The sequence below is a fragment of the Passer montanus genome, unplaced genomic scaffold (assembly GCF_014805655.1).
Source record: "Passer montanus isolate IOZ18808 unplaced genomic scaffold, ASM1480565v1 scaffold193, whole genome shotgun sequence".
Classification (NCBI taxonomy): domain Eukaryota; kingdom Metazoa; phylum Chordata; class Aves; order Passeriformes; family Passeridae; genus Passer; species Passer montanus.
The window spans coordinates 1-276,450 of NW_024366514.1; the positions used below are offsets into that span (position 1 = coordinate 1).

Sequence of the window (276,450 nt, forward strand, 5' to 3'; positions counted from 1 at the left end):
CTCCCATCCAAGTACTAACCGGGCCCGATGGTCTTCATGTTCTGAGAATTAAACGGGATTCCTTAAAGGCATCTCTGGTCTGTCGCTTAGTATTTTGGAGGGAAAGTTTATCTTTTCTCCCGGGTTGAAAGGTATCTTTCAGCTTTATGCTGTCTTTTTCTTCTCCGAAATTATCTTCCTGGAGCCTCATGCGCGGTGCAGGGTCGGGGCCGGAGCGTGGGCTGGGCGGTGCCGGGCAGTCCGGTTTGGCGGGAACACGTCCCTGTGGAATGGTCCGTTGCCATTGGATAACGCGGGGTCGGTGAATCTTCATTGGCAGAGCCATTGCCTCCTCGTGTGCCATTGGTGGCGCCTGACGTCCCGAGCTGAGATGTGCCTCCCCTGCCCCAGAGTCTCTGCCCCAGCACTACAGTACCGTGTCCTATAATGCCTACCTGCCCCCACAGACACTCCCCCCATTCTACGGTCTCTACCCCCGCTCACAGTCCCTATTCCACCCACAAGTCTCTCTTCCCCCAGCCCACAGACACAGTCCCTGTCTCACTGTCCATATTCTGGCCCCGCAGCCCCAATTCCAACCCTACAATCAGTAATCCAGCCCTACAGTTACTATCCCAACCCTACTGTGATTGCCTACAGCTGCAGTCCTATAGTCACTATCCCAACATCATAGTGATTCCGGCTCCAGTCCCACAAGGTTTATTCAACCAGCTCCATCTTTGCATGTTCCCATTGCTCCCAGGTGAAGCTTCTCCTTCTTGTTCTAGAAGGATCTTCAGTTTTGCGCCAGATCTGTGAGGTTTCAGTTTCAACTCTAAAATTCATATTCCAAAACCAGCCCGAAAAACTTTTTTTCCAGTTCTAGCCCCCTAGTCTCTCTCCCAGTCCTATAGTGATTTCAGCTCACTCCTTGAAGTTGCATTCCAGCCCAACAATCCCTCTACCACCCCTACAGTCCTTATCCCACCCTGCCGTCATTTTACCTTTATTCCTCTGCCAGCTCCAGTGCTTCAGATTCAGTTCTGCATCTTCCACTTCCAGGTGAAGCGGCTCCTGGATCAGGATTCACATTCCAGCTCCAACCTGTCACGGGTGGGAGTGGGAACTTCAGACAAAGTTTATTTAAGAAACCCTCTCATTGTGTCGTAATGTGCAGAAAAGGATTCCCTTGCTTTCTAAGCAAGGGAAGAGAGAAGAGCCTGGGGCAGCTGGATCCAGTCCCAGCCCTGGACTTTGCCAACAATTTAAGTTTTACAACTTCATCTCACAGGTTTTAATGACAGCAAATCAGATATAGTTTCATAAGAATGAATTATTTATTATGATACATGATTAGACAAAAAAAACTCAATCAGAATTATTTACTGCACACTATAAAAGCTGAAACTATTATATTACAAGATAGGATTGTGCATTATATCAAAGCAATATCAAAGCAATTATATTAAAACTAGTAAAAAGAAATAATCACTAGAGACTGATGTAACTCACATATACCAAGAACTGTGGACAAATCTCTTTCTTCTAACCTTTAGGAGTATCCTTGGTGAGCATTCCTAAAACCCAGTGAAAGAATCTCCACACACTCCAAGGAGAAATATATTAGAAGAACCTACCATATGGAAAGTGGACTGGACTTTTATAGTGTGAAGGGGATGACAACCAGTGATATGCCTAGAGGTCAATTTAGGAGTTTATCTGGCAAATATGTGTCTTGTTATGAGCAGATGGATTTGTGGCTGGTCTGCCAGATTGAGACATTGTTCCATATTTTTAGCATGATTCAACACCAAATACCAGCACATGATGCCCCTCTCAGCCCACCATCGGTAGCTTGCAAAATAGGGCGTTGTTTGAGCTGTTTGACCACATTTCAGGACTGAGCATCCTGGTACACAGCCCCACAGTCCCTATCCTCGCCCCAGCCCCACAGGGATTCTACCCCCAGATGCATGGGATTTATCCAGCCCCAGAGTTTTCATTGCTCCACATCAGTTTGGGTCTGGATTCAGCCTCAGGGGCTTCAATATACCCTCTGGCCTCACAGCCACAGCCCTATAATTTTTACTTTAAAAACATAATATATCTAGTAATAGAATTAAAAAAATAGAATAAAACAAAAATATGACAATGCAACAGTATAAATAAATCTTAATACAACTAGGATAATGTAAAACTAAGAGAATAAATAATAAAATTGAATCAGTAGAAAATGAACCTGGATCTAGACCCAAACTGATGTGGAGCAATGGAAATTGTGAGGCTGGAGGTGGATAAATCCCATGGGGAAGGGGATGGAGGTGAAGCTTGGGGGCTGCTGAAGGGTTCCAGCCCTCCCAGCAATTGTACCACCCACAAGCTGGGAGTGGGGGTCCCAGGGCTGGTCCTGGGGCTCAGAGACAGCCCAGGGGCACCTTGTGGGGTGCAGAACCAGGGACTGACCACTGTTTCCAGCACCTAATGCTGGCTGAGCATCCTGTGGGCAGGTGGGGTGCAGGGCAAGGTCTGTGCTGCAGGCCAGGGCTCATTTGCCCCCAAAGCCAGGGCCCCATTGGGATGAGTGTGGCAGCTCATAGAGATATTTAAGTGATGACAGCTACTGATTCATCACCTTGCCAACAGCACAGGAGCAAAGTGACAACCAGGAGCAGCTTTTAGCCAGAGGCAGTGGGAAGCTCAGGAGCTGGAGCTGAGGCAGCAGAATGTGGGGTGAAACCACTGTGGGGTTAGATAGGGGCTGTGGAGCCAGGATGGGCACTGAAGGGCTGGAGCTGGAATATGGGTTCTAGAGCTGATGCTAGAGCATCAGAGAGCTGAAGCTGGAATGAAGATCCTCCCTTGATCCAGGAGCAGCTTCACATGGCAGTATTGGGAGGACATAGAACTGGAGCAGAAACATCAGAGCTGGTGGAGCTTGTGGGGCTGGAGCTGGAATCACTGTAGGGCTGGGATAGGACTGTGTGTCTATGATCGGAATTATGGGGCCAGGATAACAACTTTTGGGATGGAGCTGGAATCACTATAGGGAAGGGAAGGGAAGGGAAGGGAAGGGAAGGGAAGGAGATCCCCTGCCTTACCTTTCCCCTTCCCTTGCCTCTCCTACCCCTCCCTTGCGGCCGTCTCCCAGCCATAGCTGTAGCCCAGAGCTCTATTTCCACCAGATGGCAGCCTGGCTTAGCAGTTGCTCATTTCACCCTCAGCTACTCTTTTCCCTGGGCACCCTGCAGGCACAGAAGCGCCTTGTGCTGTTGGGCACGTTGTTCTTCAGGGTGGCCAATGACCCAGGCAGAATTCCCCGCTCTCCTCCCCATTCCTCTCTGCTGTCTCTCCATCACAGACGCGTGAGGGCAATGCGGTGTGGGCATAGCACATGCCACCCTTTCCACACGGCAGTTTTCAGGCAGTCTTGGTGTAATATACCTGCAGCGGCCTTCCTGTGTCACATGCTGTGGTGAACGTGCAGCCGTCCTGACCCTCCCGACCCTCGCTGGGGCAGCCTTGAGCTGCCCAGGCAGTATGTAGGGGCAGGGTGGCTGCAAATGGCCTCATCAGTCATTTTCTGAGTAGGTTTGGTGGGAATTAGCTTATCCAAGAGGGTCAACTGCAGGTCACCACATCAGAGAAGTGCTCACTACCTGCCCGGAGGTGTCAAACAGCCACATAACAGACACTGGAACCGGTTCCCTCTGACGCACAGGCTCGGGCACGCGGGAGCCATAAGCAGGCGGCGTGTCCGAGCCGGTTCTTTTCTCTCCCCCTCCTCCCCGGTGGGTAAATCCCATCAGGCGCCACCCTAAACCGCCCCACGCCAGCCCTAATACCATCTCGGGTACGCCATCAGGCTCACATCAGCCAGGCGAGGGACTGACAGTCCTGGGAGGGACACCCCTGCAAGAGCCGGGGGGGACAGCAGGGGTGGCAGTGGGCACTGTCCTGGGAAGGGGGGCTGCGTGGTGGGAAGAAGCCGCCTGCTGCCCGTGCTCTCTGGGGAAGGAGAGGGAATCCAGGCCTGAGCCGAGCTTTGTCCTGGGCTAATTTTAGACTAAGGAGGTAAGAGAGAGGAGGCGCACAGAGGGGCTTAAGGGGTCCCTCTGCCCTGGTGCGGGGCAAGCCTGATCTCGGTCGTCCCTGCAGCGCCTGGTGAGCCGACGGGGTCCCGCTGCTCTCCCCGAGCACCGAGGCTCCCGGCCGGGTTCGGGGCACGTCTCGCCCCACGGAACGGAGCGGAGCAGGCAGCATCGTGGGGTGTACGTGGTCTGTGCACCCCAGCGCCAGTGCAGCGCCCTGCTGCGGGAGCAAGGGGGACCTAGGGAGGATCCTATCGGTTAAGGGATGTGTCGGAGAGTGACCATGGAGTGAGGGGTTCCCTGCATGAGGATGTGGGGAGACAGCCTGTGTGGGTTATCTGTATGGGGGGGGGGTGGCTGCTGTGTGGGAGAGCATACATGTCAGAGGTCAGCCTGGGGGATACTGGCGCACCACATGCGCGGGGTACCTCCACATGCAGTGGCAACAATCCCCACGGCGCCCCTCTTTGCCCGCAGCCCGCTTCCTCCCCCTCTTCCCCCCGCGCCTCCTTAAGTGCCCGCCCCGTCCCGGCCTCCCTCCGCCCCGTCCCGCCCCGTCCCGCCCCGCTCCCTCCAAGTGAGGGAATAAAGTTGCGCACCGGGGGGGGCGGTCTCGGCTGGACCAGAGCGGGGCTGAGGTGGGCAGCAGTGCGGCTCGCCGGCGGGAGCGCCGGGCCATGGCCTCGCAGGAGCTGGCGCAGAAGCTGCAGCGGCGGCTGCAGCTGGAGGAGAGCGGGGCAGCGGCGGAGGGCGAGGCAGAGGCGGTCAAGGGCGCGGTGGCGGCCGAGGAGGTGGAAGAGCGGAGCTGCTTGACGGCCAGTGCGGGCGCAGAGCTGAGCGCTAAGCTGTGCCGGCGGCAGGACATAAACGAGGGCGCGGCGCAGCCCCGGCGGGCCGCCGTCTTCAACCCCTACACCGAGTTCAAGGAGTTCAGCCGCCGGCAGATCAAGGACATGGAGCGCATGTTCCGCCTGTGAGTGGGGCGGGAGAGGGGCGGGGGGCTCGCTGCCCGGCCCGTGGGCTGCGGGGCTGGGGCTCTGCCTTCCCCCGCAGCCCCTCCCGGCGCCGGCCCCCGGGGGCACATCTGGAGAAGGGCTGCCCGCTCTCGGCGGCACGCTCGCATTTCTCCGCGGTTTTGCGGTCGGGCTGGAGGAAGCCGCGGCGCGTTCGCAGCGCCATCTGATCCCCAGATTGTCCCTGTGCTTTGCCGGGGGCGCTCGTAGAGTTTGCCTGGGACTCAGCCCTGCGTTTAACTCATTGCCTCTGCTCTGCCTGCGATTGGGGCAGCGGCTGTTTCTGGTGGTACCGTGGAGCTGTGGCTTTGCGGGACGCTCTGGGTAGGATGGGGGGAGAGCACAGGCAGTCTTCTGCCCCACACCCTGGGATACCAGGTGGATCTGTGTCCCGGGGCCCGGCAGAGCCGCTGGATATCTGCCCGAAACATCTGCGACCCTTAGCACCCCTCGCAGTGCTGCTGGCTCTGCCGGGCAGTGTCCTAGCTCCACGCAAAGTCCTGTCTACCGGGCTTGGTGCTCCTTCCCCTGCACCCAAGCAAAGGTTGAGCACAGCTTCCTCTTGCTACCCCCTCCGTGGGGGTTGGGATGGGATTCCCCTTCCAGCAGGAAGGTTTGTGTTAAAGTCAAGCTGCTGCTAGCAACAGAGAGAGCTCCTTCTGTAAGCAGAAAGGCTTGGTCCTCCCTGGGACCATGATCCTGCCCTTTTCTGTCCTCCAGACCCTGTCCTGGCTCCTGCAGTTAGGCTGTGTGTGGATGCCTTTGTCTGCACTCAGCTTTCCCTCCAGCACCCGTGGGCTCCTGGGGACCAGTGTCCACCTAGCCCCACAGCAGGCTGCCAGACCGAGAGGGAGCTGCTCCAGGCAGGACATGGGAGGACTACGGAGCAAGGTGTGAAGATGCACTTCACCTCATGGAGGTCACTGAAGTGAGATTTGTAACTTGTTAGATCGTTGTTCTCCTAGCTGAAAGTCGCCTGGGGCACCCTGGATTGTTGTGAGGCGATCACGAGCTGGTTGAATGCTGTCAGCTCCCAGCACTGCGGGCTGTTGCCTGTCCCAGCCAGGCTGTTGCCACAGGAGACCAGCGATGGGCTTTTGTGAGCTTACTGGAGTTTGGAGTTCTTTGTTGCACAGGCAGTGTTGTGTTGGCAGCCGGCGCAGGAAGTGAGGTGGTCCAGGCGGGACTGCTGCTCCACTCTCTCCCGTGTCCCCTTTCACTGTGCTTAAAGAGGATCCCACTCTATGGAATGCTGAGACGCGGTGCTGTGAGGACTGGAGGACAAACAAAGCAGGCAGGGCCTGAAAGCTGTGTGTGAGAGCCTGGACTGGGCAATGGCACTGCCTCAATAGGGAAGAGGAAAGAAATGGCGGTGGTTTTGGGAAATAAAAAGTGGAAGAGCTGAATTGCAGCCTAATTTTTCAACAATGAGCTCATTAAACACTAGCCTTGTAAGCAGGAAAAGCTAGGCTTTGCGGTTGAATGCTAATCAGCTGGTCAATGTAGCTGGAAAGCATTGCATACCCTGTGAGAACTGCTGATGCCAAAGGGGTAGAAGGTGGGCTGCATGCTTCCCTGTTGTTTCCTGGACAGGCAGACAGAATGCTGTGTCCTGGTGTTCACTGTTCCAGGCACCTGAGGCTTGCAGTGGCAGAGGATCTGGCCTCTGGTCCATCTGCTGCCAGTGACCTGTCTCAACTATTGGCTGACATCACGTGCTCCATAAGGAGAGGAAATATTCCCCTTAATTCCTGTCAGTCAGAGCTTGAGTTAATGTGATTAACACTTTAATTCTCTGTATGGCTTATTTGCCCTGGCCACCACAATTCGGGGTCTTTCTTACATCCCTCTCTCAAAGGCTTATTTTTTCCTTTAGTATCTTGTCATGGCCACAGGATGCCAGGTTTCCACTATGAAACTTCCCATCCAAAAATGTTTATTATCAGTTTAGTGGGACTTCTAAATCTGTAGTTCAGACTAAATTTGAACCTGTGGTCCTGTGCATGATGTGGGCTGGCTCATAGTGCTCCAGCTGAAAAGATGTCCTGGTGATAGCAGCTACCCTGGATGCCTGTCAGGGCATCCCATGGTATGGATGGTGGCCGTGACTGACAGGATGGAAGCAAAGAACTCATCTGAAAGTGGGACTTTGCAAAATATAGTGCTTCATCCAGTGCTGTGTGCTGCTGGCTATGCCAGGAGCGTCCTTCCAGAGCAGAAATAATGCTCTTTGCTCTGGCTGCCACACTTAGGCTCACTTTTCCTCCTCTTGTCAGCATCTCTCCTTTTTGGCCCCATTCCACTGGAGATGGGGTGCAGGTATCTGCTGGAGTGCTGGGTGCAGGCAGCTCTCAGGGTGAGTATTTTTTTGGCCGAAACCAGGAAGTCTGCAGCTCAGGCTAATTATAATGTGACCTAATTAGCTGCCTATTCTGACAATATGTGAGGACTGTGATAACCATGATAACCTCTCTTTCCTGAGCTAAGTGAACTCTCAGGGTCTCTGGAGTCTCACAGCTCCCCTTGGTGCCATCTTTGTCCAGGAAAATGGCAGAGGGGAATGTGAAAGCCAGGCAGTGAGGCTCTCATGACCTTTATGAGAAATGTAAGGGGGAGGAAAACAGACAGCTGCTTCATCTGTGGGGCGCGAGGGAGTGGAGAAATTCCAGTCTTGTATTGCTTTTTATATCTAGGGAAATTCATGTGTTGCCCACACATTGCATAAGTGCCTTGCATCTGGCTGGTGGGAGAGGCTGTGATGTCCCCTTGCCCTCCTGGAGCTACTTAGGAGCCACTTTGCCAGGTGCCCCAGCCTTGTGTGACATGCTGCAGCAGACCTGCCCTCTCCAGAGCTGCTGTGTGCTGTATGTGACTGGCTGTCTGTGGACTTCCAGTGGAGGTTATTCCCATGGGGGCTCAGTTTGGGCCTGTAGGTCTTGCCCAACATCTTGGAGAATGTCTTAGTGGAGCAGACTGTCATCTTGTCCTCATGTCCCTCCAAGAGCAGGAGAGCTCCCTCTGCCTGGGCTGGGGAGGATGATGCTGCATGTGGCTGAGGAGCCTGCTCCTGTCCCCACCCTGGTATGGAGGAGTTGTTTCCAAAGCTCTTGGCAATGGAGTAGACTGTTCCATTTGGAATGGAGCACCAATGATCACATTTGTTCAATTGCCTGATTGCTTCAGGCTTGACCAAAAGTTAAGCCCTATTATTAAGGGCATTGTCTAAATGTCTCTTAAACACTGACAAGCTTAGGGCACTGACCACCTTTCTAGGAAGGCTGTTCCAGGTCTGACAACCCTCTCAGGCTGAAAGAAAGGCTTCCTCAGGTCTAATCTGATCCTCCTCTGGGGCAGTTATGAACCATTCTCATTTATCCTATCACTGGATGTCAGGGAGCAGAGATTAGCACCACCTTCTCCATGTAAGGTGAAACACAATGCTCAGAGGGAATAAAGTGCTACTTAGGATTTTAAATATTTAAGAGGAGATTATTACTTTAGCACCATTATTCCAACTGCTTTGCTTCAAAGCCTCAATTAGGCTATTGCAGCATACAGGAACTGCAGATCAAAGTACAGGTGCCCATAATACGTGAAGCAAGGTAAGGTGCAGCAAGCATGTACAGGGAGGGCAGGTTCTCATTCCAGCTTTTCTCAAGAAATGTGAATGTTTAGAAACGGCTCTTTGATCCTTCAGCATCTGTAATGTGTCATTTAATTGTTCTTTTTTTGGTGACTGCAGAGTCACTACAGGTGATGCAGTCCTTGGCATCTCCTTTTTCCTCCCTTCCTGATCCTTTTTTCTTCTGCGATGTAAACCCCCAGCATCTGTGGAACACCAGTGCAATGTTTGTACTTGGGCAGTAATTGTGTGTAACAGACTTTGTGCTCTTAAGCAAGTCTGTTCAGCAAGTATTCCCTCCTTCCTCCGATTTTGCCTCCTGCTTTCCTCTCCCAGTGCTTCAGCAGCCAGGCACGCTCTGCAGTCTGGGTGGAAGCCAGCCAGCATGGGAATCTGGGTGCATCCTTGTTGCAGCAGATTTTGGCAGCCACTGCTGTGTCTCGTTTGCTGCCAGGAACACTGCTGTGGCAGCAGTGTGGCAAAGTTTCATCACAGCAGCCACGGTGCCCGCATCTGCCTGCGGCATCCCAGCTGTTACAGGTGGGATCTGCTGTGGCCATGGCACCGACCTGCTGCTGAAGTGGCCTTCCTGTGACATGAGATGTCTGTGCTTGTTGACACAATTCCCCTCTGTCTGTAATGCCTGCACGTCACTTAGGTGAGGCTTGGCTCATGGCCCAGGGAGCTTTGAGTCTGAAGGAAGCAAAGCTCTGGTGTCACAGCAGGACAGTGAGTGATGGCAGGGCTCACCAGGCACCTGAGTGCTGCGTGCTCTTGCCGTGCCACTCCTGGAGTTCAGGCTGGGATGGCTCCCCTGGATGCTGGGCTGTGTTTAACTTGCCCTGGTGCCCTCTTCCAGCTCTGCCTGTGAAGGTAATGGCTGTGCATCACCAGGATGCAGGCAGCTGTGTGTGAGAGGCATCCGGGGCTGTCTGAGCCCAGCGCCCTGAAAAGGGGCTCCCAAAAGGCAGGCAGGGGAGTTGTATGATCTCTCAAAAGGCAGACTGAGGGGTCTGGTAGGACTGAGGTGTGCTGGGAGCATCAGCTGACCAGCAAGGTGCAGTCTGCATTGTGCCCCACAGTGCTGAATGCCTGTGGTCTGTTGGGGGTGGGTGGTGGGAAATGAATAGTGCTGTTTCTCGTGCCGTGTAAATATGCCTCTCCCTAAATAGTCTGGCTGTGCAGCAGCTGAGTGGCTGTACCCAGGTCCTAAAATAGTTTGGCTGTTTTACAAGGCGAGGGGGGCAGGGAGGGAATGTAGCAGTTTGCAGGGTGCTGCCGTTGGGTTTCAGTGCCCCTCTGTCTGGCTGTGCCTGAGTGCAGGGGACTGGTAACCTGATTTCTGGGTGCTTCTCAGCACCAGCTGTACTCATGCTCAACACCCATTGTGTGGCTGGTACAGAGTGCTGCTCAGCCAGGCCCGCTGTTGGCAAGACCCCATTTCTCACAATCCTGGCTTTGTCCTGCCTCTCTGCAGGGATGAGCCCTGAAGCTGTGCCCCACGCTTAACCCTTTCAGGACAGCGTACGGGGCCCCTGGGCCAGTGCTTGCCTGCAGGTAGTGTCCATAACTGGAGGGTGAGATGACCACAGCAGGCACGGGCTGGGCTTGTGCCCTACTTCTGCCTTCATTTCTTACACAGAGCTTCCGTGTGGGGCTGGGCAGTGTTCCAATCCCAGATGAACAGCCCTTGGAGGGGACCTTGGTATTACTTTGCTTCTGCATCCAGCCAAAGAGCAGCATGAGCTTGCTGGGTCCCCCAAAAAACCGCAGCCCCAGGTGCCTTTCTGCCATTGCACATTTTGCTGCTGTGTCTAATCAAAGGCACTGCATTTCCAACAGTGACAGCTCTGCACCCTTTCTCCCAAACTTGAAAGCAAAGCCAATTGACAATTAAATATTGCACTTGCAGTGCTTCTGTGATGTTTTGGAAGTGCATCTCAGTGCTGGGTTGGGTAATGCTGTGAATGTGCTTTAATTAACTGACACCTTCCTTGCTGTGTAGAACCTGCTGTACTTCTTCCCTGTGACATCCCAGGTCTGTGACCTGGTTTTTGCTCTGATGGAGATTTCTTTCCTAGTTTTTCAGAAGGCCTGCTGGGCTCATGGGTTTGCTGGGTATAGATTAGAGGCAGATTGGTAACAGGGGGTCTATGCCAGCCTAGTCTGTCAATTATGTCCCTGTCATTGGGAGTCTCTTAGTCCTGGGACCCTTGAACCACTAAGAGCCACAAGGAGTATCAGAAATAGTTGTGGTGCTGGTGGGACTCTGGAAAGTCATGGAGGCCACCCTAGTTTGGGGGAAAAGCATGCTGTGCCTGTGCTCCTGAAAGCAGGGGCAGAGATCTTGGCTGCAGCTCTGCCTTGTGCTGCTCGTGCCTGTACGCAGTTTGGGGCTGGTGGCTTTGTTCGTGCCTTCCTTTGCCACAGCTTCCTCTGTGGCTGTGAGGTTTTTCAGCTGGAAAGGGCTTTCTTCCAGGGTAACCACCAATGTGCAGATCTTTGTCTGGGATGGCTGCAGGCCTCATTTCTTTGGAAGAGCACTAACATTCAATAAAAGATGATGGGTGGGAGGATTTGACTGGCTCCTGCCCACTGGAAAGCATCAGCACTGTGCCTAAGGTTTCTTTCTGAATGGTTGAAAGGATTTAACTCTGTCAGGGTTGAGATGGTGGCTGGGGGGGCAGTGGCAGGCTGTATGCCGAGGCTGAGCCCAGCTTGGGAGACACTGCCCTGTCTTCTCCTGTGAAGCCCTAGCTCTGTGCTGAACCTTGATGGCAAGACCAGGATGAAAGAGGGCTGTTGAGTGGCTGATAACAGAGCGCCCATCCCTGCAGCTTTTGGACTTTGAAAGCTGGTGATAGCCCTGGTGGGTGTGAAGCGCTGGTTGCTCGATGGGCCGGATGCTTTACCCACACCCACAGCAGATGTTGGGAGGAGTTGGTGCACAGTCCCAGGCTGTGCACAGCAGATCACTCACTGCCTCCCCATCCCTAAAGCACTCCTCCCCTTACACGGGTGTTCTCCTCTGGAGAGTCCTTGCAGCCCTTTGTGCTGCATAGGGAGCATGGTCCCACTGCAGTCTTGCTCCTAGAGGTGGGCACTGGTTTCCTCTGCCAGCCTGGCCCTGTGGTGCAACCCTGGCACACAGCCCTGGCTAGGATTGCTGTGCTCCCTGGGACTGTCTTTCTGCTCTGCCCAGGGACACAGAATAAACAGCTGCCCTGAAGTGCAGCTGTTGTAGTGGTGCTTGTTGTAGTACAAAAGCATTTTGTAGAGAAAAGATCTTAACAGCTAGAGGGGGAGAGTTTTGCTTACAGAGAAAGATTGTTTTCTGCCAAGAGGTTCTCCTTGGTCTCTGCTCCCTGTTTCTTCTTGAAGCTAGCAGGAAACCTTGCAGCAGCTGACTCTGCATGCCTTTGTCTCACCACATTGATGCATGGTGTAAGCTGCGTGCAAGTTGCTTTGTGCTGGACAGGCAAGTGGGTGAAATGGAAACCCCACTGAGATAAGCTGAGTTCCTCTGTGCTCCTTCTGTGCGGGTTGTTTGGTCTGAGCTCCCCTGAGTACTTCTCTCTTTGGTGAGACAGCTCTGAAAGCTGACAGCTACTTCTCTGAGCTTAATATATCTCAGCACTGGCCATGTCACGCAGCTTCCGCTCTCCCCTAAGCTTTGAACCACACAGTGACTTTATCCATGTGCATGGTTCCTCTTCTAGGGAGATGAGTATGGGGATGATGATGGTTAACCCTTTCCCCTTTGCACCCTGCAGGTATGACTCGGGACGGGATGGATATATCGACCTGATGGAGCTGAAGCTCATGATGGAAAAGCTGGGAGCCCCACAGACCCACCTGGGGCTGAAGAACATGATCAAGGAGGTGGATGAAGACTTTGATGGGAAGCTCAGCTTCCGTGAGGTGAGGCTGGCTGAAGTAACAGACAGGGATGTGGCTGCAGGGTTGAAGGAAGAGGCAGCTGGGCCCCATATTCTGTGGGCTGTAGGTAGCCCTCTCCCCTCTGTGTCTTTACAGTGGTGGGGTTCAGTGGAGAAGGCAGTGAGCTTCAAAGGTGTGGAGCGCTGCTAATCTCCATCTCCATGTGGCAGTCACGGTACCTGACAAAGCTCTCCGACCTCCCTGCTTGCTTTGGAAGCACATTTGGGCCCTGTTGCAGCTGCTGGGAGTGCTCACTGAGCTCCCTGTTGTAGCTGGAGGAAGTTCTGTCCCTTGAGTTTCCAGGTCTCATTGCTTGGCTCCTGTGGTACAGCAGTTGAGGCCTCATTTCAGGTGCAGTGCAGGAGCTCTGCTTGGAGCAGCTCATGGGGCACAAAAGGCTTTCTCTTCCAGTTGGTGTTGGGACCCTCTCTGCATCCTGCAGTGACCAGCCATGGCAAGCTTTATGAGGGGTGGTCACTCCTCTGCAGCAAGGAATAAATGTGTGGATGCAGCGGTTTGGTACTGCATGCTGGTTCAGCAGGGACACAGCTCAAGCAGGTTTGTCTGTTACCACTGTATTGTGACAGCTGGGAGGACAGGCCAGGATCCTCTGCCAGGCACAGGAAGAGAGGAAATTTGAGCAGTGACCTGCATGTACTCAGGGGTACCCAAATTATCTCAGGAGGAAGGGGGAACCCAGGTACCAAAAGCTCCTCCTCTCAGACTTTGGTAGCTGGCTTAGTCACAAGCAAATGTCACACTGTGGCTTTCTGAATTAACCCACAGCCTCTTAGGTGGCAATAGGAGGAGCAGCACTGCGTATGTCCTGTAGTGGTTTTGAGAGCTGTGCTGCTTCCTTCTGTCCTGTGGGATGCCTGCAATGGGCCCCAAGCAGCTGGGCTCACCAGTTTCTGCAGCATGATGCTCTCACCATGCCTCTTCCAGGGCAGGGCTCAGAAGGTCAAGCTCTCCATTGTGGAAGTTTGAGAGCACTGTCAGTGCTGGGAGGGAGAATGAGTAGCCAAGGCCTGTGACTGGCTGGGCTGGTTGGGGCATGAGGGGTGATGGTCACTTATAGAGCTGCTGCACCATCTCTCTGTGCTGTCATATCACACCATCTTCCTCTGCTTTTGTGCCCCAAGGGCTTTGCTGCATTTATTTCACTGCAAGAGGGCAGCAGAAAAAGACAGGCCAAAGACTTGGGTTGTGAGAGAGGGGGAAGGATATGCAAATCTGGGAACTGAGAACCTGTCCCTGGGTTCCCTGCTGCCCGGTCAGAGGTGAACTGGAAGTAGCAAAGAATCCAGTGGAGCAGGAAGAGCACCATGCCCATGGCCCCAGGTCTCTGATTGCCAAATCACTGCATAGGCTGAGGAGCCCTCTGTGTGCTTTCTGGGCCACCATTCATTCCAGGTGAAGAGCTGGGGGCAGCCTCTGGCCTTACTGCAGGGGCTCTCTCCCATGGAAGAGAAATGCCTTTATCCTCAAGGCCCTGAAAGATGCTATGATGTCCTAGCATCAGTGGCATGGCACGAGTAGCAGAGCAGCTCCTCCTCTGCTGCCACCTGTTTGGAGCACAGCCTCCTGCAGGGGTCCTGTGCTGCCAGCCCCTGGCATGTGGCACACAGCAGCTGCTGCTGTTGAAGTGTCTTGCCAGAAGGGAAAACAATGGTCATGCTCAAGCTTGAGGGGACCGTGGGTTGAAATGAGGGAGCATTGCTGGCAGAGCTCTGGGGACAAATTACACAGCAGCTCTGGCAGACACACAAAGCTTTCTGTGGTAGAGAGGAGCAGGATGCTTCTTGCCTTGCTGCAGGTGTGCCCTGCCCTGCTGCTGTGTTCAGGCTGACAGGGAAGCAGGTTTCCTGCTGGGTCAGGAGACCTCAACCATAGACCTGTCCCATTCTGCTTCTCATTGGTGGTGGCAAGCAAGCATGTGAAGGGTGACGAAGCTGACTCGGGTCATTCACATTATACCAGGAGAAACCTGTTTAAATGAGTGTCTGAACTCAGTAGGGTGAATTTGTAGTACTGGAGGGCTCCTGTCTGCCTATCCAGAGCACACCAAGTCCTGGCATACCTGTGTGAACATATACTCTTATTGGGCCAGGGCAGAGAGCTGGTAGGGACCTCTTTCACTTGTAATAGATCACCTTTTTCTACTGCTTTGAGTAGTGTCCTCCCATCCCAGATAAGCTGTTGCCTGGCCAACAGACAGCTGATGAACCACAGACCCTGTTAGGAAAGCTGCCTTCTACCATTGACCTTTGAACATCCACCAATACATTAACAATTAACTGTACAAGACTCCTGCTGTGACTCAAGCAATGAAATTTAGGCTTAAAAATATTAGGTATAGTGGGGGAAAAAAAACCCCACACCTCTAATTCCATCATTACCACAGGAAACTGGAGTTAATTGCTGTGGTAGTAATGTGTAATTGGAGGTGCTACCTAGAACCCACAGAAATCCTCCCACTGCCCCCTACACCCTCATCAGCTGAAATGTTGACTCACATGATGTGTTTGCTACCAGGGTTGGTGCAAACCACATCCTTACATAGTGCTGCTTTTCTGGCCAGCTGTTGTTGCAAGACTACTGCTTCCTGTCCATCCCACACCTTTCCTTGCATGGTGCCCAGCCTGGCTCTGTGGCATACAAGGATGTGAGAGCAGATAAAATTTACCAGGTTAGTGGGTTGGATAGTGTGGGTCATGTTGTCCTCTTTGAGAGCAGAACTTTGAAAGGTACCTACCTACATTATTCACTTTTGCTTCTCTATTGACAATTCCTTGAGACTTAGCTGCACATGGTGTGTTCTGGGCCCAGCAAGGGTGTTACACAGGCTGGCAGTGGAAGCTGAATGCTGGTGTTCTCTAGTTAGTAAGAACCAATACCTCAAGGTAAGGTGGGCTGTAGGCTCTGTGCTGGAGTGATTGCTGCTGAGCTCCTGTGGGAACCAGCATGATGTCCCATAGTGCACCTCACTGGATCCTTGGGACTGACATTGTGCTCTGTCCACCCTAAGCAGTGTTTTAGTCCCAAGTTTCCTTTAACTCAGCCTGCCCTTTGTGGCCACAGCAGCCTATATTCTCCTAGACAATTGCTGCGCCATCCCTTAGTTTCAGGGTGATTCATGCTCACTTGTACTCATGACCCAGTCCCTCCCCAGGTGACAGCTGTATCAGACCTCAGGACTGTGCTGCTCTTTTCCAATGCCAGGAAGTGGGACTTTCAGGGTGGAGCAGGAGGAAGCATGACTAATTCCAGCCTAGCTGCCGGCCCTCTGTGTCACAGTGCCTGGTGGTGGCAAAGGGGAACTAGCCAGAGCCCAGGGGATCTGAGCAGAGGGAGAGGATGTCTTGGGGAGGATTTGGTTTCTTTCCAAAATGGTTGGAAATGGTTTCTTTCTGAAATGGTTTTACATGGAAACCAGTGAACCATGTATTTGGTTTGTTTCTTATGTGTGTGTATTGGGTGTGCATGGCCAGGTTTTCATAGCAGGGGGTCTACAAGGAGTGGTTTCTGTGAGAAGCTGTTAGCATGTTCCCCTGTGTCTGGTAAGCCAAAGCCAGCCAGCTCCAGGACAGACCTGCCACTGAGTAAGGTGGAATTATAGTCAGGAATTATATTAATGCCTCTGTGATAACATATATAAGAAGGTTAAAAAGTTCTTGTGCAGAGGTAATTATGGCCAGAGAAGAGAAAAGTGAGAATATGTGAGAGGAACAGCTTTACAGACACCTGGGTCAGTGGAGAGGGAGGGACAGGAGGTGATCCAGGTGCTGGAGCTGAGGTTTCCCTGCAGACCATGGTGAAGCAGGCTGTCCTCCTGCAGCCCATGGAGGTCCATAGGGATGAAGAAATCCACCTACAGCCCATGGAGGATACCCATAGCAGAGCAGGTAGTTGCCTGAAAGGAAGATGTGAACCCATGGAAAGCCCATGCTGGAGCAGGCTCCTGCCTGAGGCCTGCAGACCTGTGGATAGAGGAGCCCATGCTGGAGCAGGGGAAGGACTCTTCTCCCTGCACAGTAACAGGAACAACCTGTGAAGAACTGAACATGATCCCCATTCCCTCTCTCCCTGTGCCGCTGGAGACAGGAGGTAGAGCTGGTAAGAAGGGAGAGGTGAGGGGAAGATGTCTTTAAGATTTATTGTACTTCTCATTATCCTGCTCTAATTTTGGTAGTAATAAACTCAATTAATATCCCCAAGTTGAGCCTTTTTTGCCTATGACAGTATTTTGGTGAATAATCTCTCCAGGGCCTTATAACAAAAGTGCACGAGTTCTATTTTTTCACCACTATCCAGATGAGAAGGGGAGTGACAGAGTGGCTTGGGTAGCCTGGCATCCAGCCAGGTCAACCAACCACAATGTGTTTGGAGAAGGAAAAGTTCCCTTGCCAAGGCCAGCCTGCTTTCTGCTTGCCCTGTGCTGGGCACTCACAGGTTAAGAGGCTGTTGCATGGAGCAGAGCCTGGTGAGCCGCCTGTTCCAGAGGCTGCTGTCATCTCCACACCCTTCCTCATGGGACGCCTACCCAAACTCTTGCATTCCCACCAGCTTCTGCGAGCAACTTGAGGCAGGGTTGTCTCAGTGTGAATGCTGGGACTCTGCTGCCCTCCTCTGGGACAGCTTGGGCTCTCTGTAGGAAACATCAGACTCCCCAGCCTGGCGGTCTGAGGAGCACAGCACTAGAGATATTTGATGTTCCTGTGCAAAGAGATTTCAGGGCAACCCTACCTGGTATGTGCAGCTCTGGCCTGGCGTGAAGTGCTGCATTGGCACAGCTTTGGTGCTTTGTGCTCCTTTGGTACCTGAGTGGTTTGTCCTTGTGTCTGCTCTCTCTGCACTGTTCCAAGCACTGAGACACCTCCTGGGGTCGCCAAGAATAGCAGGACCTCTGCAAGTACACCTAGAGCTTCCACGTCTTCGGCAGGTGGATGGTGGTGCAGAGGTCTTTATTTTTAAGCAGGCAGGTTTTGTTCCTTCTGTTAAAACAAAAAAGTATGTTTTTGTGGAATGAGAACTCTTTTTTTGTTTCCCTTTGCAATTCACTTCCCAATACACACTCTGTACTAGTGACTTTGGATTTGTTAGATGGATGTGGTCCAGTGCAGGACAGAAGTTTCACATAACTTGCTCTGTGGACACTTGTTCAAGCCACCATGTCACAGGGGCATGCACCTGGGCTGCTGTTCTCTCTAAAAGGACTGCACTAATGCCTTGGTTCAGGGAGGCATTCAGCCTGAGGTAAACCAGAGCTGTGTTTCCCCTGCTTTCAGTGTCATGAGACATGACCTGCGTCCCTAGAGCACTGGGGAAGCTGGTGGAGGGCTTGTGAGGGCTTTTGGGGACATAAAGAGCTATATCTGAGCTTGCCCAGTGGTTGTACTAGGCAGGTGCAGAGGTGGTCTCCTTTCTCTGGCCTCATAGCAGCCCAGGCTTGGTAGGAAGTGTGCATTACCAGGGCTCTGATTCCTGGGAAACCTTTTCCTCTGAGATTCCTACTGCATTTAGTCTGTAACAGGACTCTGTACTGCAGCACAAGCTCCTTGTCACTTGGTTTATATAGACCTGGTTTCCTTTGATCTGAATGTGAATTCCATCCCTCTCCAAGTGATTGTGCTGTTCGTATTTTAAGTTGTTTGAGCCTCAGTGAAGAAGCTGAATGTTTCCTCTCTGTCTTGCCAGTTCCTGCTGATTTTCCATAAAGCTGCAGCTGGGGAACTCGAGGAGGACAGCGGCCTGTTGACTCTTGCGAAGCTCTCGGAGATAGATGTATCCATTGAGGGAGTCAAAGGAGCCAAGAACTTCTTTGAAGCTAAGGTATGATATGGCACAGATGAATATGAAAAAACTCAGCTGTAGCTAAAGCTCAGCTACTCAGTTGTAGCTGAGTTTCCTTTCAAATTTTGTTGGACTCTAGCTAGAGCCTTTCTGTGGTGCAGTCAACACACCAGAGCAATGTAATTCACAGCCTGTGTTCTGGGTCTTACCCTGCTAGAACTGACTGGCTGACCTGTGTCCCTGTGGCTGAAACTAGGTGGCTGACCTCTTTTAAAGACAAGTGTCCTGAAAAACTAATGCAACAGGGACAGAGTTTTCCCATTTTGCAAAACCTCCCTCGACCAGAACACTCTGAGTTCAGTGGTGAACGGAGTGTTTTGGGGTGTAGGATTTCAGATATCTCTTTCTCTGTAACCTTTGGAATCAAAATAATTCTGCAGGGTCCTGGGGTTGGCAGAAAGAGCTGTACACTATCCGAAGCTGACAAAGCACCCTTTCTGAAAGCTCTTTTGGAGAGAAAATAATCCTGCTTGTTTATATAAGAAGTTTTTTCCCAAGAGCCTAACACAGCTATTGCACAGCAGATGTACTGAGATGAAAGCTGGAAAAATAGCCAGCAAGTAAACAATGTCTCTTTGATCTGCAGATTATCCATGGTGTAGTATGATGTTCTCAGATTTGGCTGTGATTCAGAGTGCTCTCTGCAGTAGTTTCTCCCACTGCATACTTACAACCCTGCTGCCTGGTAATAGAAATAATGTATGTGACCCAGTACTGATGGCCTTGTTTTGGTCACTTGTTAGTGACTTATTGGTAAATGACCTTTCTTTTGTTGATGTTAAAGTAAAGGAAAGTAACAGGTATTGTGTGTAAATAGCCAAGCACTGCAGTGTAATTATACTTGAGCTGTCCTGGCAGAGGATCCCAGCAAGCACTGGGAGGTGGAGCAAGCAGTTCTGTGTTGCTCATCAGGGAGTAGCTCAGGCTTTGGCTCTCCCTCTGATGCAAGGCTTGACACTTGTTTTTCTCTCTGTCTCCTAAAGGCTCAAGCCCTCTCCTCAGCCAGTAAGTTTGAAGCAGAGATAAAAGCTGAGCAGGATGAGCGAAAGCGGGAAGAGGAGGAGAGGAAGCACCGGCGAGCGGCTTTCAGGGAGTTAAAGTCTGCATTTACCCAGTAACCAACCAGCCAATATGCACTCTGAAATTGCACACGACTTGGTACGTTTCCCAGATCAGGGCCCTGCCTGGACAGAACTGCTCGGATCCTGCCTAAAACTCATCATAGCTTTGCTAGCCTTCCTTCCAGGAAGATCCTCCTGAGCTCCTAAGGGCACAACTCTTGCAGGTACTATGCATTTATAATGATGTGAATAGTAGGGGCTGTGTCCAGGCTGTTTGCTCTGAACTGTTACGAGCACGTGACCCTAAAGCAGAAACAGCAGGTAGAAAATCCTGGGTGAGCACTGACAAGCGTCATGTTTGCCTACTTCATTCTTTCCTATAGATCCTTTTTCTCTTAATCCTGTATTAATTCATTCCTTGCTTACAGGCAAGTAGTGAGGTCTTGTGTAAATCAGGGTGTACAAAGTACAGTTTGACTTCTGTATGTTTGTACTGCTGTTGGGTGTCGTCACCCTTTTCTTATTCCTCGAAGCCCCGTGCCACAGGCACCATGCAAACACTGTGAAGAGAGAAAGATGATTACTAGGGACATGGATCAAATTCACTATCATTTCCTGTAGCATTTTCTGCCACCCAGCATGTTGAAGAGTCTTCCAGTTTCTCTTCTCTGAAGTGCCATAGTAACAAACCCTTCAATCAGAGGTGAGATTCCCTAAGACTTCAAAGGGAAGAAGCTGGCTCTCTTTTAAGAGAAATAGAAAACTGAGTTGCCTGACCATTTATCTTCTTTCACATTCCATCACATTTAGTGTAGTGTACAGCTTCACTGTTATTTTCCAGGCTTAGGCAGCTGTATCTGTTTTTAGGGGGTATTGTCAGCTGGACAGTGCAATTGGATGGCACACTGGGGTTTTTCTATTTGGAAGTTTACTCATAGCCTGAATCATGAAGGTGACATTGTTTGATTTCATTAGAGGCACACAGAGGACACCAGCACAGCATACTGAGCACCCCCTGCTTGCAGAGCAGGGAGGTGAGCACATTTAACTGAACTGAATTTTGAGGTCTTGCATTATACCATTAGCCATTTTTTCTTGGAAACATGGGGAACTTGGCCACAAATGTCGAGATGCCCTTCAGAGACCTCTCTCAAGACATGCATTTGCTGAAATTCTGCCTCTGCTCTTGCCCAAATTCATGGCAAAATGTTATTTTTTTTTTCCCCAGAACAAAACTCACCAGTCATCTTTTCACTTGTCTGTCTTGCTTCTTAAACTGTGAGCACTAAACTGTGAGCATGGAATAATAAATAGAAAAACCTCTACTCTTTAATGTCAGGTGAAAGAATTGCTAAACGATTAAACTGTGTATATATCTTCACAGATTATATTTTATAAATCACGCTTTTGTAGCTAAATATTTATAATTAAATGTTTTTATACTTTACAACAAAGCAGATAATTTCATCTTCAATTATTTCTCCTGTTGCTGAAATGTAAAAATAAAGCATTGTTATCTCCAGTCTTGTCTGTGGCTTATTTCAGGTCTTTGAATATAGCATTTTTCACAAATTATAATAGTAATCCCCAGAGCTCAGAATCCTGACTTGGATGAGTGGGGGAAGTGTTCAACCCCTTCTTGATAACACTTCCTCTTCTGCAGAGCAGTTCTGGTGTAAAAAGCCCTAATGTTTGCATTCCCTCAGAAAGGGACAGGGCTATGTAAATACTTGAAATACTGCCTACTGCTAAATGTTGACATCTGAAGGTTGTCAGCCTTTCCTTATCTTAAAATAGCCTCTGTCTCAGCCCCTGTAGTGCCCCAGCTGGGAGCTGGGCAGGTTGCTTTAGCTGGAATTCCCTTTGCATTCCCTGCTTCTGCCTTTATTAAGGGAGAAAAAAGAAAAATACATGGATAGCTCAAAATGTCTCCAAGCAGTTTGTTTCTACTGTTGCTGATCTGCTAAGCTTTGCTGAGCACACTGAGGAGGGGGTTCAGGAAGAGGTTTAACCATGCCTTGTTTCAGGTCCAGTGATGAAATGGAAGCCATAAATATTTTATCCCATGCAGCTCTGCTCTGTGCCAATCCATTCACTGTGTTTGAGAGTCCTCAGGTCTCAGAGGTCAGGTAAAATCAGGAAGAAGGTTCCTTAGTCTCTGCTTCCCCAGGAAAATTGTGACACTGCAGCTCTTGATTTTTGGTTGTTGTTGGTTTTTGGTTTATTTTTAAATTTCTTTACAGCATAGCAAGCAATGCTGAGTTGTGCTACTTTGCACATGCAGCTGGGTAAGGAGCCCAGGGCTGCAGGAGAAGAGGGTGGAGAAAGGCTTTCCAGTGGTTTTGTTTTAACAGAATTGAGTCAGCTCCAGCTGACAAGTTTCAGTAAGGAAATGAGTATTGCCTATGGTTTTGTTCAATTCAAACAGGTGCTGTTAGCTGGGACCTGTATTCAGTGCAGTGAACAATAACTGCTTTTGGATATGCATTTATTTAGAAATTGCTGCAATGTGTGTTTTGAAATTAGCTTTACAAAAATGGACATTGGGCAATTAATTGCTTTCTAAATTGTTCTGTCTTACTGAGAATTACTGGATTAGATAACCATGTCATTAGGTTATGCAGAAGAACTAAAGAGAAGTTGTCTAGCTGTATCTCCCACCTAAAACCATGTGAAAACACTTAATCATATTTACCTGTAATGTATCTATTATAATCCTTGATGCTCTGTCCTTTTATGCCTGATGTCACCACAGGTGCCTCTCAAAGGTCCTGGCAATCCCAGCTCTCTTTAGTGATGCCTGCTGGTACATTAAACCTCTCTGGTATTTCTGACGTGCCACAAGTGACTCTTAAGTTGGTGATGGCAAGCAGAGGAGCTTGATGAAAAACCTGTTGGGCTTAGTGGCCTTGCTCAGAAGGGACAAATACTTGCCTCAAGTCATTCATCTGGAATGGAAACTTCAGTAGTCCTTGATCCCTGAAGGGGTTTTGTTTAACTAAAATGTTACTTCCCCCAGAGTAGGCAAAGTGCAATAGAGGAGTCACTAGCACTTCAGCCAGCACCGAGGGTGGGTTCAGCCTGTCTGGAGGCTCAGATTGCAGTGGATTTCTCAAGGATGCTCCTGTCACAGTCAGTGCTGTTGGCTGCAGGGGACAGCCCATGGCAGCAGGAAGTCTCACCTAAAGAGCTCAGTGTGGTCACAGTGGAGAGAGAGAAATGGTGTGATCAAGCTCTTCCTGGCTCAAGGGTCGGGGTTTATCTGTAAGGATTAAAGTGACAAAATAGCATATTAACCTTATGGGAGTGTCCAAATAAACCCAAGACATCTAAAAGTAATTGAGTGTTGCAGAAGTAGCAGCTTGTTTGTGATATTCTGTCTTTCAGCACAAGCCACCTGAGGTGATAGATGCATTGAAGTGACTGACTTTAAAAACTGCAGTTGGATGTGTGCCTGCTTTGCTGCTGTTTTCATTATTTTTTAGGGATGTGACAAATGAGGACATGGAAAACAGAGGCTGCTGAGAACATATTGACTCTTCCCAGACAAAATCCCTGGTTATTTCAACAAACAGGGGAGCCACTTTTCCAAGTAACAAAATGCAGCAGTGGCAAGGGGAAACATGACTGTGACACATCCTTCTGGGCTGCTCTGTGATCATTATTTATCATTTCAAAGCTGGGCTATGTTTTCATAGCTCTACCAGTGTACTGGGGGAGGCAGGCTCTTGCCTCCAAGCCAGAATGGGAGAAAACAAGGGGTTAGTAAGGAAAGTTTATAGTATGTTGGGAATGCCACTTCCCTGCACTCGGGTTTTTAATAGTGTGAATGAATTGGCACAGTAATCCAGGGCTCTGAAGTACATCATGCCCTTGGTACCCAGACTGGCTGCTGGGGTGATTTCACACCTACACAATATCAGCTGACATTGTCATTGAGCCATGCAGGAATTTTACCGCACGGGTACAGTCTTGAATTTTCATGAGATTCTCTCTGTTCTGCTTGAATGAGTTGTGGAAGATTTAAGATGCATCTGCTATTACCAAAAGATTGTCATCTGAGTTTCCTTGAGGTATTTTACAGAAATGCCAAGTTCTGCAGATGAGGAATGTTTCAGATGCTTCTTGAATCTGAATTTTTTTTTTTTTTTTGGTCTCAGTAATATAATGTTTGTGCTAACTGGGATAAAAAAAATTGCCACAAGTGCTAAACATCTTCCATCTCAGATAAAGGTTGTTTTAGAGCATGTGAAAATATTTTTGAGTGCTCAAACTCACATTTGATAAATAGAATAACAAGGCACAGCTGCTTCTGCAATTAAATTGGAAGTTCTCACTGACAGCTTGAAATGCAGCACTCTCTCCCTCCCTTTATCATTATTAGTATTGGCTCAAGCTGTGTGACAACAACCAGGGGGATTGAATGCAGCTTATCAGAGGCCAGCCCTTTTCTAGGGAGCTTTGCTTTTCCATACCAGCCTTCTAATGGAGAAATTCCATTCTAGTTTTTTTGGGTGAGGTAGTCCTATGTAGCTCTCAGCTAAAAATAAGCCCCAAGAATTACAGGCTTTCAACCCATTAGCTCATAAGAATCACTAGTATTCACTGTTGCATCATTTTTGGCTGTCATTCAGTACACAATGACAAGTATTTATCCACCTAGAAGAGGATGGAGAAAGCTACATGGGTTGTGGCTGAGATCATGATTAGAGTGAAACTGTTTCAGCTGAAAACGGTTATACCTTCAGCAGTGCGTAACTGCCAAGAATAGTTTTTTACGCTGAAGGAACCACATGGGGCTATTCTGCCTCATGTACTAATATGGGTTTGGGGACTAAAAATAAACTGGTATTTTTAGCTGAAAGAAGTTTGCCTTGAGCTCCTGATTTTTCCATCAGAAGAGTCAAAATATGTATCATCTAATGCCCTATCTCTGCCAGCAGCAACAGCAGCTGCCGCTGCCTCCCAGCGTGACTCCCACGGCAAAGAGTCCTCAGGGCTGCTCCAGTGCCCGGGCAAAAGCAGGTCCAGCTCATGGGGCCCTGGCTCTGTGAGTGGCCACACACAGTGGCTTCTCACAGAGATTCTTGTGGCTACTGATAAAGCTGAATTTCCTCATGGAACCACACAGAAGAAACAGATAAGGCTGGGAGCCACACTGCACTGCTGAGGCTGCCTGTGTGTGAGACAGTGGCGACAGGGTGGCAGAATCCCAGAATCATTCAGGCTGAAAAAGACCTCTGAGATCAAGTCCAGCCTGTGACTCATCCCAACCTTCTCAACCAGACCCGGGCACTGAGTACCACATCCAGGCGTTCCTTGAATACCTCCCAAAACAGCGACTCCACGACCCCCCTTGACAGCCCCTTCCAATGTCTAATCACCCCTTCTGTGACAAATTTCTTCCTAGCATCCAACCTAAACTTCACCTGCTGCAGCTCAAGGCCATGTTCCTGTTCCTTGGGAGCAGAGCCCAACCCCCGGCTGTATCCTGCTGTCATAGGGAGTTGTGGAGAGCAGGAAGGAGCCCCCTGAGCCTCCTTTTCTTCGGGCTGAGCCCCGCCCCGAGCTCCTTCAGCTGCTCCTCGTCAGACTGGCGACCCTTACCCAGCTCCGTTCCCTTCTCTGGGCATGCTCCGGCCCCTTAACGTCCTTCTCGAATTGAGAGTCCCAAAACTGGACACAGGACTCAAGGTGGAACTGGCGCAGTGATTTGATTACCGGGGGTTCGGGCAGGGCGGGAGGCGCGGGGATCCCCTGTCCTGCCATCTCCCTCCCTCTCCCCTCAGGGCTGTGAGGGGAAGGGGGGGGCGGCGCTGCGGCGGGCTCGCGCGTCCGGCAGGGGGCGCTGGAGGCCCGCCCCTCTCCGAGATGACGTCACGCGGGGGGTGGGCGGGCAGCGCCGCTGCTTCATCCGGGTCCCGCGGCGGGGCCTGGGGGCGTGGCCTGGCCCTCACGTGACGCTGCGTGGCGGCGCACCCGCCATCTTGTGTTGTTGGGTTGAGGAGCCGCCGCGGCTGTGAGGGACTCTCCGCCCGGGAGCGCAGGTAACGCCGTGCCGCCGCCGCCCGGCCCCGCCGCTGCCCCCGTCCGACCACCGGCCCTGCCGGCGGCTCCCGTCCGCCTCGGCTGCCGCAGCACCGAGGCGCCCCGCGGCCTAACCGGGAGGCGAGGCCGCCCAGGGGGGTGGGGGGGTGCGCCTGGAGGGCCCCCCTGCGCTCGCCATGGGCCTCTGCAGGGCTCGTTGGAGCTGGGGCGAGCGGGCCTTGAGCTGTCCATGCGGGTCCTTGGTGCTTGTCAGGCGGCGGCGGGGCGCCCGCCGCTCCTCACCGCCCTCCGGGGCCGTCTCCCCTGCACTGACCCTTGTGAACTCGCTCGTCCCCTCCCAGCCCAGCGGGAGCGCCGCGGTGAGCCCCGCTTCGAGCACGCCCGGCCCTGTCGGGTTACGCTGGCCGAGGAAGGAGGCAGCTCCGAGCCTTCCCCCGCGCAGGCAGCTGGGTGCTGGGAGCAGCGGTGACCGGCAGTGTGGGACTGGAGAAGCCTTGGCAGGCTGAAGAAGGCATCGATCAGAATTGTGTACGTTTGGTATTGATCCGAGACAAGTAGTTTCAGTGTCAACAGACCGCTTATGGCTCTTTCGGTTCTCTGTGATTGCACTTTGAATTGGGACAAGGTGTAGGCCAAAAGGAGGTGTTCCCAAGTAGTGCTTCTGGAATAAAAATCCACGTTTTCCTCAGTAACATTCAGTTCAACGTTCGTGGTGTGCTGCTTTTACTGTAATTCTTGAATATCTGTTTGCTTGGGTGGGCGGGGAAAGGACTTCTGAATTCTGATTATATTCCTCTAACTTCTTGCTGCACATTTTATTTTCTTGCTTCAGGAGCTGACTTGGGCAAGTTCCTGGAAAGTACGTGTGAATTTTTTTTCTTATGACTCTGCTGGTTGCTTTTGTTCTTATGAAACTCTTTAATAAACAAAAATTAATTTGCTGTTCTGTGAATGGAGCACTTGGTTGATACACTGTGATAATTGGAAACCTTTGTAAACAAATTGGTTACAGTTGTCACCAGCAAAAACTTTGGTTTTGGTATTTTTAAGTTTTGTTACTGGGTGGTGACTGCAGTAGATAATGTGAGCTTTATTGCTGTGAGGTGTTGGTTTTCCTGCCGTGCATTTGGATGGGTGTCCTTTGAGCAGTTGGGTGATGCTGCTGTGAAAATGTGTGGCCTCATTAGTCCTGGGGGTGCCAGCAGAGATGCTGAGTGTCCAGGGCCCCCTGTGCACCTGCTTTGCTCCCCAGGTCCATGTAGTTCCACAGGTCAGTTGATGTCAGTGGTTGTGTGTTGGATGGGGTTAATTTCTGAATGTGTGATTATAAAAAATAAAGTTTCTGTTCAATAGTGTGCTGGTTTGAAGAGAAGGCAGAATTTTAGCTCTGGAAGTTGGATGTCACCTTTTATGTGAGACTTTGATAAACTGCTTCAGTAGCTGACAGTATTGTGGGTGAATACTGGAGTTGAAGGGTTTTAAAAGCTTCTCAGGCTCTCCCAGCCCCTGGGTACAGCACTGTGCCTGGGGACACCTGGTCACTGTGTTTCTTTGGGGGCCTTCTTCTCAAGGGTTTCTTGAGCCTGTGCTTTAAAGCAGGAGCAAAGAACTAAAATGTAATGTGGTTTTGGAGCAGCAATGATTTGTTTCACAGGGTGCTTAAAAAAAATTGATACCACAGTGAAAACTTGGACTCTAACTTCTGTTACAGGTGTTGACCTTGAGGATTGTAAAATATCCTCAGGTGCTCCTGTTTGCATTTTTGCTTGTGTTTCTAAAACATACAGTAAACTAAAACTATGATCCCTGTGATTATGTAAGTTAAAGAAATGCTTTAAATAGACAGTTGAGGGCTTTGTAATTAATTTTTTCCTTACTGTTTCACTCCTCAGTTGAGGAAAAAATCCTGTGTAAAATAGAAATGTGAAGTAGGTTTTGGGTTTTTTTAAGGAATTGAGCCTAAGCACCAATGTATCTCTGCCAAGACCAGTTGTCTGAATGAAGTTCTGTCACAAACTGGAGTTCCTCATACCTGAATGTAAGAAAAAAAAAAATAGCAGTTTTTAAAGATCTGTAGATACTTCATTAAAATAAAAACAACCTTAGATGTCAGAGTCCCGTGGAATAAATTGTTGGGACAGCTGAGTGGCTGAAGGCTTTGCTGGTACATCTCTGTGCTGAAAGATCTTCCTACTTAAACCTGGAAGGGAAAACACTGGTTTATAGTAACTGATGAAGATGAGCTGGGTACTATGACCTGTGCTTTCCCCTTTGGCCTCTCTGTACATTTATTTACTTTAATTACTAAGAACATGACATTTCATTTTGTCTATTTTGTCTGGTCTTTCAAGTTCAAGTAACTGTCCTACATATGTTTCTTATTCTTTCATTGAGGTCTTTAAAATTCTTCCTTAAGACTCTTTAAAGTATGGTATTAAGTTCTTTCATAGTCTGATTTAGAAAAAAACTAGCATTTCCTAGCATGTTTTCTTAATTTTTCTTTTTTTCTTACATTTTTTCTAACTTTTTTTTTACTTCAGTGCTTCTGCTCAAAGATTAGTGGAGATAAACTATATATAATTCATGATTATAGATAGAGCCATGGGGCAGAGGAAGGGAGCCTTCTCCCTACAGAGCTTCCTAGAGAGCCATGGGATGCTTTGGTGAGGAGAAACCTTTTTCTTTGTTTACTGAGGAAGCATTTGCCTTGAAAGGGACTCTTGCTTTGTGTGGTTTTCTCATCAATTTATTTTAATTCATAGAGTGACATTTGAAATGCAAGGTGTGTGAAACGCTGCAGGGGGATGGTGTTTGCTCTTCTGGAAACAAAGTCAGTTTCCCACCCAGCTTAGCCTCTCCTTGTATCTCTTGCTCTCAAATCCAGAAGTTTTTTTGTTTGCATAAAAGATCTGTTTTGAAAATCACCAGAAGTGAGAAAACGTAGCAAGTTTGCTCAAGGTGTGCCTAAGTTATGGATGGAGCTAAGAATTAAGTGCTTTAAGTGACAAGATCTGTATGGCATTGGCCCTCTTGTGGTTGGTGGTAATATGTGTGTGGATATATATAACCAGTTCATCATGGAGATGTTTAATACCATTATTTTTTTATGTTTAGCTCAGATGGCAGCTGGAGATCGTGGCAGGCTGAGGTCTTTGCATTGCTTTGTTAGGAGCTGAGATTGCCACTGTGTGTTGATTACAAAACGTGTCCACTTCCCTTTTTTTGCAGAGGGAGGGCTTTCATTCCATTTCCTCTAAAGGTGATTAAGCATTCCTTGAATTTAGACACTGTAGAGATGGCTTGGTGCCTGCATGAGAAACTAGGCTGCCATTGAAACTTTTTCTTTGCCTCTCTTCTTTTTTTTTATTTGGAAGGATGCATAGAATTGTTTTGATGCATCTGAGGTTTTTCCCAAGCATGAAATCAAAGTGTGTCTTTTCAGGAGTGAGCCTGTCCTGTAATCCTTAAAGCTTGTACTACATAGAAGCTGGATATGTAGACCTCAGGATTATAGAGAAAAGCAGAAGGAATCCCATGAGCTGTGGAGAGGTTGTAGAGTGTGTAGGTCAGTGAAAAATTTTGATGGATATTTAGAGAATTGTTTTAAAGTACTGTGTTGTTGACTGCTTTTTGGATCACTTTCTAATTTTTTGATTATCTCAGTTATTAAAACAGTGCATTATCATAATTCTCTCTTTGGCCATATGCTTAAAAAAATCAAGCGAAGTAAAGAATAATAACTTGATGGCTTTAGTAGGTCTGCTTGTATATGTAGTTTCCCATTATAAAAAAATAAACAAGCTTACATATACAGTTACAAAAACTGGTTAGAAAGATATTTTTGTGCTGTTAAATAGTTATTATTCCAGTGAAAGTAAGCATGATGCACTGCAGTTCGTGAACTGTTTTGTTACTTAAAATTTTGTCCTTTTTATTCAGTTGAGAAATACCTGTTTCCAGTTCTGGTTACAATGAAACAGTTTCTTTTATGTTCCTTCTCTTCTTGACAATAAATGTAAATTGCGTTCGTTATTTTATTTTAGGATAAAGGTACTGGCTTGTGTGACTGGGAGACTCAGAGGCTGTAGATGTCCATGGGTAGATCAGTTTGGGTGGAAGCAGGTGGAATCCTGGTGTGCTGGTGTGTCCATTCAGACTGGAAGAAACAAGGAAGAGATACTCTCTGGACACTGCAGGGATGACTTTGGGTGAAGTTTTGTGGTGATAGATATCTGAATTTATGTGCCTTCAGCCTTAGAGTCACAATGTCATGTGGCAAGGAGTTGGTTTGGCTGGCAAATAATGGATTTATAAACTGATTTTTTTGAGCCACGTGTGTTAGAATCTGAGGATGATTTAGTTGGATGGTGAGCCTTTGGTGGTTGTGTGCTCCAGCCTCCTGCACAAAGCAGGGCTGACGTCAGTGTTAGACTGTGTGTGACAAAGTGAGTGAGGCTGATCATGGAATAGCATATGGCAAGGTTTTTATGTAAAAACATTTCATAACTTGACTTAATAAATCAGATGCCCCATTCAACCACCATTAAAACCAGTGGAAGCTTTTGTGGTAGGCTTCGTTAATGCTGAATCATCTGCATATGTGTTTTTCTCTGTAACACTAAGTTTTAAGAGTACTAAGGCCAGAATCAGGCTAACATCACAAGTCAATTTACAAAGATACAGTTCTTAGATCAAAATAAGTGATTTTTTTTTAGCAAATTCTGCAAAAATGGATATGCTATTTAACAGTATCGTAGTTCATATGCAGTCTGACAGACATACTGATTCTCTGTTAGAATATTTTGTTAAACACTCACTGTTGAATGTTTGTTTCCTGAAGTATAGGATGTCTCAGAACTGCATGAGCAGGAAACTTTAAGGAACAGGGTGGGAGGGGAGGGAGAGAATATCCAAAACCCAAAGAAGCTGGTTAAATTATTTAAATGACATGTTAAAAACAGACCCCTGAACCCTCTCAGCAACCCAGATCTGTTAATTCAGTGATTGTTGTCAGTGAATACAGTCTGAAAGTAATTTCAACTTAGAAAATATGTATGGGCTATAATGTGTTTGGTGAGTGGGAGAGAGGTGGTGGAGTGGGGTTTTGGTTGTGTTCACAGTCTGGCTTCTGGCCCTGCTGGGGAGCAGCTAGACAGACTTGGCATCTTGATGTGTAATGCCTTGTGGAAGGGCACAGATGAAATAATTATCTACCAGCAAGTTTTCCATGTGCAAGGTAGACAGATGTGAAAGTGACTTCTTTTTTTTTCCTTTTTTTTAGCTGGAAAGTGAGCTCTGGCAGGATTTTGAGATAGGATTTGGAATGAGAAGCATTTGTGTTTGAGCCAGTGGCAAGGCCAAGGGTGTGGTTCCCTGACTCTGCTTGGAGCTTAATTGCTGGTGTCTGCCTTTGGCTCGGAGTCTGGTAATAAAGGTGGAGGTCACGCTGTGGTTGCTGGGGGAAGTGGGGAAAGCCTGGACATTTGGCTGTGTGCAGGTGAAGCAAGAAGTGCAAAGCTCTTCAGCCTGCATCCAACCACCAAGTTCACAGTAGTAGGTAGGAAAGGAGGAGAGCATCTTGAGTTGTGTTACTTCATGTTCTAAATTTTTCTTGGATTTGGTTTTTAGGTGTGTAGGTCTTGTTAGTCTCTTGTGTCAGTTCTGTCCTTGAAGGGCTACTTTGTCCTTCTTGACTAGGGTGCAGCATGTTGTGAGCTGAGGTGCTCCATGAAGCCTTAGGTGCACCTGTGCAGTGAGCAGGGCAGTGCCATTTTGAAAGTGCCATTTGAGGTGGTCATGGACAATTTCTGATCAGAAAGTGCCAAGAGATTGAAATGCTTTGGCAAGGGTTTGAGACAGGGAGGTTATAAGACTTGAAGAGATCTAGAAATGTAAGTGTAATAATAAAGGCATAGTTTCTGGAGAAGTGCATGGTTTGGACATTGCTCCCTTAGGAAAAACTTTCTGGTGTGTGGGTAGATAGGCCTTGGAAAATTCACGCCTTTATCAGGAATTGGGTTTGGTAAGCCAGAAGGGACTCCTGTGACTTCTCTGGCATCTTGTATAATGTGACTAATAGATTTTTTTTCCCCTCTGATTAATTTTCTGTTTAAACTGGAACATACTTATTAGAAAATATTTTCACATTGATCTAAAACCAGGTAACTTTGTTGATTATCTCCAAATGCCTTCCTTAGCCCCTTCACTGAATAAACTTGGGTCTTCTGATGTTTTTACCTGAGTGACTGTTTATGGACTAAGGGACTTAATTTTTTCTCATAGCTCAGTAAATAGAGCTTTAGCATGTTGGTGTTTTTTCTTCTCACTGTAGGGCATATCTGTCAGATCCTATCAATTTTTGAACACCTGGTTTATCAGCTCTTTTGCCTCTTAGAACAGAAAGGACACTGTATCCCTTCAGTGATAAAATTTTGGTGTATGTTTACTCTGCATTTTTGGTTTCCTGGGTTAAGTTTTTTTTTGTTAGCTCTTCTAGTCAATGTTGTATCATATATTCCTTTTCAGTTGATTAATGTAATAAATCTCAGCATGGTTTCAGGACTGTGTTTTTCCAGAACAGTCTTGCATTTCTTATATATCACCTGTGTTTTCTGCTTGTGAGTCTCCTGACTTTGCCTTATTCAGTGCAACCTGCTGTACTGGATTGAGTCATTGAATAATTCATGGTGGTACTATTGATGATGTGTCGTTTCCATTATTTACCATATCCATGTTTGTCATCCTTAGGTTTTGGAAATTTTATGGCTAGTGTTACAGACTCTGTAGAAGATGATAGTTTCTTACCTTCACTTGGTTTTGAGAATTTGTTTTTTGTCTGAGCTGGACTGTTGTAGATTCTTTAGAAGAGAACTTAAGTTGTGATGATTTGAGACTTTTTGTGTGGTTCTAAATGATTTTATCCTTTTTAACATTCTACTGAATTGAAATGTCCTGCAGAAGTTAAAATTTATCTGCTTGCTCAAGCAATGACATTTCTACTCTTACAAAAGTATATTTTGATTGCATGTCTTCCATAAATCTATGTTGCCTGGCCTTAATTATGTCAGTGTCCTTTAATCAGTGTTGTCTGCTTTAGCCAGTGATTCATATCAAACAGGTTGTGTGGCCACCTGAGTCATCCTGTTTACCATTGTACTTCAAAGGTGCCTTGCATACAGTTGTGGATCATCCTCAATATTTCAAGAATTAGAGAAAATCAGCATTAATTATTCAGTCAACCTGTTAATTTTTTAAAAAACAGTTACTGACACTGACATTAGCTAGCTCTAGTAGTTGCCTGTGGAATGTTTTCTTACTTGTGGAAGGTAAAGTTTTCTCGTCTTGATGTAATGTTGCTGTTGAATGGTGAAACACTGCTGTTAAATTCCTTCTCCACATTTATTTAAGGACAACCCATTTCCTTGCACTTAAGTCTGCTCATGTTGGATTTCTCTTATGGTCTTTAGTTCTCACATTTTCATCCAGTTTCTAGGTTTAAAAGGCTCTTTCAGACCTACAGAAATAACAGAACTACCTTGAAAGAAAAGGATATTTTCTTCCAAAACATCTCTGATCAAAGAGCAGACCATTTAAAAATAAAATATCTGTGTATCGGAAGGATCAGTGGTATATTTTTTTTCAAGGTTTAGGTTTCCAAAGTTAATTAAAAACCTAAGCCAGCAGTGGTCCCAGAGCTATAAATTGCAATGACAGTACAAATCTTTAATTTTTTTTTTTTTTTTGTCTGCAGAAAAGATTAGATGGTCAGACCTGAATGCAGCCATTGCCTAGGCTTAACTTGGAATGCCAAGAACCTCTCTCTTGATAGTCTCTACCCAGAACAGCAGAATGTCGTGGTGAGATAGATAGTCATGTGCTACTAACTGAGAGAATTCTGTAATGGAAATGTAGGAATTTAACGTGGCCTGAAAATCTTAATGCAAGTGCCCATCAGTAACGAATGAACCTTAATGGCAATTATATGAGGCTCAGCAAAGTATGGAAAAATGGTAGTTTTGATAATTCAAATCTCTGGAAACAGATTTTTGGCTAGATATTTATTAGCTAGCTGTGTGTTTTAAATAAGATACCAGTGCTTATGGGTGAAATGGGCCACAGTAACTGTAGACCTTCAATTGAAACATCTTTGCATTTTAACACATAAATCTAGCTAGTAAAATCAAGTTCTGGCTTGTGTCTGTAGCAGATGTTTGAGAGCTTTAATACATTTCTAAGATACTAAATAGTGAGCTTGAGAAATAATTTAAGAAACTGTAAGCTTGGTAAAATAACTATTGTTTCTAAAGTGAGCCAGTGAAATGAGTGTTGCTGATGGCAGCTTCTGCACATATATTACCTGTTAATTGTGAGTGAAAGCCACTTAAAAGCTTCTTGTTATTAGATTACAATTTGTGTCTGTTCAGAGGGTGGGCCTCTGACTTTCAGAGTACTTAACAGCTGACAAATTAGGGATTTTTTTTCCCTCTTGCCAGCCTGCAGGTTGTTGGTGGGGTTGCTGTGATTTCTTCTCTTTTCACTCCTGCATGCTGATGGCAGGTTGGTGGCTGGTTATGGCTGTCACCTCAGGAAAATGGGGTCCCAATTCCAGTTTACAAGCCAATTCCATTTTTTCCTAAAAATATGCAGGAAAACCCCAGCTGTTTGTAGGGTTGCGCTGGCACCTTGATCAAATATTGACCTTATTTGAAGAAAACTTTGGAAAAATGTTCCAGTTTGGTGGAGTGGTGGGAAGCACCAGGTAGCTGCCTTGGCCAAGCAGTGGTGTTAACTTGCTGTTATCAAAATATTGCCTCAGTTTCTCACTTCAGCTTGAGGCTGCCCATGTGCTCTCTGCCCATATAAAATCTGTATTGTGGAGATTGCTTGATTAATAACATTTGATTTGTAGAAAACCTCAACTCACAAAACTAGCTGTTCAGAAAGGGGCTTTTTCTCTCATCAAATTATATCAAGAAGGAAATATTAGGTATATGTTATTTTTGTAATTTGCCATCCTTGATTAATAAGGAAGCAGCATTTTATTAAAGACCAAAATCAACATTTCTGTTATTAATATTGAATTTTAAGATCCAAGAAAGTGATCTGGATAATAAAGATGTGATAAGTTAACCATTTTGGCTAAGCAAAAGGTGTGAAGTTTGTAACCTGATCATTCATTCCTGTCTCTGAATTCCTCATCCTTTTTCTTGCTCCACCCTGACTTTTGCCTGCTGTGGTGCGAGTGCTGCCTTGTCCACTCCAACTTGCCTTTCCAGTTAGTGCAGCTTCTCCTGCACACGAGCCAGGTGTGGTGTGCAGTCGCTCTCAGAGGCTCCTCTCACATTGGCTTCCATGCTCTCCTTTGGCTGCCACTTTGAGAACCAGCAGAAGCAGCACGGGGTGTCCACTCCCTTTGTTTCATCGGCTCCGACGTGGCTTTTGTGTTTTCCTCTGGTGCACTTGCTCTCTCAACTTTCCTGAGCCTTTTCCCTGTTCTTTGCCCTCCTCCTCCCAAATCATTGCCCATTTCCATGGTGTCTCTTGTCCAACGTTTTTCTCCCAGCCTTGCCTGTAATTTCTTTTTCATGTGTGTTTTATTTCTGGGTAGTGTTGTCTATTCAGTTCACCTGTCACACCTATTCAGATCACCTGCACGTCTGTTGTATTCTGTTTTGAAGGGGATGTATTCAGTACAATTTCATTCACTTACAGTTGTCTTGTTTTCAGTTCAAAATTCTTACAGTCAGAACTTTTAGGGATGGAGTAACTTACTTGAATGCAATGCAGAAGAGAAAGAGTTCACAAAAAAAAGTGAGGTGGTCAAAATGAGGGATATAGAAAGCCTTTCAGCAGCTCACTGGGATGAGACCAGCATTCTTGTAGGTGCTAAACTGCTAAGAAGTCTAGCAGAGAAACATGGCACAGCATCCTCAGCTTTTTGGGAAGATAAGGTAGAAGCTGAAGAGTGGGGCTGAGTGGGTCCAGAACCAGTGAATAGCTTGATCCTGACTGGAGTTTAGTGCTTTGTCCTTGCATCTGATGCTTTTCAGCTGTGTTTTTGTTGTTTAACCCTGAGTGCCAGCCTTTTTGGTGTTACTGATACTAGGGTAGCTTTGATGTGAGGAGTTAAAGATCCCAGGTTCCCTGGTGATGCACATGGATGGATGTGAAAACTCTCCACCCCACACCTGCCCAGCAGAAGGATTCCAGGCATTGCAGGAAGTAGAGGGACAGCCCCCCAGTTAAGGCTACTAGGAATTGTGTTAGAGGCTTGTTTCTGGCCAAGTGGGTGTGATGGTTTACTTGAATTGCCCCACAATATTTTCTCTTGTGGCTGCTGCATGTTGTCTTTGGGTACCTCACCTTATATTTTGGTTTGCAGGATGGTGAATGGATACAGCTTGAATGTTCTAATGAGCTGTCAGCTGCTTCAAAAAGGCAACTCAGATCAGACCAAAGTCATCTCAGACTAGGCCTGTGAGAATACCTGTGTATTTTGTGTTAGTTTTTGGTGCAGGTAGTAGGGGTAATTCCTTTTAATTGTCTAGAATTATTGTGAAAATAAAACCATTAAGATTTGTATATAAATTACTTTGTGTATAGGATAAAGAAGATAGAGCATGTTGTTAAAATACATAAACCAAACATTAGTTGGTGGGTTTAGATTGCAGGGAGTTTTATAAGCATTTGTAATCTTATGTCCCAAGTATTTGGGTAAAAGCTGCTTAGGCAATTTTAGCATATTTAGTTTTAGCATGTTTGTCATTTTCTTGCTTTGAGAGTCTTGATTTATTTTCTTTAATATTATTACTTCTGTGGAGTAGATATAAGAAAAAAAGCTTCCTTTGTTTAGTTTTGTCTTGTTTTTTTTTTTTTTTTCCAGTAACGCCCTTTCCACCTCTATCTCCCTGGATTTAGTTTTTCTTTTTCATCACTTTTTCATGCAAAGTGTAGACAAACTCATGAAGTTCCTTATTTAGTTCCTGGATCTGCTGAGAGATGTGGTTCTGATACAGCAAAGTTCCCTCCCTGATGTTATGGGTTCTTGAAGTCTAATCAACCAGTGTGTGAAGATGATGCTTCAAATTCTACTTTTTCTTGGGCTTTACCTATAGTGTGTTTAGTTTTTAAAAAAACAAAACTATCTTCCTCTGCAGATTTGGATTTGGTTGGTGCTGGAAGGAAAGAGGAGCTGTGTTTATTGCGTGAAAGGGCACTTCTCCAGAACTGCCTGGACTGGACTTGGTTCTGTTAGGGAAAAGTTACCTTACCTTAGTCTTGTTCTTTCCCTCCTGTATGGCTTCATCTGCTCTTATCCATACACTCTGAATATGCAGGAACTTGACTTGAGCTTTGCTGGTGTCTGCAGGACCTGCCTTGGCTAATAGCAATGAAATCAGCTGAAGTCTGAAGTTACGCATTTCTTTTGATTGATAAATCCAAGAATGAAAGAAATACTGTCATTTGCCTGCAGAATTTTAGAGTATGTGGTAGCATTGGATGTACTGAATCTTTAGAAGGCTTATTTTTCAAGAATGAGCAGTGGAAAATTCTTGAATACTCTGCCACTCAGCTGGCAAATCTGTCTTGCTGTAATTCTAGTGGGGTTTTTATCCTCTTGTAATTGTCAGGAAGCAGCAATTCTGTTAATTAAGCATTACTGTTCTTGCAGAAGAGGATTATGCATCAAGTTCTCCGTGTTTGTACAAATTGTTTCCTCAGACACCCTAATCCAGTGTCCTGTTTGAGCTGTTAAAAGAGGGATTTAGGGAAGAAATCTTGATGCAGTCGCTCCTATATTACTACATCAGTCTGTGTTGGAAAGTTGAAATGGATTCCTTAAAAAAAAATCAATTCAATGTAGTCAATTTTTTCACTTCTTTGCATGCCCAGGTGTTGTTTTGTATTTTGAATTAATCTATGAAGGGCTGTATCAATCCCACTGTCTTCATAATAAATATTTTTATTTTTCAGGTTCACACTTTTTAAAAAAAGAGGAATAGAACAGGAAAAAATGGCAGCAGAAACTCAGACACTTAACTTTGGGCCTGAATGGTAAGTTGTGTCTGTTTTGTCACACTCCAGAACTTGTCTAAAAGGATTTTTTTTCCTTGGGAGCAGAATTGATTATGGGACTGAATGGGATATAATATCTTAGTTGTTTCATCCTGTTTCACCTCAGTCCCTGGCCTGTGATCCAAAGCAATATTATAAAATTAGTCTTCATTTTGTGAATTGGCATTGTGTATGAATTGAATTGGGGTTTTTGTTATGTTAATGCATAATATTTACCTTGCTGCCAAGCATTTGAAGGAGGAATAATGTTTATGATCTCTGAGGTATGCACAGAATAATTGAAGATGTGTTTGTTCAGTCTTTCTCTGTGATGCATGTTAATAAGGAAGTTCTTAAATTCTCCTCACTATACTTAAATCTATAGCTAAGCAAGCTTTTTCTTTTCCCAGTTTTAAAAAACCTAATCCCTGTATGGAATATGGCAGAAGTGTGAGTTTTGTGTCAGTGTCCTGCACATTTGTATTGAAAAGTGTCAGGAAAAGAGAGCTGTTGTGTTCAAGGGAATCCATGCTGTCATACAGTTTTGTCAGCTGTTAGATGTACAGCTTGTCTGACATGCATTGTCCTGACTTTTGAACGAGCAGTTGCACAGGTGTGATTATTCAGTATTTGTTCCAATTTCTTGTTAGAGTATTGGTGACTTCAGTCACAAACAAGAATTGGGAATGATGTGGTTTCTGAAGGGTGATGTCCAAGTGTGTGAATGGGAATGCAGGGTGGTTATAGGAAATACAGTTACTGCACAGCATGTGATAGAACTGTTACTTGAATACATTCACTTTTGCTGACACATTTCTATACACAATACACAGAAATTGGAGAGGATTCAGTGAAGAAGTAAGACATGATTTGCAGCCTGTGAAACAATGAGAGCTCAGTCTATTTTGTTAGAATGAAAGAACGTTAAAGAATGATTTTACCAATATCTATAAATATACCCACCAGGCAGATATCTTGTGCTGGAATGCTCTTCAGTGTAAGAGACAGACATGAATAGATTCTTGATGGATGGAAGCCAAAGTTATATTAAAAAGAGAAGAGGAAAGACAATTCTTGAAAAAACATATATTTCAACAGTAACTTAATTGCTGTGTCACAGTGAGGGAACTGTCATAGTGATCTCCAGTTAGTTTAAAAACCAGATTAGATTATATATGGAAACATATATTATACTTCAGTGAATTAGTGTATTTTTACAGGAATAAAGGAACTAAGATTCATAATTTTTCTTTTGGGTGAAAAGAGAAGAGGGAAGACAATTCTTGAAAAAAACATATTTCAACAGTAACTTAATTGCTGTGTCACAGTGAGGGAACTGTCATAGTGATCTCCAGTTAGTTTAAAAACCAGATTAGATTATATATGGAAACATATATTATACTTCAGTGAATTAGTGTATTTTTACAGGAATAAAGGAACTAAGATTCATAATTTTTCTTTTGGGTTGTGGTATAGCCACGTCTGTCATGTAAGCTGCTGTATCACTTAACAGTGAAACTCTGGGTCGCGTTTGATCTGATTAGTGTTGAACATTGCACCAAGCCTTCAAATCCTTTAAATAATTCTTCTGCAGGCAGTTTGTTTGGAAGTGGTATGTAGAGGAACTGCCACGGGGTGGCACCAAACTAAAAAAATAAGATCAGCTTTTGACTTGCAAATGATTTTCTTTTCTGTTTGGAGAACAATAAAACAAATCGAAGCATGCTTCAATAATTAGGTGAAAGGTAGTCTCTGAATCACTGTTGTAGTTCAGAGCTACTTCTCTTCCAAGGATTTTTTGATTGCTGAGAAGAGCTTTTACTGTTCTACTTGTTTTAAGTTGCCCATCAAAGAGAATGTAAGAACATCGGCAGGGTTTTGTTTCTTGACACACATACTCTTTTGTAAAACATTCCTCAAACTTAAAAATACCAAGTATTTGGGTAGCTGAGGAAGCAGCTGTGTAGAATGAGACTAATTCAGCTGCAGAATGGCCATAATGTACAACAGTAAGATGCTACCTACAAGAAGTCAAGTAACTTACCTGTGTGGGATGAGACCAAATGTAATAACATATTTATCTGTTACCATAGATTAGATTTATTAGATTGCTGCTTCCAGTTTCTCTGAAGTAGTGTCACTAGATTTTGTGCCTATCTTTTGTTTACGTTTATTTTTTTCTTTTATTGATAGCCTAAGTTAAATGTTATATGCACTCTAAAAAAATAAAAGCCATTAATTTTAACTTGTGTAAAAGGAATTTGTGGTAAGGAAGGATTCCAGAGACATGAGAAGAAACTTTGTTATAAAATTTACTGTGCTATTCTGTTAAAATTCATGAAGCATCTGAATAAACTCTTTAGCTTAATATTTCCTGCACTCTCTAGCATGGTAAGAATTTTTCTTTGCAAAACGAAGCTGTTGTCATTAAGATGTCCCACTGATTTGTGTGCAGCCTGTGTGAATAGCTTATGCAAGGGGTATAGCTGGCTTGCTGTATAGTCAGCATAAGAGTTTTCCTGGGGAAAGTTGAATTCCTTGATGTGCTCATGGGAATTCTTTTATTTCTTGCTCTTCTGGCTGTGGTTCTTCCACTCTTCCTGTTGAAGCACTGAGAGTTTCGATGTTAAACTGTAATGTCTTTACTTTCAGTATTGTATTTACTTTGTGTGTGTCAGATCTGTAAATGTGCAGAGGGATGGTAGCACAGGTGAAGATGTTCTCAGTTCAGTTCTCATTGCTTTTCTTTCTTTCAGGCTGCGAGCTTTGTCTAGTGGCGGGAGTGTGACATCCCCTCCTCTGTCTCCGGCTTTGCCCAAGTACAAACTAGCAGACTATCGCTATGGGAGAGAAGAAATGTTGGCACTTTTTCTAAAGGATAATAAGGTGAGCAGGAAGAGGAATGTGGCCTTGTGTATGTATTCCTAATGACAGTCTTGTGGTTAGGAGCAGTTGTTTGTATTTTGTGATTATGGACAAAGAAATCATGTACCCCTTGCAATCCCCATACTGAAGAGGGCTGATTGTGGTTTTTGTGCGTGCACTTTTCCAGATTCAAAATGTCTTTGGGGTTTTTGTTTGTTTGCATTTTTGTTTGTGTGTGGGGTTTCTTTTTTCTTTTTTTTTTTTTTTATTTCTTCCATTTTAGGGGTAACTTCCTGTACCCCAGGGAACAAAAGACCTGATTGCCATATTCAGTCTCACTGCCACAGATGACTGAGGGTTAAAGTTGCCTTGCAGCTGTGCAGATTTGCTTGCCTCAGTAGGATTTTATTTAATGTAGTGCATAATAGTTATTTGATTCAGCTACAAAGGCAATAAATCATATGAGCAGATAATCTGAAAAAAGCAAGTGGTCTCTATCCCATATTTAGTCCATTCACTTTAGCAGGTAAGTAGCCCAATGAGAGCAGTCCTCAGGTAGCTCCCTTCTCTGGGAATCAGGACACAGAAGCAATGACATGTAATGCCTAAGAACAGCATAGAAAATCAAGAACTTCCTTCAAACTTCACTTCAGACAAAGATTGTCAGAGATGTAGAAGATTATACAAAATTTCAGAGATCTTTCAGGCCAATTATTAAGACATTTTGCAGTTGTAAACATTGGGTTTTTCTTTAGATGGTGGCAGTGGTTGGTTTATTGTTGCAGCAGGCTTGGAGGTATGAATGCCCCTGAGAACTTACCCTTGGGGGAGGGAGGGACTGCAAGAAATGATGTCAGGATTATGCTTTGAGCTTGAAATGGAGATGTGCACACACAGCTTCAAGTTCCTATCCTGTCTTGGCTGTGCTGACATTCTTGTACGGTACTGGGAGCCCTGCGTTGCTTAAATAATGGATTTAAGGGCATTGAATGTCAAAGATTTTTCTAAGTCTGTTAAGTGTGGTATAGCTTAAAGCCATGCTTTAACATGCAGAATTGGCCTGTTCTACTTCAGGAAACTGATTTAGATCTTGCTGTTATGCTTGAATAGGTCAGCCAGTCAGAAGTCACTGTTTTTTTTGCAGTTTGTGTTTGTTATGTCAGATGATGCTGAGACCTCTGCTCTTGGGGTTGATTCAGAACAACCCTCAAATATCCTGTGCTACAGGAAGTTCTCTGGTTGTTATGAATGATCTAAAACAATATTTTCTTCTTGCGTGTTTGCCAGAAGGGCATTATGATTAGAATGTCTTTCTTTTGCTGTCCACATGTTTCGAGGGTGTAGAGTGATTGTAGTTATGATGACTGAAAGGACTCCTGACAGTGGTTCAAGTCACCTAGTGGGTGTCAGCATTGTTTTTAAGATGTTGCATCTCTTATTAAAAGAGGGACTAGACTAAAGGCAGGAAGACTTCTGCTAGCATATATCTGAATGAAAAATGTATTTAGTGTTATGAACTAAATATTTTTGAAGCAGTTGTTCATTGGCATAATTAGAGCTCACTTGGCTGTATGTGATTGGAGGTTCTTGTCCACATTCTCAAGGTCACAACTATTAATGAAGCATCTGATTCAGAATTTATGTTAAAATTTATTTTGCTTTATATCATTAGTGTTTTCTAGTTAATCTCTGCATATAGTTTCATTGTACTTGGCTTTTTTGTGTGGTTTTTTTTTTGTTGGTTTGGGTTTGAATTTCTTTTTTTTTTTATTCTTCTGTTTGGTTATAAATTGGAGTTGCTTACTGCAGATCAAATACAACCTCTGTGCTGTAGGTGGCAGTTTTGTTAATTAAAAATCTGACTATAAAATGTGTTGAAGTTAAAGCAATAGTTTTTAATTTAACAGATGAAATGTCACTTGATTCAGATTTCAGCTGCAGTGGTGTGTAAGTTTGAGTTCTGATGTCTGTGGCCTTGTGAGTGGGTGATGCTTTGGATGCCTTGTTTATAAGAACTTTTTTTCTGAGGGTTGTAAATTTGCAGCAGAGTTATACCCACCCTCAGTAAGAACTGGAATTACTGGGTAGATGGAGTAGAGTTGGAAGAATAACATTTTTTTGTGAAGCAATGTATATGGTATAATTCCTGAATTGGAAATACTTGCATGTAGTAGAATGATCTTTTTCTTTCATACAGATACCTTCAGACCTTCTGGATAAGGAATTTTTGCCTATTTTACAAGAGGAGCCCCTGCCACCACTGGCACTTGTACCTTTTACAGAAGAAGAACAGGTTTGTATCTTTTTTGTTTTAAGTCTTTAGATTGTTATTAGTGTAAAGACATAATAAAGAATATGCTTCCATTAAGAAAAACAATGAAATTTGAAATTAGTAGGTCTCAGAGTGTACTAGTTAGAAAGCAAACCAGCAGGAGATTCCAAGTCAGAATTACAGTTTAGTAGGAAAATTGAAATAAAGGCAATATGACTTAAACTGACACAGGGTACCTGATGTATTTCAGTGCTTCACAAAAAAGCCGAAGTATCCACACCCAGAAAGGTGGTGGTTTGCTCAGAGACAGATGGGGTGGTTCCTTTTGACCTGCAGTTGAAATGGTTGCTCTAAGCTTTAGGAACTAGCTCAGAAAACAGACTTGCTGGAGGCTGACCTTGCTTTTTTGCCATGCATGACTGCATTTTTTCTTTCCCCTCAAGTTTAATTAGTTACCAATTCTCTCTTGAAGGAAGATCTACTTTTGTAGGGAGCAAATATCAAGCAGTTTTTGAAATGTTTCTGTAATGTATTAAATCTCCTGTTGGCTTTGATGTTAGTGATTGAGATTTTAAATAGTATGTAATCACTTGTGCCATTGTTCTCGGACGACCTTCAGAGTCATAGTAATTCAGATGATTGGAGCACCTTGCTGGCTCTAAGTTCCTTTCAAGAAGCCTGATATAACAGCTGTTAGTCCTTTGCTAAATAATTTTGATTATTCAAAACTTGCATTCAGAAAGTGTGTGTCAGTTCAGGTTTACTTGTTCATGTTTCTGTACATGCTTCTGAATTCTTTGGCCCAGTTTTCCAAGTATTTGTGCTCAGAGAATAGGGTCGGAATTGGTTATATTTATCCATTCTTTATTGAAATAGCTTTAGCTTAATATGAAACAATTGCTAAAAGAAAAAGCTATTTCAATAAAGCCTTTATTGAAATAGCTTTTTCTTTTAGCAATTGTTTCATATTAAGCTAAAGTTGAATTTTACTGGTGTTTATTTTCTTATGAAAATGAGTATCACCGAAGTTTCAGAAGCCCTAAGTACTCTTAGTTTTTCCTAAAATACGTTAGTTTCATGATATTTAGAGAAAAAAAAGGCTTATTTTGCAAAGGACATTGGTAAATATAACTTTATTTAAGTTCTCTTGGTCATTATATGTTCCTGCTTTAAGTAAGTTTAGAATTAGTATTAATTATTTGGTGTCAGGTATAGGCAGATGCCAGTATCTTCTTGCAGCAGAATGTGTGTTTAAGACTGCTGCTGTTCTAATGGCTTCTGTGCTGGCATCACCTGAAACAGGAGTAGCTGTTCAGATGCTTATTTCAGAGCATAGAAATCTCAGCTAAGTCTCTTCTTGCAGCAGAATGTGTGTTTAACACTGCTGCTGTTCTAATGGCTTCTGTGTTGGCATCACCTGAGTAGCTGTTCAGATGCTTATTTCAGAGCATAGAAATCTCAGCTAAGTAACTTGGAAAAATGGTAATATTTAACAAGATCCTTTTATAGACTGCTTCAGCTGCTCATGTGTGCATGGAATCCTTTTCCTTTCTAGTATTAATTGTAGAGAATTTGTGATGAAAACACAGCCAAATTTAAGATAGTGGTAAATGTTTGTTTTTTCTTTTTGTTTCTTCGGTTTTTGTTATTTGTGTATTTGTGTGTGGTTTCTCTGAAGATTTTGCAGTCAGACCTGACGGTTTCTCTTTGTTCTTGGCAGAGAAATTTCTCGATGTCTGTAAACAGTGCTGCCGTCCTGCGGTTGACGGGACGCGGAGGAGGAACGGTGGTGGGGGCTCCTCGAGGTCGAAGTTCCTCTAGAGGTCGAGGTGAGCTGCCCGTGGGATGTGCTGCAGTGGATCCAGGTGATCCAGCTCAAAGCTGCTCAGGGAGCTTGGCTAGAGCTATTTGTTCTCATGCCCAGTTTCTTTTTGCTTAAAGCTTAGAAACCTTTCCAACGAGGTGGTGCTGGAGAATGAATATTGTGGTTGGTGGTGATTCTGTGCATCTTAGTGCACAACTGGTATCTCTGTTATATGCCTTTGCCAGGTTGGTGGGTGGAAAACCAAAAGGGAGAGGTAGTTTTGGGGTGGAATATGAAATTCTTTGGTTCAGAATTGTTAGAAATAACTTTATTAAAAGCATAAAACCAATTTATAGGGAGAGGGTAGAAAAGCTATGAATGTACTTAAAACGTCATGGTTGTAGTAGGTTGGGTTCAGTGTTCTGAAAAGCAATCTTCATTTGTTAGCATCCTGAACGTGAACAGTTAATGGAAAGATGTAATTGAATTTGGGAGACATTTCAGTCTTTCCAGTTCTGGTGCATCACTGTAGTTGTCTCACCCAGGATCACCTGAAACATTTGCAAATGAATGGAAAAGATGTCCTGAAGCCATATTGCTAAAGTCAAACCAAATTATTAAACCCAGAATTTATCTTAGCAATTCCTTATCAATGTGTGCACTTCTGTGAACTCTTTTTGGGGGGCTTCATATATAAATAGGATAGGTTGCATTTAGAATACTAGGAAGCTAGTAACTTGGAAATACTGAGTAAATAATCTTGTAACCTCTGTCTTTGCAGGTGCTTAGGTGAGATTTCTCTTAGAGCCCTTTTAAATTTAATTTTACATGCCCTTAACATGGTATTATGGGTGGTATTTTCAATAAGATCTTCAGAAAGTACTTCATATATAATTAGATGCTTGACCAGAATTTTGCTTTGACTTAATGTGTTCTCTCGTTTTTGTTCTCATTCCTTAATCCCGCTTTCTTTTTAGTTTACATCTCTCAGATATTTATTGATTGTTTTGTCTTGTTGTGGTTGCTTCCCAGCTAAGATATGAATTTAAAGCTTTAAGAGACTATGACTGGGTTGTCCTGTTGCTTCCCCTTCATTTACTGTTGTAGTTGCACAAACGCTCAGGGTTTCATTAAAAAAAAAGTGCATATATATATATATACACACACATATATATGTGTGTGATTACTAATTTGGGAGTTGTTGCATTTTTGTTCTGTTTTAATATGTGTGTTTCTGCCACCATGTTTCACTTTTGGCCGATTTTTTTTTTAGATGCATCAAGACACAATGCTGCAAATTAATTTATTGCTGCTTAAAATTTGATGATTTGAGATCATACAACCACAGTGTGCTCTCTCGTTTCAGTATCAAGATACTTTGACCATTTGTAATTTGGCAAACCCTTTATTTTGCTTTCTTTTGTCAAATTTCTCTTTGTTTTCTTGCTGCACTGCTAAGAATGTCATCCTTATGCAGTGAGCAGTGGGTTGTTTTTTAATTGCCCCCACTAGGTTCCATGAGGTTGTAAGGCTACATGTGGAAGAATATGGCTTCTAATCCAGTAATTCTCTTATTGAATCTACTCATATGCATGACTGTTTGGTTTGGCAGTAAAGTTTGATTCCTTACATTTTAGTGGACAGAACTTAAAATGTATGCACTATTAAGACTGTTTGAAAGCTGCTGCATGTGTTCTTGGTTTCCCATCGTTCATTTTTAAGATTTGTTAAGAAATACTAGCAAGAACTTTGCTGCAAAATTAATTATTTTCACTTTCTTTTTTATTTATCCTAATTTGATCTTTTAATGTGTTGGAATTGTTACATGCTTGTTAGGCTACTCTGGCTAACCTGTAAAGGACATTTCTGCAGTAAATTTCTTCAGCTTTCTGAGCTTTCCTTCTTTCATTGATGCTGGTTGCTGCTTGTTTCTTCCATTCTTCCCCTCTTCTTCCCATGAGCAGTTAGTGTTGGATTCTAGGCATGATGAGTCTTCCCAAAGTTTCTATATTGCAGCAAAGAAATGAAGGCTTCTGCCAGGACAAAATGGTACCATTTTCATAATTATACATATGATACTGTTGTAGCCAAAGACTTTTTTTCCCATAGTTATTTATGAAAATTCCGTATAGAACTGTTGACGTTTACAAAAATGTTGCTTGTAAGTAGCAGGCTTTAAATGCAATTTTGTTTTTTTCAAGTTACAGTGAAAAGGACTTGAAATTTCTTGAGAGTTTGTTCACTAAATGAGCTGCCTCACTTAACAGTTGGAAAACATTCTTATTGCACTGCAAAATTGCCTGGGTTCAAAAGGTTTTCTGGTGTTTTCCATGAACTTTACACAATTGTATGCAGCAAAGCTGCTGCCAAGTCAGTGTGGGCTTCAGCTTTACCAAAATGGGATTTCTGTCTTGAAGGGACTTGCACCACAGCAGCTTTATAGAGGAATTTGCATGTGTGATTAGATTTGTTAATGAAGTTCCCTGACTGAGGCACAAATCACAGAATTGTGTTCCAGCATTTGAGAGCATGAGAAGCAATCTGTGCTGGATTGGCAAGGGAAAGTAATGCTGGTAAAGGAGTATTAGGGGTGGAACTCTAAATGGCATTCACTTACCAGTATTTAAAACTGCAAGGTAACACTCAGTAAATATTCTCTGGGTGGTCACCCCAACTTTTACTGAAAATACTTATGTTGTGATGATGAGAATGTGGTTACTATGTGGAAGTTGCTTTGATTTTTGGTGTGTTGGTTTATTTTTTTTTTTTAAAGAAGTTGTCTCTGAAGATACCAAGTACTTGCACGTGACTCATTTCTAATTGACTTGTTTTCCTGGTAGCTCCCTGTGGTGTGCAGTTAAGCCCTGTGCTTTGTGCTGGCAGGACTGGAATGTCAACATTCATGAATAAGAGCCTGGGATGAGGAGGGATTTAAATAGTCCCTGGAATGGGCTGTAAGCTTACAGACACTTTGTTTTGTAGCTGTTCTCCCTTTTGGTTAAGGCTGTTATGAAGGGTCCTTTGCTTGCTATTAGAGCTCTTTCCCCACCCACCCTCTCTGCCCTTTGTAATCTGTTTTTGCTGCTGTTGGAAAGTGTGTCAGTGGTGTGAAAGTGTAATGGTTGCATATCTAAACAGCAGTAGTTGAACTACAGTTATTCTGTTTTTCCCAAACAGTATTATGACTGTGATTGTAGATCCTAAACTCCAGTTATGCTGTAATTTCAAGGATTTGCTTCTTGTATTCTGTAAGACTTCAGGTTTTTTTGTAATGATAATTAGAATGACAGTTTGTACTGCTTCTTACCCTCCTGCTTGTGTCTGATATTTTTACTTAAATTCAAACTTGTCTGTTTTTCAGGTTAGAGACTTAGCTGTTATGATTTCAGTGTCCAGTGGATTGATGTCCTCATCCTGAGATTTTTGGGAAATTACTAAAATACAAATCCCACATTTGCTCCGCTGTGTTATTAGAAGGAAGGGTTTATTGACATTTATTGACTCTGCATTCAGTACTTTGTGTGACATACGCACTTAGTCTGCTGCTTGTGTGCCAAGTATTTTTTTTTCAGAAGTGGCATTCTGTTTAAAATAAGCCATGGAGTGCAGAAGCAGAAGGTCAGGTGATGTGCTTACATGTGCAGTTTTATCCTCTCTGCAGGCATTCCTTGTGCATTCTGTGACCAGCATTAGCTGTGCCCTAGTGTGCACTTTCAGGTCAGACCCACCCACATAGTACTTGCTGAATGACTGACTTTGCACACCACAGTTTCCTTTGACTGGCTTCTTTTCTTCTGTAGCTTGATAGGATCAGTAGGATTCCCACACTGTGGTCTGCTTGGTGTCTGCTGGGGCTGCACGTGTGCTTCTGCTTGGCACTGTTGGATGGGCCCATGTTGTTTCCACACGTGGATGGGCTGGCAACACAGCCAGGGCAAAATGTGGCTTGAGTAGCCTTCAGTAGCCCTTCACTTATACCAGTGTTCCGTGGTATAACTGCAGCTGGCAGCTGAGTACTGTGACCCCACAAGCAGCCTTAACTTGAATGCCTAAGATCAATTGTTTGGACATTTTGCAAGGTTATCTTTTAATTCAGACCATTTTGGTGGCTGAGCACAGCTGAAATACTGATGGACCACGGTACAGGGGTGGTGAGTGGGGGAGGTTTCTCAGGCTGTGATTTCACATACTTTTAAACAGCCATCGGCCATGCTGCTGGTAAAACAACTGATTCTTGCTCCTGTACAGGACACTTGCCTTATTTGCTGGTGAAATGTCCTGTATCACCCATGCTCTGGCTCTGGTGGTGTGTGGCTGCTCCCAGCATGCAGCATGCACTCACCATTGCTCACCCTGCAAGAGGAGCACTGCTCTGCTGCTGCCCACTGTACAAGCCTGCTTTGTTTTTGTTGGGAAAGTGTATATAACTTCCCACCTCTGCTGCATCAGAGACAGGAGATGAGTCAGTGCCTTTGTTCTGTTTTGACTCCATGAACTGCTTTTGCTTTATTATCTCTTGTGAGAGGAAGGAAGACAGCTTTCCTGTAGTGAAGAAATTAGGCAAAGATTGCTATTGGGTGAGCTGCTGAGACTTTCCTGGCTTTTATTTGTGAAGCATAAAAATTTTGAGTCCTTTTCTGGGATTTTAGGGGACCCATAATGCTTTAACTGGATAAATATCATGCTGTTTTTGATGTTTTATCACCTCTTCCTGTTTCTTGCCTTTGCAGCTTGTTTTATATGTGTGACTATAGTCAACCTTGTTGTATCAGACTTGCCATAGTGAAGGTGTTTCTAATAACTCTCATAGGTCTGATGCTAATTTCTCCTCTCTTACCTTGAGTGCTCAGTCAGCTCCTCTGCCTCTCACTGAGTTTGTGTAAAAACAGCTCTGGTGAATATGGCATGGGCTTGCTCCCCTCCAAGGTGACCATAGTCTAGCAGCAGCTAAAAGAAGACATCTTGGCAAGAGAATAAGGACTGAGAAAAGCACAAAGGTGAAGAGGCTCAGCTGCCAGATGTTTGCAGCTCAGTATATTTCCTGAACCAGATGTGGCCTCTGTTAATGGATTTTGTTTATCTTTTTTTGAGTTTGTCCAGTCTTCATCTGAACTTAGGCATCCTTGAAACTCTGTGGTAAGGAAGGCTACATCTCTGTGATTCTGGGAGATCTGTCACCAATCAGCTTTGCTGGTGATAGAACAGGATAGTTTTGTCTAAAGGGAATGTTAAAATTGTTCCTTATACACCCTGCAACCTGTTCTGCCTGATACAAAAGCAGTTGTGTATTTAAAGACCCTGACTAGATTATCCATGGATCACTTTTCTTTTTCTCTGCCTGAAAAGCAACTTCCTGCCCTTTTTACCTACCACCCCTTGTAAGAGATCTGATATAGAATAGCAGATAAACTGTTGCAACTGTCTTGATTATTGCAAAAGTCTCTGGTCATAAAATACTGAAACATAGTATGATTCCCTCATATATCCAGGTGTCTTAATATTGCTGCTTTCTTCAGAAGACTGCAAGAACTGCAGTCCACTCTGAAAGTGTTCATTTCCCGTTTCATTTGGTCATTCTGTATTACTCCTGCAGATCCCTGGCCAGGTTTTCACCTCATACTTTGAGATGTTTTTTTCCTTGAAGCCAGGAAGAGAGAAATAGGAAAAGATAGATATATGAGGTACTTACCCAGTCAAGTTACCAGCTTATTTTTAGGTTTTAAACTTGACTGTAGAGCCTACATGTGTATGTAGGCAAGGCATTATCCTGACAACAAGCTGATAGATGTTCCACTTGTTCATCTTCTTTCCATGAGATCTTGAAATGGTAAATTAGCTGATTAGAAACCTGCCATTTCTTCTGCTGGAGCACTGTGTGAAGCTGTGTTTATCTTCTGTAGATGTGGAAACTTCACCCCATCCGTTAATCTAACCAGTGCTGGAAGTTGTTTTGAAGGGCTGGGGGTCTGTGTGGGTGTTGTTTTCCTGTTGTGTAGGGCTTGTTTTCTTTTACCCAAACACCCCATGCCTTTTCAAGCCCTGAAGACATGCTTTGAGATGCTTTGCTTGAGGATATGTCTGTGAATTTCTGGCTTGAGGCTTGGTACTTGGTAGCTGCCTATAGAGAACCATTTACTGGAAAGGTCAGTAAGATAATTTTTAAGCTATAGCTAATGTCCTTCTTCATTCTGACCTGCCTATAGCCATCCTGTGATCCTTCTTTTCTTCCCACTGATCCTGGGGGAGATTTTTGCTGGCAGTCTCTAGAATTTAATAGCTTCCTTCTCCTTTATGACCCTTGACAGCAATAATTAGGAGTACATCCACAGTGCAGTGCCATTATACTGGAGTTTGCTGTTAAAAGTAATCTGATTTTTGTGTGTGAAGCACACGTGCAGTGTGGATGTTGTGTGAACAATGCATACTTACTTGGTGATTTCTCTTGGGTAAGTATTGGTGTTTTTCTGCATCATATTTATTTCAGAATTGTTTGCCTGTTCTGTCTGGTCTTGCACTTCTTGATAAGAATCTTTCTTCAGTCATTGTTCCTTTTTTCTTTTGTCCCAGATAATTTCACTGGGGCTTAAGACCACAAGATTAGTTCTCAGAGACACCAGGAAAAGGAAACCTACCTGATTCTTTCTATTATTATTATTTATTACAAACACTTGTGTTTTTTGTCTTTTCAGGCAGAGGCCGAGGAGAAAGCGGTTTCTACCAAAGAAGTTTTGATGAAGTGGAGGGTGGATTTGGGCGAGGAGGGGGCAGGGAAATGCACAGATCACAGAGTTGGGAGGAAAGGTAACAGAACTCTAGCCCTTAAAGTTTTTACACACATCTGTTCAGCTTCCATTTGTGCCTTTTGACTTCATAAAAACACTTTAGGAAAGGTAATTAGTTATATCTGTGAGTTAAGTGTCTGAATCTCCAAGATGGAGTCAAACACAGTAATGTTTCTTGAGGCTCAGGAGAAAGTAAAAGACCATTTCTTGCAAAGATTTTTTTTCTGCTGAGTTCCTGGGAAGAAGGAGCTAACTACTTTAAGAGAACATAAATTATGACAGTTGCAACCGAAGTGCTGGTGCCAAGGATTTGCTTCAGTTTTAGCCTTGACATTGTTCACAGTACTTAGGGGCATGTTTGAAAATATACCCAGTACCCAAGGGCTGTGTGTGTATTGGTGTTCCTGAAAATTTCAGTTGTCACTTGGACCTTTAAAGGTAATGTCCATCAAGCTCCGATTTTAAAAAAGTTCCCACCAAGTAAAGAAAACCAGCAATACCTATACCTAAACTGAGTTTTTGGAGTAGTTCCAAAACCTTATTTGAAACTTCTATTCTGCCTTTCTAGGGGAGACAGACGCTTTGAAAAACCAGGGCGAAAAGATCCAGGTATGGTTTTGTTACTGTGTGGGCAGAAAATGGGAGGGAGGAGCAGGGTGTGTTTGGGGGAAGGGATTTGTACATGTATCAGCCTTTCTTACTGGTTCAAGTATATTGTTGATGCAAGATTCATGATGCTGTGCCAGGTTGCTAAGTGTGTTCTCAAAGTGTTGTTTCTCTTACTTTGTTGTTCTCACTGTTGGACATTGAAGTGTGGTAGATAAGAGGCATGTGGAGTAAGTAGGTTCTGTTTATTTTATTAAGTTGTGATGTTTACAACTGGAACTAAGTTCCTGTACCTCTGTGAAGGAAGCCTTTGCTGATGAACAGGTGTGCTGTGGTAATAGGTCTTTTTTCAGTGCAGCTTTAAACATTCCTGATGTGGGCTGTTTTGGTACCCAGGACTTCTTGGCCATTTGACCTTTAATGTTTTTGAATGCTTGCTAGTGTGAGAGAGATCCCAGTAGTGTCCTGAGTTTCCCATGCCGATGGATTTCCTGTTGATCAAATTAGTTAAGTCATCATCTGAACCTCCTGTTCAGTCTGGTTGTCTGCTCGTCTGTCTCTTGTTCCTCCCCTATTCTGTTTCTGAAATGCTTCTCACTGGCTGTGTTCTGGCAGAATGCTGGATCCTTAATTGTGGCCCAGTACATCTGAACATCCAGCTGAACTTGAGTTGGAATGGGTTTGTCATCTTGCAGATGAAACACAGACATTCTCAGGGTGATGGGACATCAGGGCAGCTCTGACTGTCTGGTAACTGCAGTGGCTTTTGCTGGGCTGGCTCACGTGTTGCTTGCTCTCTGGTATGCCTGTTCTTTCTCCATGGCATGTTTCCACGTGCATGGAGCTGTGGAAACATGCCATGGAACAGCTGTGCCTGCTGAGGGGTTTTGTACTAGCAAGAGCTCATGGGCAATATGTCTTCTCTATTTAGGACCCAAAGAATCTTTGGCTTTGCTAAAGGAGTCTTGGCTACATACGCTCCTTGATAATATGCTGAGAAAGCACAGATTAGAAGAGATAATTGCAGGTTGAATTTAAAGACAAACCCAAAGAGATCCAATTGTAATTAGAAGTTCACAGGAATGTGTTTTAATCCCTGCATAGCTGTTGGTATTTCTGTAGTAAGAGTAGCATAAATTGCCATATTTATAATTTTGCAGATTACTGTGGTGACACATGCCACAGGAATTTGCTTTCAAAGCCCTTCCAGTCCTCTCTCTGTATAGGAATTGCTCACAGTTTCTAAAGAGTGCTTTTATTTTTCTGCTTGTTGAATGTCAACACAAAATTAAGATGTGTATGTTTTCCTCATTGTCTCCTTTAAAAAGAGGATACTTCTAGAAAATAATTTGATATTGGTCAGAGATTGACCAGTTTTAAATGTCAGCAGTGAAACTCTGGAGTTTCTGTGTATCTACATATTCAGAAATTTTTAGGAAAAAATTAAAATGGGGAAAAGTAAGTACTACTGAGATTTCAGGATTTTTTACAAAAGAAAAACGGATGTAGAAGTAGTATCTACTACAGTTGATATAGTTTTATTTATTTAGCTGCTTGTTGTTGTTGTGATTAGAAATATAACAGTTCCAGGATATAGAATGGACCATGTTTCTGATAGCGAAGGATAAAAATAATGCATATTGGTATAGGATCAGATACATTTCTCAGTTGAAATTGAGGAGAATTTACAGTGTGCAAAATGTCCTTACAGAAGTTGCTGTCTGCCAGAGGTTTATCTGCAGCTAGTGTAGAGCATTTTGTTTGTAGCAACTGCTAGTGATGAGGGCTCTGTTGAATGCATCTTCCAAGAACTGTTCCCTAAGGAGGGTGCTGTCCCTGGTGCAATTTGTTAGAAGTTCATTGCAAGAGATGATGTGCTTATTCTCAAATTATGAAACTTTTTGAGTACCTAATTGCTCTTCTTGAGTCTCTTGTATTTGTCCACTAGTCAGTATGAGAGGAAAAATACCTTCAATCTTCCTGAAGTTTTATTATAAAAAATATAGTTTTAACAACAGTATTGCTATGTTAGAAGTTAATATTGCAATAAGTGGGGGAAGACCATTTCTTTCCCTTTTACTTCCAAAGAGAGATAAGGTGGAGAGCATAGAAATATTGACAGAAAGTGTTGGTCTGTTCTGACTCAAGCCTTGGTTAATCATAAGTAGTTATTGTTAAGCAATGGCTTTCCAATGACAAAAGGTTTTGAGTATGAGAGAGGGTACAGATGTGCCAAAAGTCCCAGGTTAAAAGCAAGCACTAGTATCCACAAAAAGCTGTGGAAGCAGAAGGGAAAGGAATTGACATACAGGTTCACATGCTTTAGCAGATGCCTGTACTGGTTTCTGTTACCTTGGTTAAACTCCTTAGTTGAGATTTTATTCCATAATTTTACCATGTTTCAGTTTTTTCTTGCTGTTTCATAGAGCCTTGGATTCAGATTACATAATTTACTGCGTTGCCAACTTTTTAGTGTTCTTTGTTCTGGATGATCCCATTAGAGAATTATTAAGAAATCAATTATTTAATCACTTCTGGGTATTTGTAATGGAGGACAGTGCAAGATCTCTCAATTAAAAATCAAGAGATTAAAAAAGTAATAGAAATTTAACAAATACTTATTCCTCAGATATGATCAGTATGCTGTTCTTAAAAATTGATTGCTTTTTCAGTGCTCACAGCAGTTTGTGAGGTCACATTTGACTGATTCTCAGCATAAACAGTGTCTGTTCCTGGTTTCAACGTGCAGATGGAAGATGCACAAAGTATTTGCAAGTTTGTTGCAGATTGTCACAATTCTGACAGACTTCACTTAGACCCCAGATTGTATTTGGAAGGCTGAGGCCATTAGCAAAGAAAATGAGCAAGTTGCTTTCTTGAGCATGCCTGTCTCTTCACAAAAGCCTCTTAATTTTCTGTGCAGCCTCCTGACTAAGACCAGCTTAGTAGCTGAAAGGATTTGATTAGTTACCAGCAGTTACAAACTGGTAGTGAATAATTGTTATGTAGTTGTGGAACCTGGTTGAGTTCTATTTTATGTGTGGGTTTTCATTAGGTTCAGAAGACTTGAGTATAAAAGGTGTGTTCAAGTGGCTCAAAAAGGATGTTGAATTTCTTTGAATCATGCTTTCCCTCACTCTGCCTGGCTTGTTCTCCTGCCATGTCTTGCTGGCAGGAGTTGCATTCAAAGAAGGTTCATCACCGGTTTGCTCTTGCTGTACTAAAGCATGGAGTGCTGTGTTGGTGCATCAGAGCCCATCAGCAATTTTCCTAGGTTTCTACTCCAGTTTGGGCCATGGCATATTTCCAGTACTTTCAGACATCCATGATTCACCAGTTCTCTGAAACTGTAAAAGCAATATTAATGTATTTTTTGCCCTTGTTCTGAAGTAACTACACAGTTCTTTGTCTAATTTGCTTCTGCAGTATCACTCAGTTTTGCATTCCAAAAAGTAGTTTTTGAAGATTGCATTTAGCATATACTAACAATTTTTTTTTCTTTATACTTGCTGTTGTACTCCCTTTTAAACCAAATCTGCAAAAAGAGAAATATTTTAAAACCAGGACAACATCAAAGTATTGAGTCATGTAGAAATCAAAAAAACAGCCCACCTTCGATTAGATGTGAATTGAAATTAGAAATAGCTTTGTATACCTTTGGCTCTAAATCATGAGATTATAGACCCATTTGATACATGGGAGTAACAATGCCTCACCCAGAATGTTGTGGAACAATACTCAGTACCTCACAGAATGCTGCCCTATTTCAGCCTTCACACGGGAGTCTGTTTTACTGCTCTTGCACTGGTTTTTAATTTGTAGGCCTCTTATCAATGTCTTAAATTGATAGAGAATGTGGAAAAATTGAAAGAAATAATTAAAAATTATTGGTGTTGACACAAGGGTGGAAAAGGGTTCTTTAAACTGTGTATGAGTCAATAACTAAAAAAAGGGTGATGAAGAGGGATGAAGGCAGTGTAACTTGATAGAGTGCTGCTCTCCAAGCTCCACGATAGTCATGAATGTTTGTACATAGAATTAAGTTTGGAAAAGATTTTGGGAGTGTGTGTGATAAATCTAATCTCTCTTAGGTCTGCAGTGGGGGAAGGCAGCACTTGAATTATTTTGGGATGAGAGCTCAATTAGAACAAAAATGTGGCCCTTCGGCCTCATTCCCTGACTGTATGTGGAATGCTTCTGTGGGGTGACTCCCAGACCCTAAACCAAAGTAGCTTTTTGCTGACCCCTTTTGTGTTATGAACACACTTCAGTCAACAGTTTTGTGATTTGAGAAGAATTCAGTTTAAGCTATCTCATCAGACAGCTTGAGACCATTTTTCCTGCTGCTGACCGCTTGGGTGACATTAAAGGAAGTATATTTGATAATGTCTTATACTGTTGTTAGTGAAAGTTGGTATTTATGCCATCTGGGTTTCTGGGAAAAATCTTTTACCTTTGAAAGGTAGCTTTATTTTAATTCTACTTGAGTGTTCAGGTATGAATACCTAATAGGCACTGCTTTTGTTGAGAGCTTGGAAACAGTTATCCATCATTGTGTTTTTCCTTTAGCATCTTAAATTATTTAGGAGCTTCTTAATTGCAGTAGTTTTATGAGGCACTTAAATACAGAAGTCTCAGTTTGTTTTAATTTTTTATTTCAAAATTGATTCAAGTGTCTCTAAATATTTTTTGTGCTCTGTGTACAGGCAAAGATTGATGTTAGAAAGCATAAAATATCAATGGATGCAGTTCTACTTCTCACATATATAGTGTTTCCTTCTGGGTCAGATAGTTGAAACAAGCAGCACAAAGGTGAAAACATGTGGAATGTATGGCCTTTAAAAAAACCCTACATTCATTCATTAAAAATAGTCTTTTTTTTCCACTGCTAAATAATTTATTCAGTGTCTTCAAATAAGAAAAAATTTCCATTGCAGTATTTGTCATATACACCCAGATTTTGTGATAGTGTCTTCACAGACCTGTCTGAGAGCAAGATGCTCTCTTATTTGGCAGAATGAAGAACTGCACTTAGCATTTATAATTTTGCTTAATAAGCACAGCTGGAGTTCTGTTCACTGCCATGAGAGATTGGCAGGACTTTCAGCCATCTGAAACATGATGTAAGTCTGTATTCCCGAAGAGTCAGAAGGCAAAGCTAGGCTTTTTGATGAACAGAGTTACTTATACCAGAACTCATCTATTCACTGGATGACCCCATATTTTTTTCTGCTTTTGTTTTGTTGTCCATTTTGTCACAAGCTGGCTAATTATGACTTTGGTCAGCTTTGGGAGTTTTGAAGCTCTCTCCTTTCGGGGTCAGTGTAGCTTTAATCATAGTCTGGTGAATTCAGCAGATAGCTCTTCTAATTTCCCATAAATTAGTACTGTGATTCAGGCACCTGACTTCATCCTGGGTGGTTAATGCAGCCTCTCCTCAGTGGGCACACACATTCTCTTCACTCTGTATATCACGTTGTAATCAGAAGGGTGAGACTACGAGAGAGAGATCATTAGAAGATGGCAGGGCAGGCAAGGAAGTAAGTTTTTAAACGGAACCCGCAAGTTTAATGTAATAATAATTAAAAAAGCACAAAGTTCAAGGTATGTTATCTCTACTCTGTGAGGCCAGTCTCAGAGAGCTGGAAGCTGTCGATATGCTGTCCATTGATGCGGATCTCCTTGTCAGTCCTTTTTGGACTATTTGAGTCAGGTGCAGCTGGGAGCTCAGGAATAGTCTTGTCAAAATTCTCCATCTTGGTCTGGTATTCGCCTTTGGCATTACGGGCCAGCAGGGAGGCGAAGCGGTGGTACACCAGGATCTCTGATGGGAGGTAGGATGTTCTCCTCTGACATGTTTCTCCTGTGCCCTCCTGCACAGCTGACAGGAAAACGACCAGCTCAAAGTGGTGAGGAGCTTCTCTTTGAAGGAGAGCAGCCAGCGGGCTGGATGCCGTGATGCAGTGGTAGTAGGTCAGTGGGAAAATGAAAAAAGGACACTCATCTGCAGTGACGCTGTCCAGGTGAAAGTCAATGCTAGTTTGGTGCAGCTGCCCACTCTCTTGTTCTTGGTAAAGTATAGCAGAGATCTGGACACTGGTCAGGGGGCTGGAGCGAGTGTTGGCCACCTGGAACATGAGGTGTGGCTTGCCCTCGCTGTGTGTGACCACGGCGGAGCGCGAGAAGCGGATGGAGAGTGCCCGGTTCTTTGGGCGGGCAATCTTGGCCACGAAAGCACCTGGGGCATGGGAAAGAGCAAACTCAGTGTGAGCACAGGGCCTGGGCTGGCTCCCTGCAGGTTTCTAGGGAGAAGAAACAGACTGAGGCTGGAAAGACAGTCTTTGAAAACTGTTTGGTTGGCGTCATACTAACCTGCTTTTGTTCAGAAAAGTACAGCATTCCTAAAATACTTATTTTTCTAAATTATGTTCACTTATTAATATTTGGAAGTTAACTGTAGCTGTAAGGAGGCTGTCAATTTGTCCCAACTTACTGTAATTGGTAATAGGAGCTGATCTTGCTAAGTTATATTGTAGAAGCTCTTTCTAATACACAGTAAACTAGCCTGTGTATTTTCAAAGTATTTTGTTTTCAAAGTATTTTGATTGCTTTTAAACATGAAGAATATTTTAAATAACTTAAAATAACTCAAAATGGCTGTGACATTGCAAAAACTTTCATTGCATTGGGTACTGAGGAATACATAAACACTGAGTTAAAGATCAATGAAGATAGCTCAGCTAGACAAAAGTGTACCTTAAAAATCAAAACAAATTGACGTTAAATATTGTAATGATATGCTAATAGCTGAGAGAGAGAATGGTACAAGAAATAAATGATTGAGAGTGATATGTAGTGATCCGCCACAAGTATTTTCCAATTAATGGTGAAATTCTTAAGTCCAGATATTGATAACACCTAATTTGTCTTTTATTAATTAAAGGTGTTTAACTTTTAGTACTACATAGCCGAAATCTTGTCATCCTTGAGTGGCTACCTTAATTGTTCTTTCATATACCCAAGTGAACAGTATTTCTAGCTCTATTCTTAAATCCAGCTGTTTTGCCTGTTGTGTGTAAAGATGGAGTAGGAGGGATTACCTGTGAGGAAGGCTTCTAGCATGAGCCCCAGGACCATCTGGATTGCCAGCAGTGCAATGGCACTGGGACAGTCCCCACTCGGGAACATGGTGCCGTAGCCAATCGTGAGTTGTGTCTCCAGCGAGAAGGAGAAGGCAGCTGTAAAACTGGTGATGTACTTGACACATATAGTGTGGTTGTCAGGTGGAGCATCGTGGTCCAGCTCCAGGTCCCCATTCATCTCAGCCAGCAGATACCAGAGCACTGCAAACACCAGCCAGTGAATGACAAAGGAAGCTGAGAAGACGAGCATCATCCACCTCCAGCGCATGTCCATGAGTATCCCCCACACGTCTCGGAGGTATGCCACACCTCTGCCTTGGGCACCAGCCATCTGGAACGTGCTGTGTCCATCCTTGGTCACCAGCCTCAGGTATCTCTGAGTCAGGAGGGGAGCGCTGGATTTGGTGTTATTGCCCTCTGTTGTATCTGTCGTCATCTTCTAGCAAGGAGAAGAAAGGAGAAAAAGTGATACAATGCCACGTATTTGTATTTTGCCTAATGTTCACAGCTTCTGACACATCAGCAGGGGTAGAAATACTGCAGCCAACAAAGGAGGGCTTATACATTGCAATCCAGAGAAGATTAAGTCAGGAGCCTGGAGAGGAATTTACCACTGTTTGTGGTAATACTTTGCTAGAAAAGATTAGGTTTAAAAATCTGACTACTGCTCAAATTCTCCCTGCTTAGCTGTTTAAATATAAATTTCATACTTTACCTTCCTAAATTTACATTGGAGTCACATGCTTTAATTCTTTTGGGGTGAGTAGGATGGGATTAGGCATACTGTGTATGGAAAGAAACTTGAGTTTTGCTGATTATATCAGATTTTGTAACTTGTTTTGAACATGGTATAATAATTTACTGATACTATTATGAATACTATTAATAATAATATAGTGCTAAGGAAAGGATGTTTATTATATTATTTCTGTAATGTATTTATGCATTTTAGGGGAATGCTGTACTACAGCTACTAGCCCTTTCTGACTCTTCTAGCTCAAGAGTTATCTCCTGTCTGCACCCACCATGTCCAGTTTAACAGAATTAGAGTATTCAGGGCAGAGCTCCTTCTGGGAATCTGAGGCTGTTTATGTAAGGATCAGGTAAAAAGAGGGCAGGAGAGCAGTTCAGAAAATACACTGTGACATAATTTCCAGTCTAGTCTGCCTGAGCAGTGCAATTTTTACTAGTGACCAAGTAAAATAGGACAGCAAGCCTGTGAGAATTAAGGTAGAATTGCAGATATGGGAAGCAAAATGGATATCTATAGGTATTTGGCATATCAGGCTCCTTTGTTTGCTTTTGAACCTCAAAGCTTGTGGAATTTGCCAGAGCTGGTAAATGTCTTTTGAAAAGACAGTGGTCACTCAAATCCATATGTTTTATAAGTACTGTTTGTTTAAAGTTCACCTGTGGCAGATTAAAGTTAAGTACAGGTTTGTGTAAAATAGAGACTTCATGAGGCTACAACCTGTTTAAAGACTTTGTTTAAAGTTCACCTGGGGCAGATTTAAGTACAGGTTTGTGTAAAATAGAGACTTTATGAGGCTACAACCTGTTTAAAGAAGGTTGTGAGGAAGCTTTTTTGTAGAACAGAGAATTAAACAATACCTGTGAATTCTGCAAATTATAATTATATATGATGTGTTTAGTCAGTTTTGGTTTCCTATCAATTTTGACTTTTCTTTGAACGATGGCTGTTTCAGTCTATTACATTTTTCATAGAGGAATTGGGTTTTTCCCTTGCAACAGTGCCATCTTAGTTTTCTCTTGAAATGCATTAGAAGTAAGGATTCTGAAATTCAGAATCAATTTATGATAGGTGAAAATTTGTCTTGGTATCTTTGATCCCATAAACCAGCAGTTTACATGACTGTTTGCTTAATCTCCGTCCCAATTTTAGTAACTACAGAAGAATCTCTTTTGCTTTTACTTGTGTTAAATGCCTACCCAGATATGAAGATTAGCTAAATAGTCAGTGTCATCTCAATTTTATTTTTTCTCAAATCCATCCAGTTATTACTTCTGTCCATGCTGTAGTCAGAAGGAGATAAAGTAGATGATGGCCTGAGTGGAATTTGGTGGTTTTCCCCTTATTTTCAATTTTCCAGTTCACATCTCCCAGTAGGAATATTTTGAAATCATTCCCTGTGTCAGGGACTTCAGTGGACTTAGCGAGGTTCTCCTGGTGTATGGTACCAGGCTACTTTTCTTGGGGGATTTTGGTTGTAGTCCATCCAGTTTATAGCATGACCCCCACCTTTACTGAGTTGGCTCTTCAGTCTGCAGAGCTCCCTGAATGGCAGTTGTCACTTTGCTGTACAGTAATTCTATGTATTTCAGTAATCCAATGATTAGTGACTTGTCTGTAGAGCACAGTCCTTGTGTTAAGATTTAGACGAGCCCTTCTGGAGGCCTTGAAGGAGCTGGAAAATGGGCATCTCTGGGTGGGTATCTCTGGTGGGGGCCATGTTGAAAATGAGCTCTGAACAGTGCCTTGGTTTATCAGAGGAAGCAGTACTCAAAAGAAACAGTCCTTGTTTGAATAGAGGACACTTACAGAACAAAATGCCTCTGAGTGCATCGTGCATTCAAAACAAACCAGCAAACCAACAAAAAACCCAAAACAAAACATAACCAAAAGCCAAACTTGTGGTTTTCTGTAAATTCTTGTGGTAGTTTGAGGGCAGGATCTGCTTTGTAGACTCTAAGCAGTATGGGTTTACAGAACAAATAGATGTTGTGGAAATGGTTCTGATGCTGACTGATTGGTGACAGAAGCCTTTTTTGTGGTGTTACATACATTAAGAAAACAGGGAAAACATTCTTAAGATGGAACATTTTTTTTGGCTGTGCTTCAGATCTTCACGTGAGTGCTAAGGCTGTGTGTTTGTACACTACAGGCCTAGAGCAAATGCTGTCAGCATTGTAGGATCTCAGATTTGTTGATTAAGGAACTTCTGAAGGTGGTGATTAATCACTTAATGTTGTCTCAAACTCTGAAAAAAATCAGTCAGGTTCTTTGGGATTTTTTCAATGGGGGAGGATTGATTCCTGACAGATTTTGAAAGTACTTTCAAAGAGAACCTACATTAGCTCCCAGCAGCACATTTCAAAACAGTCTTGTGTCTCTGCTCCTTCAGACTCCCAAGCAGGTGAATTTGCCTTCCTAGTTTAACCAGGTTATGCACTGGTACAGTGCTCTCATTTTTCTAGTCTAAGACTGTTGAAAATGTTAGTTCTGTTTCAGCAGCAGGGATAGCATTGGAAATGTGTAAGTGTGAGTTGCAAAACCCCCTTTTTCAAGTGCTAGTGAAGGAATAAGAGCCACGAGTCTTAGCTTCTTGGAGTGAGAAAAACAGATAAGAACCTGCAAATAGACACCGAGAGCAGTGCAGCTGGGTGTGAGTAAAAGGCAAAGAAAACTGCCCCGTGGGAAATAGCTTACCCAGGTTGGAGGATCAGTCCTCTGTATTCTCAAAAGCAGAGGCAGCTTAAGAGCAGATGTGACTTTGAATTTAAAAAGTGTTAATGTCTTCTCTCTACTCCTTTCCTAGCCCATAGTAAAAAAATACAAATACCTTCTTTTCTTGTAGTGATAAATTAATGAAGTTACAAAGTATAATTTGGACCACCTGATTGAATCCCCTGCCTGGCATGGTCCTTGATGACCCCACATTAATCCCTATTTCAGTGTATGTTTTAGGAAGGACATTCAGCTTCGACTGGAGAAGAAAAATTCAGTGTATGTTGGAGAATACTTTTCTCTGCTATAACATACATGCAATGTTTCTTACCCAGGTTTGTCCAGTGATCTCTCTCAACGCCCTTTATGCTGTGTTATTCAGTGGGTTTTGCTTTTTCTGGTTCCTGACTTAGGCAACTGTTGATGAAGCTTTGGGTGTTTCTTGTACCTCCATTTCTCAGCTGATAGCCCCTGACTAGAAAGACAGGAACTGTCAGAAATGGCTTTTCTAAACCTCTGTTGGCATGCTGACCAGTCCCTTATCACACGTTTGCTGTGTGTAATCCTTCCTGTTCACCTTCCCTTGAAAGCTAAATTATCACCAACACCACTGTGTCAGTTGGTTCTTAGCTTTTTTTGGTTTTTAGTGTTTTTATCATCTTGTCCCTCATCCTGGCTTCTTTCTTTTATGCACTCCTCTAAGACCAATCAAGGTAGGGTGAGTACTAATTTTTTAAAAAATCACAGATTCCTTCTAGCAGTGGGACAGGTTCTAAACTGAGCTGGCTGGCTAATGATTTATGTGTGATAAAACCTTGCCTAACAGCTTTAGGATGTTGCTTGCATTTCTGAAATTCATGATCCAGGCTGTGGCTCTCCAGTGCTTTGCCTTTTTGATTAAGCTCTTCTTCCTTGTGTTGTAACAGCCTTTATTGCATTCCTGTTCCATGCCACCACATTGATTTCCTCTCCTTTCCTCTTGCTTAGCTTTTTCTTGCAGGGAAACTCACTGGCAGCACTGTCTTCATTTCCATTTGCCTTCTCTGTTGAAGGCATTCACAGTGACACTTCCAGCCTGTTCTCAACCTGATATACAGATACATCTGCAACCTTTTGAGGAGCCTGAGTGAAGAGTTGTGTTCAGGCAAGACCTCTGCAGTGTTGCCCTACTTGCTCAGCTTCTAGTCTTAATGAAGTCTGTTCTAATTGACCTTGGAAGGGATTAGAAATAGTTTATGCTGTGCTGCTTCATTCTGACAGGAAAGTGGTCTTGAGGACTTGCTATTTTCTGGGAGTGACTGCAAAAACTGCTTATAGCTGCAGCATCATTCCAAGATTTGCTGGAATCTGTGTGGTGGCATGCCCCTGTGGGGATGTGTACATTCCTTCTTTGCTTGGCCTGGCTTTGCATGATCATGTACAAGCTTCAGATTTAAACCTTGTCTGCTCTGAGCTGGGATTGTGCAGGTCTGTTGCTGCCTTTGCACTTTGCAACAAGAACAAAATAATATTATGATTTTTAAAGGCATTTTTAGTGCTATTAAAATGGCTATTTTGTGTGGTTTTATTTTTAGATTATTGTGTATTTTTTTAGACTGGCCACTCCTGGAGGTGCTCTGGCATTATTATTAGGAAATGAAGGTTTTTCAGTATGGATGAAATTACTGGATCATATAATTTACATTAGGGGACAGTCTTAGAAATGTAGGAAGTAACTCAGCTTGAGAAGCTGCATTGGAAAGCTTGTGCTTCTGTTGTGAGCTACATTAGCTACAAAACATATTTGTCCTTTTGGTTTTGTAGCTAATGCCTCATTGAGATGAATGGAAGTAGTTTGTGACAAAGTGTTACTTCTGAGCAGTGTGCAGAATTAAGATAAGCTTTCTGGACTTGTTACATTTATAAGTAGGTCTTGTTAAAATGGAAATTTGAATTTGTTGGCCCCAAGTTACTTTTTTCAAAGCAAGTGCCATAAAGGATAGGATGTGAGAGCTCATACTTTTGACTTTCTGTGACAGTTTATTACTAAATGCACTTTAAAGAAAGAGGTGGTAAAATGGGAGAGTATGTCTCCTTTTATAGTACAGAAAACAAGGCTGCTTATATACTTGATTTTGGGGAAGCTAAATAGTGCTTCATTTTATATATAATGTATTTTCACATAAGTACTCTGAACACTAATTCTTGATTTTTGAAGTTGCACCCGAGTGGACCAACTAGTCTGGCTGCTTTTGGAGAAGCAGAAAAGCAACATTTAACCAAAGTTTTAGTAAAGGCTGTAAAATATTCCAGTATATATTAAATCCTTGTAAAGAAACTTAAATGCAGGGTTAAATATTGGTAACAGAGGAGTAATTTGATAGTTACTAGGGAGGGTTTTATTTAATGTAAAGCTGCAGTAGTAGAAGTTTGCTGCCACCCTTTTTTAGTAGAACTTGCTGTTTTTGAAGAGCAGTCCTGCCCTGTGTGCTGCAGGCTTTCCCATGGCTTGCCTAGAATGGCTGAGTTTTGCAGGACAGTGGGGTTCACTCTGTGTCCATATGGAGTCCTGGGCAGCAGTGCCAGCTCACTCTGTGTCCATAAGCACAGGCATGAATGCATTGATTGAGAACTGTTGATATCTGAGATATAATTGGAGATGGTAAAAGCAAATTTGAAGATGTGAAGCTTGTTTCTTTTAATTTGTGATGGAACTGAGTGCTGAGTTATGAGTGCAGCAAGGTGAGGATGTCTTTTTCATAATTCTTGGCCGATTTCATGACACCCACCTGCTGTAGCTGGAGCTTGCAAATGCTCCCTGTCTGCAGAGCCTTTTCAGCACTTTTCTCAAAAACTTTCTGAAAAAATACTGCATAAAGACTTTGGATTTGCTCTGTGTGCTCTTAGGACTCTGGTCACCTGAGAGAGCATTTTCTTCTTTTTGAGGGGGAAAAATCATCAACCGTTTTGTTTAAGGTGATATTTAGTTTAGCAAGTCTTAGAAATAAAACTCTCTGTCCTGAAAAGAACTTTGCTTTCTTTGATTAAAGAGTGACAGAACAATTTAAATTGTACAATAAGAAAAAATGAAGGGAAAATATGATGGTTTTATGTACTTACCAGTCTTCAGAGGGTCTTTGTGCAGGAGGAGGGGATAACCTGGGCTCCAGGAGATGGACTGCTCTGGTCTGGTGTACTGGTCCCAGCACTAGCAAGAAACTTCCCACAAGTGGTTGGTAAAGATTAAAAAAAACCCCAAAACCTTTAAAAATGGGTTTGTATGTCTCATTCCTGTGTTTATATGCTGGGGGGATTGGTTTCCCTCTGAAGCTGATTTGATTGGTCATTTTGCCTGCAGGGGGGCTGGTTGGCTCTGATCATGTGGAAAAGAATGCTGGTTTGTTAGGAGCATTTCTTTACCCAACACAAACTCTTAGCAGCCAAGGAGAAATCCTCAAACACTTACTTGGAGAAGGTGCCTTCCTCCTCACCTCCTTAATCAAGATAATTTTTTAGGTTTGTATAACCTAAAGTTTTGCATGTAAGTTGAAAAGGCCAAAATTCCCTTGGAATAGCTGAGTGGGAAAGTTCCCATATTGCTGCTGAAAACCCACACTGTTCACTGATACCATGTCTCCAACCAGTGTGAACTACTGTTCATTTGGGTGAAGAGAGACACTCTTGTGTCCCACTGCTGCTCCACTTCTTCCTTTCCTGTTGTGCTCTGGATGTGAATGGGAAGGTGGATGCAGCTCATGGTGCAGCCTGTGGTCTCAGGAGGGTGTTGCTGAATTGCAGCCTAATGCTGCTCAGAAGATGTAGACCTGGCAATTTCCATCTCCACATTGCTCCTTTGTGAAAACATGGAATTAATCACAGGATTTTGCTAAAGCCTAGGAATGAAACAAGGCAGATTAGGTGGCTTGCTGATTCCATGTGGCAGATGAAACCACTTTTTTTTTTAAGCTGTTTGCTCTTTCACTCTTGAAATGAGAGGAGTTGTTGAGGGTATGTCTGAGTGAGCAGCTGTGCAGAGTGGTCAGTGTGCTTCCCTCCTGGACCAGCTCTGAGGCCAGCTCTGGAACACAGTCCTGGTTCACTTTTTTTTTTTATCCCTTGGTGAGCTGCTGATGTGAGGGCTTTGACTGAACGTCAGATGTAAGAGGATCTGAGAAACAAAGGCTGTGGTTGTTTGCAGTAAAACTACTGAAGGCCTGCTGGGAAAATCATTAATGTAGACTTTCCTGCTTAGGAAACAAAATCCTCCCTATTTTTTCTTCTTTAACCTTCCCCCAACCCTAAATTGCAAAACATTAATTTTTTGCTTCATTAGAATGGAACATTTTAATACATGTTCAGGCACAGCACTGAAAGTTGATAGGCATAGTGTAACTTTGAAAACCAGGGCAAATAATGTAGTGCCAGGGGACTCCCACCAGTGTGACAAGGCTGTAGGATGGTGTGACTCGCCCTTCACCCTTCCCTCCACTGCAGTCACTACTTGTGACTAAGCCTCACTTAGTCATAAGGAGGATTTTGGTTGCAAACAGTATTTTCTTAGAAACCATCTTTTGAACTGTAGAAAGCATTTGCTGTGTGGTCAGTGGTTTTCTAATCTAACTCAACTGAATGAATTGGAAATCTTTACACAGTTGTATAGCAGGTGAAATTAGGTACAGTGTGTGTGTTTTGGGTGTGTTATGGAATTGAACTCTTGTTAATTCCTTTGAATCTATAGGCTCACTCACACTGGTGACAGTAGATAATGGCCAATTTGGTGAAAAAATATGGGGTTATATAGTATGTTTTTGAGACCTGCTGTTGAGATTGAGATTTTATGCAGAGAGATTGAAAATTTGAAGCTAGAAGTGGGATTCAGAACTTCTGATCTGTCACTGGGAGTCACTTCATGGTATTTGTGTTCCTGTGGTGTTCTAGCATGTCCAGTAGTGTTCCAATGAGAAGGTGGTCCGTCTCTGGAAGCATCATCTTAAGGACATTTATTTTATTCTTCTGTAAAATAAACTAAGCAATTACACATTTAGGCAAAGTTATTTCAGTTCCTTTAAAACCACTGACTGCAAAGGTTTTTATTTTTATCTTCCTCTTGAGGAATTCTGTAGCAGGCAGCAGAGAGGAGAGCAAGTCAAAGTACTTAATAGACTCTTGGTTCTTGCCCCTCTAAAGGGCAGAAACAGCAGTGCTGTTAGTCATTGCTTCCTGTTTGTTCTTTCCAGACAGCGAGGGTGGTGTAGGAAACGTGGGCTGGCAGCCTGGAGAACAGAAGTTATTTGCCATTCTGTTAGTAAGTCCTCTCCATAAAGGCATTGCCAGGGGGCCACATCCCCGAGTCCAGTCTTGTTCTCCCCAGTCAGTATCCCTTCAAATCAGTGTTGCACAGCTGCAAGCTTTTCTGGCTGGATACCACTCGGCTCTGTCTGAAGTTTTCTGTAAACACCACTGCTGGCTCTGTGACAGGCCTGAACAGAGGTGCCCTTTTACTGCTCCTTCTCTTCAGGAAGTCCAGTCAATTAGTCCATGGCAAAACCATAGATTGCATTTTAGTTTCTTTTGTCCTTAAAACATTGCCAAGTCCTGACTCTGTGATCTAAGTAATTTCAGCTGAAATGATTGTTCTCAATCTAGAAACAGTTTGCAAAGAATATGCTGGCACTTTATAAGTTAAGAATTTTGATGTAATCTGTAGGATTACATATACATACATACATATTCCTGTATTCAGTTTGTCAGAGTCTGTCACTTGGGTAGCTTGATTTTTCTGGTCCTTAACCTGTGACTGGTTTGTGTTTGTAAAGAACCAGTTTCTTGGCTGGTCTGTCTAATCTTCAGGATCATCTAATGCCAGACCTGTTTGGACACATACCTTGTTCTTTGATGCTTGCTGTGATGTTCTAGAAAACTGAAGTATGTCATGAGACACTGCATTTTTTCTCTTAATTGCACTGAATGTGGCATCAGAACAGTCTTTGATGTGACACTGGAGTGCTACTCTGCTTGGAAAGGTTTTGGAACCACAGGTGATTCCATGCTCATATAAATATAATACTGACCCCTTATATTTGATTTTTTTTTCATTTCTACTTTTGTAATGCCACAGAATTTAAAATCAGAAGAGAGGCAGGGTCCCACTAGACTCTGAACTTGGCAAACAGCATTTGATGTTTTGTAACCTCTACAGAGATGTGTTTCAAACCCCATTTTCTGCAAATTCAGCATACAAAACCTGACTTTGATAGTTCAGTTCTTGGGAGCAGAGTCTGCAGTCCTAAGGACTAGCAGAACCTGAGTTGTCTTGATTTGCTTATAGCATGATTAGATGTGCAGTGGAGCTAAAACCTGGATATGCAATGGCAAAGCAGACTGCACAATGTTCTTTAAGTGACCTTTCTCCTAAATGTTTCTGGGAGAGTGGAACAGGACCTGTGAGCTAAGAGCTTGTCTGAGTTAAAGAGCAGTCTCCAGAATCAACTGAACTTACAATGGAAGTTCCCTTTTCCCCCCCTTAATTGGTAGAGTCTAAAATCTCTCAAATTAATGTTACTGAATAAGTGTCAAGTAATAGCTGTGAGTCTTTATGAAAATAATAAATATGTAAAAATATTACTCTTGTGTCTCAAAATAGGGATTTGAATAACTTTTTTATTTTGGTAACTGTTTTCTTAAGAAGAAAACTAATGTCTTGTGCTGCAAAATGAAAAAAAAAGTTGCATTTCTCTTCTTTCTAGCATTCTAAAAATAAATTCAGAAAGAATGAGGCACTTTCCTTGTTGTCTGGGACTTAGGCTCCCCTGCTCTGTTGGGTTGCAGCTGTCTTCTGTGCACCTCTCTCTGTGTTTTACTTGCAGCTGACTCAGCTCTGTAGCTTCACCTTTTGCTTTTCTATTATGGGAAGCCCATCCAAGGAGCAATGGTGAGAGGCTTCCCTGCACTTTTTGTTACTGTAGTCTGCATTATATTTTTTAGACACCAAAAATTTAAAACAAAAAAAAAATAATTCCCAGACTTAGATTTTTCTGTCTGGCTTGCTCCTTTCCTGTCTTTTCTGTGAAGCACAGGAATACAGAATGTGGCTGACCTTCATCTGCAAAGATTTATCCACTCCAGATCAAAAGTTGCCAGCATCACATGTACCAAATGAAGGAAGTTGAGTGCCTCCAGCAATTTTGTTTTATTTGGAGTATTACCAGAGATTCCCCAAAATACACTGTCTGCAGATTGTTTTGTTTCTCAAAGCCCAGCAAATCCAGAAGTGGTCTTCAGCCAGATGTCCCCTTCAGTGAAGTAAAGGTGTAACTGGGTTATACTTGGCTTCACAGCTGACATTCTGTGGGTATGGTGCTTAACTTTAAATTAGGTACTGGTGCTGGACTTTAAATTAGCCAGTGTGCTAATAATATATATAATAAATAATAATTAAAAATATATAATTAATCTTCTTATAGGAACAACATAAGGGAAAGGTATTCCAGAAAGATTAGAGCTGGAGAAAGATAAATGTTTTTTCCCTCCAGTGTTTTGAGATGGTGGAGAAGGAATGTCAGTTTTTCCCCAAGGTGCTTGCAAACTAGAGAGCCATTGTGTGCTTCCTGTCTCCAGTGTGCAGTATCTCTAGCAGGAAGAATTTTCTTGTTCTAAACAGAGGTCTGATATGCCACATAATTTCAGATCTTCTTTACTTCCTCTTCTTTTTCATTGTTTGAAAAAAATTGCCTGATGCTAAGAAAACATTCTCCTATGCTTCCTAAACAAATTACTTAAAAATGTCTCTTTCTACCCCAGGAGTCTTAGTACATGATCATACTTTCTTTTGTTTTTCCTGTCTAAGAAATCAGGCATACTAAACAGACTTCACCAAATTACATCTTATATTTTTAGGTTTTAGGACTCTTAAGAAGGAAGATTCAGTATACCTTCCTCTACTTGAAAACTTTTCCTTTTATAGATAACACAACAATTTCAGGGTAACACTGGATAATAGTACCAGTGAAGAAATGACATCAGTGTGGTTCCTGTGACAATTCTGGTGCTACACAGCTGAAGAAACTTATTTCAGGGATGGGCTGTCTTGTCAGGGCGAGTCAGCAGTGAAAGCAGCATCTGTGTTAAGCCTTGGCATACTGGTGTGTGACTTGGAAATCTTGGTGTATAATGTGGAGTCTTCTCATAAAAATATTTGTATCATTCTTTTCTGACACAGTTGCTCTTCATAAGTACTTGAGGATTTTCTGTTTTGTTTTAAATATAACGTACATTGGGAATTAAAAGACTATCCTGTCTCCTGAACTTCTGTTAGACTTATCCTTCAGCTCAGGCATAATTGCTTCTAGCCCTTCATGCAGTGACCTTGGCTCTGCAGAAGATGGATTCACGGCATAATGTTAACATTGCTAAGTTTTTCTTGTTTATTCCCCAATACTACTTTAAATTTGCAGTGTTTCCTAATAGTTAGACTGCTGTATGTTGGATTAAATAAATAGATGTCACCTTTTTATTACAGAAGTAGGAAATGTTTGGTTTGTATAATGTTTACATTGTGCTCCCATTTAGCTTGAGACACCTCATGATAAAGCACTTTATTCCTTTTCTCTGCACACTTTTGCCTTCTTTCTGTTACATTTCCCTACATCTCTTAAACTGCCTTTTCCTCCTTTGCCTTTCCTATCCATGTTCTAATTACTTATATGCTTTGCTTCCTTCTGGATTTTATTTTTTGTCTTTCCATCCCAAGGTACATAGGCACCTGGATTTCTTAAATCTGTCATGTTCCTTCTTGAATTTCTATTCCTTTCCTAGGTTCCTATAACCACTTCTGCTGCATTTTTTGCCTCCAAGAGAGCAAGATTTCAACCCTTTTGTATTTCTGTGTTTCTAAAGACAGGACACGTGTTCACTGGCCTGTGTTTTCTTTGCAGTGAGACCAAACTTTGAGGAAGGTGGGACAGTGCCCGCAGGGAGGAAACACGAATTTATACGCTCTGAGAGCGAGAACTGGCGCATCTTCAGGGAGGAGCAGAATGGGGAAGATGAGGATGGAGGCTGGCGACTGGCTGGGTCACGGAGGGATGGGGAGAGGTGGCGTCCTCACAGTCCAGGTGAGAGCAGAGCTGGGCAAACACACACCTGTGGTTACACAGAGGGCAGCGGCCATGAGCAGAGGGAGGTGCCACGTTCAGGGAGAAATAGCTTCATGTACTCTTGGTCATTGAACACTGTTCTGGCACATGGGAGGTTCTTGGTCACTAAATGTTTAGCATAAAATTGCCTGCCTTTTGTTTTCCTTTTAGCATCTTCAGTACCTTTACATATTTAAGGAAACAATACTTTCCAGGTGTGCACTTGTCTGTATTGTGCTCCAGGTGTGTGCACCTGGTAAAATAAGGGGTTTTTAATAGTACTGTTTGTGACTGTGAGGGAACAGAAATCACCCACATTAGACAGCATACCTAATGCTGCAGAGTGACACTGACACTAACCACTCTGGTCATTGACCACTTTCTAGTTTTCCAGACGTGTTTGCAGTGCCAAGAAGCATCCTTGGAAAATCTCAAAATATGTTGCTCTACACATAGTTAGTAAAAGGATATCTTGTCTCAATAAATTTCAGGCACCTGTTTGGTTTCAGTCTCCCCTTCCCAGGCCTGACAGGGCAAGTCTGTTCACTTGGTTTCCAGAATTGCATTGCTGGAATTGCAGGAGAAATACAAAGCAGAGCTTGGTGTTTCAGTAGTAGGACTGAAACAATATAGGGTTTTTTTTCCTTCTTTTTGGAAAAGATTCCAAAAAGATACCTGTTGTGGGATCCTGGGTTTGTCTGTCTTTTGGCTGCAGAAGGCTTCTGGAGTACCAGGAGAGAATTAGGCTTTTCTACTGTTACATCTTCATAGAATAGTAAAATTAAGTTTGGAAAAGACCTTTAAAGGTGTTGGAGCCCAACCATTGACCCAGCACTGCCAAGGTCACCACTAAGCCATGTCCCTAAGTGCCACATCTACATGGCTTCTAAATGCCTCAAGGGATGGGGCCTCCACCACTTCCCTGGGCATCTGTGCTAATGCTTGACAACCCTTTCAATGAAGAAATTGCTTCTAATGCCCAATCTAAACCTCCTTTCTGGTAATGCTAGGGGGTGATTGAGCATCCTTTGCTCCATGCTAAACTTGATAAGAAAGCACGGGGCACTTTTGGAGCTGAGGTGGACAGTTTCTTCTGTTCAATAAAAAGAAGTCTCAGTCACCCTTGCAGTGGCTCTGTAGCTGTTTTCAACATCCCAGAGTTTCAGTATAGTTGGAAGCAGCTATCACCTCTGTTCTGAGCTTTCTTCATAACTGTGTATAACTCAAACAGCTTTTCTCTTGTACTAAAATTTAGCAATGAGCCCAAGGCTTGATTTATCATCATATGTTTTCTATTTAGAGCAAAGCTAAATGGCGGCAAATCTTGAAGATAATTTTCTTTTCCCCAGTGTTTGGTCACAGTTATTGGTCAGACACTGCTGCTTTTTTATCTAGTTGAGGCAGCATCAGGCCAGCTACCTCATGATGCAGCATGATACTCAGGAGTGGAGTGTTCTGTGAGTACCAGCCTGCTTGCTTTAGCTTAAAAGGAAGAGTAGACCTCTAAGTTCAGAAGTTCATTCAGGTCTTGAACTTTTTTGATGTTCTGAGGAAGGTTTTGAAAATTTGTCTCAATTCTGTCATGTAAATTTTTGCTTATTTGAATTTTCAGTGTAGTAGAAACTAACTGAACTTCTTTTACCAAGTTAGTTTTAGCAGCTAGCATTGAAAGCCTGTTCGAAGACCTATGTGAATCTGCAGAAAAGTTGCTAATTTTGAGATAGCCTAAGCTGACAGCTGTATTGTTCTAGTTCCAGCTTTCATCAGAGCTGTATTTGATTTCTCCTCTTAATAGTAGCAACAGAACTATCAAAATGGTTGAAATCACATTTTTGCTTTAAACAATGACCTTAAATCAAATTGGCAAGGTTCCAACTACTTCTTTATACTTATTCTGGTATTAGGTAATAGTACAGTCCTATGTCCTGCTAAAAAAAGAGGAATATCTTCAGAGGACTGTTTTCATTTGTTTAGTTGGTCTTTCCTGTGGCTTGTGTCTGTGTACTCCCTGCTAGAATCTTTACACTGGCTTCAATAACTGCTAGAAGAGTGTGATTGCAGATATAGATGCACTGGATGCTTCAAAGTGTTTTTGTTTTTTTTAAAATCATGTTTTAAAATTACAAATGTCTAAAAACCCCCTCTGTGTTGTTACAGTTCTTGCATTCATACAGTAATTTCCCTTTAAATTTACAAGGTCAAGTCTGTTTTGTCAAAAACATATACAAATCTGTTTTGGTCTCAAAACTAGTGACTGATCTATAGATGTTTATGGTTTTGGTTACCAAGTCAGCCTTAAGAAATAGGAATAAGTTTTTCTTGACTGGAATTTCTGATATGATTTTGTGTCTTTCTGTAAATAGCTCTTCAAATTGATCTTTTTCCAGAGAAGCATTTGAGAGAGGCCTTAGGCTGTACTTTCATATAAAGATTTTTTAGTTGCTGCTTTGTTTGAAAGGCTTTTCAAATCTATCTTGATTCAGTCCACTTTCAGAATCAGGTGCTGTAATTGAGCTAGAGTTGAAAAATTCAACTAGAGTTGAATTTTTGGGCATTGTTCCTTGCGGCCTTAGGCTGTACTTCCATATAAAGATTTTTTTAGTTGCTGCTTTGTTTGAAAGGCATTTCAAATTCATCTTGATTCACTCCACTTTCAGAATCAGGTGCTGTAATTGAGCTAGAGTTGAAAAATTCAACTGCAGTTGAATTTTTGGGCATATCATGAAGCAACTAAAGTACGTTGGAGAATCTTGCTCCAAAATTGAGCAAAGTAAGTACTAGGTCTAGATATAATACATGCCCAAAAAAGTGTACTATTCCTTTAAGTGTTCTGTTAACATTTAGTATTCTTTAGTATATATTTAAAATTTCACTGCTGAGTAGAGTTGAATTTTTGGGCATTGTTCCTTGCATTTCTTAAATATCATGAAACAACTAGAGTACATTGGAGAATCTTGCTCCAAAATTGAGCAAAGTAAGTACTAGGTCTAGATATAATACATGCCCAAAAAAGTGTACTATTCCTTTAAGTGTTCTGTTAACATTTAGTATTCTTTAGTATATATTTAAAATTTCACTGCTGAGTTAGAGGATATAACTTTTATGAGAGAAATAGCTATTAATAAGGCTAATGTGTTCTTGGATGTCCTGAAACAGCCATTAATCCTGTCTTTTACCTACAGTGTCACCATAAATTGCAATGGATAAATTAAGCTTAAAATTGTCTCTACACTTGAAATACCGAACATGTAACTACTGCCTAGTAATAGTGTAGGGCTGAACTTAAAGCTGTGTTTGTGTCCTAACTGCTGGCTAAAAAACTTCAGATAAGAATTCAGGTTTGTTTCTCCTCTTGGCTTGCTTTAAAGGGTTGGCAGCCTGGTATTTCAGACCTGAATTATGGCCTATATTCTAACTGGGCTTTTACAAACACATTTTGTTACTAAGAAATGAGGGCATGGCTCTGCTACACCTATGTCTTTTTGCCTCTCCACATAGCTCTGAAAATGTGGGAGCTGTAAAAGATGGTGTGACTAAATCTCTGCAAGCAGACTAAACGGCTCTTCATTTGAGCTTTGAAGATACTTGGGCTTAACAAAGTGCTTAGAATTCACCTTCAGAAACCACATTTCTGGGTCTCACTCTGAAGAGCTGCACTCCTGGCATTGGCATGTGAACTGTGGAAAAATACAGGCTCCTCTCAAAGCAGGCTCCTCTGCCCTGCTGGCAGACCTGACATGGACATGGCTGCTTTAATGAGAGCTGTCTGTCCAGGGACTCAATCAGAAATGCTGTCTGGTTGTCAACAGCCTCTCACACTTAAATCTCTTTCCTTAATAACATTAAAAAGATTGCCTCAGAACATTGATTTGATGGTTTAATACTGCTTTCTTTGCGAGGCATAACTAGAAGTGTAGGTTAAGTTATCCTGTGGAATTATTTGCAAATAAGCACATAGGGAATAGTGAAGGCCTTGTTACAATATAACATTTGTGTTTCCTTGGTAAAATTTAATATTGAAGTTCAAAATGTTTCTGGGAAAAGTTTGTTTTACATTTCTTGTATTTGTGAGAAAAAGGTGGATTTTTGCATGGCTAATATTAATAGTTAGAGTATTAAGGTGAGTGTGGAAACATTCATCAGTCATGAAACAGGAGCACATTTCTCCCCCTGACTGTGATTTAGGTTTTTTTTTTTGTAGACATCTGATACTGTGAGGCTGCACTGATTCTGATGCACAGATTGTTGAATTTAGGTTTTTTTAATCCAGTTAAGAACAGCCACCAATCATGAAACAGGAGCACATTTCTCCCCCCGACTGTGATTTAGGTTTTTTTTTGTAGACATCTGATACTGTGAGGCTGCACTGATTCTGATGCACAGATTGTTGAATTTAGTTTTTTTTAATCCAGTTAAGAACAGCCACCATGAAAAGCTCTAAGGTGCCTTCATTTTCCTTTGCACCTTTGTGATAAAGATGGTTTGTGTATCATGGAAAGCCGTGTACAGTCCTTTCACTCCCAGTTTGTTTTCCTTAGCAGCCAGCTCTTTACAGCTTAAATAACATTATTGCACTCAGAGGATTTGAAGCTTGGCTGAATGAAGGTGTCTTCTGAATATGAAGTTTATACATGAATTGGGAATGCTCTCCCATTTCTTATCTTTCCAAGTTTTGGTATTCCATGGCTAAAAAAAAAGCCATTCAAGAGACTGACCAGTCCTTTCAAAGGTATTTGAACTGTCGTCACTCCATTTTTCATGTATATGCACAAAAGCATATCTGAGGGCAAGAGGCAAAAACATGGGTGTTTTGTTCAGGATACAACTTCTGCAGTGCCCCTGAAGGAAAACACAAAATCTTACATGTGTAAAGGTTCCCCACAAAAGACTTAAATCAATGGTGGCTGGTAAATTCAATTGGCAACTAGTGTTGCTTGTCTTATTTTGGTGCCTGTTCTAGATTTTGTAGCCAAGCTTTTTTAGCCTTATGTAGTTTTTAATGCTTATTCCACAATTTATAATTTGAGGATATACAGTGGACAATATTTGAGAGTAGACAATATTCCTGCTTTGGCAAGGTGCTCCTTTTCTTTGCCTTGTCCTTGAAGTTGCCTGTTCATAGGCGGGCTGTACCGTGTAGCAGCTTTCTGAATTGCTGTCAGCTTTCTGAATTGCTGTCAGTGTCCTTCCCCCCACTGCGTGAGCACTGCCCCAGGACTGTGTGGTAAAGCTCCTTTCCCTGCCTTAGACGGCCCTCATTCCGCAGGCTGGCGGGAGCACATGGAGCGACGGCGGAGATTCGAGTTCGATTTCCGGGACCGAGACGACGAGCGGGGCTATCGCCGCGTGCGCTGCGGCAGCGGCAGCATGGACGACGACAGGGACAGTCTCCCTGAGTGGTGCTTGGAGGACGCAGAGGAGGAAATGGGCACCTTTGACTCCTCTGGAGCGTTTCTCTCTTTAAAGGTGAAAAGCTGCTTTGGGACCTTGGGTCACTTGGTGCAAATGCTGTGTGATGTCAGGTGGGTTATGGATGATTGCGTTGACTTTGCAGAAAGTGCAGAAGGAACCAATACCAGAGGAACAGGAGATGGACTTCCGGCCTGTGGAGGAAGGGGAGGAAAGGTCTGATTCTGAAGGGAGCCACAATGAAGAAGCCAAAGATCATGAAAAGACCAAGAAGGAGGGGGAGAAAACAGAAAGAACAGTGGCAGGTAAGGACAACGACTTCTGCAGCTGTCAGTGTAGCATTTCTGTTAACTCAGTTACTTAGAACTGTGCCTCGTTACAGAAGCAGTGGAAGAAGCAGCTCAGGCGTCATCTCCAGCTGCCAGGTCAGACACCCCACCAAAATCCCAGCCTCCAGACCCGCTGCAGACAAACCTTTTTGAAAGGAAGGAAGAGTCTGTGCCAGAAAGAACAGAAAAAGCAGAAGATAAAGAGAATCGAGTGGAGAATACACTGTCAGCCAAAATGTCCAACAGAGGGGAAGGTAATAAACCTGACAGATAAATTTAGTAAGTTTCCATTACTCACTGTGAATAATTCTGGCCCCTTAAAAGAGGCAAGGACTGGTGATGGAAAGCCACAATTCACCACCTGGTCTATAAATACAGGATTTGTTGGATATGCCATCTCAAATGCTTGCAGTGCACTGGTACTTCACACTGAAATGTGGTCCAGAGAAACATCAGCTAGTTGTGGATGTGCCTCAGTGTGGTACAGCAGAATAGTCTGGACAAATGTGTGTGGCCAGGAAATGGGATGTGCTCAAATGTGCCCGAGTTCTGCACTGATAGAACTAAACTGTTTGTTCCTTGAAGTTAGCCTGGGTACCTCTGTGCTATAAGCAGTAAATTCAGGAAGATCTGAAAATACTTTTGCTTTGGTGCTAAATTTGAGTTGTCGAATATTCTCTGCATTAAGTTGTTAAAAGTAATTGTCATTTATGTAAAAGATACTGAACTAACCTAAACATTTTTCTTTAGATTTGGCTTCTCTTGCTCAACCTTTGCCACAGATTTCTGCAGACACAGCTGCTTCTGCTCATCTTTCTCCTCCTGTTTCCAATTCAAATCCTGCTCTGCGGCCAGTTCAAACACCTGTCACAGCTGCTCCAGGCATGGGCAACATTCCCACTGATCCAGATGATGAAGAGGGCCTCAAACACCTAGAGCAGGTAAAACTTCTCTAATTCCTTTGTTGTTGACAATTGTGAGACTGGTGGAATGTGGAATGCAGAAAATATTTGAAGCCCATAAAATCAGAAATGCAGCTAAAACTTTACAATCCACAATGTATATTGAAAGCTGCTTCTCTTTTTTTTTCCCAAATAATTCAAGCTGTTGTATTTTTCTGTGCTATACCCTGTGTATAAAGAGTTAGAGACCATAGTGCTTTTGACCACTATCAAGTAACATTATGATTTGCCTTGAGAAATTATCTATGTCTGTTAAAACCCTCAAACAAACTAAAACCCTACCAAAAATCCAGTAAGTGAATCACAGCACTGTGTTGATGAAACTGTAGTGACTGCTGAGATGTAGAGCCTTCTTTGTGCTCATGCTCCCATGCCTGTTTTATTTTTCACTGTGATGCTGCATGGGACCTCCTTGGCAAGTTGCTCTAAAGCTTTTCATAAGGAGGTGAGCTGTGCTTTTTCAGGATTCTGCCTGACCAGTGTGGTAGACAGAGCTCCAGGTTGGTGTAGCAGTCACTCCTGTCCTGGGGCTGCCTGTCCTTCCTGGTACACTCTGGAGCACTGGGTAGCACAAGCTTGGTTGTGTTTGGTACACTCATTTCCAAATTTGTAAGTCCCCATCTAACTGTTGTATTTCTTGCTGGTTTTGATGTCTCTTCCAGCAAGCAGAAAAAATGGTGGCATATCTGCAGGACAGTGCCCTTGATGATGAAAGATTAGCAGCAAAAATCCAAGAGCACAGAGCAAAGGGTTCCTCTATGCCCCTGTTTCATGAAGCCATGCAGAAGTGGTACTACAAAGATCCACAAGGAGAAATTCAGGGTAGGTCTGTGCCATTTACACTTCCTCTTTTGTTTCACAGAATTGTTAAAGAGTTCTTCACAGAATTACCTCCAACAGATGCTGGTGCTTCCTTTTACAAAAGCAGCACAGGGAATTTACCATTCTAGAACTAGGTTTTGAAAATATCTTCAACCCATCAGTGCCCCCATGAGCTCAGCAGGCTGAACATCCAGAACTGTGCATTATTATGGCTGAGGGCTGTTGCCATCCCTTCATGTTCCTGTAAATTAGGTTAGACTAAAACCTATTTCACATGCCATTAGTTACTCAGATTTCCAGATAACAGTGGAAACAAACAGGAATGTGACCACTCAAGTAGTTGTTGTAAAGAATCCACACACCTTGAAATCAGTTTTCTGGACTCATCCTGAAGACGTGTAATAGTCAGGGAGGGTGTTCTGTTTAGAATCAAGGGCAAAAAGGAATCAAGTTTCCACCAGCCAGTGCTTGTGCAGAATCTCAATTTAAATTGCACTTGCGGCCACTGCTTTGTTAGTTCATATAATAGATAGGAACTGCTCCCTGCTTTCAATTTTAGCTTAAAAATTTATTTGTAAATAAAATTTGAAGCAGGCCTTTCATATAGATACTTATATCTTTCCTTTCAGAAAGTTCATTTCTTTTGAAGGTGCCAGGGCTCGGTTTAGCAGCTGCTTATCTGCTTCCCAAAAGTGCAGTTAAACAGTGAATTCCTTCCTTGCTGTACTTCACACTGTGTAGTGTGAATGACTTCTCAGCTGTGAACTCCAGATAGGATTGGTGGGGGTGTTGTTTGTGGGATCTGTGTCAGTCTCTTGTCTGCAGGTATTGCATGTCTTTAGGGGGTTTTTTCATCCCTTTAAGCTTAAAGAATGTTAATCATAAAGTGCTTTTATTTGCTCAGTGTATGTCAGTCACTGCTCGGTGTTTATTGGTGGGTGGCAATCTAAATATTTTTGTTGTTGGATTAAGTACTTCAGTGTGACATCAAGAAGTAAACACTTCCAAATCATTTTTTTCTTGGTATAGCCTCTTGTGGTTTCATATTCTCTAGGAGGAATTGCCTTGTAGAGGTACTCCTTCACAGAAGGAAAGGGTTACTGAATGTTCCTACTTTTCAGAAGATGTTTTGTAAAACTTATTTATGTGGTTCTTACTTGGTTAAATAATATTTTATACTGGTGTTCTATGTGTTTGAATATGTAAAGTTAGTATAGGAACCCTCCTTTGAAAGGAATGACTGAAATCTTTCTTAGGAAAAAAGAGGTAAAGGAAAAGTGTAGATTTTTACCAAGGAAAGAAGCTCGATCCTCATTATCTTAAAAAATGTACTTGTTCACTTGAGGTGGATCTGTTTATCTACTAAGTTCCAGAAGCAAAACTTGTGTAAAACATGAGGGCTCCTCTGATTTGAAGGCAAGAGTTGAAGCAGGCTAAGATTGTTTAATTATCTGTGCAGTGCAGTTGGGAAAGCAGCACTTGTGGTTTGAGCAGTGTCAGCCAGCAGGTACTGCTGAGCTCCAGAATGGAAGCTGCAGCTGCTGTGAGCCTGAAGCAGTAAGTGCTGCTGGAGGACAGCAGGGGGATTAGCTGGACCAAGCCCCACTCCACAGTGGCTGCTTGGCTTGCACCCCAGAGCTGACCTGTCTGCCTCCGAGGCAAGCTGAAAGCCATCATGCACTTTTCCTGAGGCTGTAGGGCAGTGCTGTAGCCTCTGTGCAGATGTGCATGGACACTCCAGCCTTGGATGAGCAGTGTCCCCACGAGTGGGTGAGGCAGACAGGAATGCCTGGTGCTGGGCACTGAGAGACCATAGGCAGCTCCTTGTTTCCAGCATGCTGAACTTGGCCTTGCTTCCCTTTCCCCACAACGTGTGTTGCTTGATGTGATTTCAGGTCCGTTCAGTAATCAGGAGATGGCAGAGTGGTTCCAGGCTGGGTACTTCACGATGTCACTGTTGGTGAAGAGGGCCTGTGATGAGACTTTCCAGCCACTTGGAGACATCATGAAAATGTGGGGCAGGGTTCCCTTCACTCCAGGCCCAGCACCGCTTCCACATCTGGTAATTATGTGACAGTTGCAGTATTGAAGTAATCCTCTCTAACAAGTGGGAATTGAATTTACTCTGTCTTGAAATTTCAAGTGTTCCAAGCACTGAAGTTGAACTTGGTGTTAGATTACTTTTGCAAGTGTAGAAAAGACATGTAATTTAAAAATGCTTGGTGTGGCTGGGTGGCTGGGTACTGTGATATGTAAAGGTACTGTGTATTTCACAGGCTTTGTAAATCTTGATCTTGGTCTAGCTATTTTTCTATTTTCATTTTTTTTCTGGTCAAAATACAACTTCTACAGTGCTTGCATTTGCAATGTACTACTCTTAGTATATATGTTATTGAAAAAGAATATTTTATCTCTAAACATAGGGTGAGCTGGACCAAGAGCGACTGACTAGACAACAAGAGTTGGCTCTAATCCAGATGCAGCACCTGCAGTATCAGCATCTTCTAATACAGTAAGACTTCTTGTTCCGGAGATCTTCCAGTGGCTGTGTTCTGCTCTGCATTTTTAGTCATCTAGGTTCAGCTGCTTGTTGTTGTTGTTTCATTGGGCAATGGGGCTGGGAGTGCTTCACCTCCAACAGCAATAGCTGCTTCCACAAACACTGGAGATGTTGATAGTGTATAGGATTAGGGCAGTGTCTGCCCCAGGCTCATTTTTCAGAGTCCTTTCCAGTGTCACACAGAGCTTTTGGTGAGACTTGCTTTATAGGTAGCTGTTATGGTCAGTCTGAATCCCAGGTGTCCTAGTAATGACCTTCAGATGTTTGGATGTCTGGAGAAGGCTGCATGTCTTTGGATCTGGAGATGGAGAAGGTGGAACTTACCTTTGGTGTGCTTGCTCAGCTCTTTGAAGATCAGTGAAAGGTCCTGCTGAGCAAAGCAGTTTGAAACCCATTTTTCCAAAGCTGTCAGTTGTTCAGTTAAGGCCAGCTCATGACAGCTTTTTTTTGCAGCAGCTTGAAGGAAAGCAAGCAGTCAATCAGGGTGCTTTTTCAGGGGATCCTGAAAGCTTGTGTCATGACTATAGTTTTTCAATACTGATTGTCAGCTCAGTGATTGAATGAGGCAAGAGCATGCTCCTGTGCTAGGCAATGCCTTGACATACTGGGGAGGAGACTGATTGCAGGTGGGCAGTGATCAAAGCCAGATTAATTTGAGCTATAATTATGGAATTTAGACAAGAAAGGAAGTAGTGTTGCCCATCTTACAGGAAAAACATGGGGCAGTAATAGCCAGGTGACATAGCTGAGGGTGAAGAGAAGTCTGGTACTGCTCATGTGAGCCAACTGGCTATATTCTCTTATTTTGATTCTTGCCAAGCTCCTGTTCTGTGGTTTCCTCTAGTATTTAGCATGTACATTATATATGTCAGTGGGCATTAGTCCCAGAGCATGAATCTGTCTGCACCTTGGGCATAAGTGAACAAATACCATTTGTCTGCTTCTCTTTTGAAGACAACAGTATGCACAGATGCTGGCTCAGCAGCAGAAGGCAGCCCTCTCATCCCAGCAGCAGCAGCAGCTTGCTATTCTCCTCCAACAGTTCCAGGCCCTAAAGATGAGGTGAGCTAGCCCAGGCTTGAATTGAATTCTGTTCTTCCTGTGCTCTAGTTTGTATATAACAATAATTACATTTTGTCAGCTGTCTGTCCTAGTTAAGTTTTCTCATCTTTTACGATTATGTGTGTGGAAAATAGTAATGAGAATATAAGTATGTTTCAGAATAACAGGAAACCATTTCAGGATGTGGAGTACTTCTTTATATATGTAACCTTTGCCTCAGAAAGTGTTTATGGAAATGAGGAGTTTGAATTGTACCTGTCTGACAGATATGTTGTGCTGGTCACTGAGGAGCTTTGCCAGTTCTGCAGTACTGGATGCTTGTTCCTCAAACTGACCTCTAAGACGCAAGTGCAAAACTGTAGCTTAGCCCTTGACTTAGCAGAGGTGAAATCAGCAAGAACTCTGCAAGCAACTACTGTTGTCCACATCATATTTGTGTTTTAAATAGAGGTGTGGAAGGAAAGCAGTATGTTACAAGTTACTGAATCTCATACGTGCTCAGAGCACTCTTTTCCCTGGAAGTGGCGTGTTGACTCTTACTGTTGGTATTACAGAATATCTGAACAGAACATGATGCCACCTGTTACAAGGTCTGTGTCAGTGCCGGACACTGGCTCAATATGGGAACTTCAGTCAGCTTCACAGCCTACAGGTAAGGTGCTTAGCCTGGATCAGGTCTCTTGGGAAAAGTCCATGTGTTAAGAATCAGCATCTTTGAGATGATCCCTCCCTTTTTGACACAAGGGGAAGTTATTTTTGCATCGTGATGTTTAACTGGATCAGCCTACTTTGCCTTGCAGTAGAAGCTCTCTTTGAGAGAGGTGAAGAATATGGTAACTTTTCCAGTGGTCATGGAAGTCTAGATCTGAAGGGATTGTTCTATTTAAGGATGTTCTTCTCTGATGGGAGGAGCTGGAATAGCTGGTTCTTCTGTGGATTTTCATAGGAAGCCCAGCCTTCCTTCAGTCATGGACAGGCCTTGTTATCCAGGAGGATAAGGTGGCCCTCTACTGACTAAAGCAAAAGTGTTAACATGATTTTAGTTCCTAAAACATAGTAACAGCATCCACAAGATTCTCCTCTTTCAGATATGTTTTGTTCATGTGCTTATTTTTGCTTGTCAATGTTTGTTTTCTTCACTGTCTAGTCTGGGAAGGAAGCAGTGTCTGGGATCTGCCCATTGATACTGCAGCTCAGGGACCAGCTCTAGAACAACTTCAGCAGCTCGAGAAGGCCAAGGCTGCAAAGGTCAGAAACTGTTTTGTACTGTAAGAAGTTGGGATTGCTCTTGTGCAATGTAATTGTGGTTCTTGAGCCAATGGAAGACTGAGCTCTTCAATGGATGATTTTGACTAGATTTTCATGGAAAACACCATAAAGAGAATAGGGGTTATAAAAACAAGTTATGAAATCCTTGTGGACAGATTTTTGGAAACCATTGCTGTGGAGGTACTACTGACCTCTGAAATAGTGTTGGTGTTCTACATTTGTGATTAAAACCTCTTCACTAGCCCACCTCTGTTTTAAACTGAGATCATCATGAGCTGTCAGGCCAAACCCTGAGTTGAGACTAGATACTTGTACTCTTAATCCTTGTGTTTTTCACCCAAACTGGTTTGGGGAATCGTAACAGTCTATATGGTAGGCTTATTCTACATGTACTCTAGTATTAAATTTTTTTTGTGAGTTTGAACCTGTATGACTCTGTACATTTAATGAAAATTACTATTTTATGATGACTGCAAAGCAACTCACTACTCACTTCCAGAGTCAGAGGGTATGTTGAGGAGCTGATGTAGAAAAACTGACTGGAAAACTGGTGTTTGTTACAAACAGAAATTGTCAAAAATTGTTCTGGATTGTTTCAGGAATCTGACCTCAGTAGGCAGCCAGCTGATAGGTAAAACTGCAATTAAGGGAGAGCATCTGTCAGAGGCTTCATCTGTTAAGCTGTTACTATAATATCAGCAGAGTTGCCCTAAGAAATGGTGTAGGAATACGTTACCTGCATCTGAGTATAGTTTTATGTGAATTGTAGCTAGAGCAAGAGAGGAGAGAAGTGGAAATGAGGGCCAAACGAGAGGAAGAGGAGAGGAAAAGGCAGGAGGAGCTTCGGAGGCAACAAGAAGAGCTACTTAGGAGGCAGCAGGAAGATGAGAGGAAACGACGGGAAGAAGAAGAACTGGCCCGCAGGAAGCAAGTGAGTTTCCCCAATGTAGTTAATCTCTAATTAATTATAATTTATAAAACTCACTTTAAGAATCCTGTGGGGTCTAAGTAATCTTTGGTAGGTGTGTATGAAGACAGTTTTAATATTTTTCATGTGAGTATATTAAATTATGATTCTTTTGTTATTGGTTTTTTTTTAAGAGCCCAAACTTCAATCTGAGAAATGGGCTTTGATGGTTCACTTTAAGATAGGTTTCTGTTTGTGAGAACAGGGCTTTTATTCCATGTGGAATATTCCCTCTCAACTTCTTAATGTCGATGTTAGACTTTAGTTAGTTGTCCAATTACTGCATGTTTTGATCTTTATTTGCCATCTATGCAGTCAAGTGTTTCATGAAGATAAGTTCTGGAGCAGATGGAGCTTGAGCAACTGTTTTAAATGAGTAAGAGGTAGAGGGCTATAGTGGACAAAAAGTAATGTGACATCCAGCTTATTTTTCCCCTGTTGTTTTTTTTAACTTAGTAAATTATTTTTTAAAATAAATTATTATCTGGGTTAGAGTCTGTCATCTTTTTTACTTGAGTTGATACTTGGGAAAGGAAGGGATGTAGTTTGATCAAGCATATTTCTTAAAAAGAATTATGTGATCAGTGTTGCAGTAGGAGAGTGAATGTAGGAATTGTAGGATGTTCTTAATCATCCAAGAATACACAGTGGAGACATTACTAGTTTGGCATTTCTAGCATTTACTCCTGAATTCTGTATAGAAGAAAATGTAGTTACTCCTTAAGTGTTGCAGGATGGAAAGACAGTGAAAGTTAAAGTTTTTACTTTGCACGTGAAGGATAAGAGCAAACACAAGGCTGGGCTTATTCACTAAGGAGTTAGTAAATGTCCTGAAAAGTACCACATGAATGAATAATAGGCAAAAGTACTAAATAATTCTGTCCTTTATAGTATTTCTTATGAGCTTAGGTAGGCAGCTGTAAAGCGTTTTCCTGCTTTAAGGATCAGACACTTCTCAGGAAGCCTCTAGAATCTCTAGTTTGGAAGTTCATTGTAGATCTCTGTTCACTCAGGGTTTGGGTTTTGTCACAGAAGCTCTATTTTAATTGATACAGTGTAATATGTAGATAATTTCATGGTATCTTTTGGAATCAAGTCTGCAAATAAATGGCTCCTTGCTTTAGTGTATCTACTTTGTGTGCAGGAAGTCATGATGCTGTACAGAAAAGTGTCCTCCACTTGAGGTCAAACTAACATTAAAGCAGTAATGTACTCAAAAGTTTAACTTTTGAGATTGATTGCTTTAGATCTGGTTCAATAACAAGAAAACATTTTTCAGCTGGTAACTCAATTTGTGTCATCTATGCTGGCTTCAAGTAGACTTGGTTTGTTTCTTTTCACTAACAGTTTTGCCTCTGTATATAACAATGTCTGTTAAATTCCAAAGTTTTGTTGTCCACTTTGGATTTGTACAGTAAACAGTCTGACTCTCCTGTTCTGAGATGCCATGGGAAATAACTGTTTACACAAAGGAAGCAGAACGGGGTTGAAGAGCAGTAACAGCAAGTATCTTAGTTCATTACCAATGCAATAATTGCCACAATGCTTAATTCTGAGCAGTAATGTCTTAAAAAGGTAACAAAGGGTTTAAGCACTTCTCTGGAAAGAGAAAATAACATTGTATTCTGTATTAAAAAAAAGGAAACTGGTCATTATTTGAATATGACTTCTGTACTGAAAGGCATTATAGAATCAGGGATGAACTGATTTATTAGCATGGATTTATGCAGAGGAGATGATGCTTAACAAATTTGATTAACTTCTTTTGAGGAGATGACAGTGAGAGCTGAGAGGGGTGAAGCAGTAGACTTAATCTGCCTGGACTTCAGGAAGGCTTTTGATGTAATACTGCATAAAAGACTAGTATATAAGGTTAGTAAATATGCTGTTGATGGTGAATTCTAAATAAAAAAAAACCCAAAAAAACTAATAGAAGTTCAATTCTGTAGGATGAAATGTCATACCAAATGTTGAATTCAGTTCTGTTCACAGTTTTTATCAATTACTTTGCACTGTAGAATTGAAAACAGTAATGCCCAGCTTGTGTAGCTCCTGTATTTCATTTTTGTCTCTGGTCTGGTATCTTCTATTTTCTAATAATTGATTGCTTTCAGGAACAAAATTTGAGGTTTAATAACCAGTTAATAATTGTTTTCTCTGAATTACTTCTTTAGTTCTCCCTTTAAAATACCTGTTTCAAAGAGGAGAATAAAAAGATTTGTGAGCCCTAGTAACATAGACAAGCAGAATTGCAGTTGTCACCAACTGCAAAAAATTCTCTATTTTATTTAAAAATCCAGAGTCTATTGAACTGGGGATTGCTGCTTAAAGATTTTTTTTGTAATATTACAGATATTTTAAAAAATGTGAAATAAGCTATCTGTACAGCAAGATGTATATGTGTGAAAACAATTACTAAGAAAGATTTTGCTAAAGAACACTGGGAATGTCTTGGAGCAGGAATCTACAAACATGGGAACACTAAGAACCAAAGGATTGATTGTTTCCCATACTGTCAGTGGCAGAAAGCTGGAGAGCTTTGAATGGCTTTGGTCACATGCTCAAACAAAAACATCAAATAATAAGATACATAAATATTAAGACAACATTTTTATAGCTGTGAAGAGTCAGAAAAAAGGCTGTGTTTCCCAGCTTTTCATATCTTACAGGGGTTTTTTGTGTCAGTAAAACACTGTTCATCCTTAGTTCTGTAGGGGAGAGAAGTCTTTGACTCATGTCGTTCAGCAGTGTCTCTCCTGGCATGCCTGAGCAAGGAGGAGATGTGTACAGCTTTCTTAATGGCAATTCTAGCCCCGTTCCCCAAGGGGGCAGTAGGGCAGAGATGTCACCCAAGTGCTGTCCCACAGGAGGACTTGGTGACTTTGCCCATCTCTCCCAGGTACTATGGGCTGTGTTAGTGAGAGCCCCCACACGGGCTGGCACTGAGGACTCCTGAGCTGAGATCCTGCTCTGTGGTCCCAGGCAAACAAAAAAGACACCTTCAGCCTACTCAGCAGCCTTTTCAATAAGATACAGCAAGCAGAAATTTTTCAGCACTTGTATTGATTACTGTGACTTGACTGCATGTGTCCAAGTCATACAGTTAAAGGCCCACATTTCAAAAATGGTTCAGGTGGTATGTGTTGCATTTGAAGGTGATTTGATTAATGATAAGATGAATCACAGGCTATTGTTCTATGTCCAGCTAGTGGAAAAACCCACTTACTGCACTTACATCTAGCACCAAACCACTTAAATGATATTCAGGAATATGAATGAATTGTTGGCTTGCAGCCAGCACCTGTTCAGTGCCATGGGATTGCTTATGAAAGATCTTCTGTCTACTGACAGTTTTGTTGTAGGCATCCGAAATTCATTGTCAGAGAAAAACCCAGGGCAGTTGTTCAGGGAACTGTAGTGTAGTTTATCTGTGCTGTTTGTACATGAAGCTTTGGTGTCAGATTGGATAAAAGGGTCTTAGTTTTGATGTACCAGAGTTTACATCTGTGCTGCACAATTAATCCCTGCTCATCCTATGAATAATGTATTGCTTATAAAAATCTTGTAGGAATGTGATTGTGGTAGTGGTCACTTTTAAAGGAAAATACAAAATTATAAAAGCCACAAAAGGTTCTGGTCCAAAAATTAAGATCTTCAGGTTGAGCTGGTAGGGTAAGTCAGACAACAGAAGGGTTGAAAAGTAGGGTGGCCTTAACACAGTTGCTGAACATCAGAGGTCAGAAAAGGCTGCAAAAACTAAGGCTTTTTTATGCAAGGGAAAGTCAGAACTGGTGGATGAGGTCCCCAGATGGGATCCCATTTAACAATATACAGGAAGCTGCTTGTCCCCTATTCCTCAAAATCCCCAAATAGCAGAATGGAAAAATGTCTGTTTATGTTGATAGGAAAGGGTGCTAATATTTAATTTTAAAGTTGAGTAAATAATTTTAGTACTTGGAAAACATAATTACTGGAAGTTAGAGAAAATCCAAAATCAAAGCCCCTAAGAGACCTCTTGTTACCCATAATATTTAAATAGTATAGGGAAAGCCCAGTCAAAGCCCTTGAGACTTCAAAAGTAACTGTCCCTAAGTGCACTGGGCTGCATCAGCTTCTTTCTGGTGTCTGGACATGTGGTTGGAGTTTTGTAGTGCTCTTGAACAGTCACTGTTCAGAAACTCCTGTAAGTAGGAAAAGCTTCCAACTTCCAGCTGACAGCACCCCTCCCCAGAAGGAATTAATGATACCCACACTTTGAAATATTTATAGATCTAATGTTCAGCTAGTGCTGAATAGTGAAAAGAGGAGTCTCCCCTTTTGTTGTCATTCTCAATGCCATTATTTTTAAAACCAAAGATGGGCAATTAATGTCCTCTGTTTTTCATTAAAATTTATGTAGGAGATGCACATTGCATCAGAACTACTTGTAAACCTGTGGGTTTGTTGTGCTTAATGCACTGGTTTGGTAGAGCTTAGTTTGGAGCTAGGGAGCTTTTCTTGAGGCTACTTATTTGGCCAGACAATGCTGTAATCTGTGTTCTGATGTTGTTTGTTGATAAAATGGCATTTATAGACTGACATTTTGTTCCCAACTCCAGGAGGAGGCCCTCAGGCGACAGCGAGAGCAGGAAATTGCACTAAGGCGGCAGCGGGAGGAAGAGGAGAGGCAACAACAGGAGGAAGCACTTAGGAGATTGGAGGAGAGAAGAAGAGAGGAGGAGGAAAGACGTCAGCGAGAGGAGTTAATTCGTAAACAGGTGAAAAATGACAAAAGAGACCTCTTCTGTTTAACTATGGAGGCTGCCACAACAAACAGGCTTTGAAACTTGCGCCAGTGCTTTGAGAGGTCAGATCAGTTTTGGTCAAAGAAAGCAGAGCTTGCAGACAGTATCAAGTTGAGTGAAAAAAGATTGTTTACCTGTGTCCTGACTTCAGATGAAATAATCAGAATCCAGTATACCCTTAGGTAAAGAGATTTGTGTGGGCGTGAATGTTCTCCTTTCAAATTTAGCGTTAAGAATGGCTTTGCAGCACAGTGTTCATACTCCTTTCTGAGGCAGAGTACAGTATCAGAATAACTGTTGTGAATTAGCACTCTCTGGGCCTTTACTTTATCTTCAGTGTCATCTGAATTGATCTGTTTTGGCGGTTTTTCTGTGCCGTGCCAAGTCTATATGCACTACCAGAGTTTCAACTTTTTTTCTTCCCTTTTCTTTCTTGTTAACAGGATTTTTTTCTCCTTGGGGTCAGCATTAGAAATCCCTATCAGGGAACATGAGCTTCAAGTCCCCTAATTGATACTCTCACAGTCCCTTGGCCAAACTAATTGGCTTTGCATTAACTTCCAAGTCCATTTCAGAATTCACAGTTAGTATTTAAAAACGCCTTTTCAGGGTCCTCCCTTGTAAGATGTCCATCACCATTTCTGTAATTTGTTAGCAAAAGTGTCTTCTCTGGAACTGTATTGTTGAGTAACAACAGTAAATATCTCCATCTTTGTCAACTGTCTCTTCTTTCCTGTTATTTTTGCCAAGTTTTATTCCACTGAAAGTGTGGTTGTACTGTAGGTAGTATAAGCAGGCAGAAGGTCAGACTGAAAGGTGTGTAACTTCTAGAAGGAAAGTAATAAGTAGTGAGCTGGTGTGAATTATGGAGATGCCATTCTCTTCCAACTTCTTTGGTGAAGCAATGGGAAACGTGTATTTTTAGGGTATATAGACTAATATTACTTTGTTACTGAGAAATGTAAAGGTAAATGAACAACCCAAACAGCACAGATCACAGATAACATGGTCCCTGTCTGTTCTGTCAGAATATCAGTGGCACAGAGTTGAATATTTAAAATTCTGTGAAGTCTCCTTAGACCTTTTTCCTTTCTGTGTCCTGGGAAGGAAGAGGAGGCCGCCAAGTGGGCGCGCGAAGAGGAGGAAGCTCAGCGGCGGCTGGAGGAGAGCCGGCTGCGCATGGAGGAGGAGGCGGCGCGGCAGCGGCTGGAGGAGGAGGAGCGGAAGCGCAAGGAGCTGGAACTCCAGCGCCAGAAGGAGATCATGAGGCAGAGGCAGCAGCAGCAGGAGGCTTTACGGCGGCTGCAGCAGCAGCAGCAACAGCAGCAACTTGCACAAATGAAGGTAACCTGGTCCTGCAGTTTTATTTCCTTTCAGCTCAGCGTGGGAAGTGAAGCTACAGCTGCATTCAGGGTGGTCTGTGGTAGCTTGGGCAGAGCAGGGATGGATGAGCTGTCTGGAGAGGGAGGAGAGTAAAGAGCTGATGCGAGAAGAGAGAGGAAGAGAAGTTACAAATTGAAACCTGAAAGTGTTCTGTCACTAGAAGCACACTGGGAAGGCATCACACGTGGGCACAGATAGGTTTTTTTTGCCAATGAGCAAGAGCCAGTGCAAAGTTTCTAAAGCTTGGAATTCCTAAAGTGTTTGAAATCTAAATGGATTGCTTTTTTTCAGGTAATGATGTATTACATTATTCTTGGTACTGTGTCAAAGACTGATACATCAGAGGGCAATTCAAGGAATGTATAATCTATATTTTCTACCTTTTCATACTTTATTATTATACCATTTTGTACTTTCTAGGGTTTTGTTAACCTTTAAAGGTGGCCTTTCTTTCCCCCTGGGTTTATACCATTTCTTTCCTGATTATACTCAGCAGTGTTCTCAAATATTTTGTAATTCCTGATGATGTCTGTTTTGGCCCAGCTCCCTTCATCTTCGACATGGGGTCAGCAATCAAATTCAGGAGCTTGTCAATCCCAGACCACACTGTCACTGGCTGAAATCCAAAAGTTAGAAGAAGAACGAGAACGGCAGCTCCGAGAAGAGGTAAACACTGACAGCAGCGGAGTGCAACTTGTTATAGAGGGGACTCAGCTGTGGGACTGCTTAGCTGTCACTTCAGTTATTAGAAGGAATGGTGAGGATGAGGAATGTTTTTTGAAATAGCATAACTCAAAATCCTGTCCTTCAGGCATAGGTTCAGTAAGCACTTGTGTAAAAGTTTTTATTGCTTCTTAGTACAAGAATCTGAAAGAAGGGAAAACTACACCCTTTTAACCCTAGGAGTGTAATATGTTAACAGAACAGTGTACAATTATTTCACATCTTTATTCTAACATGTTTGAAGATATTCATTAGACCAGGGCAGTTAAGGGGAGGGTGGGTTGTGGGGGGAACAAGTGATGGTAGAGAAGGTCATCTCCCAAGAAGCTGACTGCAGGAATGATTTGATAACTTTAGTCTGTCCAAGGCTAATAAACAGTTTGTATTTACTGGTTACCTAATGTCTCCCTTTTTGGAGGAACAGTAAAGGCTCAGAACAATAATAGGTCAACCAGGCTTCTCCAGAAGAAAGCGAATTCTGTTTAAAACCTGTTTCCAAGTTAGACTTTTGAATAGTAATGTTCATATGAAAGCATTTACAAGCACTTTTGTCTTGCATGCAACAGCAAAGGCGTCAGCAGCGTGAACTAATGAAGGCCCTCCAGCAACAGCAGCAGCAACAGCAGCAAAAATTGTCAGGCTGGGGTAATGTCACCAAACCAACAGGCACCACCAAGTCCCTGCTGGAGATACAGCAGGAAGAGGCAAGGCAGATGCAGAAACAGCAGCAACAGCAGCACCAGCAGCCGAACAGAGTCAGAAATACCACGGTACGTTTATTTATCTGGTCAGTACATGGAGAAAGCAGCTGTGCCAGTTCCCTCTGTCTGTTCATGTCTTTTCTGCTGGGTCTGTGCTAATAACCAGCATCTCTGTTATGTCTCAACAGCACTCTAACCTGCACACCAGCATTGGGAATTCAGTGTGGGGCTCTCTAAACACGAATCCCAGCAACCAGTGGGCATCTGACCTAGTCAGTAGCATCTGGAGTAATGCCGACACCAAAAACTCAAACATGGGTTTCTGGGATGATGCAGTGAAGGAAGTGGGACCTCGTAACTCGACCAATAAAAACAAAAGCAATGCCAGCCTCAGGTAGGAGCTGGGGAAGGAGCTTTTGCAAAGAAATACTGCTACTCCTGGCATGATCACTTAGCAGTTAGAACATCTTCATGTGTTTTCCTTTTTTTTCTGTGTCATTCAGGATCTGTTTTGACAACAAAATAGCGAATAGGTGACCATTCACAGTTCATTTGTCACCTGCTTAGAAAATTATTTTATTCCTAAGAAGTGTTTGCATCTTGTCAAATAGTCTTAGAACACTGTACTGTATATGGTACTGCGGGTAAGCCTGGTAACTGATAATCTAATGATAGGTGTTTTCTTTACCTCAGTAAATCTGTAGGTATTACAAGTAGACAAAACAAGAAGGTAGAAGAAGAGGAGAAGCTGTTGAAATTGTTCCAGGGGGTTAATAAAGCCCAGGATGGATTCACTCAGTGGTGTGAACAGATGCTTCATGCACTCAACACAGCCAACAACTTAGATGGTAAGAGATGGAAAGGAATGGGGGGAACAATATATTTTCTGTTTCCTGACAGAGTAGTTCCGAGGGACCTTAATGATATCAAACCAATGTTTCCAATGCACTCAGCAAAAGGACATCATTAAATAGTGGCTAGAAGAACTGGCTGCATCCTCTCTTAGGTTTTCATTGTCCTAACTATAGCAAATCAGTGGGATTTGAAAAAGTTTTGAAGTCTGTCAGCCAGACCCTCCTGAGGATTTCTGGTAGTCATGGAAGTATTATCCAGCAGGTAAATTATGATCCAGTTTCATGCTGCATTGCATGATAGGGGTTTATCGTGGGGAGCTGGAAAGGGCAAGCTACTAGACCAGCAAATATTTGGCACAGAAATCTGACACTGGTGTTTATTGCATGTGTGTGTTTGCTGTCAACATGCACTCGCTCATGGTCTGCCTTCTTCTTGCAGTTCCCACGTTTGTTTCTTTCCTGAAGGAAGTGGAGTCTCCCTATGAGGTCCATGACTACATCCGAGCCTACCTTGGAGATACTCCTGAGGCCAAGGAGTTTGCCAAGCAGTTCCTCGAGCGCCGTGCCAAACAGAAAGCCAGTCAGCAGCGGCAACAGCAGCAGCAGCAGGTAGGGGTGCCTCTGCTCTCCCTGGGGGCTGTGTCAGGCTGGACTCAGCACCCTGCTGGGTTCATCAGCATCCTGGCAAATGCAGACAGTAAAGCAGCTTTCCAGGTTTTACTACAGGATCAAATTTCCTTTGTAACTTAACAGTCGGGGCCAACTGTAGATCAGAATGGTTTTGCATGATCTGGGAAATGAGGTGGATACATCAGTAGCTAGTGCTGCCACATGGATATAGGAAGTGCTTTGGGCTCTCTGAATATTTTCTGTATAAATAAACCAGGCTTCACTGTGCTCTGTAATGTTGTCCTTAATTTGTTCTCTAGGATTCAGTGTGGGGGATGAACCACAGTTCGCTACATTCAGTCTTTCAGACCAATCAGAGCAACAACCAGCAGTCCAACTTTGAGGCTGTGCAGAGCGGGAAGAAAAAGAAGAAACAGAAAATGGTTCGAGCAGATCCCAGCTTGTTAGGTCTGTTTCAGTTTTTAAAAATTAATGATTAATTTGGTAGTGGTGGTTTGCTTTGGAGAATGTAGAGGATTCTTACTGACCTTAACTGGTAATACTGAATTTGAGTAGAAAAGTTGGAATGTCTTCAGAATCTTTTCAGTAGTATTATTTATTTAATGATTTGAAAAATTCTGGATCAGTCTCATGGAAAACTTTTGTTGAACTTTCCTTCATGTAACGACTTCTTAGATACCTGTGTTATTACCTGGAAATGTGTTAAGTAGTTCAGGGGTTTCAGTTAAATTCCCTTTCCTCCTTTGAGTTGACCTATGGCTATTTTATTGCTTTAATGCTGATTTGTTCTTTGAAGAAAAGCATGTTTTCCTTTCTTTATGAGGAGCAGCTTTCTGAGGCTGCCTTTGCCTTGCCACCTTTTCCAGGAGGTAACCTCTAGCCTAGTCAGAAAAGACAGCAAAGGTTGAACTGGTCACAGATTTTCAGTTGGAGACCATGGAGATTATGACCTCATTAGCAGTCCTTTATTTATTTATTATGTCCTGTGTCTTAATTTTTATGTGAGGCTAGTTTTAACTGTCCCCTGTAGCACTTTATGGAAAAGTTTCTTTGAAGTAGCTTTTAAGATACAAGGCCATTGTGTGAGTGCATGGACACTGGGGTGACAGGTCACTGTTGTGTTCATGTGGAATAAATGTCTGTGTGTGTGCCCTGTTTGACAGAGGGGAAACCAGGGCACTGCACCAGGCCAGGCTTTGTTGTGCTGCTTCTGCTAAGCCCAATTGCTGTAGAAGCAGACAGGTATTGTCCACCTGGAGTCACTGCTTTTTTAAGGCTCTAGCAGAGCCCTGCCTTTGGTTTTTGTTTTTCTTCTATTTTTGGTCTTTGAAAGTCAGTAATTCAACTAAAGCAGTGATTTCTGCCCTGGTGTGTATGGAACTTCCCAGTGGAATCCTGACTTACGCCATCCCAAGGTGTCTGTCCACTGAGTCTGATCTGGGTACTCAGCTGAATATATTAAAAAAACAACTCGTGTCATGTGAAGAAGAAATCACTAAATACAGTTTAGAAGTTCCAACTGGAAGTGAAGTAGCCCATGCAGCTACTTCATGTACACATGTACATGTGTACACTCACTCTTTTACAAAATAATTTCAGATGCTTTTAGGCCACACTGCCACGTGAGGGAGCCAGAACAATTTTCCTAACCTACTGAACTGAGCATTTCATACCTCTCAAAGTGGAAGGCAGTTGGTGGTCTAGCACAGAGCAAACCAGTGTAGCACTCTCAAGACACTGAAGTTCAACTTTGTGTTTGGTAGCTTTACACAGGGAAACTTTCCCTGTTCTCATACTCCAAATGGGGTTTATATACCCTTAAAAAGGGATTTCAGTAGGAAAGCTGCATCTGATTTACTGGATTTGTTACCTTGCTGAAAGTGTTTTCACTTTCACACTTCTCTCACGTGCATCATGTCCTCAACACACATGGCTAAAAGGTTGGGTAGAAGTTTGGGTGCATCTTGAGCCACCTGCATGGCCCTGGGTAACTTTGTACATTTTCACATTGTACTCCTGAGATGGAAGTTTGTAAAAAGCATGGAAATAGATGTAATTAGATTTCATAGGTACATAGCTATATTCATTGAGACTTTAAAGTGAAGGGTGAAATTGCTCACAACTCGTGAAGTGTGGGAGCATGATTCCATGTGTGGATTCCATGTTCTCAGAATGCCCATTTCTTCCTCTCAGACCATGTAAGCGTGGTGTTGACAGCCTCTTCCAAGAGCCAGTTGACTTAAACACGTTCCCTTTCGAGATGTTGCAGAGCCGTGTTGCCACCATGTGTAGATGTGCCTTGTACTAGCTCTGCAGGTGATATCTTTTAAATGGAACTTAAAAAAAGTGTTCTGAAAACAGTGTTCTGATCTGGTTTTAAAGACCAAGTGATGCTTGTCTAAATATACAGTTGATTATCTTTAGTTTATTAAGGAAAAATCAGACAGTTTGGGTGACTGCATCTGTAGCCTTACTGAATTACCCCTAGATTCACTTTCTGTTACACGTGGTACTGCATTTAGCAGATGTTTTGTATCAAGTATACTATGCTACAGCCAGATTTTTAACAGCAATTCTTCTTGGTTCACAGGGTTTTCAGTGAATGCTTCGTCAGAGCGGCTCAATATGGGAGAAATAGAGACTTTGGAAGACTACTGAGCATGTGCAAATCAACTGGCTTTTCCTGCATCTGTTAACCATGGATTCTCCGTTTGGACACCGTACTCTCCACCTTGTGTTGTTCTTTGCCTCGCAGTGAATCACAGGATCAATCATCTCAGGCTGCTTCCTCTGGCCCCAGCAAACCCTTTCTGCCCAGGACTGCACAGGCGTTGTTCCTACTGTCAGCCCACTCGAGTGGACTTTGTTCAGAGTCCCGGGAGGGTGGGAGTTAGGCTTTGTTCACAGCAAGGCTGAACTGGGCAGCAAGCTTTCACTGTGCTGTGATTCATTCTGCTGACATACCTGGAAAAAAAAAATCAATTGGGATTCTGCAAAGCATTGCTTCCTTCTCCTGGTTACTCTTACCACATCCAACACGTGCAGTCGTATGGAGAGAGAGAGAGAAAGTTTGAGAGAGAGTTTGTGGTTAACAGATGTTGGTCAAAACCAAAATGCCACACAGATACTGACTTGGCTGCTCCATCAGGGCAAGAGGTGCTCTCCTGGCCAGGAGTTGCATTCATAAGCTACCCTTAGAAACTGGCAACAGGAGAGGGGCGGTAGTGGGCACAGTTTAGCTTGGGTTGGTTTGAAGTTGCACACCCCCTGCCAGCCCTTCTCTGCACATAATTTTTGGAGGGAAAGCTCGAGTCTGTCTTCATTAGGTGGTGATGCTGAAGCTGGTGGAGTTCCTGTCGGCATTCTCCAGCCTTCCTGGACAAATGGGGACTTCTGCTCTGGAAAAAGGGGGGTGGCATCTCTTCTTTCAGGCTGAATTTACCCCATAAGTGCTACCTTCAGAGGGTTAGGACCAGTTTATTCTGAGCTCTTTTCCTGCAAATTTGTCTCGTTTAAGAGACAGTGGGATCTTTACAGTGTGGATCTGTAGTCTCTGGAGAGGGTGGACCCTGGCTTTCAGAGACGTGCCAGCAGCCTCAGCTGGTTGTCACTTGAAGCAGTGCTTAGGTATCGAGCAGAGATGCCCTTTCGTCATGGAGAGAGACACTGGAGGACGAAGCTTTGTGCAATGATGGCCCTGCTTATCTTCTACACCTTAAACGTACTTCACGCACCTTCACTGGGATCCATAACCTCTAAGTGTTTATGGAGTCATAACCTTCCTCTCTCACGGAAAGATTAACACCACCTTCCCTGCTCCACGTAACCACCCACCCACCCCACACACACCACAAGCGACAGAGAAGGAAAACTGCCAAATGCACTTAGTTTGACCCCCTGGTCCCATCTCCCGTCCCCAGAGGGGTGTAACCTGCGAAGGGAGATATGCTGCAGTTTTGGTGGAGTTGTATAAAGGTGTCTGTTATTCTGTCATCACTGCCTAAAGAAAACAGTTTGAGTTGCTCAAGAGCAGTTTGGCTTTGGATTTTATTTTGTTTGGTTTATTCATTTTTTGGGGTCACCTTCCCCTCCTCCTCCTCTCTCTTCCCCCGTCCCCAAACATGTACAGTAACTATACAGAGACTGCTGCAGACTTGTATATAGTTTTTGGATCTGATAGCATGGAGAGACTTGGAACTGTTGCAAATCTGGTCTCCCTGTCTCCTTTGCTTTGTAAATTCATAAAAGGGGGAAGAGGGGTAGTTAAAATGTTTACAAAACTTTAAACTCCCTCTGAACTTTTGCCAGTGTGGGGGGGGGAAAAAAAGAGAGAACTTAAATAAAACCTGGTTGTATTATATCTGAGAGAAAACTTTCTGCTTGCTTTTGTCAAAGCTGAGTATTGAAATAATTCCTGGTGCTAAAACCCACCCAAACTTGACTTGCATCAGTTTTCATCAAGAAACAACAAGCAAATACACAGGATGTGGAACAACAGCTGCTGCTTTATTTCTTCCCTGGTGAGGAATACTGGTTGGTTTTTCTACTTGATAATTTTAGAGTTCAAATAAACACCAGTAAGTTGATATTGGAAATTTCTGACAAGAAAGCTTTAATTTTCCTCCGCTGTCTGTAGAGAAACATGTGCATTCATGCTGGTGCTGTTTATGCAGGGCAGATCAAGCCATGGCTGGTTTGCTCTTAACACAAACACTTGGCCACGGAGCCTCCTTTGCCAGTCGGTGCCCACCCCATGCACTCCAGTGCACTGCCCTAAATAAGGTGTTTTATTTCTCCCCTCAGCCTGAAGTCCACATGGAAACCTTGTAAGTTTCTCTTTTTAGACTTACTTTCCTTTTTTGATACTTGTTTTTGTGTGGAAAATCCCAGTAAAGGTATTGGTAAATGTCCTGCCATTCACATGACCATGGAAAATAAGTATGCTAAGGCCTGACTTACACAGTAGCCTTGCATGATGTTTAGCTGATGTCTGAGAGAACAGTTTATGTTTAGGTTGATAACCTGACTTTGTTTTAATATCTTCCTCTTTTTAGCATATAAGGTGTGTGGTTTATAATTGCTTTCTGTTTTTTTAGTGCTGTGATCTAATTTCTGCAAGCTAATTTTGGAATGCTCTACACCATGTTATGAGTACACAAAAGCGTGTTGGTTTTGAGCTTGGCTGGGAAGCAGGAAAGGAACAGCTTCTTATTGCTAAATGAAAATGCAGAAATGCAAGCAGGGAGAATGTGCAATAATTTGTCAAACTTTGAGGACGTCACTTGCCTCCTGAGAATTTGTAGATAATGGACCAGTGGGGAAGATACATTGTTCATAATACTGAAATACTCTGGTTTCTGTGTTTCCAGGCAGGTAAGGTGGTGGCACGTGCAGATTGTGCACTCAGGTGACTGCATTGTCACCTTTTGTGACAAACAGGGCCCTTTTCTGTAGCAAGAGTCATTTGGGTCAGTAGGGATGGGGAAAACAGGGGCTCCAAAAAGCAAAGCAATTGCTGCAGAAAATCTGAATCTGAAATTTCAGACTTAAATACTTGTGTCATATTTTCAGAGCATAAAGAACTGACATTGGAGATGTTTGTGTTCATTATATGATGGGAAACCATGAAGTATTCATCATCATATCAGCTCCAAAATACTAATGAAACTACTTCTGTGACAATCAGCTGGAGTGTTCCCCTTTTTATACACCTCATCCATTCGCCATTCTTTGTTGCTGCAAATGTGGTTTGAAGCAAACCTGGGTTTTCTGTGCTGTGAACTGTTGTGAGCCCCTGAGGCAGGCAGGGACAGAGCAGCAGAGGCTGGCGGGAGGAGGTGATGCCTGAGGAGTTGGGATCCAAGGAGGATGCTGGCATTGCCTGCCAAAGGTGACTCTCCTGGAGCACTCGGAGACTTTGACAGCAGTTCTGAGACCACCCATGGCTCCCAGGCCAGCTCTGTAAGTATTCCACCCAGGAACAAGGATGCCATGGAGCTGCTCTGGCTCTGTGTCAGAGCATTTTAGCCTCAGAAGATTGAGGCCCTTGTCCTGTGCTCTCCCCACCCTGCAATGCCCTGCCACCCTGGCCAGTGAGGGAGAGCAGAGCCCTCAAATGGGCTGCTTGGTCTTGGGCTGAGCTGCCCCAATGGCTCCTGTGTTATTTCCTGTGCCTCGGCATGGCCAACCCGAGGGAAGGCATTCCAGGAGCATCCTCGTGGCCTCTGGGAAGGGCTCACCAACAACTGCTTGTGTGTGCAGTGACCTGGCAGGGTCCTGATGGCTCTGCTTGGCTGCCTATGGGGTTTTAGGCACAAGTTTGGGAGGGTGGAGCTGCCTTTGGGAGGAGGTGTGCTCCTGGAGCCAGAGAGAGGGAGGCTCTGCTGGGCTTTGCACTCTCTCTGCACAGCTGCTCTTGTGAAGCACTTTCTTTTTCTTTTTTTTTTTTTTTTTACCTGACTGAACAGAATTTTTATTATACCAGTGAAATTTCTGAGTTGTTTTGTGCTTTGAAGAGTTTTAAGGATTCCTGCTGATGCTTTTCCTGAGGGAAGCCATGCCCTACCACAGAGTCCTTCGGCTGGTCCTGCTAACGCTGTGCAGCATCCTGGTCCCTGCTGTGCTGGCAGGTAAGGAGCTTTGCTTGCATTTAAAGCCCAAAAGCATGGGAGAGCCTTTACTACACTGCCCCTCTCTCTTCTCCCTTCTCTGAAAACATCCCTAAATATGTATTGAATTATAATTGCTTAAGCTTTAGTGGCTGCTGGTGAGCAGGAATATATTTTCAGTGGAGAAAATCCTTTAACTTTTCCTAAGCAGAATGGCAGTAGCACCTATTGTGAGCATGGGTGGTTGGGGGGTCAGTGGACACATAAATCAGCAGGAGACTGAAAACCTCTCAGTGGCTGATGGGACAGGCTGTCCCTCAGCCTTTAATAGCAGGAAGAAGTTAGTTATGGAAAGAAACATTTTTCTTTGGCTAAAGCCTGTGTGCCTGTTCCTGGTTCCTTCTGTGCTCTCTACTACAGTGGAGCACAACAGCTGCTTTAGGCACAACTAGGGAAGTGTCCATGAAAACCTCAGTCCAAAGCCAAGGTGTGCATCCTTACAGGGTTGCTCTGGAGCTGGGGTACCAGGGCAGTGCTGGAAAGGTGCCTGGCTCTGACTTGCTTTCATTGGGGTGATGGGAAGAAGAATGGGAGAGATGCTTGTTGTGTAAGGCACTGTTGTTTTGGGGATTGTGATTAATTTCAGCTTTATCTGCTCCTGCCTTCAGCAGAGCTGTGCTGGCTGCAGGGAGCCTGGGGCACAGCTTCAAAGACTGCAGGTCTGAGGTGGGTTTTACAACTGGGAAAAAACTGATGTCCAAACCCCCTGCACTGAGGGCTCTGAGCATACAGGTGGAAGCTCTTATGGGGAATTGCTTCCCCCAAAGCCTTTCTTGCCGTGGAGGCGAGGCTGAAGAGATGGCTGGGGCCAAGATAACAGGCACAGCACTTGTTTTCCTGAATTTCTGTCCTGCCTTCCAAGACCTGGAGCAATGTTGTTTTGCAGTTCTCTCGCAGTTTCTTCTGAGCATCTTGCCTCACAGGGAGATCTGGCCAGCTGTCTAGCAGATCAAATTATGGAATTCTTTTTGAAGGAGCTTCCATATGGGTAGGGAAATTCACCGCTGTGCTTGGCTGGAACATCTGTGGGTGGAGGAGCAGAATCAGTGCAGCTGGTATCTTCTCCTTCTAAGACACCTTCTTTGAAGGGAAACCTTTGAAGTAACTAAGAAATGAGCACTAAAAAGTGGATACTTCCCTTCTCAAACTGTGAACTTTTAATGCTGTGGAACATTAATCATTTTAGCAAAGTTTCAGTTTGTGCCTTGCTTTTGCTCTCAGAAGCACTGGCCATGCTCTTCCCCTCTTCCCCCATACCAGATCTTTTCTTAATCATTAGCAGTATTTCACTCTGCAGAAGTGATAGATTTCCAGTGAGAATTCAATCTGCTTCCTCTCCAATCTGGGATCTGTTCTATGCTGTTTTAAATTTCCAGTATTTGGTGCATTTGCTCTGGCCCCCCTCCTTGCCAGCTTTTCCATGTGCTTGCTCTGGCATTGCAGCTGTGGTTAGTGCCTGGTGCTGCTTCCCTGTGTCCCTTTGCTCCTGTGATGCACTCCCAAGTTTACTCAATCCTTACACTGGGTGAGTTGTGCTTGTGCAGTGAGGCTGGAAGGGCTTTGTACTGGGGAGTGCAGCGTTCAGATCTTGGGGTGTAGGAGAGATTCTGTGCTTTCTCTGCAGTGCTTCAGAGGTGTAAGGCCTCTAACAGGTTCCCTCAGAGAGGACAGGAGGGAACCAGCCTGGACAGTAAGCCACCCCAGGAGCAGAATGATTCTCTGCTGCATGGAGAGTTCCTGCCCCCAGTACAGGTGCTTTGAGGAACAGTGGAACTTTTTCTGCCTTTTAGTCCATTAGAAAAGGAAATTTCCGGCCTGGTGCAGACAAAGAGGGGAAGGAGGGCACACAGACAGCCCTCTGGTCTCAGCACATAACACACAGCCCTGCCTTTCTGTAAACAAGTTTACTTAGTATCCATCAGAACCGCAGCAGCTCTGCCTTGCTGCACTCCGGAGCTCCTGGCCTTGCCCTCCACAGGCTGCCCTTTGTGCTGCTGCTGAAGGCTCCTTTCAGCCCTGCCCTGGCCCCGTGCCTGCCGTGGCCACCTGGGGCTGGACAGCCCCTTGCTGGCCTCAGAGTGCACCAGCCCCTGCCCTTTGGTCCCAGCACCTCTGACTGTCCCCAGCAGAGCTCCAGAGCGAGCGGGAGCGGCGCTGCCTCGGAGAGGGCTGACCTTGGGGGCAGGCAGGCCCCATGCCCAGGATGGGGCTCCTCTCCCTGCTGGCTCTTGATTTCCTGGACAGCATGGTCAGAGCTCTGACATGAACTTCTCCAAGTTACTGAGCTCTTTCCAACAACACATTTGTCAAAGATGGGGAGGCAACCAAGCACATCTTTAACTCTCTTTGTCCACATCATCTGGGTGCAGCAGGAAACAGCCAGCTCAAGGATTTGTGACAAACCTTAGCCTTCTTCACTTCCTCTTTCTCCAAACCCAGGTGGCATGTAGGCTTAAAGCACAGGAGGATTGTGAAGAGCTGATTTTTTTTTCCTATCAGCAAACCCAGTTTCAATTCCTGTAATGGATTCAGAGTCCCAAATGAGGTGCAAGTTAGTACAAAGCCTTTGCAAGGCATTGGCTTCTGAATCATGTGTGTATTTGGAACTAGCAGTTTTGTCAAGTTGCCTTTGCTGTCATCCCTCTAGATCTGGGCCCATGTGCCGGGAGTTCCACTGGCCACTGCATCACTTGGAAAATTCGTAATGTATTTCTTCATGGTAACTGATCTTTTCTTCCCATTTCCTCTTTTCTTCCCATTTCCTCATCTCAGTTATAAGTAATCTGTGCTGGAGACAGGAAGAAGACAGTGCAGCAAAGAGATTTCCCTAAAATAAGACAATTTGTAGTGTCAACATGTGGGAAGGAAGAGCTGCCATCAACTACCTGGCCTTCTGCAAAACACTCTAATAATTTTAGTCCATTTTGTCCAGTTCCATCTCCAGTAAAATGCCAATAAGATTATTGCATGTTGTTCTCCTAAGTGTTCTCCAACTGTGTATCTCATGAAAAGGCTTTTACTGTTAGTCTGAAAGCAACAGTTGCCCTCAACTTGTGTTTCAGTGCTGAGACAGCTAATTGTGAGGAAGAGCTCATTTGTGCCAGGGCCTGGAGGCTTCCCTCCCTCCGGAGCAGCTGGCACTGGGTCACTCGTGTGCCTCAGCAGCCTGGCAGCCCCTCCATGTGGCCCTGGCAAGTCCCACCAGGGCAAGCAAACCATGTGAGTGCACCACGGGAGTTTTCTGGAGGTAGGACTGGTCCTGAGACTGATGGCAGCACAGCTAATGCATGGCTTTCTCCCAGATATTAAACATCTGGTCTTGTGGTAGATGATGTATTTTGAGTGTTTCTTGCTAGTTCTTATTTCTACAAAGTTCTTGGGTGAACAGGAAAGCCATGCAGTACTTTACCTTTGATATTTAGTTTCCAGCTCTTGGTTGCACTCGCTCCCTGGAGATGGCAGCGTGTTTGAGTGTTTTTACACACAAAGTTAAGATTGATGTTTCTTGCCCCATGGCCATGGAGCTTCCCTTCAGCTTTCCCTTTCCCTTTGGGAAGGGCTGCCAGCTCCAGAGCTGTCACTGAGGCACTTGTTGAGGTTCACAGGCCACATCCCCCTCCTCACAGTCAGAATGACAGCAGCAGTGTGGGCAGGAAGGCCTGGCCATGCTGGTGCTGCCTTCTCTGTAGATCCTGTTTAGATCCTGGTCTCCTGCTCGTGCACAGAATAACTGAGCCTGGGAAGGGCAGGACTGGTGCTGGTCACCCAAAGCATCAGCAGCAGAACTGAACTTCCTGAACTGGGTCCCCTGCCTGTAGATAGAATCTCTCCAGATTCTGTCCAACAGATGGCTGGAAAAGGCCATTGTGTCTCACTTGGAGACATAAAACCTTACTAACAGTGTGCATGTGTTGGGGTTTAGTACCTGACACAAACTCTCCTTCCCATCACTTTTCTTGCTTTTACCAGGGGACTGAAATGGGGTTGTGGCATTTGATGTGGGTCTGTTAGAGATCTGCCACTACCAGCCAGCAGCAGTGTGGCTGACACTCATTGGGACTGTCAGGGAAGCAGGTGTGAAACCTCTGCTTGTCAAAGAAACCTGCTGGGTGCATTAGGATAGTTGGATGTGTGCTTGGACTTCTCAGCTGGAGGAGTGGAGGCATGTGAAGACATGAGCTTTTAGGTTAGGAGGGAAAATCAAAGGAGAGACATGGAGAGAGCAGTGCTGGTTCAGAGCACATGTTCTCCCGGGCTGCAGCAATGGGCTCTGGAGGAACCTGCCTCTGGTTTTGTGTTCCCCCCTGTGTGCCCACAGCCGGGCCCTTGGCACCTGCTCCAGCAGCATGGAGGGGCAGGAGCTGAGAAGGGGAGCAGCAGTGAGCCCTGGCTCCTGGGGAGGCTCAGCTGCAGGTATTTCACTCCATGTGTGTGCAGGAATCCGCTGCTGCCTCTGAGCTCACAACTGTTCCTGAGGCACCAGAGCTGACTGAAAGGGGTTGTGTTTCCCTGGGCTGAAGTGCTGGTAGGGTAAAACCACAAGAACTCAGGACAGCAAATGCATGTTAAGCACATTCTGCCTTTTCTGTGTGGGCAGACTGAAAGTGTGTGTCAGTTGGATGAGGGGAATTAACAAAATATATATCCACAGCCATCCAAGTTTTTAAAAATCACAGAGATCGTAAATGAATTTGACTGTTTCTTCTGTATTTGGCTATCAAAAATGAGCTCTGTGCCCTGCTTAAAGAGAACTGCCAGAAATTTTTCAGGAGTTAGATGCACTGAGAACAAGAGAGACTGTCTGGCACCTCTGGGTCTGGTGGCACCTGTGGGACCTTTGCACTATGGTTAGAAGAGATAATGCTCCCTCCTCATCCCTTGGAGAGCAGGGATTGGGAAGACCCAGCCCAGGTCATACAGTTTCCCTGGATGGTGCCTGCATCTGTTACAGATCATCTGAGCTAACACCAGTCCCTGGTCACACGCAAGGCATACACACCTCTGGAGAAAAAAAACAACAACATTCTTGGGAAAGAATGTCCTCCCAGCATTGTGTTCCTCTCCCAGGTGGGGACAGTGGCAGTGTTGGTTCTGGTCCAGGGGATGTTGACAGAGTCAGGAAGGTCACGGCTGGAGTGTGGCTCTTCTGTGTGGAGTTTCTCCCTTACAAAAGCAGCCTGGAACCAGGGCTTCCAAAGCATTCCATATGTTTGGTCTGTCCCTAAACCAACAGCTTCCCCATGCCACTGTTGCCAGCTAAATAGCCCAGCTTTGCTCAGTTCTCTCCTGTGTTAACTACCTTTGCTCACTGAATTCTGTATTTCCTCTTGTTCCATTCTCTGGCTGTGAAACCACAGGATTTAAAGTAGAGAGATCCACTGGAAATGGCACTTTGTGGAAGAGCCATGGGATGGAATATGAGTCTTCAGCTCTGCTGGTTGGTTTTGCAGCACAGGCTGGGAAGGGCCCTGCAAAGGCTTGGGTGTTTGTGGGGAGCTCTTGTGGAACACAAACCTCTGTGTGCATGTACAGGGGAGCTGGGATGCCACCTGAGATGCAGACACCATGGATGTACCAAGTGTGTGAGGACACAGCTTCTCTGCTACACCCACCTTTGTCTGGGTTCCTGCCTGGCTCTAACTGGCACAGGCTGCACTGGGAACGTGTCTCTGTGGGTGCTCCTTGGCCAGGGTTAAACCTGGCAGTTGTCTCGCTGGATACCCTGTAGCTTTTCTGCCTGTAGAAAGAGCTTTCAAAACTAGTCCAGAACTTTGCTGTGTTCCCAAGATAGTGGAAGAGCTCTGGCAATGCTGGGAGCTACTCTGATGCAAACCCTGCAGTAAGTTCTCAGTGGGTTTGTACCAGCAGGAAAGGTGAGTGTTTTGGCCCTCCCTATTCTGGGGAGGGATTTTAAGGGAGAACAAATTGTGGTACAGCCCATTAATGAGGATTCTTTGCTCTCCCCCCAGAGCACCTTCTATCCACAGGAGACAAGGGTGGCTCTGGGCACTTAAAGCTGGGGCTGGTACTGCCAAGATGTGCTGCTGCCATCTCTCTTCCTGGGCCACAGAGAGCCTGGGACAAGTCTTCAAGTGTCCCTGGTACACCAAGGTTCCCAGGCCAGAGTTGGGGTGCCCTGGGATACCTCTGTGCCTTGCCCCAGGGAGCCATGGCTGCTTGCTCCAGCTCTTGACTCCCTGTTCCCCAGTCCTGATAACCATTGTGTCAGTTCAGGAGGGCCCTGGCAGTGAATGTTGTTCGTTTTTCTCCCCTCTGCTTTTTTCCCCATCCCAGTGCAACATTCCCAGCGGTTTCAGCAGGGAGCTGTGGAATGTCTCCTGCTCCTGCCAGAGCCCACCTTAACAAGGCTGGGCATTGACAGGGAGCACTGGTGAGCCACACACAGGGAGGGCTCTCTGGCTTGCCCTCTGACCCACGGCAGGAAGGAATAACAGGAGACGAGTGGTAACATTAAACAGAACCCAGGCTGCTTTCATCTCCCCGGTGTGGCGGGGGTGCAGCAGGGGGAAGTTGAGGCTCTGGGGTCCTGTCTGGGGGAGCCATGTCCTGTGCTGTGCCAGCACCACCAGCATCCTGCACTGCATGGGCTGGTGGTGCAGGACAGAAGGGCCCTGAGATGCTGTGAATTTGGCCAGCACAGGTGGCCTGGTGGCCTCTGCCTGATGGCAGTGTGACAGCCCTTCCCAGCCCAGTCCCAAGGCATCCATGAGTAAACCAGCTGTGGATGTTCATGTTTGTGCACGAGCAGAGGTTGCAGGGTGTCGGGGCACTCTGTGTTGTCCCGTGTGTGCTGAGTACTCCAGGTTGCCACAGAAGCACGTTGCCTTTGGCTGCTCTGGGTGTGGCTGCTCAGCGGAGGTGGTGTCCCCTCGGAGGAGGGCTCTGCCACGCCGGGGTTCTCAGCCCTCAGGTCCTGCTTCATCCTCCCCGGGGGCACCTGGCAGGCAGCTGAAGCCCAGGGACCTGCTGAGCTGTGGCTGTCACGAGTAGCCTGAGCGGGCCCCCCCTGCCCGTGGGTGCTTCTCTTCCAGCAGAGTACCCGCAGGACGCGGTCCCCACCCTCTGGAACGAGCCGCCCGAGCTGCCCTCTGGAGCCGGCCCCTTCGACACTGCCACCAGCACCGCCCGGCTGTCGGATGCCACTGCCTTCCCCCCGTTCACCTCCGAGCTGGAGCCCGAGGACACCACCCACCTGCACCGGCTGGACACCGGGGACGGTGAGTGCTGGACAGGGACTGCCCGCGGCTCGCTCCCGCGGCAGCCTGGGACGTCCTCACGGATTTGCTCCCTGTGGGCCTGTCACCTCCCGGGAGGGGTTCAAGCCACACTGCTGGGGAGGGGGAGGGTTGCCTTTATTGCCTACTGATGGAAACTTCCACGCTGAAAAACCTCTGCTGCGGAGCTCTTGCCAGCCCCAAGATGGATCCAAGACTTATTCCTGCCCTATGACCTGTCATGGCAGTCACCTGCCCTGAATGTAGGTAGGGCTCTGCAGGACAGAGTGTGCCAGGAGCTCCCTGAACAGGGAGCATGAATACCTTTCCTGGCTTGTGGCTCCTGACTGACAGCGAGCAGCAGCTGAGATGTGATCCTGCTGCAAGCAAAGCAACACTCCCAGTGTGTTAGCAGGAAAGCTGGGCACCACTGACCCACTTTGTGGAAATTGTCCTTGTCACTGGGAGCTGGCTGAGGTGGTGGTGGCTGCCTACAGCCCCCTGCCCAAAGTGCACAGAATGACACCTGGGACATGGCCAGTGCAGGGAGCTCTGGGACAGGAGTGTGGCCTGATGCCTGGGGACATGCTGGGTGTGGGGTGATCCTTGCAGCCCTTCCCATCTGGGCCCCACTGCCTCTGCTGACCTCATGCCTTTTTCTCTCTTCCTGCAGGCTCACTGGGGCCTGGAGCTATTGGTGCCATTGTTATTGCCTCCCTCCTGGGTACGTCTGTGCTTGTGGCCTTGGTCGTGATCACACTGAGAAAGTTCTCAGCCTCCTGAACTCAATAAAACATTTTTCTGTTACACAACCAGCCTGTCTCCAGCCCTCAGCTGCTCCTGAACTGTCTGCCTGGGGCCCTGGGAGAAATGGTGCCAAGGATATGGGAAAAGCATGCAGGCCCTGTGCTGGGCAGCCAGGCTGCATCGAGTGCTCATTGCTCTTGGTACCTGTGTTGTCTCCTGGGTGGCACAGATCTGGGCAGGACCTGTCAGCCCCACTCAGGAGGAACTGTGGGAGCTCAAAAGAACCCGTCTGGGTCTAATCTGGGTGATGGTAACAGTGTATCACCCTGCACACCTTTCCTAGGGAAGGGTTGTTCGTGGGTATAAGCCCATTCTGACCCACTGCATTTGGGCCAGCTGCACCCCAGGGGAGGAGACAAGTGATCAGCCTGGGGGAGGAAGGAGACACACGAGTGTTTTGGCGCTGGCTTGCTCAGCTACATTTTATCACACGGAAAAACCAGACAACAAGAAGTTCCCCTCAGTTCGCTGAGGCAGCCTGGCAGGGGCTGGGGGGCTCCAGCCGGTGCTTGTGGGCCCCAGGCCTGGCCCTGTACAACACTGGAGATCACTGAGATGGAGGCGTGCAGGGCTGGGTCTGAGGAAATAACACTGGATGCAGTTCAGTGGAAATGGCACAGCCTGTGCCTGGGTTCTGGAGTCCTGTGGAATCGCAGCAGAGCAGGAGGGGCTGGAGCAATCCCAGGCCTCAGTGGTGAGTGATGGGGCAGGGCACAGCAGCACGGAGCCTCTCCCTGGAGAAGTGCAGTGAGGAGCTGGCATCCTGGCTACGGTGAGCTGGTGAAACATCTGATGGGCAAGGGAGCATTTCTGTGCTGTGAGAAACATGCCAGGCAAGCCCTGTGCTGGACTGGGCTGGCTGCTGGGTTGCAGAGCTGGATGCTGTGAGATGTGGTGATTTCTCAGGTAATTTTAAGGAATTCCTAGAGCTGGAGCTCCTCTGGGGTTTGCACTGTGAATTTGTGGCTGTTGCAAGGTTTGGATCCTGAGTTGGAGGTTTGGTTGTCTCAGAAAGCTGACTGTGGGCTGCTGCTGGATGGACCTGGCTTGGGGTGTCCCCATGAAATCTGCTCCATGCAGCAGACTGGAGGCTGCAAGTCCTTCCTGGCCGAGCTCTCAGGCTGGGCAGTGACTGGTGACTGGGAACTGCTGGCTGGTATGAACTTCCCACAGGTGGCCAAGGCAGCACAGCCCTGCTGGCTGTTGTCATGTGCTAATGTGGTGGCACTGACCTGGGCCTGAGTGAAGAATGCCTTCTTCCCCCTTCACTGCTGTGGCTCCCACCACTTTGGTCCTCGGTGCTGGTTCGGGTCTGGCTGGCCCAAGGCTGTGGTGTCAGTAGGGTCAGCCTTGGAACCCACCTCAGGTGTGTTCAGCCTCAAACTGCACACACCACGTAGTCCAAAGAGCAGTTCCACAGCCTCCCTTCACAGCTTCCAAGCGTCCTGCTTTCTCCCCAGGTTCCTGCTGGCATGGCTGTGCTCCTCCTGTCCATACCCATGGCCTCTCTGTGGCTCTGTTGGCAGCTGCTCTCTGTCCCCTCTCTGAGCACAGCCGTAGAATGGCCAGAGCATAAATCAGCACAGGCTACAATGCCTGGAAGACAATTCTTTGCCGTGTCACAGAAAGGTGCCAAATAATCAATTTCCCTAATGGATGCTGGCCACAGCTGGAGCCCAGCTTGTGGCTGAGAGGCCCTCAGCCACGTGTGGGACTGCTGAACAAGGGGTGGCTGCTGTGGATCTGTCCCCCCACGCTGCACTCAGTGCTGAGCCCGAGGCTTCATGGGTTGCTCAGTGCCACAGCTGGAAGGAGTGATGAGCTGGCTCTGCTGGCCACAAGACTTGCATATATACACGGAGGTGAGCCTGTACAGGGAGGCTGGTGGGGTGGGTTACAAGCATGCAAGCAGCAGTTGCTGGGCCTCCCAGAGCACACAGGACAGCAGCTCCCAGCTAAGGTCACTCACCTGCTGTGTGGCAGCTGGGGCTGCTGGTGCTCTGGTGGTTCGTGTGGTGTGCGAGACGGCGCTGGCACAGCCACCCCTGCTCTGGCCTCAGCAGCAGGGCGTAGCAAAGACCACAAGTGCACAATCAACCAGGAAAGGACATGATGCTGGGGTTCTGCAGTGGCCCTGCAGAAGGAGGAAGGCTGTGGTAGAGGGGGCTGAGCCATGGCACAGCGTCCAGATATGCTTCGAGGTTGTCAGGCAGGCAGATGTGGGTTAGGGCTGGCAAGGCTGGGCTGCTGCTGGAGAAAAGCTGAGTGTGGAGCACTGCAGAGCATTTGACTGGAAGCAGATCGAGGGTCTGCCTGTGAGAATGAGCCCAGCAGCTTCACAGCAGGACTAGGGTGGTGGAGTTCCTGGGGCTCATCCCAGCCTGTTGTCAATGAGCTCTGAGAGAGTTGAGACTGCTGCTTGACCTCAGTTCTTCCCCTGTGAGATGCTGGGTTCAGAGCACTCCAGACTTGGAAGGTAGCAAAGAGCTGTTAATGCTTAAATCAGGTGATATCAATTGCTCATATTTGTGGCCACTGCCTTTCCCAAGCAGCCTGAGCCAGCCCAAGCCAGCACATGTGGCTCATCTGGCCAGCACCTGGTGGCCTTCAGGCAGTGTCCGTTGAGCTCGTGCTCTCTGGGGCTTTACAGAACACTTGGAAAAGGGTTATTTACAGTTTAAAGCACTGATCTCCTGGAAAGGACCAGTGCTTCTGGAGGGCCTAGCAATGACAGTCTGTTTGTTCATGGGTCTGTGTGCCTCGTCCAGTGCACCAGGTCCCCCACAGTGTCCCACAGCTGCCACCTCCTCCCAGCTGGCAGCCTCTGTCTTCTGCCTCTCTGAGGCACTCCAGATGCTTGGAGATGCCGGTGGTCATTGGCGGTTTCTGCTGCCCAGTTTTCTTCTCTGACTGTCATCTGACTTGTGCACCCGGAAACACTCCTTCAGGTTCTGGGCTCGGATTTTGGGGTTCAGGATCTCCTCCCCCATAGAACTGGGGAACCAGCCCCTCTCCTGGTCGTGAAGACGTTCCCCAAATATCCAGCCTGAGTACAGACAGAGACAGGCATAAGTGGGGAAGGACTGGCCCTTGCTCCTGCACTTGCTCCTAGTTTTGCTGGAAAGAGCCATTGGAGCTGGCAGAGCTTTCTGGAAGCTACTCAGAGGCCTGAGCAGACCCAGGTTGTCCATCCAGCAAGGAGGCCTTCCCATCTGAGCAGCATCATATGAGGACAGCTGGCTCAAGGGATGCCAGCAGAACACAGGCACTGCTGCCATCAAATGCCCTCTGCTGTCCCTGGAGCCACAGGAGTGCTCCCCAGCAGACATCCAATGTGACTGAGACCACTAGCTACAAGAGTACCCCAGAGAGCAGGATCACATGGCTGTGAGGCATCATGAAGGTAAGAATAACACTAGGTTATATCTGGAGTGGCTGTGCTAGCTCTACTATGGCCCACAGCTGGTGCTGGGAGGCTGTGTCAGTGCTGCCACAACTTAGGCAACCTGGGCTGGCTATTAGGAGAAGGCAGTAACTTCCTTCTCTGTCTGTGATGCTGATGCCAGAGCCTCTCCCTGGTGGGAGGGAGACACTCACAACTGCCTGCCTGCAGCAAAGCCCATCCTTCCACAGGGACTCCCAGCCCACCCCCATCCCATCCCCATACCATCATCTGTCTTGTCCAGGATGTTGAGGACATCAGCCAGTTCTAAGGAGAGCTCATCAGGCTGCTGGGCCACGTACGGGTGGACACACTGGATCTGTGGGCAGTCTGCCAAGAAACAGGGCAAGAGTGAGGGATGGACTGGGATGGAGCCCCTTGAAGAACAGCACAGCTTGGGTGGCTGTAGCCCCAAGAGCTCTGCACATGGTCCCTCTGATCTGGAAGGGCCTCTGGGGAAGCCAGGGAGTGCCCCTGCCACAGGTACTGGGGAAGCAACTCTTGGGAAGGGAGCCAGGTTCATGTCACCACCACAGTGGTGCCAGCCATGAGCAGCCTGGATGGGAGGGAAAGTGCTGGTGCAGCCCAGCCCAGGCTGGAGCGGTTGAGGTCAGGGCCAGGCCCAGAGACAAGCAGGTATTGGTGGTGGAAAAGGAGGGCAGCCTGGGGAGAGGGCTCAGCTTTGGCATAGGTCCCAGATATGTGGCTGCACTGAGACCAGGCAGAATAAGGTGCCCTGGGGTAGGGGTGAAGAGTTCCCAGCTCCCATACTGTGTCTCTTACCAACAAGTCTGGATGTAAATGAAACAAATTTGGTTCTCCGGTTTGGGGCTAGTGAAATCATCCAGCGCTTCATTTCACTCCTGGATAGGGGAGACAAACTAAAGCTGTGAACATGCACGAGTTGTAAGGGCTCTAGATCTTCTGCCCAGATAGTTCTGGACTTCATATTCCTCCTCCCAGCCTTTTCCTGCCTGCCCCTCCAGGGTCCTGGGTGCAGTGGTGATGCTGAGCCCCAGTGTTGCACACCCCAGTTGGGATGTCACACGTGACAGAGTGCTCTGGGCCCTGCTGCACAGCCCTGGCTGTCCCCCAGAGGCAGCATGGTCCCTCTCTGGGGAGGATCCCTCTGGTAGCATTGTTGTCAAGAGCCAGCAGCAAGGTGGGGGGCCTAGACCTAGCATTCTCTGAGAAGTAACAAGAAAAGGCAGCTCCTGGCTGGGCTGGTCACAGGAGCAGTTCTTCTGGGAGATAAGCAGTTACAGGAACCATTTATTCCCACAACTGCTGTGTAGGAACATTTAAAGGGCAGAGCTGACTAATTCCCTTGCAGAAGAGCACTGCAGCACACCAAAGGTACCACTTGCTTGGCAACAAGACCCATGTGAACAGCATGTTGCAAAACCTGGACCTGCAGTTGACAGGGTGAAGATCTCACAAATGCTGGAGAAGTCCCAGGCTTGGCTCCCCTCAGGCTTCCCTCAGCCCCACGAGGAAATGGGGCAGTTCATTTGCACAAGCTCCAGCTCCTGCCTGGAGGACCAGCTGTGCTTCCATCTGCCAGAGAGCCAGAGTTTTCTACCTTCTCAGGTCATTTTAAAGCCTGAGGTTGACACACATGAAAAGCCATGGAGTGTCTTCAGGGAGGAGAGGGGCCTAAAAGGGCAAAGTGCTAAAGTGCTGGCAGGTTGATCTGTAGGGCTGGGAATACTTTATACTTCAGGTATGAAGAACAATGCCAAGGACCAGTGGAAACACCTGCAGGTCCCATCATATGAAGACATGCAAGACAAGGGCCTTGAGCACAGAGGAGCTATAACATGTAGAGGTCAAACCCAGAGTCTTGCCATGCCTGTGGCCCTGTCTGCATGCTGGCCCTGCACACAGACCCTTACAGAGCTTTACAGTGCCCAGATCCTCACAGCCTGCAAGGAACCCACCCACACTCCAGTTCTATAGGTGGACCTGGTTGTGTCCAAATAAAGTCTTAGCTCCTGGCAGAGCCCACCCAGGGCACAAGCTGCAAGTTGCCACTGAGCAGCATTGTTGCCTGATCCAAGAGCTGCAAGAGCTGTAGAAGAGATGCAGAAGTCTCTGTTTGGCTCCCACTTGTCTCTTCTAACTGTTAAGTTTTCCAGTCTGTGCCCAGTACTACCTCCATCATCCCTGCATCTCTGAAACAGCAGCCTTCAGCAGTTGCTGTGTCACATTTCAGTGCTCAAGACCTGTTGGCAAGCCATGTTCATGATCACATACCTGCTGTGGCCACCTAGAAGATGGGACAGGATGCAGAGCATGGACCTGCGAGTGCCTGCCCCGAGCTGAGCAAATCCTGGCCTGGTTTATCATTGCTGCACAGCCAAGCCTCACAGACGTCACACGTGCGCTTGCCCTGCATAGTGTGACTGACATCTCTATTTTCAGTGCAGCAGAGCTGCAGCCATATGTCTGGGGAGAAGGTGCAGCTTCACTGTACTGGAGGCTCGTCGTCCTGATGCTGTGGTGGTGGTGGTGGGGGTGGTCAGGGTGCAACCCCGGGGCTGCTGTTCATTTAGGAATGTGGATGATGAACACCAGCCTGCTAACAGCAGACAACATCAGCCTGGGGATGTGCATTGTCTCCAGGAGCTGTTTAGCTGGTGGCTAGAAAATGTGGGCCTGGAAATGCCTGGGTCAGTGAGAAAGCCCTGCCCTGTGCTCCAAAACAATTAGGTCAGTGCTAGCACAGCTGAATCATTTGCCCAGCCTGAGCTTGTTGGAGCCTGAAGTGAAAAATCAGTGAGCCAGAAAATCTGTATCCAGGGAGACAAGGAGGCCCTGAGCTGCAGAAGGGCTGCACAAGATTAGCACTGGCTGTGGAGACATGGGGGAAGTAGCCTTTTCTCACACCTTCACCCACAAACAGGAGACACTTTGCTCCACAGGGCTGGTCAGGCATGGCCATGATTCTTGTGAGTCAGTGGAGCCACTGGACTGTGTGAGTGTATATCCTGCTTGGTTTTACTTTCTGAATATGCTGCAGTCTGTAAATCAGCTGGGGCCTGGGCTGATTTCTGACTTCCCTGTCCCAGAACAGGGACTGCCTGTCTGTCCACCACCCCAGAGGCCTCAAATACACCATACAGCAGAGAAACCTGCCTGGGTGACCAGTAGCTTTAGGGCTTTCAGCAGCCTCAGGGGAGTTATGCTGGGCAGAGAGATTGGTAGGGCCAGCTCAGCTGCAGCAGTGGGATCCCCCCCTGCCCAACCCTGGAAAGCCTGGACAGCTGTTGCCCACAAAGGCAGGATGTAGGGAGAGAGAGCACTGCTGAGGGATAGCAGGGTGGCTGGTACTCACTGGGATGATGCCTTCAGCATGTAGCTGGCCTCCCGGTCATCTGCGTTCTCTAGCAGCCTCAAGATGAAGACATTGGCCAAACTCTGCCCCTGATCTTCTAACTCCTCTACCCGAAGAAGCCCTCGGGGAGCAGAGTCAAACACTTGGTACTTGTCCCTGGGAGAGGTTAGAGAGGTTAGGAAAAACTGTGGTTATTGCAGGAGACTTAAGAGTTCAGCCACCCAGAACTGTACTGAGGACACAGAGCAGGAACTGCTGCATGGAAGGAAGAGAAAAGATGTCCTGCTGTGAGATGGGATGAGCGTGTGGCTATAAAAACCCACTGCAAAGCAAGGAACCCTCTCCAGGCTCTGCCCTGGGCAGCCCTCATGGCCTGGAACAAGTTGCTTGCTCTGTCTGAGCTCCCCATGTCCAAAACACAGATGGCGCTCCCTCAAAGGGGATTGTGAGGATTAATTCATTCCTATTTATGAAGAGCCTCTGTGTTTTCTGGATACAAGTTGCCACAGAAGCAAAACATTTCCCAGTGTACAGACACTGCGGCGACACGTTCGTTAGGAACAGTGGAAGGGCAAGATGCTCCCTACCAGTGGGTCTAATTCATGCCACAAAGGGCGTGCTGTTCTCTGCTGCTGTGTTCCACCAGTGTCTGCTTGCACAAGACACAGTCCTCAACACAACAACATCCTCCTCAGGCAGGTTACACCATGTCAAATATAACTGCTGGCCTCGGGCCAAAATTTATACCCCTCCCTGCTACTCTAACTTTCTAGTCGGCTTTCTTAGCGTTTTAACTGACTAAATCTGAGCTGTTCTTCAGGAAGCAATGAATAAAAAATCGCTCCTTGACAGGAAGACAGGTCTCCAGGGTCAGCTCACCAGCCAATGTAATTCACTGCCACCCTGCAGAAACTGCTGGATGCATAGTCACTCTGCTGGCAGATCTGCCCTGGGATCCGTTTAACTCCTGTTGGCCATGAACTTTCAGCTGGAGAGAGCTGTGCTCAAAGGCAAGGTGACTGCTGGAGTTTTCAGCTGGAGAGAGCTGTGCCACCCATGAAGAGTCAGCTGTGCTCAAAGGCAAGGTGACTGCTGGAGGGAGGTGTACATGTCAGGCCAAGGGATGTGCCTGTGCCTGAGGGACAGGATGGGGTCACAGCATCATAGGATGGATAAACCTGGGACAAAAGAACTAATGAAGTATCCTGTGTACTACCTGAATTTTGCACTCACCCCGGAATTTGCCGGCAAATCACCAGCAGATCATTGAAAAGGAACAGATAGATTTCTCTGAAGAGTTTCTTGGTGCGAAGTGTTCGTGATGTCTTTGGACCATTCATTTGCTGCAGTTCCCCCTGCTTCAGCAGCCAGCGGGAGTGAGAGATGATGGGTACAGACTAGAAGGGAGGAAAAGATAGCAAAGTTTAGGAAAGCAGCAAAACCCCATGGATTCAAGTGGTTATGATGCTGAAAGCACCAAGAGATGCAGAAGGAAGGGTGGTGAGCTCCCATCACCACAACTTGCACTGCAGAGGCTGGAGCAGAGCTGCAGGAGAGGCCAGTGTGCTCTGCCATCCACACAGCCAGCACAGCGTGACAGAAGTTGGACAAGGGTACAGCAGGAGCCCGAGGATGGACAGATATTTTAAGGATGGCAATGCTAGAGTGCCAACTGCTGGAATGAAACAACAGCCTATGCCCTGATCTCTCTCTGACACATCCTGTCATCTGGGCTGAACTTTCCTAAACAGTAAGGCTGACTTTTAAAATAACGGATTTGGCCTTTTGGCTAAAAAAGCCCAAGGTTAAACAGGGTTCCTCTGGCTGGGTCTGTCCCTGTCAGGAGGAGATGCTGTCCATGCATCTACCACAGCATTTCTGCTGGAGTTTCAACACATATTGTGCTAAAACCAAGAAGCCCAGAACAAAGCACATCTTGTACTAGAAGAATACTACATTTCCAAATGACTGAAATATTGAAAAATACCTGTATAACTGTCACTCTTTCTACCTTCACTCCCAGTGCTTATCACATGCATGGTGGCACAACCTTTCTTTTCAACTCCCTGTACTCTTCTCCCCAGAAGAGCCCTACCTGTGCCAGTTCCCAAGGCAGATCTGCTCCAGAGATGAACCAGCTCCTGCCTGTCATTATGGCCTCAGCTTTACAAGAGGTGGAGCAACTGTGTGGCTTCCCTAACCTACTATTGTCCTGTGGACTGTGGTCTAGCCCTGACACACTGGTAAAGTGGTCTATAAAATTTTTTTGTTTTGGTTGTTCATGTACATAAAAAGATTGCTCGGAAGTTAAATATGATCCTTACAGTTTGTGAAGCAGACAGACCTGAGAAACATCTCTATAGCATTCAAGAAAAAAACTGACAACTTTATACTCAGCATTGAAATTTCATGGTATGTATCAACTGAGATCTGATCAGACACCCCTAAATATTGATGTAGTAATTCCCTCAATGGAGCTGAAACAGATCAGCAGCAGGTATTTAGAGACTGTACACAAAGCATAAGTACAGGAAAGAATTAAAATGGTGGGACAGTCTTTGTTTGGGTATTTTTCAGTTTTAAAGTGTTTTGCTTTGTAGCTTTTATCTATCTTTAACATATTTTGTAGGTAAAATAGCAGCTGAAAACTGACCTGAATTTTGAAGAGAGGTAAGAGCCAGACCTGAGTGCTGGAGCAGGAGCACAGTGCACAGGAGAGGTGATGCCAACGTGTCCCACCTGTGTATGTGCACACCACACTGGCCTTGGTGCTGCCCTGCCCAGCCTCTGCAGTGGGTGTGCACTGAGCACACAGAGGTGCTGTGACTGCAGCGGCCCCTTTGGAGGTTGTCTGCAAAGTGCAGACAGTGACCCAAAACTGTCCAGCCTGTGCTTATACCTTGATCTTGAATTCTAGTTTCTTCTGGATGCTGATCATCTGCTCTGTTCGGCTCATCTTCCGGACACCTTCATTACATGCTTTCACCACCTGGGAAAAGAGAGCACAAAGGTTTGTCTCTGCTGGCCTTAAGCAGGTAAGTGATGATGAACAGCATGAAAAGGCCTGACCACAATCAGGTAAGTGCCCTGCTGTAACAGGAACTGACAAAGCCAAGCTCTTTTATCAGCACTGTGGGTGCATGAAAAAGAGAAGGGGAAAAAAAACCCCAAAACCTGAACAACCAAAAAGCTCCCAAACACCCAGAAGGTGTTAAAGGTGGAAACTGACTGTCAGAGGACATATTAGGTGGCTACATTCAGTTACTGAACCAGACAGTATAAAACAGTGCTTCTGGTTGCACAGCAAAATGAACAGCTTGTTTTCCAGAATCTGACACATCATATATCTTTTTTTTCCCTGTTCCCAACACTTGAAATAAGGTACATTTGCAGTATCATCTTCAAGGAGAGAATGAAGCCAAACATCTTCTTTACAAAAATGCAGATGCTGTAGTTCTGCCAAGCAGCACTAGATGCCAGGGCTATGAAATGTCCTAGGGAAAGAGACGTTCATCATACAGAGCCCAGCTGTGTTCTGAGTACAAACTTTTAACTGAAAAACCACAACCAACGTGCAAGCACTACGCTGTTACAGGGACCTTAACCTAGATGCCACTGCCTGTTTCATAAGGAGCAACTCTCTTGAGAACTGGCTAGGTAGAAAAATTACATCGGAGAACAAGTTCCACTTTGTGCTTTGTTTCTGCTATTCAAAATCTAACAGAATATCAGTAACTGAAACTGTGATCATCTCTTGCCTCTCAGAAGGAGAGAAAATAAACTTCCAGAAAAAGTAAGCATCAGATGGTCTCCGTAATGATGCCTGTACCTAGCTGGGTATGAGGTATCTCAGCTTAAACACTTACAGGTAAGTGTTTAACCATGCAAAAGAATTAACAAACTGATCCTGTGAGTCACTGATAATTGAACACAAACCCAGCATTTTTCCATCAGCAGCTATGGTCTACAGGAACAGTCTTCCTTAGGCTACTGACTAATGGAAAAATAATTGGCTACCAGATGTGTCAAGAGGGATTCTGCAAATACTAACTCAATGCAGAACATCCTTCATTGATAAAGTCCCTGTCTTTATCCCTAGTGATCTCCAAGCACACACTGTATACTGGTTCAGGGCAAATCCATGAGCCTGTTCTCTTCTAATGTTTCAGAGACTGCAGGCCCATCCTCAGGCTGATGTTCTAGCACAGTTTTCAACTTCAAATACTTGTGTTGAGCTGCAAGAGTCAGGAGATGTTCCAAGATTCTGATGGAGGAGGGTTGAAACATTGTCCCAGCCCATGTAGCTGCCAGCTATGTCTAGACCATTCAGATATGGCATTAACCTGTCAAACCATATCAGGAACAGCCCTGATGGGAAACCTCCCACTGCCTTCCTGGGGTTTGGTACACTTCAGTAACTGAACACCACACCTCCCTACCAGCTTCAGGGAAGAGGGCTAAAAGCTGGCTTGTGTACTTCATTAGGAAGCTGTTATTCTAGGTCAGAAGAAAAAGTGTGCTGTATTGGAGGAACCTGACACAGTTGTACTCTGCACCTAATCACATCTCTCAGTCAGATCCATCACCTTCAGGTGTCTGCGAAAACCATTTTGTGTTCTTGGAGACTCTAAAGGAAAACATTCTCTGCCCTTTCCTACAGCAGAAACATACATGTATTGTCAGCAAGGGATTCTCTGTCACTCACATCTAAGTGCAAGTAGACTAGTCCATCTTGCAGACTTTAGGGGAAAAAAAAAAGCCTCTTGAAACACAGTGACAGAATTCAAAGAAGCCACTCCCAAACGGAATGTAGTCTGCAGGTGATTTTTTCAGGGGGATGCGTGTATGTGTGAAATGAGCATGATAGTTGAATCTTATTGGCTTTGCACTAACTTATTCAAACTTACTGTTTCCAGTTCTTTATGTGCATCCAGGGCAGTGGATTCCCTGTCAGATTTCTCTTCCACTTTCTTCAAAATGTTCTGCAGGGGAGAAAAGGCTGTGTTAATGCTGATCCCAACGTAAGAGCACAGAAAGGTCTTTGCTAGCCTACAAATTACTTCTGGCCATCAGCCTAATTACAGCAAAGGTGACACAGTACAGTGACTCTCACCTCTTAGATCCTCTTTCTCGTTAAAACCTCTTCCCATCTGACCTTTTATCTAAGGGAAATATAACAGATAGATTCTTATTTTATAAAAATAATTTAATAAATAATTAGAGCTGGCACTACCAGATACTGTTATTGGTAATCCCAGTGGGATAAGACCATTTGGGACTGAGCTGTTTCCTAGAAGCATATTCTCCAGCAGTGTTTAGATAAGGTGGCAAAGCACTGGCTGACTGGTCCAAGCCATCATGGTGTAGCATCCCTATGTCATCCAGCTTCTCTGCATGTGTGTCTTACCATCTAACTGTCAGGCAGCTGGATTAATGGACTGTTGCTACCCCTTCTGGCAGCTCGACAGAGCTCCTCCTTAACTCTTTCAATCAGTAAAAGCTATCTGGCAAATTCAACACTAATTTAGGGATGGACTCTGACTGACTGAAATATTTTTTCCATAGTTGTGAATGTCTGACTCTGTGGAAAGGCTTCATCCAGTTCTAAGGTCGATTGTGGCTGTATCTATTCACAGCTGCTGGAAAGGAAAATTCCAGGAGTGATCCAGAAGTCCTTTGTGAGAGAGAGAAGAGCAAAACTCTACCTGCACCAGCAGCTTGAGTCGAGTGATTCTTTGAAATGGCAGAATCAGGAAGGAAGAAAAGGACAGGCCTTTGCACTTGGGATCCAGCTCCAGCTGTGAGATCACTTCCCGAAAGGCTGGTTTGTCCTGGCTGAGAGGAGAGATAGAGAAGCTGAGAAATTTGAGTGCTCCCCTGCCTGGGACTCTGGCATATGGCTGGTGACCCAAAAGCAGCTTGGTCCCAGAGACAGCATCTGCCTGGTCTCTCCCAATAGGAGAGAAGAGGGAAGGAGGGGACTGAATGTCTCTGGGTGTATTTTAGTTTAAATCTAAAACTATTTATAGTGTTGGGGGAGGGAAAAAATAGACTTCTAATGTACAAGCCACGGCAGTGTTCACATGTGTTCATATCTAGCTCAGCAGCATACACTGCGTGTGTAGGTGTATGTGAATGGGATATGTGTCCAAGTAAATGAGTCAGAGGCATAATTATATATTTTTACACAGTTGGAACTCTGTGATAAGGTGAAATTCACACAGTCATAAGAACAAGACAAGCCACAAAGTAGCTCAAGCTTCAATATTCCTTGCTGCTTAGCTAGAGGATGGAAATCATTACCTGGCCTGAGAAGGGCAGGGGCCATGCCTGGGCCTTCCCTGATGATGTCTGCAGGAGATGAGGGCACAGCTGGGCCACAGACACAGCTGTGCAGAGCAGAGCAGTTCCAGCTGCCACAGCAGCCAAAGCTTCCTGGCAGCCATGGACTGAACCCGAGCAAGGCTTGTGCTGCTGGAGTCCTGGCTAGTCCTGGAAACAGCATGGATGCAAAGAGGCTGCTAACTGTGCAAAACCTGTCTGCACCGTGTGTTCCTACAACACTTGAAAGAAGCCATTGGCAGCGTTCCTCCTTGCTGCAGCAGGTACCTGTCTGCCAGTGTGACTCACAGCAGAATGGAACTGCATGTGTCCAAGGAACAGTCCAATGGGGGAAACTGTGACACACCTCAGGCTTTGAGTTCAGCCAAGTGTTGCAAAATTCCTGTGCTAGCTGGGAGCCTGGGGAAGGGAGTCACTTCTTTTCAACTGTGCTTTATGTATCCCTGCAGACAAAAATGTTGCCCTCTGAATTCACATTTAGGAATACCTCATCTCCAACAGGTCCCTTTCAAGCTCAAGTAACCCAGCCTATTGCTGCTTTGCTTCTAAGTGTTTAGATAATGGCTGCAAGCAAATTCTTTCTGCAGCTGTATTGCTCACCTCTGACTGAAGGAAACCCTGTGGTACCCTCTTTTTGGAGAGAACAGCAGGCCAAGCTCAATAAAGGCCCCTTAAAATATTTTTTTCCTCAAAAGTTAGAGACCAGAGAAATGAAAGGACTAAACATTGTTATGCTTGCCTGAACCAGCTGATGCTATAGGAGAAAATACACTGCAGCATGTGCAATGGGCTGTCCTGAAAGAATCCAGGACATTGTGACTAGAGAAAAATTGATTCTCCTCCTCTCAAAGACAAGCTTGTAGGGCACTCGTTGTTTTGAGCTTGTATCAGAGAATTCCTACTGGACCAAAAGACTTGCAACACTTGTAAAGTACTACGAAAAAAATGTTGGATTATATCCTCAGGCCTAGACTGTGTGTATAACAGTAGAATGCAGAGAAAATAGCTTTGTTAAAACTTTTTTTTGCTCTTTTAAGAAAATCTTGTTGTTCTGAAAAAGAATAGTTATGAAATCGGGAAAAGTCAACTGCCTTGCTGAGAAGGTTGGGAAAAGCAGTGGCTGTTCTTCTCATCAGAGATCTATATTATGTTCTTGGCCTTCCATCTCTTGCCTCTACTTGCAGGTTAAAAATACGTGCATTACACAAGCATGTACAAGACCCTGCATGCACCATAAATATTTCTTGCAGTTGAGAAATGCTGGCTTTGAATTTACTTGCCACGTTACCTGTATCAACCAATCCTTACTATAAAGCCTTTAACTGTGTTTTCTTTTTACAGATGCAGTGAGAAATCATGAAGTGGGAAACCCCATTTCTGTGCTGTCTAGCCCTTTCTCATAAATACCAAAATAACAGCTAAATCTGTGGCCTGTACAGTTTTGCAAAATGTGCAACAACAAGCACTGCAACTCACAGAAGCTGCTTGTAGGTTCTCTCCTGGTAGGTCTGGTTGGAGACGTAGGTGATGTACACAGAGAAGTGATTAACTGTGTGCTGGTAGACAATATCACACACGTCTGAGATCACAATGTTCTCCTCCACTCGCTGCTCGAGGTCCAACAGGAAGCTAAATTACAAAGTCAGCACCCATATTAATTGTGACCTATCTGTTCCAGGCAATTCCCAGGAGAAGTCAGCTCCTCCATCCCTCTACAACTGCAGTTCCCTAAAGCTGCTGCTTTCAGTGCCATTCAGCAGCCAACTTACCGCTCGCTGACAGCCATGACATCCAGCACGTTGGAGAAGAGGATGTGTGCCTCAGACTGGTGTAAGATCTTTTTCAGACGTTCATTCTCCATGAAGTGAGACACCAGCAGATTCAGACTCTTGTAATATGATGCTTCGGAAGTAACCAGCTCAAACATGGCCTGGGGGAAAATCCCAAAGAAGAAGTCAGCAGGTACCTTCTACTTCTACAGAGAGGCACACTGGGCATTAAGGAGAACATCTGTCCTGCACAGCCATGGACTTTGCACCCACCCTGCAGGCCCAGGCTGCAGGGAGAGGTAAGCCCACAATGCATTTGCCACATGTTACAGGAGACAGTGAGTTAATTGGGGAAGTTTTCTTCCCACAACCATCAGCCCTGACCTAGAGGAAATACAGCTGTTACTGTCCAGGTAAGACTCCCTGGTCAGCCCTGGCCATACACTTTTCTGCCCCAATTCACAACGGAACAGGACAAGATACAGCAGTGCCTAACTACTACCAGAAATCATAAATAATCTCCAAATTTCAGCCTTTGCTTATCCTGTTAGAAGAGAAAACCCTGGAGCAAAGCCTGGTTTCCTCAGGCAAAGGATGTGGTCTGTGTAAGTGGAAAGGCAAATGGATGGTTTCATTCGGAGATAAAAATCAGTTTAATGAGATGTAAAGTCTTCTACCTACTGCAAGTGCTGCAGGGACATTCCACTATTACCACTCAGAGATCCCTTACTCTCTGGGGGAGTATATGTTGTTTCTGTCCAGAGGTAGATACAAAAGGTGTTTATTTACACAACTACTGAATCCATTAGTTGAAGTAAGATTAACTCAAGATTCTCACAGAGGTTCAACACAATGAAAAGTTGTTAGAGCCTTCAGGCATCTCTTGATGAAGGGGTACCTTGGTTCCTTGTCCTGGGGCCCATGGCCCATGCTGCCATTACTAAGAGAGGCAGTTCAGTGAAAGTTTTGCTCCCTTGAGTCTAAAGCTGCTTCAATGCTCCCCTTGTTGCCACAGCTCCTCTGTTGCACCCTGCTGAGGGGGGAGCTGGCCAGGCAGTGTCAGTGTCAGTCCCTGAGCTCTGCTGGTTCTCAGCAGCTGCTGGGGCCCAGCTAAAGTTGAGGAGGTCATATGGAGCCACAGGTATATGCAGTGGTTTTTGTGATGTGTACACAGAGAAATTTACTCTGAATTAGCTGGGGGTCTGTCTTGTGGCTTGGTTGTTGTCTGTTTTTTTCTCTTTAAAGAAATTATTTGAAATTTTCCAGTGATCAGTTTTTGGCCTTTTCCTGGAAATATCACTGTGCATCACATAAGAATTTGAGGTGGACACCTGGGTTGTGTCCCTGACACTGCTGCAGTCCAAGATCTGAGTGAATGGGTTCAGCAAAGAGGGACTGTTACTCAATCCAGAGGTGCTAAAATAGCAGTTAGTTGAAGTGGCATTTCAGTTCTTTGCAGGGTTGGCAGCCTAGGAAATATTCCCAATGGGCACTCAAGTCCAACAAGTGGTTTCCTGCACCAGAGGAGGAGATTGTGCCTGCACAGCCCCCAGAAGGGAGACAGAGCAAAGGGTGTCTGTACAGATTAACTTAGTCAGTGACCAAGGAACAGACAGTGTTTAAGATATAAGAGGACACTGGATTTTTTTTTCAAGGCCAGATTCCTAATGAGAAAAGTGGAGGAGTATTAGCTCAGCTTCTCCCAGAAGCTTTACCCAGGAACTGGGTGAACCTGTGAGAGAACCTCTCTCTTTCTGCATGACTGGCTTAGTCCTATATGTAACTTTAACAGTTTTAACTGTACCTTTTTATTTGATAAATCAGAGAGGTGGAAATAGGCAAAAATATACAGGATGTGTTAGGATAGCCTGTCCCTTCCAGGTATCCTGGAGATTGACACCTCCAATCATTTTGCACTGCAGCTTTCCAGAGACTCCAATTCAGGATTTTTTTCTGCCAAGTTCTGACTGTAGAATTTGTGTTTGCTGTTTGCTATAGTGGAGGCTGCCAGACCTTCAAGGGGAGGTCCAGAATGCAGGCCATACTAAAGAAATAATGAAATCCATAGGGAATCCATATCTGTCTTGTTTGTTCCAATGGGGACAATAAAAAAAAATTCACTTTCCGTGACACTTTTCAAGCATCCACTACTCTTCCAGTCAAGTTTCTTGTTTTGATGCTTGAAAACCTTTTTTTAAAAATTTTATTCTTGCACTGATAAGCTGCTCAGTAATTTTCCATAATTGCCACTAATGAACACCAGATTTCTCTTCTTGTTCTAGTTTCTTTCACTTTGAAGATTATTTCAGATAACCAACTCTCTGACTGTTTAAGCCCTACTCTGTCACAGCTATGGTGGTGTTCCCTTTCTCAGCTATGAAGCAGGGTGTTCATATTTCTTTCCATTTGTGTACCAGTATTTCTCCCTATGATCAAAATAATACTCTTGCTCCACCTTTCCTGGCTGAAGACATGCAAGCTTTTCTAGTCCCTGTGTTTACTACAGCTTTGAAGATAAAATGGGTCAGAAAATACAGTTTTGTCTTTAAGATGTTTACTCCAGAATTTCTGCTGTCCTGTACTTCAGGAAAACTTCTCCAATTCTCCTTTATGAAGCTGAACATTTTACATTTACTAAATTAAGCCCTCATGTACAGTTCACTCTCACAGTTCACATCCAACATGAATAGAGCTCCAGAATTGCAGGAGCAAGTAGTGCTTGCTTACAGCAAGGGTGAATTCAACATAATCTTTTCAATAGCTTCAGAGACTTCTCTAGCCCTCCTTGTTTTCTGACCTCGATTCTCCTCACAAAGCAAATTCTCCACTCCATCTCTTCAATGTTCAGCCAATTTCACAGCTTTCTGGTTTAGAGCAATTTTATAATCTCTTACTGTGCTAATCCCAGGACAAGCAGGAAGAAAATTTCAGTCTGATAAACTAACAGTGGACAAGGCACAGCACTTCTTTACGACTGCTCTGTCCCATTCTGCAACTTCTTTATTTCTCTGGTTATTTTAAAAGAAATAAGAAAATTGACCACACTTAATATTGGGGTTTAGTAGCCCTGAGATTTTTTTCCCAAAAACACATACAGATAACAAATGTAACTTAACAGAAATTACAAGTTTTGAAATCTATAATGCACACTTTTAAACAAAATATTTCTCCATAAAAATTCTTCATTTTGAAGCAAAAATAAAAATAAAAGCCTGTAATTTTTCAGATGCCAGATTGTGTTTGTAATGCTGGCACTTGGAAGCATTTTTTTGTGTTTTGCCAGGTAAACAGAACAAATCCAAATAACCAGTGCAGAAGAAGAACATGGAGAATCAACAAATCATTTCATTCACCTTCAGCTCTAACCCTGATACACTAACAGCCTGTGCTTGCTATCCCAAACTACTGTATATAAACACCAGTCTTCTCCACTAAGGGTGTGAATAACACAGCCCTTGGGGTGCACGAGATGAACCTGTCCAGTGTGACAGTCAAGTTACAGCCCTAGCTGGGACTGGCACCGTGTGCACAAGCTGTTCATCAGTGTGGATTATGGAAGTGTAACTGAACTTAGGAGGGACTGCTTACACCCTGAGATGTTCTTCAGCACTTTGGGTACCATCCCATAAGCAGATATGCTGTCACACCCATCTCACCATCTCATCAGAAGCAATCCTGGTGCAGGAGTACAGCTGGACTTGTGGGATAGAGCCTTGGCAAGCCCACTCCTCGTACCACAGTGCAAACCACACACTAAACAGGGTTTGCCCCCTCCACTGCTGGCTATAAATGCAGTGCTATGCAGTGACAAAGAACGCTCACACTCCCCATGATACCCAAAATAGCAACCAGTTGTAAATTGTGGTGGAACTGATGTTGTCATCACTTGTGACAGCTACCCCCACCTACTCCTTTCAGTATAGTCCTGTAAGTCACAGCATGTGGCTCTAAAATAGTGATGTCACTGCACTGCATAGCTAAATGCAAATATAGCTATCATTATTTTTTACTGTTTGCAATAGACTCCAAGTAACAACAATTAAATAGAAGGATGTTTATCAGTCTCTATCTCTTCTATTTCTCCTCTGTCAACATACTCAAAACCTTACAGTTAGTGGTTGAATTCTTCTAAGATTTCTAGTGTAAAGTTATGTGTCCTGATAGTTACTTTGGACAAGGATTAATGTGCACTGGAACCAATCACTCTTTTGTAAAAACCTCCTAAATATCTCTCTTCCTTTGTAAATTGCTCCTAATACTGAATCAGAAAAGGGAAAAGAAGTTCCTTTTGCTACAGAAACATCCAGCGGCAGTAGCACACAGAACAATATCTGCAGTTTCACAATAAGCAGTGACTGGTGCGCTAACCAGTGCAAGTCAGAAATACTCAACAGGGCAAGGCTTGTCTGTGACTGCTGTGAAGCTTTTAGTTTTTAAATCTTGATAATTTGGCCTAATTCAATCTCCATTTTTTAAGCAGCAACACAGTTAAGAAATAGTCTTAATATTCCTCCATTACCTCCTGCAGCTTGATCTCATCGGGTTGGAGGATGCTGAGGACACCACTGCTCTGGACCTCAGGAAGATCCTGCCATAAGTTGAACCTGGAGTTGGAATTTCTCAGCAAATTAATTTGTGGTGGAGCTTTGTTCTCAGTTGTACTTGTGGGTTCTGCTTCAGATGGGGTTTCATCACTGGGTGAAGTCTCCTCGGGGTCTGTCTGTGAATCTTGCAATCGCCTGGTTTCAATCTCCTCGCGCGTAGATTTATCTCGATATTCCTGGTACAAGAGCCCTAGGAAGGAACAGAGCAGGTCTGAGAGGCTACAACTGCACGAGATAGTAGAAAAGTATTGTGGGAAAGGACAATTGCTTTGCTTTAGTTCACCTCAGCAGAGGTGAGAGATGTCCCTTCCATGCAGCGTGAAAAGCCTGTTATGGTATTCCTACTTCAGAATTGGAAACTATAAATGGAAGGCCATTTCTAAGTCTAAAGTGTTGTTAAAAATCTGCTCTCACAAAACATTTAGTAACACATTCAGATGAATCCATCATCACTCAGAAGACATAAAAGAACTGATCTGTCAGGCTTTTAAATGTCTTTTAAACCTTGATTTTCTCTGTTATATTACTATGTTACAAGTTATATAGGTTGATGTCTATGTTTGAGTGTGTGTCTGGAAAAGTAATACTGCACACATGGAAATGACTTTAAAAGGAGCAATTTGATGGCCACAAAAATCCTTAATGAGGAAACACTGAGCTGCTGTTACTGGCATTGAACAGGTGAAGCTTTGGGACAACTAGCTACAGTTACTAGGTTTGTTTTGGTATGGACTTCATGGTTAGCCTTAGACATGTTGCTTAATATCCTGCTGTTTTCCTTCTTAGTTTCTGTGATGCTTGAAGATACAAAATTAATATCCAAAAGGTACCTCTTTGCTACAGCACCAAGGAACAGGCTCTGAGTTCACACAATGGGGGAGCACATCAATGACACCAGGTGTCTTCCAAGTTTCAATGACTAACTTCAGGAGTAGATGAAATTGCACTGGATTTGCCTCCACTCCGATATCAACTGACAGCACGAACAAGGTAGGAATCCTGAAGTTCACTGCCAATCTTTAGAACATCCTTTGTCTCTCTAAGGGCTTTCAAACTGTCCCATTTTTCTTTCTGAACCAGCTGTAGGACCCAGAATTTTAATTGCTTGAATATAAAATGTAATTTAGAAGACATGTAAAGGCAGGAGAGCATGAGCACACTGAGTCATTTTCCTCCCTTAATGAAATTGATGAAGCACAATTTACATTATCTCCCTTGGTTTATACTTGAATTGCAGTGTAACATGAATGAATAAAAGGAAAAGCCTTTGATGTTAAAAAAACCATGCTAAATAATTTATTTTGTCTGAATCATTAGGAGTTAAAATTTATCTGGTCACATGTATTCATGATATTTGATCTGAGATTCTCTGTTTAATAAGGTAAGAGACAATGGGATTAAAAGTTTGTCTAAGGTGGGCAGAAATGTAGATATTGCTGCCTATTAAATCTCTGGACCAGTTTCAATGAGGCTCAGTCAGTGCTAAAACTATATAGGAAATAAGCTGGGGAAAGGCACAGGAATAAGCACAGCATTACTGCAGTCTGTGAGTGTGTCCTGTTATCTGTTCTTCCTGGAAAGATGTTCAACACCAGATTAAAATAGCAATAAGGGTAGCTGTGCCTAGGAAACCATACAGTCTTCTGTTAGCTTCCTACACAGTACTGAGCAGAGGAGACTTCCCCTGAAGTTTTGCATGCTGCTGCCACTTATGTAATTTCTCTCTGCGTCAACTAGGTTTATATGGCTTTCCTAAGCATTTCAGGCTGTTTTTCACCATCAGGGAGGGTGCTGGGGATGTAGCAGGGTGGAAATGCTCCTTCAAGTATGTAGCAGAGAGCCTGCTAAATTGGAGCTGCTTTTGGTGGTACTGATATGTATGGCCAGCCTGTGCTCGAGGGCTCTGGCTTGTTTTTGCCCCATAGAGAGCAGGACAAGCTGGGAAGCAACATCCTGCAGCAGCGTGGGCAGTGCTTGACTCAAGGGAAAACACGCTGGGAAACTAAAGCATAATCTATTTTACTCAAATTGGAGATAATTATACTCACAGTGTTTGACTGCAGGTATACAGCCATGCTGTGCTGCTGGCTCTGCCTTGCAAGTCAGAGGATGCTTTGTGTAAGGGGGATTTAGGGTCCCTTGTGCAAATCTGAAGAGCAGCCCTTTTTAAAAGATCCCCAAGACTATTTGTCTCTTGCTTTTAAGGAAATAAGACAAAGACCCAGATAAGGAAAGTTTGTTTTGTTTCCAGGTTCTCTGACTGACCAGGTAAGATCTATGGACCTGTCAGTGGCAGGCAAAGCAAATACAGGCATGGAAAGATCTGACTGATGGAAAGCATCCACCATCAGAATTCAATTGGAAATGACAGCAAGAGAGACTGGTTGAAGATCTACCAGCTCTAGAGAGGGAGAAAGCAGAAAGGTGTTACAGAAGAAAGACAAAAGACAGGTAGATGTGTAGGCAGAAGTGTAGGAAAAAAGTAAGGAGGGTGTGCTAGCAAGGATAAAAGATATCCCTGCTGTCTTGGTCCTAAGGATCTATCCATATGTTGGTAAAGAGGTTACAAAAGGTAGAAAAATTTTGTAGATAAGAGAGAGGGAGAGAAGCTATGCCAAGGTCTTGTCCAGATGGAACAGGAGATGATCACAGCACAGGAGGGGTAACAGATGCAAGGTCAAGGGTCAAGGTTTTGACATGTTGAGAGGAGACAACAATACATGTAGGAACTTACTGAATGTGTAGAAAAAAAGCTGAGATCAATAGCTGAATGTGACTCAGATGATATAATTATTAGTAAATGTTTACATTTAGTAAGTGAGCAAGTACAAAATGTCAGAGACCTGCATAAGCTCCCTTCATTGCTTAATGTCCCAACTGTCCCCAGTGTGACCTGGCTAACGGTTAACCCTGTGGTCAGAGCATGAGTTTGGTGTTATCTGTTGACTTAAGTGTTTAAGACTGATCTTCATAATGCATGTTTACATAATTTTATAGCACATAACAGATATTTCCCTTTTTGTTTATTCCATTTAATTTTGCTGTCAGAGTTTCCCTTCCCAGCTCTCTTAAAAGCTGGGAGGGGAATTGAAAAGCTAGTTGCTAATTGTGGAAATCCTCGCCTTAGAGAGTTAGCAGAGCTCTTAAAGTAAACGTTATTGCATTGAAAGCTATGTAAAATCCCAGAAGGCCCAGAGAGGTTTTCTCTGAAATTCTCTGCTCCAGTTTCAGGCAAAGAGTCCGCTAATGTCTCAAAAGCAGGAGGGAGGGAAGGAGTGAGTGAGCTCCAGCCATTTGATGTAACATCTCTGGTGGGGATAAACATAACAGCTCAGATTGTCAAAACCCAGTCTCCTCCATAAAGGTGCAACAGACCTGCTTGCAGTTACTCTGATGTGTGCAGTTTTGCACAGCTTCCTTCTGATATACAGCACAAAAAAATACATATGAATATAGCAATTGGGTTGCTCTGAACTCCTGCTGGTTTTAGTATTTTTATCTCACCTCTGAGGTGCACAGTCCCAGTAAACTGGCAGTGTTTTGACACAGCTGCCTTGGCAGGTTAGTATCTACACAGCCAAAACCAGGTAACAGATCTGGCAACACTCATGCAAATTGCTCACCACTTTCCTCCAGGAGACTCCAGACTCAGCTGGTTTGTCTGACAGATGCTGGCAGGCTGCTGGTTTCACACCAGCCTCCTTCTCCAGCATTGTCCCAGAGGCATCAGGTGTACCAAGAGTCAGCCTTGCATGCCACAGCCTGACACCAAACAGCAGAGACAGCCTAAGAAGCCTTCTCATTTCTGCCAGGGAGGTTTGCATTGCTGCTTGTGAGAGTTATATATTCGATTTTCCCACGCTAAATGCTACATTCTTGCCCTCTAGATTCAAGTATGTTGATTCTATTTCCTGAAACTGAGCAGGAGTGTTTAAAAACAAAGCTTCTATATTCCCACCATAAAACCTGCCTCATGATGAGATTTAGCATTGCTGTTGATGAAATTCCTCTGAGGAATGTCACAATTCTGATGTGGGAAAGCAAGAAACAAGGTCCTCTTCCCATCCCACAAAAGATAAAGGTAAAAAATAAAACAAAATACCATAAGAGCAAATGCTTAACAGTCCTCTCCTCCACAGTCATCCAGATGACCTCAACTTTGCCTTTTCAGAGACCACAAAGGATAAAATAACTTATTCTTGTGTTGAAATTGCTATGCCAGTGGCTGTTACACTGAATAGATGCAGAACCTGGTGCATACAACTAATGTCCAATGAGATGGGTGAAAAAAAAATACTTTAGTCTTATGCCTTCTGGAATATGCAAAATCATATTTTAGTAGAAGGTTTGAGGTAGCCTTAATGATTGATTGCTTCGTAATGACAAGAATAATTGTTATTTATGAACAAAGTTAGGCTGTTCTGCGATAGCATTAATCCACTGCCGGGCGACGTGCAAACCCGACGCCCCCAAAGACCTCAACAGACCACGGTAATGATGGTGAGGGGGATCCCAGCAAGGATAAGGAGTTGGGGACCTGAAGCACAAGCCCTTACCCCGCCCTTAACTCCCCCCACCTGTGCACCGCTTGTCTTAGCTCTGGGCTGGGGGTTCAGGGGGCCGGCAGGTGCAGTCCGGCCGGGCTGAGGGGCACCTCTAGGGGCTGCTGTGCCGCCGTCGCTGCGGGGAGCGGGAGAAGCGGCGAAGTTGTGAGGTCGCAGCGGCGGCCGGACATCCCGCGGTGGGCACGGCTCCTTACCGATGTGCTCGATGAGGTTCCTCCAGGAGTCGGCCGTCATGGGGTGCGCGGGCGGTGCCGTGCCGGGGGCTGAGGTCTCCTCAGCGGCGGCGGGGACCCTGCGGGGAGGCGGAGGCGCCCTCAGAGCAGTGGCGGGACAGCGGCCGCAGAGCCGCCTGTACGCTCGCCGCGCCCCGCGCCCCTCACCCTCAGCTCTCCCCTCACCTGCTGAGCTGTCCCGGCGAGCCGTCCTGGTCGAAGGCGCAGGCGGCGCTGAGGGCCGCGGCCAGCAGCTCCATGGCCGGTGGCGGCAGGCGGCTGCCCAGCAGCTCCGGCGGCAGCGGCGGCGGCGGTGCGGGGCTGGGGGAGCCCGGGCGGTTGCCACGGTAACGGGGGTAGGAAGGCAGCAGCCTGCACGGCAGGGAGGGAGGGAGAGGGGACTTGCAGCCGCCCTCGGGACGCCCCCGCAGCCCGCCTCCACCCCGGCCCTCTGAGCCCCAAAGCCTCCTCAGAGCCTCTCTGGTCTCCTCAGAGTCTCTCCTCAGACACCCACTTCTCCCAAAGCGTCCCCATGGCTCTCCCCTAAAATCTCTAGACAGCCTCCTCAAATCCCCTCAGAGCCTCCCCTCAGACCTTCCGTAAGGCATCTCCAGGGGCTCTCCACCCAAATCCTCCCAGAGCCCCCTCAGATTCTCCTTAAACCTCACCACAGATTTTCCCCACAGAGACCCCCGCAAGATCCCCCCAGACCTTCCCGCGGGCTTCCACCAGCCCCTCAGAGACCCCCTAGCCCCTTGCAGCCTCTCTCCTCGTTCCCAGATTTCCTCCGAGGCTCCACGGAGTTCTGCCAAATGCCGGCGGAGCTCCCTCAGCTTTCCCCAAATCCCTCCCGAGACCCCTCGAAGCCCGGCAGTTCCCAGCCCCTGTTCCTCGGAGATCTCAGAGCTCCCGCCTGACCCCTGAGTTCCCCCAGAGCTTCTCAGAGCCCCCGCTGCAGACCCTCTCAGCGCCACCAAAATATTTTCCGAGCCCCCGCAGACCCCTCAGGTGTCGTGTCGTTCCCTTCCTCCCCAGGTTCCCCTCTCAGAGCCCCGGTCCCGGTACTCCTGCCCGCAGAGACCTCCTCAGCCCCCGGGTTCCCCTCCGGCGCAGGTCCCTCCTCCGCCGGGAGGCTGACTCCCTCCTCCCCGAGGGCCCCGCCAAAAGGCAGCAGTCCCTGCCCCAGCGGCCCCCCACCTCCACAGGCCCTCCTACCTCCATTCCCCCTCAGCTCCTGCAGAGGGGTTTCTTCCCTCGACGAAGGGAAGCCCTTTCCTCCGTTCGCTCCCTCCCTCCCTCCCCAGCAAGGCACCCTCCCCCAGCGAGCACCCACACACCCCGTCCCACCTCATGCCACAGCCCCTCTGTTCCATGCACCGCACCGGGAGGGGGTCCTGCCCCGGCACTGACCTCCCGTCCCTCAGCCCCGGGGCGCAGCGCTGCCCCCCATCCCCTGCACCTCTCTGCTTATGTGTGGATGGCGCCGGCTTTGAGGGAGGAAAGGGGGTGGCAGAGGGGGGTTCTCCTGAACTGCTTCCAGATCTGGTGCATATGGTGCATTTCTTCTCCAGGAGTGAAACCCTGATATGGAGGAATGTAACTGGGAAACTCAGCCTAATCCCTCCTGCCGGGAAGCGCACTCTTGATTACCCCACAGGATTGGCTGCTATTCGCCTCTCCTTCTCCGGCAGGGCTCCGCACCCGCTCGGTCATTTCCCTCATCTCCCCTTCCTTAGCGTCGCTACTTCCATAAGGATATATTCCCTCGTTTAGGAAGTAAGTATCTCAGTACTCAGTAATCTATATCTGTCTTCGTTCAGGTAATTGTTTTTCTGCCTCAGGGATAAATTCTCTTGAGCTCCAGAGTACGGTTACATCCTTGCATCAGTTCAAGTGGTTGTTGTCAGGTTGGGTGCAGCTCTTCACCACACGTTAGTAACCCTTAGTAAAAAAAAAGTCGCCTGGACCATGTTGCAACTGAGGAGTTAACAGAGGAAAAATGCTCTGCTATTCCTTGTGCTTGCTCTCTCCCTGTTGCATAAATTACTATGATTTTTTTCTGTATGTGATAGAGCAATTTATGCAACAACATAAAATCCATGTGTTGGTCTGTATGTGTAAAATGGCTTCCTTTTTATCATTTTTATATTGGTTTTGCTAAATGATATGTCAGGATCACTTTTAATCAGCACATGACGATACATCCAGAGAAACTCCTTCAGCTTATGTGAACTAGATCTAGATCTGGCACACAGGAGAGCTCAGTTGTTAAGTCATTAAGAAGCAGAATGGGAAAGGAAAACAGCTGGAAATGTCACTGAGGGCTCAGAGAGGGCTGCAAGTGTGGTCTTTGTGAAGTCCCAGATCAGGAGGTCAGAAGAACCATGCAACTGAAAGGAAATACCAGGGTGAGGATGAGAGCTGGAGCCTGTGTTGTACTTACAGAGGAGCAAGAGAGCCTGAGACTGTGGCTGAGATTGTCACTGAGATGGTCAGTATAGTTATCAGCCATTAAACACTGGGCATTAGGGGGCTGGGGCTGCCAGGTGAATGTGCCCAAAACCTTGTGGAAGGGATAAAGCAGCAGCAACTCTCTGAAGGTCATTTTTGGTGGCTTGCTGTCAGGGCAAGAATATTGTCAAGGGTTTTAGAGAGTGGGTAGGCTTTTAAAAAGCTTCTTTCTTAGAAAAAGGGAGCTTCTTCATTACCCTGAAATCTGGCAAATCTGCTATGCTGTTTACTGTTTTCTCAAGGGAAGGACCAAGAGCAGGGAAGAGTTCTCTCTAGTATGCAAGGTGAAATCAGTGTATAAGCTGTTAACTGGCACTACTAGAATGAACGTGTATTTAAATATAACTTTTGGATGAATTAAGAAAAAAAAAAAAAACAACAAACCAACCCAATCTTTCAGCTTAACTGGCACTACTAGAATGAACGTATATCTAAATATAACTTTTGGATGCATTAAGGAAAAAAAAAAACAACAAACCAACCCAATCTTTCAGAAGTGTGATTTAAGAGTTTAACAGATTCCTAACCCCTCACATCGCTTCACTCTCAAGGGTTAAATCTGTTTAAAATTGAATTTTCTTCTTAGAAAAATGTCTGGGTCATGCTATGAAAAGCATTCAGAAATAGAAAGCATCTTCTTATGATGTCGTAACTGGTAATTTGATCCTGCCTGTCTTCCCTTTTCTTTCACTTTTTCCAACATAATTTTACTTTTGGTCTGAGATGAAAACTTGAAAATATCACAGAAAGCAATAATGCTAATAAACCCAGTGGAAGCTCTGAAGAGGTGAAACACCAGCTAGAAGTGAAATGTCCCCTGTGGCCATGGCAGACCCAGCTTGTGTTTCTGTCTCAGAGAGCTGTTACACTGCATTGCAATGACCAGTACTCTAATTTTCCTTCCTTTACGATTGTTTCTTTTTTAATTCTAATTTGATCTTTCAAATATGTTTTTCTTCCTTCCTTCTTTCCCAGTTTCATTCTTGTAACAGAGAATATCCATAAACAAAGCAAGAAATACTGAGAAATACTTATTCTCCCAACTGAGGTGACAGAGTGTTCCCAGTACTCATGGGACTGGAACAAAAAAATTATATTTAGCAAGAAGGAGATATTTTTGTCCTACAAAATTTGCTGGAATTTTATAAGTCTTGCTTTTCTGTTTGGGGACAAAACAGAAAGCTTTTAAAGTTTGACACAAAAACTAAAGGCAGGCAAACAAATGATTCTGTCAGAGTGGTCTGGCAACTGGGATTGTCATGCTGAGGGTGGGGGATCCAGGTCAGAGTCAGAGGTGTATTATTCCCTTGCACCCCACATGTTACTGCCTGTTCCAGGGCAGGTGAGTCTCTTCCTGCAGCTGCTCTTTCTCTGGTCACTCAGAAAGGTTCTTGAACATGCCAAATGCCCTATTCACCAGATACTACTTTAAGTTAGTCAATACTGAACTATTTCTATGAAGTAGAATAGCTGTAAGATGCCTCCCTATTTCCACAATTGTTAGGATCTTTTATGCAGTTTAAGCTGATACAGCTGCTCAATTCTACTTCTTTTCCCCACTAAACTCCCTGAGGCAGATATCTACCTCTGCCTTTATGCCATCACTTACTCAAGCTTATCCCATTCACAGGAAGCAAGTCTGGGCAGCTAAACTCTTGGAAAATGATTCTCTTTTTTTCAGTAGAATTAGATCTGTGTGTGTATTGTCTCACTACAGAGTGAGCTCAAAGTGAGTGCCAGCAGAGCAGAAGTGGCAGACGTGCAGATGGATGTCAAGACCATGGCAGTGCTACCTTGGATAAATTTTCACTGCTGTGAAATGGCAGGCTCAGGCCTGGAGAGGTTCCTACTCCACCTAATGTTAAACATGAGGTAGGAGTTTAGAGGAGGTGTACTTTTTTCTCTCACTGTAACATCAAGCAATTTGAGCCAGAGCCTAAAGAGTTTTCCTCCAGTTACCAAAATCAGTACGAACTCATGATAACAAACCAGTTTTCTCACCACAATCCTTTAAATTAATCCTAAAATTCCTTGTCTAGTTGTAGGGGGAAAGAAAGACTCTGACTACTAGAACAGTATACATTAAAGCCCCATAATATTTCTCCTGCAGCACTGTAGAAGCGGTGCTGTGTGACCTCTGCTCTTGCTGGTGACAGAAGCCATGCAATGCCCCAACAGACCAAATCACAGTTTTGTCTCTGGAACTCTTAGGATCTGCAAAGATAAAGGCACTGGAAATGATGCTTGGTGGCCATGCTCTATTGATATGGAGCATGATCATGGTTCAGCTCCCTGTGTACAAAGGGAAGGGGGTTTGAGCTTGCATATATTCTGCAAAGAAGGGTTTGTGTTGTTGCAGACTGTTTCCAGCTTCACTGTACTGCTGCTAGAAAAGATATGAAATACTGGCTGACCTGGTCCATGTTGTGTTAAAAATGTGATGATTTATGAGAGTTTATAATTAGTTTATGGCAATTATCTCATTTAAGTTACACTTGAGGGATGAATTCCCAATCTTGGTTTGTATTTTCAGGCACTAGTAATTTTGAAAAATGAGTAATCATTTAAATTAAGATTTATTATATGTATTTCAAACCAAAAACAATCCTCGGAATAAAGCCATCCAAAGAGCTTGTTTTTGAATGCAATTTAAATGCATTTTCTAAATGTTGTCTTATAGCAATTTTTAGAAATCATATCTCCTCTTCCAGAAACTAAAAAGAGGCAGCCCAGCAGATCTTATTCATGAAAAATTCCCCAAACTCTTCTAGTCAGTGGGAGTTTCACACCACGAAAGGCCACAAGATGAGGTAAGAAGCACTTTTTAAATCTGAGCTAACCAAATTATTGAGAAGTGTGAAGTTACTAATAGATTTGAATGTTATACCTAGTCAAGGACTTTTCGTACCTCAGTTTCATTCAGGTTCCCTCTGTTCATGTGTATATTTTAACAGTGATTTTGGTAATCGGTATGTCTGGGCCCTTTCTATTCCTGACTTTTGACTTTTTAATGGTAGACAGGCAGAAATTCTCATCCCTAGTATTTTTAGATCCTAAAGCCTAGGAACATATCTGTTCTTCCAAAGCTCCTTAAGCTTTCATCAGAACACCTTAGTTATATCTGTTGGCAGCCTTACCAATAACTAAAAATGTTCAGAAATTCCATCTATGAGATCTTTATGTGCTTCTAACATTTACATGCTTGTAATCATCAGGGTTATCCTTTTACTTACTGACCATCTGCCAGAGAGACAAGAGTTTTTTTATATATTAAAAAAACCCAAAACTATTTATTAGACTTAGGAAAATATTATTGGATCCCTGTTTTTCTCTCATTCAAGAAACTTTGCTTTCTGTTGATATGCAAAATGACATTTTGGGGTTGCAAAGGTTTTATCTTCTGCACACTCATGAAAATCCATACAATTATAGGCCCTTTTCCACTGTCCACAATGCACACAAATTTTAGATTTTAGCACCTAAAATTCCTGAGCTGATTCCTGATAGAAAAGGAGTGAAAAAAAGAGATTGATGGAGAACTTGGGGGTCAGGGCATGTCCAGATGAAGCAGATCAGATTGGCAGACCTGGAGGGCAAAGCCTAGACCTTGCACAGTAATGAAAATATGAGTAGGCTGAAAAACCTGGCAAGCAGAGAATGGGTGGAATAGGTGGGCAGGCTGGGATTGGGATCTACATTGGCTCTATGCTGGAAGGATGCTTTATTAGAATTGTGTATGTTATTCCTTGCTATTCTGTGTGATCCTGTGAAATATGATATTTTCACAGTAGTGACATTTTAATACCTACAGTGGCTATTTTTACTGAAAATGTATTGGTTTTTAAAATACTTCTCCCTGAAAATATGGTTGCTCTTAGACTTTTTAGGATGCAGATTGCACAAAAAGAGGGATAGAAAAGAAACCTATTTATCTATCTCTGAAAGAACAAAAATTTGTTGTAGAGCAACAAAATTTAAAGATTTGGTCAACAGGTGTTTGCACCAGCTATTAATGAGTTCACCACTTGCAAACTGAAGCACCATTGGCAGCATAAAGAGGAGGTAACTTTAAGAAATGTATTTCATTAATAGAAGGAAACTTGCTCAAATATGATGTAAGTCCTTTTGCAATCCAGGTCCTGGACTCCCCAGAGGCTTTTCCTGCTCTTCTGATTAAATCAGGCTATAAAAGCAGTGCCCTCTGCTGCCCAGGACCGAGAGTGCTGGGCTGAGGCATGTTAACCCAAACTCACATGAGCACCCTTCAGAGTGCTCTGCTAGTTCAGGTGTGTACTGCTTCTCTCTCATACATGTGTTTGCAGGAATTCAAACAAGCTAGACTGCCTCTTGCTGCCGGAGGTGACTATCTGTATTCATTGTTGGAGTACTTCCATTCTTTGAGCTCAGATCAAATGTGATCAAAGGGTTTTTAGATGGTCCTTGGTTATCTGAATTGGAGGCTTCATAAGCAGCATAAAAAAATCGTTTGCTCTGCACTGGTAGACCAATGGCCTCCATGAGCTTTGCAGAATGAACTTTCACACTGCATTTTTCTTCTAATGTATCTTCTGCAGCAGCTTTCCATGATCTCTGCACAACTGCTGCCACACTGGAGCTGGAAGGACTGATCCCAGTGTGAAAGAGCAGCTTTTTATGAGTTCAGCTCCTTCCAGGACTTTGGCTCTGGTTACTCTGGGAAGCAGAAGTTGTGCTAGAAGCTCAGCACTGATGTGGTCAGGGCAAGTCAGCCGAGTTGTTGGAAAGTGGCTTGTCATTGTAGGGGTTTGGACCTTTGTACAATGGGCAAGACTGAGAGGAAGCCATGGAATGTAGTGGAGAACTCTAGAATGCTTAGGGGGAGCTGGAGATCATGTAAGAGAACGGTCATGGGGAAAAAAATATCATTTGAGCATAGCTAGGCATAAAAATTCTCTTAGGAAGTATCTTATGGATGGCCTGTAGCCATCCAGAGTTTGGAACACCAGCTTGAGGACATCTTGTGTTCAAACATCAATATTGTGAGATCAGTGAATTACTGTACTGAATCTTTGAAAGACACGTAGATTCAAATCAAAATCCCCATCTGAGCACAATGCAGATGACAATTCCTTTTCCTGAGCTCTTTACTATGTTCCCCAGCTGTGTTTACTTCCTGCCCTGAATTATGTAGCATGGCTATATGTGAAATGACATCCTTGCCTGTGAAGAACCCATTTGTGTCAGACCTGCTGATTATCTTCATGCAAGAAGAAGGGATTGTGACTGCCCAGCCCTAATATTTATATGGTTGCTGTAGGATGCTTCTGAGTGTGAAGAGATGCAGCACTGCTGCCCCACTTGCCCTCAGGACTGTGGTGATCCACTCCTGAGAATGTCATAGATCTTCCCAGTCCTGGTCAGAGGTGCCTGTACTGTCTCTTCTGCAGAACTGGTAACTTCTGCTTTCAGAAGAATGGTCAGCTGGCAGGCACCAGATTTATTCTTTTGGGAGAAATTAAATGTATTTCTTGAGACCAGCAATAATATTATAAATATGTTATCTGCATAATGGCCATTTTTTCCAAATAGAAATGAGATACTATTGACTACTACAAGTAATGGCATTTTTCTGTGCTCTTGCGTGTTTTCCCACTGCAGATTTCTAGTGGTTCTCCTATAAATTACAACTGATCTTTTGGAGAAGGAAGGAGAACATGGGTTGAATTTGAGCTGGAACTTGGGTCTCATTCTCTGTTAAATCTCTGTACTCATTTTCAAGAGATGCCACTCAGCAGGACTGCCTGCTTTTAGCAGACACATGGCTTAGAACCTGTACTGACCTGCCAGGCTCTGTGCACAGCAGCATCTTTGATACAACTAACTCCTGGCACAGGCTCATTGTTTCCAGCTCCAGGGAGAATCAGAAATTGCACATTTCAGAGCTGCCTAAGTGTCAGTGTCAGGATGTCAGAGTGACAGTGATGATTATGCCCCAAGGAAAGGAAGACAGATAGGTTTGACATTGCAGCAGACTGTGGCTGTCTAGTTTCATATGCTCAGTTTACAGCCAAGGGGCAATCAATTTTGGCCAAGGCAATTAATTTATTTAAATCCAACTTGACATTTGGCTAAAATTGTTCTGTTGGAGTCCTCTCCACAAGGAAAGGTTCCTGGGAAAGCACTCTGTATTACCCCAACACAGCTGGTCTCAGTAATTAGCAGCAGACGGTGCAGCAGGATTCATGCACCCTTAGAGGACAAGTGCTTACTGCTTCCAGCTTAAGCTACAGCAGAAGGAGGGACTATCTCACAGTTGCACACACAGGGGGTGAGTAGTTGGAGTGAGTTTGGGAGAAATCCCTACATTTTCAAATATAACTGAGGTTATGTATCTGCTCCTTTCTCTGCCTGGCTTCAGTGGCAAGAGAGCAGGAGTGAGGGCAGATTTATGGGATGCATGCTCTGACATATGAGACTAGGGTCTTCTGCTGGACCTTTTTATTGAGGGATTTAAGTCAAAAAAGACTACCTCACTGAAAGCCTCTGTTGCTTGTCAGCTCTTTAAAGTAAAAAGCAAACAAAAAGTCTGGATATTTTAGAAAAAATCTTTGTAGCTACTTCTTCAGCTCTAAAATCCTGTTTTCCATGCAGGATTGTGTAACAGGCTTCAGAAGAGCTCTCTGTGAAGGCCAAGAATGAGATTACCCTGATGCTGGGATGTTCCATAACAAAATGCTGGCTCTCCTTATTCTCAAGAAACTGTTTAAGGCAGTCTGCCCAGTTTGCTAGCATTGCTGGGTGATCCTGCATCACATTCCCCATTTTTCTATTTTCCCCACTTCTTCCTGTTCCCCCTTTTCCCTTCACTTCTTCCCCAAACCCACATTGACAAGACCCTTTTACCACCATGCTAATACTCTGCAGTATAAGTCATTCAGACTGAAAGCAGCACCACAAATCAAGGTGAGAAGGCATGGATCAGAGCTACAGCTTAGTCCAGCTGTCCTTCCCAAAATAAGCATTCCCACTCTGACACCATTGACTAGTTTTCAGGGAAGGCATGGGGAATACCTTGCATGGGAACCTCCTTACCTTTGGATCAATAATTCATCTAATGTTGTTGGATCAGAGTTTGATGGAGATGGTGATCCCTTATGTGATAAAACATGCAGAGTCTCTTTGATGGGCTCAATGTTTTTGAGTGAACCTGTGATATAAGAGAAAGCCAAGAGGGTGTTAAAACAGTAATTTTCCTAATTTACCTTTACTGTATGTAGTGGTTTGCTGACACCTAAGGCAACAGGAAAACCACAAGACACAAAGATGGTTACATTTTAGCTTTGATTTTCGAACAAGATTGAAGTGTCATCCTCTTGTATAATGCAAATGCAGCTGAGACAAGGTGAAGTTGGATTTAGGGTATCAGTTCTTGTGTAGGGGAGTAGCACTCTCACCACTGCAGGCTGGGTCCCAACATGAGTGATTTTCAGTGCAATTATTTAGGCAGAAAATGTTCAGCTGTGTGTGCCTGTACATGCCAATATTTGGTTTGCCAAATCAAGGCTTCATTACTGCTCTGCTTTACAGCATCTGCATTCTGAAGATGTTCCATTTACTAGATAAATCCAGGTTAGATGTGGTGAGAGAGGAGCTTTACTTTTAATTGCTTCTGCAATTTCCCTCTGATGAACCACTGATCCTTTCACAGGGAGTCAAAGTTGCATCAAGTCCAAGGCTTACTACTGCAATAGTTGGCAGAAGAGGATGCATCTCAATTTTCAAATGAAATCTCCCATTGTTTGAGGCTTGTTGATAAATGGCCTTGCTGTTTTTTATTAGAAATATTTTGGTCTAAGTCATAATTCTGTTTGTTTTTCACACTGGTGACAGCAGTCAGGTCAGTGCTCTGCCTGAAGCAGAGTTCTGATGCACCTTTTTAATAAATTTTCAGAGGAAAGAGATGACATCCAGAGTTTTAAGACTTCCTAAAATAGAGCCAAGTAGTTTGTGTTATTCACTACGTTTGCCAAGAAACAGTAGTTTGCATTATTCACTTTGAATAGTTTAAACACTTTATGCTTCTGTCAAAGAAGATTGCTAAAAAACCCAAAACAACCCAACAATTCTTTTTCTGGTTAAAGAAAAGCATCTATTATGTTTTACAGCTCCGAGGCTATAAGCCAAAGCTGGGCTGGTGCAAAGGGTGCATATGGAAGCCTTCCCTCATTTGGATTTAGATAATTTTAAATGGTTTTTCTGTGATCTCATTTCTCGAGTCTTTATTTTTCTTATTTTATATCCTACTCTATCTTTCCTGTCTCCTCCTGTCTTCTTGCCTTCTCCTCTCCTCCCCTCCAGTTGTTCCCTAAGCAAAATCAAAACAGGTTAACATTTGATCTTGAGTCACATTCTTGGATAGCTGCTGTTCAAATGGGTTGGAAGGCCATATAAAATATCTCACCCATCCCTTGCTTCCATGCATGTCAGCAAATGCTGTCACAAGTTCAAATGAGGCTGGTTTAGAAGCACCCACTGTCCAGTTTCTGGGAGAGGGAATGGATTCAGGGAAGTAAAGAGAGAGAGCAGAAATGCTGCTTACACAATCCTAGCTGAATTGAAAGGCTGTAGCTCTGAGGAGGACTTGCTACAGTTAGCTCAGAGAAAGAACCATTGCTCCTAGCCCAGGTCTTGCTGTACAGACTGGAGAAGAGACACGTTCCCCAGTGTGGCTTGCTGAACAATTGCAGGCATGGAAGGAAAAGCTGTGTTTGGAACCAGTCCTGTTTCAACAGTGGTAATACAGGGAGGGGAGTGGCAGAGAAGCACGGGTCAGCATTGTGGATGCTCTAATGAGTTGCTAAGAGAGAAGCCCTTCTCTTAGCTTGCCCTTCCTCAATGACACTGGCCAAGACATAAGGGATGTCCTTGTCTGCCAGCGTCCTGATGCCATGATGCTGCAGGTCCATGAAGAAGGGGAGTCCTTCTGTGCTGGTGCTGCTGCACTGCCAGCTGCAGATCACAGGGGTGAGGACCTCCTTGGCAGCTGTGGGGACACTGTGACAGCCAGCAATGGGAGGGAGGGCAGATCTGTGCTGTGCTAGCTCTGCAGAGTGCTCTGGGAGGCGGGGAGAGGGTGGCTCTGCTCCGGTCCTGTCTGCACCCGCAGGGTGGAGAGCAGCTCTGCTCTGGCATAGGCAACACTCAGTTTATCCACAAACTTCATTGCAACACTAGCAGAATATTAAACAGGAGCTCTTTGCTGCTGTCTGCTTGGAAACTTGGAGAAAGTAGGGAATTTTCCTTCTGTCCATGCCACAGGGTTGAATGGATCTTTATACTGAAATAGCATGGCTCCCTGGTGAAGCAGGCAGGACACACCTATTTTCTTGGGGACATTTCCCACACCCCTTTTATTTGGGGGGTGGAGGATGATGTCTGTTCTTTTTTTTCTTAAGGAACTTGGTCTGCTTTTGGGAGCTGAGGAGGTGGCTTTACTGCTACATAACAAAGCAGTAGCTTTCAGTGGTTTGCACAGCAGTGGAACATAAGCAGTGGTGTATCATCTTGATTCATACAGCTATCCAAAGTTCATAGTCCAGAGCATTGATTCTGTTAGATTATAACCTGAAAATAGGATAAGGTAACTGCTGTGAAGGAGTTTTAAAATTCAGTTTCTCGAAGCATCTGGCAGATGGAAGCAAAGGGCATTTTCTGTGTTCCCAGTTCCAGGTCTCTCTCATTTCAGACTTAGATTAAAACCGCTTCAATGCAGCCCTGTTTCCAGTGCTTCTCAGTGTGTTGCAGTAGCTCATTTCCCAGCACTCTCTTAATTTCTCTTATCTTTCCCTTACTTCTTTCACAGACAGCTGCTCAGACAAGGTTCCAGCTCCGGCACCTCAAAGATGCCTGGTTCCAGGCTGGCCTTGCAGTAATGCTCTGTGCTATTCATACTCAGGGAAAGCCAACTCATTCCTTTTTTACTGAAGCCATGGCTGAATGCCTGTATGTTCTGGATGGTGCTCCTGTTATTTCAGCTTCCTTGTTTAAAGGGAGCCTAGGTGTTTCTTACAGCTGTCTTCAGTGCAAAGTAGCAGTAACTGCACTTCCACAGAAGTCTTGTTTGCCCCTCAGAAGGAGCCATTGCAATTTCCTCTGTTTTTGCTGACTGTTTTCTGTACTTTTGAATATGTAATTTCTGTATGCTAAAGAAGTCCCCGCTTCATGTCTTTCTCTAAGTTATTTTTCTCTTACAGAGCAGAGGGGTGGCAGTGCAGAGTCCCACATATGTTTAGATTCTCTGTCATGAAATGTCTTTAAACATGCAGCCATTTTATATTTCCAAGCCTGAAAAATGAAGGATGGCACTCCTCTGCCTGCTGTGCTGTGGGGCAGGGGTGTTCTGTTGTGTGCTGACAGCTGAGCTGCTTTCTATCTTCCTGTCCTTCTGCTCTACTGACTCCTCTAGTTCCTGTAATTTCACTGGAAAAAGAAGCATAATGCTGTTTGGGTCGGTACTCACCTGTAGCATGCTGCATGTGCATTGCCTCTCTCGAAGTCTTCCTCTTCCCTCTGTTTGGCAGCCTCATGGATCGGTAGTACCTGGAATTTCTTTGAATGGCAATGTACTGTGTGTGCAAGTCCCCCTCGTGTGTCACTGGGTTAGCACCTGCTGACTCTTCCTCACCTTCAGAGACCGAACCTGACTCTCTCAGTACCTGCTGAGAACGGCCCTGCCAGAGCCCACCAGTGGAGAGCCTGGGGGTGGCTTCTCTCTCGTGCTCCTCCATGGCTTCCAGAGCTTGTCTCTATAGCAACTGAGATGGTGCATCAGCAGCAGAGCAGCAGAAGACAGGTAGCCTCCACAACTCCATCAGCTTTATCTGAATTGCAGCTGGAGACAGACAAAACAGAACGTAACAGGAGAAGAGAGGACAAAGTTCTGGTTAGCTCAGAGGCCATAGTCCATCATCTGATTAGGATAACAGGGACTATACAGGACCTTTTATCAGGAGATCATTCTGACATCATCACCTTACAAGCCTTATTCTCATGTCCTGAACATTGCTTTGATATGCTCATGGTTGTCATTCCATGACATATGACAGATGCTACTGGAAGACTGTTGTATTTTGGTTTGGTATTCCTGGTTGATTTAGAGTGTATAACAGATAGTGCCCATGTCCTTTTTTATGAGGGTGAAAATGTTACTGAATAGAAGGTAAAAGCTGAAGAGAAAGCTCAGTAAATCTGTCTATTATCTGTATACATCTCCATGTAATAGAAGAATTAATGCCTTTTACAGGGCTGGGTGCCTTATCAACAGCACTCACTCCTGCCATGCAGGTAAGTGAAGAAAAATCCAGAACTGTAGAGCATGAAGGTAGAAGAGACAAGATTATATAGTGCAGAGGCTTGATTTGCTTTCCCAGAGTTCCCCTCAAGTGCCAATGCACCTCCTCACCGACACAGTGACTTCAGCACAAAAATCCTCTGCTCTGTGTGTCAGTACGTGGACTATGCCAGGACTCCCAAGAATTTTTAGGGAGCACATAACAACTGCAAAACATCAGTTGATCCTTCAGCCTTTGTAGGACTGGGTAAAATGTGAGCGGATTGCTTAAGCATTCTCTGGTCCTTTGCTGAATTCTTTCAGCTGTCAAAGTCTTCCTGAATATATAATATGATTTTGTGACTGATGGGGCTGTCATGAGTAATAGAAAGAGATGCTGTATAGAAAATGTGAATATAAAATTGACAGCAGGCTGAGAGAAGGGCATAAAACCGTGCTGTAAATTAGTTAGATGCTGTTTTAAGAAGTCACATGTATCATTGGTTTGTTATGCTACAGTATATCCAAGGCACAAGATAGCTAAGAAAGTAGGTGTTTCAATTTTTTATGGGTCTTCTGCAATCTCTGTGGACTCATATGTTCCACAAACATTTCCCGTGCTTGTCCCTGGGGTCACTCTGGCAGACCCTGGGACACCAGCGACAGTTGGACCACCATCTGTGAATCCTCTGCTTTCCAATATTTTTTGAAGGCACTATGATTTATCTTTATAAAGAGAAGGTCACTCCCTGAAATCATGCACTGGGCAGGACCTTCTTGGCTCTACAGAGGAGAAAGTCTGCTTTCTTCTTTCATAACCTAACCACAGCATGCAGCTCTAAATTTGGATCCTGACTTCAGTTCTGCCTTTTGGACTGTTTGGAACTATGGTGGTTGCTCTGGGACTGTTTCCAGAGTTAATGGAAGAGTATGAAGGACGTGTTTGTTGGTGGTGATGTTAAGTTTGGTTTGTAATGTACTCTGAGGTACAGAGATTCACTAAGCCTGTTTCTTTTTCTCTGGGTGTGTGGAACAACGGAATAAAAACAGCTGCTGTTTGAAAAGAAGATAGTTTGAAAGAAAGATAGTTTGAAAAGAAAGAAGAGACTTTTCCTCTGCCTTTCTCTGTCCCAAGACTAGAGCCCCAAAGGCTTGATCCTTGCAACTGTGATGGAAGTATGTCTTCTAAGTGGACAATTAATATTACAGCTATAAACCTACTTAACCCCAAACTCTAACAATTGCTAAATTTTTATTTGTTTCTCTTTTATAGATTATTTTATACTTTGGCACTCGAGGAGATGAACCTGTAACAATCTCCTCTACATCAAAGTTCCTCTTCAAGTGGCCACCCCTTGTCCATGTGACTCATACTGGGGCATCTCTCATGACCTTTGCAAAGCTGACGTAACATGCAATGCTTTGCAAATTGCTGCTGGTGTTTTATTGAAAAAGTGGATAAAGTTTTCACAGGAGCTGCTTACCAGTCAGGAGTAGTCTCCAAACCATTAAATGTCCAAAGGATCATTAGGCAAGAAGATGCACACGTGTGCATGGAGAAGACTGTTTTCTCCTTTCACCTACCCAGTGAATATGAGAGTACATGGATGTCATTGTTGAGCTTTTACAAAGATCCTTGGCAGAGAAGGAGCCCCCTGCATGGCCAGGTGACACTCAGCTGGGGTACCCAAAGACTTATCTATATGTTCAGTACCCCTGGCAAACCTGTGTGCTTCTCTTTGCCAGATACTCCTTCTTTTGTTCATCATCAGGACAGTGAAGGGTGTCCTGAAAAATTGTTTCCAGGTTATCAAATAGACCCTAACAAACAAGATCCGTGACCAGAAGCGAAGATAGTAATGGATATGAGAGAGACTTTCATGTTTTCTAGGAGAGACAGAGGGGGCACTCATCTAGTGTGGTGGTTATAAACAATATATACTGTTTTTTACTTTCTTCAATGAAGAATTCAAGAACAGAATTAATTTCTGAAGTCAGTACTTCTGATTTCAAAATTGATACTCTAAGAAAGTATTGAAACCATTTACTGATATGTCAATCAAATAGTCCTGACTTTTCCAGTAATTTAGGTGTATTAAAAAACTAGGGATATGTTTGAAGGATGCATTGAAATTTTTTATTACTTTTTTCTGGTAGCAGTCAAACTATTCTGTGACAGAGAATTCCTCAAGCATGTGTGGACCTTAACTACCTCTGTCTGAGTGTTTGTAGAGAATTTTTGAAGAAGGTATTCATCTCTGATAGTCAGAGGTAGATGACTGCCTGGTCTTTTGTCAGGAGTACCCCTCCCAAGTATATTCACACACCACCTTGAAGTCACTTGGCTTGAGTCACCACCCACCTGAGTGTGCTTTGCAGGCAAACACTTCCCTGCAGCTCATGGAGACCAAAGTAGCAGTCTGTAGGGAAAAGGGAAAGATGACAACAGTGAAGCCAGCAAGTGATGCACATACAGCAACACTAGAAATATGCATTTTGACTCACACATAATCCAGCCTCCGGGAATTTGACTGTGTAGAAATTTTACTTGCTTATGTAAAAAACTGGCATTTACCAGCAAATGCCATGAATTTGTATAAGAACAGCTGAACTCAGGGATGTTGGGAAAGATGTTAATACAAGCTGTAAAAAGGACTGAGGTTCCTAGAACAGTGTGGACCTGGACACATGGATTTTTTAGGAAACAGGGAGCACTTCTACCTCTGGGAGGGTGGGACCAGAGGTGTTTTCAAGGCATGGGCTGGCTCTGGATGTGACTACTGTAAAAAGAGAGTGGACTTAGATGGATGTGAAGGATATCAGATATATCAAAGGTGTATTAGGTGTAACTTCTGTTAAGCAGTTAGGGCTAATCAATGATAAGGATGCTTTTAGTAGCAGAAGCTGCAGACTTAAAGCTGAGATTGCAGCTGTGGAGATCTGCAGGTATTTCAAGCAAGTTTATTATGGGCAGTTTGATGTGGGAGTCTGGAGCAGGAGGTACATTCTGGCACCAGTTGAGCATCTCTCCATCATCCCACGGTGTGCCAGGCAGGCACAGCTAAACGAGTCATGGTACAGGCAGACTGTGTGGTCTGGCACTGGTGGCAGCCCCGGTGGGCACTGGTGGCAGAGGGAGCTGCTGGGGGCTGGCAGCCCTGGAAAGCCACCTGGCTGCCTCAGCTGTTGCTGAGACAGGAGGGGTGCAAGTGGTGTCTGAGCTGCTGGAAGGAGCCACCTCCTTCCCTGCCAAACCTGCTGCTCCACACGCCCTGGCCCCTCTCTCAGTGGCAGTTTTCCAGAGCTCCAGCACAGCAGAGCAGGCAGCTGGATCATGGATTCTTTGCCTCCCTAGTACTTTGCTGTCCTGGATAATGGGCTATTTTGGTGTGCCTGGTGCTGGCCCTGATCTGACAGCCTGTGTCTCTGGGAGGATTTTTTCTGCACCCTCTCTTCCATTGCCACAAGGCAATCATTTGTGTGGGACTTATTTGGCTCCCTGTTCTCAGCCTTCCCTCTGATAGAAGGGGTGCAGCAGGATGAGACTGGTGGCTCTTCTTGCTGGTGAATCCAGTTCTTCAATAAATTCCTAATTCCTCTTTAAAGTGGGAAGGTGTATTGGCTGACTGAAAAGTGTTAAGTACTGTAGTAAGGAAGTTAACACAAGGATTTTGAAATTAAAACTGCTCAATTTGCTGATACTATACAACACTGTTGCCTAGCCTGAGAGACTAATGAAGATTGCTTAATTTATACTAGAGACAGACAGAAATCTCCAGCTGTGTAACTCAGGGATGTTTCAAAGCAGGTATGAATACAACTTGACTGAATGGTTTGCCTATATAGGGACATGCAGTCACAGAATTCCCCTTGTCTGACTGTGTCCCTACCACCACCAGGAATAAAGATAACAGTATTGATGTGTGTGTGTGTCCACTCAAATATGCAGGTGGGTACTTTCAGCACACAGGGCAATGAACCCCTACTCAGAGTTACCTAGTGCTGTGTTAGTTTAGCCATCAGCTCAAATCCACCCACAGCTGGATGACCCTGTGTCTAGCTCCACATCATTTTGTTTTGGGGCTCAATGAAGAAATTGCTGTCTTGGCTGTAGCGTGTTTGTGCTGTAGAAAGGCAGAAAATCTTATATTTTTTTTCTTCCTTTTTATGTGTTGAAGTCGTCTCAAGTGTAAAAGCCCTATTAATGACTCATCTGGAAGGTTTTGTTTGCTGAATATAGGGATGCACCTTTCATGTATATTTGATGAAACAGATAGAGCTCTTTTAGGACAAAATTTTGACTTCAAGCCCTTATAAATAACAGGGTTCCTTTAATATTTCTTTTTTAAATACTGTCTGAGTGTACACACAAATCTAATTTAGCTGCATTTTAATGGTTTCATTTTAAAATGCTTTTTTAAAATACAAACCAAAACCAAACCTCTGTCTCCCACAAGCAACAGTCCCCCATTACATCCCTGCTCCTGTGTTAGGCAGGGACTTTTGTCCATCTTACTTGGTTTTAACTGGAGTGGAATGTCATCTCTAAACTCTTTCACTCTGCATGATAATGAGGCAAGCCCAGCTCTGCTGGTATGCAGCACAGTCCAAAATCCAGCAGCAGGCCTTACTCATCGACAGCCGCTCTTGCTCATGGAGTGCCAAACCCTTAAGGAGTGCCACATGCAAGAGGATCCTGGCACAGGCTCTGGGGCTCTGCCCAAGCTCAGGCCTGCATTTGCATTGGGAGATATTTCTGTCTGAGTCAGGGGAATACTGACACCCACAGACTCAGCCCTAGGCTCTGGCAGATTTAGCTCTCAGCAGATGCAGCTATGAATTAATTTAGCCTCATCAGTGGTTGAGGTGTGACTTGGAGCCAGTGTGAGTGTGGTGCTCTCATGTGTCCTGCTGAGCCACCCCTGCTCCAGGGGGACTGACTTTCAGCAGAAGGATGTATGGGCATGGTAACATCTTACCCTAAAGCTCTCACAGCCCTCAGCTGCCTTACTGCACAAATATTTATATTTTCATTGTTCCTGGTTGGGATGGCCATCCTTGGAAGTGTTTATAATCCTGACACTTTCTATTAAGTGGTGGCAAAAGACAGTTAAGCTCATGTCCCTGTCCAGAGCAACGAACATGACAAAGGAATTTCAACTATTTAGGTGCAAGGCCAAGGTATTATTTGATTAAGGCAGAGAGGTGGAGACAAACAGGTGGAGCATGAGAACAGACTGACCAGAGAGTAACACATGGGCCAAAGAGGTTCACAGCAGAAGCCAGAGAAAATTAGACAATAAGTATTGGAATGCTGGCTGAAAGAATATCAAATAGTTTGACCTCACATGTTTCCATAAATTAAACATTTGTGCTCATTTTGTAAATAAGATTGAATTCTATAGCCAGCCTTAACAGAAACAAACTACAACCACTCTGATTGTTAGATAGTCTTTCAGCTGAGGAAGCTAACATAATGTTTCTATTGCCATGATTCAGTGCTGGTACCTTATTTATAGCAAGCAAAACCAAGACAGAATTATATAGTTCATTACACTTTTGTGACAAGAAAACCCTTTTTGTCTTGCACATGTTACAGAGAACCTGTTTTAGAAACACTTCAGAGACTAAAAATAAATGCATTGGACCCATATAATCCTCCAAACCATGTGCTTTCAAAACCCTGAGACCCAGTGAATGGGGATGGAGAGAGAAACCAGTACATTTAAAGTGGCTAAAAATTACTCAGATATTCCCACTAGCTCTAAAAATGTTTCTGGAGTTAAGTCTGGCATTGTGGGCAGCTCTATGCATAAAGGTAAGCCACGTGTCCATAGGACCACCAAATAAGTGTGTTCTACAAATGTTATGACACATGACAGAAAAGGATACATGCCTTCATACAATTCCCTCTGCATCAAACATGAACTATCTCACTGCTTCAAGTAAATGAACTAATATATATATTTATATCAATATATACTTAATAAATATCAGTAAAAAGCTGCATATTTTTCTGCTGCAGCTTGGTTTATCTTTCTTACTGTTTACTGATTCTTTATGATTCAAGAACCATTATCTAAAAGGATGTGCTTTCTTATATGCCACTGCTAATTGTCATCCCTGCTCAATCCATGCAACTCAGTGAGTGGTCCAGCCCCATCCCATTTAATTCCATACTCCATCCCCTGGGTCTCATGTAGTTGAGACAGACCAATAGCCACAGTACATTCCAGGAGCCACAGACAATAGTTAAAGTGTTAAAGAATTTCACCTCTGGAGCTGTACTGTGTATGGGTGTATGTACATATATACACATATATAAACACACATGTTCTCTACAGCTGTGTAGAAGACCTCATTTTTAAATCATACAGAAGAGCACAAGTGGAAATTTACAAACTCTTCTGATTTTTATTATAAAACTAATAAACCAAAAATCTGACCTTATTTCTATTCCTTTCCTTAAATTCTTACACATGCAATGGTGAAAATGCATCTTTGCTTGAAGATTTTGAGAGAGTCCTGAGAAGTAAAAGGTATAAAACTCATCCTTGTTCTTCTGACATCACTGATATCTCCCTACTAACAAGAACTCCTGCCTCTAGAGGAAGCCCCCTCCTTTCCTTCTTCCTGCCGTTTATGAAATGTTCTTGCCATTGATGCCATTCCATTCCTTATTTCTGCTGAGAAGACACTAGTGAAATTGTTGCTAAGTAGCTGTGGTTGAAAACTCATGAGGTTTTCCAGGCTTATCTCTGGAAGGTAAGTGAATATTTAAAAACCAAATCACTGCATCTCCTAGGCTGGGGGGAGTACACAATTATCAGCTCAGGGCTTAGGGGCAAATTGCAGGATGTAGCCTCAAAGCAGGAGATACCCATGTACTCTGCAAGTACGTACACAGGAAGGCTCTCAGCAGTCTGCCTGATGGTCTCTTCTGTTTTGCAGGATTGCACGTGGGAGTTGTGAGTCCTTGTTCCTTTTTGTTTGTTCTTTTTGGGCTGTGTGAAGCCTTCCAGCCACGGGATGTGTATGCAATATAGAACTTACTTAAAAAACTTAAAGGACTAAGGTATGGAAGCTTTAGTCTCTGATGAAATGATTTAGTCAAAAACATAGTATGAGAAATAATATCCAGGGCGTAATGCCTTGCTGAAAGCAGAGAGGTTTAGTCATGCTAGGACAATTGGAAAAGAGGATTAATAGATGTCTTGGTTGAAGCTTTTCAAGACAGACTCATTAGTAAGCAGACAGGCCAAGTGTCCCTTGGGCAGACAAAACCTCTGCTGCTCTTGGGGAAGGACATAATGATGCCCACTTCTATTTCTAGATTTGCTGGTTGTGTATTAGACACTTGTTATGGAAGAAATGAGCATGGGTGGTTGTTTGAACTGCAGAGAGGTAAGAATTCATAGGGTTTTTCAATTGAAAGCTTCCATACAGAAGGAGGGAAAGAGAAGGCTAAGTTTTTTGATCAAGAAATAGTAGAGTTCTCACTTTTTCCTCCCTCAGTGTTTATTGGGTGGAGGGTCCAAGGAGTGTCTGTTTGGTGAATCTGCTTGCAAATATGTAGCTACAAGAGAGCGAGAAGTCACTAAGACATCAGAATCCTGTTAGGCTGGTTACTGCTAGTTTGAAAAGCCAGGCAGGTTTGGAGTTCTGCTATGCCATGCTATCCTTGTCAACTGCATCAAGCTAATTTCAGCTAATTTCAAACATGACATAAGCTGATTCTATTCTTACAGCCTGTTACTCTGACTGCATGGTTCTTTAGTAACTCAGGAAAAGCACTTGATACACAACTCTGGAAACTCGTTAGCAAACAGCATTGACCGATGCAAATTTCCCCTTCAGAACGGCCGTTTTTAGACCCTGGTGGGAAGAGAAGCTTGCTGGACTGCAGCTCCCAAGCCAGAGCAGCCTCTTCTCTCCCAGGACTGGAGAACTAGCCCAGGGCTTATGCAATCAACCCCAAGCCTTCCCCACTTGCCTCTAATTTGCCAGCTGCAGCACTAGCCAGCATGGCTCTGTAGAAAATGAGGGACATCTGCAGTGCTCTGGCTGCATGTATATGCACAGGGAGTCTCCATCTTCTTGTCACATGAGTGCCATGCTGTCTGCAACTGCAATTCTATAGCTCACTTTACTCAAGCGCTGGGAAAGGCTGGCAAAACTTTCCCTTTTGGATCTTTCCTTCTAACAGCAGTTTTTCCTCTTCATTCCCAGTTTTTAAGCACAGAAAGAGGAAGGCTGGGACGAGGGTAGTTAATCTCATGGCTGTAGCACAGGATCAGGTTCTGGGAGAGTAGATGTAATTTCTTAGCTCTACTGCAGTTCCCTGGGCAATCTTGAGCATGTCAGTCTTAGTTCCCCATCTCTAGACTGGGAGCAGTATATTATAGTTTGTGAATGCTCCCGCATTTTTCTATGGTCTTTTTTTTCTGAGTTACTTAAGCAGGAACTCAATGTAAGTGCAAGAGCATGACATGAGATAACCCGATGTGCTCAAAAGAACTCTGGAATGTACTGTAATTAAAGGAAAAAATTAAATAGTTTGAATATTCTCTTAGTTTTGGTTATTTTTCATTTGATGTTTTCTACATTTCAGTCCCCAAGTGGAAAGCGAGCATCTTGTCTAGATTTCTAGTTCCTCAGTGGCCCTGCTGTTCTTTTTATTTGAGCTGACTGCAACTGCTCTTAAAAAGGGTTCTTGTTTTAGGAATTGCTCCCTTTTGGAACAGCAAAGTCCAAGTTTTGCAGATTGAGTAACCTGATTGACCTGTTTTATCATAGACATCTGGTTCCAAGATGATTTCACATAGGAAAGAGAAGGCAAGAGGGAGATGAGACTTCCAGATTGTTCCAGGCTTTTACTGAGTCTTGTCAATTTTCCTTATTTTAGATATCATAGGGCAGTTTCCATGGGGTGCTACTTGGAAACATGCATTATTTCCTCCAACAATTATTAGGGGGAAATTATAATTGCCTATAGAAATCATAGAAAAAGCTACTTTCAAAAGGAAAATCTGAGTGAAATCCCCAGGCACTGGCCACATACTCAGGGACAGATGAGGATAATTATATTGTTGAAGCATTTTACATTGTCTTGCAAATGTCCTGGCCAAAATATAGCAGTGTGGGACAATGGGTACTTTGAGTTCTTCTTGTCTGGCAGTTAGTGTGGTGTTTCACACATACTCCTGTATTTAGAGTTTTTCTTAAAGTAGGTTCAAGTTAACAGTCTCAATTTGTATCTGTAGAAAATCAGTCCTGAATAAAATACCTGTCTGTCTCATAAAATGGGTGCCAGCCAATTAGTACTTCTTGCAGGTTCAGCAAAATATTCTAAATAGCTTTCATTATTTTAGTGCAATTTCCTACTTTCAAATAGGTCTGGAAGTGACAGCTCCACTATAATGGTCAATTCCGTTGGTAGTTTAAGATCAGAAGAGCTAGCTTATTCTTATGAAATTTGAGTTGTTGTTTACTTTGTGCTTTTAAAAATATACATAATTGCTGGGGGAGAGTTCACAGCTACACTGGATTCACAGCAATTGGCCTCCTGAGAGTGAAAGGAAAAATTGGCTCAGGGAAGGATCAGCCCGGAGGTAAGAGGAAAACAGGCTGTTTTTCATATTTCCTGTCTTTATTTATATATATTTTTAAAGCAAGATCCCACATAAGCTGTTTGACAGGAAAATCACAACTTGTGCTGCCCCTGGAAAAAGACACACAGCTTGGTTGGTTTGGGAATGTTTGCTGTTCAGCTGGTCATATCAATGCCATTCTGTGCAGTCTCAGTCTCCCCTCTGACTAGGCTTCCTCCCTGTGGGTGGTGGGTTTTATGCCTACCAGGTTGTGCCACTGGTGTCTCTCCTCTCTGTCAGCCAGTATTTCAACAGTGTCACAACTGTTTTCTCTCTGGCTTGCACAGGACTCCTTCAGTTCTTTCTTGGGCACTGGATTTATGCCTTTGTTTGTGGCCTGAGGTTTCTTCCTCAGGCAGTTCCTCTTCCAGCATCCCCCCAGAATAGGATTTTACTCACCTGACACTCAGGGGCTGAGCCAGTCTCTCATTTGCCATCAGGATGAGATATGTCCAAAAGGTCTGAATTAAACTCCCCCAAATTGTTAGGGATTTGCAATTCCGTTGTGAATCCAGTGGGAGGTATGTCCTACAGAAGTTCGGTGTCCTTCAGTCCTTGTACCTTCCTGTCAGTTTTGCTTGAGAGTAAAGTGTGCCTCAGATTTTGTTTGCTCAGTTTCCAGAGTCACAGCAAACACAGTTTAAAGGAACAGCTTTCTCTTTACCCAGATAAGTTAGTACAAATATGCCCTGAACGTCCTTTGCACTGCTTGTGCCAAGGCTTAATGACAGGGGATTGTTAAACCTCCCATATAAATCTTTAACAACTGGGCGAAACTTCAGTCCAAATCTGCAAACTCAAGTGGAAACAGTAAATAGTATTTGCTTCCATTTTTAAGGCCCACTGGATGAGAAACTGCTCTTGCTTTACATTATTTACAGCCATTTGAGATGAAAAGACCTACATGTTTATGACTATTTTTAGATTGCCATTTCTTAATTTCACGTGTGTTCACATACCTGGGCACTGGGGTGGATACAGCAGAGCCAGCCTGGTTTCATTTTAAGGCCTTTTGGATCAATCCAAATGACTCTGATAATTTTCCCTCTTGAAATAATTTGTTATTACCAGATTACTTGCTTGCTGTGATTTGAATGCCCCTCTTCTGGGGGCAACTTAGGCCCAGTGCTTCAAAGGAAGACAAATATTAGTAACTGCTAGATCATTGCTATTCCTAGGAGAGAATTTTCCCCTCATCTTTGGATAACTCACTTTGTACTTTCAAGACTGCATTTGGATTGACTCTTAGAAAAAGCATCACATAGCCTGCTGAATTCAACGCCAATCTTTCCTTTGGTTTCTGTTTTCTTTTTGAAGTTCACTGAACTTGCCACGTGTCTTGTTAGTTTCAAAATATTTTAATTGGTCACAACAGTACACTTTTAAAAATGCAGCTATATGCCCAGCCTACTCCGTGGAAGATGTTCACTGAGCTAAGCTTGGGTTAATCTGAGCTCAGACATCATGGTCACCAGTGTCAATGTCCCTTTATACCAGCTGAAGGTCTGGCCTGGCATAGAGGGCAGCCAGCAACTAATCCTGTAATGATTAATCAAGGTCACCATCAGGCCTGTGCACTCCTGGTCTGAGAGCTGGCAGGACTCAGGAATGAAGGATGGAATTTGGGCTCCTCTCTGTTGCAAGAGTTGCCTAGGGTGAGTCTAAGCTAGACTTGTGCTTCAGACTCGCTTATCTGAGTGTCCAAGCACTGCAAAGTACACGAAGCAAGGAACTACGGTTTTATTGCATTTTCCAGTCATTAAATTTCTGCAGTGACTCCTCCTCAGTGTTTTTTTGAAGGCTAAATAAATCCTGCTTCTACAATCCTCTTTTTGTATTAAAACCTCACCACCTCTCTTCATTTGCTTCTCATAGATCATGCCATTCATTTTGTTAACAAAAATAAAGTGTATTTTCTTTTTTCTTCCAAATGGGCAAAGTAAATGGAGAAATGGTGTAATGTGTGTAATAGGCAGGCTGTTTTTTGGGTGTTGTCTCACACAGGGTGCGGAAGCTTCCCTGTGACAAACCCATGACTCACCATGGAGTGCCAGAAGGGTTACAGGTCTGCTATGGGGTAATGCTGTTGTCCTTTAAGGGAATATTTTTTTATTTTGTTCATTTTTTTCACCAGGTGAGGAAATAAATTGTACTTACTGTGAGAGAGGAATCAGCAGCAGGATTCTGTGCTTAGTCCTCCTGATGGAAATCAAAACTAATGTAAGTGGAGCCAGTGGAGTGTGAAAGAGTACAAACCCAAAGAGTACCTGCTCGTCATGCCTGTTGTACCTACAGCTGATAAGGACAGTGAGGTGCTGGTCTCAAATGTGCTCAAAGGCTCTTTTCCCTAACTAGAATTGGCATTAAAAGAAAACAGTGGATGTTTTCTCATCCAGTGAACCCTGTTTCCTAAAGAGCTCTGCCATTAGCATTTGCTTCTTACATTCATAATTATTATTACTTTGGCTTTTTATTGTTTGTCATCTTTTTTTTCCTTCTTGGACAGAACAGACTTTTAGTCAAAGCCCAGGTCTGTAGGATTTATCTTCTGTACCAAGGATACCATGTTCCCCAATGCCTGGAAAGCAGCACATCATATTTTAACTTAAAATTTGCAATACTGTGTAATTGCTGCTTCACATAATCTGACCCCATAGACCTCTTGACTTGAACTACAGTTGCCTGACAACAGCAGCTACACTGTACAGCATAGCAAAACCACTGAATTACCTGAACCAGCCTTGCCTTTCTAATGATGCTGGGAATCAATGGAACCAGGTTTGAGCATTTTGCAAGGGAAATATATATTGGCAATTTTTAATGGACTGCATGTCACTCACTAGACGTACCATTTCTTGTTTTCCTGCTAATTTCTTCTCACATACGTTCATGAGCATTAGCTTCTGAATTCTTTTCCTCAGCCTCCATTTGCAGCTATTGCCGTATCTTTCCTAAGAGGTGGCACCCAGAACTGAACACGGTCCTCCAAATTCAAATGCTCCATTGTTCAGGATTCTGTCATTATATTATCTTCTGCATTATTTTTATATCCTCTTATTAAGGCACCCACACACCCCATTTGCATTTTTTAACCTTTTTAAAAACGTTTTCATTACAACAATCAGATAGAAGGGCAATGAAGTAAGTGTGGAACAATAGAAGTGAAGATTTTGATCCTCCTCAGACCTAAACCTGTTGTAAATTTCAGTGGTGACACTGATTTTGGTTTACACTGAAAGGAAAGAGGAACGATCAGGCTGTGCATGTCTACAGTGGGACATCTATTTTTGATAGTTAATAAGGAACAGTTTTGTAAAATAGTTTCAGAACACAACATGTTGTTTGGGAAAAGTACTTTTTCTTTTATCAGAAGGCTGGGGTTTTGCAAACAGAGGTCAGTGCTGTGGGCTGGAGGCTGAGGAGCAGTGCTGGAGCCTGGATGCTGGCAGTGGTGTGGTGGCTGTAGGGAAGCAGTTGTGGGGTGCCTGCATGTTGATTGTGGGACTGTCCTGCACAGGCACTGGGATTCCCTCATTTTAACCTCATAGCAGGACTAAGCAGCACATCCTTCATTTTAGGAGTAGATTTAGCCTTTCTGAACTGGTAGTTTCTGCACAGCCATGTCTGATACTGACTGGTCCTGGAGAGTGGGTCAAAGGCGGGGCACCCCAGCTGGCTGCAGGGGAATGTGTGGAATCTTACTTAGGGAGGAACAGCCATAAGGGGAGGTGGGAAGTGGCCAGAGGCAGACCTACTCTGCCATATGCCTGCTGCCACCATAGCCCATGGAACCATTGCCACCACACCAAGCCACACTTGGGACTTCCACTCAGAAGAGATGGGCAACCAGTTTTAAGCTGCAGCTGGGAAAGGTGATTTCTGTTAAACAAATGAGTGTTTATGGGTTGTCTGGCTGCAGAAGCCAAGTGTGTGACTCAGAAAATCACCTGAATAACAAGGCTGCTAGCCAGGGAGAAGAAAAAAGGTGAAGAAATCCATAAAGCAATCATTCATGTCTCGCTTTCAGGCAGACTTCACCTTAGCAACCTCTTCAATGCCTTTCATCCTCCATTAATTGAGGATTTACTTGACTCTGGATTTTCTCCAGGAACCACTGTTAAAAGTTTGTATCTGGTGGATGTCAATGATATTGTCACTGGAGGGACTTTTCCTCACACTGTTGTTTGATTCCAGGTAATGCAGTTAGATACAAATGCCTTCAGTCTTCTCTTGTGTGCCCCAGTTAAGGCCATACTTTACCTGCCCAGGTAGGCAAGGATGGTAAACACGGGGTGTGGTTTTACCATGCAGCTAATTAGATCCAATGACTAAGTGCTAGTCTGGGTTGTGTGTTTGCTCCTCCTGTCAGCAGCTTCATGCTCCTGCTCCAGCTGCAGATTCTGCTGCTTGATGGGCTCTTGCTGATGCAATCCAGGACAATGACCCAGCAGAAAGGGTTCCCTTTTTTTTCCCCTGGATTAATTTTCTGCCAGTCTCATATCCTCTGATGGCTTGCCAAGGTAAGATGAGGATTCTTGCTGGCACAGGAAAGCATACAGGGTTGCTCAAGAGAAACAGAGTAATATAGAAGCATTACCTTAATTTGGTTGCTCAGCTGATTGGTTGTAAATCCACACCTTTGCATCTTCCTATTTGGCTTGCACAGATCAACCACAACTGCCATTAAATGAGGAGACTTTTCTTACTCTTTTTCCATGAGTTGCAAGATCTGTTCACAGGATTGTTATTCTCATTCTTTCAGATCACTTCAAAGACATGAAGTGTTAATGGCAGCAATGGAAACTCAGTAGAGAAGAGAGGAAAGCAAGGGATGGAGCAAGAAATGGGATAGGAAATGGGATACTGCTGTCATCTCTGACAGCAGTAGCACAATGTAGTTGTGAAATTATTTGTTTGGGTACTGCAGCATCTGCAGGTGCTGCCTCTCAGCCAGCCAGGGCACAGCTGGGAGAAGGGATACTGCCATCCCTTTCTTCCTCAGATGTGACCTTAGGCTTGTACTCTCCTCCCTGTGCTTGGTTCCCCCCGAGTAGCTCCTTGCCTGCAGCTGCTGTGATAGTTTGGTCTTGAAACACTTCCACAGAGGCTCTGGGGACTGCACCTGAATGCATCAGCATGTCATTCCTGCATTCCTGCCTGGCCACTCCTCTGTTAATCCATTTCCTATCCAGAAAGAACTTGTTGATGGATTGGAGGTGTGTGGAGACAGAATGCTAGATTATCACAGCACCATCACCTGTTGGTTATAACAATTTTATGGGCTCTTTAGGCAAACTTTCCCAGAGCTCAGTACTCTGAGGGAAAGTGCTGGGAGTCCACATGCTGCAGCCAGAGGAACTTTGCCTTCCTCAGCACCAGGGGAGTAGAGGACCAAGAAATAAGACAGCATGCTGAACTGTATAGAACCAACAGCTGTGCCACAGTGCAGCTACCCATGCAGGTAGAAACATGCTGCTTAATTACTATGATAATGTAAAAGTCTTTCCCTATTGTTTGTCTGGCTCCCATGGAACCACCCCTTATATGCAAAACAGGTTTGCTATTTAAATGTAAGCTTGTGTTTATATGCCAGCTGATAGCGTTTCCTGGGGATCCAAGGCAGCTGACATTACTGCCAACAAAAATAATTCTGCAGGTTGGAAATTAGTTGATAAGAGTGTGGTGAGCCTCCCTTTTGTCTAATCCAGTAGGAGTGCTTCTTGGTTCTGGTGTTTCTTGACTTTTGACGTGACTTCCAGAAGACACAGAATAAAAAAGGTATTTTTTTCTTTTCCTTTTCCTTTTTCTTTTTTTTTTTTTTCCTTTTCATAACTGTGGACATTGCTAGGAATTAAAAAGGTAAATACAACATTTTGTAGGTTCAAGTAGGAATGCAGTTTGTGTATTCCTCACCAAATATATTTTAAGAAAAATACTGCTGCTTCATGTAATTCTTCTCTCCTGCTAAGAAAACCTTCACTTTAAGGCACAGGAACTACTGCTAAACTGAGCCACAACAGTTTGAAAGCAGATCCTGATTGATTGTTTAGGAAAGCATGTACTGGGGTGATGGAAAATCCCCTTGTAAATGTAGCATGACATTTTTACCACAAGAGAAACTTTCTGTTTCTAGTGTGGTTAAAAAGTTTAGTTCAGTTGGCTGCTGGATTAAAGTAATTCCAATTTTGTGTCTTTTTCAGTTTTGAATTCTGAATGTTTTAGTTTGTTTAAGGTTTATTGTTTGACAGTTTTTGCTGATACCATCTTTCTCACTATACATTGAGGGTGATTTAGTAGACTAAATAAATGTGTGTTGCTTGGCTTGTTAAGAAAGTCCATAGCCTAGATTTAGTGTAGGGTCTGGTCTAAGGGCATAAGCAGGCTGGAGATGGAGTGCTCTGATGCTGGGCTTTGGCAGAAACAGGCACAGTCATGCTGCTTAGGAGGGAGGAAAACTGCCACGCAGGAATTGCACTGTGCAGAAATTACTCTAGAAGCAAACTGGGTCTTCTATTTCTTAGCCCTGTACAACTGGAACGTGACTACTTCTGGGAGCCCTCTATGCAATATCCCAAGAGAAATGTCTTATTTCCGTTTGAGTGAGACAAGGAGTGTGTTTTGGCATAATGCTTGGTTGACTTTATACATTGTAAGTCCAGGTCTGATGCTGAGTAGAAAATGACCAGTCCTGGGTTCTTGTGCTTGCCTTGAAAAGCAGAATTTTAGTTGAGTTTTGCACTTGACTCTTTCTGGGTTTTTGATTGTGTTTTCTCCCTTAATGAGTTGGATAATTCTTTTGGAACCTATCTGAAATCATGCAAGAACAAGCTACCTGCTCCAAAGAGTGTAGAGCTCTCTGACAGGGACAAAGGCATTGAGTTCAGCATATTACCTTATTTCTGTTGGTTTGTTTTAAAGACATGCTTTCATTTCAGCTTGGTTCAGATCATGTTCAGAACAGGTTTTTACAGAAGCTGAGGCCAGTGGAAATGTTATGCTTTTTACTCTCTTTTCTTGGAGAGGATTAAAGCAAATAAACATGAAATGGCTCATCCTGCTCCAAGTCCATGTGAGCTGCCTTGAAGGACAGAAGTGGAAGGAGCAAGTACCCACTCCTGGTGTCTACCAGCACCTTTTCCTTTCTGCCACTTGGGCTTTTTCCAGGGACTAAATCCACCATAGATTCACTTGTTGACAACTGTTACTTGACTCTTCTGGAGTGCTGGAAACAGTCTCTGCTTTGGAAATCATTACAGCTGTGTAACTTGCAAATGATGAGTAATGGCTTCCTCCAGTTTAACTCCCTCTTCTCTTACTGTTTGCAGAGTGCTCATCTTTCCCTCTCTGCCCAGTCCTGCCCAGAGGTGAGGTACGGGACCTCAGTGCAGCAGCCTTCCCTCGTGCCTTGGAGAGGAATAGCAGGTAAACATCAGCCCCCCTGAATGTGATACTTTGTAAGGATAAGCCTGGAAAATAACTAAAGACTCCAGTAAAAACCAAAACGCAGTAGGGGATATTGGCTTAATGGCTACATGATAAATCTCCCTTCTCCTCACTAGCACCCTCTGTCATGCAGAAAGAGGTGACCAGCTATGTTCTTTTATCTTAAGAAAAAAATTACTACATCCAGTTCCCCTTTCTTACTCCTATTGTTCATGAAAGTACAGCTAACTCTCTCTCTAAGGTTGTTGAGTTGATACTGGCCTGAGCAATTTTTGTCTTCATGTGTACAACTCTCCAGTCTCTTGCTTCTGTTTCAGGCCTTTGTATTCCCAGAAGCTTTTTTTTTTTTTTCCAATTTAGTTCTTAGTGTTTCAAAAGATACTGCTGTGATCTTTGTCTTGTCCATGTCCTTGGGGTGTGCTGGCAGCAACACTGCTTTCTTCCTTGCAGGCCAGCCAGTGCTGTTTTAGTGAGGTTTAGGAACCAAGTAGCATCATGGACACACACATCCCCTGGCAATGTAGCCTTGGAAGGACTAGCATGTGTGATTTGAATTCCAGCAGTCCTGGAGTATAAGCATTGGAAACTCTTCGTATGGCTGTCCAGTCAATGATTTGCCAATTTTGCTTCTTTTTTATTCAGGAGGGTCTAGTTGGTGGGCATGCCTTTGAATACAGGTTGGGGTCAAAAGAAAAATCAATTCCTTTCAGTTGGCTGGACAAGTAACTAAAGCAGCACTATTTTGCTTTCTTTTTATATATATATATATATATTATGAAATTAAAGCTTATTTAGAAATCCTGCATTTTTGATTCTGTGTGAAACTCACACTGTTATGACTCAATCTCTGCATGAGAATCCAAAAGGAAGAACATAGAAAAAGCTAAATACCGACTTTGTGTGTTTAAAAAAGGATGGAGAAGTTTCTCTGCAGATGGATACATAGCATGTATATATGTGCATGCAGCCATATAATACCTACACTGTGTGAAGGGAGTGTGTGTACAAAAGTATACACACACTCACACTTATCTCTGTCTGGTCTCTGGATAGATGGAAATGTCACTTGATTCCAGTATTTTCCTTGATTAAACTTGCTGTGTCCAGGAACCTCAGGCTTGTTTCTATGGCAGCTATTCCCAGTTCAGCTATTTCCTCAATCCCCATTTGGCAGTAAGTGGAAGATGTTGTGACACTCACAGTGAGCATGTCACAGGGGGCTGAGAGTGTGGGCAGAGCTGTGTGCAGGTGACAAGCTCAGACAGGAGGGACTCGGGAGCAACAGGCTGCAGCATGGCTTCCTGTGGCACCAGTCTCTTGGCTTTCCATCAAGGGCTTCATGGATCAGCCCAGATTTCTCTCTCTCTCTTTCTTCTTCTTCTTCTTTTTTTTTCTTTTTTTTTTCCTTTTTTTTCCCCCCCTTCCGTTTCTTTTCCTTCCCTGTTGCCCTGCTCTGAAGAAGGACTGTAAGATCAGGATGGCATTATGAGCAGAACACTAGGGAACCTGTGCTGCACTAGACAGGCTGACTAATCTCCCTTTAAATAATCTCCCTTTAAATAGTCTGGAAGCACACTGGTGAGTTTCTCTTTCAGGAGCCATAAATAGCCAGATCCATGCTGGTAAGTAGCAAACAGCACAGTTATTTGTTCTAGGAAGGTCTTCCTATTTCCTTCATGTTATTGCATGGATAGCTGTGATCCAGTTCTGGTAACACTCTGTATGGTAGCAGTGCTGCTGCCTTTCCTCACACTGCTCTATCTTCTGTGACAGTGAGGAGGGAGCAGCTGCTCTGGGAGACTGACTTCCCTTTCCAGTGCCTTTGGATCAGAGTGGCAGTGGAGCTGTGGCTTGCTGTGGATTGTACAGCTGGCTTTAGCTAGAGCAGTGCACTTCAGACCCTCCTGAGAAGTGCTGTGAGTTCAAAAAATCACTGATATTTATAGTACCTGGAAGGAGAACGCAAGGAATATCTGAACACTTGCTGCCTAGCTATGGACCTGGATAGAATGGAATGTATGGTCCTGTGAGCTAGCTCGCCTTGTGCGTCAGACTTGTCTGGAGGATAAACTCAGTTTGTCTGTGTTTTCCTAACTCAGGAATAAATGCTGTAAATATATATATATATATATATATATCCAAGTCTGTGTTAGTTAAGCTGGCTAATATAATCTTCTTAAAGATGGAAGAATGCAAACTATTCTTCAGGTAGGTACAAGCACTCTGCATTTGCCTCCATATCTGGTCCTGAATTATCAAGGCAGCCTTCAAGAACATCAGGAGCTCATCCATGTCCAGTAGCTGCTGTAGCACTTATCAAGATTTAGGTAAATAGGAGAATCCTCAACGAAGAGGGCAGCAAGTCTTGCCTCAGTGAGGTAGGAGGCATTTGAATTTCTTACTCATAGTGTATTGTCATCTTCTTCCTGCCATTCTACCCACTCAATGCGTCAGAGATCTAAGGCTTGATTTTTTTAATATTTATTTTTCTTTTTTTTCTTCCCCGCCTTCTCTGCTGAGCAGGGAATATCCAAGCCTTCAGTTTCTGGTGCATCATGTGAGAATTTTATTTTTTCCATTTATATTTCTTTTCTTTCTCATTTTTTCCCCTATATGTTGAGACACTATTCCCTTCAGTTGTCTCACTGGTGCAAGGGGACAGACAGCCAAGCAGGTCTGAGGAGGGGAAGGCCTAGCTGTTGAGACACTATTCCCTTAATATACTGGCTTTTTTACTGGGGTGAGTTGTCTCACTGGTGCACGAGGACAGACAGCCAAGCAGGTCTGAGGAGGGGAAGAGAGGATATGTGGGGGCATAGCACAGACCAGTTACACAGAGGCATTGTCCCTCATATTTGCTTTCCTTCATAACATTGCTATTAAGTCATTGTAAAGAGGACAAGGTTTCTGCCTGGTCACATCCCAATGATGTGACACCATTCAGACTGTTTTTTGATCTTATGGAAGGAGGGTGTTCTTTTCCTTTCCTTATTCATGCTCAGTGCTTGCCATCCTCAAACTGGGACACACCTGGGGCCAGGGATTGGCTCAGTGTGTCATTTATATGGGATTTTAAGCTCATATTTGGCAAAGCGGAAGTTCTGTGCAACCTCAACAAAGAAATGAATGGTCTTCTGAGGAAAACTACTACAATGTCTTATTATCAACAGTCTTCTGAATTAGAGTAAACAGAAACAAACAAAAAAAACCAAAAAAACCCCAACCCAGTCTGTGCATTTAATTAAAAAGACAAAACAAAACACAGCTTTTTAATTAACTTTATTTGGTGTACTTACCTTGCGACACTCCAGTTGCAACCAGGCTGTTCCTGGGGTAAGTTGGGCCTGAGTTCCAGCTACTGTGCTATGCAAAGGTTCTCTTTGGAAAAGCAGAAGGACAATACAAAGCTGAAAGTAGCTGAAAGTATATTTCCATGCCCGACAGGTCCCACTGAGCAGAGAGAGCAAAGAGTAGTGGAATCTGCCCCATGACACTTTGCTGGGTCAAAATGCAGTGTGCTTTGTCCTCTTTCCCCTAGCCTAGCACAATGGCTGCGTTCCCTGTCCTGGGGCAAGAAACATTGTTCCGGAACGGCACCTGGAGCTATCGAATTCCAGCCCTGCTCTACCTGCCGCGGTTCAGCATGATCCTGGCCTTTGCTGAGGAGCGAGAGGACCTGGTGGATGAACATGCCAAGCTGATAGTCATGCGCAGAGGCGTGTACGACCCAGCCACGCAGCACGTTCAGGTACCAGTGCAGGGTGGAAATGGGACACTGCCCCCTGTTTGCCCACCTGCCCTGAGGAGTGGAATGTATTCGCCCTCTTGCTGTAGGGACAGGCAGCTTCTCCTCCCAGGTACAGGAGACAAATCTGCCTATAAATAATGCACGTCTTGTTATAACTGCTGGGATTCAACCCTATTCAGCTCTTGGAGGGACTAAAATGGAGTAAATATTCTAGGGGTGGCTTTGACCCATCATTGCAGAGCTGGGGATGCAGATACAGAGATGGGACTCAAGTCCTGTTGTAGCAGGAAAAATGTGATGGAGAGGCAGAAATGCCTCAAGGAAGAGGAAGAACTGCCACAACAATGGGGAGGAGTAAATTAGCGATCAGTGACTATTCTTTTTTTTTAATTCATCATTTTAGGAGTAATTTCTGGTTTAAAAAACAATTGAGAATAGTTAGTCTCTCCATGCAAAAAAAAAAAGTGTCTGCTTTGCTGGTGCCAGTGAATTGGCTACCTTATTAACCTACCAGTTATTATTAACAGTTATGCTGCCGGGCGGCTGGGGGTGGTGGAAACTCTATTTATAATATTTTTTTGCATATGCAAAGGCATAAATGTCTTGGGGAAAAAAAAAAGTAATTATATTTTTCTATTCCAAACCTTCGTTGGTTGTCTTAGATTATAGGCTCTTAAGAGCTGGAGTCTGCCTAGCAGAAGCAGCCTCTGAGCCCACCTGCAGTGTCATACCATTCAGGTAACATCTTGTGTGACTCCCTATAATTCAGTTAGTGGGGTTCAGTTGGTCATAAACTTAGTAATTTGTGTTCACATGCTAGAGTTTCTTAAAATGGAAATACTAAATTTTCAATAAACGTTAATATTAGTTGGATAGAAAAAGATAAGATATGAACAAAAAGGCTAATCAGCAAATCAGGGCAGAAAAGCTAATTAATATAATCTTACTGAAAACTACTGCTTTGCTTACCAAGCCAATAACACTATGTAGTCATAGTTTTCTAATTGCAATGCTAGTGTTAGAAACATGATTGCGTTATGTGCTATTCATTTGAAGAAAACAGGGATTGCTGGGTAGTTATACCAGCTCTGCGACCTATTTTCTAAGTCAGACAGCTCAGGGTCCAAATCCCCACACCAGAGTCACCTAATCAGCCCTAGCAGGTTGCCTCATTGTAGGCTGGGTTGTCTGTTCACATACATTCACATCACAGTGGAGGAACAGGAGCCCGAATGAACAGGGATTTTTCATCATCTAGGATGCTTGAAAAGGGTTTGGGTTTCTCTGTGACTTCCTAAAAAACATTGACACACAATACCTGTGCTAGCACACTTTGACCACTGGGAATGTCTGTGTACCATATATATATGTATTCGTGAGGATTTCTAAAAATTCAGCCACTGTCATCAGTGGCCCAAAACAAGGGGGTCATCAGCCACCAGCTGCATTGAGATATGGAGCTATCAGTTCCTCAGGGAGTAGTAATTGAAAAGGACATAACCCACATGCTTGGTGAAGTGTACATGCTTCATGTCATCAAAATAATTTTCACTTGCCTTTGTGATGCTAGATTATTGTCTTCCCATTTCTTGCTCTCTACATTATCTTTCTTCTGTTCTTCCTATGCTCTTCTGTAGCTTTTATCCAGACATCCTTGCACTATAATGTGGGTCTGTTTGTAACAGTGTGTTCCATTCTTGTCTCCCTTCCCACGGGCTGTGGCAGTGGAAAAGAATGGAGACCCTTGTCAGTGCACAGCTGGAAGGCCACCGATCTATGAACCCCTGCCCAGTATATGATGAAGTCTTGGGGAAACTCATCTTGTTCTTCATAGCTGTCCCAGGAAAGATCTCTGAGCAGCATCAGCTGAAGACAAAGATCAACCTGGTACGTCTCTGCTATGTCACCAGCATGGACCAAGGGCGCACCTGGAGTGCTGCCCAGGATGTCACCGACAGGACCATTAGGAATGAGTACAAGAACTGGGCCACGTTTGCGGTGGGGCCAGGTCATGGATTACAATTGCTCAATGAGGCTCGGAGCCTTGTGATCCCTGCCTATGCCTATCGTATCTTGGACCCCAAGCAACACCCCACCCCTCATGCCTTCTGCTTCATCAGCTCCGACCATGGGACAACATGGGAGAAGGGGAACTTCGTGGGGGAGGAGAGTGCAGTGGAGTGCCAGGTAGCAGAGGTGCATACCTGTGGCAGAAAGGTCCTTTATTGCAATGCAAGGAGCAACAGGGGAGCCAGGATCCAGGCTGTCAGCTACAACCATGGGCTGGACTTCGAGGGGGGCCAGCGGGTTGAAATGCTAATAGAACCTCCCTCGGGGTGCCATGGAAGTGTTACTGCCTTTCCACCTCCCCCGGATGCCAGATGTCAAGACAGTTGGTTACTCTACGTTCATCCTACAGACCCAAGGGGTCGAAAAGATTTAGGAATTTACCTCAACAAAAGCCCTTTAAATCCAGCACACTGGACAAAACCCAGCATACTTTTCAAGGGCCTGTGTGCTTATTCAGATCTGCAGTACATGGGCGTTGGGCCTGATGGCTCACCTTTGTTCTCCTGCCTCTTTGAATATGGGACCCACAGACAATGTGAAGAGATTATTTTTGTCATGTTCACTTTGAAGCAAGCCTTTCCCTCAGAATACTGAGTCTCAAGCCTTTCCATCAGCATCCCTCCAAAAACCACCTTTGCTGATGCTTTTACTGTCATTTCTCATCCCTCAGCAAAAGGGAAAACAAAACTATGCTGCACACATAGTTTGGTGTTGGCTTGTTGTGTCTGTAGATTGTGAAGTCCATTAAACATACCACAACTTAACACATTTGGTTTTGTTTTCTATTGCATTTTTGCCTTTCTCTTTGGCTGCTTTTTTACATCTCATGTGCCCAAAACAAGTGTGACCTTTGTATAGGGCTTCTCATCTTGAGGTCTCTGATAGACTTCATGAGGGACACGTGTGCTGACAGCACAGGGACTGCAAAGGAACAAATGGCAGCAAGGTTATGCTGAGTGGTATTTAGTAAGTTGTGGAGAAACTTCTAAAGAGGGCACTGGGCTTACTACCCTGTATCTGCTGTCATCTTCTTCAGGAAGCTGCTTTGGCTCTGGTAAGGAGCACTGCTTCTTGCAGCCAGTGTAGGAATGCAGGCACTTGTAATTTCCAGGGCTTTCTGTCTCCTTATTTCAGCAAGGCCATGTGATGCCTTGCTCTTGGGATATTCCATGCCAACTTCTTCAGTGTTTTTGGGGCTGCCTTGTTGAGTTCTCAGGCACCCCAGAGGCTTCTGCCTAACTTAACCTTCTCCTTACTTCCCATGCTGTTTTCTTGCTTACTCACCCTTTTGCTTACACTGCATTGAGAAGGTGCAGTTTCCCATGTGTAAGAAAACCACAGCCTTGTGTGCTCTGGCTGCTCCCTCTCCCTGGGCAGTGTTAGTAGGAGTCAATGAGCACACCAGGACCCTTCCATGTTGGGGGACAAAGCAAGTGGCAAAAATGGCATTTTGCCTATATGGAAGCTGCAGGATCAGGACAGGTCTGCAGAGGGAGCTCCCAATTTAGAGTCAGGAGGGGAAGTGCTTGCTGGTCTTTCTGACACAACTGCCAAGCTATGATCCACATGGCAATTACTCTTATTGTTGACAACCCCATGTCTTGTTATTACAGAGTATTATTGGCATATGAGGCACTATGTCAAACAAATAACATTGCCCCACTTTCAGCAAAAAAAAGCACCAGTGTCAGAGGAAGGAGAACTGACCAAGGCCAGGGTAACATAAAACACTCAAGCTGGGAGGCTTTCCAATGTAGACAGATTTTCAGCAGATTTCTGAATGAAACAGCTCTAGTTTTGGTGAGAGAGACACTATTCTACTACTATACAGTGTGTTTTGAAAGGAGGCTTTATACAATGCCTAGACAAGGGACTGACCAGAAACAAATGGCTACCATGTGAGACACATCAGAGCAGATGGAGCTAGGAAAGTGTTGCCCATGCCTCTGGACAAAATTCTGCGTACGAACCAGCCTGTGCTTGTTTCCTGTGTGTTGTATCCTGCATCTATGCACATGTTTAATGACTGCAAGGAAAATGTTTGTTTGCTCTCTTGCTGAAGAAAACCTCCTGCTTTTCAGAGGTCTGTCAGAACACATCCCCTTTGGTGAGCACTACCAAGTCCCATAGGATCCTTGGCAGTCTCTGCTCATGTCCATGAGTCTCTGCTTGCACAGTGCTCCTACCCTTGCCTTTTACTACTGACAGCTTTCATGGGTGTTGGAAAAAGAGGCCCTGACTTTCCTCACTACGGAGATTTGTTTCAGGGCACCTGGATGCCACAGATACCAAGGGAGTGAAGGGATCTCGTGACCTTCACAGATACACTGGTAACTTGTCAAGCTTTTCCCAAGCAGCAGGTCAGTAACATGCTGGGCTGGAGTAGCAGAGTGGCTCAGGTAGCCAGTACTTTTTGGGTATTACTCATATGCTCTTTAGATGTAGAACAGAATCTAAATCACCTTTGTGGCCAACAGCCTATCACTGATGCATAATTAGGGAATGTTATATTTAGATTTCTGCAAAGCTAACTGCTGCTCTATAGACTTAACCTCCTCGTCAGGTACTATGGAATACTTTAGTTTTGTGACATGGAAATGCATACTTAAGTTTCTATCTGGCCAAGCCTGGCAGTTCCCATGCTGATGCAGTGCACAGGCTGAATATAAGTTTGGAGGAGGGGTTGTGTGACCACTGTACATCTTGAATGATGCCACAGACAGTATTTATTTACTGGTTCTGGAGAGGCTGCTGCATGGACACCATCTGGCACAGTACTACCTGGACATCTATAGCAAAACTAGTTCAGATAAAGAGTCTACAATAGTGTCTTGAAGATAAGCTATTATTCCAAGCTAACAAGCCATTAGGGATCACAGAGCTGTTTATATTAGGGGATTGGGATTTACCTTTTGAGCTGCTGAAGCTGTACTGTTCTTTATTTTAGGACGAAGAAATACTCACAGAAACCAGCCTGCACATTCAATTGTCACAGTCATCATTTGTACTTGGATCCCTTCCCCTTGTTTTTGTCTCCAAGTCAAGGACTAGTGTGTGCCTGGACATGGGATTTGAAGGAAATAGCAGCAGATTGCTAAAAATCTACGTTGGTGAAGGGGTGGATAGGAGCTAAGTACACGGCTGATTAGTCTCAGATATCTAATGAGGGCTTTTACCTGTTACCTGGTGTTAGTTTGCAGAAGATCAGGAGAAGCTCTCCAAACAGTTTCATTCTATCAAAATTGATGTTGTGAGCAGCTCTGTCCACTCTACATCCAGATACATGTCTGTTGCATGGAGAGCACCGTGAGGTCAAGCAGTGGTTGACATTCAGAGCTGTTCTGCTTCCTGCTGCAGCTGTGCTCCAGAGAAGCTACTGGAGGTACCAGAAATCCCAAGGATTTGGTGCAGCTGAGGTTAACAGTGCACTGTGGCCAGGCAGGGCTGTCAAAGCATCTGCATGGTGCCTTTGTCATATGCAGACTCTCATTTTGGTTGGAAGAATAGAGTTTGTAACCACTCTGTAGCTTACAGCTACTGGCAGAGCCACTTCATGGCATTCTGTGTCTGACTCCATTTAGGCAGCTGAATCCATAGGAGTTTGTCTGCTAAGGGCCTATGTGGATGTGGGTGGAGCTGAAGGCCAGGTTCAGCTGAGCTTATTTTCACGTGCAGACAGTGCTTGCTCAGCGTGGACAGGAAGCCCTGCATGGTGCAGTTCTGCTCATCTAGCAGGGTCCTGTCCTGGCCACACAGCTTTGGGCTGCTGCTACCCACAGTTTCATCTTGCTGCAGAGGTTAAGGACACTGCAGACCAAGCCTCTGCATAGCTGAAAGCAGCAAGAAGGCTTACAGAGATGGATGCTGGGTTGTGCTGGTTCACTCTCCCTCTCCACACCCACCCATTCTAGCTTCCCCATGTGCACAAACACTGTTCTCTCCTGCCTTGCTGCCCATGCAGTGTACAGCACAGCATTTCATGCATGGTCCAGGTACTGCGGTTCCAGCACTTCTCCTGGTCTGGGAACCAAGGGTTGCATAGAGCTGACAGAGTTTGCACCTTTCCTTTGCCTCTGAACTTTGAGTCCCAGCTCAGCTGCTGCTTTCAGGTGTAGCTGAAATATGGATGTGCAGAGAGCAGAGTGGTTGGAGGTACAGGATAGACAACCAAAATTGTCATGCAGGCAGTGCCCCTGTAGGAATGTTCTGGCATTGCTGCAAATATGTCTTGGAGATGCAGCACTAAGCATGCCACACAGCATAGCTGAGGAACAGATGTACACACAAAGAAAAGGGAAGTGAAAGCTCCAGTTCTCCCCTCTCTGACGCAGGTTGCAGACATGGCTTTACTCTATCCCACCTTTGGGGATTTATAGTAGGAAAGATCTTTGAATCCATCTCACAGTAGCTGACAGGGAGCTTTGACAGGGATTTTTTTCAAAAATCCCTAGCACAAATCAGCCTTTCATCTGCTTCTATGCATGGAGACATGCAGTAGTTATTTTATTTTTTCAATTCTTTGAAGTTTCCTCCTCACACCTAGTTAGATAGGACTATCAAGGCAGGAATGGGGCAGTCAGTGCTATGTATCCTAATGCACAGTGTGTTTCTGATCAGAGATTTATTTATTCCCGATAGAGACCTGTAGTGGGTAGGACAGAGAGAAAAAGATGAAAACTCAAAGGATCTGGCAGGAGGTCGTAAATTGGACGGCAGGCCACCAGAGCCTGGGGGACTGAATCTGTGAGGGAGCAGAAGAGATCACCAGCTGGGACTTTGGGACACAGAGCAGGAGGGAAAGGCAGGGAACGTGGGCTTGCTAGTCACTTCAGCGGCAGCATGAAGAGGGAGAGTGGGGGCTGCAGGGATATGTCACACTCGCTCTCTGAGCTGTTTGAGTTGAGGAAGTTGTCCGTGGCTGAGTTTCCTTTCCCTCTCTGTGCTATTGAAACAGGAAGCTGGTGAGCCGAAGCTGGCTGATCGTTGCACACAGACACACAGGCAGCTCTGGCAGCTCCTGTGCTGGCATTCAGGTTTCCTCCAGCTCCAGCGATGGATCAGTGCTGGTACCACGGCAACATCACTCGCTCTAGAGCTGAAGACCTGCTCTCCAAAGTAGGCAAGGACGGCAGCTTCCTTGTGCGGGCCAGTGAGTCAATTGCCTCAGCATATGCACTCTGCGTGCTGTAAGTACAGCGTTCACCGCGCCCTCAGCCCACACGCTGTCCCTGCTGGGCAGGGGTCACTCCTGCCTCCGCCCCAGCACAGAGGCAAACAGGTGCTGTACTCATTGGGAACGTGCAGCCCTCCTCAGAGCGCCGCTGGTTTCACCAGACTGGGCCATGGGGTGGGGAAGGGTTAGGAGCCAGGCTGAATAAATCCATAGTTTATGTACTGCTGTACTGCTCATGCTGCTCTTGCCCCTGATTCAAAAGGAGGGAATGGTCAAAGGCACTGCTGATGTGCTCTGACAGAAAATAACCTCTTGAACTTCTGGGGTGTCTTAACAACTTGGGTCAAATATTTATCTTTAGTGACCCCAGTCCCAAGCCTGAGACCTCCCAGGCACTTTTCTTGCTGAGCTCCCTGCTTGTACTGTGCTGCATTCAGCAAAAGGCTTGAAATAGTTCCTGGAGCTGTGCATGGTGTACCCACACAGCAGTGATTCCACCTGCATCATTAATGTGGCTCATGGGGTAAACGTTTCATGTGGGGAAGAGGAAGAGAAGTGCTGGCAGCCCTGATCCCCTCATTCTGGGTTAGGTCAGGAACCAGAGAGCAAGGCCTCCTGCCCTGGGTTTGTGAGAGGCAGGTTTTTTTCCTGGAGGCAGGAGAGCAGGGGTGAGAGGAGACTGAAATCGTGGTCATAAAATCTGAGACATTTAACTTTGTCTTACAGAAAGATCGGAGAGTTGGTCCTTGCTTAGGAGAGATCAAGAGAGCCCTTGTGGGACCCTATCAGATCCTCTTTGCTGCCATTTTGCAGCAGATCGATGAAATGAATTTAATCTTTACCCCACATTACATTACAAGCAGGTTTCTCATTTTCTGTCTGAAAGTATATTTCTTGTAGTGGTGAAGGTGGTGCTGCTGTTTATAACTCTGGGCTAACTGCTTGTCTCTGAGGTCAGATTCTGGTGACAGCACCATCGGCTGTGAGTGCCATGGGGCTGGGTAACTGCCCCGTGGGTGTAGGTGTTGGACTGCCAGGGAGTGGTGGCTGGGGAGTGGGCGTCTTCACAAGACACAGAAAGCCTGTTAAGATGCTTGAAACAACACAGGGAAGAGTTTTGTCTTTCTGGAGGGAGCAGAGAAAGAAAGGCAGCTGCAGATGAATATCCAGTACTAGCAGGAAGGAGGAGAGAAAAACCTGTAACAGGGGCTAAGGGCCCGAGTGGTCAGTCAGGGAACAATTTACTAGAACAGACTGTTGCTTCTATTGAGTGATTTAGTATTACCCCATTGATTCAACTTGTAACCAGTATGTATACAAAATATTTTCACCAAGCGATGCTGAGGATTATAGAAAGGGAAGGTGCTGCAAAAAGGCCTACTAACACGCATTTGCATAAGTTTTTCCATTGTAAATGTTTATGCAGCCGGCTTTGAAAGCCTTTTGTGACTTGAGAGACATGGGATCAGGAAACAGAAACAATATAATGACCATGATTTTCTGAACCGGGAGCCAAAGGTTATATTCTTAAATCCATTCTGAGGTAGCTAATATGAATGCCTTGATTAAAGAATTGGGGAGCACCCAGCCTTGCCAGCCAAGAGCAGCTGGATCAGAGGTGCGAAGAGCTGGCATTAATTACAGTCTGGGAAACATCACACAGACTGCTGTCAGACGATCTGACATAAGCTTTCAGCTTACGCTGGCTTGCAGTTGGTTTGTGGAGAGGTGGCAAATAAGTCTGTCCCTCTGAATGTCATCTCCACAAAATGGGCACCTTTGCTGAAGCTGAAAACTTCCTCAGAGATGTATCAGTTTCAGTGTGCTATTAACTGGGAGCTGTTTGAAGTCTGAACTCTTCAGTTACTTCTGTTTAAAAAATAGAGAGGCTGGAGACAAAGAATGAGAGAGTGGGGAATTGAAAGGCTGACTGCAAATTGTTTCCACAAAAGAGCATTATGTTGAAAAAGAGCAGGTGTCAACTGTGTATACATAAGGAAAACGAAAAAACATTAAATTTGCTCTGAAAAAGAATGTCATATTCTATACAGCTCTAATATTTACTGGGCAGATCAATCAAGATTCAGCAAAAGCATTTATTATTATAATATAATAGAATGAAATAATGATTTCATTGAAGAGCTGCTTTAGAAAAACAGGGTTTGTATAAATATAGACAAGTAGGGAGGTGTATTTAGAGAGCCTTTAAAGAGTGCCTTGCCTCTTAAAGCAAGAAAGCATTTCTGAATCTTAAAGCAGCAGCATTTAGAGAGTGAAAGGCCGCGGAATGCTCCTCCCCCTGCACAGATGTCCCCTGCTTTGGTCACACTGCCCCATAAAAGGCAAGAAACAAAGCCCTTTTCCTTCTCCTTTCTCTGTGCCTAAATAATTTGATCTGTCAGTTTATTGACAAGAAATGGAGTCTTTTACTCACTAGGAGGGTAATGCCTGAATCCTGATATTCAAAAGAGCCTGCTTAGTGTTCCCTGCACCTAAACTGGTACCATTCCTCCAGGGGTTCTTCTGTTGGCAGTTCATCCATGAATGGCTGCAGGACTAACAACATGTCTAGAGGTGACACTCAAGAACCAGCTGCAGCTTTGGGACCCTCTAAGAGGACTCTGCCTGTGAGATTCCTTTCCAATGCCCTGCCTCTCTCACGGTGCACTTGGCACATGGCACTGGGGGACTGAATCTGTGAGGGAGCAGAAGAGATCACCAGCTGGGACTGTGCCTCTCTCATGGTGCATTTGGCACATGGCACCAGGCCTAGCACAGCAGCCCTGTTTGGTGCTCCAGACACTCCCAACATGCACATCTGGACACAAAGCAGGAGGGAAAGGCAGCCCTGTTCGGTGCTCCAGACACTCCCAACATGCACATCATCACCTGTGCATTAAAAACATACAGCAGGAGAGGAAGGAGAAAATGCCTGCCTTGTCACACTGTTATCTCCTCTGGTTGATTGAGAGGACAGGAAGATGACAAATACTTGGGACTTGTTTAAGCTGAGGCTGATGTTTTATTTACTTTCCACATGGACAGCCTGAACAATGGCTGAACAATTCTGAACTCAACCCAGCTTTTAGGGAGGACCTAGAATGTGGTGGCTGCTGGGACCACATAACTTGACAGTCAGGATGCCGAGGAGAGGAAGCCTAAGGGTAAAAATGGAGTAAGAATCCCGGTCTTCTCCATCCACATGCACTAAATTAGGGGACTGGCAAGGAGGATTCCTCCTTTGATCCTAGGAGTGTTTCTTCCTTCTCTTGTCTCACCCAACCACCCTTCTTTCATTGTTCTTATACTGATCTTACTGGTCTTCAATGTAAACCTCTTTACAAGCATTATGAGAGCAGCCTTGAATGGTCTGTGTGATGGGGCAGTTTCTGTGAAGGCCACATGAGAGTCCTCTTGTGAGCAAGAACCATTGGGCTGCTTAATTTATCAGTTTCATAATCTCCACACCCACAAATTGTCTCTGCTGCTTGAATAATTCTGCTTAGCTCTATTTGAATATCTGCAGGAGTAAATGGTGTAAGAGAGCTGCATTGACACATAAAAACAGGCCCTGTACCCTTCCTTGGCTCATATCCTCACTTGGCACTGATTGCCCTGGTATTGGTGGAATTAGCAGTGCTGTAGCTGTCCTACAGTTGAGGATCACGTCTGTGACTACCAGCTCTGTACCAGATGTGTGAATAAATAGGTGCCTGTGAAATGAGCTCTAGAAACAGCTTGAATTTTTCTGCGTCCTTTGCATTAATGCTATCAAAAGACACAGATTCATGTAGATACATGTCCCAGTCCTCCAGACATCCTGGAAAACCTCAGCTATGATCTACAAGGAATTTATTTTAATTTCCCATGTCTCTTTGTGACTCCTTGTATAAGGCTGCCTGAAATCCTGGCAGTCTCCTCTCTCCTGTGTGGAATGATTCTGAAAGGCGTATGATGAATAGACTCGCATCACAGCTCTAAGAGAGATTAGGATGTTTATTGATTTGCCTGATCTCCCCAGCTGGGGGGATGACCTCAGCCCACATTTTGTGACCATTCCAGAGGTAGTGCAGTGTTTCTGTTACAACCAAGGAAGATCTGAGTGTGGATTCTCTTCTTTCTTTTGAGAAGGAAGGGGTTGAACCTGCATCTTTTGGTGACTCAAAGCGATATTGTATCTTCTAAGTGCTTTGCAGATAACTTAAAAGATTTGATCAATCTTTTGTTGTGAGAAAGGTAAAAATATGTTTTCTAGTCAGTACTTCTTGGGTGAACTACACAAAGCTCAGCAGCTGCTGAGGGAGGTCAAGTTTACAGCACTGTTCAGGCTTCCCTTGGGCTCCTGTGCATTGAGGTCACCCTCCACTGAACACAAGATTCCCCCATCCCCCCTTAAATAATAATCTAATTGAATTTAGCTGGGACAAAGTATTTGTTGTGGGTGCCCTACAGATGCACATGTACAGTGTGCATGCACACCAGGATGGTGAGATGGCTTTTCATTTAAACTGTTGACTAGGATTTGTGGATAAAAATGCGCCTGGCAATCAGCTGTTGCACTGTGATTTAGCTGAAATATATTATTTGCTTTTTCCAATACAAGTCAATGCACTAGCCCTTCAGTTTACTCATTTATTGCTGATTTTGGCCCATTGGCTTTTGGATTTCTGCTTTTTCATTTCTTCCTGAGATGCCTGCTCTACTGACAGCTAGAGCCACTTGGTGTTTTCTCTCTTTCCGGCCAGAAGAAGAGTGGAATAACTCCCTCTGAGCTAATGCTGATATCACTTTCTGCAGTGACATCTGCAAGCAGATGTTCCTGTTTCAGTGACCAGGAACACTTCAGGTTTGTGTTAGTCCGCAGGCTCCAGGAAAAGAAAGTAAGAAAGAGAAATGGTTTAAAACCCTTGTGCATGAAGCAATCTATATGTCTCAGGATTTTCCAATGTCTTTTCTCACAGGGAGGGATGCCATAGTGAGATTCCCTTCTGGACATGGTCTAACCATATTACCTGTGGTCTGTTCTAGGTACCGGAATTGTGTTTATACCTACCGAATTCTGCCCGATAAAGAAAATAAACTAATTGTCCAGGTAAGCCATCTCTGTATTTGGTCCCACAAAAATGTATTTGAGAACTGCTGGTTTTCAAAGTCATTCTAACACCAACAAAAAAAAAAAGATATCAGGAATTAAACTAATGTCAGGCCAGCACAGTGCTGGTCTCCAGTCCACTACCGTGGAGATTTCAGTTTTCAGTCCAGTCCATAGCTGTGGCCATCGGCACACTCTTTAACACACATGCCTTCAATTCCTAGTGGCACAGCCATGTTTTATATAACTGAGAAGCTCAGCATGTGGAATAAATTTTCCTCTGAAGCCAACGTCTTGTCAATATATCATGTATCTTTTCAATCCAAAATTGCAGCACAGTTGCCTACACCTAGAGAATGTAAATTGCATTCTGGTCTCAGGATCCAGAAAGTACCAAGACTGAGGGCAGGAATTTCCAATGTTCTGTTTATTCCTATTTTGATTTAGGAGCCTAAATGAGCCACTTCCCCTTCCGGTGCCACTTCCCCTTCCTGTGCCACCTCTCAGCCCCTTTTTAAAAACATAAATCATGAAACTTGGGTTGGGGAGGGAGGCATGGTCTCCTACAGCCCTAAGAATTGGGTATGGGTTTACTGGGCAACAGTGGGGGCTGTAGCTGCCCCATGCTCTTGGCACAGTCAGTGCTGCAGGGGCATTCCCTGCTAAAGGGAATGGAAATGCCCAGGCTACCCAGTCTGCCTCGCTATTCAGAGTGGTTCTGCAACAATTCCTTCCCATTCCAGCTGACAACTAGCTTCCCATACTACAAACCAGATTTCTACCAACTTCATGAGCAGCTTACACATTTCTCATGCACCATGTTAGTTGTGTATTTCCTCATGTGCTTTGGGGTTATCAGTGTTTCTTTGAAATCTCCACTAAGAGGCAGCATATCTGAAACTAGTCATGAGTTAGTGAGAACAGCTGTGTGCTGGCAGCTTGCTCTCAGCTGAGGGCTTTTGGTAAGAATGGTGGATTGTGTGTCCTGGGTGCACACATCCAGCTTGGCTCCTTCAAGATCTACTTTTGGGTATCTTGGGCTGCTCTCAGGAGCCCCACTGAGATGCAGCTCTGCACAGACACAGCTGTATAGGCTCCAAGGCTAACTCCAGGCTCTTGGTGCTGTGCTCCAGAGGACAGTGTGCCCAGGCCAGCCACTGTGGCCCTGTTGGCCTTGACAGCTGGATTCCCCAGAGCCATTGAGATTCCTCTGCCTCACTTGCACTTCTGTTTCTGAGGAGGAACTGGCAGCGGGAGTCTATACTGGACATGACCTGGGTCTATAGTGCTACTATGGCATGTCACCAGAGTTCATCCCTCTTCATGGAGCATTGGGTGACACTGTGCAGAGGAACTTGTGCAGGCTCAGCTGGGTGCAAGCCTGGGACCAACACCCAGCTGGAACCAATAACCTGCCATTCTCACCTGGCTCCACACACTGTGCTGTAGGCTCTTTGTAGTGATACTTGATAATTCCCCATTTTGTGATATATCCCAGCCATTCTGTGCTAAAGAGTGTGTTTTGCTGCATTGTGCTAATGTGATGTGGTAGGTGAGGGCCCAGAAGGTGAGATGGTATTTATCTTTGACAGTACCTGGAGCAGCTGCAGAGATCAGGGTCTCTCTGTGGCAGAAAGCTCACAGATGGAGCCCCACAGGCAGGGAGAGTGTTGGGGGACACCTGAGGCCCAGGCAACGGCCACAACTATCTATGTCCCACACCAGCTCTGTACCATGACCAGCATGGGACCCTGGCACTGCTAATGGTGTCCTTGCTCTTTGCACTGGCAGCAGTATGATGAAGGGAAACTTGTGGAACCCTAACTCTGAATAACTTTGTGGTATGAGCTTGACAGCTGCTTTGTCTTTCAGAAAATAAGCACAGAAATGACCCTATGTTGGGTTTTCCTTTGTGGGACAGGAAGAAAGGCAGGCCAGAAGGTATCTGCAAAGGCAGCCACACAGCCCCACACTTTGTCCCTCTGTGCCCTGGGCAAGCTGTGTCCCCTCCTCGTCCCTCAGCTGCCCTGCTGGCAGATCATGTGAGAAATGCTGGACATGCAGCTTGGCCTGGAGCCTGCTCTAGCAGCACACAGATGCCATGAGTGACAGGAGAGTTTGAAGCCTGAGCAACCTGAGCAGAGAGTGTGTGCAACTACTCTCTGGAGAGCTCTGGGGCACAGGCTGCTCACAACAACTGCCAGTGAAGGTCTGTGCAGGGAGTTCTGTGCATCACAACCCGGGAAGATGTGAGTCGCGCTTCCCAATCTGTACTGGATCCATGATTGTTTCTGCTGTGACAAAGAGCCTGTTTTCATGTACAGCTCTTATCTGCAGAGCTGTACATGTACAGTGCTCAAACAGTGCAGCCATAAGAAATCTTTGTTTCTCTGTGCTGTAGCAATGGGCAGCTCTCCTGCTGGATCAAGGTTTATGAACAAGAAATTTGTGAGATTCTCTTGGGTCCCATGTTGTGGTTGCAAGGGGTTTCTCTTGTTCCTACATCAAGGAATGAAGAGTGACTCTGGTGGAGTACCTTTGTAAGCTGGGTTGCCAGGAGCTGTAGGTTGAATAGCAGGGGTAGGCTAAATAGAGTGTGTTGTTAACTCATGTTTTGAAGACATGACACCTCCTGCTTTGTGCTGCCTTATTCCAGTTCTGAGGTGGAGGCAAATGAAGGGGGCTGGCTTCTTCTGGCAAGAGAAAGATGCAGTGAGAGTTATAATTAAGGCTCAGAGGAAAAACAGTCCTGTGTTCTTGGCTGCTGTTCTTGGTACAGTCTTCCAGCTAAGCCAGGCTTTTTTGGTTGCTTGTCTATTGATTTTTGGATAAAACAAAAACTACTTCATGTGTCTTAAAAGATCAGATTTTTGAAAAGGCTACTTTTTCACAAGAATATAAATGCGGTTGACTAGGATGGAATGTGGGCATTTTAAAACATCCCATTAATAAAGGAAAGGGTCTACTAATCCTATGGAATTAGATCAGGTGTTAAATTAATACAGCAATCAGTAGATGCTTCTCATTTCTGGGTTTATAAAAATTATATAGGAAAGATTCAATATTCAGTCTTGAGATTAGCCTGTAATGATTACAAATATGAGCCCTGATTATCAATCCTATAAAATATTTTTTTTTTTAACCAGCAGTGTGCTTCTTTCTAAAAAAAAAGGGCTGTCTTCCTGCCCAGATCTGGACTGTTGTCTGTCAGGAGTTTTTCTTGATGACAGAAAGTTTAGAAGATCTGTCATATCACAGCTACATACACAGCGCATGTGATATGACAGCTCTGCTTCTGCCACTCTGTGGAGTTTTTTCACCCTTAAAGCTGCAAGTTGCATCACTCTTTTTGTTAAGTCTTGGAGAGTACATTTCATTTTCCTCAAGCCTGGTCCCACCCTAATGGACTGATAGTGTCTTTTTTTTTTTTCATGGTTAAGTTAACTGTTCAAGGACAGGTGGAAGAAGGGGAAGTACACACGGCAGGAACGCAGCTGGAACAGCAGAGGCCAGCAGGCCTCCAGGGGCAGTGATTCGAAGTGTAGCACTAAGCCCCAAGTGGTGGCACAGTCAGAAGGAGTGGGGGGACCCAGTGGGTGCTGGGTTTCAAGCTGAAGTGTGGCAAAAAACCCAAAGCAGTGGCAGAAAATGGCCGGGGCTGTGCTGTGGCAGCCAGGCTCCTGAAAGCAGCTGGGATGTTGAACCAAGCATAGCACATGCTCCAAGGCCCTTCATTTTAAGTAACTTTTCCTTTGCCTTGAGCAAAACTGTTTCACCAACTCCAGAGTTTTGTGGATTACCTTGTTGTGAGAAGGGATCAGGAAAAGCAGCCCTCTTTTCATGCTGTACAAGAGACTGTATTACAGTAAGGAAACCTTAATATTTTTTAAGTTACAGCCTCAGCCTGTAGTCTTTCCTTTCTCTTCCTCTCCCTGGGCTGTCCTAGCTGCCCAGCTCTTTGACAGAAGGCAGCAGTGTGTATGCATCTTCCTGCTCCCTGCTCCATGGAGAAACATGAGAAATATTCATTTTGCAGTCATAGTGCCAGATCATCATTCCTGTATGCATGAGCACTTTTTGCATTTGTGCTGAAATTTGCTATTTTAAAAAATTACTTACAAGTTTATACTTGTTACCTGTTGTAAAGGGAGGGCCTGACCCTTTTTACTTGTGTGTTTTCGTAACTTCAGTGAAAATTATAGGTGCCCTGGCAGCACTGTTTTACAGTGAGTGATCATATGGCTATTTTTTTTCTTTTTCTGGTAATTTTTTCTAGTCTGACATGGGGCTTTGTGCAACAGGAAACAAATAGTGCTATGTGAGCAGTTCGAAAGCAGGCCAGCAGCTGTGACTCACGGTGCCAACTGACACTGAGAGCAGATCACCAGAGTGCTCTGCGGCTCCCAGGGGTGGGAGAAGCCCTAAACACTGTATAGGGTTTTCTTCTGAAACCCTCCCTCCCCAGTGCACTTCTAGAAACACATCTTTTGATTTATACACTGCATATGGGTTGACTATGCCAGAACAAGTGACATTCTCTCTCCTGGGATGAGCAAGAGGCACAGTGAGATGGGTGCCTGTTGTCAGCAGGAGTGTGCCTGCCCCTGAGCAGGGTTAGTTCTGCCTCCTGTTTGTGAGTCCTGCAGGGTGGAGCTGGGGCAGAGCCCCATCCGGTGTGCAAACCCGCTCTGGAGCGCTCGCTGCTGTCCTGCTAGCAGCATCTGATAAGAGCTCAGTTCAGTTCCTGCGTTCCTGGTGTCGCTGCTGCTGTCACCAACGTCAGAGACACTGTCTGCCTGTGCCGTTTGCAGTACCAAGTCCATTGTCAGCCCTTTGCAGAGAGATGCAACGTTTTTGTCGTTCTCTTTGTTGCTGCACTGTAATCTCAGTGTGCTGTGCTGCTCTGGCTCATGTGGCCACCAGAAGGTTTTCTGAAACAGGACTTTGTGATTTGCTGTGGACTTTGCTATCTATCTGTATCTGATCACAACCTTTCCACTGGGAAATTGCTCTGGAGCTGGTTTCATTGGGTGATAAAGCAAAGCAAAATGCTTCAGGTGAGGCTCAGCCATCCAGCCCTTAGAGCTTGTGTCACAGCTCTGTGAGGTGTTTGTACCTGTCCAACCTCATGGGCTGCAGTGAAGACAGGGCAGGCACAGCTCTGCCCAAAATGCCACTTGCAGATTGCACAGAGGCTGTCTTAAGAAAAGACAGTGATGAGAATGGAGCAGATTTCACCTGAGTTATCTGTTACCCTGGAAAACTCACTGTGCTCATGGGACTGTTGGAACTGCAGGTCTGAGAGATTAATCAGGGTAATCACTTTTCTTGGATAGAAAGAAGGGACAAGTGAACAACGAGACAATACTTATAAGTAATTTATTGAAGCATGTTTAGGGCAGCACATTTATTGTATGTCCAAAATAATAATTTAATTATATTGAGCTTCATTTTATTACCAAAAAATTTAGATGTTAAATTTTGAATATTTTTCAGCATAATTTAGTGTTGATTTTAATCAGTTTGCAAAGCAGTTTACATGTAGGACTGAAAATATTTTACAATCTGGGCTTAGCAAAATCCATGTATTTCATGTTTCTGCAAACTATCCAAAGTTGATACAAGAAATATGTTTTTTCCATTCTTGCATCTGAGGTAGGAGTGAACTTAATGCACTTCACAGGTTTTGGAAAGCTGAAAGAAGCAGCATTTAATAAGAGAGCGAGGTATTTCCTGAAACATGCACATTCCTGCTACTGAATCTCTCAGTATACAGAATTCTTCATACAAACAAACCATATCCAGCTTTTGTCTAGTTTGAATGCTTCCAGAATGTTTCCAGTTTCCCGAAATATAAAAAAAAAAAAAAAATTAAAAAAAAAAATCAGAGAATGTGGTTTAAATCAAGTTAAAGTGATATTATTTTGTTTTTCAACATTCAGAAAATGCAGCCAGGTATTTGGAAGCTAATGCATACCATGAAGTGAAATCCCTTTTCCTTTTATCTGGATGTGCTATCAGACAAAATCTCTCTCTAATGAGTGAAATGCAAATGAATGTCATCAATTTCTTTTGCTGTTTGCCCTCTAATAATTGTCTTATGTTGTAAAACCTTCATCACACTCAAACAAATGAAAATTGCAAATAGCCAGTCCTTGCTGAAAGTACAAAGAAGCTTCCAGGAGCTGCAAAATCCTTCCAGACTCAGGAGATAAAGATTAGGGCTGTTATACAGTAAGCAGTTTAACAATTACTGTTTTAGAAGAGTAATTGTTTCACCTGTTATCCTTTGGAAAGGCTTTGAACACCCAAAATCAAACACCCAGCAGCTCTTTCCTACCCTGCTGGATCTTCCCCCTACTCTGTTTACAAGAGCTTGGGTGTGCAAACAATCGAGTTACAAACATGTATAACCCTGAGAGGAGCCCCTGGGACACACCCACCTCAATGTCTCCTAGGCTAGCAAAAGGAAAATTTTCCTGAAATTTTGGAACTCTTATGGCAGATGAGAAAAAACAACTGAAAACTTATGCAACCAACATTATCAACAAGAAAATACTCTCGTTTTGAAGTAATTTTATGAATATTAGCTTTAATGTTGTCACATATCACAGTCACGTATCATTCAATCCATTTGATGGTCTTATCCTTTATATATTTGTTTTTTGACACTGGCCAAATGCCAGGCACCCATGAAAGCTGTTCACTCACCCTCTCCTGCTACATTTGGGCATTTGGAGAAGGGAAAAAAAATTAATGAAGGGCTCATGACTTGAGATAAGGACTGAGAGAAAACACTCTAAAGGCAAAGCAGGTTCAAATTTGAAGGTGTAAGATAATTTTATTATTAACAGAGTCAGAGGAGAATAATAAAAAATGAGAAAATAAGCCTATAAAACACCTTTTTTTCCTCTTCAGACCCTCCCTTTTCCCACTGACAGCACAGGGAGACAGGGCATGGGGGTTTTGGTCAGTATCACCCAAGACCTTTTTCTGTTTGCTCAGGGAGAGGAGTTTTTCCTCTGTTATGCCCTCAGGTCCCTCCTGTTATATTTGCTCAATTATCCAATCAAAAAAAACCAAAAGAAACCCCGCAAACAAAATTAAATGTAACAGCAATTTTAATTAAGTAGCTTAATATATATAAAATTGAATACACTCGAAATATTGACAATATAATTTGGTTAAAATAAAGAATAATTTGGTTCTGATAATAGCGCATAAGCAAAAATAATTGCGTCGGGTATGGAGGGCAGGGCTTGACCCCCGTCACCTCACGTACCAGCTTGTCAAGCCAAAATCCCCCCATTTATACCATACGTCATCACCATCTCCTCCCATTTTGGATTCGTCACACTTGTATCACTGCCCTCATCATCACCTTCACCACGCATGCTCCACCATTCTTTTAGGGGGTCGCACCACTCTTTAGGGGTCTTCTTTGAGGAAAGCCTCTCCTCTTCCTTGGTGTTAATTCACCTTTTGGATTACACATGCACACCAAGCTGGTGTAGTATAAGCCAATATTATGTTCTAACATTAAAGCAATAAATCTCATATAATTAACATTTTCCTGGTGTCCAACCAAATTCTCCTCTCTTCCAACTAAATTTAGTAATAGTTATCTCTTGCTTCTTCCTGTTCTGAACATCTGCAGGAGAAGGAGGGGAACCCCTCCTCTCCCTTTCTTTTTTGGCATTACACCTTTAACTGTTTTATTATTTCCAAATATTAATTACTGTATCAATATTGATTACTGTTTTAATTTTGTCAGCACAAATCTTACCTATTTACCAGACTCCCGCTGGAGACAGTTCTCTGTGAACTTCTCCAGTGTGGCTCCAATCTCACAAGGAGCAGTCCTGCCAAAATTGTTGCAACATGAGTCCCTCCCACGGACAAACAGTCTTTCCAAAACTGTTGTGGCGTGGGTCACTTGTCCATGGGGTGCAGTCCTCAAAGGATAAGCTGCTCTAGTTGGGAAGCCGTTAGAAATATTTTATATTTCCAAAGACTTCAGATGAAGCTTCATAACTCAATTTCAGGTATTCAGGAAGACAACAGATTATTTCCCTCTCAGCTGTGTGGTAATGAAATGGTGTGTTTTATTGCATCTGTGCTTTGAAGGATGGTGGGCCACAGAGGAAAGTGCTCATTTACAGGCAAGTCTTGAGTTGTTTTCTCAAAGAAAGCGAAATTATTATTATTATTATATTGTTGGTGCTGTATGAGGCTTTTTGTCCTGATTGTTTAAGATAGGAATGAGTCTTGGAAAACTGATGTTAGATTTGTTTACAATGAGTCTTATGACGAGTATCACTGTCGCTACAAAATTGTTTCCACACTCCATACTGACAAGGAGATGCCCTTTCTTCTTTAGAGATCTACCTTGATTTGCTGATGGGATGGATCATTGCAGGCTGCATCCCTCTCTGTGCACGCATCCAGCACAAGTGTAAAATATAAAGATACAATCACCTTTGAATATCAACTGAAAGTATTGTCCTGGTTGCATTTGTTTTAGGTAAACAGGGTCTGCTTCACCAGTACTCTTCAAATTTACCTTTTGGTAGCTGAAGTTATTACAGCTTTTAAATTAAATTTAGCATCCTTGAGTTTTCAGATTGCTGCATAAATACATGCAAAGCTTGATTTCAAATAACAGAATAGTTTAGGGAAATGAAACAGACTTTAGCAAAGATAGCTCAGACTCAGTTGTTTCAGTCCCTCTGAAAGAATGAAGTCACAATGCAGCTTTTGGTTGTTCCCAGACCTTTGCCCAGCTGTCTGACTTCTTATGTCTTCAGTTTGTACTTCTGTCAGAGTTTTCAGTCTTGGTTGTCCTCTGAAAGTCTTAACTGATTGAGGTCTCTTCCATCCCAGGGTTCTAAAGCTGTTCCTCTGCAATATTTTAAAAGTCAACATAGAGCACAGCTGGGTTCAGCAAACCCCATGGACAAAAGATGGTGAAGCTTCCTGTGGGCTGGGGTTGCTCTCTGTTAGCAGACTCATAAGCCTGAGTTAAAATTTCCAAGCAACTCTGCATTAAGCTTTATTCTCTAAAACTTGATGGGGCTGTAGTGACCTGAGCTGTTTAACAGCCTTAGTATTAAGTGTTCCTTGTGTTCAGACGTGGCAGGAGCCACAGGCAGGCATTGGTTGCTCACAGAGGCCCTGGGTAGCCTGTTGTCATTATACATTCCTGTGCATGCAAACCCAGAAATCCTGAGTCCAATTTTAGGGGCCAAAATGTAACAAAAAATGTGTAACATCCACTACTTTTATTCCAGAAGTGCAGTTCAGGAGAGAACATAAAAGGAGAGGGTTTGAAGGATGTTTTCTTTCTGGTTTTACTTTTGTGGTTAGTTTTGCTAAATGATGGTGCTCCTTCAGGCTGGGTTCTCTATCCGTTCAGTCAGCAGCTATGGCTCAGGGCTTCCAACTGATTAAGAGTTTGCAGTAACTGAATGAAATAAAGGACAGCCCCTTGAAAGAAAGGACAAGTGGTCATCCTTAGTGTCTCAAACATAGTAATCAGTTGCTGTAGCTAAAGCCTGAGAAATTCTGCAGACTGAAGACAGGAAATTGTAACTAAGGCTTCTACCCTTATTGTGCATTGCTTAGGGGTTTGAATTATGCAACCCCAGAAAATTATGCAGTACAATGTGGTGCATGCAGCTGCTTCCCATGTACCTTCTGCCTGCATTGCTCTGCTTCAGCAGCATATCTTCAATAACTATTAGCTTTTGAATCTTACATTTTTCCTTTCCCACTGGATAGTTTATGTAATTTATGCATATTTAGTGCTTGGTGACAGTTGAAACTGGGATTCATTCAGCCAAGAGGACAACAGGAAAGCAGAGAGCTGATTATGGATCCTCCACTGTCTGCTGCACAGGTTGGAGAAGGTCCCCAGGAGCTCAGTATAAGACTGATGTGGGCTGAGAGATCCTGCCCAGGTGTGCATACACAGCCATTGTGGGCATGTTTTCACCTGTTTCAGGGAAAAGTTCTTTCTCTTAAGACTTCAAACACCACACACGGTTGCTTGGGTACGTATTTATTGCCTTCTACAGAGGGAAAAGCTGAAGGGAGCTTGGGAACTTCCACCAGAAACAAGTAACCTGCAATAGTTCTCCCAGTCCAGCTAATGTCAGTGGGGAGCACTGACAGAATCACAACGATGACCTCCTCTAAGTGCTTTCAGAAACAATGACTGTGCTACATTTGCTGCCTTGGGTACCTTGATAGCTCTTGGGGACCCATATTTTCAAGATTATCTTGGTAAGCACTAGAGCTAGATACTTTATGAAGAAATTAAAATGGAAATTTTAATTTGACTTCAAGTGTTGAAGCTCTTCAATGGAAAACCAAAAAGCACAAGGCATGTGATAAAATCACAGAAGTTCTTAGAAGTAGCATACTCCAAAACTTTTACTTAAATTCCACCTACACACTACAGAAGTGCTAAAAAAATTGCATCAGATCCTCATGGATCTGCAGTCCGTGCTCATTCATCATCAACTCATCTGACTTGCACCCTGCAGCTAATTTTAATACCAGTCCTTCATGTTCCATCATGGAATTGTACTGTTGTTTGCTTTTTGTTGATGTAAATCTTATTTATTATAACACAGAGAAATGCTGAAAGGGTTGTTTGCTCAGCAGGGTTCTCTTGGTGCTACAAGCTGAATCATTGTGTGCTGTATTGGCGAAATCTTTTTTGATGGCCAGAGTTTGAATGGTTTATTTAGTGTGAAGAGTGTGAAGAACTATTCCAGCACTGGTCTTGGTGCTTTCTAGAATTGTTTGGTATTCTTCCTAGCTTCTATCTAACTATATTAGTTGGATATTTGGCAGTTAACATATTTTTACATGAACCATGGAGTGCTGAAGCAGAGGAGAATGGGGTCTTTAAGCAGGATCTGAGTACATTGGTATTATGATTTATGTCTTTATCATGTGTGGAGGATGCCAGTTCAAAAGACTTCCACAGATTCTTCACCTTCCAGAGCTTCTAATATGTTTTTCTTTAGGATGAAGAATTTTAGCAAGGAACTTGAGGTAAAAATCTGGCAGCCAATTATATTCTACTGAGAACTCCTTTCAATATTCCTTTCCTCCATCAGACTCTCCTAATTTGCAAATGTCCCAGTTCTGCCATGGGACCATTGCCTACCTGTGAACATGACTAGTCTTCAGGCTGCCAGAATGATGCCTGGATGGGATCACAGAGATAAGAACTCTTTCACAGCCAGAAGAGATCAACAGTGGCAGATGTGAGAGTCAGGATCTTTTTTAGGATAAACTGCCACTGGGCTCACATTCCACACAGAGAACATGTTAAGCATTTGAAATGAAGAATGAACTGTGCTTCTCAAGTCCTTTCCATGACACTGCACATAGCAAAAAAGTGAGATGGCCTTTCCCAAAATTGGAAACCTTCAGCACTCCCATTTTTTTCTGATTTTTTATAAGAATGGAGTTTTGATGCAGTGTGAGTAATTAATACACTGAGTATCTTAAGCCAGTATCATGCTTAAAGAAATGGAGCTTGTGGTAGTATGTACTGGTATCCTTCAGTTGCACTGGAGGAACAGAGGGAATTTTATAGGATTGACAACACAGTAATTTTCTTTTTTTTCCCTTTTTAACTCAGATTTTTTTATGTCTTATTTTCAGCCAGGATCACAAGCTAGAAGTAATATGTACTTAGTTGTTATTAAATTGTAATTCCTTGTTTCCTTTCATGAATAATTTAATTCAGAAATTCTGAATCCCTCTTTCCCAGAACTCTACAAATTCCATGATTTTCACCCAAAAACTTAAAAGGTCACTGTAGCAGAAGTGACATGTATTAACAAACTTGAATATCAGGACAAACCAAATGCGGAATGAGACAAAAAGCCTCCATCATCTCTCACCTTGGAGGAAACAGCAACTGTTTGCCTTCCGTTCCCTCCAACCTTATTCAAGATGCATGACTTATAACTGCACGTACACTGTGGTGTTCTCCACAAAATTTGTATGATCTTTTACCAAGTGAGGAAGTGCTGCTCTGGTCACCCACCAGCATCCTCTGCCCATGTTCCCTAGATTCCTCCCCTTACCTCTTCTCTCATGCATAGTTCCCTGGCAGAGGCCCTCTTGCTGAGCTTTATCCAGCAGCAAAACTCCCTTACCAACCCACAAGTTCTCACCTCTTATAAAAGATCATTTCTCTATTGACCCTCCAGGTCACAGGAGCCCTCTCTTCCTCAGGCACACGCTTGTCTCCCTCTGTGCTCCTAGGTAGCTCCATTTCTTCCAAGCCCTAGGTGTTGCATTCAAATTAGAGTACTTTTCTGGGTGGCTTATATTTTGGAAAGTAGCTGTTTCTCCCAGCTGTGATTCCTGTCTATGATCCCATTTTTGTGAAATGCTCCTGAAACTTCTTAGCACAAGATTCAATCTAAAAATAAGGCAGGTTTGCTGACAGAATGAAAGTGAAACACAGTCAAGTTGCTAAAAAACACTTTAAAAATAATTTACCAGGAATTCCTTAGCTCTTAGGTTCACTTCTTTAGTGAAATACAAAAAGCTTGTCTACATGAGAGCCCAGCATCAATTTAAAAATGCCACCTAGACTTCCTAGCTAGCAGACAGTTTTGAATACAACTTTTTTTCCAAAACTCAAAACATAATATTTTTTTCAAATAAAAAGAGGAATTCCTGCCAGCCTTTCTTACTGCAGTAGAATTGACCTGATTTACTGCTTCCATTTAAGCTGGTGGGTATTTACAAGAATTTTGTAACTTTGAAAACTTATTGCCAGTTACTGAAGTGCCAATGCATGTGTTTAAATACCTGTTTTAAGGTGCTCCAGTTAGAAAAATTTGGCTCAAGCAATATAAAACCAGATGATCAGTTTCCTAGTTCCTCCTTGTGCCTTGGCGCAGGAAAGGAAAACACTTCCTCTTCCTTCTGAGGGCCCCAGACTTCCTGTGCCATCTATTTATACAATTGTTGTAATGAACCCCAAGTTAACCAGTTCCTCTCCTAGTTTAGCATAGGCTTTACATCTTCTTACTTCATCTATTTATAATCTACTTGCAACTTCTCTTAAAGTCACGTTCACAGCTGCTCTTCACTAAACTCGTGTTTGCGGTGTCTTTGGCAAGGAGTTCTCCTGGCCAGATGGCATTACTTCAATACACCAGATACAAAGGAAGACCAGATTATCCGGTCAACAGCCATACAAAAACCTGTTGAAAAGTTTAGGTGGTTGAATTTGGAAAGGGGATCACAAGATTAACCAAAGGTTAGTGATTAAAGACATTAATTGTACCTGTCCTCATGAAATGAACAGCCTAGAAGCCAGTTCAGCAAGAAAACAAGAGCAAGTTGTAGCTAGTTGTGCTCAGCCATTGTACTGTGAGCATACAGAGGACCAGAGGAAATTGAAAACTGGAAGGACATGCAGAATCAGGGGCAGGCTCTGGGGGACAGGAGACACAAAGACATTCTGTGGGAAAGAAGGGCCACAGCCGAAAGGGCTGGAGTCAGAAGTGGAAGGTGTGAAAGTCATGGTTGAAATGGCAGGGCTGCTGGTGAAAAGCATGGTCACGTTCAGCCTTACCCATGCTCTTCAAGGGTTCTGGATCTGGATACAGGAAGCTGGAAGATTTGCAGAGGGCTTCTGTAGTCACAGAGCTTGGAGTGGCAAGAGGCCTTGCAGGCGTGTGAGCCCAGTGTTGCCCTGGTTTTGGGCTGAGGCAGGATCAGACACTTGCTGTCTGGCTGAGGAGTGCCTGGGTGCATGGCACTCCTGTCCCTCAGGGCCTTGCAGCACCTCTGGTTGCCATCTTCTTTAGAAGAGAATTTAAAACTTGTAAGATTACTGCTGTGGCATCTCCAGGCTGTCCCTTTGCTAGACCATACAAGTCCCTTTCTTCTGAGCTTTCTGTGTGAAACCCATTTTCCAACTCTTCAGTCTTTCTTGGAAATTTTCCTTGAGACTTTCTATGGTACTTTATAAGTAACATAGTTTATGGTACTTATAAGTTCCATGAGAATTGGTGCCCCAAGCTGGCCACAGCAGTCCAGCTAAAGCTTTATGGAACGAAGTACAGCAGAAGAATGTCTTCTTGCATCTTGTGTGACACACTTATTAATAGATCTTGGAGAGACTTCTGCTTTGGATGTGACTTCCCACTATAAAATTGCTGCTCAGTCTCTGATTCACTGTTCTCCAGATTCCTGTGTACAGCTCTGCTGTTTTGTGGGCTGTTCCCTAAATTGCATACATTCACTAGGTGTTTTCTGTCCATATGTTGTGGCTGCTATCAGCACAAAGCTGAGGTACTAGCGGGGATGATGAAAGAATCCCCACAGAAGGAGAGCCTGCCCTTCACACCTCTCTGGTGTCCCATGAGCCCTGTGAGCACATTTCTGGGGATGTGATGTGTTGCCATGGAGATGACACTTGCCATCCCCGTTTATAATGACTTGAAACAATTCGCTGTGCAATTAAAACAAGATCTATCCTGTGATAACCCTGAGGAAACAGTTACTTAATAAATGCAGGCAGGGGGGCGGGAAGTGGATTTCATTGTTGGCTCTGCTGGGGTGGCTCCAGCTTGCTCTGTGCTGCCCCATCCTGCTTTGGTTTGTTCACAGTGCCCTGTTCTGCCTCTGCTTCCTGTCTCAAAATCCAGAACAAGCTTGTGTAAAGTTTAGGCTGCATTTTGCCTTGCTCCTGTCATCCCGTGCAGTTGTCTGGAGGATGTTTATTAATAGTTTACCACCAATCCAGTTTTTGGTAATGTGCTCTGCAACCATCTACAACCTGGCTCAATACCCATACTTCATTATCCACCACCACTTTTCCTTCCTCACCTATAAACCTTTGCCACAAGTTCAAGTGGGAAGAAAGCAGATGTCCTAGTAGATGTCCCAGATTTGGGCTGCTTTCCTCACTTGCTGGCAGAGACCAGCCCTGTGCACTCACAGCAACATTACTGAGCCAGACTTTGCATGTGCAACTGATGCTGCTCAGGCATAATCCCTGCAGTCCCAGGCAGTGCTGGCTGGAATCACACCACAGCCTCGGTCATGGTCCTCTCACTCTGTGGCTGGGAGCAAAATAATGAGCTGTTAGATTTGGAGGGGCTCATGCAGCACAGGTAGTATCTGAGTACCTTGCACTTGTGTGCCAAACATGACTTGTCTGTCATGTAGGCTTTGCTCTCATCCTCTCCCCAGGGGGAGAAGCCAGTGCAACAAAATCTTGCTTTTACTGTTCTCTCCCATTTCAAACAATGTACAGTGTTTGCTGTGTCTCTGTGCTGAAGGAGGCAGCACAAAGCAGGGTGCCCTGCTCTCTTGTGGGGAGTGGGGATGTTTGGGGCTGTTTGAACTGGGAGGAGCTTGTTTCATAATGCAGGCAAAAGACAGAGAGAGTAGCTGGGCATGGCTGTGTGTTGGAGGGGTGCAGCCCTTCCCGTACACTTCCTCTGTTGAGGTCCTTGCAAATAACAACAATTATAATACAAAAGTAAATGAATGAGCATAATCAAATGATTTTGCTTTCAGACTTTCATGACAGCTGAGCTGATGTGTAGCAAAGTGGTGCCACTGCTTTTTGTGGTGTGGGGAAGGACCCTTGAACACCCATGAGTGTGTGCTGTGCAGGTTTCAGGCTGCCCACCCTTCCTTCTGTACTTGGCCATGGCTGATTGGAGCTCCTCACCCTGCCAGTTCCCCATTTTCTTATTTCAGCTCTCACCTATCTCTGTGCAGCTGCTTGGGCCACGTGTTCAGTTCTTTGCTGAATTCTGTCTTAAAATATGAAATGCTGTCTGTTATTTTACTGTGTGCCATTGGGAGTTGGTCCTTTTTCTCCTGACTGGACTTGGGGAGGGTGGGCTGTCAGAGGAGCTGGCACTGCTGGAATGGAGGCTGCTTCTCTTCGGGAATGAGCATCTGGATTCAGATGCATGCAAAGCCCAGCTTCTTGACATGGCCACAAATTCCACTTATCCTTAAGGGTAGAGAAGGGGGGCTTCATCAAGAAAGCTGGCTGGGTGCAGTGGGCCAAGTCAACAGAGTAGAAGGGGTGTGTAACAGCAGGGCCTCTCTGCTCATGTGTGCACCCAGCCAGGCTGCATGAGAGCTAGGGCTGATGGCCATGCTGGGGAATTTAGGCTGAAACACAGGTTTTGGACTGGGCAGTGAGTTAGAGGAAGGAGGCCTGTTGCAAAATGCTGCTTCTTCTGCTTACTACAGAGAGCAGGATGGTTTCAGAGACTGAACTATCCTTGGCAGCAAAAAGTGCTAATTCAGCCTTTCCTACCACTTCTATCAAGACTCTGTTTGGCCTTAAAAGTGCTGTTCATGGCTGTCTGTCTTCCTGCAGGCACCCTGGGAGGGCAGGAGCTGAGGGGCAGAGCAAGGCTGAGAAGACTGTGTTTGGGCACTGAGGGTGGCAGGGATGCTGTGCAGTAACAGGACAAGGGCCTTCAGGCACAGTCAGGGGAGATCAGGGGAAGCAGGCAGGTGGTGAAGTAGCAAAGGAAAGTGAAGGAGGAGTTTGGAAAGAGGAGGAGAGGAGTAGGCTGCAGTGATTCCAGAGGTGAGAGAGCACCAACAGCAAAGCTTTTCTCCTACTGGGATGCACATGGCAAACTCTGACCCTGTTTGTCCTTGTTGTGTTTTAGGGTCTCTGTGCTCTGATGGGGCTGATGCCTTTTCCCAGGCGCCCTTTGGAGTAGCTTAGGGTAAAACAAGCCACCCCAAGCCTTGTTCCTCATGAGCTTCAGCCCGTCTATGGGGGCTGCAGGTGGGCAGAAGGCAGCCCAGGCAGGGTAATCCAGAGGGTGGAGTGTGGGTAACACTGCCGTGGGCAGGTCACAGAGACTGAGTGTGCTGCCACCCACCACCAGAGCTGCTAACAGTGCCCTGTGGGCTGCTGGGGGGGTGCTGGACAATGAATAATCACAAAAATGGGGATTTCAGAGAAGAAGGTACTGCCTGAAAGATGAACAGAGAAGCATGGAAAACTGGTTGAACTATTCCAGGTCTGTTCCAGTGCAGCACTCTGACTTCAGGATCCTTTCATAGAATGGATTAGAGCTGTTTTTCTCGATGGTTTTCCCTGATTCCCAACCTTCACACTTGGCACCAAGAAGCAGAAGAGTCTGGGAGGACCCAGATGCTATTTGCATTAATTGGTGTAAATGAGAAGTCATTCTGAACATGCAGAGTCTGTGCTGCTCTAGAAGAGCAAGATTTGGTCTATACTGGGTAGGATCATGAGACGTTTTAACCAATGATTTGTTTTAACATCTTGGGCATTACGAAAATATAATCCACTGTTTGCCCAAGCATTGCCTTCATGCTGAACATGACATTTTCCAGTGTATGAGAATAATAAATCTTGTTAAATGCAGCAGCAGTTATGTGGAAGACAGAGAAGGAGGCTTTACAGGCAGAGCTCTCAGAAACATCACCCATGTCTGTTGTGAAAATGTGCCTTGCTGAACCTTTAAAGACATTCAGGTGTAGCTTAAAAATGAAAGGTATTTTTAATGGCAGGCCTGAGGGCACTGATGACTTCAAATGCAGTTCACTATTGCAAGCACTGTCCTAATTTCTGGCCTGGGATTTTATTATTTAGGAAAAGTTAAAAATAAATCTGGTTGGTGCTAGGACTCACCGAAGACAGTTTCCTGTGTTCTGTTGTGGTTTTTGCTCATATCTTGCCTGTTTAATTTCTTGGATTTTGTTCATTCTACATACATACATACATACATTTCTACATTCTATTTTCAAACAAAAAAGTTCACAGAGAATAAGAAACCGAGCAAAAATGAATGACAAGTAAATAAGCTTGTTCAAACATGTATTGAAACTCTGGATGTGTTACTTTTTACCGGCAATCATTGCAATCCCAAAATAAATTTAAATACCCTGCCTGTATTTAGAGGCAGAATGTCTGTGTAACACATTATGTCTAATTAGAGTCACAGCTTTAATTCCTTACTAATTAACCATGTTTCCTATGCAAAATTGAGTTCTATGCATGCAAAACAGTGCCAGTCAAGCCTGCCATTGGGGTGATCAGGTCTTCCTTTGGATTGCCCAGTTGTGAGCAATTCCCAGTGTTGATCTTTTAAGTCAAGAACAACAGCCTTGTGGGGATGGAAAACAACTGCTCTCTACCATTCTGCCCCCACTTCTTGATCTTTTATGGCAGATATAGACAAGGCCTTCTTGGTTTGGTTTCTGTGGGAAAACCTTTTGTCCAGAAGGAGCACCCTGCCAGGAAGAGGGTGCCCCAAGGAGAGGGATCAGAGCTTTGGCTGTGTGTTGCTGTAGCCTTGGGATTGGATGGTACTTCAGTACAGTTTGGAAGGTGATGCAGGGTCCTTTCCCTTCGTCAGGTCTGTACTGAGCCATGAGAGACCGTGTCTGTCTTTGGTAGGGTCTGTGGTTGAAGCAAGGAGGCAGAGCTGCAGGGACAGCAGCTGTTCCTGCTGGCAGAGTCACTGTGCCAATGTGTGGATATAATTACACTGAAGCTTTGGCTCTGAACACCTCTAAAACTTATCCCTGTGTTTGGCCTCTGTGGGTAACCATTTGCTGAGATTAATGGCCAGGGTATGCTTGAGACAGGTTAGGTCACAGAATTCAGCTGGCACACAGAGTGTCATGCCATGTGTGTTTGCAGTCCTTGCTGCTCTCTAAACCTCCATCCCAGCAATCCTGTGTGGGTGGCACCTTGTTTCATTTGAACCCAGTTCTGAGCCTTTGAATCCTGGAAGGGATGCTAACATCTGGATTTAGCCATGTTTATCTTCCAATTTCACAGGAAAACCTTCCTGGATACCACAAAATATAATACAGTCTGGGGGCTTTGTGCTCAGTAAAAGAGAGAATACAAAGATTAATCTGGGAGAATTATTTGTTTTAAAAATCTTCCTTTGCTGTGAAGCTAATCACCCTTAACCCATTGAGAGAGCTCTTCCATTTGGCTTCAGTGGGTCTTTGAGGTTGGTGTCTCTGCTGACTCCAGCTGGAATGTGTGAGCTTAAGTGTTTGTTTGTTCTGCATGGAGCCTGTGGTCAGATGGGCAGCAAGACCAGGGCAAGTTCTCTTCTGGGCAGCAGCAGTGGCTTTTTCCTCTCTCTATGGCTTTGTTTTTCCTTCTGCAAGGGGCAATGTTTGTGTGGTAGGAAATCCCATGCCATGACTGCCTCTTGTGTTTTGTTTCAGGCATCAGAGGGTGTTCCTGTGAGGTACTTTCAGAACCTGGAGGAACTGATAGAGTATTACAAGAAGGAGAACATGGGTCTGGTATGGCACCTCAAATATCCAGTGCCACGGGAAGAGGAGGAGGCTGCTGATGAACTGGAGGAGGACACTGGTAAGAAACCCATGATGTGACTTGGTGATGCAGACCCTTGACTCATACCTCTTGACTGGAGATAAGCAGTGCAGGCAGGAGATTAGAACATGTTGTGCCATAAAACAGAGCAGAGCATAGAGAGGCCTGAGCTGGCAAGGCCCTGCGGCAGTGAGCCCTCATGTCTTCTGTGGTACAGCACCTGGAGCATCAGTTTAGCTCACCTGAGGGAATACATTAGACCCTCTGTGGAAGTATACTGCATCTGGTGAGGGGTTGGCTAATCTGGTGTCCTTATCTGGACTCCAGCTGTTTATGTCCAGCCATCTCCCAAACCTCTGCACCCTCTCCTTGTCCTGCATCTGTAGGGCCTCTCTTGAAACAGAGATACTCCCTCAATTCTTGAAGCACTTTTCTCTGCTGTGCCATGCACCTGCAGCTGCTGAGGGGCATCTGAAACCCCTCAGCTGCTCTGCTCTAGGGGACATTTTTGACAGTCCAAAGCAGAGGCCATGGCTCTGGCAGTGGCAGACAGTCTAACTCCATGTATAGAGGCACGTGTATGATGAAGAGGTGTGATTGGCATTATCCCAACTATTTTATATCAATGCCACTGTGGATTCCTGGCACTCACTGGTCTCAGATAATTTCTTGGATTTTTCCTGGATCACCCCTTGGGTATGTCATAGTTCTCCTAGAGGAAGGTCATGTCCACAGAGCCATCCTTCCTGTCCTGTGTGATGTCTGTCTGGAAATGATAAGCACTGCAATCAAACTTGTCTGAAGGACACAATCCCTGGGACAGACAGACAGGCCCTGTGAACTAGGGCAGACTCACGAGCCTGTGCAACCCAGAGTCTGTGTAACCCTTTGATGGAATCCACTGTATATCTAACAGGAGCTGGAAGATTTTGGTATGCAATTTTCTGGAAGAAATAGAACAAAATTTTGCAAAGCTGCTCAGTAAAGATGTTCCTGGCTTTTGGCCAGTTGTACTGAGTCTCCAGCTCCCAGAGCTGGGGAGAGAACTACAGCAAAAATAATACAGAGAGAGGCAAGCAGCAGGGAATGAAGTTGTATCCAAGACTAAGAGCCTTCAGATGAAGAGAGATTAGCACTGGGTCTGGGCTGCCATGTACAGAATTTAGGTTTTGTTAAGGCACTTTGTGCTATCATGGTGGAGCCATGTAGGGCCTACATTAAGAGCCTTCAGATGAAGAGAGATTACTCAGATGAAGAGCACTGGGTCTGGGCTGACCATGTACAGAATTTAGGTTTTGTTAAGGCACTTTGTGCTATCATGGTGGAGCCATGTAGGGCCTACAGATGTCTGATCATCTTAGATGTGAAACTACAGAGGTGGGAGATGAGCACCCTGCAGATTAACCACCCATGGCTCAGTGCTGTGGTGGCTCTGAATCACAGCAGCGGCCCAGAAGCACTGGGTCAGTCCTGGGGGTATTTTTGTAATGCAAATTCCACCATTAGGAAATAACCAAACAAAACCTCACAACTCAACCTGCTACAATACAACATGTGTAACAAACTGTTGGAGCAATTGGTATGAAAAGAAAGGTAACCATAGTTGGGATCAGTGAAGATGAACCCACTCTTCTCCCAGGACAGGGAGATATGATGAGCAGCAGGAAAATCCTTTTTCCTTCCAACTCAATGTCCACAAGACAAGGCAGGATATTCAGCCCCTGTGCACTGGGTCATGGGGCCTCTTTTCTCCATCTCTGGTTATTTTGCCATTCACTTCTTTCCATGAGCAGTTTCTGGTGCTCCTTCCATCACATCCCTCCATCCATTCTGCCTCAGTAGCAGATCTCCATGATAATGGGAATGACATGGGTGAGGTAACATGCTATGTTTTCTAAGCATTATATTCAACTTAACAAATTAACCTTCACAGCTGCTGTGCAAATGGGAGAGTCAAAACTGGCTGGGGTTCACTGCAGGCAGAGACAGAGGCAGAGGCATGTGCTGCCTACACATGAGGTTCAAGCCTGACCCTTCATCCTGCTGCTCTCACACCACTGCCATCCCTGGAAACACAGCTGGGCCAGTGCTGAGCCCTGAGCTTCTCAGCTCTGACATCCCTCCACAGACCTGTTGGAAGAGATGGCTTCTGCAAAGACTGCCCCTGGAGGGTGGGCTCTGCCCTGCCTGGGGTGAGGGACAAGAGGTCCAATTTCTGTGCTGGAATGACTGTGCCTTTCCTTTCCTTCTTGCTAGACCTGGTACCCACACCTCCTGTCCTGCCCCCACGCAACATCCTCATGGCACTGCCGAGCAGTGAGACAAAGGATGTCTCTTCTCTCCCCGAAAACTCACGCATGGCAGACGTGAATAAACTGTCCCTTTCTGAGACACTACTCCAGCGACTGCAGTACCAGGACACAAGCAGGTAAAGAAGGGCAAGTGACTGGGCTGTGAACCAGCCTTCAGCCCAGTTCTGTGCTTGCTGGGCCTCTCTGTTTGGAACAGCTGAGGATCTGTTTGATTCAGCAAGATTACTCCTCATTTGTACTACCAAATAAAGAACAGAATCAGATCAACAGTGCATTGACTGCTGTTTACAGTCCAGCTGTTGTCTAGAAAAAATACATTTCTGAATTATTAAAATCACCCATACACTTTCTCCACTGAGGTATAGTTTTCTAATATAAAGGATGAGTAATATCTGAGAAAACTTGGTTTATTAGCCATGTATCTAAACAGTGGGAATTTGAGAAAAATAAGAAAGCTATTTGATATTTGGGAGTACAGAGAAGAGCTGGCTTTTGACCTGTCTGTTTACTTCACAGTGTCTCTGACGAGCATCTTAAACTCATCCAGGATTACCTGCGAGTTCACATCATCAGTGACTTTGAGATGGTGCAGACTGGCTCAAGTAATCTTCCTCAACTGAAGAAATTACTTACAGCTCTTTGCAAAGGACTCTTCAGGTAACTAGAAGCTGGTTTTCAGAATGTAATGCCATAACACCATAGTCTAACAAAGATTCCATGTGCATGCATTGAAAACCCTCATTTCTGGAATAGGAAATTGCTTTACTCTCAAAATCAGTATGTTTAGATGCTGTGACCTGTGATTCTGATGCAAATATATGAAATCTATATAGAAGAGACAGCTCTGACAATCAAGTTTTCTTCTAGAGGGTTTCAGAGAGCAGAGTATTATATTTTAAGCTTTGTTTAGGAAGAAACAAAACAAAAAATGTACTAACCGATTAACTGCATAATTTGGTAATGCATAAATGACACCCACAGGATTGTCAAGCACAAGCCATTTATGGAAACAAGCACAAATTAGTGTATAACTAGATTTTAAACACTGATTTTCCTTCCCACTAATGCACTGTGAACTTGGAGTGATTCCACTGATGTTGGTGAAGGCCAGCTGAAATGAAAAAGGAGCCTAGACACTTGACTCTCCAAATTTTACCTTTCCTGTTTGGAGGCCTTCCATGTCACAAATAGAAAAACTCTGCTAGAACATGGCAGAGCTCCCTCCTTCTCTGTTGGAAGGTTGTTATTTCCCCCTTGCTGATTGTAAGCAAAGGGACCAGCCCAAACTTGTGCAGACCTCTTGGAGCACTCTTCAGCAGAGGGCACATATTTCCACACTTCTCTCCAAGGCTTGCCATACCCTTCTCACTGGTGTATGCAGAGGTGAGGCTGGTTGTGCTGCTGGCCTGATCCTGTTCTCCTAGAAGCCAGCTGCCACAGACAAGCCCTGTGACGACTGAGGACAGATTGCTGCAAGAGCTGCCCTTCTGTGCCCTGCCTGAGCATTTTGCCTCTCTACATGCATGGGAGGGGAGACCCAGGTGGCCAGCTAAGAATAAACGTGAACAGTGGAAGCTCAAATCAAATGAAATCACAAGTGAGAGTCTTGTGTTACTAAAATACCTCTGGTGCTGCTGTTGTAACCAGGTTTGGTTTCTCTCATTTCCAACTTCTTATTCTACTTAAGTTTATCTGGGTTTCACAACCCTATTCCTCATAAATGCATGTGGGGAAATGAAAGAAAGGATATCCAGCAAGGCTATAATTCCCTTAACTGCCAGGATATCTTTAACATTTCTGGATTTTCTGTACTATTTATGGTGACTGGACATTGCAAAGTGACATCCTAAAGCAGAGCTGGGTGAGTTCTGCTGCTGGTGGAAGCCTGCTGAATGTAGGGACATGTCTTGGTTTGAAAGACAGGTGTCTGCCAAGCAAGGTAGGAACCTCCCTCAGAATGGAAAATATGATCCCCTTTCCTCCAAATTATTTAACTTTGAAATTAAGGGGCTCTCAGGCAAAGATACGAGAAAGGGAATAACAGTTATTTACTAGAATATATATATATATATGTTCTTACATATTCTTTTATACATATCTATATATAAAACAAGACAAGCTAAGGACAACAAACAAAACCAGAGACCCAGTCCCAGCCTTCCCTGTGCTGCCGGCGCGTTCCCCTCAGGCGCAGTTCCGGCACAGCCAGCAGGGGGCGCTGCTGGCTCCGGGCCGGGCGGTGGTTCCTCCGCGCCTGCAGGGGGCTCTGTGCCGCGGGCTCGCCCCGCTCTGCCCGTGTGAGGGCGGCAGAGAGGGCACGGGGCTTCCCTCGCACCCGCGCAGGGGCGGCCGGACCGGTGCCCTCAGGATGGGAAATGGTGGTGGTGGCAGGAACCGCGGGGCGGCGGCTGGAATGACAGGCAGCACGCCCGGGGTGGCAAACCAAGTGTAGGAAAAACACTTCAGGGAGAGGGCTGCGACCACCCCGGACACCATACAAAAAAAACAACCAAACAAAAAAAGGACCATCCTCAAGACAGGACACTGCACCACAAACCCAGCAAAGGACAAGGGCTTGCCCTCTGTCCCTCTGGTCACTTCACATGGCTATGGAAATGCACATCCTCATGCTGTTCTACCCCAATATTTTCTCCCCATACCGGCATTATTTTGGTTTGTTGGAGCTGCCTTCTGAGTTTTGCCATGACAGTCCAGAATTGCAGGCTGTGTCTCTTTCAGGTCTCACTGAGGAGCCTCTCCCCCTCTATTCACATTCTCTCATGGATCTCTACCATCCAACCAAACTTACCTTACTTGCTTACCTTCAGCTGGCTAATAATCAGATGCTTGGGTATCCTATTGTTTTACACTTAATCTCTGAGGTTGTCTAGGGTTTAAGATTAATTCAATCAAAAAAATTAATCCACAAGCACCAGAGGTTTATGTCCAATTAAGGAGACAGAGGAGTCCTGTTACTTTATTTGAATTAAGGGAGTGGCCACGGATCATTCCCCTAGGGTCTCTCAAATTGTTAGAGGATGCAGCCTCCTTTTTATCCTAATTTTCCTCTCTCTTTCTCCATTGGCTGAGGTACTTGAGAGGTACAGAGTTCCTGAATCGCTTAATACACTCCTCCTTCTAATATATACTCCCCCTTTTTCTTTTCCTTGTGTCAATCAGTGGAATTCCTATGGAATTCCTGGTTCCTCCTATTGCTTCCTTCATCTCTCAGTATCTACCTTTATCAGCAGACTCACAGTTTGTTTGTAAAGACAAATCCCTTTCATCAATCAGTGGAATTCTTCCTATTGTTTCTTTTATCTCTCAGTATCTAGTTTCATTTATCAGCAGAACCACAGTTTGTTTGTAAAGACAAATCCCTTTCATTCCTTTCACTTCCCTTATGTAACTTCTGAACTCAGATTTTGTCAGTGGCATTCCCTAAATTTAGGTTTTATTTCCCTGAGCTTCCTTTAGCTGTGCAGGGAATTCCAGCTGAAAGTACAGGTTATTCCTAGGCTGTTTCTTGGTGTCTTCTTTTAATGTTCAACTCCATTATTTTCACACTATTTGAGAATAGGTTAAAAAACAAAACAAAAACCCCAGAGCTGTTAATCAGCCCAGCAGATCTCTTGCAGTGGAGCTGAAGCTCCTCTGAATTTCCAGGCAGTGCTGAGGGTTATGAGTGTGCACAGACTCGTTGTGGCTGGGCTGGCCCAGCTGCTGGGGAGCCACACAGACGTGCTGTGAATGTGAGGGTTTTATGATCTGTGTTCTGGCTTCCCCTCACCTTGCAGAGCTCAGCGGTGCCATCTCTCAGGGTCAGGCTCAGACATGCAGCAGTCACAGTGAGAAAGGAGCATCCAGTGCCCTTTGCTCCTCAGCCAGTGCTGAGACCCCAGGCTGTGGGTGGGTGGTGACTGCCAAGGTCAGCAAAGAAGAGGGGACAGCACTGGAGCTGCTCAGTGGTCAGGAGAAAGAAAGAGCAGTGGGGCTGAGAGAGGAACTGTTTGTGAACAGTCTGTGCCCTTGGCAGTTCAGGTACTGGCCATGGGCAGGATGCACATCTGGCCAAGAAACTCAAGCGCAGCAGACCAGAGTGCAAAGGTTGTGAGCTCTTCCCTCACCCATTATCCCTGATTAATTTAGCAAGGCCTGGACTTCAGTGTTCATCAGAGACTGGGAAAGCTGGTTTTAACTCTGCTGCTACTGCTACCACTACCTTTTAGGACTGGCAGTGGCCAAGGGGTTAGGTCAGCCATGGTACATCTCCTTATTAGAGCCTGGGGGACCAGGAACCCTGGGGAGAGGCTACTCCCTCTGGCAGATCTTATACTGGAAATATACAAACAAAACCAAGACCTGTAAGGCTGATGGGTACTTTTGTGAGGCATTCCATGGTAAAGAAGTTGCCATACAAGAGTTTCCTTGGCCAGGGGAATCCTTCAGCCGCTGGAAATCTGACTAAGAGAGAGAGGGGACTACCCATGCAAGGGGATGTGTTCAACTTCCAGTGAAAAACACCAATGGTGTTCTATTCAATCTGCTACTGTCTGAAGCCATCATTTGGTCATCAGTTGCTGCTCTGCACATTCTTGTTTATTCTCCCTCAACAGATCATTTGCACACAGAGTTTTTAAGGCAGTTTTTCACGCAGTTGTGATACCAGCACTTGTGCAACTGCATGTGAACACACAGGCTTCTGACACTTCAATGAAGATCACTAAAGGTATTTATACTGTCAAGAGAGGAAAACAAAAGAAGTTACAAATGTAAATAAAACCACCCTGTGGTTTTAGTGGGCTTGAACGCCCACAGGAGCTGTTCCTCCTCCTCCTCACACACAGCCTACATGCTGCACTGTGAACAGAGGGCAGTTTTCCCATGAGAAATTACTCCTGAGTTGCTTCAAACAGCTGCTGCTATGTTTTCAAGAGATGGCCTGCACATCACAGTAAATATCCTTTCACTCTTAAACTAAACTTCTCCCAGTGTTCCTGCAACTGCTTGCAGCCTCTTGGGGTCTGACTCCATGGCTGCAGAAATCAATGGGACTCTTGGGTTTGGGGCCAGAACTGTTTGCAGTGACACGGGCCCTAGGTGATCCAGAGCTGAATAGTGGCATTGGAGGAATAAAATTAGCAGAACCAGCTTCCTGCATGTGCCTTGTACTCCTGTGTGTCCCACAGCAAGTCTTTTCGACTGAAATGTCAAACATGAATGTTTAATTTAGGCAATTAGTCATCCTTGGTTTAACATCTAGAGAAATATCTTCAGCCAGGCATGCTTTTGCTTTGGAGCACTTTCCCTAACAAAGATGGAATAAAATCCAGTCTATTCAGACTTAGGAAAGTGAGGGAAATCATTAATATCCACAGTTGACTAGACACAGTGCAAGCATCCTAGTGCTGCTCACCACCATCACCTTCCTTTTGACCTGTGCTCCCTGGCTGCTCTTGCCAGGATCAGTCTTGTCATTATCCATATGCAGCTTCTGTGCCAAAGTCACACAGCAGTTTCAACAAATGAGCATCCTGTGGAATCTCATTGGGAAGCCCTGGAGGAATGGCATTGTTACCTGTAAATGGTTCTGCTCAGGGGATCAAGGGCTGCTTCTTCTACCCCCTTGCTGTGCCTGGCCCCTTTTTGTCATGTAAGATGAAATACGTGAATTAGTTTTCTTCTCATATGGAGTCCCCAGCACTGTCCTCAGTAGCCTCAGCAGCTGCACAGGCCCTGTACAGAACTGAGCTGCTCCCACAGAGCATTCAGAGGCACCAGACTGTGCTGGGCTCTGAGGCATTTGAGTGCACTTGGATCTACAAGTTGGCATGGTTGGGTTGATGCTGCTTGTACACCATATCTTCAGGTTTTGCTCAGACTGGGATACCTTTCTGGGGAGATTTAGGAAGTTAGAACCTCCAAAGCAAAACCCAAGGAGCAGCCAGTACGGCCTTGTTCCAGCTTTGCAAGGTGAAGTCAGCTGTGTGACTCACACTGCCCTATTGACCACATCACCAGGCAGCTGGGATTTGCTGCCATCACGCATCCCACAGCTCAGGGGACACATGGCGAGGGCAGGCCCCGTGTGGACATGTGTCCAATGTGAACGTGTGCCTGTCATCTCGTCTGTGTGGCTTAGTCCAAGTGTGAACAGAGCCAGGGAACTGGCCAGAGAACAGCCTTAGACCTGTGCCATGTCTGTGTTCCCAGTGAGGCCTCGAGGACTCTCCCATCTCTGGAGTCCATCCAGAAGGTGTTTGAGCAGCAGCTGCATCCTGGTGCCCACCAGCGCTCCCAGGTAAGGGGGCTGGGAGGTGGGAAGAGCAGGACAGGTGTGTGTGTGGCTGTCAGTGGGGGCTCTGGTGTGCAGTCATGGCCAGTGGGGTGCAGGTGGGCACACGCCACTTCTATTCTCTTTAGCCTCATTCTGCTGCAGTGCAGAGGGCACACAGTGAGTTCTGTCTCACAGTGTCACTTATCCCATAGCCCTCTCCACCTGCTCCCCCTTCCTGTCCTAGAGGAAAGTGCCACCAACTGCCTGAGGACTCCTACCTCTCCATCCTCCCTCAGAATGTGGGCTGGCACTATGCATTTCTTTTTCCATAACTTTACTCCAGGATGTTTCACTGCCACATCCTTCATTTTCCCAAGCCCATTTAAGTCCCCATGACTTTCCTCTCCCTGACAGAAAACGAAAAGTGTAGGACTTTTGAATGCTGAGCCCCAGGCTTGGTCATGTGAGCTTGCCCCCAGCAGCAAACTGACTCCCATGCATGACCAGCTGCCTCGACCTTATGGAATAGGTTTGCAGATTTGTCCTTCCAGCCTCCCACACTTCTGCATATTCCATGCTCTTGTGGTGCCCACTGCAGATCAGAGTGGCAAAGGTACAAGTGTGGCTCCTTGGCCTGTGTGAGGTGTTCCTGGGTTTGCATTCCAGGCTGTGCTCTGTGGGCTTGGTAATCACCCATATCCCTCTCTCTTTTTGTTCCTGTGCTGTGGTTTCAGATGCTTGGTGAAGCAAGTCCAGTCAATATTGTATTGAAACTCAACCAGCTGATTTCTTTGCTGTCTTCTATTGAAGAAAAGGTAGAGTTTTCAAGCTATTTTTTATCATCTTCTTGTACTCCTTTGCCTCTAGTTTGTTTCATATTCATCCTCAGTGCAGTGCTCTGCCACAGTAAGATTTCTTTGTTCTGATTTCATTACTCTCAGTGTAGTACAGAATCACCAAATGCAATAAATTGCACATAATTATTTTACAGGTGAAAACACTGTTGATTGAAGGTCCTGATTCAACACACCGGCGCTCTCTTATCCCCCCTGTCACTTTTGAGGTAAATTTACTCCTTTAACAATGCTGATCATAAGGTGGAAGGACAGTAATGCAGATTTATGTCAGTATCTCAGCTCCTGGGAAGTTTGCTGTGCTGCCACAGAGATAACAGCTATTCCTGGGTGCTGTTTGGCACCATGAAAATGCCTAAGAGATGTCTGGTGAGACTGGCATAATGATATGTGCCAGGAATCAAAGGAAGTGCTGCATTTGTAATACATGTGACTGAAGTGTAGAAGGTCCCTCATGGAAAACCTCTCTGTATTCCACTAGGTGAAAACTGACTCCCTAGGAATTTTCTCAAAAATGCAACTCAAAGTGGATGTGGAAATGGGAAAACTGATTATCAAGAGATCTAAGGATGGTCCAGAAGACAAGTTTTATACCCACAAGAAAAGTAAGATGTCAGCTTGATGTCAGCCTAATGTCACAGACGCTGAATGAGGCTCTGGGAATTCTGCTAGGTCCTGGGTGATGCATGAGCTCCAGTCAGCAAGACACAGATATCTCTGTACTGAGATAATCAGCTTTCACTGATTGTTTTAGATCCAATCTCCAGGTCTAAATGAAGACACTGGAATCAGCACTGCAAGGGAGCAGGTTTTGGTAGAAGCTTCCCCATAGGGCTAGTTGCAATGGAACCATTTTGTTCTGAAAAGCAATGCCACTTGAAAAAAACCCCAACATTCTGCAGGAACATGCTGACTTCTGTGATGATTTTTGACGGTAAAAAGCCAGACATTCAGTTTCAGTAATATTTTTCAGTGAATTTCCCTTGATTTTTTGGTACGTAAATCGGCATCTCTCATCATGAGCAACACCAGTTTGGTCTGTGATTGCCTGATTCAAACAACTTCCTTTTTTTCTGTTTTCTTTCTGAACAGGCAGCTCACTGAAGTTGAGACAAAGACATTTGTGAGAGAGTAGATTATACCCTTGGGCTCTTTCCTGCTAGAAAATCAACCTGTTGCTGGCAGTAATTGAAAAGATGAGCTTTCATGCATGGCTTTCTCCACCTGGTGTTCATAATAATTAGCTGCTATTTTAGATGGGAGGAATCACCTTTACCACCAAATGAGGTTCTACATCCTCTTTCACAGATGGGGAAGGAACACATGTAGGCTGGCTCAGGATACAGGGGGATTGCCTGCACAAAGTTAAGGCTTCATTTCACATTGCCAGTTTTGGAATGGAAAACAGCTCCAAGCAGAAGAGTCTTGAGGGGCCTCTTCACTTGGAGTCCAAATCTGTTCCTATTGGGAACAGAATTAAGCAACTTTAAAATGCAAGGCAAACTGCATAGGCAGAAAAGACCATGGAAATCCCAAGCCTTTGAGCAGAGTTCTGTTCATTTTGGTGGGACCCTTATTTCAGTGACTGCAGCTCATAACACCCAGCCTGTATTCAGTCTTGCAGCTCATCAAGTCCCAGAAGGTTCCAAACAAGCTGGTTATTGTTCTGGAAACAGAAAAAGAAAAAACACAGCGGAAGGAATATATTTTTTCTGATTCCAAGGTATGTACATGGTGTCTGTTTCCTGCCAGCCTGGAACAGGTACTTGGGTGGGAGTGGAACATGGGGCATTCCTTAGTAGAAAGTGGAACTGTTGAAGGACAGTAGCTGCCTTTGTAAAAAAAAAAAAAAAAATTTCTCCTTTGTTCTGGAAACATCCAGAAAATGAGCATGTATACTGTCCAAAGGGACATAGTGGACACCTAAGTGCTGTCACTGAGGAAGGAGGATAGAGCAAGCACTGAAGAGAACAAGGAGTCAGGATGGCTACTGTGAAAAGTTTCTTATAGAAATGACAGAAGAAAAGATTTTTTTCTGACCAGATGAGCATTTGTTAGAGCAATGCACAAGCTAAATGCCTAAAAAAGCACCACAGGAAAGGCAGCCTCTTGGAAGGTTTCAGGATAGTGCAGAGCCCTTCAATGTGTGGGGAATTTCCTGGTTCAGCAGGTTTTTCAAGAGGTCATGGCAGAGGAGTTAAGTATCTCATTAATTTTCTCTGCTCTTCCCTGTCCAGAAGAGAGAAGGGTTCTGCCAGCTTTTGCAGCAGATGAAGAATAAACACTCAGAGCAACCAGAGCCTGATATGATCACCATCTTCATTGGCACCTGGAATATGGGTATGGGCTCCCTTCTGCCATGGGCACTCCTCCAGACACTAAAGCCTAAAGGTGTGCTCAGCTGGCACAATGAGCTCCAGACTCTCTGTGTTGGGTTCTGAAGGATTGCTCAAGTGACAGGGAATTGTGGCTGGCACAAAGCAGGTGGAGCAATGCACATCATTGTCCACCGTGCAGAAAGGACAGGAGCAATTCCACAAACTGTGTAGGCACACAGTTTGTGATAATTAGGAGTGGGGCTGTGGCTGAGCCTCATCCCCAGTGGGCACAGCTGTGAACAGCAGGTGAGCAGCACTGACAGCAATGAGCCATGGAGTGCCCAGGGCACTGAGCAACCACCAAAGGGAGCAGAGGGCACACAGGTGCAATGCATCAACATGAGGGGATAAAAAGTTGGGCTAAAGAACAGGAGGGACAAACACTTGCAGCCTTCTGAAGTGATATGATGTTATTCTGTCAGGGTTGAAGATTTCTGAGATTGTACGGCAAGGCTATGTGTATCATGGCCGTCTCAACTGCTGCATGTGCTGTGATCTATGCTGTGACAAAACTGCACATCAGCTGCTCTCATTTGACTAGGGACATTTCATGTCCAGCCTGGGAAGACAGCTGAGTGTCTGTGGTACTTAGAGGAGGGGACAAGGTGTGGTTGAGGACAGTGGAATATAGGTTATTTTTCTCCTTTTTGAGACAGTAGCCTTGTTCAGCTCCTGTGAGCTGAGCTGTCTGTTTGGCCATCCTTAAGGAATAAGGTCAAGGCAGTGGTAGGCCAGGAGGAGTACAGCTCCTTGCCTTTACTCCTGGCTAGCCTTGGCCTTGGAAAACTCATTAACAAGAGGAAGGTGTTCAGAGCAGAATCACTTCTTTCTCAGTGACTCAGGTGGGGATAACATCATTGTCATCTTAGAATTGCGTGCCCTGGCTGATACAAAGGTGATATGAGATATGAAACCTATCATTTGTGTCCCCATGTGTTATCTTCATCCTGATTTTGACATGCTCTGACTTCCTTTGGTGTTTGATGTGTTAACAAAAGGTGCAGCTCCAGCCCCAAAGAAGATCACCTCCTGGTTCCTCTCCAAGGGGCAGGGGAGGACCCGTGATGACACTGCTGACTACATTCCTCATGACATCTATGTGATTGGCACCCAGGAGGATCCCCAGGGGGAGAAGGAATGGCTGGAGACCCTAAGGCAATCTCTGCAGGAGATCACCAGTATCAGCTTCAAAGTGGTGAGGAGTTATTCCAATTATTGCGTGGAACTCAGGAAATGAGGGTGTACATGTTGAACAAATAAAAGAGATGGGAACAAGTGGGATTTTGCCTGTACCTCCTCCCTATCTCTCACTTTATTTTCATTGCATTTGGGTGAAGGAGAATGAACTGAATATGTCTGTGGGCTCCACAAGATGCCCCCCCGGAGCTGGCTAGATGGACCTGTTACTGTGGACAGTGCCCTCCCCTGGCCATAGTAGGGACCCTGCCAGTCTAGGAGCAAGGGGAGATGCTGAGCACTCAAGCTGAGTGCTGGTGTTATTTTGACTTTCAAAAAGGAGGAAACTGTTAAACTTCCTGAGCCAATTGTAGCCTAGATCTAATCCTAGGCTATTGCACTTTCAAAGTAGGATGTAACAGTACACAGGCAGAGAAGAGAAACTTGAACCTTATTAAAACCAGCTTTGGACATTCGTCTCGTCCTAGGCTATTGCACGTTCAAAGTAGGATGTTAACAGTACACAGGCAGAGAAGAGAAACTTGAACCTTATTAAAACCAGCTTTGGACATTCCTGGGTTTCAGTGATGTCAAGAAACAAATCTAAGCATATCTGGAAAGCTAACTCTCAGGGTGATTGGGAAACTATTTTGTGCAAGTAAAATAATCCAAAGATTAACTAGAAAAAGGACTAGTATATAGCAAGGTTCCAGCATTGATTAAAATGACTGAAGACACATCCTGAGCATGGGAAGAAAATTTCTGTAGAAGTGCTATCGAAGGAGTCAGGAGGGCTGCAGCCACAGTGCAGCTTGGCAAGTAGTCGCAGAAATATAACCTCTACCCTTCCCATTCCTGCAGATAGCCATCCATACCCTCTGGAACATCCGGATCGTTGTCCTGGCCAAGCCAGAACACGAGAACCGCATCAGCCACATCTGCACAGCCAATGTGAAGACGGGCATCGCGAACACGCTGGGTGAGGCACAGGCAGGGCCTGCCAGGCAGCTGCAATCTGCTCAGCCCACAGGGAACAGCTCTTCTGCTACAACACTCCTTGGGCAACCTTTATGTGACACTCCTAAAGTTATATCCCACTAGCACTGGTTGTATTTTACCCTGTAAGAGAGGAAATCTATTTGTGTGTATACTTAGCATAAACACACACGCACACACACATATAAATATTTATATTCCCAGCAAACACTTTTGACTGGCTATTGGATTGCTCTTTCTTGGGTTATATAATGAAGTTGCACTTCTCTCCCTTCAACTAATTTTTTTAGCACCCTTAAAAATTTGTTCCCACAATCTGTGCTGTATGCACTAATTTTTTCTGTGTTAAGACAATTTCTCTTCTCTATCCTCCACTTTACTTCACATGTGCTAGGTGCTTTATTGTCTTTGCTAGACTCAGCCTGGAGGTGGATTAACTTTTTGTCATTTTTGGATTCCCTTTTGCCAGGTAATAAAGGAGCAGTGGGGGTGTCATTCATGTTTAATGGAACCTCCTTTGGGTTTGTTAACAGCCATTTGACTTCAGGAAGTGAAAAGAAACACAGGTAAGATACACCCTCCCCTCTCAAAAATGGCTGTTGAGCCAGGGTGAAATTCTCTGGGCCATGTTTGGAAGGAGGGCCCACCAGACAGGCACAAACATGTCTTCCTGACCATTAAAAAAAACCTGTTTAACATCTCCTGGGAGGGCATTTAAACAGGGGACTTCTGCTATGTGGCCATAGCACATGGGTGCAGGGGAAATGAATGGCAAAATTGTTTCAGAACCAAGTGTAAAAGTCTCACAAAACATTTGCGTGACCTGTCCTGAAAATCCACTGCATGAGGAAACCAGTTCCATGATCTACAGTGCATTGGAGAAATGTGGGAAGGCTTTCCCATCCCAAAATAATGTACTGAAGGGGACTGTCTTCCTTCTCACTGTAGGCAGTACTGTGAGCCCTAGGACACAGCTGAGAAAGATCCTTCAGGAATACCAGGAGGGAGGTGTAGAACAGGAATATCCCCACCATGACTAATTCTCTATACCCAGCTGTGAAATAAGTGTTTGTGGATTAAGCAGGTTCTGGTCAGCTCAGGCCTGGAAGGCAAAGATTCTTACACCACTGGGAAATCAGTGCCCACACTGGGAGGAGCTGGAGCAGTTGGAAGGAGTGGTTTTGAAAGTGAAGAGGACTTGAAATGAAGATTTTGGCCTTGCCATCTTTCCCAGTCCAGGAAACAGATGGTGTGAGATTTCTGCACAGGATCTTTGCAACTGATGAAATAGAAAAACTTCTATTGAAGGGTTCCTCAGAAGGGTTCCTGGAAAAGCTGCCAAAATCTAGTTATGTGTTTGCTGCTGAAATCTGAAGGAAACAATCTAATGCTAGGTTTCTAGGACATGTAGCTCAGAAAAGCACAGCCCCAGAAGGCAGCAGAAGTGGCTTCAGGAGCACACTCCCTGGGCCTGTCTGCTGGGGTGGCAGGTTCTGAGTTTCTGATCTGTTCCTCTGTAGCAGCTCCCTCCTGGAAAAGCTGCAGCCTCTGCCATCCCAGGCATTTGGAAACTGCATGGCAGTTTAGGATGTCAGGCAGATGTTTTCTTGTCTTGACAGACGCAACCAGAACTACACGAACATCCTGCGCTTCCTGACACTGGGAGATAAGAAACTGAGTCCATTTAACATCACTCATCGCTTTACTCATCTTTTCTGGCTGGGAGACTTGAACTACCGTGTGGAACAGCCCCCGACGGTGCGGGATGCTGCAGGAAGCCCTGCAGGGACAGCACGCTCTGTTGCTATAGGAGTGTTCTCTTCTTCCAGTCTAGGGCAACCTGACAAAAAAGAGGGGAGACAGAAGGGATCCCCAGGGCGTGAGTGTGGCCCCAGTTGAAGGAGAGGAAGGAAATCCCCTTTGCCCTCTCCAAGGATTAATGGACCCAGGAATGCCATCTGGCACACTTTGCTGCTTCAGGCAGCCTTGGTTCCCCAAACCTCCTGACTTTCCTTCCCACTGTGAATAAGCATCTGTCCCTGAATGGTTCAATCCAGAGATTGCCTTTCTGCTCTGGTTGGTGAGCTTGGAATGGCTCAGAGGCCCTCAGGAACAGGCAAGCCCTCATAAATACTGGATAGGTTTCAGTATGTGGGAGAAAACACTAAGCTTGGTGTCGATGTGCATGTGGTTGTGAGTGTGTGTCCTTGTGTGGGGGATGTGTGGGCATTTCAATACCTGTTTTGATAGACAAATGTTCAGCCACACAAAAAAGGCTGGGGCTTTTCAGTGAAGGGAAGGACAGGGAAGTGGCAGGGGCTACAGCTCTGTCAAACAGTGCAGGAGCACTCACCAGTTAACCTGTGAGGGGAGTATTTATAAGAGGTTTTGCATCATCTGCAGCTCTGCTGTTTCCCTGTTGGCAGGAAGCAGAAAATATTATCCAGAAGATCAGGCAGCAGCAGTATCCGGAGCTGCTGGCTTTTGACCAGCTTCTCCTCGAGAGAAGAGACCAAAAGGTGTTCCTGCAGTTCGGTGAGACCCTGTATTGGCTGGCAGGTTCCTTTGCTACATCCACCAGCTTTCTCTGCCAGCCCCAGCATGGGGCAGGGTGTAAAGGGCAGTGGCTCTCTTGCCCAGGTGAGGGTTCCCAATGGCCAAGCTGTAACCAAGCTCTTTCCCTGTTTTAGAGGAAGAAGAGATTACTTTTGCTCCAACCTACCGCTTTGAGAGAGGCACCCGGGAGAAGTATGTTTACACCAAGCAAAAAGCTACAGGGGTAGGTTAAAACTGATTTCCCTTCAGAGGTATGTGACAGAGCTGTGACAGCAACTCCTGCAGAAGAAAGTGACCTAAACCAGTCTCTGTGTTTTCTGCCCTTGTGTTTTGAAAGGAGTCAATATAAACAAAAAGACTTGACACAAATATATGGTGCTTGGGTGAATGAATTTTCTGATCTTTTGTGAACTGGCCCTTTCCATTCTTCTTGACATTACTTCTCCTTTGGTTTGCAGATGAAGTACAACTTGCCATCCTGGTGTGATCGAGTGCTCTGGAAATCCTACCCCATGGTGCACGTTGTGTGTCAGTCCTATGGTGGGTGGAGAACAGATTGTCGATAGCAAGGCAACCAGTCTGAAACGGAAATGATTCAGAACAGAGTCTGTAGGATCTCCCTGCACTGCCAGGCACTCAGCATAGAGGGACCTGATGTTAAATGAGGCAGAGGGGAGCCAAAAATCTCTCTGCCTGTAACCTTACAGAGCTGGGAATTCATTCTGTTATTCTTTTATATGCAGAACACCACCTGGACAGTTGCAGCTGTCCAACTTTAGACCATGCTGTAGGATCATTTTACACCAGTTATTTCTTGGCAGCAACCACCACTTTTCCTGTGCAGTCACTACCAGGAACTCCTGACAGTGAGTGCCAGCAGGACAGACCCTGTGTGCACAGTCCAGTCTGCAGAGACTGGAGCTGCAAACACATCTCTTGTACCAAATCATATTCAAGAACTGTGTGGTACCAGGAGCCTGTTCCCTTTCCTGCTGAGAAGCATCACCAAAGTGCAGTTCAGGGAAGAGAAAAAGCCCACAAAACCTGTTTAATAAAAGACTCAAATACCAGTTCCTGAAATGTCATCAACTATTTGTAGGACTGAGCATCTGAGTATGCTGTTCATGGTTTCCTACATGTAGATTGGGAGCAGGGCTGTGAAAGTCTCTCAGGTACAAGGCAGGCTGATCTGATGCTGAGATCAGAGCCCATGATGCTGAGGCGTGGGGTTGAATAGGCCTCTCTGGAATGACTGGGTCCGCTGGAACTCTGTGTGTGTTTAGATACAATCAGGCCTTGGTCACCCACTGTTAACTTTGGGCCAGGAGCAAACTGTGTAGCACTGAAGCAGCACCAGTGTATTCTTGTGTGATTTCCTGCCATATTAGAGCTATACTTAGCTGTGCATGTTGCAGAGGTAACCAGGAAGCTTTTTGTACAGGAGGAATGTAACACTGACAGTCATCTACAAAACAGTACAGTAAAATGGTGTCCATTAACCAAATCTTTCTGTATTCTGACAGAAGAGTTACGTTCATATGTACTGACAGGAATTTATGTAGAGAAACACATTTGACTGGAGACAGTTACCAGAGAGACTGTTACGTTTTCTGGAAAATTACTGAATGATATTTCTTTGGCAGTGATCTCCCTGGAGCAGGGCAGTAATCATCCTCCCTTTCTCCTGGCAGGCTGCACCACTGACATCATGACAAGTGACCACAGTCCTGTGTTTGCCACCTTTGAAGTGGGAGTCACCTCACAGTTTGTTTCCAAGAACGGTCAGTCAGGTTGCGTGCATGTGTGCCATCTTTGCCTTGGATACAGAATGCAGTGCTTTGTATATGATCAGAGAAAAAGCTGATTCTTTAGAAGTCCACTCAAAAATTCTCTCTCTATCTCCTGCTGAAAGTGACATTATTTTCCCTTCCTCTTTCCTAGACTCCAAATACACAGATTCCCAAGGGGAGATAGAGTTCCTGCACTGCTACGCTACTCTGAAGACCAAGTCCCAGACCAAGTTCTACATTGAGTTTCATTCTAGCTGCTTAGAAAGTATGGGTTTGCCCATCTTTATTGTTTCTGTCAAAGTTTTCTGCATGTTAGGATTAGTTTTCCTTTGTCTTGTTTTGATCTGAAAAACAGCTATGTGGATCATTTGTTCCACTGCATAAAAAGGGATGTCCTAAAGATTTGCTGTAGTTTGCAAGACATTCTATACTATCAGCAATACAGTCCAAACCCCATAGCCAAGGTAGTTGTAATCCATGCTTAGACATGTAGCCTTCCAACAGTTTTTCCACCTTGTTTGTCAGTCTGATAATTCCTTTCTTGATGGGAAACATATATATCTTGCTTATCACACAGAAAATGCCTACATAGTAAAGACATGATTGATTAAATTTCTATTTGTGCCTGCTACAAATGATCAGGTGATTTCAAAATTAAGCATCTGCATTATCCTAGCAAAAATAATTTGAAATAATTGAATTAACCTGGTTTAACAAAAAATAAGTCAGAGGATCAACTAAAAGGGAAATGAATGCTAGTGATGTGACTTTGTAAGTGGGACTGTGTACCCCACAGCACCGCAGATTTCACTGCCTGTGCCCATGCTGTGGGGCTGAGTCTCAGCTGTTTATGTAACACAAGCCTACGTGCCCTTGCTGTGGGTTTTTTAAAGCAATCTCCCATCACAGAACTGCTCTTGTAAGTGGGACAGCAAGCCTTTGGTGGATGCTTCATCACATTATCGCATGTCAGAGCGCTGTGTCAAAGACAGTTCCATAAAAGATTATTTTTTGGCTGTATCAAAATTTGCATAAATTTCTATGGAAACAGTGTATTACAAATCTTAAATTAGAATTTCAAAAGTATGCTATCTTGAGTGGCGTAGGAAGAGCTGTCATGTTCCTATCCTCCGGTCCATGTATGCACTGATCTCCTCAGTGCCAAGTTTAACTGCAAAATGAAACCATTTAACAATGCTCTAGCAAAACCACTTGCAAATTTACTGTGTAAAAATTCACCCAAAGCTCAGACTTTAAGCTGCTTAATACTTTTAAAATTTGCGTCCAAGTAGGAAAATAATTGTAGGCTTTTTGGAGACATAGTGAAGAGGATTTGTAGCCCAGTTCTTGCTGTCTCTCTCTTGGTAAACTCCTTTCTTGTCCCTTTGCAGGCTTTGTAAAGAGCCAGGAAGGAGAAAATGAGGATGGAAATGAAGGGGAGCTTGTGGTAAAGTTTGTCGAGGCACTTCCAAAGGTAAACTGGGACAATACCTCCATATTTGTATGGAAGAGAAGCTTCCACTTTCATCCCTTAAGAAATGTTAGGTCTTTTACTTTCATAAATACTACTTTCAGGAACATTGTTGTGGTCTTGTTTACACTTAAAGGAACTGTAAGAATGCAGGATGGGCTTAGGCTAAACAGAGTATGTTGTAAGCAGGAAAGGACTTTCATATGTCAGTGTACTTACGTATCTATGAAGAATTTTGCTGATGTGATTATGCCATTCAGGACCATGACTTTTTTTCTCACCTTTTTAGAGAACATAATGTTGGTTTGAGCAGGCCCTTTTTTTTTTTTTAGTGTTAAATGGAAAAGAAAACATCTTAAAAAGTAACTCTGTCCTGGAGTTTCTTTGCCTGGTCAGATAAAACTTGGTATATTTTAGAAAAGTTGATTAAGTATTTTTTACCTGTGTTAAAAAGAACATCACTGTTCAGAAGTCATATTCCGAGTGTCAGTGTCAGACACAAGTTCTGTCCTTGAGATCAGAGCTGTCCTTCATGCATGGTGGGAGTTGAAAGAACTACAGGAGCTCCTGGATTTGGAGCAAAGGTGCATATCAATACCTTTCTAAATAGTCCAGAAGTGCTGACTTTGAAAAGAGTGCCTTACACTGAGAAACTGGGGAAAGGTTCTACGATAAGTGATTGCAACAACAGTCAGCCAGATTTTTGGGAACAGACTGTAATCAGAGTCCAGATGCCTTCCTCCTCAGGTGATTTTCAGTCCTGGACTACAGGAGAAAACTGCAGCTCATGCCATGAGTGTCAGATTTGCAGCATTCCATTTGCTGTGCTGGGACTCAGAGTGCAGCCTTCTATCACAGAAATCCAGATATTATCAGAGGCTGATTCTGGAGGTGATGTGATACCCTTATGGGTTTATCCAGCAGGGCTTTCCTCATTTGGGACTGAGTTCCAGGGAGAAGTGTACTCCTGTCAACCATGTGTTGTATTGACCCACCTTAACATGTCTTTGCAGCTGACTCCAATTATTTCAGACCCAGAATACCTACTGGATCAACATATCCTGATCAGCATTAAGTCGTCAGACAGTGATGAATCTTATGGTAAGTGCTCGGCTGTAAAGTTCTGGATGAGTCAAAATCTACTTAGATTCTTCCAAGCTACTGAAAGAGTGGGAGAGAAGTAAGTCCTATAGACTGAACAGCTATGATTTAGAACTCAACATACACAGAAATATATATTCACTGTGGGCAATGTTTTGTAAGTAATTATGATTAAAGGAATATGAACTCAAAGCAACAACCTGTGTGAGCTTTACCAGCTCTGAAAGAGCAGTGTTTTAAAAAGAAAGTCCTTTACAGGGACTAAATCAGGAATCAGCATGTTTAAATGCATTTATTCAGAGCATACAAATTCTGTTTCACTTGCACTTACTTGAGGCATATCTCTTGGCTACAGAAAAGTTGGCTGTGCTTGTGGCTCCCAGACTGTCACCAGCCAGAGAATGCAGTCCTTGTCCACAGAAGGCTCTTTGCCTAAATCCCATTAACAGCAATAGCAGCCATAGGCTTGTGTTTTCCTTACAGGAGTGGAAGCTCAGAAGCCTGAGGTTACCACAGGTAACTTCAATACTCAAATCCTTCACACACACATGAAGTGAAATAAATGCCCCTAATTTCTCAGGAGATATTATGCTCCTTACTGTGATCCAAAGCAGATTCTCTCCAGTAGTTACATACCTGTCAGTGCATTGGTAGTAGATGACACAAAATATTTCAGTGCTTTGTTTCTCAGTCCCAGCCTCATTGTCTCCCTGTTGTCTTTTAGGGGAAGGCTGCATTGCCTTGCGAATAGAAGCAACAGAATCCTTAGCACCTATCCATACTGTGCTCACACACCATGGAGAGAAAACAGGGATCTTCCAAGGTGAAATCAAGTTACAAACGTCACAAGGAAAACAGAGAGAGAAACTGTATGGTAAGGAGCATCATTGCTGCAATGCTCACACTAGAGAATGCTCATCTCAAAAGATTTCTGATAACTGTCAAGGAATTGAAAATTATCTCCAGAGTGCTTGTAGTCACAGAGAATGCTTTTGATGCAGAGTGCAAGGAGGTATGAGTATGGTTAGCTCTCAGGAGCATACCCGTACTCTTTCAGGAAGACAGAACAATTGGATTCTGTGGGGTTTTTCATCAATCAAGTAAATTCAGCAGACTGAGAGAGCCCCCTGTCTGTCACCTGCACTGGTTTTATTGAATGGGGATCCCTTACTTCCATTTGTGACATGGCACACTCCATGCCAAGCTCTCCCTGCTCCAGTCATCCTGGGGAGCAAAGAGTATGTCAGGCTCTCAATGAGCACTTTCTTAGCTAGAAGATCACAAACTTTGCTTTTTTCACCTTGCTATCTGTTGTTCTCATTCAGAGTATAGAGACAACCATTTACAATTATTCATTATATCTACAATTATTCTCAATGGTAAAATGACTGTATGTGGCTGTTTGGTGGGTCATGACCTTTGTATTTCAAGACACATTTCTTCCTCTGTCAACAAGACATGACATGTATTAGTGGATAGTTGAAAATATAACAGCAACAACGGCTTAAAACTGTCCATCACTGAACATGGGAACACAAAAAACTTGAGCAGATAGACTCTGGAGATGTGTGCCCCTTCTTTCCCTCAGATTTTGTCAAGATTGAACGTGATGAAATCACTGGTCAGAAACCAAAGAACGTCAGCAATTTAGAGCCTAACAAAGACTGGGATCTGGCTAACAGGTAAAGGGCAAGTGGGTAAGTCAGTTCCAGGAAAATGGTTGGCACCATAAATGCAAAGTTGGGCTTGCTGTGGGAGCAGCATCAACAGGGGTGCTGAGCACTGGGAAGCTGCTTTGTGGCTCTCTGGTCAGGACTGGTCAATGCTCCTGTCCCCAAAGGTTCAAAAGCTGAGAGTGCAGTAGCCAGAACAGGTCGCTGAACCCTCTTTAAAAAAGGCCTTCTTATTTCCAATAGAAAGTCAAAATCTACTCATCTGATGGCCAGAGAGGCAGCAGCCATCGCTCGCTACTGGGGGAGCGCTGTCTCTTCTCCAGACAGCCCAGGAAAGGAGGATATTTTACGGTAACCTTGCCACCTTACCTCTGACAGCTTGGGGTGGGAAGCTATGCTCAAACTGCTTGGCTTTTCCTTTCAAAGAGTCACAGCATGAGTCTGAGTAAGGCTCTCCTTTCACCTTTTTTCACTGGGGCTTTTCCTTGAGGGCAGCTTCTGGCTGGGCCCAGAAACCTATGACAGCCCCCATATGTGGCTGCAGAAGCTGAGTGCTCTCTGCAGCCTGGAAAGGGAAGCATCTGCTATAGCCACAGGAACTATTTTGGGGGTGGGGGAGGTTGTCTTGACCCAGCTGCTTCCTCTCCAGTGACCAAGGGGAGTGAGGCACTAACAGGACTCCCACTTTTTCTGTGATTCTGAAGCAACAGTGACCAAAAAAAAAAAAAAAAGGAAGCAGGTATTGAATCTAAGCAGTCAGTGGGTACTAACTCCTTTGAAGCTGGCAGGGAGACAAAAATCCCCAAACCTATTTGTGCATGTGCCTCCCTAACAATATTTCTTCTCTTGAGCAGCTCCACCCCCACAGACATCAGCAACCCCAACTACCTGGGCATGGCTCCCTTCTCTCAGCAGCCCTCTGCAACCTCCCAGCTTAAGCAGACACTTTCATCAGAGCAGGCACCTTCCCTCTGGAACTATGAGCAGCAGTCCAAAGAGAACACCTCCTTAATGGGGCAGAGTCACTCATCCTCCACATCACCCTCCTTGTCACCTCTGTCTCCAAAACCATCCCTCCAGCCGACAGCAAACAGAAGCATTTGTAATTGGAATCAAGAGTACCAGTGAGTGTTTGAGTTTTGTACTGAGTCTGGGCTCCTCTCTCCTGTCATTCTGCACAGTCACTGTTTCATTAGCTCAGCTCTCTGCTCCAGCATGCGCTGACTGCCAGAGAAGAGCTTGACACATGGAACACAACTCATCCAAAGACACCCAAAGAACATATGCCACTCACCTCTATTCCACTCTGCTCAGTGATATTGTGGCTGATTTTTTAAAGTACTTTGCAGGTGAAAGCTGGCCAAATCAGGTCTAGTGACCCAAACCCATAGGACCTGCTGGGTCCCATTGTACAGCTGTGCAGTCATTCCAGGCTGAGCTGCAGCTCAAAGGGCTCTGCTGGGAATGCACATGGATTGTCTAACCCTACACTGTGCATTTGGGTGCATTAAGGAAATTTATCCCTTCCTTAGGAATACCATGCTGCATTGGTAGCAAGAAGAGATTGACCCAATTGTAAAATGCCACAGTATGATGTGAGCTCTTATTTTAAGCCTCTAGACAACCATTTCTATCCTCTCTGCGAGATCTGAAGATTAATATTGAAATTCAGATTTGTGTGTGTTGCAGAGTCATCAAAGGAGTGGCATAGTTTGGCTCGGTAGTTTATCTGTGTTTAAAAAAAAGCCAAACATCACTTTGACAGAACTGTAACCTAGCAGGCAGTTTACACAATGCTATGCATATTTGCTCTCTATCACGTTACTAATGATTAAACAAAGTAAAACACACTTCTCTCTGTTAAACACACTTTTGTTCTCCCTCCCCAAATTTAATTGTTTTCCTGTTGCCTCTTCAGGCAGTCAGTTTAATTTGCTCACACTCATTTACTATTCATGTCCTCTCTAAATCAGTCAGGGCCTCTTTTTCCTGCTCTTCACAAGTCTCATTTTTACCCTACTTCCATGACTGTAGGCTGCCTGACATGGGGAAATCCACAGCTGAGCCTGTGCTGCAGGAGGAAGGGCAGCAAAGGCCAGAGATGTTTGAGAACCCACTGTATGGCTCCATGGGCTCCAAGGGCAAGGTGGCCCCCAAGAAAGAGCAGGAATATCCCAAGGCTTTGTGGAAAGAGCAGCCGCCACTGCCTGAGCAGAGCTGTCATCTCACAAAGCCACAGGAGCCTGAGTGCAGCAAGACCTCTGGCAAACAGCCATCACCACCTTTCCTGGTGCCCACACAGCGATTCCGGTCCTACACTTCATCCTACCAACAGGAAGAAAAGAATACAGGGGAAAAGAACCAAGGCAAACCAAAGATGACAACACCACTGGAAAACTCGGCACCGCTCAAAAAACTCGTGAAGCCATCAAGGGCTGAAGTCAGCCTGAGCATGCAGGGACAGCAGAACAAGCCACCCCTTCCCTCCAAGAGCCGGGCAGTGCTGGACATGCAGAACTCCAAGGGCCGTGACTATCGGGACAGCTCAGAGCTGCCGCACGCCGGGAAGCACCGGATGGAGGAGGGCCCGGTCAGCAGGACAACTACACCGGTGCGTTACTGGGGGAATGAACTGGGCTGGGAGATGGCACTGCAACTGGAGTGATATTGGCTCACTCACCAAGTCCTCACTCCAGGGTTCCTGTCCAAGCTCAGTGCTGTCCCACAAACCTACAGGGCTTGCAGAGCAAGCGGTGCCAGGGAACATCCTAAAGCAGTATTGCTGCAGAGGATGGCATGTTGTGAAACTGTGGCCTTTATTGTATTTGTGGGGTCCCTTGTGGCAGGAAGGAATGATGAATCTGACTCCATGTTCTCAGAAGGCTAATTTACTATTTTATGACACTATATTATATTAAAAATACCAAACTAAACTATACTAAAGAATACAGAAAGGATACTTACAGAAGGCTAAAAAGATAATAATGAAACTTGTGACTCTCTCTCCAGAGTCCAACACAGCTTGACACAAATTGGCCATTGAGTCAAAACAACTCACAGCAGAAACCAATGAAACAATCACCTGTTGATAAACAATTTCCAACCACATTCCAAAGCAGCAAAACACGGGAGAAGCAATGAGATATTATTGTTTTCCTTTTTCTCTGAGGCTTCTCAGCTTCCTAGGAGAAAAATCCTGGGTGAAGGGATTTTTCAGAAAACATGAATGTGACAGGCCTTAGCTTTGCAGGAATTTTTATCTTCTTCTGGACTGTTTAAGCCTGGTAGTAACACGAGGAATGCAAATAGTCAGTACGTTGCTATGTCTTGTTTTGGGCATACTGTGCTCTTCCTGAAAGTGGCTGATCCTGGCCCGATAGCACAAATCTGTAGGATTGGGCAATGGATTTGCTTTGCTGTAAGAAATAAAAAGATGCTGAAAAAAGTAATAAAAAGATGATTAAAAGTATTTAGTAGTTAGTGGTAAACACTTAGTAACTTAGAACAGTGTGTCCAAAACCATTACTGAACCCTCTACAGAAATAATTAGACATATACTTTCCTGGGCTGGTGGGTTTACTCACTGTGGTTTGGTTCAGTTTTGTGTTGTTTTTGGGGTTTTTTTCAACCGAGCATAAGAGCTGTATGAGAAGGAGTAGGGGAGGCCTTAGTAAGTGCATTTGGGAGAAAAAGCCCACTTGAGCAGGCTGTAGGACTTTTTTCTTTTTCCATCTCCATCAAAACTTGTAGAATTGACAGTATTGACAATTGGCAAGCTGACATCTTCTCTTGTCTCTACAGTGAACGTGACACAGCAGCTGGTGGTACTCTAGGAGGAATCCTGATGGGAAGAATGATGGAGACTACTGCTTTGTTCACACTGATGTCCTCTAGTCTGGTTCTAAAAAAGACTGAGGAATTTTATTTTTGAGGGTGCAGCCCTCCCTGTGATTATGAAAATGTTATAGCTGAGAAGCTTATCCTATGTTGCTCAGACCAAGAGGGGCCAGAACCACAATACCAAATGCAAGTTATTGTTTTGAGTGTCACTTTGGTACTTCCATGTGAAGGTGGGTGGCCAAGTACAAGCATTAGTAAATGTTTTGGAAAAGAGGACGGTACGGTACAAGGACTAGGAGATGAAAAGGGTGCATTGATAAAAACCCCTTCCTACAAAAGCAAGATTTCTATTTTGTGTTACAGGATTCCTATTAAAGAGTGATATGTAAAAGAAAGCATCTTAAAAGCGGTACAGCTCCGAAAGCATGTCCTATCCATGGAGCAAGGAGGTCAGGGAGAGTGGGGAAAGAGCAGATACTGATGCAGGTCACACACCCTCAGTGGAGCCAGCCTTGCCTGGAGCTCGGGGCTGCATCCCTGCACCACCCAGGGGACACAGCAGGTGAGGGCCAGCCCATGGCACTGCAGCTCCTTTTCCTTCAAGCAGGCCCTGCTTTGACAGTCCAACAAACAGAGGGAAACACCAGAACCACAGGCAAAAACAGGGGAAGAGGAAGGGCCCATGGGAGCTCAGGAGTAAAACTGCCTGGAGGGGCAGATAGCAGCACCCCAGCCTGCCTGGCAGCAAGCACTCTGCTTTGGAGAACACTGGCCAGCTGGTTTTGGAGCATTCTTAACAGACTAATGCTGACCTTACTGTACACTTTTGTTCATTGACTGAGAATGAATAATGTTAACATACTTGTAATTTCTGTTATATTTGTGTTAAGTATCAATACTGTGGTTACTATTAGACTAAGCATGTTGTGACTTAATCACTGTTATTGCTTCCATGTTGATTACTTAAAAAGTAATAAAATAGTCACCTTTCTGGTCATTGTTTATTGAAAATTCAGAACTGCCTGTCACATGATTCAGCTTTAGGTGGGTGTTACACTGGCTTGCTCAGTGACAGTAGTCCCTGCCCAGAGAAAACACCAAAGGCACCAAGGAGAGCAGGGAAGGCATGACATGGACAACTGAGAATGCATCCGTCTGTCTGCACAGACCTTTTGTGGATATACTGCTTTGACAACTACAGGACATGTTAGCAGGTACAGTTACTAATTGTGTGAGTGTAGAAAACATACAGCAATTTTACTGAAGGAGAAGAGACCAAGCACAGGCTTGTGAAAATGGGTGGAAGAGGACAACTTGTAGGTAGAAACCTTTCAAGAAAAGATGATTTTTTGCTATGCAGGTTGGAATTTCAAGGCATCGTTACTGAAGCAGCTGGCTCTACAACCTACAAATCAGCAAGAGAGACCATGAGCTTACACTCCGCTTGCTTTATTCAGCAGAACCCTCTCTGTGTAATTGCCATAATTCAGTAGCCGTGGTATTTTGCTGGCCCTGAGGAGCATTTCACTTTTCCAGGTTGCAGAAGAACTTGTGTGGCCATTGAATAAAACCTCCCTGGAGCAGGTGAGGTTTCTATCCAATACAGAGAGTTAGATCAGCTCTCAGTAATTCTGGACTGTGTTCAGATGTGGAGATGGAAATGGGATGAGCTTTCTATAAAAAAATTTAACTTCTCAACAATGAGACACTCTCAGATTTTTTTGCTTTATCCCTGACTCCCTAAACTGTAAAAAATAAAATGTATTCCCCAAAGCTTAGAAATTAAAAGCTGGATATAAAACAAATATAGCTTCCTGTGTCAATCTTCTGATTGAGAATGCTGCTTAAATTATGCACAGATTTGCAGATGAACAGATTTTGAGAACACTGGACTTGCTAAGGCATAAAAATCCATCCAGGTACATAATTTGGCCTGTCCTTTAGAAAGGCATGTTGCTGGGGAAGAAAAGCAGCACTCATCCAAGTTTCCAGCAGAAAAAAAAAAAACCCAAAAACATTCCTATTCCTATGCTAAAAATGGATTGCCTACCCACTTGGGGTTCCAAAGACAGTCTGATGGAATGGTGGCAAATGCCAGCAGGCTTTGTGCATGTGGACAATGTGCAAAAGAAGGCTCTGTAAAGAGCTTTCTGAAGCCACTCTTGATGAGAGTCTTCTCAGGTGAGCAGCTTAGACCAGGAGTGGAGAAGTGGGACAACTGGTGAGACACTACATAGTACTTGTCTCTGTGGCCAGACTGGCTGTGCCTTGGCATGGCAGAAGTGGTAACAACAGATATGGGAGCTTGGCAGATGTGAATATCAGAAAATTGGATTTAACAAATAAATCTGGTGCTTCTGTTTGTTATATTTAATTTTTAATTTCTGTCACAAAGCCTCTAAGATGATATCTACTGGTTTTACTGCCCATGTCTTGAACCACATGAAAGCAGAACTGAACATAAGCTGCTATATTTTCTGACATCTCTGAGCCTGACTCCCTCTTGCCAAACTAGGCACCTTTCTCTACCCTCTCTGCTGTTGTCCAGTTAAGTTGGTACAGGCAGTATGAGCAAAAGACATAAACTGAAGGATATGAATTGTCCAAAAATGTACTGATTTCCCCCAGGTGTATTATCTATCCATAACCTTCCGGCATCTTTTATTTTAAGTTCTTAAAATAGCTGGAGTCTTTTTGTACTTATTTCCATGGAGACCCAGCTGTCAAAAATGCTTGAAGTTCCCAGCTACAGGATGTTATGTTGCAGAGTAAGTTTTAAACCCCCCATTTCCTGCCTGCACCTGTTGCACTAACACCAGTTTCCTTGTTCTCTCAGTGTACAACCACCACAGGGCACCTTTAAGCCTTTTCCTAAGATGTTGTGGGCGACGCATTTTCTTCCTGATAGAAGTATGGTCTTAGAGGAAATGGCTCAAGGAAGAGAAAAACAGAAGGAAAACCACATTAAGGTGAGTTACTCACTCCAAAATAGCAAGGGGATAATTCTGATGTTAGAAATGATGTTTCCTTAAGCCTATAATCTACTGGGACCAAGCACCCTCTTTCTGGTCAGCTTAAAATGAACCATTTAGTCAGTATCCTCCTACTTGTTTTTAAAATGAAAGGTTTGCTAAAAATTTATGACGTTTTTCTGTTGTCCTTGTAATAATACAGTAACAGTCCCTGTGATTGAAAGAACGTATTGTCCAGAAATTAATTCATTCACCCCCAGACCAAGCTCCTTATTTTTATATCATTGTGAAGACTCATCTTCACACATCTTTATGTGTGAATAAACTGTGGGTGTTGGGACACACTGACCAAGGTGACGCAGGACAATTCCCAGAGACCTCCTAACCAGTATCAGCAGATGGACTGGAAACAGACAATACCCACATATTTCTCTTTTATTTCTGTAATCTCTTCCTGGGAGAAATCGACACTTTTCCCCTGTGGGACATTTGCCAACAAGACTCTGTCCCTGCTGTCATTTGTGATGTTCCTTGCTGATAACACAGATCAAAGGTGCAGCCAGTGGGCAGGGCTTGGGGAAGTGAAGGGTGCTGCAAAGCCTCTCAATCATCAGCTACACCAGCTGCATCTGTGTGGTGCTCATGTGGTTGTGGCTGAAGTATTCAGTGATGGGGTCAATGGCTTTGCCTGCTCTCTGTGCCCAGCTGGCACTGTCTCACATGCTGGTCACACCTGCCACCAAAGGGCTGCTGCAGTCCCCAGTGCATTCCTGCAAGGCCTAGGGAAGGATTCGTTATGCAAGTGCTACAGAATAATCCAAATACTCCTTTCAATGTGGAGGAAAGGTGTTAGCTGCAGAGGTACGAGATGTTCTTTCTAAATATATATGTAAGCAAACATCAAGTTATTACTCACATGAATATGAAAAAGATCTTTCTAACTCTACAGTGTGTGCATGGTGTTGTTTCAAATGAGGCTTCTAATAAGAAGTATTTTAAGATTACATTTGTGTTAAACTACAGAAGTTTCTCAGAAATTCTCTCAGAGTTGAATCCCAGGTTGACAGAAGAGCGAGATTTCTTTTTGCCTACTGTAATTTGCTATATTTTTTTCTGCATTATCTTATTATGCATCATCACAAAGCATTATCTCATTATGCATCACCAAATTTCCTTGAACTTCTGTTCTCAGTTCATTACCATTATTCAGTTTCATTAATTTTATTTGCAGATAATCTTTGCTCTAGCTCCTAAGTCAGCTAAACTAAAGGATACTTCAGTGTACCCTTTTAGATCAAAACTAACTGACATTCTTCTGTAGCTCTCAGAAAACTGTGATCAGAACTGTTTTACAAACCCCAGCATCGAGAAGCCATCACAAAAACCAGACAAGGGTCTGCTGAATGTGGTGCTTGGACTGGAGAATTTCCAGAGGCCCATCCAAACTCAGCTGTTCCATACTTGTGTGGTTCTATTTAACTGAGACTATTCTGTGCCAGGGATGGTAATCTGCTACACATTACAGTCATTATTAACACTTTACTGCATTTTTTCCCAAGGTCTGGTCTAGATTACACAGAAAACAAATTAGTCTCTCTTATCACGAAGTATTAGATTATATCATAACTAATAAAGATGGCACAGAACAGGGTAGTAAATGTTGAGCTCGAAAGAGAATGCAGGGGTGGAAATGGATGAAGGTGTCCAGCAACATGTAGAAAATACTTTGTGGAAGGAGAGGGAACCCAGCAGAAGGGAGGTGGGTAAAAGCTCTCTCTCATAGAAACAGGTCAGACAAGGGAAGAAAGGTAGCAAAGAGACTGGAAAATGAAAAGAGACCTTTGCAACAGAAAGGATGGAGAGTTAGCACAGAATTTGTGTCTACTCCATACTTCACAGTAATTTGCATCTTGACATTATGACTTGAGGTACAAGAAAATGACTAGGTGTGGGACATGTTCCTTCTTTTCAACGGTAAACTGAAGATCCAAAACAAAGCTGAATTCAAAAATGGTGTTTTGAGCATAACTTTGGGAAGAACACTGGTGATCAGTATCTTCCTGGAAAATTAGCATTTCTGGTTCCCAGTAAGGAAGCAGTGAAGGAAGTAAGTGAATCTGAGCACCAAGCTTCAGGGAAACATCCCATCAGAACCTGCTCCACCCACCTCGGAGCAAGGATCCATTCTGTCACCTGAATGTCACTTACAACACAGCCAGCTCAGAATCAGAACTGGGCTAGAGGGGGCCCTGATGGGACCCTGCAATCCATTCACCACACCAGCAAAGAGTACACTACAAAACCCTTCACCATGTTTCCAAGTGGCCTTATAATCCTCCAGCAGCAGAGATTCTCATCTGCCTCAAGCAGCCTGTTTCGAGCTTCACCAGCTTTTACCAGCCCTTCCTCATCTCTAGGGGCCATTTTTTGGGTTAACTTTAGGCCCTTTCAGTGTAATCTTGTCCCATATGAACAAGCAGATCAGGGCATTGTCTTAATTTTCTGACATGCATATTTACATAGTGCTGTCATGTATCCCATATGTCTTATCCTTGAATTCCAGCTGTCCAAATCTTTCTCCTGGATCAAATCTCCTATATACATTTGTCATTCCTGATGGGCTACTTTGACATTCTCAATTCTTCCTGAAATGTGCTGGCTAAAGCTGGACACACCTCCACTGGAAGTCCTGCTTTTCCCTCTATGGATGTGGAATGCCAAATTCATTGGAGGTACAATTTCTGCTTTTTCACTGCAGAAGGAGCATTCTAACAAGCAGGCTAATTTGGTAGTCTGAAATTTTTACTTCTGAATTAAAGTGAACAAGCAACTTTCAGCCAGAACAAACTGTTTTGTCACATCTTCTTACAGTTCTTGGGGATATGAAAGAAGAGCAGGATGATAGATGATGACATTGAGCAAGAATGTGCAATTGGAAAGACTTCCAGAAACTTCAGATATATTTAAGAATATTGTATTGGAGTGGGAAAAGCATTGTTAGCAGGTACTGTAAGGAAAATCAGGATGTCCTGCCCACTACAGAAATCACAGATTACAGAAAGGTAGATTTTATAAAAATCACACTACATCTGTAATGTAGTGTGATTTTTATAAATTCAAACATATACAGATGACAATTAATTTAAGTCCTTCCCTTGGAACATTCTAGCAGCTGCTGTAAACAGTAAAATGTGCAATGTTTGATATAATTAATTTATCTAATGCTTGAGGACACACCTTTTTTTCCCCACACACTGATTTTTTTTCTACTCACATTGATTCTTTTTTCTGCCCTGTTGAAAGAAATAGGGAACAATTTTTTTCCCTCCCAGTTTTAGTAAGAAAAGCTTGCTCTCAAAAATGAGCTGAAGGATTTCTTTGGAGGGGTTAAAAAAAAGCAGGGGTTGGCAGTTCAAACTCAGTGAGGAACTTTGGGGCTGATTATATATTAAAGCCAAGGTAAAAGCCTCAGGAGAGGAGGTATTGACTCTGATCCCTCTATTTCTGTATCTTTGCCTTTCCTTTTTCTCATGCTTCAGTTGCTATCCTCTTTCTCTGCAAAGGATAAAGACATAGAGAGGAAGATTTGACAGGATGAATTTCTCTCAGCACTGCCCTTCACGAGTTCAGTAACTATTGCTATACAATTAGGACTTAACCTTACAGTTGTTATAAACGACCCAGAGCCTGAGTGGCAAAGAGTTACAGAAGCTTTCTTGAGAACAATAAAAAAAAAATTGCAAAACAAAAGGGACAGTGCTGGGACTGTGGCCAAACGCCAGAGGCTCGTGCACAAAATGGCGGCTCCGCCTTTTATACCCCTGGTGTTGCATCAGCTTTATGCAATTTATTTTGGTTTTACACAGTCCCGCCCCATGTCACTCTTTTGACACTGACGTAGTTTTGTCACTGTGGTCATCAGGGTTATCACTGCATGAAGTTCTACTCCTTTTAAGGTCGTGTCTCAAAGGTTTGGCTAGCAACAGTCTGTTCCATGAAGACTCATAAATCCACATTAAAACATACAAAACCATCCTCACAATTAGGCCATTATAACAACATCAACCACTTTATAACATATCATCAATATTAACATTATAATATTTAATATCAATTCATATAATACCCTGCAAAAGCCAATTCCCATTAACTTGCTTCTCACACAGTTACAGGTAATCTTAAATTTTTAAACAACTAATTTGATTTTCTGATGTATAAGTAGAATGAAAGAGGCTGTGTGCTTACACTTGGCCAAATCAGCTTTACAGAGAATGCACATAACCTCGTGCTTTGTGTACTTTGTAAGACAGAGCATGAACTATTATTAACTCAACCAGCAGCACACTCTCCTCCAGTCTAATAATGTAGTGAATCATCTGTTTCACGCTGTTACAATTTCATAATTGCATCTTCATTTACTTACTCAAAAGAAAAACAAAGCAATTTAGGCAGTCCTAGACAAAAAGCATTATGAGTTCTGCCCAGCTTCTAATTAAATTACAATAATATGGTTACCTAACACATTACTTAGGAAATTAATGTCAGGAAAATTCACAAGCGCCAGAGGTTTATGTCCAAAAAGGAGACAGAGGAGTCCTTCAACTTTATTTGAATAAAGGGAGAGCATCCACTGGGCCACATGCCCGCGGGCTTTTCTCTCTCAAGGTTTCAGAGGGTGCAGCCTCCCTTTTATCCTGAACTCCCGGCCGTGTATCCCTCTTCCCTTCCCCATGGGCTGAGCTGCTAGGAAGGTACAGCCTTCCCAAACCATTTACCTCATATTCCTCCCCCTTGAACCTGGCATTTTACCCCAAAGTTCAGCCTTGTGCAGACCCTTGTTCATTCCAGGAGCCCAGAGTGTCTGGGCCTGGTAAGGAACCTGTCCCCCAAAGTCACGAGAAACATTAAGACCTATTCCAAAGACATTAATACCCATTCATTCAGCCATTGAATTGTTTGTAAAGACATAAGCACACATCTTTCCTCTCATTAAGCAGTTGAAAGTAGAGCAATGGAGTGAGTTGTTATGGATTTTTACATTTGCCAGAGAACATGTGGTTCACGAGGCTGGCCAGAAGGTGGGAGTGCGGGGAGGGTTGCATAGCAGCTTCTACTGTGTTCCAAATCAGGTGGTTTTTCGTAAAAAGCCTCATGCTCCATTTCATTTCACCACCACCCTCCCTGAAGGCTGAGCCAGGGCTGTTCAGCCTCAAGAGGCTCAAGCCCCCATCCCTGCCTGTCCCTGTCGCCGGGAGGGCTCCGAGCAGAGCCCAGGCTGCCCTGCGGGCCCCGCAACGGCATCAGGGCAACGGGCAGGGACTGATCCCAAGAAGCTCCCCCTGCACAGGAACCAGAACTTATTCCCCGGGCAGTGCCCCAGCCCTGAACAGACTGTCCAAAAAGGCGTGGACTGTCCCCACAGGGGATATTCCAGTCCTCTAGACACACTCCCATGCCCGCGCTCTGGGACAGCCCTGCTGGACGCGGCCATCGGCCCCCACAGCGGGCAGCCTGTGCGCATGCGCGGTACGGGGCGGCCGGAGCCGCAACATGGCGGGCTGGCCACACTCAAAATGGCGGCACAGCAGTGACCAAGATGGCGGCGAAGCCGCTCTCAAGATGGCGGCGAGGCCACTCTCAAGATGGCGACAGGGCCATGCTCAACGTGGCAGCAGGGCCACTCTCAAGATGGCGCCTGCACGCGGGCACAAAATGGCGCGGCGCGGGACCTCCTCTGCTCAGAAAGTGCCTGTTCTCCCGCATGAGGCGGACCCCGCCTCCGCGTCTGCAGCGCGATCTCGCTTGGCGCTTTCCGGCCTGCGGACACCGGTGCTGGGGTCGGCCGCGCCGGAGGCGGGCGGACGGCATCAGGCAGCGGCGGGGCAGCCTCTGTCGCGGTCGCGGCGCGCCGCACGGACGCGAGGGCCCCTGACGTAGCGCGGCGCCATGGCGGGTGTGGGGGCGCGGCCGCCGCCTCTCTGCCCCCAGCGCCGCCCGCTCCGCCCGCCCCGGCCTGCTCCCCCCGGCCTGCCGCCGAGATGGCGGCGGGGCTGCGCGCTGCCGGGTTCCCCCCCTGGAAGCGGCACATCGCGGAGGAGCTGCGGCGGCGGGACCGGCTGCAGCGCCAGGCTTTCGAGGAGATCATCGCCCAGTGTAAGCGGGGCGCGGCCCGAGTAGCGCTTCTCTTCTCCCTCACCGCTGCCCGTCAGTGTGTGCAGGGAGACCCGGCTCTGAGGGGAGGGTGTGGAGTCTTCCTCTCTAGGTTTTCCAGAGCTGGATTCTGTCCGGTGCCCTGTGCTCTGGGGTGACCCTGCTTGAGCAGGGAGGTGGGACCTGGGGACCCGCTGTGCTCCTTTCCGGCCCGAATCATTCTGGGATTGCTCCTCTTCAGCAGTGGGAAAGCCACGGTGGCTCAGGGTCCCGGGGCCTCGGCCGAGCCGTTTCCTCGGGACTGTTTGGGACACCTCTGTAATAACAGAAAGCTGGAATTTTTTGCTTTATCGAGGAGAATATGTCGTTGTTTCAGTTCTCTGAGAGGCTGAAGCGCTGTGTGCTCTGGACAGTGACTGAATGTCTGAATTGTCTGCACAATTCCCGCCCTTGTGGAACCGAGAACAATGGTGCTATTGACCCTGCTCATGGTCTGTTGTGAAATTTGGAGCTACCCAGGGGCCAGCACTCTCTGTTCAGGGCTCTCCTGCCCCAGCTGTGCCAGGGTGGCAGCGGGGTCCCACACACAGAGGGACAAACCAACGGCAGAGCTGGGTTTGGGCTCTGCCAGGCCTGTTCTCCTGGTTGCTGTGCTTGGAGGAGCTGTAGGGAGTCTGAACTTTGAACTTGCTCTGTTTCAGCAGATAGCCATGCACCTGAGAAGTTGCTCTCTCTTTCTCTGTTAAGCTTTCCTAAGGCCAGTCCCACACAGCATCTGGATTAATGAGGAGCTCCTGGGGTGGGGGGGTGAATGGTGCCTGAACCTGTTAAGATCAAAGAGGAGAGAGAACAGTGATGTGGTGGAGGTTCACATAGCATTTGGCTGTGTCAGACTCATTAAAGGGACTAGATCACAGCCAGGGATCTAGGCAGGAGAAGATGGGAATCTGGATTTGCTTTCTGGTTGTCTTAAGTGCACTTTTTGCTCCTGCAGATAACAAGCTGCTGGAGAAGTCAGACCTCCATGCAGTGCTGGCTGATAAACTTCAAGCAGAAAAATATGACATGCAGAGCAGACATGAGATCAGGTATGTAACACTCCTTTTTTGTCAGCAGCTGCTTGTTGTACACCTTGTAACCTAAACCACTGTTTGCTGCCTCACACAAACAGCTCCCAGATCCCTGCAGTCACTTGGCACAACAAATTGAAATTCTGTTGGACTAAATACAACTTACAGCTGTGTCTGAGCCTGAGATAAAGTTACATTCTAAAGTATGTTTAGAAAATGCAGCACAGAAAGGTCTGGCCAGGTTTGGGAAGGAAGCTGATTTATCACAAACTCATGGAACAGAGGTGGACCACAATGAGCTGCTGCTGCTCCTGGTGTGTTTGCCCTGTAACACTTAGAGTGTTTTTCTGCTCTTCGTGTTGAGTACGGGCTGCTTTCATGGCTTAGTTTCTTTCAATCTGTGTCATCACATGAAAGAAATAAACCATGATTGCAAAGTGTCAGTCCCAAGTAAGCACCAGATGCCAAAAGGGAGGTGTTTTGTACCTGCTTTTTAGTAGGATTTCTTGGGAAGCTTCCTCCCTAGCCTGGGAGTAGCAGCTGTGCTGAAGGCAGGGCTTGTGCTGCTGGCTGTGTGCCAGAAGTGTCCCTTGGACAGCCTGTCTGTTCCCCAGTGAGGGCTGGCCAGCTCTGCCCTCAGTGTACCTGAAGAGAAGGCAGGGCCAAGGAGCACAGAATTCCTGCTTCTGTAAGAATTGCTGCCTCTGTTGAGGCTCTTTTTGGTGTTGTGCTGAAACCAGAACCCCTCTACAGCAGAGAATTGTATGAGCATGTCCCACTGGGACACAAAACAAATCAATACAGCAGAGAAGGAAGAACTGCTGGGCTTACAGGAATTGCAGGCAGAGCTCCAGCAGGCTGGAGTTAACACCCATGTGAAAGTTCTCAAAAGCTTTCTGATGGCTGCAGCTGTCTTGAACCATTTCAGTTTATGGGAATTGTGTTCTGGCTGAATGCCATGCCCAAAGATGGGGCTGGACTTAATGTGGATGAGAAGAAAGACACAGAAGCAGCATCTGAAAGTAAATACTCAGCTGAACTCTGACACTGTGCTCAGTACACCACAGCTTTTTGAAACAGAACTACTTTTCTATCCTAGATAGCTGAAGAAAAGTGTTTTTACTTCCTTCAAGCCAAGCAGTAGTGTGTAGTGCTGGCTGTAGGGGTATGTGGGTCTGGAGCTACAGGATGTGTTGGGTATTACCACAGGGCTTGGCTTCTTGTCTGTTTGCACACATTTTTTTGGAAATGCAGTTAGTGCAGCATTAGTTCAGTGAGGGGTTGGTTGGCTGTTTTTTTAGAAGAGCATTAGGTTACTGATATGACTGTGAGATATTTGAATGGATTGTCTGTTTCTCCCTGGACTGTTACAACACAAAATGACTGCAGAAAGGGATGCAATTACCTTGTTCTGTTTGTCTGATATAACAGTGTTAAAGTTAAAATTATGACTTTTTTAAGAGGCTGTAATTCAAAATGTAGCTGATAATGTGCTCAGAGTGTGAGTGTGTATATACTTTTAAAAAAACTTGGTTTTCTCTGTTCCTGTCTCTGTGCTTTCAGAGACATGAGTGATAAATGTTACATTCTGTAGTTGTTTGGGGCAGTGATAGAAATGTTCTGATGTGTAAAAATTCAAGATTATCTCACAGGAAGAGTGTTGAAAAACACAGTTAGTAACCACTTCAAAACTTATACACAAAAAGAGTATAGTCAGGCCAATGGAGGAGTGGCTTGTCACACCTGAGACTGTAAACCCAAGGGCCTGGAAATGCTCCCTTCATTTCCTGACTTTTGGTTCTGTACCCTGTCCAGACATCTTGCATCTTCAAAGTCTGCCAGCTCTCTCCAGAACAAATCAGGGTGGTAAAATATTTGTATTTTTTCTAGAATTTAGAGAGTGTACTTCTAAGACTCAATCATCTTCATACAAATTTAAACAAAGGCTAGTTATCTTCCCTTGGAGTTTGAATACAGGTTTAGAAATGCACAAAAAGTGAATCTAGTGCTCAGGAGATGCGATTTTCCAGTGCTGTGTGGTTTGGTTTGTTAGGAATCACCTGTGTCCCTGGTGTACAGAGCTTCCAAGGGAGGCAATGTCTGGACCCTGGCAAAGGCACAGAAATAACTGGATTCTAGTTTGGGACATGTCTTTTTCTGTGTCCAATTGCAGCCCAGGACATGATAGCGCATGGAACGACGCTCAGCTGCAGGAGCTGGCCCAGCTGAAGATAAAGCACCAAGAGGAGCTGACTGAGCTGCACAAGAAACGTGGCGAGGTTGGAAAGTCTTACATTCTCTGTGGTCCACATGAGACCTTTTGGGAGCCTGACCATGGTTTTACCAGGCTCATTAATCATCATTTTTTCCTCCTTTAATTTACAGCCTTTTTAAGCTTCCCCAATTTTTGATGATTAAAACCAACCAGACGCAGGCTGGTCTGTAATACTGTCATCAGGAGATGAGAGTTTACATTGTCAGCATAGAATGATTATTAAGTGCTGAATTTTCTGCTTCATTAATAGGTTCTTAGTTGTATTAGAGGAGGAAGGAACTGATGTGGGCCACAGAGCTGTATATGACCACTAATAACTTGGAAAGACTTAGAGTGAGTGGGGCACAGGGGCTGTGTGTGGTTTCACTGGTCTCACTTTGCAGCACCAGCCAAGTAAACAAGCACCAGCCAGGACTGAAAGAGCCACGGTACTAGGCTGGAAAGGGAGTGCTGGGTCAGGGCCCAGGAGTTCTGTAAGGATGACAGTTGGGCCTGGAGGAGAGGAAAAGCCAGGCATCTTGGGTTTGTGTTTTGGGGCTTTTTAAAAGCACAGCAATGGACTGAATGGGTCTGAAAGCAGAATGGGACTGCACACTTTCATAGGGAAAAGGTGTGAATGGCCTGGAAAATGCTGTCCTTTGATCACAGCCCACTGGAGGTGTGGAGAAGCTCCAGTGTCAGCAATTCTGAGCTTTCCAAAGGGGAGACTGTTTTCTCTAGGAGGTGTGCACCAAGTGGTTAGGGTACTCAGAATAGTTTCTTTGCTTCCAGCCTGGTGTTCTAAAACCACTTACACAGGCAGGCACTCTTCCCAGAAGTCAGTCTTCCTCCTTCTTGGGCAGCTGAGGCTGTGCTGCTGGGTAAGGTATGAGCTGGCAGCTGCAGCTTGGCAGCATTGGCCTCTGCCTCTCTGTTCCCTGTGCTCTGCAGGCACTCCACCAGCAGCTTCCATTGTGAGAAAACTCTTGGTGGCACCTGTGTTCACAGTGACAGCTGTGTCTTCTGAATGTTGTGGCTGTCCTGGCCATAACAGAATGATTTGTTTCTTGATTGTTAGTACTCATTTGTTTACTTAATTCACAATTTTTAATTTCTGCATTGATTTTTCCACTACTAAGATTTCTTCCTAATATACATTCTGTTTGATCTGAATGTTAATGAAACTTTTTGAGGGAAGAGAGTGAGACATCAAAGGACAGCAGCTTCTTGACAATTTATTTTTGAAAGTGGATTCTCTGATTTAATGACCTGTGTAGCAGATATGCATAGAAAGCTGGGGTTAAAAAGACCTGAAACTGTGATCCATGCTTTTAATGCTAGATTAGTCTGTGCTTGCACTGGAGGCTGCTCAAGATGTTATCCACTGACATCCCTGCAGTTTGTAATGAAATTTTCTCTTCTCCCCAGCTGGCCCAGTCTGTAATTGATTTGAACAACCAAATGCAGCAGAAGGACAAAGAGATGCAGATGAATGAAGCCAAGTGAGTAAGGAGTGTTTTGTCTGTGATCAGACTTCTGATGGAGTTCTTTATTGGAGCTATAATATTCTGTAGGAGTCTTAGCCCAGGGCTAGAATGCCTTAGTGAGGCATTGTGCAAACAGCACAAGGAAGATGGCACATGTCCCAAAGGAGGTCCTCATGGTTTTGTATGTTTTGTTACCATTCCAGGATTGCAGAGTATTTGCAAAAGATTTCTGAACTGGAAACAGAGTGCCAGGAATTGCGTAGCAAACTGCAAGATCTTGAGCGAGCTAATCAGACACTGAAAGATGAATATGATGCTCTCCAGATCACCTTCAATGCCCTGGAGGAGAAACTAAGGAAAACTACTGAGGACAACCAGGAGCTGGTCTCACGTTGGATGGCAGAGAAAGCACAAGAAGCCAATCGCTTGAATGCAGAAAATGAAAAGGATTCAAGGTGAGATCCATGACCTGTGCGTGATAAAACTGATTTGTTTTTCAGTTATGAGTGCATAGGATAAAACCAGATTTAGTTTTGACCTCTTGAGATCTGTATTCTTGCACAACACAGTGAGAGGCCAGAACTTTCTTTTTCCAGCCAGCACAGACTGACACTTCGTGAAAACATTCCTGTCTTTTAAATTAATAAAATGTGTTCTTTTGTTTCTTCAGCAACATTTAACTGTGTGCTGAAGATCATAAAACGGATGGAAACTGTGAGGTTTTGCTAGTATTAGATTTGGACTTCTCTTGTTCATATTGCATCTTATACTGCTCCTAGTTTTATCCTTTTTTGACTTGACTAACTCCAGTGTTTTTTGCATTCCTCTAGAATGGGCATTTGCCATGAGACTGAGCTATGTAAAACTTACTGCAAAAGTAATTTGTATGGCTATTTTTCCTTACAAAATGCTTTTTCTTCTGAATTGTTGCAGCTTACTTGCCAGCTAATGATACCTGGAGAGTGACCTATATTACAAGTCTCACAGTAGCTGGCAGTTTTGTATTAGCTTCACTAACATAACCATTGTTTTGGCAAGTTCTTGCATTCATATGCATCATAAAGGGCTATAGGTTCGCTTTGCCTCATTGCCTCACTTGAGTGATCTTGTCCTTTGCTACTCACAGTAAGAAAGCTGCCTCTTCTGCTCAGAGTATCTTGAAAAGCAGGATAAAATTAGAGCAGGGGACTGATTTATTTATTTATTTTTTAATCTTATGAGGCCCATCAAAACTGTGCAGGGTAGCCTTTGGAATGGGATTAAGGAAATGTTGTTGTTTTTGTTTTTTAATAACCTTGGGTCCTCTTTCTTAGGAGACGCCAGGCCAGGCTGCAGAAGGAGCTGGCAGAAGCTGCCAAAGAACCCTTGCCTGTTGAACCGTAAGCAGTCTTGATTTATAGTCTCTTTCATCAGTTTATGCCTCAGATTTATGCAGAAGCATGGTAAATGGTATCTTTGTTGCCCCTAAATTGGGTAATGTGGAGGAGTGTTTGCACTTCTCGTGTAAAGTCAGAAATGTGCAGTAACTCTCCCTACCTGAACTTACAGAAGAAGGAGTTCTTTTAGGGCTGAAAATAGATGCATGGACTGAAAGTCCCAGGAGTGGCTCATGTGGTCAATAGATGTTGTTACAAAAAAGTTTTTATGCTGAGATATGTGCCTTTGGTCTTTAAGGCAGTTTTTCATGAAACAGTGAAATAATTACTCTAGAGATGCCTGGATTTTAAAATATTAGACTACAAACATGCTCAAGGGTTTCCTCTAGGAACAGGCACTGAGTGAATTAACCTGGGTGAAAATACATGGCTTCCATACTGGCAGGGATTTATTGTCCAAGGGAGAAACAGTGGAGTACTTTACCTGGTGAGATGAAGAGAAATCCCTCTCGTGCCTTGTTCTTGCCCTGCTGTGTTTGGCTCTGGGTGCTGTGGGATCAGGGGGCTGAAGGGGGCAGTGGGAGCTGCGCGTGCTCTGAGCTGGGCTGGCCAGGGTGTTTGTGTTTGCCCAGTCCAGAACAGCTGCATCTGATCTTCCTGGGCCCTGCTGAGTGGTGCCAGAGCAGCCTGCAGGCTTTTTCTGGAGATCTTTTCTCTATGTTCACATCACAGAGTCACGTTAAGTGCTGTGCTGCAAGCCCTTGCAAAGGACAGGAGCAGTGCATCCCTCTGGGAGCGGGGCTGTGGGAAAGGCTGGGAAAGGGAGGAAGGGCGTGTGGAAAGGGAGCATGAGACACTATAGCATAATTGCTTCTGTATACTACTCAAAGAAAGGCTGGGAAAGGGAGGAAGGGCATGTGGAAAGGGAGCATGAGACACTCTATAGCATAATTGCTTCTGTATACTACTCAAACTCTGCTTCAGAGATGGCTTTCATTTCTTCTGGATGATTGTATAGTTTGAAGAGTGTTTGTGTCGTGTAAATGTGTTGCTTACTGAAGGGAAAATGCACCATTTCAAGGGGTGTGCCCTGGTGTTTATATTTACTTAAAAATACATTGTTAACTTGGAAAGTTCTTTTGCTACACGTAGTTTTAATAGTAGAAACTTCAGATTTTTAAAAATGAGTATTGGCAGAACTTGATAGTATTTTCTTGAAACACCAGCCTGATACATTCAATTAGTGAATGTATTTTCTATAGTCTTTTCATGTATACTCTCCTCCAAAATCCTAGAATTGAAAGTGCAGCTATATTTTGAAATGAGAGATTATTTGGTTTCATCCTTTTAAATGCTTTTGCAGCTGAGTGTTACCTGATGGCACAAACTGGTTATTTAAATGCTGAATTTAAACTTCTCTTCAGTCAAATGGCATTAGTAAAATGTGTTTAAAAGTAGTTTGTCCTGCAAAATCAGCAGCGGAGGAAAAATCATCATTGAAGGAAAAAATACTAGGCTGTCAGAGTCCATGGTGACTAATGGGGGAAATCTTCAGCAATAGCTGAGTAATGTAGCTGGATTAATTTATTGTCACACTTGTGACTACCAACACTTTAATGGAGTGAGCAAAAGCAGCTCTCACACTTAATGGTGCTGTACCTGAAGTACAACAGTGTAGAAAGTATGAGGGTGTCTTTGGTGTGGGTGAAGCAGGAAAATTCAATTAACCTCTGGTGCTTTCTTTAACACTTGCTTATTTTGAAACAGCAAAAAAGGTGCTGGTATCACCTCTGCTTGGTGTTGCAGTAACTCATGTTTTTGTTGTTCTGTAACTGCTCGGGCAAATATTCACTCTGTAGCAAAGCCTTGCTCAGGTGTGGTGGTTGTTACAATGCTGTGTGTAGTTAGTGCTGCAGGCTGAAATAGGATGACTGTAGTAAAGAGAATCTGAAAAGGAGGTCTGAGAAGAGAAACAGGGGGATGTGGAAATCCAGTCCTGCTGTCAGTAAAGTGGAATTGGCAGCTGGAAGGAAAAAACCTGAAATTTAGTTGCTGTCTATATCTGTTCTCAGACACTGTGTGTTGTATTACATCTCTGGCAGTTGCATCAGTGTGTGTTATCTGGATCTACCTGTGTGTTGCTGTAGCTCCATAAACCTGGGGTGTGCTGGGTATGGAACTGACAGGCCCTGGAACAGTGCCATCCTGTCAGTTGATGCTGTCAGTGGCTGATTGAAAAGGAGATGTTTTCTCTCACTCCAGCAGGGATGATGATATCGAAGTGCTTGCGGATGAAACCTCTGACACAGCTGAGGAAACCTCTCCAGTGCGAGCTGTCAGCAGGACGTCCAGGTTTGTGACCAAGAGATTCCTTAGCATGTCACTGAGGAAGAACAAGGAGCATAGTAGAGCTGGAACAATGTTGGGAGTGTAACTTAGCCTTTAGATGGAGCACAGTTTAGTGCTTCTGCCAGAGCAGTGGGAAACTCATGTGCTGTACTCACTGTTGCCATGCTTTAGATGTGCTGGTTTTCCTTTGCTGTTTTAACTAAATTACCCTAGTGCCTGAAAAATCTTTGTTTAATCTTTAAAACAAATATTTAAGAACTATATAGTTACTAATGTGGCTATTACAATGCTTGTTGTTTTATGCCTCCATTACTCTACAAGACATCAATGTGAATATTGATATCACAATAGCAATAGCTATTTGCACATAGCCTGCGTTCATCTGAAATGCTGAAAATAATCTTCACCTAGATTACATTTATCTTGTTCTTTCTCTAAAATAGCAGTGAGTGGAAAGTAAGAGGTAGTTACATGAGATCATGGATTAATGTGATTGAAATTTCAGACTTGGCACACTGTTCTGTCTAAACCCAGCAATTCACAGGATGAGGTTGAGGGACATTGACAGAAACTTCATCCATAAAATGTGTTCTGAGTTGTAGTTGCTGATGACTTTTGCACTGATGCCTGCCTTGGTGTTCTCTGTCTCTGGGCTGGGTCTGAGGGGAGGGAGTCTTTCCAGAGACATGTTGCTATGAAATGTGTTTGTGTTGATCTTTATGTGGAGAAGCTATTCACAAGGTTTAAACCTGTCCTCCCCTCCTTCAGTAAGCGACTCTCCCAGCCAGCTGGAGGCCTTCTGGACTCTATCAGTAATATCTTTGGGTAGGTTAGAACACTTTCACCTCCTTGTTTTGTTTACTGGTTTCAATGTACACCAAAATCTTGGTGATGCAGGGAATGCAAACAAGTATTTTCAGCCTTCCTTCTAGCTTCTGCCTTTCTTTTTTTTTCTTTTTTGTTCTCCTCAACTTCCTGTTTCTTCCATCTTGCCGTGTGCTGACCTCTGACCTTTCCCTCCAGTCTGTCTGAGTCTCCCCTTTTGGGACATCAGTCTTCTGATACTGCCAGGTGAAAACATTATCCACTCTTAGTCCAGCATGTGATTGTATTCCATTGAAGTAACATGGAACCCAGCTGCATTGTGCTGATTAGATTCTGCAGTTGATAACTCTGGTTAGAAACCATCAACAGTGAGAGAGGCAGAGGCCCTCTTTGTGGAAAGAATACATGGAGTTTGCTCTTACTTTCCACTGCACTTTGCTCCTTTAGTAGGGTTCATTAAAATAAGTTGTTGGGTTCTGTGCTTTGTATCCAGAATGGAGCCAGTCCTTCTAAGCTAAGCTCTGCAGTAGGTGGATGTCTTTGCTTAAATGGAGCAGCCCAACCTTTGGAACAGAGCATTTTGCTGCCTGGGATGTAGTGCTGAAATGGTGTTGAGTCTTCCTAGACATAACAATGGAGCTGCAGCCAGTCCCATATTTCTCTTCCTACTGAAAACATTAAAACACTGCTCCAAAATGAGGTCAGTAATCAGTTCAAATAACTTAAGTGGAGAACTGTGAAATATCTAAAGCCACAAGTGAATGTAGTGTTACATGACAAATGTAACTTTTGAAAGATGGGATGAAAAAAAAGATGTTAAAAGCACCTTCCCCCATTTTTAAATTTCTGTACAGAGCAGTTAATTGACAGGTAGACATCAGGATGAATTCAAGAGAAACAGTGTTCATTTCTCGTTTTAAAATGTTTTTGCTTTGTTTCATCTCAGGAGGCGTTCTCTGTCCTCATTCCCTGCACCCCAGGATAATGCAGAGCCACATCCAGGTGCCAGTAAAGAAGTGAGAGTGCCCACTACTGCCATTTGTGTCTTTGTGAGTACAGAAGGAATTCTCTGCTCTCCCATTCTTTGTTCTGGTTTTGGAGGAAGCGAATTCCCTATGTGGGAACTGATATCCTGAGACTCTTTCTGTTAGCACTGCCAAACAGGAAGAAATTCTTGGTTTGGTAGAAGCATTCATTTCATTTAATTCTGACCCCACATGTTGCTCAGAGCCAGTGTGCTCAATGTCTGTCTTACTGAGGTCGATGATGACAAAGAAGTTTTCTGAGGGCACAGGGAAATTCCACCCCATTACCCTTTGGCTCCCAGCAGTCCCTATTCTATCATGCCATAGTAGAGCTGTGATTGAAGAAGAGATTGCTGACAGTTTGGGATTAATTCAGTACCAGTTCTCCACAGTAAAGGGAGTTGTGGCACCAAATGTAATCCAACAAACCTTGTGAAGAGGAGCTCATGGTGATGGGGTGTTCTCATTGGCTGTGCATGATCAAAGGTTTTCAAGCTGAGACCTCCTTTATGTCTTCTTTGGCCTCACAAAGCCAAACTTTCTGTGCAGGGCATTGTCTTGTCCTTGAAAGGAAGTTGTCTTGTAATGCAGCTGCTTGTTTGAATATGTGTGTGCCTCTGGAGCTTTCTTAGGCACTCCAGAGCTGGATGTGGATTTTTCATGGATATTAAATGACTGGTTTTCTTCATCCAGAGTATCAGTGTGGCTCACTGCAGCAGGGAAGCATGTGTATTCTTGCCTGCCCTGTTACCATATTCTGTAGTGGAAGTTGTGGATGGAGGGAGTAGCAATGTCGCCTCAGGTGAGAACAGGGTCATGACTGAAATGGCAGCTGGGGCTGGCTTGAATAGGGGGCATCAGAGGAGGAGGTGTTAGGCTTTAGCTCCAGTGTTTTGAGCCCAGGTGGAGGGTCAAGAAATGTCTAGGTCTGGCAGAGCATTCCAGGAATTAATGCAAGGGCTTTGTGGCAGAGGTTTGATGCAGGGAGCAGACTGGGCTCACCTTTGGAGAGGCAAATAGGAGGTGGAAAAGGTAGTCACTCCAGGAGTCATTCCCAGGCATAGCTTCTAGGCAAGGCCTTTCACCAGTTTTGTTGTGAATGGCTCCTCTGCATTTGCAGAAAGATCAGATTGAAGTGTGATTAGCCTTAATTGTGAGCTGGCAGACCACATTCAAGCAACAAGTTCCATAAAAATACAGGTTTCCAGAAAAGCTGGCTTAGAAAGAGCAGTTACCGAAAATACTTTAAAAATAATTATGGTAGTGGTGGTAATAGTGTGGGTAAGTAGTATAAAGCTGTGAAGTGAATAGAGGAGTGAAAAAGGAATTAATCTTAAAATTCTCATAGGTTTTAAAAGTTCAAGAATTCAGAACATTAAGCTGTGAGAAGCAGGGGTGTTGGAGGGTCAGTGCATCTGCAGAGAGGAGGCACACCTTAAGCCCAAGTCCTCTGCCAGCAGGTGCTGTCACACTTGTACTGCAGAACCACCAACACACCCAGTGAATGCAGTGCATCTGCTGTCCTGTTTCCTGCTTAACTCAAGCCTGACTTGATTGTTCCATGGTTGCATGAACTGATTGGATCATGTTCCGTGGCTGTCTCTAGATGGAGGAATGAAAAGCTACTTTCCTTCTACAGCACATCACCTGTTACTGTTTCTTGTTCTGTCCATTACTTTTTTTTTTTCCTGGTGTGATTTAAGAGCCTAAGCTTAGGAAGCATTATAAGGCTTTTGGTAGTTTGTTATTGCTGCTGAGTCCTTGCTGCTGTTTTTTTTTTAAGCTACTTTCCTTCTACAGCACATCACCTGTTACCGTTTCTTGTTCTGTCCATTACTTTTTTTTTTTTTTTCCTGATGTGATTTAAGAGCCTAAGCTTAGGAAGAATGCTTCCTATAAGGCTTTTGGTAGTTTGTTATTGCTGCTGAGTCCTTGCTGCTGTTTTTTTTTTTATGTGCCTTTGTTTTTTCTTTAGATATGGATCAGCCCTTTTGCTCTCCCTTTTGCTGTGCACCACCAGCCACAGCAGAGTTTCAGTCTGTGGCTTTATTTCCTCTGAAAGATGCACAGCTGTGATTCTGTGTAACCTTTAATTTCTGTAGCTTTCTGATCTGTGGGTTGTGGGTGTGTGCTAATTCCCTTCTGGGTGGCTGTTCTGTTCCTTCCCCTCCTCAGGATGCACATGATGGGGAGGTGAACGCGGTGCAGTTCAGCCCTGGCTCCCGGTTACTGGCGACAGGAGGCATGGACCGGAGGGTTAAACTCTGGGAAGTCTTGGGAGGTAAACCTTTTTGCTTTGGGATGCTAAAAAACCCTCATATTATGGGTCACTTTGTATCAACTTCTGCTCTAATCCATTGCTCAAGTTTTTTGTTCATCTTTCTCTGTGCAGACAGGTGTGAGCCCAAAGGTTCCCTCTCTGGCAGTAACGCTGGGATTACAAGCATAGAATTTGATAGTGCTGTGAGTATCTCTGCAATATCCACTGTTCATAGATGGGAATAAATTAATGGAATTATGTTGTTCTCTACTATTGTTTCCATTCTAATTGAGGTTACCTGAGAAATGAGTTAAAACATTAAAGCAGCTGAAATGGTACAAAAGACCTTTATTTGATGAGATGTAGTCTGTAATTCTGATCCTTGCCTTACAATTCAGATGGTGATATGCAGCTCAGACATTGGCTGTTACGGAATTTTGTTTAAAGTAAGAAATTAGCATTCCACTGAAGCTGGCATAACAGCACACAAGTAATACACTGAGGCTTTATTTCTGTGAATTTTTTTTTCCATAAGTGCTTTACTGAGGTCTATGATGAATAGTAAAAGGTCTGATTATCCCAAGACTTGCAGTTCCATGCCCTCTTCTCCCAGCAGTTTCTCCCCAGCCATAGCACAGCAATGTTGTGGCTGGCAGAGTGTTTGCTGACAGTGTGAGATGTGCTCAGGTCGTGTTCACCTGGAGCAGCGGAGACATGACTGAGATCAGCATCCAACAGTCCTGCTTGAAGGAGTTTGGGGTCTTGGATTGGTCTAACTGGACATGTGATCTGACTTTTCTGCTGAGACCTCTTCCATAGCATGAAACTGATAGGATTTCTGTATTTGGTGATTCTGTGTGCTAAATTATGATACACACCCAAGAGGATCCTTCTTTTGGACACTGACCAGCTCGTTAGAGATGTGCTGTTAATCTGCAGGAGAAACTAGTCCTGAGGTTTGGCAAGTTGCTTGAACACACTTGCTGTGAGAATTGCCTGGATGAGATACCAAAGGACTACAAGGGTTCAGGAAAGTCTTCTGTGATGGACAGGAGTGCAAGTATAAATTCTGTGGTGTCTACTCTCCATCATGGGTGACTTGTGGAAGCCCTAAGCCTAAAGCCATGAACAAGTCAATTTTTCTCTCCTCAGGCAGATTTAATTTTTGAGATGCTAGAATTTTAATGAAAATGGCAAGAATCAGGCTAATTCCACTCTAAGACCTTTCTAAGCAGTGGGGTTGGATGATGCAGGGATTTTTTCCTCTGGAAAAAAAAAAAAAAAAGAGTGAGACCTTTCTAAGCAGTGGGGTTAGATGATGCAGGGATTTTTTCCTCTGGGAAAAAAAAAAAAAAAAAAAAACAAAAAAGAGGAAAACAACTCCACAACAGATAACGGTAAACTAGAACATATTTTCTCACTGCAGCAGAAGGGAAAGATGAATGTCCTTTTTCTGCTCTGGCTATTGTTATAATTGATACATTATTCTTGTTATAATCTATAGCCATGATTCCACAAACCCTTCCATTTTGGGGAGAAGCAGGTGCCATAGCCCTTTGGTAAGGGTTACATTAGCTTTCCATACTGGCATTTGCTACTGTGGTTTTGGTTTTATTCCTTTTTTCCTTTGACAAAATAGCACTAATATGGTTTTAATGGTTTATTAGAAATATTTTAATTTGGTTTGAATATTGACTAGCAGAAGGAATTTGAAATTAATCTTGTGTTTACAGGGCTCTTACCTCTTAGCAGCCTCAAATGACTTTGCCAGCAGAATCTGGACAGTTGATGACAATCGATTACGGGTGAGTCTTGCAAGGCAAAGCAATGCAAGGTTTTTCCTGTCCTGTATTCCCAGTTTTGTCTAATGGGGACATGGCAATTTTGGAAGTTGGGCATTTACAGACACTTTTAATAGTTCTTTTTGTTGAGAGGTTCTTTATCTCTTGAAGATCTTCACAGCAAGACCTAAAATACACTGTTGATCTCCACACAGCCTTGCTGGAAGCTCCAGTTACTCTGTATTCTTCCAGCACAACCCCCAACTAGAAAAAACTTGCCACATAAAGTGTGTGTACACTTTTTTGTACCCCTCTGGGGAGCTTTAAATGCTTATTATGATTTATGGGCAGCTACCTCAACGTTTCAGCCTCTCTCAAAGGACAGACTGCTGAAAAGGGCTTTGTGGAAGACAAAGAGAGACTTCTGTTTTAAGTCAGTAGCAGCATTCTTGAAAAGGAGCCCTCTGCTTGGCTGTCCAAGGCAGCAAGCCTCAACATGTTGGACATCATCCTCAATGTCTTTTGAAAGGTTCCTCCTTTCCTCTCAAATGCTTTGTACTCATATTCTTCTCTTACAGTTGGCTCTGATTTGAAAATAATCCTTTGATAGACCAAAAGAAAAGTTTCACAGCTTTCCAAGAGCCTTTTTAAATTGTCATTTCCTGTGTACACTTTTTCTCAATTTTTTATTTTAGTAAGATACTACTGTGATGTTCAAATCTTCTGACATTTCAGTGTTGGTTATAACCAACAGATGCACTGTAATTCATTGGGTAGTTTTCAGTGTGGAGTTGTCAAGTCTCAGGAAAGTGAAGAGTATCAGTTCTTTTGCACCTTCTCCTTGGCTGCAAAACCTACTATTGGATGTGAATTATAGTGAATACAAGTTTAGCAGACATAGATAACTCACTGCAAAAGGTTAATTACACCTGCAAACATTCACATAATATTCCTGTAATTCTTTGGAGTGCACCCATTGTTTCCAAGATGAAGTAGTCCTCTCTGTTTCAAGTGTGAGCACTGTGGACTCTTCATGGCTTGCACAGCAGGAGGTAGTAAAGCTGAAATCACTGTAAACTTTGCCAAAACTCCCTGCCTAAATGCAACACCTGTATGTGATGTCTGTGCAGCAAGGGCAGGAGAGAGCTGCAGAGTGGAAGATAGATCCTTCTTGCTGGAGTTTGTATTTCTCTCTTAAGGCAAGGTGGTCTTTTTGGGATGATGTTTTGTGTGTCAGGTTTGGGGTTTTTTTCCCAAACGTAGCTCTTATTTCTTTCCATTCTTAGAGGCTTTTATTTTGTGTTTCCCCAAGCCCACATTGCTTTGTGTAATTTGATATTGCGTTGAGTGTTTTTAAAAAAAATCTGAACTGTCTACAAAGATTTATCTTGTTTGTCATAACTCTTACTTTAGTAATTCATTGTCTGTTTTGTGATTTAGTATGTGAATATTGAGCAACTTTAAGTGAATGTGGTTCATGTTCTCAGCCCCAGAGAGCCTCCCTGTGCACTTAAAGAAGCTGCTGTAGGGAATTTTTCTGAAATCCCTGGTTGTCTCAGCTTTCAGGCTTTAAGATGTAATAACAGTTGAGACTCCATATCCTGTTGTGTCCTTGAGGGAAGCTCCATATAAAGCAGAAAGGCACAATTTCCATTTTCAGCATGCTTTAACCCCTTGGTTTGTCCTGCAAGGCTGTGTTGCAGTTGCTATCTGTCCATGAAATGTAGGTGTACAGAGTGTTGAGGAGGGAGATGGCAGGTTCCTGAGTAACTGCAGAAACAGCAGCAAAAGGTGACCTGTATTTCCCAGCTCCAGACTGGACTCTGATAATTAACTCTCCTACTCAATGGTGATCTCTGTTTACCTGCAATAGATGTTTTTTCTGCCAAGCAAAGCGGGAGACGTTAAAATTACAATTTGAGAAAGTGGAAATGCTCAGTTTGACCATGTCAATCTTTGTCCCCAGCACACCCTTACAGGTCACAGTGGTAAAGTTCTGTCAGCCAAGTTCTTGCTGGACAATGCGCGCATTGTTTCGGGAAGTCATGACCGGACCCTCAAGCTCTGGGACCTCCGCAGCAAAGTTTGTAAGGAAGCCTGACTCCTGCCTTTCATCCATGTTTTGTGCTTCTGAATGCTCCTGGTAGTCTGGTGTCAGATCAATTATTGGATCTTTTTGCCAGTATAAAAATAGCAAAAGCTAGCAGTCATCCCATTTTCTGTTTTTCTTTAAGTTACTAAATTCTTTCTGCCTGTTACCTGGAATAAGAAATCCTGTGTGTGCAGGAAGCACTGTTAATGCTATTACACTGAGAGCAGCTGTTTTTGGGAGTGTTCTTTGTTTACCAGTCTGGGGATGGGTATTTTAGTCTTCCACTAAAAACTTGGAGCCAGGCCAGGTTTTTAACTCTGAGGTGGATGGAAGTGTCTCTTGGAAACATACCAAAAATTTCAGCATCTCAGATGAAGGAATTGCTAGGATCCAGGTTTTTCTTTGGGAGCAACACCTTATTTCCTTGGTTTTTCTCCTGCGGGGGGCTCTTAAACCTGCTTGCACTTGAGAGAGCATTTGAGATTCAAAGTTACCTTGATACCTGAATTGCAAACATAGGTCAAGGAGACAGATTCATGTTGTTTAATAGTAGCAAATTATAGCTGGCTAAATATGAAGTGGAAGTAAAGCAGCTGTCATGGGAACTTTTCAAGTCCCAGCAAAGGAGATTGAGAAAAGCAGAAAGGTTGAAGACTTAATCAGGATTATTTTAAGACGGTTTGCCCTGTGCCACTCCTTGGGCAATGCTCTGTGGCCACTGTATGGTGGGGGGAGGGTTTAGGGATTATTTTCTGTCTCAGTTTTCATCAGTTTGGACAATGTGAATTTAAGCATGTCACCATTGCTTTCTCCTTTTAGGTATAAAAACAGTGTTTGCAGGATCTAGCTGCAACGACATCGTGTGTACTGAGCAGTGTGTAATGAGTGGACATTTTGATAAGAAAATTCGTTTCTGGGACATCAGGTAAAACTAATGTAGGAGAACTTATGGTGTAGTAGTGGTTATGGGTCTGCTGTCAAGTTAATCTGAAGTAGGAAACTCTTATTCCTGAGCTTGGTGGCTGGGGAGACTGTTACAAAAGTGGCAAAAAGCCATTAGAGAGTCTTCTGTTACTCCTTTTAGGTTGTTTGGTATTATAGGTTTGGGATTTATTTGGGAAGTATTTTTCATTGGTCAGTACTTGCTGTTCTAGGGTGGGGTTGTGAGGAAAGTAGTGTTTTAACTGTTTGCTGGAAATGCTATCCTCAGGGTGGGATCTAGCTTGGGAAAGAAACAAAATGTAAGAATAAACCAGTAATTCTTTTTCTTCTTTTCCACACTGGGACAAGTCAAAGTTTTGATGCACTGGTTTGGCTTCTGGACCCTAGTCCACAGCTTGCTTTTTTTCCTTTTTTTTTTTCCCCCTCCTTTTTCTGTCTTTAGGACTGAAAGCATAGTAAAAGAACTGGAGTTGCTTGGGAGAATCACAGCTCTGGACCTGAACCCGGAGCGCACAGAGCTTCTGACCTGTTCCCGTGATGATCTGCTCAAGATCATTGACCTGCGGGTCGGTGCTGTCAAGCAGACGTTCAGGTCAGTGTATTCCTCACAGGAGCACTGTGAATTTCAGGACCTTGTGTTGTGGGTTACCCTTCGTGCTGGAGTGGTTTCCAGGACCTCTGTGAAGACAGCAGTCTCCTCACTTTTCTTTTCTATATGGCAGAGTTCTCTAAATGTCTAGATACAGCAAAGATCTGCTCTAATGGATCTTCTCATGTTTCTCTTTAAAGAAGGTAGCTTGGCTTAGAAATCTGTGTTCTAAAGGAAAGAATTTCTTCAGGTGCCATTGAGAGAAGGGTGTATGAGAAACATGAATTGGGATAAAGGGATGCTGGAGTTTATTCTGAACCATGCAGAAATCCTTAGCATTGTCTTTAGTAAGTATCTCTTCTCATAAATGAGTTAACAGTTATCTGATTCTAACTTTCCAGTGCCCAGGGATTCAAGTGTGGCTCTGACTGGACGAGAGTTGTGTTCAGGTAAGGTCAGACATAAACAAGATAAACCTTTCCCCAGCTAAACTGAGTGATTCCTGATGCTTGACTGCAGTGGTCCCCAGTTACAGCTAGAAAAACGGGACAGAGATTGTAATTTGTCCGAGGTTACCTCTTGGTCAAGCCAGAGTGTATCTATTGATCCAGTGTCTTGGAAATGCTCTGATTTCAAAGTGTTTTACCTCTTAGTATGAGCAGGTGATAACACATAACTCCTTAAAGACTATTTCATGCCAAGTTGCTTGCTTAGGAAGTTGGTGGAATGATGATGTGTGCTCAAAATTGCTGACTTGCAAATTGTTCTTTGCCTTCTGCACCTGGTCTGATCTCACAGCCCTGATGGTAACTATGTGGCTGCTGGCTCAGCTGATGGGGCCCTCTACATTTGGAATGTGCTTACTGGGAAATTGGAGAGGACGCTTGCAAAGCATCACAGGTGAGGGAAGTGGGACATGCAGCTTTAGGGTGGGGATCTGGATTGGGGATCTTGCTGAGCTATCAAAAGTTGGAGTTGTAAAGCTTTGCAACTTTTATTGGCATGTGAGAATTATTAATATGCAAAGTCTTTGTGGATTCATAGCTGTATACTCTAGATTGAATTAGATAAGATTTGTTGTTGTTACCTTGTTAAACTGAGATATGATTCTAATAAAGTGATTCTAATAACATTCAATATATTTTGAAGAAATAGTACCTCCCTCAGACTGATTAAAAACCCAAGTCTCTTGAGATGTGAGAAAGTGGGGGGTTTTTTATTGGTAATAATATTATAGTATTTCATTCCAGTGCTGAGTGCTGTTGTGGAATTCAGCTCTTTTGTAAACTTACTCTTGCCTTCCCTTTCAGTTCTTCTATCAATGCAGTCACGTGGTCTCCAGCGGGTGCCCACGTGGTCAGTGTGGACAAAGGAAACAAGGCTGTGCTGTGGGCTGAGTTTTGACTGACGGAGGGTGAGAGCTGTGTGTGGTGCTGCTGGTCTGTGGCTGCACAGCGTGGAGACCCGAGCCCACACCCATCCAGAGTCAGGATATTGCCAAGCACATGGGCTTTGCTTTCCAGAGGGAAGTTCTAAAGCAATGGCGAAAGGAGCCCGAGTCAGAGACTTCTCATGGCCATAACTGCACTGTGGTACTGGGACTCGGAATGGGATTAGCTGTTGTAGATGGAGAATGCTATTTAGTTATGCCTTTACTTGCAGTATCTATGCACCACATGGAGCTGAAGATACTAGCAGAATTCCTCACCAGACAGCTGTGCCAAATATCCTGTCACACAAATGTATCTACAGCACTTCTGAGGTGGAAACTTTGGAAAGAAGTCATTGTGTATGCTGACTTAAAGCATGTTCTGTCTCCTGTGTTCTGTTCTGGTGGCCTAGTTCAGGCATGGGTGAGAGGATCCTGAAACACATCCTAGGCAGTTTGCAGTGTTGGAACAGCTTTTAAAGAGAGTCTCCTGTGGCTCTGACAGCTCTTCTTTTGTCATCAACTCAGTTTAGATCTGTTCTGATCCTGGCACAGGCTCTCCAGCACTGTCCTGTGAACTCTGTGTATTGGTTCTTGAGGCAACGGTTTGTTCTTCAGGACTTCTGCACCCTTGTGTTGAAAAGCCCTTCAACAGCTTGGGCATCACAAAATAGGAGGTTTTTTAATCTTTTTATACCACAGGCAGTTTGATTACTGGGTGTGAGAAGAGAGCTAAGCTTGATGAGGTTGTTCTAGAAGTTGTGCTGCAGTGATGAGGAATGTAGTAATCCTGTGACTTCAGTCCTGGAATACAGATGTTTGGTTCCTTTTCTGTTCATCCGTCCTGTCCTGGCGGCTGTCAGTACACAGGGGAGCAGTGGCATCAAATCCCAAATGCATTGTTTTGGTGCTGGCAATCCCAGGCCACTTGCCCCGTTGTTGAGCACACGTGCAATATTCCCGATTGCGCTGGAGCCCTCTGTGGTACGGAGCGGTGGCTGAGCTCTGTCCCTGTTCTGGCACCCTAAACCATGATGTGTCTGAGTGTGAGCTACCTGGCATATCTGTATCCAGCCAAACCTTTCCACATCATCTGGGCCTCAAGACAAGCCACCAGCGTTTTATTGCCTTTTTATTTGCACTTTATTTTCTTCTTTCCCGATAGTGTTTTACTATGGAAGTATGTTCTTTGGAGGGCTGGGTTGGGGGAGCTGCTCTGACAGGCTCCCTCTAACCCAGCCTTTCGTTCAGACACTTTCTGCAGAGGGGAATTAGAGTACATGGGGCAAAGTTTTTATTTATTCAGCTGCCCATAAGAACTTGATTGTAAATAAACTTGTGTTCTGCTTTTAAAACCCCACACTGCTCTGATTTATTTATTTGTGCATCTGTGTGCGAGATCTGGTTTGGAATGAGTGCAGAGGGCGACCTGAAATACCATTTTCCTGGTGCATTGTGGAATTTGCTGTCAAGGGGGAAAAGGATAATGCTCTTAGCTTGGGACTAGATGTCCTGCAGGTGCAGCCTGGGCTGGCACTGTCTCAGTAGTCCTACCTTGAGACTGAAGAAAGTCTTGCCTCATTGAACAAGTGCCTCTGTCTCTGTCCTTGAAAGGTTGATGTATTGTTGGATGTTTTAGATAAACCACTGAACTGAGGAAATCAGGTTCTGTATTTCAAACACTGCTAAAAATAGGCATCTTTTTCTGCTGTGAGGCATTGACTGCTAGCTTGTCAAGTTTTTAAGACAGGAATAGGAGTCACACATTTCTTTAAAAACACAAAAACCCTGTTGAAGATGTTGCTCTGGTTCCAGCTTCAGAGTGATGAAGCAAAGTCTTCAGCTCTTCAGTGTACAGATTTCATAACCAATAGCTGTCACTGGCCACCCTCTGTTTTCCATAAGAAAAGAAGCTTTTATTCAGCTTGTGGATGTGGGAACTGTAGCAAAAATGGAAAGTTGGCATTCTGAACAGTTTCTAAGGGCGAGATATTTTTTCTTCTGTCTGCTGCAGTGGCATATGGTCCTTGAAAAGGCACCTGCCACGAGTCCAGGTGACCTTGGTTACTGCAGGAAAGCAGATCACGAAGTGGCAAGTCAGCATGATGAAAGATTATTGGAAGATTAGCATAATAAAAAAAAAAACCAAACAAACTGGAGGCTTTGCTGAGGAGGATCAGAATGGGTTTAGGATGTTTATAATTTACACTGCTGCATTTGTGTTTTTCTACAGCATGGACACAGATCTTACCAAAGGGCTTTGTTAGGCCCATTGATGTTGTTATGAAGCAGGTTAATGATGCTGAAGGATAACAGCCAGCTAGCTAAGTCCTTAAGCATTTTAAATTAAAGGTCCTTAGCACTAAGGTATGTGAGAAATTCTAGTGAGCAATTTTAGCTTTTTCTTTTTTTTCTCCTATATTTTGATTACTTCTGTTGCCTCCTTTTCTCCTTCAGCCTGCAGAAGGAAGAAGAGCAAATGAAGGTATCTGCAGTGCAGAGGTGGCTGTAGCAGTTTTGCTGCCAGAGGTGGAGCTGCCCTTCACGTGGATTTGGGGGTGGGTTGGGCATCTTTCTCTGGATTAAGGGTGCACCAGGAGCATGTGTTATGGAGAAGCTGTTTCCAAGATCCTCTGAAGATGTTTGCAATGGTACATGTGCCAACAGGAATGTTCATCCTCTCCTAGAGAACTGATAACCCTGCAGTGGCTGCAGCACAGACTTGTACAAAACCAGCTTCCTCCCTTTTGCTTTCACAAAGTGTGACTGAATTTCATCTCTGGGGTTTCTTTCTTACTTCTTTCAATAAGGATGTGGCTTCCCTTCTGCAGCACAGGCATGTGTGAATTTCTATGGTTCCAGCCTGGCTGGTTTGTGTTTGCCAGAGATGATTAGACAGAGTAGTGATTAAGCTCTCCAAATAATCCCCCTTCAGTTAATAAAATGTTGCTGGAGCCCTGAAAGAGCTGGGGAACATTGGTTCTGTCATTCTTTTATTTTGAGTAATTTGTGTAGCCTGGACCATTATATTCAGGCAAATGTCAGTGATTGTGAAAAGCAAGGTTGATCTGTGACTGCAAGGTTGCTTGAGCTGGAGGGAGCTGTTAGGCTGGCAAGTGGACAGGATATCATGTGATCTTGTAATCAAATGAACAGATGCAGCCAGAGGAAGGCTACAGCTGTTCCTGCAGCTCACAAGCCAAAAGTTAACATATACTGTTGTGCAAAATAGCAGGGCCAAATTCACTTGTGGGGAGAAAGCTACTCTTGGAAGATCAAGGAACAGTAAAGCTGAAGTTAATTGAAATATCAGTGTTTCTTAAATCCCAGATGTTGTTCTTTTTTAAGTAAATTGAGGAGGGGATTGTACAACCAGCAGTGTATTGTTTTGCATCAGCATGTCAGTGGCTGCTGGTGAAGCAGTAATGGATAAATTGCTTAATGATCTTGAGAATAGTGCATTGTTCTCAGTGTTTGACAGGCCATCAAAATGCCATTGTAGTGTTTTATAAACTCCCTTTTTCATAAGTGGCTCTTGTTTGTTCAGTTTCTTACCAGGCTGCATGGCTTGCAGCCCTAGGAAGGAGAGATAGAGCTTTAGAATCAACTGCTTTCAGTAGCTGTCCTGTGCTACATAAGTCTGTAGTCTTTTCAAAACATGTGAACAGGACACTGCAGACCTCTTCACTGACTAGCTGAGTGTCCTTAGGCAATGCCTTGTTCTTGCTGACTTAACCACTTGCCAGCTGAATCTTAGCCCAGGTACAATATTTGCTCTTGAAGAGGGATTAGTTATTGAAATCCTGGATGGACGCAACCAGAGACAAGCTTTCAAATCCCCTACAAATTGTCCTCCTTGTTTGTGAGGAGGGCAGTAATTCCCTCTGGTAGATGCAGAGAAGCACAGGATACAGCTGCCTCAGAAAATTCATCTTTCTTCAATAATTTAGAAGTTCCCATCACTGTCTGTGGAAGCTCCTGTGCCACTTGGAGCACAGCAAGGTATTTAATGTTATTTTTTGCTGTGTTTGAGTCTACAGCATGTCTAGTCAGCAACAAATACTGGTCTGGGCTTGAAAAACCTACTTAATGAAAATAGAAATGCTTACTTGTGTATGGTCTGTTTCTAATGTCTGTCTGACATTTTTTTCAGCTTTCCAAGAAGGCAGGTGTTTCCTTTTTCTATGGTTTGTTATCTGCAAATAGGCTCTAGAAACTAAAAACAAGTTTTACTCTTGAAGCAGTTTTAAAATGGGAAAACAAGCTGAGAAATAGAATGGGAGCAAATTGCAAGGACAGTCATACCCCATCAGAGCAGGGTCTGTCTAACACAGTGCTCTCATTCACACAGCTCTGATGGTGAGGAGTGTAAGGACAGGCTATGTGTGGCATCATCCTTTCCTGATGCTGCTCTGCTTCAGAATCTTACAGGGAGGGTTGTTCCTGGGTCCTTTTCCAACAGCTGCCAAAAGCCTTTTCCCCTGTGAATGTGTCTAAGCCCATGATTCAATTCATATTGGTGATTACCAGAGCCACCTTGAATCTTCTGTTAATGGGGGAAATGCTTTACCATATTTTAAATTTGCTGTTTGATCATTAACTGGGTGCTATTTTGTGACTTAGAACAGAATGAAAAGTTAATCTCTCTGCTTTGTACCACTTAGATTTTCTGGACTTCTCTCTCTGGATATCTCTTGTGCCAAGGTGGTCTCCCCTTTCTCTTCTTCCCTTCTTTTTTCCACTGCTTCTCTTATTTTCCCCCCATTCTCTTCCCCCCACCCACCTTTCTCTCCCTCCTTATTTTTCTCCTCCTGAAGAATTTTTATTCCATATTTTTTATTCCATATGTTTTGTACCCCTCAGGTGCAAGCTGTTCCCTACCTCTAAGTATAATTCTTGCCTTTCTGGGCAGGTGGCTGGACTGTTCTATCCTTATGGTGCATTCTGGTTTGAGCTCAGTGCTGCTCTGCCCATAATGGGTTGCACTGAGTTCTGGTTGAGGAAAATGCAACAGCACAGATGAGTTCTTATTTGGGAATTGGTCTGATTCCTTATCAATACAAACCACCTTGGTAGCTTTTAGAGAGCCACCATTTGGATGGGAGGGGGTCTGAAACAGCACAGGACTACAGTGCTTTACCTACTGCTTTTATCTCATCCACCTATTTTTCCCAGGCATCTGGCACAGGACATTTTGGGACAGAAAAGCTTCATTCACCCACAGTCACATCCCTGTCTTTGACCATGAGCTGCCCTGAGTCTCAAAAGACTGGGACTGGTGGGAAGAATGCTGATTCTCCTCAAAAACAAGTTATCTTCAGAAAAAGCACCCGTGACAAAGCTGTGAGTACAGTAATAATGGACTTATTTAGGTTTGAGTTTTACCTGTAGTCAGACTGAAGACTTATTACAAATCTCCTTCCTGTCCCCTTTATGTTTTTCTGAAGAAGGAGTGTGACCCATATTACCACTATGTTTGAGGAGATGATGTAAACAGCTTTTAGGGCAAACTTTTTATTTGTTATAATACAAGAGAAGGCAGCTCACCTCACTCTTCTCCTGGGTGGTACTTCTACTGGTAAATGTTTAAAACAAACCTGATTCATTGTCTTTCCAACCTGACAGCACCAAAAATCTTTAAATCTACACTTCTTTGTCCCATGCACAAGTATTTGTGTTGTACCTTTGGGAGTTTGTCTAGATCAGATCTTCAGTTCTGATGTTCTGCATTTAAATAATCCTGTTGAGTCTGGTGGGGGTTGCATGTTTGCTGGAAAAAAAAAATTATTCCATTTAAAATGGAATTGTTCAGATCTCTGCAAGATTGATAGCTCTCTGATATGTGTGTCCCCCTTCCCTCAACAACCACAAACATTTTATGGTTCAACTGTTGTCATCCTCTCCCCACAGCTCACCATCTACCTGGGAAAGCGGGACTTCATTGACAACATAGGGAGTGTGGAACCTGTAGGTAAGTCCACAGGGTTACGTGCTGCTCTTCCTGCTCTCAGCGCTGCTTTTATCTATGTTAATCTTAATTTTTTCCCTGTCTTTCAGATGGTGTTGTATTGGTGGATCCTGCTATTATCAAGGGGAAAAAAGGTTTGAGGTTTTATGCAATGTATGTCTCAGAAATTGTCTGAGTGAGGTGCTAAGGTAGAATTTTTATTCTTTGAAGGGTACAAATGTAACTCTCTACCTCAGTGAATGGGCTTTTTATCAAGGCAGTGTCTGTTGTTACACATGGAATGCGTACTCACTGGGTTATACAAGTGCTGGAATGAGTTTCCATGTCTCCCTGAGGCAGGAGGTGTCCCCATCCCAGCCTGCCTTCACCGTTATCCTGCTGCATGCTTCACCTGTCCTGTGCTCCTTCCCAGTGTTTGTGTCCCTCACCTGCGTGTTCCGCTACGGCCAGGAAGACATCGACGTGATCGGCCTCGCCTTCCGCCGCGACCTGTTCTTCTCCAGGGTCCAGGTGTACCCGCCTGCTGACAGGCCAGAGTCTCTCACCCTCCTGCAGGAATCTCTGCTAAAGAAGCTGGGGAAAAATGCTTATCCCTTTTTCTTTACAGTAAGTATTTCAGAAGAGCCTCTGATTCTCTTTTTGTCTGTTGAGGCCTGCTGATGGACTGAACATGGGAATTTGTAGTGAATTCATGTTCTGCAAGTTCCAATTTTGAGGGACAGATGGTGTTACCAATGTTTTTCTTTCTTTTTGGAATCCTGAGAGGCAAGAAGATCCTAACTGTGCAGTGATCACACCACTGTGAGAAGTGTTTTCTTAAAAAAAGCAAGGGAATTTACAATGGCTTTATGCTAGCAACAGCCTCATATTCTTGCCTTCCTGTTCCTGAGGGGCTGGAATACTTTTTACCATTTCCCCAGTGCTAAATCATGTTCCTTTAAAAACTTTGGATCAAATAAGGAGATGAAAAGATCTCTGGCAGCTGATGACAAATGACAGCTGACTGCCAAATTCTGACAGGAAATCCTTCCAGTGCTGTCAGTCATATGTCTGCCTTAGTGTTCCTGAGGAAGATTCACACTGTGCATGGACTTTTTTTTTCTTTCTTGACTTCTAAAGTATTTTTGGAAGAAAGGGATTTGTTCATACAAGGCAAGTATACTAGCCAGAATTCCAAAGGGTTATGGCATTACAATGAATGACCCCTTGTTTTCAGGACTGCTTTTGTGAGCACTGTGTTACCTAAAACATCTGTGTGCTATTGGTTTGGGGCATTTCCTCTTCTTCCTCCCACAGTTTCCAGATTACTTGCCTTGCTCAGTCTGTCTGCAGCCTGCACCCCGTGATGTTGATAAGGTGAGGCCAGTGGGACACTTGTTCTTATCGTGGTTAAGGAAAGTTAGATGGAAAAAAAACATGTGAATTTGTTTAACTTGACAGTAGGAGAAGGTGATACTGATTTCACTGTGCTGTGCCATGAATGTCAGGAACTTAGGGCTACAAGTATGTGTCACAGAATTGGAGTTGAAATTCTCAGAATAAGAAAGGGAATCCAAACAAATAGCAGCAAGACTACAAAATCTGCAGTGTTGTAGCTTCTTTAAGACTATCACATGATTTGTGGTTTGGCTGCACATAAAATGATTGTGGTTGTGAGGCTACATGAAAGAAAAGGAGGCTGAGTGCCTAAAATCTCACAGATTGCTATAAATAACATGTGTTGAGACCTGCCATGAATTAAATGCAGAGAAGAGCTGGCTTGTACGTATGAGTAAACAGAACAAAAACCCTGTAGTAAAAGTCACTAAATAATTATATGTTCTGCAAGGTTTCTGATACTGTTAAAAATATTCTTTTGCTTGTCTGGACAGCAGAACTAGGCAATCAGCCAGGCAAAGTGGGATGAGGGTTGTAGAATCTAGTGCAAAAAGGATCACCTGTATTTTAAGCCAGGGAATGATATTCTAGCAAAAATGTCTCTCTAGAGAATTACCTGGGACTCACACAGGTGCCCCACAATGCTATGAACCTGTTAAAGAAAAGGTTAGTTTGGCATGATCACTTCCACTCCTTAGATGCTGCTTTTGGCATTACAAAGCCAAGTCAGAAATTCAGTTCAGAAACCCAGGGTGAGCCAGGCAGTGTAGCACACTGGTCAGTCTTGTGGTGTGACCTTTCCAGCACTGGTCTCACAGGAAGCCTTGCAGGAGCAGGGATGTCATCTCTCAGAGGCTGGGATTAATTCTCATTTATCAGAAGCACTGTAGAACAGGTGAATGTGCCAACACCAGTTGTCAGGGATGTCTGTGACAGTGGTGGGAGGCCAGAATAATTTGCAGCTGGCAGGGGTCTGCCAATTTCTGGTGTGCAGAAAGATACTGAAACATTTGCAGATATTCCTGTCTTCTGATCCTGATTTCACAGCTGTCCTTTCTTTCTCTGGCAGACTTGTGGGGTGGACTTTGAGGTGAAAGCTTTCTCAACAGAAAATGTGGAAGAGAGAATTCATAGGAGGTAACAGGATGTGTCTCTCTTCAGCTTTGCCTTAAGGGGAGGGGTGGTCCAGTGGTGCACCTGGGTTGTTTGTTCAGCTTTGCCCCCTTGTCACTGGGTGGAGCACATGGGGATGCAGAACTCCTGCTTCTGCCAAGCACTGGGTGTCACCATGGTGTCCTCTGCTGCTTCCCAGGAACTCTGCTCGTCTGCTGATCCGTAAGGTGCAGTATGCTCCAGAGAGCCCAGGACCCCAGCCCTGTGCAGAGACCACCTGGCAGTTCTTCATGTCCAACAAGCCCCTGCACCTGAAAGCCAGCCTCAGTAAAGAGGTGAGGGGGCATTTGCCCTGGGGCTGGGGTTGTGGTATCTGCAGGCCAAGGGGCATTTTGCTGCTTTCTCAGCTGAGACTGACTTGTCCCAGCTATCAAGGACTCTAATTTCTGTCAGTGGCTACTGCTAGGGGTGGTTGAAGCCCTACCAAACACATTTGAAGTCGTTGAAAGAGGGGTCATGAATCACTGGGAGAGGTCATCTTCCCCTGTCTGGCCTCTATGAGGTGTAATCTGGGGGAATTAGAGGGGTTAGGGCTTGGAAGAAGTCTCCTGGCTGGATTTCTGAGCATCACATTCCTTCTAGGTATACTACCATGGTGAGCCCATTCCAGTCACTGTCACCATCAACAACAACACAGAGAAAACAGTGAAGAAGATCAAAGTCCAGGGTATGTTTTTGCTGTTGATTTGGATTCTTTGAGTGCAATAGGACTGAAAGAGAGACAGAATTTACTGCTTATAACAGTTTAAGAAGGCAGTTAGGGATATCAGGCATTTGTCCCTCTCCCCTGTGTGTTGCTGTTTCTTGTTGGTCACAGATTCTCTCCTCTTCAGTGTGTCAGTCAGAATTACCCTGGGATTTTTTGTGTGGGATTGGAGAATATAAGCCATTTGTTACCACAGGCTCTGTGCTGATGCTGTCTCCTGAGTGCACATGCATGGGCTGTAGGCACACAAGAGATATCAGGACCAGAGATAAAAGCAGCCCCAAACAGAGAAAGAAGAGGGACATCTTTTTAATGGAAAGAGAGGATCCCAAGAGAAACTGTGGGTTATTGACTTTGTGTTGTCTCCAAATCAAGGCCAGGTACCTTTCAGGAAAGACAGACTTTGGCCATTGGTGTGCTGTTGGTCTCTGTCCAGGTCAGCCTATCTGACCTGGTGGTCCCTTCAGGCTCTAAATGGATGAGGTTTTCTGCTTTCTTCACCATGTTTCCCATTCCTGGGGCTTGGGGTGGGGGCAGCTGTGCTGTTTGTGGTGTATGCTCACACCTGAGTGTCTGCTTTCTTCCTTCTCCCTCAGTGGAGCAGGTGGCCAATGTGGTGCTGTACTCCAGTGACTTCTACACCAAAGTGGTGGCTGCTGAGGAAGCACAGTGAGTGAATGCTCCTGCTCCTTCACACCCTTTTAATTACCCTCATCATCAGTGATGGGAGGTTCTCATACTTACAGTCTGGCACTCTCCTGCTGTTACAGTGCTCTCTCTTCTTACCTTGTGTGTGCCACACCACTCATACTCTCTAGATGCAGTTGGTCCCCTTTTCACAGAGCAGCAGAGATCCTTACATTTTTTTCAGGGAATGGGGATATTGCAGAAGAGATTTGAAGAGTAATTATCTGCTAGATGAGCTTAGTGGTGGCAGCAGAAGGTTCCCACTTGTTGCAAATCTTTAAATAGAGATGCAGCACTTTTCTGAAAGGTGCTGCTGTTTGACTGGAAGTCATGAACACTCTTGCTTGAGCAAGAGCATTTCATTTTGTTTCTTCTGGCCTGACAAAGCCCACAGAAGCCTTGAGTCTGTACATGTTATGGAGAACCACTTGCTTCTTTTCACTGTATTGGCAGCTCTGAACCTGACATGGTGAGGAGGGTTGGGCATACCCAGGTACTTTATATTTGTCCAGTGTTCTGCTCTGTAGCTTAGGACATGTTTTCCCTTCAGTACTGGTATTCTCAACTAGGATTCATTTTGTGCAAATTCAGAGCTTTGCAACACAGAGGGTGTGGCCTCAAGTTGCACCCAGGGAGGTGTAGATTAGATATTAGGAAAAATCAATGTGGCATTTAGGGACGTGGTTCACTGATGGCCTTGGCAATGTTGGCTTTGTGGTTGGACTTGATAATCTTAAAGGGCTTTTCCAACCTAAACTGTTCCAGTATTCTGTGGTTTTGACCTACTTTTGTGCCTTAATGTGAAATTAAGAATTTTCTATAAGTGCTTGTTTTTCTCTGTTGATTAGAAATGGAATTTTGCTGATTACATTAGAGGTGGACATCTGTATTGTTGACAACTGAATTTGCACAGATAAATTCCTCTCCTTTTGGGCAGCTTTGTAATCTGTTTTGAAATTCTCCTAGTTGTGTGTGTAACAAACTGAAGTGTATCACTTCCCTTCTTATTTTCAGGGAAAAGGTGCAGCCAAACAGTAGCCTGACCAAGACACTGACAGTTCTGCCCTTGCTTGCAAATAACCGGGAGACACGGGAAATAGCTCTGGATGGAAAGCTGAAGGATGAGGACACCAACTTGGCTTCTAGTACCATGTGAGTGGAGTTTTAAATGGTCCCAGGTAGTAGGAGAGTTATAGAGAAGAGGGGAGCATGGAGGAGACACTTCCCTGAGGACTTTGTAAAGTTGTTCCCAGATGGATACACGTAGCACCATTACTAAAGCCATCATGTTCCTTCAGGGTGAATGGGGATCACAGATGTGGAGAGGTCTTGGCTGTCCCTGAGGCTTGCCTGCCCTCCCACTTCTAGGATGTTCCCTGGTTCTTGCTCCAGGTGTGTGTTGTTGCTGCATTGCTGTGCCACCTCACACTGCTCTCTGTTTTCTCTGGCAGCATTAAGGATGGAATAGACAAGACAGTGATGGGGATTCTGGTTTCCTACAAGATCAAAGTGAAGCTCACCGTTCCAGGGTAAGTGTAACACACTTTTTGCTACATCTGCCTGGAGTTAAGGGAGGGGAGTGTGTTTATGTCATTGATGGGGGAGGAGAGACCAGAACAGTCCACCCCAAGAGAAAGGCCACACGTTATAGGATATGAGGCTCCCTGTAAAGCATAAATTGCCTGGAAAACAGTCTTGGCCTATCCATAGGACTTGCCCTGAGTCAAACAGTTTGTGTTACTCTCCTTAGATACCATATAACTTCATGGTTGAAGTAGGAAACTCTGGTTTGCTTGCAATTTTTGTTTCAAAGCTATAACCTATTTTGTGAGAAGTGAGGTGAAACTTTGTGTGAACCTCTTACATTGACATTGCTGTTCTCCCAGAGCAGAAGGTGAAAACATCTGCCTGGGAGTCATAAATACTGTAGCTCAGGTTCTGTACTCAGGCAGCTCTCTGGTAAAGCTGATGTTATCAACATGAGTTAGCCAGGATACAGTCAGTGAAAAAAAGGACCAGGGTAGTGACTCTCAGTTGATGCTAGTCACTGTTTACCTTTGTATTTCATTTATCTATGCTTCATTCTACTACAAAAATGCATCGAAGATTTGACTAAAGTGTGATAAAATGCCTGCTGCTTTCTGTGGTCATCCACTTTCCTTTTGGCTCTTGGAAAAGGTGCCATGCCCAACACTTGGTCAGGAGTTCAAAAACTTAGACTCTTTGTCCATGGGAATGACATGAAACAGTAAAACTACCTTTTTTAAAAACAGGTTCAGTTGAATTTGAGACAAGTAGGGAACAGTACATGAGGAAAGTGATTTCAGTAGTCCACCAATTAAAGAGCACTTGTTGGAGCACCAGAATAGAGAGACATTAAATATTCTTTGTTTTTCTCCTTGTTTTCTTTTGTAGCATACTGGGAGACCTCACTTCCAGGTAAATGTCATCTTCCTTTTCAGACCATGCAGTCCTAGTTGTTAGTTCATCTCTTTATTCTCTTTTTTTATTGTCATTTTTACCTCCTTAAAAAAAATCAACTGTCCCTTAAGCTGTTAGGAGCAAGTAGTTTGTGGTTCTCCTATGAAAATGAAGCTATTACAAGAATATATTTTGATTTTATATACATGGAAGTACATTCAGCACACAATGAACCCAGTCCGTGTAAGTGAATATGCCTGGGATATTTGTGGAGAAATTTGAGCTTAACTTTTTTTGGAGAGGAAAATTATGATTGGAAAAAAAGGAAAGAATGAGTGAAGCTGGAGCTGAGGGCTCAGGCTGGCCTAAGGAGGAAGGAGGCTGAACCAGGCATTTGTGTGGAGCTGTGGATCTGATGCATTCTTTCTTCTCCCTGAAGTGAAGTGGGCACAGAGCTGCCATTTCGCCTCATGCACCCCAAACCTGAGGAAAAGAACCCAGCAGGTCAGTTACACCTGGCTTTTGTTTTGTCTTTGCTCATTAACAGGCTCTGGTGAGATCTCACCATTGTAAGGCTTAGAGTGATTTGTGCTACAGGAAGCCTTCAGAGCCTACAAGTCTCCAGTGTGGAGCTGTTCTGTGTGTTTGTGTGTCTGTGTGTTTGTTTGTGTATATGTATGTATCAACCTCCAGGCATTAAATAACAGGGAGCAGGGATGTAAAGATGGGAGAAAATGGAAAAGAGTCATGTTCCCTTTCATCTTTCATGTATGGAATCACAGGTCAGAGAACAGGGGTTTGAGGAAACTCTGCACAGTTAAATCTTATGACTGCAGTGCAAAATATCCTATATGAAGGTCTTTCATGTATGGAATCACAGGTCACAGAACAGGGGTTTGAGGAAACTGCACAGTTAAATCTTATGACTGCAGTGCAAAATATCCTATATGAAGCTGTCAGCAATTCCCAGCCAGATAGCAGTATAAGCAAAAAATCAAAAATCTGACACAGAAAATACCTAACACTCATGAGCATTGTACAAAGCCAAATACTTTGAAGCAAAGTGAAGAGGTGATAAAACTACTGATGATCCTTGAGTCCCTGTTATCTTGATGTGGCATTTGCCACGGCGTGTGTGATGTGGCCTCCTTGTTCAGTGGTTATCCAAAACCAACATCTCTTCAATGTTAGGTCTCTGTGTGGAAGTGAGGGACCTCTGTAACCTCTGTGTGAGGAGCAAGCCTTACCCAGGCATTTGAGGCTTGGGATCAGATGCCAGAATCACAGGCTGTCAGAGCATCCTTCCACTTCCTCAGGCCTTGGCTGGCTTTGTTTGCCAGTGGTGAGCACCAGAGGTTGCAAGGTGCTCACACCACAGAAGCTCCTGTGCAGCATCTGAAGCCTCTCTTGACCACCAGACACACCAGCCCTTTCCTGCTGGGGCTGTTACAGATGAGACATCTTGTCCTACCCTCTATACTGGGACAAAGTTTAGTGGGTTTCAAACAAAAGCCATGGCTGCTTTTGTGCTCCTATTTCTTTCTTTCATTTTCTCTTTGTGCCCAAACTGAACTAAAGCTGCTGTTTCTAAGAAAATGAAATTTTAACATGAAAGTGACAGTGGAACCTTGAGAAGAGTTATCCTGAGATAAATGCTTTGGTCTATGCTGGAAGCATTAGAAGGGGGTGACTTGAGTTGTTACTGTGTGAAATTGTTGGAGGGATCAAGAGTGAGCAATGAGAAGAGAGCTGATCCACTCCACATCCAGATGCTCTGGTTGGGAATCAGGCTTTGCTAATTATGGATGTGCTGGAGGGGGCAAAGGTAGGTTTTATCTCTCCTGTAACAGTTGCACTACAGGAAACTCATTTTCCCTGGGAAAGCCCCTGCTGTGAGCAGTGCCAGCACATTTTCTTGGCACAGAAATGGTGGAGGCTGGGATGGCACTGGTGATCCCAGGAGTGTGGCTGGTGAAGGCCATCTAGTGCCTCTGGGCAGCTCAGGAGCTTTCATGGACACCAAGGAAAGCTTGAAAACTTCTAACAAGGCTCATCGAAAGCTTTAGGCAACTGTAAAAAAGTTCACATTTTTAGAATGGTGTGATTTTTTTTACATTACTTTTTTGGTGTTAAAAATGCCAGTAATCCCTTTTTATTACTTTGTACTTCTGGCAGAAGCATTTGTAATATAAGGAAAAATGGAAGTCAGGCAATTCTCCCTTCTAAGGTCATTTCAAAGGAGGGATGATGTACTCCTTTATACAGTACACTCAAAAGGATGTGGGCAGAAGACTTTACAAGGAAAATGGAGACCTGCAATATTTCTCAGATCACTTCCCCCAGCACATCCTCTTACCAGAGGCACAGCCCACATGTTGTTTGCTACATCAAAGTCTTCTAGGAGCCTGCTGTCAGAAGTGTCAGCTATGTGCCATGCATTTTGTACAGATGGAAATACCAGGTTTCTTATAAACTGAAAAAAATGCAGGTAATTTCAGGAGCTATCCCATGGGAAAGCCCTGCAAATGGTTAACACAGGCAATAAATGCTTTCTCTTAAAAACAGATACTCTAACATAACAGAAAATTCCTCTGAAGCCTGAATAGCTGACTTGAAAACTGTGCTGGAATGTGGTGTCTGAGCTTCTTACAGGGAATAAAACAGTCTCCCATATGAAGCTGGTAAACTGAAATGCTTTTCACCTTTATTGGTTGGTAGTTTTCCATGCACTGTGCTTCATCACTTTTCCCAGTTGTGAGTTCAGGCTTTTTAATTTTTTCTTCTACCACTTTATCTCATGAACTCTGAGAAATATAATGTGTTTCATTAGTGGAATACCATCTAATTTGGAATCAAGCAAATCCAAGCTTAATTGCAGAGATGGAGTTTCAACAAACAGTGTTTGGAATCTCAAAGGTCCCAAAAGATGGAATTTTTCTTGGCTTGTTCAGCAGCCTCTGCAGTGAGTGTAGGCAGAGATGCATGCACAGGGAGTTTTGAGACCACTCCTTATCTTCTTTTTCCATTCCCTTTTGTTTTTATTGACAAGTCAGTAGTGACCAGTTTGCCTCCTGCACCTTCCTGCTCACTTGACTGTCTTAAGGCACAGCTGGAAGAACAGAAAGAAGTCAGAGCAACCATCTCAGGGAATTAAAGCTGGAGTGGGATTAAAAAGTGCCACATGTTGTGATTTATTTTGCAGTGGGGGAATATCCTTTTCTCTAGCCAAGGTGATTTATGGCAGAACTAAAATGTGTAGCATCAGTGCATTTAATCATGCAGGGCTGACTGGATGCAGAGAACCTCAGAAACATAAACTTCCCAAGAACATGAGGTAATTTTCTCAGGGCCAAGCCAGGGCAAGTGTGAGCACGTGCTGTGTGCTCTGTTTCACAGCAGATGGCTTTGCCCTCTCTAGCTGTCTGTGAGCAAGCTCTGAAGCATTCATCACTCAGTAAACAGCAGGTCTGTCACAGTGCATGGCTATTGCAGATTGCTTGATCTTTCTTCCCTGTGCCTGCAGGAGACAGAAAAGAAGCAGCTTGCTACCTTTCCTTCCCTGTGTTTATCACTTCCTTCTCTTGGTCTTCTGCTAGGCCAGGATTTGCAGATTTTGTGTGTGCTGGTTTTGTGACTGTTTCTGGGCCCACGTGGTTCACATGTGGTTATTTTTAGGCAAAGCAGCTCCTGTCACATTGGCAGTCTGTCTGTTCTGCCGGTTGACAAAAAACGTGTAAGGACCTGTTTCTTTTAAAGATAGATTCGAACTGGGCTGTGTCCCTTCATGCTTCCAAGACCTTTCCTGGTCAGCAGTTAGCCCAGAAGTTCCTGCTGAGTTTTGCTGAAGGCTGTGGTCTCAGCATGAATTCTTTGGTCTGGGGTTTTCCTGCCAATCTTCTGATGTTTTACATTTTGTGGGCCTATGTCTTGGACACTGCCTTTGTTTTGGCTGTTGTTCAACAAATGGTCATTTATCTGCTCCCTGATTAAACTTGCACAAAAGGGCTGTTTTCAAGAAACCCAGGAATGCTTTGTCCCTCTAACAGTAAAGTAAAGCAATACTTTCCCTCTTTTGGTATTGTGATTTCAGAAATTAGGACATTTTAAAGTGTTGAATGTCTTGGAAAATAACAAAATCCACTTTCTTTTTCTTTTCTCCCCTATCAAGTTAAGAGAGGTTAAAAGAAAGTTTATATTGAAAATTACCACGTTATGACTTGAATTATATGGAATAATTTCTGTGGCTGCATAATAAAAGCTTCCAGAAAACCCCCCCCTGAGAGGACGATGGCATTCTGGACCCTCATCAATCCCCCTCCCATCCCAACCCTCAAAACAATTGCTGGAATGCTAATTAAAAGAAGCAAAAGTCTACCCATTTTCTGAGAATTTTTCAATATTATAATATTAAATAAGCCACAGGACAGTCAGAAAACTCTGGAGTAGACCTAACTCCTGCTAGCCTGCAATTGGAGCATATTGGAGTTAGTGCTGCAGCCTGAAGGTGAAGTGGTGCATCTTTTAATGTCATCCTGCATCTGAGGTACATTGTGAGCACTACTCTGCTGCCACACTATCTGTGTATTGACTCAGTAATCATTTATCTGACAGTTAAGTATATGCTCAATTGAAACAATACCTATTTCCCCCCTCACTCCCTTTTGTAAAAGCAGTTCCAGATCACTGGTGGGGATCTTGCTCAGCTTCACCCACATCACTGTTCCCATAGTAATCAATATGCCTCCAAGAGGGGAAAGAGAGCAGACTAAAGGAGAAAAAAAAATGGAATGAGAATGATGCTTTATGTGTTGGAAATTTTAGAAGTTCTAAATATTTCATTTTAAATCCATGTCAATCAAGCATACATGCCCTGAGACTTTCCAGACTTCATCTTGGCTTCTGTCCTGGTCTGGAGAGATTCCATCAGGAGTGTCTTTACAAGAGCCATCCTTTGAGGCATTTTGGCTGGAGTGGCCCTCTTTGGCACACTTTTGATGCTGACTTTTCCAGCAGTGTGTGTTGCCCTTGATTGCAGTGTGTGTTGTGGATGGGAAATCTCCAGGTAGTGAGTTATCCAGTCACTGAAGTTCCCTGGGTTCTTGCTTCTGTAGAACAAGAGAGCTTTGCTCCCTGACCCAAAGCCATGAGAAGTAAGCCAGTTAAGTGACTATGCCTTCCTAAAATAACTGAGAACAATAATTGTGAGAACAATAAAATCCCTGCAAATACAGTCTTCTGCTTATTTTAGGCTGTGCTGAAACAGCTTTCAAGGAATCCTGCTAGTAAGTAGGATTTGTTATAGTGTGGTTAGGAAAGATCCCACTAAAGAAACGCAAATGTCAAAAGTCTTGAAAACATTTGTAGGGCAAGATGAAATCTGGAGTGCTGCCCCAAAAGCCTTAACCCATCTGATGAGAGATCCCTGAGGTGTTTCTGTACTTTGACCTTTAATTTTAATAACTTCATATTTATTGAACAAATCAGTGTCTTCTTATCTAAGTCTAAGCTGACTTCTTCAGTCACAGTGATAGAGCAATTAAAGCTGACATCATGTCATGCAGGCACTGTCAGCTCAGAGTCCAGATGTGTGCACAGATGTGCACAGCTGTGACCATGAGCAAGTGTAGATGGGAAAATCTGTCTTTGTTCCTCAGCCCTTCAGATAGCTTGGGCATCATTGCTGGAATGCTTTTCCATTTGGGAGATTGAGATTTGTCTCATCAGGTATAGTTATGCACATTTTGAGACTTTCTGGAATTCTACTTGTACTGCTGCAAATCTTGTCACTTCTCTGACTTGTCAATCCATACATTTTTTGCATTAAACATTTTGCAAGTGTTTTAGCCATCTGCTGTTCTGACTACTCAATGTGTCTCTTTTCCTCCTTTGCTGCATTCTCATGACTGCAGGGAAGGATGGGTAAGTTTCTTTTAGTCTTTCATATTCCAGCTACACTTGTGCATTGACTCTTTTTAAAACTCATCAAAACTGTCCAAAAATCCCCAGCTTAAAATCCAAAGTGAGCTAGTTACTGTGGCCTGACAAATGACTGCTTTGAGTTAAACAGCAATGACTGACCATGTGAAGATAGATTAAGAGATCATGTTTTGCTTAACAGGGATGTGTTTGTGCTCTATATCTGGAAGTATAAGGAACTTATTAGGTTTGACCATGTCCCTCTATTTTAGTATAGAAGGAATAAGAGTGAAATGTTTCACATTTTATTCCTGGACAAAGCCCCTTGCAAGATCTAGGCTGTTCAGCTAGCTGATAAATATGTATCTGGAATGGACATGATTCAGTACAGATGAAAAACATGCTCAATTTGTGCCTTGACTTGCTCAATCAACTGCTTTTCATTTTAGCTAGAATAGCAGCAGTGAAGGTGGTGTCTGTGGGAATGTGATCCAAATCGCTTTGGAGACAAAGGAAACACCACCAGTCTATTGTGGGCTTCTCTTCTTCATCCTGTGTGTTGCCTACAGTCTACTGGTATAAAAATAGGGTAACATCATTTTGAAAGACCTGTGTTTCTTTCATTGCAGTGAAGCAGAGCTGGTATTTGAGGAGTTTGCTCGTCAGAAGCTAAAAAATACACCTGATGAAGAGGACAAGAATTCACCCTCTACTGATGAGTGATTAAAAGAACGGGCTGACAAAGGAGCTGTGTTGTTTGGCTTCAATTACAAATGTAGGAGTTAAGTTTCTAGTAATCTGCATGTTCTCAGTTCATACATGGTCTTCCAGGGGTCAGCCCTGAGGTCAGTGGACATGACATCAGGAACCTTTACTGCTTATTGCAAGATTCACCTTGAATGGGGCAAACACAACACCTGGCTCTTACTCGAGCTACCAGAGGATGACATCTGCCATATCTTGACTTCTGCTTTCAGGGCTGCCTAATAAAAAGGTTGTTTGCTTTCAGCACTGGTGAGAGTTTAAATGAGGGTTTATGCAGCCTGCCTGGACTTATTCAATGTCAGAGTCTGTGACTTTGAAGTGCCAGTGAATGAAATCCTAGCCTGGAAGGCTGGCTTGCAGCCATGGGTGATTCATCAAAGTTTCTCAGCAGACTGTACAAAAGTGATTTTTTTTTTCCTTTTGGTTGCTTTTGCATTGATGCTTTACCAAATTCAGCCAGTGAATGTTTTCAGTGCTTGCACTGTCCCCACGTGGCTTTTACATTTACTTTGTGTACCAGTAAATGTCTCACAAGTTGTCTCCCACAGCATAGACAATGCTGATACACAGTATTAGCTTTCTAGCAATATGCTTAATAACCAAATTATTAAAGATGAGATAAATGTGCACTGTCAATGAATTGCTTAAAGCTCCCTATATACAATGCCAAACAGAAATACAAGTCCAGACAGAATCTGTATTTAATCTAGTTTCCTGTAGGCAACTGCTTCAAAAGAGGGTGCAGGAAAATTAAGGAGGAAATTATGGTGCAGCCTTCCCTGAGGAGCCTTTCCCAACATCCATCTGCCAGCAGTTCTTTATGCTCTAAGAAATGAGATTGCATTCTGCAAACTTTGTTTTCTCTTGTTGATCTGGATATTCTCATTATCCATGTAAGTGTCAGATGTTTTCCTGAATCTCATGTAAGTTTTTGCTGAAGTGAGTTGCATCAGCTAATTACATTTTGCATGTAAAACAACTGGTGTTTTATTTTTCTAATTTTTGCTTTAAATCTGCTTTTCAGTGTCCCTGGTTTAAATTTCCCTGGAAAGTCTGATTGCAGGGCCCACATTTATGAATACAGACATACGTTTCCCACCCTACACTCTGGAAAATAGAATTAAGAACTTCACACTTATATCTGTTTGCTTCTGTAAACTGGTCTTGATTAAGATGCTGGAAGCAGTTAATTAGGACCACAGCTGACTTCAGGGTTCCATCAGTGCTCTGCCCTAATACACCTGTTCCTCAGTGCTGTCCATTGGTCACAGGTGTCTCACCTTAGCTGGAATTGCAAGGGGCACAGTGTTTGCTCTGCACTGGGTGCTCTGCTGCTGAAGGAACCCGGCCAGTTCCAGGTGTTTGTGATCAGGATAATTTCTGGGCGATTTCAGCTTTGGGGGAGGGTCAAGCATTTGCACCTGGATGTCTGGGAAGGCTTTTCCCTGGTATTTTTACTACTAACGTGTTGGTGGCTGGAGAACGCACAAAAGATACAGTACGGTTGAAGAAATTACTGGTTGTGAATATGCTGGTCATGGAGAACAGTAGTTCAGAAAATCCTTCAAATATTTAAGAGAAGGAGGGGGAACAGGTCTTCCTTCAAAGTGTATCTTTCTCCACAAAGGTGTTTCCTTCAGTGTTTCTGGCTACTACACCGGTAAGTATGGGACCAGTGAACTCAGATCTGATTAATTTTATTTTTCTTTTTAAAAAATTTCTTATATGTCAACTTTGTGAGGGGCCTCTGTTGCTGCCTGCCTTTCCTCTCAAATTCAGCTGTGGTGATGACTTCTGTAAGCTAAGGGGACAAAATCACAGTGCAGTCTGTGCAGTGGGGAGGAAAGGGTTGTTAAATGGTTATTAAATCTGTTCTTTTGTCCGGGCTTGGGAAAGCACGTTGAGAGCCGATTTGTTCAGCTCATGCTGGTGATTTACTGAGAGAGCAGTGAGGGTTTTCTGCTGGTTCCTGCAGTTCCCTGTCCTGCAGGACAAGCTGGACTTTTCTCTGGCCCTTTAGCCAGCAGATGCTGACTTCTGTCAGCAGAAAATAGGTCTCTAGCTAGAACTGTTTGCCTTTTATCTTCCCTTTCTTCTGGTTCTGGTGTGATGTTGATGTACGGAGTCAGACCTGCGGCCTGCTCCTCCTGTTTAGCGCTGGGGAGAGCAGATCCAGTTTCCTGACTCGGCGGCTTTGATGTGGTGGGACTGTTTGTGAAGAGCTCGCCAGCTCCCGGAGAGGGATGCGCTCTGCGAGGATGGCATCTCTGGACCTGCTGTGTTTGGAGACACTTGGAGCAAATACATGTCGGGACGGGTTTGGTGACAGACGCTTTCCCCTCGCACGCCTCGCTCCCAGCGGCAGCACTGCCCTGCCCGGCGCTGAGGGGGTCAGAGAGGCGGCAGGCGCTGACCAGGCCGCTGCCAATGGAGCGGGGCCGGGCCGGGGCTGGCGGCGGCAGCGGGCCGCCCTCAGCGCCCCTCAAGCGCCCTTCGGGGCGGGGGTGCTGGCAGCCGGAGCCCGGGCACAGGGTGTGCTCGCAGCTTTCCATTAAATCCTGGGAACACGGGGAGAGCTTTGGGAGGGGCTGTCCGGGGAGGTGGTGGTGTGCTCGTCCGTGGAGGTCTTCAGGGAAGAACGGAATGTGGCACGCAGTGCTCTGGTCCGGTTGACAAGGTGGTGTTCGGTTATGGCTTGGACTCGATGGTGTCAGAGGTCTTTTCAACCCGAATGACTCTGTGATTGTGTGCTGCAGTAGCCACGAAGAATGGGAAGGAATGGGGACCGCCGTGCCGGCTGTCGCGCTCGCTCAGCGGGGAGGGCTGCGCTGAACACTTTTGTCCGGGCTCCAAGGAGCCGCGGCCGGGCGGTTCGCGGGGCGGCCGTGACGGTCCCGCTGCGGCGGCC

At 44.3% G+C, this 276,450-nt stretch overlaps 10 protein-coding genes and 2 non-coding genes across 49 annotated transcripts in view; 10 read left to right on the forward strand and 2 right to left on the reverse strand.

Annotated features, from left to right (window-relative positions):
• Positions 1–4,648: 4,648 nt before the first annotated feature.
• On the forward strand, positions 4,649–21,077 carry EFHD1 (EF-hand domain family member D1). Its single transcript, XM_039706501.1, has 4 exons — positions 4,649–5,040; positions 12,476–12,623; positions 18,339–18,473; positions 19,478–21,077. Exons 1-4 carry the CDS (start codon positions 4,745–4,747, stop codon positions 19,610–19,612), a joined length of 714 nt encoding a protein of 237 aa, XP_039562435.1. The 5' UTR covers positions 4,649–4,744; the 3' UTR covers positions 19,613–21,077.
• A 4,421-nt stretch (positions 21,078–25,498) lies between these two features.
• Positions 25,499–98,527, forward strand: GIGYF2 (GRB10 interacting GYF protein 2). 13 transcript variants are annotated; one of them, XM_039706469.1, is made up of 30 exons: positions 25,501–25,602; positions 25,945–26,131; positions 37,577–37,657; positions 40,414–40,543; positions 42,720–42,815; positions 44,515–44,623; positions 51,288–51,399; positions 51,949–51,989; positions 71,507–71,686; positions 76,956–77,173; positions 77,262–77,421; positions 77,499–77,699; positions 78,196–78,386; positions 79,070–79,229; positions 81,125–81,291; positions 81,653–81,741; positions 82,744–82,851; positions 83,406–83,503; positions 83,999–84,099; positions 84,890–85,051; positions 86,858–86,959; positions 89,686–89,844; positions 90,979–91,215; positions 91,798–91,920; positions 92,544–92,747; positions 92,867–93,072; positions 93,372–93,526; positions 93,972–94,141; positions 94,462–94,609; positions 96,753–98,527. In XM_039706469.1, the coding sequence occupies exons 3-30, from the start codon at positions 37,617–37,619 to the stop codon at positions 96,818–96,820; spliced, it is 3,936 nt and encodes a 1,311-aa protein (XP_039562403.1). In that variant the 5' UTR covers positions 25,501–25,602; positions 25,945–26,131; positions 37,577–37,616; the 3' UTR covers positions 96,821–98,527. The 13 variants fall into 13 exon arrangements, with proteins under 13 accessions (XP_039562401.1, XP_039562403.1, XP_039562405.1 ...); XM_039706471.1 differs by lacking the exon at positions 25,945–26,131 and adding an exon at positions 26,436–26,462 and having other exon boundaries at positions 25,557–25,602; XM_039706470.1 differs by lacking the exon at positions 25,501–25,602 and adding an exon at positions 26,436–26,462 and having other exon boundaries at positions 25,625–26,131.
• KCNJ13 (potassium inwardly rectifying channel subfamily J member 13) lies at positions 57,015–59,775 on the reverse strand. Its single transcript, XM_039706494.1, has 2 exons — positions 59,087–59,775; positions 57,015–58,224 (listed from the first exon to the last, which is right to left on the reverse strand). The coding sequence occupies exons 1-2, from the start codon at positions 59,562–59,564 to the stop codon at positions 57,602–57,604; spliced, it is 1,101 nt and encodes a 366-aa protein (XP_039562428.1). The 5' UTR covers positions 59,565–59,775; the 3' UTR covers positions 57,015–57,601.
• Positions 98,528–98,904: 377 nt separating the features above from the next.
• SNORC (secondary ossification center associated regulator of chondrocyte maturation) lies at positions 98,905–108,880 on the forward strand. Of its 5 annotated transcripts, none has more exons than XM_039706496.1 (4): positions 98,905–100,123; positions 100,630–100,791; positions 107,883–108,068; positions 108,739–108,880. In XM_039706496.1, exons 2-4 carry the CDS (start codon positions 100,698–100,700, stop codon positions 108,846–108,848), a joined length of 390 nt encoding a protein of 129 aa, XP_039562430.1. In that variant the 5' UTR covers positions 98,905–100,123; positions 100,630–100,697; the 3' UTR covers positions 108,849–108,880. The 5 variants fall into 5 exon arrangements, with proteins under 5 accessions (XP_039562430.1, XP_039562434.1, XP_039562431.1 ...); XM_039706500.1 differs by having other exon boundaries at positions 107,886–108,068; XM_039706497.1 differs by having other exon boundaries at positions 100,647–100,791.
• Positions 108,881–109,267: 387 nt separating this feature from the next.
• NGEF (neuronal guanine nucleotide exchange factor) lies at positions 109,268–157,205 on the reverse strand. 5 transcript variants are annotated; one of them, XM_039706481.1, is made up of 17 exons: positions 157,012–157,205; positions 149,325–149,382; positions 146,153–146,524; positions 142,726–142,840; positions 133,330–133,515; positions 133,126–133,223; positions 128,282–128,556; positions 123,763–123,923; positions 123,470–123,622; positions 121,357–121,486; positions 120,559–120,633; positions 118,551–118,640; positions 116,885–117,048; positions 115,652–115,807; positions 113,098–113,177; positions 112,540–112,644; positions 109,268–111,918 (listed from the first exon to the last, which is right to left on the reverse strand). In XM_039706481.1, the coding sequence occupies exons 3-17, from the start codon at positions 146,418–146,420 to the stop codon at positions 111,746–111,748; spliced, it is 2,229 nt and encodes a 742-aa protein (XP_039562415.1). In that variant the 5' UTR covers positions 146,421–146,524; positions 149,325–149,382; positions 157,012–157,205; the 3' UTR covers positions 109,268–111,745. The 5 variants fall into 5 exon arrangements, with proteins under 5 accessions (XP_039562415.1, XP_039562417.1, XP_039562416.1 ...); XM_039706483.1 differs by lacking the exons at positions 142,726–142,840; positions 146,153–146,524; positions 149,325–149,382; positions 157,012–157,205 and adding an exon at positions 134,554–134,704; XM_039706482.1 differs by lacking the exons at positions 142,726–142,840; positions 146,153–146,524; positions 149,325–149,382; positions 157,012–157,205 and adding an exon at positions 134,491–134,584.
• NEU2 (neuraminidase 2) lies at positions 134,784–170,611 on the forward strand. Of its 7 annotated transcripts, XM_039706489.1 has the most exons (7): positions 134,784–134,919; positions 138,366–138,464; positions 158,747–158,832; positions 162,321–162,390; positions 163,938–164,034; positions 167,594–167,803; positions 169,529–170,611. In XM_039706489.1, exons 6-7 carry the CDS (start codon positions 167,603–167,605, stop codon positions 170,465–170,467), a joined length of 1,140 nt encoding a protein of 379 aa, XP_039562423.1. In that variant the 5' UTR covers positions 134,784–134,919; positions 138,366–138,464; positions 158,747–158,832; positions 162,321–162,390; positions 163,938–164,034; positions 167,594–167,602; the 3' UTR covers positions 170,468–170,611. The 7 variants fall into 7 exon arrangements, with proteins under 7 accessions (XP_039562423.1, XP_039562421.1, XP_039562420.1 ...); XM_039706487.1 differs by lacking the exon at positions 162,321–162,390; XM_039706486.1 differs by lacking the exons at positions 158,747–158,832; positions 162,321–162,390.
• Positions 170,612–174,677: 4,066 nt separating this feature from the next.
• Positions 174,678–226,939, forward strand: INPP5D (inositol polyphosphate-5-phosphatase D). Its single transcript, XM_039706480.1, has 28 exons — positions 174,678–175,059; positions 180,075–180,138; positions 199,393–199,543; positions 201,761–201,932; positions 202,333–202,473; positions 208,030–208,117; positions 208,828–208,908; positions 209,085–209,156; positions 209,429–209,552; positions 210,564–210,670; positions 211,185–211,287; positions 212,324–212,520; positions 213,363–213,480; positions 213,967–214,063; positions 215,117–215,255; positions 215,924–216,032; positions 216,188–216,276; positions 216,512–216,593; positions 217,745–217,834; positions 217,995–218,108; positions 219,235–219,317; positions 220,328–220,415; positions 221,140–221,289; positions 222,004–222,097; positions 222,332–222,439; positions 222,943–223,212; positions 224,123–224,699; positions 225,890–226,939. Exons 1-28 carry the CDS (start codon positions 174,926–174,928, stop codon positions 225,890–225,892), a joined length of 3,645 nt encoding a protein of 1,214 aa, XP_039562414.1. The 5' UTR covers positions 174,678–174,925; the 3' UTR covers positions 225,893–226,939.
• A 7,899-nt stretch (positions 226,940–234,838) lies between these two features.
• On the forward strand, positions 234,839–255,889 carry ATG16L1 (autophagy related 16 like 1). 9 transcript variants are annotated; one of them, XM_039706451.1, is made up of 19 exons: positions 234,839–235,053; positions 236,045–236,138; positions 238,294–238,399; positions 239,803–239,876; positions 240,065–240,316; positions 241,175–241,240; positions 243,500–243,589; positions 244,355–244,411; positions 244,610–244,657; positions 245,358–245,460; positions 247,612–247,717; positions 247,829–247,899; positions 249,430–249,501; positions 251,444–251,564; positions 252,389–252,494; positions 252,954–253,103; positions 253,502–253,549; positions 253,899–254,000; positions 254,411–255,889. In XM_039706451.1, the coding sequence occupies exons 1-19, from the start codon at positions 234,939–234,941 to the stop codon at positions 254,502–254,504; spliced, it is 1,875 nt and encodes a 624-aa protein (XP_039562385.1). In that variant the 5' UTR covers positions 234,839–234,938; the 3' UTR covers positions 254,505–255,889. The 9 variants fall into 9 exon arrangements, with proteins under 9 accessions (XP_039562385.1, XP_039562387.1, XP_039562388.1 ...); XM_039706453.1 differs by having other exon boundaries at positions 243,503–243,589; XM_039706454.1 differs by lacking the exon at positions 244,610–244,657.
• LOC120500951 lies at positions 245,670–245,939 on the forward strand. Its single transcript, XR_005627206.1, has one exon.
• LOC120500950 lies at positions 248,243–248,505 on the forward strand. The gene has a single exon (XR_005627205.1).
• A 135-nt stretch (positions 255,890–256,024) lies between the features above and the next one.
• Positions 256,025–274,169, forward strand: SAG (S-antigen visual arrestin). 4 transcript variants are annotated; one of them, XM_039706462.1, is made up of 16 exons: positions 256,025–258,531; positions 259,705–259,872; positions 260,440–260,500; positions 260,587–260,631; positions 260,910–261,103; positions 261,794–261,853; positions 262,944–263,011; positions 263,187–263,322; positions 263,630–263,714; positions 264,350–264,422; positions 265,455–265,592; positions 265,892–265,969; positions 266,856–266,879; positions 267,301–267,365; positions 272,771–272,780; positions 273,407–274,169. In XM_039706462.1, exons 2-16 carry the CDS (start codon positions 259,774–259,776, stop codon positions 273,498–273,500), a joined length of 1,230 nt encoding a protein of 409 aa, XP_039562396.1. In that variant the 5' UTR covers positions 256,025–258,531; positions 259,705–259,773; the 3' UTR covers positions 273,501–274,169. The 4 variants fall into 4 exon arrangements, with proteins under 4 accessions (XP_039562396.1, XP_039562395.1, XP_039562398.1 ...); XM_039706461.1 differs by having other exon boundaries at positions 256,025–259,872; XM_039706464.1 differs by lacking the exon at positions 272,771–272,780 and having other exon boundaries at positions 256,025–259,872.
• A 1,011-nt stretch (positions 274,170–275,180) lies between these two features.
• DGKD (diacylglycerol kinase delta) overlaps positions 275,181–276,450 on the forward strand; it is a 59,602-nt gene continuing 58,332 nt past the window's right edge. The window contains exon 1 of the mRNA XM_039706504.1: positions 275,181–275,202. The gene's annotated coding sequence lies outside the window, so the exon portion shown is untranslated. The remainder of the gene's footprint in view (positions 275,203–276,450) is intronic.

What these genes read in the sequence shown, in the direction of transcription:
- EFHD1 (XM_039706501.1), top strand. Translation starts at nt 4,745, where the DNA reads ATGGCCTCGCAGGAGCTGGCGCAGAAGCTGCAGCGGCGGCTGCAGCTG. An exon ending in ATGGAGCGCATGTTCCGCCT is followed by an intron (nt 5,041 to 12,475) that starts GTGAGTGGGGCG and finishes TGCACCCTGCAG; the next exon opens with GTATGACTCGGGACGGGATG. An exon ending in AGAACTTCTTTGAAGCTAAG is followed by an intron (nt 18,474 to 19,477) that starts GTATGATATGGC and finishes TGTCTCCTAAAG; the next exon opens with GCTCAAGCCCTCTCCTCAGC.
- GIGYF2 (XM_039706467.1), top strand. Translation starts at nt 37,617, where the DNA reads ATGGCAGCAGAAACTCAGACACTTAACTTTGGGCCTGAATG. An exon ending in AACAGAAAGAACAGTGGCAG is followed by an intron (nt 77,422 to 77,498) that starts GTAAGGACAACG and finishes GCCTCGTTACAG; the next exon opens with AAGCAGTGGAAGAAGCAGCT. An exon ending in AGCAGATCCCAGCTTGTTAG is followed by an intron (nt 94,610 to 96,752) that starts GTCTGTTTCAGT and finishes CTTGGTTCACAG; the next exon opens with GGTTTTCAGTGAATGCTTCG.
- KCNJ13 (XM_039706494.1), bottom strand. Translation starts at nt 59,564, where the DNA reads ATGACGACAGATACAACAGAGGGCAATAACACCAAATCCAGCGCTCCC. An exon ending in GCTAGAAGCCTTCCTCACAG is followed by an intron (nt 58,225 to 59,086) that starts GTAATCCCTCCT and finishes CCCATGCCCCAG; the next exon opens with GTGCTTTCGTGGCCAAGATT.
- SNORC (XM_039706496.1), top strand. Translation starts at nt 100,698, where the DNA reads ATGCTTTTCCTGAGGGAAGCCATGCCCTACCACAGAGTCCTTCGGCTG. An exon ending in GGTCCCTGCTGTGCTGGCAG is followed by an intron (nt 100,792 to 107,882) that starts GTAAGGAGCTTT and finishes CTTCTCTTCCAG; the next exon opens with CAGAGTACCCGCAGGACGCG. An exon ending in CCGGCTGGACACCGGGGACG is followed by an intron (nt 108,069 to 108,738) that starts GTGAGTGCTGGA and finishes CTCTTCCTGCAG; the next exon opens with GCTCACTGGGGCCTGGAGCT.
- NGEF (XM_039706481.1), bottom strand. Translation starts at nt 146,420, where the DNA reads ATGGAGGAGCACGAGAGAGAAGCCACCCCCAGGCTCTCCACTGGTGGG. An exon ending in ATGCTGAAGGCATCATCCCA is followed by an intron (nt 113,178 to 115,651) that starts GTGAGTACCAGC and finishes TCCCCTATCCAG; the next exon opens with GAGTGAAATGAAGCGCTGGA. An exon ending in CCTGGACAAGACAGATGATG is followed by an intron (nt 111,919 to 112,539) that starts GTATGGGGATGG and finishes GTCTGTACTCAG; the next exon opens with GCTGGATATTTGGGGAACGT.
- NEU2 (XM_039706489.1), top strand. Translation starts at nt 167,603, where the DNA reads ATGGCTGCGTTCCCTGTCCTGGGGCAAGAAACATTGTTCCGGAACGGC. An exon ending in CAGCCACGCAGCACGTTCAG is followed by an intron (nt 167,804 to 169,528) that starts GTACCAGTGCAG and finishes GGGCTGTGGCAG; the next exon opens with TGGAAAAGAATGGAGACCCT.
- INPP5D (XM_039706480.1), top strand. Translation starts at nt 174,926, where the DNA reads ATGGATCAGTGCTGGTACCACGGCAACATCACTCGCTCTAGAGCTGAA. An exon ending in GTTTTATACCCACAAGAAAA is followed by an intron (nt 209,553 to 210,563) that starts GTAAGATGTCAG and finishes GCCTGTATTCAG; the next exon opens with TCTTGCAGCTCATCAAGTCC. An exon ending in AAAGGTGTTCCTGCAGTTCG is followed by an intron (nt 216,033 to 216,187) that starts GTGAGACCCTGT and finishes TCCCTGTTTTAG; the next exon opens with AGGAAGAAGAGATTACTTTT.
- ATG16L1 (XM_039706451.1), top strand. Translation starts at nt 234,939, where the DNA reads ATGGCGGCGGGGCTGCGCGCTGCCGGGTTCCCCCCCTGGAAGCGGCAC. An exon ending in TGCACAAGAAACGTGGCGAG is followed by an intron (nt 238,400 to 239,802) that starts GTTGGAAAGTCT and finishes TCTTCTCCCCAG; the next exon opens with CTGGCCCAGTCTGTAATTGA. An exon ending in GCATAGAATTTGATAGTGCT is followed by an intron (nt 247,900 to 249,429) that starts GTGAGTATCTCT and finishes TTGTGTTTACAG; the next exon opens with GGCTCTTACCTCTTAGCAGC.
- SAG (XM_039706465.1), top strand. Translation starts at nt 259,774, where the DNA reads ATGAGCTGCCCTGAGTCTCAAAAGACTGGGACTGGTGGGAAGAATGCT. An exon ending in AAAGCACCCGTGACAAAGCT is followed by an intron (nt 259,873 to 260,439) that starts GTGAGTACAGTA and finishes CTCTCCCCACAG; the next exon opens with CTCACCATCTACCTGGGAAA. An exon ending in CTGGGAGACCTCACTTCCAG is followed by an intron (nt 266,880 to 267,300) that starts GTAAATGTCATC and finishes TTCTCCCTGAAG; the next exon opens with TGAAGTGGGCACAGAGCTGC.